The sequence below is a fragment of the Lynx rufus genome, unplaced genomic scaffold, assembly GCF_022079265.1.
Source record: "Lynx rufus isolate CCGP_SWC_20201006 ecotype Redwood Valley unplaced genomic scaffold, mLynRuf1.p SCAF_4, whole genome shotgun sequence".
Lineage (NCBI taxonomy): Eukaryota > Metazoa > Chordata > Mammalia > Carnivora > Felidae > Lynx > Lynx rufus.
This window is the reverse complement of record NW_025814856.1, coordinates 56,392,668-56,667,901: the sequence shown is the minus strand read 5'-3', so window position 1 is coordinate 56,667,901 and position 275,234 is coordinate 56,392,668. Positions and strand designations below refer to the sequence as shown.

The 275,234-nt window shown below is 49.5% G+C and overlaps 4 protein-coding genes and 1 long non-coding RNA gene across 7 annotated transcripts; 1 reads left to right on the top strand and 4 right to left on the bottom strand.

Annotated features, from left to right (window-relative positions):
• Nucleotides 1–26,781: 26,781 nt before the first annotated feature.
• LOC124523210 (EF-hand and coiled-coil domain-containing protein 1-like) lies at nt 26,782–29,454 on the bottom strand. Its single transcript, XM_047095052.1, has 2 exons — nt 28,416–29,454; nt 26,782–27,070 (listed from the first exon to the last, which is right to left on the bottom strand). The coding sequence occupies exons 1-2, from the start codon at nt 29,397–29,399 to the stop codon at nt 26,783–26,785; spliced, it is 1,272 nt and encodes a 423-aa protein (XP_046951008.1). The 5' UTR covers nt 29,400–29,454; the 3' UTR covers nt 26,782.
• An 11,289-nt stretch (nt 29,455–40,743) lies between these two features.
• Nucleotides 40,744–112,060, top strand: CFAP92 (cilia and flagella associated protein 92 (putative)). Its single transcript, XM_047095828.1, is given in 15 exon segments — nt 40,744–41,002; nt 42,153–42,343; nt 42,927–43,140; nt 45,213–45,328; nt 46,236–46,354; nt 47,687–47,808; nt 51,773–51,916; nt 55,852–56,036; nt 79,103–80,018; nt 85,347–85,530; nt 87,459–87,753; nt 107,002–107,166; nt 107,725–107,937; nt 108,026–108,170; nt 111,820–112,060. Coding segments are annotated over 15 exon segments (3,303 nt in total). The 3' UTR covers nt 111,855–112,060.
• ACAD9 (acyl-CoA dehydrogenase family member 9) lies at nt 105,068–161,191 on the bottom strand. 3 transcript variants are annotated; one of them, XR_006965131.1, is made up of 19 exons: nt 161,026–161,191; nt 155,301–155,394; nt 132,670–132,771; nt 128,564–128,670; nt 127,514–127,614; nt 126,358–126,436; nt 125,221–125,395; nt 122,583–122,656; nt 119,110–119,185; nt 117,479–117,549; nt 117,101–117,220; nt 115,832–115,960; nt 113,824–113,903; nt 112,954–113,080; nt 112,661–112,738; nt 112,073–112,201; nt 111,361–111,433; nt 110,337–110,506; nt 105,068–107,077 (listed from the first exon to the last, which is right to left on the bottom strand). XR_006965131.1 is itself a non-coding variant. In XM_047095829.1 (18 exons), the coding sequence occupies exons 1-18, from the start codon at nt 161,173–161,175 to the stop codon at nt 110,406–110,408; spliced, it is 1,866 nt and encodes a 621-aa protein (XP_046951785.1). In that variant the 5' UTR covers nt 161,176–161,191; the 3' UTR covers nt 109,973–110,405. The 3 variants fall into 3 exon arrangements, 2 of the variants coding, with proteins under 2 accessions (XP_046951785.1, XP_046951786.1); XM_047095829.1 differs by lacking the exon at nt 105,068–107,077 and having other exon boundaries at nt 109,973–110,506; XM_047095830.1 differs by lacking the exons at nt 105,068–107,077; nt 155,301–155,394 and having other exon boundaries at nt 109,973–110,506; nt 161,026–161,103.
• A 22,702-nt stretch (nt 161,192–183,893) lies between these two features.
• On the bottom strand, nt 183,894–186,184 carry LOC124524475 (uncharacterized). Its single transcript, XR_006965245.1, has 2 exons — nt 185,828–186,184; nt 183,894–184,224 (listed from the first exon to the last, which is right to left on the bottom strand). It is a non-coding gene; the product is annotated as an uncharacterized LOC124524475 (long non-coding RNA).
• Nucleotides 186,185–186,983: 799 nt separating this feature from the next.
• Nucleotides 186,984–260,539, bottom strand: IQSEC1 (IQ motif and Sec7 domain ArfGEF 1). The gene is given in 15 exon segments (XM_047095318.1): nt 186,984–191,283; nt 191,285–191,458; nt 192,753–192,802; nt 198,243–198,419; nt 199,264–199,425; nt 201,936–202,035; nt 203,251–203,376; nt 204,903–204,932; nt 205,422–205,561; nt 210,468–210,634; nt 212,169–212,291; nt 215,286–215,447; nt 228,022–229,271; nt 233,837–234,128; nt 260,401–260,539. Coding segments are annotated over 15 exon segments (3,408 nt in total). The 5' UTR covers nt 260,466–260,539; the 3' UTR covers nt 186,984–190,893.
• Between the last annotated feature and the right edge of the window lie 14,695 nt (nt 260,540–275,234).

Below are 275,234 nucleotides of genomic sequence, written 5' to 3'. Positions count from 1 at the left end.
ATCCATACAATGCAATATTATCCAGCCTCCCAAAGGGAGGAAATACCGACGCGCTACAACACGGACGAGACTTGACATGGTGCTCAGCGAAAGAAGCCAGTCATCAGAGGACAAATGCTGTATGATCCCACTTCTGTGAGGTCCCTAGATCGCTCAGATTCCTGGAGACAGAAAGTAGGAGGGTGGGTGCCGGGGGCTGGGGGCCAGGAGAACGGGGAGTTAGTGTTTAATGGGGACAAAGTTACATTTTGGGAAGATGAGAGAGGTTCTGTGGATGGGTGGGGGGATGGATGCACAACAGTGTGAATGTACTTAACGCCACTGAACTGTGCACTAAAAAATGGCTACAGTGGTTAAGTTGTATGTTATGTATACATGTTACAGTGGAAAAAAAAAAGAAGGAATAAGTTGAAAACATCACCTGGTTTTATCTGCTAAGTAGCACAAGAAACTCACTTTAATACATTTTGGGTTTATTTTTCAAGTTAAAGCCTCAGTCAAATCAGACACAGGCCACTCTCTTTGGTCCCATTTTGTGCAGATTCACTTCAGTGGATCTCTCCGGGGCCAAGTATTATTGGAAACCGAGGACCCTTCTGCTCAGTTCAGGAGTTGCTGTTTGAAGTCACCGGCCAGTCCTTGCCCACACAGACCACTGTAAAGATAGAAGCCACACGACACCGTGGATGAAGCGGGGGCCTTGGTGCCAGCCCTGGCCTTGCCAATGAGGAAGTGGCAGTGGGACTTGGTCCCATTTTGCAGATGGGTCGCTGGAGCTGATGACCTCTGAGGTCTTTCCATCTCTGCTTGTGTTCTGGTGATCAGGCCTGTGTGAGTATTCAGAGGAGCCAGCCTGGCCAGCATGCGTGTCAGGGAAACGACAGCAGCCGTTCCAGAGTGATTGGGACACGGGGAAGCGGCACGGCAGAGAGTCCTAGCAGGTGTGGGTGCCCAGTGTTTGTTGGGTGGATTCAGCATCGGGGGGACTGTCTGCTGAGCCAAACAAGAGGGGATCTGCGGGACTACACTCGGAACCCAGAGCAGGGCATCGGCCGTCTGGGGCCACCCAGCACCTCCTCCCCGTCGGTGGCAGCTTCCCTGACTGCCACCCAGATGTCTCACCTGCTCACCTACCCCTACCCCCAGCAGCTAGTCTGCTCAGAGGAGGGCGTGGCGTGTGGCTCCTCCCCATGCTAATTAGCATGATCCCATCCCTGGCCACCGTGATTGGCCCAGGCCTGCACAGGTAGCCAATGAGACCAAAGGAACTGTCTGCTGGGGTTTCCAGCGGACCCCCTGGCTCCCTGCCTGGTGAGGTCTGAGGACGACACGACACGTAGGGAGATGTGACAGCCCAGGGGGCTGGCTGGAGATGCAGGGAGCTACAGAGAGAGCCTGAAGATGACAACAGAAACGACGTCCTTAATGACATGAGTTGGGTTGCTGGATCGGGGCTAACCCTAAACTTTTGTGTGTGTGTTTTTAAAATGTTTTATTTTGGGGAGAGAGCGCGAGCACGCGACTGGGAGAGAGGGGCAGAGAGAGAGAGAGAGAATCCCAACCAGGCTCCACGCTTAGTGCAGAGCCCAATGTGGGGCTCGATCCCAGGACCCTGGGATCATGACGTGAGCAGAAATCAAGAGCTGGATGCTCAAGCGACTGAGCCACCAGGAGCCCCTAAACTTTTGTGTTTTACGAGCCAATAACTCTGACTGATTAAGTCCTGTATTCAAGCTCCTGTAATGCAAGCCGAGAACAGGGATCTGGCTTGGCAGCCGTCAGTGTGAAAAGGCCATGGGCGGGTATTCTTGTTTAAGCATGACACCATGTGAGGTTTCCAAAGGCTCATACAGCCCGGAGAAGAGAAGACACGAGGGTATGGGGTCACTGTTTCCAAGACTCAAAAGTGAAGACAAGTAGCCTTTTTATGACCCCAGAGGGCGATGCTTGCCCAGAAGGAGAGAAGGAGGGGGAAGCAAAGATGAGATTTGGAGAATCAGAAGGAGGCAGTTTAAGCTCACTGTGAGGAATGACTTTCTCACAGGGATTGCTGACCAAGAACAGAATGGGCTGTCTTGTAAGGTAATGAGCTTCTGGGCCAAGGAGGTATGTAAGGAGGTAAGGGACTTCAGTGGGCTGGAATTTTGAACAGAGTTGGAGGCCGAACTTGACAATATCTACGTCTTCCCACTCTGAAATGCTGCTTTCCCCCCTAAATTATTTAAGGGCTTCAACAAACAATATGAGACGGAGGGACCCAGCCCTTATTTACAAGTTTCCTAGCATAGGCTAGCACTGGCACCCTGGTCCCTCCTCTCCCCACATGCCCACAGCCACTTGAGTCTTGGAAACCCTGCCCCAAGTGCAACTTTGTGCATTACCAACAATAACCAAAAACAACAACAGCTAAATCTTTCAGAATGCTTACTAGGTGCCAGGCACTGTTTTCAGTGCTTTAAACATTTTCCTCGCAGCAACCCTAGGAAGTAGGTACTGCCATTACCCCCATTTTGCAGAGGCACAGACAGCCAGAGTAACTTCCTCAAGCCTCACAACTCAGTTCTGGAGCTGCTGGGATTCACGCTCAGGCCACTGGCTCCGGGCCCACACCTCCGTGGCCCTGCCACGTGGGAGGAAGTTTGGGAGGCAAGGTCTGGAATGACCCAGCCCCGCCGCCATTCTCATTAGGTGACTATAGGCCACAGGCAATGAAGTCGGGAAGAGGAAGCCACCGAGAACAGAGTGTGGAGAGTGGGACAGGGGCGGATATGCCTCGGAATTTTCCAAGAAATAAAATGTGGCTGCAAAGCAACAGAGTGTCCTCAGGGACGCCGAGCGTGTGCTACCTGGTCTAGTAACTGGTATTTGACCGAGTCTGTCATTACCCGCCCCCCCCCCCCCTTCACTCCTTAGGGTCATTCGCATAGTCATGTAAATGTGCTGTAATATCTCCACCTTAAAACCAAAAAACGAAAGCCAACCAATGAAATAACCCTCTCCCGCATACAGGTTCCCCCACCTGCCACCTCTCTCTCTGTCCGGTTTAGGGCAGAACTTCTAGAAAGAGCTGCCTCGGCTACACATGCCGTTCCGATCTCACCTTGTCACCCACGACGGCTGTCCTGTGAGACCCAGTGGCTGCCTCTCAGTGCTCATCTGGCCGGTGAAATGAACACTACACTTCCTAGTGCACACGTCATGGTGCACGTTTCATTCTTTTCACGTTTATTTTTAATTAATTTTAGAGAGAGAGAGCAAGCAGGGAAGAGGGGCAGAGGGAGAGAGAGAGAAAGAAATCTCAAGCTCAGTGTGGAGCCCAACTCGGGGCTCAGTCCTACAACCCTGGGATCCTGACCTGAGCCAAAATCAGGAGTCAGATCCTCAACGCTCAACGTATTGAGCCAGCCGGGTGCCCCCATAGTGCACATTTCATGGGGTCCGTTTCACGAACACTACTATATAGAAGGCAACGGATGCTACATTACTCCCTCACCTGGTTACTTTCTTCAGGTGGCTTCCAGGAGACAGCTCATCCCTCCCTGGTGCTCCTCCTTGTCTACTTGGCTCGTTCCCCCTCTTCCTCCCTACTGTGCTGGCTGGCATGCCCTCAGACCCCACCTGAGAATTTTATATCATTTAACTCTTCAAGGGGTCTCAGCCAATTCTGTGGCCGTAAGAGCCGATGACTTCCAAATGTATCTCCAGCTTTGGCTTCTGGGATCCAGTTTTATGACAGCCTTACCCAGCTTAACTGCTGCCTTGGCATCTCAACCTGGATGTCCCACAGGCATTGCAGATGCCTCCAAGTATCCTTGTCTTTCTCCGTCTGCTCCCTCTGTTCGCCCTCAGTGAAAAGCGCCAACACTCACTTGGCCCCCCAAAGTGGAGGTCATCCATGAGGGCGGAGAGTCTGACCCGTCACTCAGTTCTGATCCCATGTCCAGCCCAGAGGTGCTGGAGGGAGACAGAGGGCCGTTCTATAATGCTATTGTGTGGCCACTCCCATGCTGGGTTTGGGCAGGTGGGGACAGAAGTGGGAAGGAGGCAGGGGGAGTGCAGCCCCTGCCCTCAATGGATTTCTGGGTGACAGGGAGTCCAGACCCTTCACTCTTCAAGGCAGTGCCCACTGGACTCGGGGCCAGACCCTCATAGACAAGGAGGGTGCTGGGTCTGCAAAGCAGGGAAGGTGTCCTAGAGGAGGCAGGACTTGGGGTTGAACAGAATGAAAGAGGCAAGGCAGCAGGTGTCTCTGGGGACAGATCAGGGGCAGCAGGGCCAGAGAAAAGGAGTCACAGTAGACCAGAAAGGGCTGAACAGGCCCTGATTGGGCACCCCAAATCCGGGCTGGGCCTTATGTGTGGTGTTTTGAGTACTGCTCAATGGACTTAGGAGGTCGATATCTCTCAGAGCAGGAAAAATTTAAGTCACAGGTGGTTGAGGGCCAGCAGAGATCCAGACCTGGGTCCCTCCTCTCCAAAGCCTGACCTCGCCTTGTTCCGTTGTCCCATTCCCTAGGTCACCAGGCCTTGGAAGGTCCCACATCTTATAGATGGTGGAAGCAAGCAGAGGTTTGCAGGTATTAGGTTGAGCCATATGGAATTGCTGGGTTTTGCTGGGTTTCTTTTTTTGAGAGAGAGAGAAGGGAGAGCATGAGGGGTGGGAGGGTGGGGTGGGTGGTGACAGAGAGAGAGTGAGTCAGAGGATCCGAATCGGGCTCTGTGGCTGTTGGCTCAGGGCCCAGTGCGGGGCTTGAACCCACAAGCCACAAGATCATGACCTGAGCCGAAATTGGATGCTTAACCGACTAAGCCACCCAGGCTGATTTTGCTGATTTAGACCTGCAAAGGGGAATTTAAAATGGTTCAATCTTACAGGATGTGTATGGATAAGGTCTCAATTGATCGGTTGCCAATCTGTCACTTCAGTGGTGAGTACCCTGGTTTGTGAGAGGCTTTGTTAGAATTTTCTAGGCCTACCGGGCTCCTGGCTGGTTCAGTTGGTGGAGCACGTGACTCTTGATCTTGGGGTTGTGAGTTCAAGCACCATGATGGATATAGAGATTACTTAGAAATAAAAAGAAAAGAGAAAAAGGGTTTTCTGGGCCTAGAAAGCTGATAGCCATCCACCCTAGGACTGGGCCATATAGCCCGGTGGTTTAAGGAGTGTTTCCCATAAGAATGGGTCCCTTCAAGTCAGCTCTGGGCAGGAGATGGAACTGCTTGGGGACAAGGCAGAGGGTCACCTGTCATCTTGCTGAATGAGCTGGGTGCTATGCGCCCTCCCCCCCCCCCCCCCCCCCCCCGCCGACCCACAGGTCCAGCCTCCTTGAAACACCAGCCCCAAGGTCACAGAGCAGACACTGTATCATGTTACGTCTCTACCCTCCCTCCCCACCCCCTGGGCCATCAGTACTTGCTATCATGGTCATTTTCTGGAAGACAGCTCTGACCCTGCTCCAAAGCCCTCTGTGGCTCCCATGGCCAACTGGAGAGGTCCAGATCCCCTGATATCTGAACCCCTCCATGGAGGAGTTTCTGAAGTTGCAAAGCAAAGATCTGACGGAGGAAAGAACACATTTTGCTCAGGAGGGCCCTCTGGGTCGGGACAAGTCCCTCTGCTCCCTCCCCACCCCCCATCCTGCCCTCCAGTCCCCACTGTACGGGAGTACAGTAAGGGAGCAGAGGTCAGCTCTGACCCCGTGTCTCTTGCCTTCAAAATGCTTCAGTGGCTCTCTGTGGCCACCAGGAAGAACTTCAATATCCTTAACACAACATCAAGGGTCCTCCAAGATCTGACCTAACCCTCCAGCCTCATCACTGGTGATGACCACCGGGCATAGCACAGCCAGACCCACCGAACTCCTGTGTGTTGCTCTTGGGGCCTTTGCGCGTGACAACCATAGCCAACACCCGTATGGCCTCACCGTGTGCCAGACACGACACCATTCTGAGTCTTTTAATGCAAACTGCTCTATTCTTCCCAGTAACCCTAAGAAGGAGTGATTTCTTCTTCTTCTTCTTTTTTAGTTTGTGCATTTTGAGAGAGAGAGAGAGAGAGAGAGAGAGAGAGAGAGAGAGAATGTGCATGAGTTGGGGAGGGGCAGAGAAAGGAGAGAGAGAGAACCCCAAGCAGGCTCTGCGCTTGGTGGCTCGGAGCCCTGGGTGAGGCTCAATCTCACGACCACGAGATCACGACCCGAGCCAAGATCAGGAGTTGGACACGCAACTGACTGAGCCACCTAGGCACCCCTGAAGGAGTGATTCTTGTTACTGCCATTTTACAGATGAGGAAACTGAGGTGCAGAGAGCAATTTGCCCGAGGCCACACAGATTGCCCCATCTTCAATGTGCACCCCGAGCCCAGCAAGTTCAGCCTGGAAAATCCTACTGGCCCTTTGCTCTCCCCTCTGCAATGCAAATACCACTTCCTCTCAGGACTCCCCTCTCTCTCACCTGGACTCCCAGAGCTCACATGCTCTCAGGTGTCCTGTTATGATACATGTCCCTCACCAGACAGAGGTTTCCTCTGGGCATCACAGGGACAGAGTGGCCCAATAATGAATTAGTGAATGAGGTCATGAATGTGTGAAGGGTAGGTCAGGCCTGGACAAGTCCTGAGCCTGGGTGAGGATCCCAGCTTCCTCCCTCACCTTGTGCTCTTGGATTGTTCCAGAAAGGACAGAGAGGAGAGCACTCAATGTGAAGCCACAAGGCCTGGGTGGCGCCCCAGCTCTGATCAGCTTTTCCTGTGGATCAGGGGCTCATCTCCTGCGCACCTCACTGAGGGGCGGACCCTCAAAGTGAGAGGGTGTCGTGCTTTCTTAAACTGTACACCTTTCTGGCCGCCGACCCTATTGCTTACTAATATAGGTTTCCTTTCCTAGGAAACACGATTACCAGCCGTGGAAAGCCAGTATCTCGTTCCACACAGAAAGTAACAACAGCAACAAAAATACATAAAAGAACAACAAAACAAAGTGAGTCGATTCTACCTAGCCCTGAGGTTTCTGTCTGCCTCTGAACCCAAGACTGCTTTTTCTCCCTTAAAGTGGGTTAGCCCGGAGGCGCTAGAGATTCGCCTGTTCCAAACCAGGACTGAGGAGGCCCAGCCTCCTCGCTCCATGCCTCCCTGGCCTGTGACCCCTTCTGCGCCTCGGTGCCACTTTCCTTTGGGAGCCATGGAGGAACTGGGGGCGGTGGGGGGGGGGGACTCCTGTGACTGTAGAGGTACCTGTCACTCAGCAAGCACTGGAGAAGGACCTCCTTCCCAGTTCCAGGCGGTTCTGGGGCAAGGTGGGCCCTGAAGTCTGTCCACTGTCCCCTTACACCCTCGCTTCCAGACAGACCCGAGTCCTCGTGTGCGGTTGGGCGTTCCCTCCAGCTGGCCGCATCTGTGCACTTCCCGGAGGCTGGGGTGAACCTCTGATGTCTCCCTCCTGTTGGAGGCCGACGGCCACATCTGGCCACCAGCCCGGCAGCTTATGCAATCTGACAAAGGCCAGATGTTGCTTTCTCCCTTCCTCCAGTCCTGCGGCTCCTGGCTCTCAGCTCGAGGTCCCCAACACACAGGCCCCTTCTTGGGATCCACGATGCCGAGAGGGGTCTTGGGAACTGCCCGATCTGGGTCGCGTCCCGCAGGACTGTGGCTCTGCAGTGTGACCCCCGGGTCTCCATTTCATCCCCCCATTCACTCGTGAGTAAACACGGAGGGGCCCTGGGTCCCATGAGGGTGACATGAAATGACACAGTACTTCCAAAGCTGGGGAGCCCCGGCCTCCACTAACATTCGAGGCCATCCAAGGTGGTGCTCAGATGGACAGTTGCGTGTGTGTGTTTTAAACAGCTAAGCATTCATTTTGACGTGTATGAAGCACAAATAACAAGCACACCAAACAATTTCAGTTTTCTGTGTATGACAGTGTTATACCTTTCTTTTCTTTAAAAAAAAATTTTTTTTAACATTTATTTATTTTTTGAGAGACAGAGAGAGACAGAGCATGAGCAGGGGAGGTGCAGAGAAAAGGAGACACAGAATCGGAAGCAGGCTCCAGGCTCTGAACTGTCAGCACAGAGCCCGACGCAGGGCTCGAACTCACGAACCGTGAGATCATGACCTGGGCTGAAGTCGGTCGCCTAACAGACTGAGCCACCCAGGAGCCCCCTTTCTTTTCTTTTTAAACAATATTTATTTATTTACTCATTTTAAAAATGTTTATTTATTTTGAGAGAGAGAGAGAGACAGCATGAGCATGAATGGGGGAGGGGCAGAGAAAGAGGGAGCAGGAGGATCCCAGGCAGGCTCCACACGGTAAGCACAGAGCCCGACGTGGGGCTTGAACTCATGAACTGTGAAATCATGACCTGAGCTGAAATCAAGAGTTGAATGCTCGACAGACTGAGCCACCCAGGGGCCCCTACCTTTCTTTTCAATAAATTTATTTAAGTAAAAAGAGTGAGATGATTTAAGGAAAAATATTAAATAATAATAGCACAGGTGCTATGCAGATAATGGCAAAAAGTGACACGGAGCCTAGGAGAATGTCTGAAGCTTGGCGAGCCTTAGACCAGCACACGGTAAGCTCTGGGAGCTACGAGAGCTGCGCTCTTTACGGCCTCAGCCACTTGGTTAGCCCCTCAGGGGAAAGGACCCCAACTCTAAATATGGGCACCCTCTTTTTATAATGGCTATTTCGGAATGGCCCCACATGAGCTGGATAAATAATATACTCAATCCTCACAAATATTCGAAAAAATTCAAAAAAAATTAATGTGATGCGCTAACAGTGATTTAAAGGAGAAAGGAAGGTTATAATACACATTTCAACATGTAAATATTCAGACGTAATGATACTTTTAGATGGTTAAACCTACCTATAATGGCTTTTTTAAAATTAAAGTGTACTTAACACAATGTGACATTAGTTTCAGGTGTATGACACAGTGATCACACATTCTGCTGTGTTCACCACACGTGTAGCTGTCCTCTGTCACCATACAACACTGTTACAATACCAGTGACCATGTTCCCTGTGCTGTACCTTCATCCCATGACTTACTCATTCCATAACTGGAAGCCTGTATCTCCCACTGCCCTTCACCCATTGTGCCCATCCCCCCACCCCTCCCCTCTGGCGGCCATCAGTTTGTTCTCTGTATTTATGGGTCTGTTTCTGCTTTGTGTTTGTTATAACAGCTACAGTTGAATTTGAGAGTCATGAGGTAATATTCAATTGCATGTTGTTGACATTCTTTCCCTATATTTGGCATTTTGAAATATGGGCTAAGAAAATACATTCAGATGGATGGATGGATGGATGGATGGATGGATAGGTGACTGGATGGATAGATGGATGGATGAATGGATGGATGGATGGATGGATGGATGGCTGGATGGATAGGTGACTGGATAGATGGATGGATGGATGGATGGATGGATGGATGGATGGATAGGTGAATGGATGGATAGACGGATGGATGGATGGATGCATGGGTGGATGGATAGGTGAATGGATGGGTGGACAGATGGGTTGATAGATAAGCAGACTCACTGGGACACAGCATAATGAATGCCAGTGGACACAGACATTCCTTATCAGCTGGTTAAGCACAAGTGTTGTCAGTGTCTAGGATGTGGTTTTGAAATGATGAGCAATTCTTGGAAAATTGCAAACAAAACAAAGTATAACCTTCCCACTACTCACGCAGCATTACATTCTTGGAAAATCCATTGTATGTTAAAGCTATGCAAAGAATTTGTGGTTATATGTAAAGCAGCATTAGATCCCAGTCTCAGACAATTGTAGTGACAGCACGTTTTTCAAAGAATGAATGTCCAGACATTTGGAAGCCGTGTGGGGTACAGGGCAATCCTGGGTTGTACAGGACCTGTGCAGAAGCTTGTGTCCCTGGGAAGGCCCCCCTCAAGGGCCAGGAACACTGTCCCCCTATTCATTGAGACAAACACTCCCTCCCCACAAGTTTCCAGAACATCCCTGGAGGGAAGCTGCTTCCAGAGAGATGCCTTGTTGCAGACTCCCTCCTTGCTCCTGTTCTAACCTCAGGTCCCACTGGCTATGGGAGCCTCCACGCAAACCTGGCTCTAGGCTGCCTCATGGGGGGACTATAAGGTGCCCAATTGATGGATTTGGACTTGGAGGCTGCCGGTTCAGCCACTTGGACCATGCCAATGCCCTGGGGAAGCACCCAGGAACTTCATTGGCCAGTGCCCTCTGGCCTGCAGCCATTCTGGCCAACTCCCCCCCCCCCCCACCATGTGGTCTCTGGGCTTGCAGAGCCACGAAGGATGGGGGATTGGCTTGTATCTGTTTACTCCTGGGCCAGCCTCTCAAGCAAGGGTGCCCTCATCAAGTCCCTTCCCCTCACTGAGACTCAGCAGCCCCAAGCTTTTAAATGGGGAAGTCGCCCCTGCTCATGGATGAGATCTGGGGCTAAGTGAGGGACGTGTGCACCTGTTCACACTGTAGGCACGCATCCAACTCTTGTTAGCTCCCATCCTCTGTTCACAACCACCTCCTTCTCTATTCATTTTGTTTTTTAAAAACCTCAAATAAATGCTTCAGCGCATGGATAGTCGCCCAGTTTCTTAATCTGACCTGTGCCGATGAATATGGTGGCCGCTTGTCATACTGGGCTACTGAAATTTAAACTAATTACAATGAAATTCAGGTCCTCAGCATGTGAGCCACATGTCAAGTGCTCAGTAGCCACATGTGGCTTATGGCTACCATATTGGACAGTGCAGATATAAGCCATTTACATCATCACAGAAAGTTCTGTTGGACAGCACTGAGGTTATGGTAAGAAGATAAAGTAATACTTCACAGTCATTTTGCCTCGAACCATAATTCTGACTTGTAAGTCGCCTGTCCAATTCACTATTTCGTTCGTGCAGTGATAATTCTGCTTAAATTGCAATGATCTGAACCTAGAAATTGACCCTGTTGTATGTATAAACAAAATATATCACAAGTGGGTTCCTGCCATAATCCAATGCACTCCTCTCTACATGGAAAAACTCAAACTGGGTCCCCGTCTACACCCACTGAAGGGGTGGACTCTGGGTGGATTAAAGACCTAAATATGAAGGGCAGAATTAAAATAGAACATACAGCAGGATGAGTGGCTTTGAGACCTAGGGGTGGGGGACAGCTCAAACAAAAACTCAAAAGCAAAAATCACAAGGCCCAAAGCATTTGATGAATTTGATCAATCAAAGGACACATGGGAGCCGGCTGGCATCCCTTGGTCAAGTTCTGTGCAAGCCTCTCACAACCCAGCGATTCCGCCCCCGGGGTATTGTTTTTTGGGGGAAGTTCTCGCACCCGTCTGCAGGGTGGCATGGAGGAGAATGCTCATCAGTGTCATCTGGGGAGGTGGCAGCTGGGAGGCGGCTCTGGGATTGGGCGGGAGACTCACCAGGAGGGAGGGACAAGGGGCAGCCGTGCACACAGCCAAGGCACCTGAAACATGCAAGGCTGAGTGAAAAATGCAAGACGCGGCGTGAGACACAGAACACAGTGCCGTTACGGACGCCGAACGCAGACACAGAAACGCACGTTTTGCCGGAGCACGGTGAAAAGAAGATACCTGGAAGTCACTCGAGGAGGGTTGCCGATAGGGCGGACAGGGAAGTGGGAAGAGAAGGGGAGAAAGTATCCATTCCTACCCCTCCTCCAACCCAAGTCTCCCGCTCCGAGTACACAACCTTCCAAGTGTCAGAATACACGTTCACTGATGACCAGCACGGCAGTTGTAGGACACTATCACTGAACTCAGGGGATGGCAAACTTTTCCAGTAGAGGGCCAGGGGGTCAATATTTCAGGCTCAGCAGCCCATGTGGCCACTGCTGTAGTTACTCAGTTCTGCCTTTCAGGTGCAAAAGCAGCTACAGACAATCCACAAGGAAATGAACATGGCTGTGTTCCAAACTTTATTTTATGGATACTGAAATTTGCAACGTCATGAAATTCCTCTGTGCCAGGAATATTGTTCCTTTTCGGGTTTTCAACCACGTGAAAAGGTTGAAATCATAGTTTGCATAAGATCCATAAATAGGCTTGGGGCTAGATATGGCCCACAGGCTGTAGTTTGCGAACTCCTGGTTTAATTGATGACTTTTGCCCTCAGTGGACAGAATTTCATCCAGAGAAAACGTGTTTAATTGGTGTGGTAGGCTGAGGGCTCACCTTGCCCCCAAGGCCAGCCAGCCAGCACCTTCTGGATTTGTGAAGAGCACTGAATGAGAGATGGAACAGAGCAACCATCTGGCTGGGGCCAGAAAGACCACCCTGAGGGGAGTGGGGACCCCCTGAATGGGCAGCATGGCGTATCCATCTGGGTCAGCAGGAGGGAGGGATGTTGTTTGTGGCTGATATGCTAAGGGAGTGGTTGGCTGACAGCCTGTGGGACACACGTTCACAGGTGCAGGCTCACTCGAGCTCATTGGTGGTATCTAATGGCAGAGGGCACGAGCGGTGGGTGGCAGGAGGGGACGCCGGCAGCCTGCCCCTAGACCAGCCGGGTCAGCTCTGCCTTGCTTTGGCCTGAGTCTGGCCCTCCTATGTGCTGGCCCCTGACACCCTGCCAAATAATTCCCTTCCGGCTTTAGTGAGCCAGCGTCACTTCCTGTTGTTTGCAACCATGGCCCCCCAGCTGGTATGGCTTTGAGCAATTCACATCAGCTTTCTCAACTTCAACTTTCTTTCCACAAAAATGTCTTACTTACATGGTGTGCACCATGGTTACGGCAGGGTGGGCAGAGTTTCTAGCAATGACTCAAATGTTCCTGCAGCCCTTGACTGTGGGGAGGTATCATCCCCTTGATGGTGTTATGTTGTTACAGCTGATGTCAAGGGGGTTAACGTTCCCATCCAGTCACACGAGTCCCTTTAAAAACAGAGAGCTCTCTTGGGGCGCCTGGGTGACTCAGTTGGTTAAGCGTCTGACTTCAGCTCAGGTCATGATCTTGTGGTTCGTGGGTTCAAGCCCCGCATCGGGCTCTGCGCTGACAGCTCGGAGCCTGGAGCCTGCTTTGGGTTCTGTGTCTCCCTCTCTCTCTGCCCCTCCCCTGCTCATGCTCTGTCTCTCTCTCAAAAATCAATAAACATTAAAAAAAAATTTAATAACAGCTCTCCGGTCCAAAGAGGACTTCAGGGAGACCTGAAGTGTGAGAAGGACTTGGGTCCTCGCTGGCCAGAAGGTGAATGGACATGCGAGGTGCAGTGTGAACAATGACCCTGGAGCTGACAGCCAGCAAGGAAACTGGGATCTTAGTCCTACAACCGAAAGGAATGTAATTCTGCCGACGCTGGAGTTTGGACACGTGTTCTCCCCCTGAGCCTCTATACCTGGCCAGTGACACCTTGATTTCAGCCTCGTGAGAGCCTAAGGAGAGCCAAGCCAAGCCTGCCTGGACTTCTGGCTTACACAACGTGAGATCATCAATGGGTGTTGTTTCAAGCCACTAAGTTTATGGTAATTTGTTACGGTTGCATAGAAACCAAACACAACTGCCAAACAGACGCGCCCCATCTGCACACACAACCTCAATTACCCTTTCAGGCACTGAGTGGCCATGTGCTTCTGGAGAAGAGATCTGATTGGTCTGTGTTGGATCATGGTGACTCCTCCCCTTTACGAGGGATTGGTTTAGGGATAGGCATGTTATGTGCTTTTGGCCAATAAGAGGGGAAGGGAAGTGTTCCAGGCCGATCTCTGGGAAAAGGGAAGTCCAAGGAGGACGTTATTTTTCTGTCTGTGGATGTGGCAGTGACGCCTGAGGCCATGGCAGCTATCTTGTGACCATGAGGGAGGCTTGCCGACAGGCCAAGACGACAAGCTGAGGAAGACAGTGTGGGAAGATGAAGAATTGTAATCCTTGCAGACATCACTGAGTTTCGAAGAAACTGCTTTTTCCCTGGACTTCTTATGGGTGATCATCAGCGTCCTTAAGATTTAAGCCATTTGGAGTTGGGTTTTCTGTTTCTTGCAGCCTAAAGTGTTGTCACCGAAAACGGCTCACAGTGCTGCTTGGGGGTTAAGTGAGGTTGTGTATGTCCTTAGCGCAGAGCCTCAGGCCCAGCAGGTGCTCAGAAATGTTAGCCTGCAGTCTTAGTGCCTCTCCCCTCCTGCCTTAGCCCTGGGGTGAGTCAGGGTTCAGCCGGAGGACTGGGGCCAGCAGGGGACATTGATCTGTGCCTATGTCTGTAGTTCCAGCACTGTCTCAAGAGCTTTATTATAAGGAAGTGGCTTCTGTGGTTGGGGGGCTGGCTCAGCCGGTCTAAAATCCCTAAGAGGGGGAGATCACAGGCAGGCTGGGATCCCTGGGCATAGAGAAGCTCTGGTCACAGGCGGAACCTGTGAAAGAAGAACCTTCTTTCTTTCAGGGAAGTCCTCAGCCTTGCAAGTGATTAAATTGCGCTCACCCAGATTATCCCGGATCACCTCCCTTGCTGAAAGTCAACTGATCACAGACTTTAATAACAGTTGCAGAATGCCTTCACAGCGAGCCTCGATTTGTGTTTGGACCACCTGGGGCTGTTACCAAGTGACACATCAGAAGACCGTCACCGCTCCCCGGCCCGGCTTTTCCTAGAACGGCTGGAAAATGTCACTTGCGTTCGCTCCCCCTTCTGCTTTCGGCTGCCTGAGCCACTCAGCCCCTCTGTGCGCTTTGGGGAGCTGCAGGGCGGACAGGACGTCTAGAGCCCGGCTAGGGCCCACCGACGGGTGGGGGCTTCCAGGCAGCTGAGCCCGCCCCGGAGGGCCTGGGGGCTTGCACACCGTGCTTCCTTTGCTGCGTGCCGGCGTTTCCTGAGCGAAGCCTCGCAGGAAACGGAGGCCAGCATGTGAAAACAAGAGAACAACAGTAGGAAGAAGAGCTTGAGAGGGGGCTGTGGAGGGTGAGCTGAAAATAAATCACGAAGAGGGGAGTGTGGGACAGTCCTCAGGGGTGCTTTGGGCCTGGGAAGGGTTGTCCGTGACTCCTCAACTCTGGCTCCTACTTGCCTTTCCTGGGGTGGGAGGCAGGTGCAATGGGAGTGTGTCCATCAGGGTCTCGGTGCAGGGGTCACGCTGCCACTGAGTGGTCTCTAGAGGCGTCTCTCCGCCTAGCTGCTGATTTTGTTCTGTGATTCATCCGACAGATGCATTACTGAGCCAGCCACCGCGCCCAGCGCCAGAGGTATTGCACTTAGCAGCAGACAGCCCTAGCCTCATGGAATTCACCTTCCCCTGGGGGACACAGACCTTAATGAAGGGGTCACGACAGTAAATTAAGGATGGAAAAAGCCAGGGGCTGTGAGAGATGACAGGGGAGCAGACTAGATGGGGCTGGGGCCTCTCTGAAGAAGTGAGCCATAGCAGAGGAGACCGGCGGTATGGATGACTTAGGCCGGTGACTTAGGCAAGGCAGGGCTGAGAGCGGTCAGGAACTAAACGACCAAGGAGCAGAAGGGCCACTGTGGCCAGAGTGACGTGCACAGTGGGCGGAGTGGAGGACGCTGGGGCTGGATCCGTGGGTGGTGGCCAGATCACTCAGGTCCACGATAGTCAATGCAAGGAGGCCAGTGTTTATTCTAAGGGCAACAGGAAGCCACAAGGTTGGATGTGGGTTTAGAAAGCCTCCCCCCCTCCCCCGCCCCGCCAGCCACTGTGTGGTTGGTTAGTGGGCTAGAGAGCTAGGGACAGCAGTCACATCTGTGCTGATGCTGGTGGGTGGCAGGTGTGGCTGGAGGGGAGCAGGTAGGTTGGAGACTTCAAATTCAAACATTACCTCCTCAAGGAAGCCTTCTGCCAGGCAGGACTGAATTTACATGAAGTCTTCACCCTCAGAGCCTCGGAAAGTGACTGTATTTGGTGACAGGGTCTTGACAGAGGCGATCAAGTTAAAATGAGGTCACTGGGGTGGCCCTAATCCAATCTGACTCATGTCTTTATAGGAAGAGGAGATTAGGACCCAAACATGTGCAGAGGGAGGACTATGTGAGGACAGAAGCAGAAGACGGCCATCTGCAAACACATTCTCCTGCAGAGCCCCCAGAAGGAACCAACCCTGCCCACACCTTGATCCTGGACTTCTGGCCTCCAGGACGGTGAAATGATGCATGTCTGTTTAAGCCGGCAATAGTATTTGTCACGCAGCCAATCTGACTGATACACTGTCCCAAGCGCCATAGTAAAGAAACCTCTTCCACCTTGCCCATATCTTATTCATCCCATTTATTGTCACCCATTGGCTGACCATATCCCCTACCCAGGGTGTCAGTCCCATGAGGGCAGAGACTTTGTCTCGGTCATAGCTGCCAGGACAGCGTCGGCACTCTCTGGGCATGCAACAAAATTTGGGTGAATAAAGAAAAGTCAGTAGTTATGTCTGACGGAGACGATGAAGAGACTAAGGGAAGATTCTCTGTCCCCCACGCTTACTGGGTCTCTGACTGCTGTTGGCCCCAAGCTTCTCCAGGTCACCTCAGTCCTCTTGGGAGAAGTGTCCCCACTGCCCTCAATTCAGAGCAGGCAGTGGGAATCCTCAGATGTTTCCAACAGTCCAAGCACCTGCCAGCCAGTAGGCAGCCCTCGTCTTTCCTGGGCTTGGGCCTCTGCTAGGCTCAGTGGCAGCAGGGACAGAAAAGAGGGGCGCTGAGTGCCATCACTGCCCACAAGAAGTTCCCAGTCTAGGAGCTCCTGCCTCAACTTCCTGCATGGGACCCAGGCCTGGTCAATCACAGTGATTGGTTCCGAGTAGTTACACGACTCCCACCTGGGCCCATCACTACTTTCCGTGTCCCTGTTGTCAATGATTCGTTCAAGGATGGGCATATAACCATGTCAGGATAATCAGAGTTAATCTAAGGGTTTTGTTGGAACTACCGGAAAAGAAAAGCTCTTTCTGTTGGGGGTGATTCAGAGGGTGGAAACTCACCCTGGTGATGCTGGCAGACCTCTGGCTGCCATATAGGAAGAATGTCTGAAAGTGGAGCCCACAAGAGGGAAGCAGAGGTAAGAGATAGAGAGATTCCACATGTCATTATTTGTACTCCTAGATCCAGCCATGCCTGAAGCCATACTCTTGTGCTTTTCAGCAGGTCATGCACCCCGCTCCCACCAACTTTTAAATTTAAGCCAGTTTGAGTTTAGTTTCCGCCATTGGCGACAAGCGTCCGATATAACAGAGATATTCCGCTACCTCCAAAAAAGCACACATCTATTTCTCACCATTTCCCCCACACGAGAGCACCTTGATGGTCTATACCCCAGGTCGTTGCATCAGAACATCCTGGAGACCATGACGCCCACTCCCTCATGTGCTCCAGGGTTTCTCTGGCTTGGGTCTCAGGCAGAAGCCATTTACACCACCCAGAACTCGAGACAGGCGATGTCAGGATCCTGGCTCTATAGTGCCTCTGAAGCAACAAGGCCTGCCAGGCCTCCACCCCGGCACTGGCCTCTTCCTTGTGTTTCCTTATGTGGTCGGGACCACCCTAGACGAGGGGAACCATCCACATGCACCAAGGACCTCTGGCTTTCTGGAACACCACTACACTACACAACAAACTTCCAAAAAAACTTCCCACATCTGGCTCAGGGGCCCAAACATCCGCTTTTTCATCTTCCCTTTACTTGGTGCCATGCGGCCTGGGGTGGCTCGGTCAGTTGAGCGTCCAACTTCGGCTCAGGTCACGATCTCGCGGTTCGTGGGTTCAAGCCCCACATCGGGCTCTCTGTTGTCAGCGCAGAGCCTGGAGCCTGCTTCGGGTTCTGCGTCTCCCTCTCTCTCTGCCCCTTCCCTGCTTGTGCTTTGTGTCTCTTCCTCTCTCAAAAATAAATAAACACTAAAAAAAAATTGCTTCGTTGGTGCCATGCTGCGGCCTTTATGATTCTTGGATTTTCACTTCCAGAAAGGAAGCTCACAGGTTAGACGTTTGTTGTTTTTGTCTGACCTGCATCCTTCTTCTGTCTCCAGGTAACGGCACCCACGTTGCTTTGAGGAACTCCCCCGCCCCCACGCCCAGGCTAAGCACCCACCTCTCCCAGACCTCAGGGCTCAGTGTGTGCTCCGGCCCTGGCCGGATGGAGTCTCCCAGCACCCTGGCCTCAGGAATCCCAGCCATGGATTCTTCCCTGGGACATCATCCACAGGTGCTAGAAAGCAGGATGTTGGGTCACCGAAGCTGGGCTCACGGCAGCCACGTTCGTGGGTAAAACCAAGCAGGGACAAGCAGAGATACAGGATGCACAGAGTGTGCTGGCGGCATGGGAATTTAAATCTGCTCCAGAGTGTGGAGCAGACAGATGCACGAATGCTCCCCACAGACGAGAACGCCCCCGCCACGGGAGGCCAACTGATGACAGTGACATTTACTGAGTGCCAAGTACGTGCCAGGCACAATTTGAAGTGCCCTTTGCATCCTGGCTAATTCTTTCTTCGTGACGTAGGCACTAAAATTGACCCCATTTTCCAGATGAGGAAACTGAGGCGCGATAGGTTGAGTCAGAGCTTCCCAAGAAGTGTCAAGGCACCAAAGAAAATAGACGCACATAGAGGTAAGTGGACAAGGTGGGTCGTGACCAAACATGGCTGGTGCGGCCCCTCAGGCCACCCTGGGTCCGTGTGGCTGCCTCTGACCTGGGGACCCCCGTCCACTTGGGACCCATCTGCATGCTTCAGGCTACCTGCCTGGCTGGGAACTGGACAAGCTGGGACCGGAAAGCGGGGGATCGCAGAGCCCATCCCCTAATCTGAGCACAAAGACACAGGAATTGCAGCTTGTTCCCAACCACCCAAGGGAAGCAGCACACGCAGCCCTAGACTCTGGGACTCTTGAGGACCGAGTCTCGCTTGGGGGTTGTCCTGTCCTACTGGGTGACCTTGGGAAGATCACTGTCCGTCTCTGGGCTCCAGCTTCTTCTCTGAAGGACACGTTTGCTGCACACATTAGCCTGTACGGTCAAGATCCCGCTCCTTGGTAGGACCCTGGGCCGTCAGCCATAAGGATGGGCTCAGCTCTGCTCTCAGATAAATCTGGCTGGGGGCATGCTTTGCCTGAGGGGAGACTTCTCTGCGGAGATACTATTGAGCAAAGAACGCCGCAGCTCTTCTGGCCTCGCCGTCTCCATTCCTGGGACTGAAAAGGCCTCACTCCTTCTTCGGGCCCTTCTGTGCCTCCGTGACCCTGCTCTGGCCATTGCGTTCACATAGACATCCACTGGTGAGTGGTTTCTCAGCAGGCTTTGCTTTTTTGGATAGAAAAGAACAGATGTCCCCCTTCTTTCTGCCTTTAATAGAGTTGTGGAGGCCACACGTCTGAAGGAACATTGCAAAGACCCATTTGCCCCAGCTCCACATCGGGGTCCGAGCTCTCAGGGCAGAGCCTGCTTGAGATTCTCTCCCTCTCTCTCTGCCCTTCCCCCGCTCGTGTACGTGTGTGCACACACTCTCTCTCTTGCTCAAAATAAATAAACTTTAAAGTCTGTTTCAGCCGCAAATCCCAAGGTTCCATCCTTGCAGAAAGCTCTGTCTTGGAACAGAGAATAGCAGGTCTGAGGCTCCCCCCCCCCCCCCCCCCCCACTGAGCTCCTGGCAAGGCCTCCAGGTATGGGACTGGGGGTCTGTCCCTTCTCAGGGGCTGGAGGTCGGGCTCTGCGTTCTCTCTCCCTAGACACAGATATATCCTCCTCACCTGTCTCCTTGCCTCTCGCCACCCCTCCTGCCTGATCTGTTCCAGACACAGCCAGAGGGGTCTCCGTGAAGCTCAAATCTGATTAGGCCCTTCTTGCTTAAGCCCTTCTCTGTCTCCCTTGTTCTGTGGGGTAAAGGTCTCATGCTCAGTCTGGTGCTCAGGGTCCTTCGCCACCCCCTGCCTGCCTTCCAGCCTCCTCTCCTGCCACTTTCCACTTCAAACCCTCTCCCACCGTAAGTCTCCCTGTTCGCAAGAGGCACCCAAGCCCTTCATATCTCTAAGCCTTTGTACTCACTGCAACCTGCATTTGCAATGCCGGAGAAAACTCCTACTCGTCCTTCAATACCCAGGTTGGATGATGGAATAACCCCAAGAGATGCCCTGACCCCCCTGCCTCATTCATGCCTCCTCCATGCTTGTCTACACTCTGCAACTTGGTTAGGGTCCTGTCTACAATCAGCTGAGACTGTCCATTGTTTGCTGCTGGTCTCCAGACAGAAGGCTCTCTAGGGGCCGGGCTCTGTTACTATTAACACCAACCACCATGACCGTTACTATTTATGGGGGGTACTGCGATAAGGGATCAATAATAATAGTAACATGATATTCATTAAGCTTTCTCTCAATGCTAAGCACTTTTCTAGGTGCTTTATACATGTTAGCATTCTGAATCTTCAAATACCCCAGGAAATGGGTATTATTAGTAGTAATATTCTCGTCATCCCCATTTTACAGATGAGGAAACTGAGGCTCACAGAGAGAAAAGGAAGGGCTCCAAGTCCCACAGAAAATATGTGGAAAAGCTGGGACTCAAACGCAGGTCAGGCTGGGCCTCCTGAGCCTGCCCCACCCCCCACCCCCCCATCAAGCCCATCTGTGGAGGGTCCCAGGCCGGGGCATGTGGCAGGTGCCTGACCACCACTGCCTCTTTGTGAGCCCTGGGTATTGTCCCTGAGAGAAAGGCCTCGGTTCCCACCAGTGGCCACCCACACACCTGCTTCCAAGACTAATGGAATCCGTGACCAGACGCCTCCTAGCTCCAGATGGTACCCCATGCCCCACTGCCCCGCCTCTGCCTGTCTGCTTTCCTCCCTCCCCTGACCTGCTGACTTGGCCCCCCGCGCCCCCGGCCCCCCCCCCCAGGTCAGGCTGGGCTGCCGCAGTGGGGCAGAAGAAAGGAGCTGGCCCTCCAATGGCCTCATCTTTGTGTCCCTTCCACGGTGGTCTGGTCTGCCGAAGGAGCTGTCCTCCTACTCGCCCCCACCCCCACGGGGCCTTTTCATCTTTCCCCTCCTGGACAACAAAGCCACAGAGGCCAGGAGGAAGCCCCTCCTCCCTGCTCCAGCTGAGCTGAGCTTTCTGTCTTCTTTTCTGTAAGTTTCAGCTCAGCCCCTGCCCAGAGGTACTGGCCCCAGGCTCAGCACAGAGCAGGGGCAGGCGGGCTTCAAGGTGGAGATGCCAGAAACCCACGGTCACCGAGTCAAGGGCAGTTCCTCCAGGAGCACCACCCGCCTTGAAGCAGGATCTACCCACTGGACCACTCACCCAGGGCTGACCCTGTGCTGGAGTCCCCTGTGCCCGCACCCTTCTCACCAAGACACGTCTGAGGGCGCATCCATCCATATGCTCACGCGTCCATTCATTCACCATCTTACTGCGAGCCCTGGGCTGGGTGCCCGGCTACAGAAATGCCAACACGTAGTGTTGGAGACCAGTTATTATGACCCTTTTTTGCCCACTCTCCGAGCAAGTTCTGAAGCGCCTGTACAGGCACAGGATGGCGAGGGCGGAATGCCCCTAACCACCCAAAGCATTCAGCAGCCTGGAAAAGCCAACCTTGAGACAAGCCTGTTCTGCAGCTAAACCAGCCTTCCTCCCCCTCCACTGTCCGGGGAGTCTCCGGCTGCCAGAGTTGGCCTATTTTTCAAGACAAGAAGGGGGATTTGGGCTGCAGGCTCCAGAGAGAGGCATGGGTGGGGGATACGTGTTTTTTAACACATATGGGATATGTTCCTCCTTAATTGTCCTGGGAGGGGCTCAGTCCCACAGTCCGATGGGGCTGGCTGTGGCTCCAGCAGTGGGTATGTGACTAAGCTTTGGCCAATCAGAACATCAAATCTTCTTGCCCCTCCTCTACCTCCCGCTCCCCACCCCCACTGATGGGTTCAGGGATGAATATGTTTCCAAGTTGGTTCAATGATTTCCAGTTCCAGGACTTCACTGGGATGTCTCAGACGAGAGATGATCTTTCTATTGGACTTAGACCTTTGAGGAGGTAAGTGCCCCAAAGGCTACCAGGAGAGAGAACTTGCCTGAGAGAGAAGCAGAGCTTCTATATTCTGGTGACATTGTTTGAGTACCTTGATCCAGCCATGCCTGAAGCTGGTCTGCTGAGACTTTCCCAGAAGCCACTGTTTTAACCCAAGTCAGTTAGAGTCAGGCTTCCAGGCATTCATCTAAGAGAGCTGGCTGATGGGAAGAAAGAAAACAGAGAAGAGAAGGGCGGAGAGTGGCTGGGTGTAGATTGGGAGAAGTAACAGTGAAAACCCTGGTTGGATGTGCGGTTAAATGACATTTGATGACTCGGGATGGCAAATATTCATAAAAAATGATCGCTGTAATGTCATCTCTCCTCCCTCCCGTCATCAATAAGGTCTGCGCTGCTCAAAAATGTGTTGGGAGGGGGGACTGTTTTCGGGGATTTGAAGAAGCCGAGTCTCTCGTCTGAGATGAGGTGGTGCATCCAGCTGTGGGAAGCAGGAGCCCAGAGGCTGATGTGGCTGCGATGGGGCAGGTAATCCTCCTTGGCAGACTGGGCTGGGTCCGGTGAGCCCCTGGGTTTTTGTCTGGTTCCAAGAGGCCCGAAGACCCCTCTGATTCCTGGAATGCTTCCATATGATCTGGGACTCACTCCCACAGCTGTGAAACCAGAAATTCTTCCGTGGGGCCTGTCTGCACACAGCCCATTTGTATCCTAACATGGGTGTTCATGGCCTGCTCCCCCCAGGCCCCAGAGGAGCCTCTGGGGGCAGCAGACATGTCTGTGTCATTCCCGTGTACCCGACGTATCCCCTTTCTCCCTGGAAGGTGCGGAGAGAATGTGGAACTAATATATGAACATCCTCAATTGCTTAAATGTTTACTGTCTGTTCTCTTAGGTTCCTGGTCAGGGTGGTGAATTGAGGTGCTGTGCAAGGTTCCCTTCCCATGTACCAATACACAGAAGAACTGGATAAAATATAACCATTTAAATGAGTACAGAGCCAAGGTCAAAAACAAGAGGGAGCTTGCCTGGGGAGTTCATACAAGGAGGCTCCTGCATGAAGCCAGGGGCCAGCCCGGGGCTGCCTCATCCATGAACAGAGGTGAGAAAAACCCCTCTTACTGCCCTTGGGATGTTGTCCCTATATATGGACTCAATTTCTCCCGACCTGTGTAGTTCTGAAGCTTCAAGCTGAGAAATGAAGTTACAAGCCGGCCCGGAATCGGGCCCTGGGGGAGGCAGACGGGGAACAGCTCTGACGGGAACGCCACAGCCCTGGGGATGGGTGGGTTCTCCCGGATCATGGCTTCTGCCAAAGATGGGCTCGCAGTTGGCCATCACGAGGCACACCGAGGACCTTGCCATCAGCACGGAAAGGGCAGAGAGGTAAAACACCAGGGAAAGCTGAGCGGTTGCAGTGATCCCAAAGAGATTGGAAAAGAAGGACGTTTGGGAAAGACATGACGGGCAGGATGGCATCCACAACACAAGGACAGAGGGGGACGAAAAAGAAGTAAATGGAAGCCCAGGGAATGAGAAAGGGAGTCACTGAGATATCGTTTTAGGGCGACGGCACGGAAGGGGAAAGGACATTTACTCGGAGTTGGGAAACTCACCAGGGCCCTCGAACAGCCAAGGTTTCGTTAGGAGGCCACCCCCCCTCCAGGGCTCTATTTCCTCGTGTGAGAAAAGGTGGCTCAGATACCAACCTCAGAGGTTATGAGAAGGTCAGAGTGTGTTGCTTCCTGCCACAGTGCTGGAAAAGTGTCATTCATTCTAACCAAATGGCTTCAAGCTGTCATTCCCAGCAGGGATTTCAGTCACTGCGCTTTTTCTCCCCAAAGATACATCTGCAGAACACCTGGAGGCATTCCAGAGCGATGTCACTTAAGAGGGCATGACAGGCTCTAGTCTTTGGGGTGTGAGGCCTCTTCAACCCAAGTTCCTTCGGACCCTACCGCAGGCTCCATGCGTCTGGTCACAGAGGGACACCTGAGTTCCTGACACTTATGCAAAAACAGAGGTGACATTGTAGCCCACAGCCCCTCTGCAGGCTGTGACATTCCTTCAGGTGTTTGGGGGGGGGGCACGGGGAGACTCCAGGAGGACTTGTGGAAGTTGCCAGACTGGCCTGGGGTATGTGGCTTTGGGCTATTCGGGCTGGGGCTTGGATCCTGGCTTGTCTGGCCTTGGTTTTCTCATCCAGCAAGTGGAGTTAATAATAATACCTTTCTCTGAGGCCAGTTGAGGGGCTCATTTGTACTAACATGGGGAAAGTGCCTTGCATCATGCCTGGTACACACGTGATGCTCAACGCATGTCCTTGGCTGTTCCACCCGCCCGCCCTTTCCTTTCTTCAAAGAAGGAGAGCTTTGGGGCAAGTCGCCCACAAACTCTGATCGTAGAAAACGGGCAGAGGAGGTCTGCCTCCTGGGGCTGGGCGTGGTTTAGGGGGCATGTTGTTATAGGGGCAGGGGAGCGAGTGACAGAGCCATCTCCTAATCACCGCGACCTGAGCACAGTGTCACTCTTTCTCCTCACCAAGAGAACCCAGTTTTGTTTGGGGCCTCAGTATGTAGATAAGAGCAGCCATGTGACACAGTGCTGGCCCAGGACATGGAGATGCGTGTTCTGGTGGGGAAGGGGTGTCTCTCCCTGGAAACAAAGTCAAAGCTCACTTGAAGACGGGCAGGATGGCATCCACCCTCAGCATTGCCCATCCTTCTTCTGATGTCTGGACACAGACGTGAGGCCTGGAGGTGTGGCAGCTATCTTGTAACTGTGAGTCCACACACACGAAAATGTAAAGTGGAAAGAAAGAAAGAAAGAAAGAAAGAAAGAAAGAAAGAAAGAAAGAAAGAAAGAAAGAAGGGAGGGAAGGAGGGAGGAAGGAAGGAAGGGAGGAAGAAAGAACACAGGTGGTAGGGGCAGGCTGACCTTACTTTTCCATGTTCTGGCTGTGTGACCTTGGGTATGTTACTTCACTTCTCAGAGCCTCACTCCCCACAATCTGTAAACTGGGGATAAAACCTCTACCTTGGCACAGTTCTTGTGAGGGTTAAGTGGCGCCCTGGATACAAATCCACCTTTTCTAGCACAAAGGGCTATCCCAATGTTTGTAGTGGCTCCTGTAGTCACGCTGTGGGAGACAGTGAGTTACTTTAGGGTGAAACAAAGAAGGGCCCCTTCATTTCTCCTCTTGGAGAAAGTTCTAAGGCTGGACACAGGCCCCAAGCCAACCAGCTCTGCTCTTTGGTCCATCAGCTATGCAAACAGGAAGTGACTACCCAAACATTTGGAGCTGCAGGAGGCTGGCCCCGGGGTGGGCCTCCTCACGGAGGCCTCTCTCCACACTGTGTCTTCTCATCTTCCAGCTGGGAGCACCTCAGAAGTCAAGGAGGAGGTCCCTCCTCTGAGGGGCTAGGTTCAAAGCCTCCCCTTCTGGTTGCCTTGCCCACCAGCCTAGGCCAGGCCACTTTCCCTTCGGGCTGGAAGATGACAACAGCCCCTCTGTGGGCCCCCCCACAGGCTCTTGCTCTTCCCTCCTCCCATCTCTTTGTCACAACTGCAGCCAGGGCCACTTTTTTTGAAATGCAAATCTGTTCCTGTCCCCCTCTTGCCCAAGTCTTTCATGCTCTCTTTGGGGGAAAGATTAAAGCCCCTGACACACCCTTCCAGGCCCTGGAAGGCCTGGCCTCTGCCTGCCGCTCCAGCCACTCTGGCCTCCTTTTAGTTTCTGGAATGTGCCACAGTTCCCCTTGCCTCAGGGCTTTGCCCACACGATTCCCATTTTCTAACCCCCCCCCCACCCTTTCCCCTGTCCCTCTCCCCGGCCCACCTTGCCAAGTAACATCCTATTCTCAGCTCTCAGCTCAAGGGTCACTTCAGGTGCCGGCTGAGCCCCGCTCTTCCCCCACAGCATTCATCCAGCCGGCTGCCCTACATCTCATCACATGATCTCCCATGCTCGGTAGTGGCTGCTCAGGGCAGGGACTTGGGGCTGTCTTGCCCCCAGTCACATTCCTGGTACCTGGTGTAGCCTCTGTGCAGAGTCAGTGCTCAGTAAATGTGGAAGGCAGGCAGGCAGGCAGGTGTGCCTTGGGATTCAAAATGGAGAGGGGGCTGCTCACTGAGCGCCTGCCCCGTGGCAGGCAGGACCTCGCGCCCTCTTCACAGCCACGCTGGCAGGCAGGGACTCCACTCTGTTCTACCAAAGGGGAAACAGAAGCTCCAAGAGGGGTCAGTGACTTGCCCAAGGTCGCACATCTGGCAGAGGCCCTGCTAGGATTTAAACTTGGTCCCAAGCCCGGCTTCCTGCCTGGTGGAGTTGGCACAAGGGATCGTTGTACATCTGTTTCCTCATCTGCCGAACGGGGATGAGATGGTACCAAGTGACAGGGCTGCCGTGAGGATTCAGTCAGGCCACTGAAGTGCTTAGCTCAGCGTCTGGTGCACGTTAAGGACTCAGCAACTGTTAGCTATCACCACCACCACCACCACCACCACCACCATCATCATCATCACTGGGTTGATCAAAGAACGGATACGAATAACTCTACCCTGTTGCGACCCACGCATGGGCAAATGGAAGGCCTTTGTGGGTGAACACGCACAGGAGTGGTCGGGTGGGGGGCAAGCGATGGAGTGGATGAACGTCGGAGGAAAGGGAGGAACGGCCGAGCCAGCGGAGGGATACACGAAACGAACAAACGGGAACGCGAGCACCAGCGTGCGTGCGGGGAGGATACACGCCCGTGGTCTGGGACACACGGAGCTGACTTGGGGCACCGGGGCCGCCCCGCCCCCCCCCCTCCCCCGCTCACCTGTAGCGCCGCAGCTCACCCTCCAGCCGCCGCACCCAGCGCTGCAGGCCGGGCACCTGTCTCGCCAGCGCTTCGAGCTCGCGCACGCGGCCCAGGCTGCGCAGCACCGCCTCCCGGGCCTCCTCGGCGCGTCGCCGAACCTCGACCTGGCCCTGGCGCAGCCGCCCCGCGCGGGCCTCGGCCACCGCCAGGGCGCCCCGCGCCTGCCGCAGCTCCCGCGCCGCTACCTCGGGCCCAACGCGCCCCGCCTCCTGCGCGCCCGCCTGGCACTTCCAGAGGCCGACCTGCGGGGGACAGGGCCGCGGGGACAGCCGTGAGCGCCTCGCTGCGCTCACCATTCCCGCGCCCCCAGGAGCACCGACCGTGCACGTTTGTTGCGCGCACTGCCTCCCGCTCCCGGGCTGCTCTGAACTCGGTTCATTCCTCGCAATAAACCTAATGAGACAGGAGCTCTGATCAGCCCCCCTTTTCCTGGGTGATGGAAACTGAGCCACAACACCCATGTTCTCATCTTGGCGCGGTATCAATTAATTCCCAAACTTTACGACTCTTCCCTGACGATTGCCTGCATTGGTGGCACTCGACCTTCCGTGGCGCCTCCGATCCCTAGACTCGAGGAACAAAAAGGCGTTTCCGGACTTCCCCAAGGTCTGGTCAATAGACTGTTCTTGAGGATGGGGTTTTGTCTCTCTTGTTCACTGCGGTGTCCCCGACGCCTAAACCAGGCCTGGCACACAGTAGGTGCTCAATAAATACCTGGAGTGAATGATCCTGGACCCTCTTACTCTGCACTCCCACCCTTTGCTTCTCTGGTGCTCCCTGGCTGCCAGCCCTTGCCTGGTCCATAGGTACGGCCACTCAAAGCAGCGCCCTGCCACCCCTCTGCCACTCAGGGCTGGTGTCTGGGCAGAGTGCAGAGCAGGGCCAATACCGGTCAGTTCCCTCCTGCCCTAGGCTTCCTTGGGGCTGCTCTTTTCCTCCTCCCACCCCTGTCACCCTTGGCACAGGGCTGGGCACAGTGCAGAAGTGTTTGTTGACTGAATCCCAGATGCTTGGGCTGGGTCCATATCTCGCTCACTGCTTCCTTCTCAATATCCCAGAGAAGGCCTGACCCCCACAGGTGTTTGGTGGCCAGTGACTACCCGATGAACACCAGGCCCTGGCCCCGAGGGAGGCCCATCACTATTTGCTGAATGATCCAATGAGCTGCTTAAGGGGGGGTGGGGACAGGGCCTCTTTCACCCCTTATCTCCTAACCTCTCCCCGCACCCCCATAGCCTGCCACCACGGAGAGCTCAAGATGCCTGTTTAATGACTGAATGTGTGAGCCGGCCCAGGTTTCCGGGGCGAATGCTACTACTGGGTTAGAAGAGGCAAGAAGGGACAGTGAGGGTGGGGAGACGGGGTGGGCTGGTGATCTGGATGTGCCAGCGGTTCTGGAGGTGGCACGGGGGAGGAGAAGAGGAGGGCTGGAGTGGGGCAGGAGAGGGACAGGATGCCAGCGACCTGGAGTGGGGTGGGGCTGCCCTCTCTCCCCTGTTCCACTTCCTGTGCCCGGTCCCGGCTGTTCGAACGACCCCCGCCCCCATCCAGTCGTTGCCGCCCCCCTCCCTCCGCGCCGGCGCGCACCTGCAGCGCTAGGCAGCGCGCGTCGCTGCTCTGCAGCGCGGCCCGCAGGTCCTCCACCAACTCGCGCAGGCTGCCGTTCTCCTCCTCCAACCGCGCCAGGCGCTCGCCGTCCCGGCCGCCGTCGGGGCAGTCGGGGCCGCCGTCCGGGCCCGGCGTGTGGGGGGTGCGGCGGCGGCGGCGCGGGCGGCGCAGGCGGATCTGCGTCTCGATGTGTTCGCTGAGAGCGCCGCGGGGCAGCCGGGGCCCCGCGCGCGTGCCGAAGTAGCCGCAGAGGCGCGCGTGGAACTGGCGGAAGGTGAGCTCGGGCGGGTCCGCGCGCAGCGCCAGGCGCGCCTCCTCTTCGGCATCTGCGTCCCCGTCGGTGGCCACCCCGGCGGCCGCGTCCCCGGCGGCCTCATCCCCCGGGTTCGCGTCTCGGGCGGCCGCATCCCCGGAGGCCTCCCCGGCGGCGGCCCCCTCGGCGCGCAGCCCCAGCACGGCGCAGAGCGCGCGGAAGTCGGCGCGGGGCAGGCGGCCGGCGCCGCGGCAGTCCAGGTGGTGGAAGACCTCCTGCAGGTACTGGTCCAGGCCGGTGGCCAGCACCACGATCTCGTTCTCCACGCCGCGGTCCAGCCCGTAGTGGTGCGCCAGGGCGCTCAACAGCCACTGGGTGCGCCGCGCGGGTCGCCGGTACGGGTCACCCGCCGCGCCTTCCATGCCGGCCTCCCGGCCCGCGCCGTTCGGCTCCTTCGCCGCCGAGCGTCGCTTCTCGGGTGCCTCCGCCCCGCCACTTCCAGGGGCGGCTCCGGAGTTCCTCGGAAGGAGGGGCTTAGGCTTAGCGGTCGCGGTCTGGTTGGAGCGCGCGGGGGGCCGTGTCCCGCAGCTGCGCCGGCTTGGCGGGTCGTCCGTGTTTCCCCGGTTGGCTTGGAGGGGACTGGGGTAGGGGGCCGGGTCCCTCTCTCTGTCTCGCTTCTCCGGGTGGCCCCCGCGCTCTCCTTCCCTCATCACTCCGGGGGCGTTCCTGGCGTCTCGTCTTCCCCTCCCACTCCTGGCTCTGTCGGCTTTCGACTCCCTCACCCTCGGCCCCACCCGCCCTGGGCTCAGAGTTTGCCCGGGGACAGGCGCGAGGCGTGGGCGCAGGATAGGAAGCCGGAGCGGGACGGGACGGTGGCAGCCAGGTCCTGTGGCTGGGGGCGTGCCCCCCAAGCCCACGTGTCACTCCACCCCTTCTCCTCCGAAAGGAAAGTCTTCCGAGGATAGCCCCACGAGCTGGCTCCAACCGTCCTCTCCCCGCGCCGGTGCAGAGAAGCCCCTCTCCCCGTCTGTTCAGATACTGGGGTCTTAAACTCACACGTCGCTCCACGGCAGGCGGTGCGGGGAGCCTCACGTGTAATTAGAGCCGAGGAGAGGCAGGTTGGAGGAGTAAATGGACCGCTTTACCGGCATCGCGCCGGTAAGAAGTCGATCTGAGATGGACAGACTTTCCCTCTCTAAGCTGCGTGTGTGTTTGGTGAGGGGAGGGGTGGGGGGGGTGGGGGGGCGGGGAAAGCAAGGTATTTTTCCGGCCCTCACCTGTGTGCCTGTGGGTAGTGAGTTGGCGGAGCGACCTGAGTTCCACCTCTGAGCTGGGGTTATGCTGGTAGGTTGTTTGGCCAACACTTTCTCCGGTGCCTTACAACACGTTTTTGGCAGGTGAAAGGAAAACCACCCTCTCGGGGAGACCTAGGTTGCTTTTCCCTTCTTTTTCACCAAAGAGATGTCATGCACCTGTTACCGGCACTGGGACTGGTTGTCCAGCCATGTTGGAGCAGACTTTATTCAACTGTCCCTGGCTTTAAGATGGGCAGAATGTGGGCTTGTGTATAACTCTAGGAATTTAAATGCTAAATCCTGGAATTTGAAAAAGCGCTAAAATTCTGTCTCCTCTTCGGCAGTATCCCAGAGTCAGCAGTTTATTTGGTAAACTCCTACCCATTCTTGAAGATTTTGCCCAAAGGAAGGACTTAGAAGCTTCTCCCCAACCATTTTGGACATATTTTTTTAAACTATAAAAGTAATAACATTTTGACAAAAAGTGTTACATCAGTTCCACTTCTTGGCTCCTACCTTAGAAAAATACATGTGCACAGGATGTTCACTGCATCATTGTTTATAATATTGAGAAACTAGAGACAACCTAGTACCTATCAGCCTCAATGAATCACCAAAAAAGGAGTGAGCAAGGCAAGTTGAAACCTGTTATGTACAATGTTAAGACTTACATGTAACCATAACAACAAAACCACACAGCACGGTCGTAAATATTTTCTGTAAAGACGTGTATATATGCATAGAGAGAGATGGGAGGATTCAAAACTGATTTAGTGGTTATTTCTGAGGATCAAAGATATTTAGCCTTTGCTATAGCATTTCTCTTTTTGACAAGATGACTTCTCCCTCCCTCCCTTCCTTTTTTTCTTTTTTCTTCCTTCCTGCCCTCCTTCCTTCCTTTTTTCTGCTTCCTTCCTCCTTCCTGCTTTTCTTTCTTTCTTTCTTTCTTTCTTTCTTTCTTTCTTTCTTTCTTTCTTTCTTTCTTTCTTTCTTTCTTTCTTTCCAGGGAGGACATACCTTATTTACCATTTACATGCCATAAAATTCACCCACTTAATGGTATAAGTAAATGCTTTTAGTGCATTTGTAGAGTGTATAACCATCACAGTCTAACTTCAGAACGTTTTCATCCCCCGTTTCCCAAAAACCTTTGTACTACTTAACTCATTCAGTACGTCTCCACCTTCCACCCCCAACCTCCAGTGCTCAGCAGCCACCACTTTCTGTGTCTATAGATTTGTCTCTTCTGGACATTGCATGTAAAAGGAATCATACAGTGTGTGACAGGCTCCTTTTTGAAAACATTAACAATAATGTTTTCCAGGTTCACCCACATTGTAGCATGTATCGGTACTTTCTTCCTTTCTACGGATGAGTGATATCCCATTGTGTGGGTAGATCACGTTTTTGCTTATCCGCTCATCAGTCGATGGACATTTGGGTTGTCCCCACCTTTTGTCTATTCCAAATAGTGCTGCTGTGAACATTCACGTGGGCATGTTTTCATTCCTCTTGTTGTGTAGACCCGGGGTGGGAAGGCTGCTTAGATGGCTTTTTTTTTAATGTTCATTTTATTTATTTTTGAGAGAGAGAGAGAGCACCAGCAGGGGAGGAGCAGAGAGAGAGAGAGAGAGAGAGAGAGAGAGAGAGAGAGAGAATGAGAATCCCAAGCAGGCTTCATGCTGTCAGCACAGAGCCCAACGTGGGGCTCTGTCTCCCAACCATGAGATCATGACCGGAGCTGAAATCAAGAGTTGGCTGCTTTAACCGACAGAGCCACCCAGGCGCCCCACTGGATGGTAGTTTTATGTTTGATTTTTGAGGAATTGCCCAACTGGTTTTCAAAATGGCTGCACCATTTACCTTCCTACCCGCAGTGTTTTCCTGTTTCTTGATGGGTTAAGTGATACGACCGACCGGTCTCAATCCGGCCTCCAGCAGCTTCCATGTCAGTTCGCGGTGCCCCCAGCCTTCCTCAGCAAGTCCCTGCCATCTTCTGTTCTTCTCTGTGCTCACGCCCAGCCTCTCCAGACCGTCGGGCCATCCAGTGCTGTACCCTCAGAAGACATCCTGAATCCGACTCCCACAACCCCCTCCACTGGTACCACCCTGGGCCAAACCCCCAGGGTCTCCGACCTGTATTATTGCAACAGACTCCCCCAAGAACTGCCCTTGGACTCCTACAGTCTGTTCCATAGCCAGAGGACCCCTCCTCTGCTCACCACCCCCTAATTCTTTCCCTCTCACAGGGACTAGAGGCTAAGTCCACCCCGGATCCCTAGAGTCACATTCCTCAGCCATTACTATGGACTTGCTCCCCGACCTCCTCTCAGTTCTTCTGACCCCAGGGTATTTGCATCTGCTTCCACCAGCTGTTTACAGCCCCCTCACCTCCAAGGCCTTTGCTCCAACATCACCGCCTCGGGGAGGGCTCTGGTGACATCGAATGCACCCTGCACCTCTGACAGGCTGTCTTGCCTGTGTGTGGCGTCTGTCTTCCTGTCCGAAACTGTCCGTCAGCCATGAGGGTAGCAGCACTTGTCCGTTGCCCTGGAACGGTGTCAGGCACGCCGAAAGGAGAGAGGGTCTCCAGCCTCCATCCCGGCTGCCTCCCTCGTCCCCACCCTGGGTATGGCGTCGTGTGTTACCTGCCACATAGTTTCTTTGCCTACAAATGCTATGTGTGTTTTTTATGTGTATTTTTTTTAAAGGCAGCTATTACACCACATTATTATTTATTTGTGGGCCTCGCAGGAGGTCTGAGAACCTGGTGCCCTGCAGTCCCAGCAGGGGCCTGGCACAGAGTAGGAACTAATAACACTGCTTTGACTGAACACGTGAAGTCACTGCATCGAATGGGAAGAGTGCCTCTAGCTGGCACGGGGGTGGGTGTGTGTGTGGGGGGGGGGGGGAGTTCGGTGTCCTTTGATGCACTGGTGTTGGAGTCCGTGAGACTCCAAATGTTGGTAGTTGACTGGATCAGCTGGGCCGCAGAAGCTTCCGGGCCCGGAGCCCCCTGGTCTGCGGGTTTGCTGTGTAGGGCAGGACTCTGGATCTTGGCTCTGGACTTCCGGGTCGCACTTCTGCAGTTGAATGGGATTTGATTTCATGGGGGTGCTGAGAGCTGGCACGCCCAGCCAGACCACAGCGCCCACCCCTACCCCCTGTCCCTGCAGCTGGGGACTGCTCTTGGTGAGGGAATCCTTTGAACAGTAACGTTCCCCGGGCCAGTCAACGCTGAAAAGAAAGCCTTTAAATATCTTGCCATGGAGCGTTGCCTGGGCCTCTGCCCCCCGCCGCTCAGCAGGGGCCAGGGAAGTCGGGGTTTATAATGGTGCGCTGTCAGGCCTGTCTGTCTGTGGGGCAGGGTTACCAGGCGCCTCTGAAATCATTCCGGTTGGACCCACAAGGTTTTTGTTTAAGGTTCGGAGTGAGCAAACTCAAAGGTCTCCTGTGCTCTTTTGTCTGAGCTGGGGGATGGGTGTGTGTCTGCGTGGGGGAGAGCCGAGGCCCCCGCGAAGAGATGATTTTCTGAAGTCGGTTCACTGTTGTTTGAGCCATTTCAAACAGTATATTGTTTAAAGTGCCTTTCAACAGCCCCGAAAAATGCTAAACAGCAAAAGTCACCCCCGTAAGTGGGGACCATAGACACTTCTGATGTATTTATTTCCAGGCGTTTTCCATGCATTGAGAGAACTCCACTGGGGTGGTTGTTATGGGACTGTGTACATCTGTCAAAGCACTTAAAAGGACGAGTTTTACAGGATGTGAATTGTACCTCATTAAACTCAACCTAGAGAAACACAGTTGAAATGCTCTTGCTGGGATCTTTCCTTGCACATCAGCCATACTTCCTCAACAGCTTTGCCGTCATTAATATTCCTTTGCAAATGTTCTTGAGACGGCTTCATGTTGCCTCTTGGGAGCTGCGAGGTGTTTCCTCATCCCCCACCGATGCACATCAAGGTGGTTTGTGGTTTTTCTCCATCAAAACAACACCGTAAACTGTTGACTCTCCATCCTGAGTGATTTACTACTGTGCCAAGGAGTTTGGACATTTTATAAGCTCCTGATTTTGTCAAACTGTTTTTCAGAAACGTTTTGTCATTCTGTACAGGCCCCTGGCGTGTCTAGGAATGTCTGGGAGCCATCATTTTCCGTGACAAAGCTTTTATATTTTCAGGAGTCTTGGTCAGTGGATTTGCTTAGCGTTCAGACTCCAAGTTTTACTCTTCTCTCTATTAAAAATCGGACTGAGCTAGGCAAGTTTTCTTTTTTTTTTTCTGTTTTTTTTTTTTAATTTTTTTTATTTTTTCAACGTTTATTTATTTTTGGGACAGAGAGAGACAGAGCATGAACGGGGGAGGGGCAGAGAGAGAGGGAGACACAGAATCAGAAACAGGCTCCAGGCTCTGAGCCATCAGCCCAGAGCCCGACGCGGGGCTCGAACTCACGGACCGCGAGATCGTGACCTGGCTGAAGTCGGATGCTTAACCGACTGCGCCACCCAGGCGCCCCAGGCAAGTTTTCTTAGACACAACAAATGCATGATCCAAAAACAAAACAAAACAAAAAATTGGTAAATTGGACCTAATCAAAATACAAAACTTTTGCACTTCAAACTGCAATGGTAAAGACACCGTTAAGAAAATAGAAGGACCAGCAGGAGACCAGGAGGAAGTATTTGGAGAACATAGGCCCTGCAATTAAAGGACTTGTATTCTGACTTTACAGAGAACTCCTACAACTCAGTAAGACAATCCAATCAATAAGTGGGCGAAAGACAGGAACAGACATTTTACCAAAGAGGATTATGGATGACCAATAAGTCCATGAAAAGATCCCAATATCATCAGTCATTGGTGAAATACAAAATAAAACCACCACGAGATACTATTCCATACTCATGAGAATGGCTGTAGTAAGTTAGACAGACAATAAATGGTTTCTGGAAGATGGGGAGGAACAGGAACCCTCCTCCTATGATGGCGGGGAATGTGAAATGGCGCAGCCACTTTGGAAAACGGTTTGGCAATTTCTCAAAGAGAGAAACATGAAACTACTGACGTGGAGATGTTGGGGTTTGGAGCAGGCAGTCAAGAAAGAATTCTTGAGACATCTTCGGTGTAAAAGGCGGTCTTGTTAAAGCTCGGGGACAGGACCTGAGGGCAGAAAGAGCTGCACTGGGGTTGTGAGGAGTGACTGATTATACACATTCAAGTTGGGAGGGGGTTAGGGATAGCATAAGACTCTAAGGAACTTGGAAGCAAGGTTTCCAGGATCTTGAAGGACTAACTGTTGTTAGGAAAAGGTCATTTGCTACTGTCTAGTAAAACCTCGGTCATGAGACCTTCGGATGTGTATCAGTGGGCCATATGCTTGGAAGATGATTGCTAACATATATCTGGGAGGGGTAGAGATAAAGGAAGTTTCCAAAGGAATTTTTATATGTTAAAGGAGACTCACAGGATCTTGGAGGGGCGAGATAATGTTAAGCAAAGATTGCCTTTTGTTCTTAGCAAAATATTAACGTCGAAGCATCTGATCTTCTAGAGGAAGGTCACCCTGCCTGTCTCAAGGACTTGCCAATGGGCTGTAAGTTGTAAGGAAATTTATTTATTTTTTTCTTTTGCTTTTGTTCCCCACACCAGTACCACACGACCCAGCTATTTTACTCCAAGTGTCTACCCAAGAGAAATGAACGTATCTGATGACGCAGAGATTTTTAGGGGAATGTTCATGGCAGCATTTTTCATAAATGTCTAAGTGTTCGGCCTGAATTTCCATGAACAGATGAACGGATAGGCAAAATGTGGTCTATCACACAATGGAACATATTTAGACACAAAAAGGAATGAAGTATTGATTCATGCTACAGCATGAATGAGCCTCAGAAACATGCTAGGTGACAGAGGCCAGTCACAAAGCCAAACCACGTAACGTATGACTCCAATTATATGAAATATCCAGAAAAGGCAAATTTTTAGAGGCAGAGGTAGATTACTGGTTGCCTGGGCCTGGGGCTGGGAACAGAGATTCATTGTAAATGTGCACGAAGGCTCTTATTCGGGAGATGGATGGTTTCATCACTTGGTAAAGTTACCAAAAACCATTGGACTCTACACTCGAAATGGGTGCATTTTATGATATAGAATATACCTCATTACAGCTGTTAAAAAGGGGGGTTGGAGATGCCAAGAAGAAGGTGGGTGTAGCTTTTCCCCAAAGATGCATCCTCTGCCAGAGGCTTAGGAGAACTTCAGAAAGGCTCTTCTGGATGCCCATGGAAAGTTTGGGGCTCCCCTACTCTGGGAGGAAGAAGGAAGTGATAGAATGCCTTCAGATTGTTCCCACCCATGGGACATCTGTCTGCAATGTGGCTTTGCCCTTCCTCCTATCCAGAGATGGAGTCTGTTCTTCATCCCCTTGAATCTTGGCTGGCCCTTGTGACTGACTCTGGTCAATGGATATGGCAGAAGTGACCCTGTGCCATTTCCCAAGCCTTGGTCTCAAGAGGCCCTAGACCTTGCACCTTTGCTTTCTTGGAACCCTGCCCTGAGATGCCCTGCCATCTGAGGAAGCCAGTCCAGCCTGGTGGAACATGGGGGGGGCACATGGACGGGGAGGGGGAGATTGAGGGACCCCAGGCAAGGGCACCAACGGCCAGACATGTGAGGCCATCTTGGACCTCCCAGCCCTGTGGATAGATGATCCAGCTCAGTGAGTGAGCCCAGGCCACACCATTGGAGAGTCACTGGTCTATGGAACTGTGAACATATACCCTCTTTGCTTTGCTTTCCTTTGACTTTGCCTGTCCTGAAGTCACCTTTGTTGAGGTGAGGTTGTGGACCCACCTCCCACACCCAAGTACCAGCAAGCACACGTGTGCCTTCACTCCCTCCCATGATGCTCTGGGTCTTGACCTAGACACCATTTCTCTCAAAGCAGCGGTTCTAAACCTTGGCTGTGCGATAGAATCTTGGTGGAGGCAACTTTAAAAAATATGGGGTCTGTTCCAGTAATTTTTTATTAAAAATTAAAATTTTTTTTAACTTTATTCATTTTTGAGAGACAGAGAGAGACAGAGCATGAGCAGGGAAGGGGCAGAGAGAGGGGGAGACGCAGACTCCGAAGCAGGCTCCAGGCCCTGAGCTGTCAGCATAGAGCCTGACACGGGGCTTGAACTCATGGACTGTGAGATCATGACATGAGCTGAAGTCAGACATTCAACCAATTGAGCCACCCAGGTGCCCCCCAAATTTTTTTAAATGTTTATTTTTGAGAGAGAGAGAGAGAGAGAGCACGAGGAAGACACAGAATCCAAAGTAGGCTCCAAGCTGTCAGCACAGAGCCCTAGGCCGGGCTTGAACTCACGAACCGCCAGAGATCATAACCTAAGCCAAAGCCGGACACTCAACCGACTGAGCCACCCAGGCGCCGCCCGGTTATTTGTTATTGTGCAACAGATCGTCCTAAACCTTAGTGGCTTAAGACAACAATAATTTGCTCCGGTCATAAAGCTCAATTTGGGGAGGGTTTGGTGATAGCAGCCGGTTTCTGTTACATACGGTGTCCGTTGGGGTGACTCAAAGGCTGGGAGCTGGAATCATCTGAAGTCTGGCACTCTTGCACGTCTGGTGGTTGAGGCTGGGAGGCAGCTGGGAACTCAGCTGGTGCTGTTGGCCAGAACATCCACATGTGGACCTTCCATGTGGCTGCTTGGGCAGCCCCCCAACATCCTGGCTGAATTCTCAGAGTGAGCTCCCCAGAAGAACAAGGCAGAAGCACATGGGGTTTGTATGACCTGGCCTCAGAAGTTACAGAGTCACTTCTGCCATACTCTGTGGGCTGAGGTGGTCGCAGAAAGTCTTACCTGGATCCAAGGGCGAAGGGACTAGACCTACCGCTGCATGGGAGGAGTCCAACATCATTCTGTAAGGGGAGTGTGTGGGAGATCTATTGAGGTGGCTGTCTTTGGAGAATACAGTGACTGGTTCCTAAGCCCCACCCCTGGAGAATCAGTTCTGAAAGTCTGGAGTGAAGCCTCAGGATTGAAGTTTTGACATGTTCCTGGGTGATTCTGGTGCATAACCAGGACCAGGAAGTGGCCCTTTGTCTCAGGCCTGTGGCCTCTCAATTCTGAGCTCAGAGCTGTCCACACCACAGGAGATGCTGGGGAGATGGACTTTGGAGAGAAACCAGCCTCGGGTCAGCAGGGGGACCTGAGGAACAGGAGGCCTGCTGTCTGTGCAGGGAAGGGTGGTGTCACTGACCTGCCTTTCTTTTTTATTAAAACATTTTTTTTTGATGTTTATTTATTTTTGAGAGAGAGTGAGTGAGCAGGGGAGGGACACAGAGAGAGGGAGACGCAGAATCTGAAGCAGGCTCCAGGCTCTGAGCTGTCAGCACAGAGCCCCAGTGTGGGGATCGAACTCACGAACTGTGAGATCGTGACCTGAGCCACCCGGGTGCCTCGACCTGCCCTTATTAATGGGGCCTTTTGGGAGCTGGTGCATCCTAGCAGCCTTCTTTTCTTCCAACCCTGTGTGTGTCTCTTTAGCACTTCCTGGTTTGTAGACGGTGATGTCCAGGCTGCTGGCGGTACAGTATGAGAGGGCGGTATGGCATTTAGTGGGGAGAGTTTGAGTTCTCCTCTCCAGGGTGCTCGCTGCCATCTGGGGCCTTCCCCTCATAGCTGTTCTTGAGCCTCAGGTTTTTTTAGATTGATTCAACCTGAGGACTATTGGAGGGCCCCAGTCAGTGGGCAGGATTCTAGAAGGGGGTGGTCTAGGGAGGCAGGAAGTGGGAGGCAGGGGACCTGGGTTCCAGCTCCAGCTGGGCCACAGTTTTGCTTCTTTAACCATGGGTAGGTCATATCTCAGCTCAGAGCCTCAGTTTCCCCAACAGGTACACGTGTGAAGTCTCAGCTCCCATTCTCTTGAGTGGAGCTACTCTCCCTTAACAGAAAACCCGAGGTGGCTCCTCATTGACCCTAGTCTTTGAGCCCTGCCTGCCCTTCACACCTGGGTGGGTCTCAGGGGCCCTCCGCTCACCACTCCGGCCTCATCATCCCTTCCCAGAACTTGCGGGCACCTTCACCCCCTCTGGGCTTTTGCATAGGCTCTTCCCGCTGCCTGGAATACTTTCTCTTGCGTTCATTTCCTGGCAAGCCCCGAAGTTTGGCTTTTGTCACCTCTTCCATGAAGCCTGCCCCTGGCCCCCCCTGCCAGCTACCTCTGCGGTATGTCCCTCCGCCCTAGCCCCTTGGATGTTCTGTGATCTACGTAGGGAGCAGCCGCCAGTGTTCTCTCAGCTGGGGAGCTTGGGGGTGGCGGTGGTGTTTGCAGACGAGCCCAGGCTTTAGCGTCAGATAGTCTGGATTTCCACCCAGTGCTGCGACACACTCGCTTGTGTGACCTCCGGCGAGTCGTGGCACCAGTCGAAGCCTCAGTTTTCTCATGTCTGAGTTGGGGCTCCTGATCACGAAACAGAATTCTCATGATATTTTAAGGACATCAGCGACAGAAGCAGAGTCTATGTGAAAGAGGTTTGGGGTAGGGTTAGAGATATCAGAGTTTTCAGAGCCCATTGCTTCCCTCGCCCTTATCAAAGAATGGAAGGTGGGGGCTGATGGCAGTACAGGAGGGGCCATAATCCTTGTCCCCTGTACTGCAGGTAAGAGCGAGGTGTGTAATAGGCGCTCACGTTCAGATCTGGAATTCTTTAAAGATTGAATGAATGAGTGGATGGATGGATGAATGGATGAATGCGTGCATGCAAGGGCTCCAACTAGTTTCCGGATTTGGATACACCTTTTTGCCACACCTTGGCTGCACCTGGTCAGGGACCAGGGGCTGAGGACGGAAGTCCCACCTCCAGGAGCCCCGCCTCCAGAGGAGCCCCGCCCCAGAGCCGTAGCCACGCCTGTCTCCTAGCAACTGTAAACAGAAGTGCGCAGCTTCGACCCCCGGGCCTCCCAACCTGGGTGGATCGACTTGCACCCTCCGAACCTTCTCGCCTGGCGGCTGTGCAGCGGGTGTACGAGCTGGCTGACGCCAGGGTCTGAGCCCAGGGTGCTGCCCAGCGCATCGCGTTGCAGGTACCGAAGGTCCCCTGCCACCTGCCCGTCCTGCTGGGCACCCCTTTCTGAGCATTTGCCCGAGTTCCTCCTCCATGGACCCAGAGTTTGTGCCCTGAGCCCAGCACTCAGTGCCCATTCGTGTCTTGCCCCCGGGGGCGGGGGGTGTTCCCGCCCTCTTTGACCTCACCAGGCCCTTGCACTGCCGTCCCCTGGCCCGGTTCGCCTGTCCCTACGTGGCAAACGCATACTGTGCTTTGACATTGCTCACCCGCGGCCCCACGGAGTGGAAACACCGGGTTCTCTCCCAGCTTCTCGGTTCTTAGGGAATTGCACTCACCTGGGGCTGGCTCTCCAGAAGTGCCAATGATTGACTTGGCGAAAGGGGGAGGAGCTGGGGCTGGGGGAGGAGGGAGACTCAAGCTGGAGTCGGTGTTGCTTATCGTGAGTCCTGCAAGCCGTCATTCTCTGTGACTCACTGTTGCACGCCTACTGTGGGCCAGGCGGTATTCCAGGCCTTGGCCGTTCACCCCAGACAGGACAAGGGAAAGGAAGGGAAGGAGAGGAAGGGTGGGTAATCCTGAAAGAGGCAGGGCTTGCCTCCGGGGAACAGAGGGTGGTGACAGCAGTGCCTTCATCGTCTTCCAGCCAGGAGTGCCGGGCCTGTGGGTGCTCTGCGGAATGTCCCTGCACGCCTGGGAGTGGGAAGATGAGGACAGGGCGAGCATGGGGCCCATGTCCTCCATGGGCAGCTTTTACCAGTCTGGCAGTGAGTGGGACACGGAGGAGTACCTGAAGGTCAGAACACAAGCCCTGGAGTTGGATTCTGACCACCCGCGTAGCAAGTCCTCACATGGGCCTGCCGACAGCTTCCAGTCTGATGTGCCCCAGGCTGTCCCCTGCAAGTTCGTCATCTCACTGGCCTTCCCGGTGACTGCTGGTAAGTGCTAGGGCAGAGTCCCAACACCCTCTGCAGAAAGGGGTGCGCCAATGACCTGCCCCCAGAAGTTTGGGGCCCCTGAGCTCCCTCTGTTGGCTTCCCCAAGTGATGTGGCCAATGCCAGCAGCAGGGATCAGAAAAGCAGCTGCAATTTCAGGGGCCCACAGTGGGCCAGCAAGTAAGCGGTTACATGGGCTTCACGTGCTTAATCTTCTCAATAACCCTAAGAGGTAGGTGGTATTATTTCTACTTTTTGCAGATGAGAACATGGGGAAGAGGTGAAGGCATTGGTTCCCCTCAACTGGTTGTGTATCACCTAATTCCTTGTTGAAAATACAGATTCTCAGATGCATGGGATCCAGCTCTCTGGGTGTATCGGTGCATCAGTTGGTTTTTACCGCACAAATGCTGTGTCACAAACCCAAACAACTCCACAAGTCGGGGGCTTCGAACAGGAATCCCTCGTTCTGGATGAGCAGGTGGGCGGGTCCAGGCGGGTCTCCCTGTAGTGGCTCTGCTCTGCTTCGTGCCCCTCTCACCCCTTCGTGCCCCTCTCACCCTCCTCCGGGACATGGGGGCTAGCCAGACACATTCTCATTATGGGAAGGCACAGGCACACCAAGGGGGCAAGCCCGGACATCCAAGAACTCTTCAAGTCTTTGAGCACCTCCCACCTGCTAGCATTTTCTTGGCCAAAGCCAGTCACATGGTTGAACCCCAAGATTAGGGGCAGAGAAAAGAACTCCATGTTTTGAGTGAGATATATATATATATATATATATATATATATATATATATATATATATATATATATATATTTTTTTTTTTTTTTTCCTACTTGGTCTCCCCCGCCCCGCCCCCGGTAGAAGATTAATTTCGGCTTCTCCTTTGTAGTTCTATCCATTGTTGCCTCAGATACTCTGGATGCTATTTGGTTAGATGTATATACCATGTTTAGAATTGACCTACGGTCTTGGTGACTCGAACTTTTTCACTGCCAAGACCGCCGTGAGGCAGGCAAAGCAGGCAGGTGAAACATTTAAGGAGACACTCCCTTTCAGAGGCTCTTCCTTGCTTCCAGGGCACTGCAGGGTGCGGTCTGCTTTCTCGTGTGAGGTTCAACCAAGACTCCTGAAATCGTGTCTCCTAGGTCATAGAGGAAAACATACATGTTTTATTGAAAAACATAGGAAACACTTTCGAATGGACAAGCATGCTTCCAGGGCTCGCTGTTACTACCACATGGAGTATTTCCTTCTGCCGGATGATGGAGAGCCTAAAAAGATTGACATGGTGGTGTTTCCAACGGTGGCCAAATTGTTCCTGGATTCAGGAGTAAAGGTGTGTGTGTGTATGCATGTGCACCTCACATATAGTCTAATACTGTACCAAGGGTGCTTGCTTCCCTGGAGCTTGCTAGAAATGCAGGATATTAAGTTCCCACCCCAGCCCTACTGAATGAGAATCCTCACTGACCTAATAATACCAGTTACCTGACTTTCTATTTAGGTATCTTTGTCAGGTAGCTTCTTTGGTGTCTTAAAAGTTTTTGCCCCTCTTGCGATTTCTTTTTTGGGTACCCATGTGTGTGCACACCTGCTTGCCCGCGCACACACCCACCCTCCTGCCCGAGGCCTGGCTGTGGGTCAGTGCTTCGAAGTCACTAGAGAGGGTGCTATTTGCAGGTAATTGCTTTGATTCTGGGTTCCCGAGGAACCCAGAGGTGTGACAGGGCCCAGGCCGGGACACCCATTTCCTGATGTGGGGTGGGAGCTGAGGGAGGGCCGGGCCCAGAAGGCAGACAGGTGGAGAGCAGCACCGGGCTTTGGTCCCCGGAAGGGCAAGGCTGGCAGGGATGGGTAGTCGTGGGCTCTAAGCCTCCCAGCCTTGCACGCTTCAAACCCCTTGGTGTTCTTTTACACAGACGGTGAGGCCATGGCAGGAAGGGGACAAAATCTGGGTGTCATGGACCCAGACTTTCAACATCAACATGACGAAGGAATTACTAAAGAAAATAAATGTTCACAAAATCACCTTGAAGGTCTGGGACACCAAGGACAAAGTTTCAAGAAAAGTCAGGTATTATCGGTTAAAGACTCCTGCATATTCAGAAGACGCAGGATCTTTTGGTAAGTCGGGTGTTTGTGTTTTATTTGAAACGTTTCTACAGGCGTGTGGCCTCTCAGTGTTTACAGGATAAAAGCCAGTGTTCCATCATTTACTTCGGGGAACATGTTACTTTGTGGACAAGCTTGGGAGTACCGCCCGGCGGAGCTGTGTCGGAGGGTGGACAGCATCTGTTTTGCATGTACACGGTCCCCACCTCCACCTCTGCCGCATTTCTGGACTTCCTGTCCCCAGGCAGCGTGACCTGTGCAGTCCCCACTGGTCTGTCTTCTGGCCAAGTAATGGGTGTTCCCTGACCACACACACACACACACACACACACACACACACACACGACACCAAGAAACAAAAGAGAAAACTTAAAAGTCCCACACCCCTGAGACAACCATGTTAACATTTTCGTATAGACCTTCTAGATTCTTACTTGGGTGAATATTCTCTCAAGGACCAGAAAGTGTCCTTTTGAGCTCATCTCCAAGGAGAGAGCCAGGAGAGTGGAAAGATCCAGGCTTTGAAGTCAGATAGCTGACTTCAACCTGTCTCCATGTTGACCTTGGGCAGCTTACTACTTCCGGTGGTTATATGCCCCTGAGGCAGGATGATGGGAGTGCCCCCCACCCCGCAATAAAGAGGGTGTGTGTTGTCTATAAAGAATTTAAAAACTAGGGCGCCTGAGTGGCTCAGTCGGTTAAGCGTTTGATTCTTGATTTCGGCTCAGGTCGTGATCTCACAGTTGGTGGGATCAAGCCCTGTGAACGGGCTCTACGCTCTGGCAGTACAGAACCTGAGATTCTCTCTCTCCCCCCTCTCTGCTCCTCCCCCGCTTGTGCTCCCTCTCTCTATCAAAATAAATAAATGAGCATTTAGCATCCTAAAATGCTACCAGTTAAACTCTGTGGCGGTAATCATAAGATGCATCCAGTTTTTAGAGACTTTGAAACGTCGCGGCAGTGTGCGTCTGAGATTGGTCGGAGTACGGTCTAGAGCACTGATGGTGGTGGCTGCAGACAAGTACAGTTGTCCCCATTTTACAGGGAGCAAAGAAGACCCACACCTGCTTGAAGGGCAAGGCAGTGCCGCAATCAGAACCCATTCTGTTTGTGACTGGAAAGCCTCTCCTTTCTCTGGGTTTCCAGCCTGCCTTCTTGAGGAGCCGGTCTGACATGGGGTGGGGGGGAGGGGCATTTCCGACTGTTCATCTTTCACTTTTATCTGGGGTTTCTTGCCCTCGGTGCTGTTGGCATTTTGGCCCAGATCATTCCGTGGGGACTGTCCTGGGACCTTGACCTGATAGATGCCAATAGTCTCCCTGTTGTGACAACCAAAAAAAAAAAAAAATTAATGTATATTTATTTTTGAGAGAGAGAGAGAGAGAGAGAGAGAGAGCGAGCGTGAGTGGGGGAAGGGGCAGAGAGAGAAGGAGACACAGAAATCCGAAGCAGGTCCCAGGCTCTGAGCTGGAGCCCGATGGCGGGACTCCAACCCACCAACCATGGGGGGATCATGACCTTTGCCGAAGTTGGATGCTTAATCAACTGAGCCACCCAGGCACCCCATTTCACCTCTTTCTCGTAGCTTCCATTATCTCCATTCATTCATTTGCTCCCTCTGCTCATTCATTATTCTATACGTGTTGGTTACTGCTACGTTTCTGCAGAGTCCTGTATTGATAGAAGTGAAAAACAGAGGACCCATCTCCTTAGCTCGATGCCCTGAGCCCTGAGGGTAGCTCTGGCTTAATAAGTGCCAGCTCTGTGATCACAGGAAAGTTACCATTAAGTGTCATATTCCCCATCTGTAAAGTAGGGCAAGTGGAAGTGCCTTCAAGTGAAATGTGATGATTAAATGGACCAACACAAGTCAAATCCTTAATGGTCTTATTTGGAAGAAGTCATTGCCAGTTGAAGTTTGAATTACCTGGTATTTTGAAGGAGCCCCGTAGGCAACTGCTGCTGGAAGACAGGGGTCCTGCCTGTCTTGTCCACTGCCCCATCTGCAGCACTAGGAGAGTGCCGTATGCACAGAAGGTGTTCAGTAAGTATTTCTGATTGACTGAGTCAATGATTCTCCTCCTGCATTCTAGAGGAAGTGAAAAATTTGGTTTTAAGTCAGAGAAGATTGTGTGAAGAGGACGCACACATCAGAAAGGAGTGGAACCAGGAGCATGCACCAGAAAAAGCAGAAAAGGCAGGAAAACACATAAAGCCTTCGCATGGTGAGTGGAGATGACCTCCGTGGACAAACTGAGTGAAGGGCGATGGCAGAGAACGAGGTGGATGGGTGTTGCTGGTACTGTGCATGTGCACTGGTACCCTTCATGTGTATCAGCAACTCCTGCTGGTGCTGCTTCGCCCTTGAAGCAAACAATGCTCTCAGGGCAGGAGTCACTTTCTGTTGTTGATCCTTTTTCTTTGTTTTATTTTTGTTTATTTTGTGACTTATACAATTTTTCTAACTGTAGGAGTTACACTTGTGGGTTTTTTTTTTTTTTAAAGAAAATTCAGTGAATATAGAAAAGTACAAAACAAGCAGGGAAAACAGTCTATAATTCCATCACCAGGAACAAGCAGTGTGATATTTTGGTTATTATATTATGGCAAATACCTTTGTTGTAAGTTGTTTTTTTTTTTCTTTTGCCTAGATGAGGTTGTTCCGGATTCTGAATTTTGTATTCTGAGATTAACCTGTCACCACATGCACTTTCCTGTTTACTTAAGAACTTTGCATAAACTCCATTTGTGGTGACTACATAATATATCAGCTGCTGGAGGCACTATACGTTTCTTAATCGTTCCCTGTAGGTGGAAACTTGGGGGTCTTGGAAGTGTTTTCAGTATTCTCTGATGTAAATGGTGCTGAAGCAGACAACTGAATAGACTTTCTTTCTCCCCCCCTCCATGGCATGTTATATAAGAAATCGGAGGCCTTGTCTTGCCTCCATTTGTCCAAATAACTGTAATTATTTACAATTACATTCACTCATTTACTCATTCATTATTAACTAATCTTTTTATGGAATGCTCACCACACACCAAGCCCTCTGTCTGGTGACTGGCATTGCAAAATGGGTCAAGGGCCCTCATTTCTTAATGAACTAGAATGGGACAAGAAGTCCATTTACTAATAAATATTATCCGATTCTCACTCAGCAGAGCCTGAAACTTTTTCCAAGAGCTCTGAGGAATATGAAAAGGCACTCCGAATGGATGATCTTGGCACAGTTCGGTAAGGATGGACCCATGTTATTTTGGGGAGTGGGAGTGGAACCCCCTCTTGTACTGGCCCTATAAACTCTCGCCAAGAGTTATGTGGGTTTTAGTAACTTCAGTTAAGTCAGAACTCATACAATCCAGGTGAAATTAAAGGAATAGAGAAAGGAATGGTTGTGTTTATGAGTGTAAACATGTACTGTACTTTTGCATGTGTAGTTTATCTCACTTAATCCTCATCATGGTCACTCTGTGAGGTGGTATTACTATCTCCATTGTCTTCACAAGCTAACAGAGTGGTGGTAAAGCAATTTGCACAAAGCTTTAAAATTGGAATTCTTTGGAATCTTGGGAGTGTTGGTAAAGCCAGGACCCCATCCCATACCTTTGGATCACCAAGTCCACAGCCTTTCCTGCTGAGTGCAGTTGCTCTTGGAGCCTAAGAAGGATATGGAGAAGGAGATTCCTTGGATGCTGTGGGGACCAGGGTGGAGGCCCAGCTGGTGGCTTGAGAGAATAGGATGGGGAGAACCCAAGAGACCATGTCATTAAAAAAAATCAATTTTTGGGGGCGCTTCTGTGGCTCAGTTGGTTGAGCATCCGACTTTGGCTCAGGTCATGGTATCACAGCTCGTGAGTTCGAGCCCTGCATCGGGCGGGCTCTGTGCTGACAGCTCAGAGCCTCGAGCCTGCTTCAGATTCTGCATCTCCCTCTCTCTCTGCCCTTTCCCCACTCGTTCTGTCTCTCAAAAGTAAATAAAAACATTTTAAAAAATTTTTACAGAATCTTGATTTTTAAAAAATTGGTTTTTTTGCATTGAATTTATGCGTTAATTTGGGAAGAATTGACATTTTTACATTGAGAAGTTCTCCTGTCCATGATCATGGTATACCTTTTCACCCAATTCAGTTCCTTCTTTATGATTTTTAATAGAGTTAAAAAATTTTTCTTCCTATAGATGTTGGATAATTCCTGTAAGCGAGTTCCTGGATGTTTTTAGAGTTTGGGTGCTTTTATAAAAAATATAATATTTTCCTTAATGTCTCTGGTTGGTTAGAAATTGATAGTACAAGTGTGGTCTGCAGAGCAACAGCATCAGCATTCCCGGGAACCTGTTAAAAATGTAGAATGTCAGGTCCACTCCAGGCTTACTGAACCCTAACCTGACTTTTATTTAACAGCATTTTCAGGTGATTCATATGCACAATGAAATTTATGAAGCATTGGTTAGAGAAATACAGTGTCATTTTAAAAAATCTGCTCACATTTGGTCCAGTAAATAGATTCTTAGGTCTGGTCCCTGATTTTTTTCACCTTCATTTATTTTTCTCTTTGTGAATTTTCTAGATGGAGTACTTCAAGAGAACCAACTGTTTATTTGGAGACAGCACCTGGGATGGAGATGAAGGAATTAATGGAGAGATCATTTAGCAGTTTAACAAACATAGTAGAAAAGCAAAAATTTCAAAGTAAGTTAGGATGGGATTTTGGAATTTTATAACGTAACTAGGAAGAATTATGAAATATTTCTTTTTTTTACATATTTTAGAGAGTGAGTGCACATGAGTGGGAGGAGGGGCAGAAGGAGAGGGAGAGAGAGAAAATCTTAAGCAGGCTTCATGCCCAGTATGGAGCCCAACATGGGGCTCGATCCCACGACCCTGGGATCATGACCTGAGCCAAAATCAAGAGTCGAATGCTCAACTGACTGAGCCAACCAGGCACCCGGGATTATGAAATATTTTAAATTCAGAATACTTCAGAAAGATTCTTTGATATCTGACCAAATGTGACTCAAAAGTAAAAGAATACTACATACACATTCAACTTACCCCATTCTATCTCACCTCAACCAGCCATCCCTACCACCCCATCCATCCATTCCAACCGACCTCATCCCATTCAGTTACCTGCGTGATCCCACCCATCCACACTGCATCCCTTTTCCACTCCACCAATGTTTCTGTGCTCCTGACTCATGGTGTCATGAACATAGGAAGCATGAAAATCTCTAATGTTGATGGAGACTTTCTAATAAATAATGATAGTCCTATGTGATAGATGCTGTGGTAGGGTAGGTAGGCATGTTGGGGAAGCACAAAAGAGTTGGGGTTATGGAAATAATCTTGGAAGATAAGTTATTTGCTTCTTATGGTGGAATAAGGGAAATAGCATTCTAGGTTATAGGAACTGCTCATGCAGATGCTTGTAATCTTAGTGACAGACAAGAGGCAAAGTGTTGTCAGAAGCCACTAAGTGGACCTGTTCATTCTTGACCTTGTTCTCCTCACCAGTTTTTCAGTAAGCAGTTGGGTTTCCAGTATGAGGTGGAATATTCTAGAGCTGATGCACTTGCTACTTCTGGGATGGCCTACTTCCTGTTTGTTCAGCTGTAACTGCTACAGATCATTTCCTTAACTCTCTATCAATTAATCTGCTTTTCCTGGTTCGCATTCAACACTCTGAAGCTGGGGGAAGAAGTGGCTGCTTGAGTCGGCTCTCTGCCAGGCGTCAGAAACACAGTTGTTCATGTTCCTATTTTTAAGGCCCTAAAAGTCTAGTCAACACTTTCACATCGGAACACCTTCAACTCTGAGTTTTCTCTTTTTCAGATTAAAGAGGCTTGCTCAAAAAAAAAATTTTTTTTTAACATTTATTCATTTTTGAGAGACAGAGCAGGGAGGGGCAGAGGGAGAGGGAGAAACAGAATCCAAAGCAGGCTCCAGGCTCTGAGCCTGATGCAGGTCTTGAACTCACGAGCCGTGAGATCATGACCTGAGCTGAAGTCGGGTGCCTAACCAGCTGAGCCACCCAGGCGCCCCTAAAGAGAGTTGCTTTTTAAGAAAATATATTTATTTATTTATTTTGAGAGAGTGTGAGAGAGCCCTCCTATGGGCAGGGGAGGGGCAGAGAGAGAGGGGGAGAGAGAATCACAAGCAGGCTCCATGTTGTTAATGCAGAACCTGATATGGGGCTTGATCCCATGAACCATGAGATCATGACCTGAGCCAAAATCAAGGGTTGGCCACTTAATCTACTGAGCCACCCAGGTGCCCCTTAACAGCCTTGCTTTTGAAAAATATTCTTTAAGCATTTTAATGAGCTTTTCACACCCTCCTTTTTACTTTGTAAAAGTACACAGTAAAATACAACCACAGCTTTCTTGAGAAAGAAAAGTTTACAGATAGAGTTTGTCTCCTTTACACCCTGTGCTTTTAAGAAGCATACCCTGTCCTGCAGATAAATTGGTGTTACCCTTCCCTGCCACCCCTTTCTTTCTGACACATTCATACAACATTGTAATTGATTTTTATTTTTGTGAGTCACAGAAATGATTTCATACTGTACATATCTTCCTGCAGCTTGCTGTTTGCATTCAGCTTGATTTTTGAGATATTCTAGTCCATGTACCTAAGTCCAGCTCCTTCCTTGGAACTTCTGTAGAATACCCCGTTAGATGGACGTGCCATCCTTCACCCATGCAGTCCCCACTGAGGGACATTTGAGTTGTTTCCAGTTTCCTGCTGTCACCAGTGCTTTGACAGCGAGCACTCTTGGGTAGGTCTCCATGTGCCCGTGCCAGAGAGTCTAGGGCATTTGCCCAGAGGGATCACAGGGCATGGGAAATGCACGTTGACCTCCTCAGGAGGTATTCAGGTTTATTACTCTCTGGGTGGTACCAGTTTGCTCTCTGGACAGAAGTCCTGAGAATTCCAGTTTTTCCATGTCATCAGCCGTGCTTGGTGCACTCAGGGCCTTATTTCCTGATTCCCAGTGGGGTTGAGAACATCTCATGTGCCTATTTGGTCACCGTCTTATGTGATTTGGCTATTGTGATTTCTTTGCTTATTTTTCTGTTGGGTTTTATATTTTTTTCCTAGCGATGGGTAAGCTTTATTTCTGACATCTTCTGGATAATTATGCATTGTCAGTTACATGCACTATAAACATCACAGCCCGCAGTCTGCAATTTACCCTGTTACTTTATGTGTGCTGTTTTGTTTTGCACACCCTTTATTTGACTATTCCTTTCTAGTTTGTACTTTTGGTAATGTTTAAGAAATCCTTCCTTGGGGTGCCTGGGTGGTACAATTGGTTAAGTGGCCAACTTCGGCTCAGGTCACGATCTCACTGTCTGTGAGTTTGAGCCCTGCGTTGGGCTCTGTGCTGACGGCTCAGACCCTGGAGCCTGCTTCGGATTCTGGTTCTCCCTCTCTCTCTGCCCCTCCCCTGCTCACACTCTACTCTGTCTCTCTGTTTCAAAAATGAATAAACATTGGAAAAAAAAATAAAATCATTTCTCATCCAGCTGTCAATAGAGTCTTCTCTGTATTCTCCAAATGAGTTTGAAGTTTTTGTTTTCTATCATTAGTCTGCAATTCATTTTGCATATGGCATGAGATGCCTGATAATTTCATCTGCCTCCGAATGGATAGTCAATATAATTAATCGACTGATCCATCCTTTCCTGCGATCTGAAATGCCACCTCTGGCATCTATCAAGTCGCTCTATGCTAGCAGATGTATTTCTGGGCTTTCTAAGTTCTGTTCCCTTGGTCGTTATATCAAGGAACAAATAGCTCATGGTTTTAATTACCATAGAAATATATGTCTTATTGTCTCCTTTTTAATCCCTGGATCTGAGCTTGGCACAGAGCTGAGTATTTTATGTACCTTTGCTCATTTCCTCTTCTCAACACCCTACAGGGTAAACACTATAGCTCCCATTCTACAGATTCTACAGATCGAGGCTCAGAGTGGTTACGGAGGGGGAGACCTGGTTCTGGAACTTTGGTGGTTCAACTCCGAAGCCCAAACCTCAACCCTACACTGTGGTTAAGGGCTGACTTGGGGGAGAACTTTGGTATGTGATGGTGCTGTGGTCATCATCCATTCTTAGCCCCCTTCTGACCACGTTCTTGGGTAGGAGAGTCTAGGAGGTCACATTCTTCCTGAGTGTAACTGATAACTGGTCTGCTATCTACATTTAGACACCTCTTCTGGTTGCTGGGGAACGGCAGCACCAAGGACAGCCTCTGCCTTCAAGGATCTTCCAGAACCTACCTACCTACCTACCTTTCTTTCTTTCTTTCTTTCTTTCTTTCTTTCTTTCTTTCTTTCTTTCTTTCTTTAATGTTTATTTATTTTTGAGAGAGAGACAGAATATGAGTGCAGGAGGGGCAGAGAGAAAGGGGGACACAGAATCCAAAGCAGGCTCCAGGCTCTGAGCTGTCAGCACAGAGCCCGATGCGGGGCTCAAACCCATGAACTGCGAGATCACAACCCGAGCTGAAGTTGATGCTTAACCAACTGAGCCACCCAGGCGCCCCTGTTCCAAAACCTTTCCGAATCTCTGCAACGTGTAAGAATTCATATATGGTAGCTTGGATACGTGCTCCTCTTAACACTGATTTCCTTCCTTTGATTTTACAGGTAAAAGGAAAGAGTCAGAGGTGAAAAAGAAGAGCCAGAAGAGAAAGAAGAAATCTCGAGCGGAAGACAGTGACTCCAAGGGGGCAGGAAATTGGAAGCACGGAGCTTTCTCTACCGAACTGGTGCTGATGCCGCTCCTCGCAGGTAGTTACACCTGTTCCCAGCAGTTCTTAGTTGTCTGGTCCCACGTGGCTAGAATGTCCATAAACAGGATGCTTGCATTGACCAAGCCTCTCCTCTGCCACCTACTTCCATACTCACAGCCATTTCAGCAAAATGGAGGTGTCTCCATTAGAGGAGGAAAAAGAGGCGCAGAGAGGTCAGCTGGGTTGTCCAAGATCACACCAGCAAGTAAAGGCGAGGCCAGGATTGGAACTCAGGTCTGATTCCGAAGTCCAAAGAAACCTGTGAGAATAACTGCCCTGATTTTGTTTTCTAAATAGGATGCTGCTTTTTATAAACGCCTTCCTGCAGAGTTTTACAAAAACATCTAGTAAAGGAAATGAGGAAAAGGAACCAGTATTCCTGGCCCATCATTTACTGCTCATGGCAAACTCTGATCCTCCCAGTGAACTTGTAGCTGTGGTGTTGGGCTCGCTCTCCTTTATTCTGTGAGGGACCAAAACTCAGAGAAGTCAGAGCAACCTACTTGAGGTCACAGAGCTCAGTGGCAGGACAGGGGTTTCATTCTTCTGCTTTGTAAGATCTACCACAATTCAGAAATGAGGCTTTCTCTGGCTTAAATAATAAATAGTAGGCATGTTATATCCATAGGTTGTGCTCATGGAAAGCTCAGAATATATTTTGGGTAACATTATGTGACTTCGTTTCTGAAATAGTATATGGGGGGAAACCCTTCTCTTTTAGAGAAGGTAATTTTCGAGACTAATTCATTGTAAATTTTTTTTTGGCTATCAGGGTAAATGTGCGCCCTCTACTGGCCAATCTGCAGAAATTTAGGCTTCCGTCTTGGGATGGAACCCACCTTTGCAGCTGCTTGGGGTTTTACCTCCTAAAGTCAGTGTCGAGTGACTGGAAAATCATTTCTCACAAGCTCTTGGGTTGATATTGATACAGTTTGAGGAAATACCTTTAACTTTTTAGTTTTTACTTTTAGTTATTTAAAAAAAATTTTTTTTAACATTTATTTATTTTTGAGAGAGAGAGAGTGTGTTAATGGAGGAGGGGCAGAGAGAGGAGGGGACACAGAATCCAAAGCAGGCTCCTGGCTCTGAGCTGTCAGCACAGAGCCTGACATGGGGCTTGAACTCAGGAACTGTGAGATCATGACCTGAACTGAAGCTGAATGCTTAACCGACTGAGCCACCCAGGTGCCCCTATATGTTTGTTTTTGCCATAAAATAATAGCATAAGACTATTCCAAGACCAGCATGATAATTTTTGGTAATCATCTTCAATTTCAAATTAGGCCATAGGCTTTGCATCCCTGAGTGATAAATGCTGGTTGGCTAGTAACACATTAAGATTCTAGAAGATTCTGTGTTTGGAATGAGCTCTTTACTTTCTATTATTGCATAGTGGAGGGGCCAAGTGTAGCCAGGCAGGACTGGCTTGGACATGGGTTCTGCCACTTATGGGCCAGGAGACCTCGGATGGTGTCTCACCATTTCTGGACCTCGGTTTCTCTATCTACAAAGCAGACATTATGGTGGCCACACAGGGCTGTTCTCAGGAGCAAATGGCATGAATGCAGGCTCAGGTCTGGCCGTTTCGGTGCACACACTGTGTGGCGTTCATTCCCCCGCTCCTTTTCTCTCCTCGGCTTGGGCACGTGTGCCTCCCCCCACTCCACCCCCCACAATGTGAGAATGTATTTTGGTTGTCACAGGTGGGAGCAGAGCATTAGAGGGTTGCTACTAACTGCCCCACGATACACAGGACGGTCCCCACAACAGAGAACTCTCTGTCCTCAAGTGTCTGTGGTTTTGAGGTTGGGAAACCCTACCCTGGAATTATGGCTCTCCCTGCCCTAAATTTCTGAATGATGATTTGAGTGCATGTTTGCACGGGAGATTTCCTCTAAACTGGGCAGTCTTTTTCTACGAAGAGGCTTGCAAAGTTCTAGAACACAAATCATAATTAGTTATGGCCTTAATGAGTCAGCTCTGTTGAAAAGAGAGATATGGGAGCACTGAGGGCTGCTCCCCTGGAGCTGCACACGGCCCCACGCTCACGGCCTGTGCACATGGCCAGACACGCTGGGCCCATAACTTGTTTTGGAAGTGACTACTCTTTTCTTTCTTTACTCTTTGTTTTTTTTTTTTTTTTAACGTTTGTTTATTTTTGAGGAGGGGGAGGGGCGGCGAGAGATGGAGACAGAGGGTCTGAAAAGGGCTCTGTGCTGACAGTAGAGAGACGATGCGGGGCTCGCACTCACACACCGTGAGATCGTGATCTGAGCCCAAGTCAGAAGCCTAAATGACTGAGCCACCCAGGGACTCCTGGAAGTGACTCCTCTTTCTGAGTGTGACTGACCGGGTTTTTGTGTGCCCTGGAAACGCATTTACAAGTGTCGTGAAAGGAATAGAACTGATTTTTTTGAGCACCCACTGTATGCTGGGTGGTATCCCCAGCACCTTCACATATATGAGCCCTCTTGACCCTCTTGACCAAGAAAGCTGGGATCTGTGCCTGTTTTGCTCATGAGGACATGAAGCCTCAAAGAACCTATGCTTGTACCTCTCATGACTGCTGAGAATCGAATCCAGGATTTAAGCCTAGGCCTCTCTGCTTGTTAAATTGGAGGATTTCCCTCTTCCCCTCCCCTCGCCCCCCACCCCGGTATGTCTCCACCTGGTAAAATGTAGGGACGCCTTTTGCAAGAACATATTCTCACTGCTACCCGTGTGCCACGCGGTGGCTCAGTTCACCCACCCTTTTCCCTAGTTGCGCCATCGCGCAGCCATTGGGGAAGGGGCGCCATGCTTGATCAGGTACCAGTTATATTCTACGTCAGCATCTAGGCTCTTCTCACTGGACTGCGACAGTGAAAGTGGCACCACTGGGCCCTGTAACAGAGACACTGACATTATGTGTTGTGTTCTAAAATAATTGCCTGGAGCAGCACTCTCTAGTGGAGTTTTCTGCACTGATGGAAATGTTCTGTATCCGTGGTGTCCAGGCCAGTGGCTCCTAGCTACACGTGGCCACTTGAACATTTGCAATGTGACTTGTGTGATGAAGGAACTGTGTTTTAATTTTTTTTTTTTCAACGTTTATTTATTTTTGGGACAGAGAGAGACAGAGCATGAACGGGGGAGGGGCAGAGAGAGAGGGAGACACAGAATCGGAAACAGGCTCCAGGCTCTGAGCCATCAGCCCAGAGCCCGACGCGGGGCTCGAACTCACGGACCGCGAGATCGTGACCTGGCTGAAGTCGGACGCTTAACCGACTGCGCCACCCAGGCGCCCCGAAGGAACTGTGTTTTAAATTATATTTAAGTTTAAATTTCAGCAGTCACAAATGGCCTGAGAAGTTATTTATTTATTTATTTATTTTAACACTTACTCATTTTTGAGAGACAGTGAGTGGGGGAGGGGCAGAGAGAGAGGGAGACACAGAACCTGATGCAGGCTCCAGGCTCCAAGCAGTCAGCACAGAGCCTGACGCGAGGCTCGAACCCACAAACGGCAAGATAATGACCTGAGCCGAAGTCGGTCGCTCAACCGACTGAGCCACTCGGGCGCCCCAGCCTGAGAAGTTTTTAAAAACCCTAGTGTGGAGGCTACATCCCAGACCAAGTACATGAGACTGCTTGAAGGTACCCAAACATTGGTATTCCTGTAGATGATTCAGGAAATGCTGATATTACAAGGTGATGATCAAGATTAAATCACAACAAGTAAATTCTCTTAGGAGACCTATGGGACCTCAGTTTGAGAAACTGACATATACTATGCTGCCTGTAGGTGTTTGCCAATTCGCTTTTTTTTTCTTTTAAGTTTTCTTCTTTTAGTTGCGATTTATCATTGGCTTTTGTCAGGTTGCCCGATCCTTCTGTATTTGTGGTGGGGCTTTCAAGAGTAACAGTCTAATGCTCTGTGTATGTCCCTCCTAGGATGGCAAACTGTCACGAGTTGTGGCTGTTGGAAGTCTGCCAGCATTTTAGATTGTTATTTGAGTTTTAAAACAGAAGTTCCTATCATGACTGAGGAGCAAAAGCAGGATTTAAACCCTTTGACCATAAAGATCAAGTGTGTTTCCTGCCTTCCATCACAACCTGTGCCAATCCATGAACTAGAGGTAAGAGTGAGCCAGAAAAACGGACTTGAGAGCTCTTTTTCCCATCCAGTTGTCCGTGTCATCTCTACTTCCCCACCATGACCTTATGTGAGATGTATAATCATTTAGGATCTCATAGCAAGATATGAGAGAGATTAGGTTCCTGGGATTAAGAGCTACCAACTCTTGATGTCTCCCCGCTGCACCACAGGTGTCTTTCAAGTGCAGGTAGTGATCCTCCCTTCAGATCCCACCCGCCAGGCTTCGTGAATACAGTAACAGCACTCACCTAGATGCTCACTCATTTTGAACCAACCAGGTTTAGCACTGATGTTTATCCTGGGAGTTCCCTTTTTCCTTTCTTGGTGGGATCCTTGTTTCCTGGATTCTGTCTTCCTCTTGATTTGTTTGCTTTCTGGTTTTGCTGCTGGAAGACATCTTCCTGTAGATTCTTGAGAACAGGTTAATGAGAGGTGATTGTTTTGAGGTCTCATGTTCTGAAAATATCTTTATTCTACCCTTACACTTGATTTATAGTTTAGCTAGGCATAGAATTCTAATTTTCCTTCAGAGTTTTGAAGGCATTGTTCTGCCATCTTTTATGTTCCATTTGAACCTTTGTATGTGCTTTGAATGTGTTTTTTTTTTTAATATTTATTTAGTTTTGACAGAGAGAAAGAGACAGAGCATGAGCCAGGGAGGGGCAGAGAGAGAGGAAGACACAGAATCTGAAGCAGACTCCAGGCTCTGAGCTGTCAGCACAGAGCCCGATATGGGGCTCGAACTCACAGACTGTGAGATCATGACCTGAGCCAAAGTCAGACACTCAACCGGCTGAGCCACCCAGGTGCCCCTGAATGTGTGTTGTTGTTGTTGTTGTTTTTAACTTAGAATCTTCTTCTTGTCTTCTGAAACTGATTAATTATGTATCTTAGCTTGGGCATATCCACATCTGTGTATTATACTTTTATTTTGAAATAAAAGTTCAGATGAAGTTACAACCGTAGTATAGAGAGATCCTATGTAGCCTTTGCCCAGTTTTTTTCATGTTTATTATTTATTTTTGAGAGAGAGAGAGGGAGGGAGAGAACGAGTGGGGGAAGGGCAGAGAGAGAGGGAGACACAGAATCTGAAGCAGGCTCCAGGCTCTGAGCTGTCAGCACAGAGCCTGATGTGGGGCTTGAACCCATGAATTGTGAGATCATGACCTGAGGTGAAGTTAGATGCTAACCAACTATCATCCAGGTACCCCGTCCAGTTTTTTCCCAGTGGTTATATCTTATATAACTATAGTGTAATATCAAAATCAAGATATTGATAAATGTGTGTGTAGTTCTATGCCATTTTATCTTTTGTGTAGATTTATGTAACTGTCATTGCACTCAAGATACAGAATTACTATATCACCACAAAGATCTCTCATGCTATCCCTTTATGGTCACAACCACTTCTTAACCTCCCACCACCCCTAACCACTAACATGTTTTCCATCTCTATAATTTTGTCAATTTGAGAATGTTATTTTTGTGGGTTGAATTGTGTTCCCTCAAAAAGATATGTTGAACACCTAACTGCTAGCAACTCAGAATGTGACTTTATTTGGAAATTGGGCCTTTACAGAGGTAATCAAGTTAAAATGAGGTCTTGAGGATGGGCCCTAATCCAATATGACTGCTGTCCTTATAAAATTTGGATGTAGAGACATAGAGGTAAGACTATATGAAGAGATATAGGGAGAATGCTATGTGAAGAGTAGAGTTATGCTGTCACAAGCCAGGAAGTGTGTCAGGCTACCAGAAACTGGAGGAGACCGGGAAGAATCTTTCCTTAGCATCTTTAGAGGGAGCATGGCCTTCTTGACACCATGATTTTGCACTTGTAGCCTCCAGAACGGTGAGACAATGAATTTCTGTTGTGCTAAACCACCCAGTTTGTGGTAATTTATTATGGCAGCCCTGGGAAACGAACAGTTATATAAATGGAAACATCCAGTATATGACATTTTGAGATACACTCCCCTGCTTCAGCATAATGCCCTTGCATTTAGTGCAGTTTTTTTTTTTAAAAATTCACTAGCTCTTCTAATTGGTTTATTTAGACCATTTACATTTAGTGTAATTATTGATATTTTAGAGATTAGGTCTGCCATTTTAATATTTGCTTTCTGTTTCTTTGTTTTCTTGCCTTCTGGTGGGTTATTTGAAAGCTTTCTAGAACTCTATTTTGATTATCTAAGCATTTTTGAATGCATCTCTTTATATAGGTTTTTAGTGGTTACTACAGGAATTACATTATGCATACCTAGCTTATCACAGCCTACTGGTGTCAACATATTTCCAGTTTGAGTGAAATGTAGAAACCTTACCTTTCATCAAATCTGTTTACCCTATCTCATTTACAATTGTCTTAAATATTTCCTCTACATAGGCTGAGAACCACATCAGATGATGTTATACCTTTTTTTTTTTTAATTTATTTTTTAAAACTCAAGTTAGTTAACATACAGTGTAGTATTGGTTTCAGGAGTAGAACCCAGTGATTCATCACTTATGTATTACACCCAGTGTTCATCCCAACAAGGGCTCTCCTTAATGCCCATCACCCATTTAGCCCATCCCCCCCCTCCACCTCCCCTCTGACAATCCCCAGTCCGTTCTCTATTTAAGAGCCTCCTATGGTTTGCCTCCCTCCCTGTTTTTATCTTATTTTTCCTTCCTTTACTCTATGTTCCTCTGTGTTTCTTAAATTCCATATAAGTGAAATCATGTGATATTTGTCTTTCTCTGCTTGACTTATTTTGCTTAGCATAAGTGAAAACTCTAGCTCCATCCACATTGTTGCAAATGGCAAGATTTCATTCTTTTTTGATGCGGAATAGTATTCCATTGTATATGTATACACACCACAGGATGATATTATACTTTTTGATTCATTGTCAAACATAATTTAGAAAACTCAAGAGGAGAAGAAAAGTGTATTTATCTATAGGTTTGCTCTTTTTAGTGTTCTTTTTCCTTTTTGATGTTCCAAGATTAAAAAAAAATATTTCTGTTTCAAGAAATTCCTTTAGTAATTTTTTTAGGGTAGATCTGATAACAACAAATTCTATTAGTTTCTCTTTGTCTGAGCATGTCTATTTCTCCTCTATTCCTGAAGGCAAACTTCACTTGATTTAGAATTGGGGGCTGAGCGCGTCGGGCTCTGGGCTGATGGCTCAGAGCCTGGAGCCTGTTTCCGAATCTGTGTCTCCCTCTCTCTCTGCCCCTCCCCCGTTCATGCTCTGTCTCTCTCTGTCCCAAAAATAAATAAACGTTGAAAAAAAATTTAAAAAAAAAATTAAAAAAAAAAAAAAAGAATTGGGGGCTGAGCATTTGAAAGAAGTTGTGCCATTTCCTTTTGACCTGTATGGTTTTTTGGTAAGAAATCAACTGTCTTTCCCAATAGTCTGGGTGGCATTTATTACTTGTAGCTTTCAACTTTTTTTTTTTCTTTGTCTCTGGTTTTCAGAAGTTTGACTCCGTGTGTATTTCTTTGGGTTTATCCTATGGATTCACTCAGTTTATGGAAATTTTAGGCTTACATCTTTTGCCAAATTTGGGGAAAATCCAGCTATTATTTCATTATTTTTTCCTTTTAAAATTTTTATTTAAATTCGGGGCGCCTGGGTGGCGCAGTCGGTTAAGCGTCCAACTTCAGCCAGGTCACGATCTCGCGGTCCGTGAGTTCGAGCCCCGCGTCGGGCTCTGGGCTGATGGCTCAGAGCCTGGAGCCTGTTTCCGATTCTGTGTCTCCCTCTCTCTCTGCCCCTCCCCCGTTCATGCTCTGTCTCTGTCTGTCCCAAAAATAAATAAACGTTGAAAAAAAAATTTTTTTTTTATTTAAATTCTAGTTAACAGTGCAGTATTGGTTTCAGGAGTAGAATTCAGTGATTAATCACTTACGTACAACAACCAGTGCTCATCATAACTAGTGCCCTCCTTGCTACCTATCACCTGTATAACCTACTCCCCACCCACCTCCCTCCAACAACCCTCAGTTCTCTATCTTTGAAAGTTCTCTTACAGTTTGTTTCCTTCTCTTTCTTCCCCCCGTCTCATATGTTTATCTATTTTCTTTCTTAAATTCCACATATGAATGAAATCGTATGGTATTTCTCTTTCTCTCACTTATTTTGCAAGGCATAATACACTCTAGCTCCATCCATGTTGTTGCAAATGGCAAGATTTCATTCTTTTTGATGGCTAATATTCCATTGTATATGTATACCACATCTTTTTTATTCATTCATCAGTTGATGGACATTTGGGCTTCGTAGTATGGCTATTGTTGATAATGCTGCTTATAAACATTGGGGTGCATGCACCCCTTCAATTCTGTATTTTTGTATCCTTTGGGTAAAAACCCAGTAGAGCAATTGCTGGGTCTCTTGTATGGTTCTCTTTAGTTTTTTAAGGAACCTCCATACTGTTCTCCAGAGTAGCTGCACCAATTTGCATTCCCACCAACAGTGCAAGAGTACTCCCCTTTCTCCACATCCTCACCAACACCATTTTGTTCTTGTTAATTTTAGCCATTCTGACAAATATGGTATCTCATCATGGTTTTGACTTGCATTTTCCCGATGATGAGTAATGTTGAGCATTTTTTCCTGTGTCTGTTAGCCATCTGGATGTCTTCTTTGAATAAATGTCTATTCATATCTTTTGCCCATTTCTTAACTGGATTATTTGCTCTTTGGGTGTTGAGTTTGATAAGTTCTGTATAGATTTTGGATACTAACCCTTATCAGATATGTCATTTGCAAATATCATCTCCCACTCTGTAGGCTGCCTTTTCGTTTTGTTGATTGTTTCCTTTGCTGTGCAGAAACTTGTTACCTTGATGAGGTCCCAATACTTCCATTTTTTCTTTTGTTTCCCTTGCCTCCAGCGGCATGTCTCATAAGAAGTTGCTATGGCCAAGGTCAGAGAGGTTGCTGCCTGTGTTCTCCTCTAGGATTTTGGTGGTTTTCTGTCTCACATTTAGGTCTTTCATCCATTTTGAATTTATTTTTGTGTATGGTGTAAGAAAGTGGTCCAGTTTCATTCTTTTGCATGTTGGTCTCCAGTTTTCCCAACACCATTTGTTGAAGAGACTGTCTTTTTTTCTATTGGATGTGCTTTCCTGCTTTTTTGAAGATTAGTTGATCATATAGTTGCAGTCCATTTCTGGGTTTTCTATTCTGTTTCATTGATCTTAGTGTCTGTTTTTGTGCCAGTATCATACTGTATTGATGATTACAGCTTTATGATATAGCTTGAAGTCTGCGATTGTGATGCTTTTGTTTTTCTTTTTTAGGATTGCTTTGGCTCCTTGGGGTCTTTTGTGGCTCTACACAAATTTTAGGATTGTTTGTTCTAGCTCTGTGAGAAACCCTGGTGGTATTTTGATGGGGATTGTATTAAATGTGTAGATTGCTTTGGGTAGTATAGACATTTTAACAGTGTTTGTTCTTCCAATCCATGAGCATGGAGTGCTTTTCCATTTCTTTGTGTCCTTTTCAATTTCATTCATAAGTGTTCTGGATTTATTCCTAAGTCCTACTAAATTCCTATTCATAAGTGATTAGGTTTATTCCTAGATACCTAATTGTTTTTGGTGCAGTTGCAGATGGAATTGATTCCTTGGTTTCTTCATCTGCTGCTTTGTTATTGATGTATAGAAATGCAACAGATTTCTGTATATTGACTTTTATATCATGCAGCTTTGCTGAATTCATGTATTCTAGCAATCTTTTGGTGGAATGTTTCAGGTTTTCTACATAGAGTATCATGTCATCTGCAAATAGTCGAAGTTTGACTTCTTCCTTGCCCATTTGGATGCTTTTTATTTATTTTTGTTGTCTAATTGCTGAGGCTAAGACTTTCACTACTGTATTAAATAGTAATGGTGAGAGTGGACATCCTTGTCTTGTTCCTGACTATAGGGGAAAGGCTCTCAGTTTTTCCTCATTGAAGATTATATGAGCTGTGGGTCTTTTGTATATGGTCTTTATGATGTTGAGGTATGTTCCACCAGTCCCTACTTTGATGGACATTTTAATTAAGAAAGGATGCTGGATTTTGTCAAATGCTTTTTCTGCATCTATTGAGAGGATCATATGGTTCTTATCCTTTCTTTTATTAATGAGGTTATATCACATTGATTGATTTGCAAATATCGAACCAGCCCTGCAGCCCAGGAATAAATCCCACTTGATCATGGTGAATAATTCTTTTAATTTACTGTTTATTCAATTTGCTAGTATCTTGTTGAGAATTTTTTCATCCATGTTCATCAGGGAGGTTGGTCTGTAAATCTCCTTTTTATTGGGGTCATCTGGTTTTGGAAGCAAGGTAATGCTGGCCTTGTAGAATGAATTTGGAAGTTTTCCTTTCATTTCTATTTTTTTGGAAGAATTTGAGAAGGATAGGTATTAAATCCTCTTTAAATTTTTTTTTAACGTTTATTTATTTTTGAGACAGAGAGAGACAGAGCATGAACGGGGGAGGGGCAGAGAGAGAGAGGGAGACACAGAATCTGAAACAGGCTCCAGACTCTGAGCAGTCAGCACAGAGCCTGACGCGGGGCTCGAACCCACAAGCTGTGAGATCATGACCTGAGCCGAAGTCGAATGCTTAGCTGACTGAGCCACCCAGGCGCCCCTTAAATCCTCTTTAAATGTCTGGTAGAGTTCTCTTGGGAAGCCATCTGGCCCTGGAGTTTGGTTTGTTGGGAGATTTTTGATTACAATTTTCATTTCTTTTCTGGTTATGTGTCTGTTCAAGTTTTCTACTTCTTCCTGTTTCAGTTTTGGTAGTTTGTGTGTTTCTATAAATTTATCCATTTCTTCCACAGATTGCCCAGTTTCTTGACATATAATTTTTCATAAAATTCTCTTATAATTGTTTATATTTCTGTGGTGTTGGTTGTGATCTCTCCACTTTCACTTGTGATTTTATTGGGTCATTTATCTTTTCTTTTTGATAAGTCTTGCCAGGAACTTATCAATGTTATTATTTCTTTCAAAGAACCAGCTCTTAGTTTTGTTGATCTAGCCTACTGGGGTTTATTGTATCTATATCATTTGTTTCTGCTCTTCTGCTGGCTTTAGGCTTTATTTGCTCTTCCTTTTCTAGCTCCTTTAGGTGTAAATTTAGGTTACACCTAAAGTATTAGGTATTTGAGACTTTTCTTGCTCTTGAGGTAAGCCTGTAGTGCAATATATTTCCCTTTTAGGACTGCCTTTGCTGCATCCCAAAGGTTTTTGGACTTGTGTTTTCATTTTCATTTGCTTCCGTATACTTTTTTATTTCATCTTTAATTTCCTAGTTAACCCATTCATTCTCTAGTAGGATGTTCTTTAGCCTCCATGTATTTGTGGTCTTTCCGATTTTTTTTTCTTGTGGTTGACTTCAAGTTTCATAGCATTGTGGTATGAAAATATGCGTGGTCAGGATGCCTGGGTGGCTCAGTCGGTTGAGTGTCTGACTTAGGCTCAGGTCATGATCTCATGGTTTGTGGCTTCGAGCCCCGCGTCGGGCTCTGTGCTGACAGCTCAGAGCCTGGAGCCTGCTTCCGATTCTGTGTCTCTCCCTCTCTCTGCCCCTCCCCCGCTCATGCTCTGTCTCTCTGCCTCTCAAAAATAAAGAAACGTAATAAAAATTTTTTTTTTAATATGCATGGTATAATCTCAATCTTTTTGTACTTGTTGAGGGCTGATTTGTGACCCAGTATGTAATCTATTCTGGAGAATGTTCCATGTGCATTCTAAAAGAATGTGCATTCTTCTGCTTTAGGATAGAATGTTCTGAATATATCTGTTAAGTACATCCAGTCCAGTGTGTCATTCAACGCCATTGTTTTCCTGTTGGTCTTCTGCTTAGATGATCTGTCCATTGATGTAAGTGGGGTGTTAAAGTCCCCTACTATTGTATTATTGTATTATCATCAGTGAGTTTCTTTATGTTTGTTGTTAATTGATTTATATATTTGGGTGCTTTCAGGTTGGGGGTACAAATATTTATAATGGTTAGATCTTGATGGGTAGACCGCTTAATTATGATATAATGCTCTTCTTTATCTCTTGTTACAGTCTTTGGTTTAAAATCTAGTTTAGGGGTGCCTGGGTGGCTCAGTCGGTTAAGTGCCCAACTCTTAGTTTTGGCTCAGGTCATGATCTCATGGTTTGTGAATTCGAGCTCCACTTTCAGCTCTGTGCTGACAATGTGGAACATACTTGGGATTAATTCTCTCTCTCTCTCTCTCTCTCTCTCTCTCTCTCTCTCTCTCCCCCCCCCCCCTTCTCTCTCTGCTCCTCCTTCACTCTCTCACTCTCAAAATAAATAAACTAGGTTTTTTTTTTTCCATTTTTTAAAAGTTTATCTGATATAAGTATATGGTTACTCTGGCTTTCTTTTGGTGTCCATTCGCATGATAGATGGTTTTCATCCCTTCACTTTCAATCTGCAGGTGTCTTTAGGTCTAAAATGAGTATCTTGTAGGTAGCATATAGATGGATCTTGTGTTTTTATCCATTCTGATACCCTATGTGTTTTGATTGGAGCATTTACATTCAGAGGGATTATTGAAAGATATGAGTTTAGTGCCATTGTGTTATCTGTAAACTTGGTGTTTCTGGTGATGTTCTCTGTTTCTTTCTAGTCTTTGTTGCTTTTGGTCTTTTTCTCCCCACTCAGAGTCCCCCTTAATATTTTTTGCAAGGCTAGTTTAATGGTCACAAACTCCTTAGTTTTTGTTTGGGGAAATCTATCTCTCCTATTGTGTGAATGACTGCCTTGCTAGGTAAAGTATTCTTGGCTGCGTATTTTCCCCATTTAGCATGTTGAATATATCCTGTCATTCCCTTCTGGTGTACCAAGTTTCTGTGGACAGATCTGCTGAGAACCTGATCTGTCTTCCCTTGTACGTTAAGGACTTTTTCCCCCTTGCTGCCCTCAGGATTCTTTCCTTGTCTGTGTATTTTGTGAATTTTACTATGATATGCCTTGGTGATGGCCAGCCTTTGTTGAATTTAATGGGAGTTCTCTGTACTTCTTGGATTTTGATGTTTGCATTCTTCCCCAGATTAGGGAAGTTCAGCTATAGTTTGTTCAAATAAATCTTCTGTCCCTTTTTCTCTCCATCTTCTGGGATTTCTATGATATGAGTGTTATTCTGTTTTAATAAGTCACTGAATTCCCTAAGTCTACCTTCTGATCCATTACCACTTTTTTCCAGCTTCATTGTGTTTCATAATTTTGTCGTCTGTATCACTAATTTGTTCCTCTGCTTCATCCATCCACACTGGCATGGCATACACTCAGATTTGCATCTCGGTTATAGCATTTTAAATTTTGGTCTGACTAGATTTTAGCTGTTTTATCTCTGCAATAAGGGATTCTCTAGTGTCGTTGTTGTTGCTGTTGTTTTTTCAAGCCCAGCTAGAATCCTTATAATTGTTTTACATTCTGATTCAGACATTTTACTTATATCTGTATTGATTAAATCCCTGACCATCATTTATTCCTTCTTTCTTTTGGGATTAATTCTTCCATCTTGTCATTTTGGAGGAAAAATTAAATTTAATTTAAATTAAAAAAATTTTAAATAAAACAAAGCTAGATTCTAGGTATGCTCTGGTCTGCTTGTTAAGAGAAGCTTGATAGAAAAAAAAGACAAAAATTAAAAAATAAGTAAATAAACAAAACTTGCTGTTTCTGTATCCAAGAAAAACAAAGCAAAACAAAAACAGAATCAGCCAACCAATCAACCAACCAAAAACCTGAAGGAAGCTAGATCCTGTTTCCCCTAAAACTGAAGCTTTGCAGCACTCTATGATCAGTAGACTTGGTGTGGGCAAGGGGTTTGTGCTGGTCTTCTGGGGAGGGGACTGCTGTTCTGTTTCTCAGGTGGACTTGCCCTATTGGAGATGTGCCTGGAGGGAGCAGTGGGCACGGCTTGGTGTAATGGCTCTGTTCTCCACTTGGTGGTGCTGTTTAGCTCACTGAAGTCAGTCAGTGCTGGTGGGCTAGGGGTGAAAATGACTTCAGCCCTCTCTCTAGTCTATGGAGTGGAAGGTCCATACCCTCACAGACATGCGATCAGTCACCCTTCCTGTATCTCCAGCTTTTGTTAGATCCCCACCTTCACCCTGTCCGTGTCCAAGCTGTCTGCCTGCCAGGTGCTGCTGCCCTTCTGTGTCTTATCTCTCGGGTATGGCTGTGTTTCAAAACCCCACACTTCAGAGATCCCCACACTTCAGACCAGCACTAATCCTCTGGGAGAGGATCTCGCTGTGCTGTGGCTGGTGCCAGCTTGTCCCAGAAAACATTTGTGTGATTGTGCAGCAGTAGTGGCTCAGTATTTATGGTAAATCGCAACACACAGCTGGTGCCAGGGTTTGCTGCCCTCAGCTGGTGTCTTTATTCCTATAGTGGTGAACGGGGCAGCTCTATGGTGCCCACTGGGTCTTTTAACCATGGAGAGGCCATATCACCTCTACTAAATGCACTCCAAGCTGGGGAACTGCTTTTCCCCATGTGACCCAGGGGATCTTTAGACGTGCTGCCTGCTCCTAAGGCTCCACCCCACTTCCTTGCTGTAGCATCACCAGGGGCTGAAGTCCGAAATTTCAGACTCTGCGTGCTCTGCTGTTTATAAGAACTGGTGATATTGTTGGGCACCTGGGTTGCATCAGTTGAACATCCAACTCTTGATTTTGGCTCAGGTCATGAGCTCACAATTTATGAGATCGAGTACCACGTAGGGCTCCATGCTGACAGCACAGAGCGTGCTTAGGATTCTCCATCTCTGTCTGCCCCTCCCTTGCTCACGTGTGCACTTTCTTTCTATGAAAATAAATAAACAAACTGAAAAAAAAACTGGCAGTACTGAAATCCTCTCCTTTTTTCCTGTCAATGGTTTTGGGGAGCAGTTTTCTTGTGCAATCCCCCATGCACATTTTCACTCTTTTTTTACCCATCGTTTCTCTCTGTCTCTCTCTAGCTACTCTCTCCGCATTGAGGGCTCCCTTCCCACCACAGCACCTGGGGCTCTTTTCTACCACAAATCAAGTCTGCACTTCCTACCTTCCACGGGTCATTTTTTCTGTTTGTAAATGTGCAGCTTTGTTCTCTAAGACTTTCCATCAATTTCTTGGGTGTTCAGAATGATTTGATATTTATCTAGCTGTTTGGGGTGTGGGGAGGCAAGCTTAGGGTTGCCCTACTCCTCTGCCATCTTAACCCTCCCCCCATTCCAGCCATTATTTCTTTAAATACATTTTAGCACTACCCTTGTTCTTCTCTTCTTCTAGGACTCCAATGACATGAAGGTTAGTTCTTTTGTTATAGTCCCCACAGGTCCCTGAAGTTTTAGCTCATTTGTTTTTAGCTTATTTTTCCTCTATGTTCTTCAGATTGGATAATGTATATAGTTTTATATTCAAGTTCACCAGATCTTTTCTCTGTCCTTTCCATTCTGTTATTGAGCCCATCCATTGAGTTTTAAAATATTAGTTATTGTATTTTTCAATTCTAAAATTTCCATTTGGGTGGTGCCTGGGTGGCTCAGTCAATTAAGCCTCCAACTCTGGATCTCAGTGCAGGTCTTGGTTTCAGGGTCATGAGTTCAAGCCTCACATTGGGCTCCATGCTGGGTGTGAGGCCTACTTAAAAAAATAAAAATTTTCATTTGGTTCTTCTTTATTTCTTTGCTGAGACTTAAAAAAATTTTTTTTTCCATTTGATTCAGTAATGTTCATACTTGCTTTAAAATTCTTGGGGCGCTTGGGTGGCTCAGTCGGTTGGGCGTCCGGCTTTGGCTCAGGTCATGATCTCATGGTCTGTGGGTTCAAGCCCCACGTCGGGCTCTGTGCTGACAGCTTGGAGTCTGGAGCCTGCTTCAGATTCTGTGTCTCCCTCTCTCTCTCTGCCCTACCCCTACTCATGCTCTGTCTCTTTCTGTCTCAAAAATCAAAATAAACATTAAAAAATTTAGAAAAAAAAAAATAAAATTCTTGTCCAGTAATTCCAAGAGGTGTCATTTGGTGTTAGCATCTGTTGATTGTCATTTGTCATTTAAGAAGCGGTGAGAGTGGGCATCCTTGTTTTGGTCCTGACCTTACGGAATAGGCTCTCAGTTTTTCATCATTGGCAATGATATTAGCTGTTGGTTTTTCATAGAAGGCCTTTATTATGTTGAGGTATTTCCCCTCTAAACCTACTTTGTTGAGGTTTTTTTTATCATGAATAAATGTCATACTTCGTTAAATGATTTTTCTGCCTCTGTGGAAATGATCATATGGTTCTTATCATTTCTCTTATTGATATGATGCATCATGTTGATTGATTTGCAAATATTGAACTACCCTTACAAATCAAAAATAAATTCCACTTGATCATGGTGAAAAAATTTTTTAAATGTATTGTTGGATTTGGTTTGCTATTATTTTGTTGAGGATTTTTGCATCTGTGTTCACCAATGAGAGTGGCCTATAGTTCTTTTTTTGTGATGTCTTTATCTGATTTGGGTATCAGAGTAATGCTGGCCTGATGGAATGAATTTGGAAGTTTTCCTTTCTTTTCTATTCTTGGAAATAGTTTGAGAATAATAGGTATTAACTCTTCTTTATTTTTTTTTTCAATATAAGAAATTTATTGTCAAATTGGTTTCCATACAACACCCAGTGCTCATCCCAAAAGGTGCCCTCCTCAATACCCATCACCCACCCTCCCCTCCATCCCCTCCCTCCCACCCCTCATCAGCCCTCAGTTTGTTCTCAGTTTTTATTTATTTATTTATTTATTTACTTACTTACTTACTTACTTACTGAAAAGTCCACATTGTGTTCTCAGTTTTTAAGAGTCTCTTATGCTTTGGGTCTCTCCCACTCTAACCTCTCTTTTTTTTTTTTTTTCCTTCCCCTCCCCCATGGGTTCCTGTTAAGTTTCTCAGGATCCACATAAGAGTGAAAACATGATATCTGTCTTTCTCTGTATGGCTTATTTCAATTAGCATCACACTCTCCAGTTCCATCCACATTGCTACAAAGGGCCATATTTCATTCTTTCTCATTGCCACGTAGTACTCCATTGTGTATATAAACCACAATTTCTTTATCCATTCATCAGTTGATGGACATTTAGGCTCTTTCCACATTTTGGCTATTGTTGAGAGTGCTGCTATAAACATTGGGATACAAGTGCCCCTATGCATCAGCACTCCTGTATCCCTTGGGTAAATTCCTAGCAGTGCTATTGCTGGGTCATAGGGTAGGTCTATTTTTAATTTTCTGAGGAACCTCCACACTGTTTTCCAGAGCGGCTGCACCAATTTGCATTCCCACCAACAGTGCAAGAGGGTTCCCGTTTCTCCACATCCTCTCCAGTATCTATAGTCTCCTGATTTGTTCATTTTGGCCACTCTGACTGGCATGAGGTGATATCTGAGTGTGGTTTTGATTTGTATTTCCCTGATGAGGAGCGACGTTGAGCATCTTTTTATGTGCCTGTTGGCCATCCGGATGTCTTCTTTAGAGAAGTGTCTATTCATGTTTTCTGCCCATTTCTTCACTGGGTTATTTGTTTTTCAGGTGTGGAGTATTAACTCTTCTTTAAATGTTTGATAGAATTCACCTGTGAAGCAAATGGTCCTGGATTTTTTGTTTGTTGGGAGTTTTGTGACTACCAATTCAATTTCTTTGCTGGTAATCAATCTGTTCAAATTCTATTTCTTCCTGATTCAGTTTTGGTAGGTTATATGTTTCTAGGAATTTATCCATTTCTTCTAGGTTGTCCGATTTGTGGGCGTGTAGTTTTTTATAATATTCTCTTATAATTGTTTGTATTTCTGTGGTGTTTGTTGTTATCCCTGCTCTCTTTTTTAATTTATTTTTTTATTTTTATCTCTCTTCTCTTTTATATGTTTTTATTTTCTTGGCTCCTTTCCACTTTTTTGTTGTTGTTGATAAGTCTGGCTAGAAGCTTATCAATTTTATTTATTATTTTTGAAGAACCAGCTCCTTGTTTCATTGATCTGTTCTATTGTTTGTTTGTTTTAGTTTCTATATCATTTTTCTTTTCTAATCTTTGTTGTTTCCTTCCTTCTGCTGGTTTTAGGTTTTGTTATTCTTTTTCTAGCTCCTTTAGGTGTAAGGTTAAGTTGTTTATTTGAGCTTTTTTTGTTTCTTGAGATAAGTCTGTATTGCTATAAACATCTTTCCTAGAACCACCTTTGTTGTGTCCCAAAGGTTTTGAGCTTTGTGTTTTCATTTTCATTTGTTTCCATGTATTTTTTTAAAATTTCTTATTTTATTTCCTGGTGGCCCATTCATTGTTTACTAGCATGTTATTTAACCTCCATGTATTTGTGATCTTTCCAGGTTTTTTTCTTGTGATTGACTTCTAGTTTCATAGTGTCGTGATCAGAAAAGGTGCATGTTATGACTTCAGTATTCTCGAGGTTTGTCTTGTGGCCTAATATGTAATCTATTCTGGAGGAGGTTTTTTTAAATTTTTTAATTATTTACTTATTTTTGAGAGAGAGAGCACACACAGGGGAGGGGCAGAGAGAGATGGGGGCAGAGGATCCAAAGTGGGCTCTGCACTGACAGCAGTGAGCCCAGTGTGGAGTTCAGACTCACAAATTGTGAGGTCATGACCCGAGCTGAAGTTGGACACTTAACTGACTGAACCACCCAGGCGCCCCACACCCTATGTCTTTTGATTGGAGCATTTAGTCCATTTACATTCAGAGTAATTATTGATAGTTATGTATTTGTTGCCATTTTATTACTTGTTTTGTGGTTGTTTCTGAAGATTTTCCCTGATCCTTTCTTCTCTTTCTCTCTTTCATGGTTTGATGGTTTTCTTTAGTGATATATTTGGATTTCTTTTTTTTATTCTTTGCATATTTATTAGTGTCTTTTTATTTGTGGTTACTATTATGTTTGTATATAACATCTTTTGCATATAGCAGTCTATGTTAAATTGATGGTTGCATGTGTTTGAACCCATTCTTTACTCCTCTTCCCTCCCATGTTTTAGTGTCATATGGTGTCATATTTTACATCCTTTTACTTTATGAGTCCCTTGACTCATATTCAAAGAAATACTTATTTTTAATGCTTTTGTAGTTTTTATTTTTCATACTCTCACTTGTATTCTTTCCATTAGACTCAAAGAGTTCCCATTAAGGGGAGCCTGGGTGGCTCAGTTGGTTAAGTGTCTGACTTCGGTTCAGGTCATGATCTCACGGTTCATGGGTTCGAGCCCTGCGTCGGGCTCTATGCCGACATCTCAGAGCCTGGCACCTGCTTTGAATTCTGTGTCTGTGTGTCCCTCTTTCTCTGCCCTCCCCCACTTGCACTCTGTCTCTCTTTCTCTCTCTCAAAAACAAATAAACATTAAAAAATAAAGAAAAAAGATTTCCTGTTAATATTTCTTGCAGGGCTGGTTTAGTGGTCATGAACTCCTTTAGTTTTTGTTTGTCTGAGAAACTCTTTTTTTTTAAATTTTTTTTTCCAATGTTTATTTATTTTTGGGACAGAGAGAGACAGAGCATGAACGGGGGAGGGGCAGAGAGAGAGGGAGACACAGAATGGGAAACAGGCTCCAGGCTCTGAGCCATCAGCCCAGAGCCCGACGCGGGGCTCGAACTCACGGACCGCGAGATCGTGACCTGGCTGAAGTCGGACGCTTAACCGACTGCGCCACCCAGGCGCCCCCTGAGAAACTCTTTATCTGTCCTTCTATTCTGAATGATAGACTAGCTGGATAGAGTATTCTTGGCTGCAGATTTTTCCCTTTCAGCACTTTGAAGATATCATGCCACTCCCTTCTGACCTGTAAAGTTTCTGCTGAAAAGTTTGCTGGTAGCCTTATAGGCTATTTTTAATTTAATTTAATTTTAAAAAATTTATATCCAAGTTAGTTAGCATATAGTGCAACAATGATTTCAGGGGAAGATTCCTTAGTGCCCTTACCCACTTAGCCCATCCCCCCCACCCCCTCCCACACCCCCTCCAGTAACCCTCTGTCTGTTCTCCACATTTGAGAGTCTCTTGTGTTTTGTCCCCCTCCCTGTTTTTATATTTTCGCTTCCCTTCCCTTGTGTTCATCTGTTCTGTGTCTTAAAGTCCTCATATGAGTGAAGTCATATGATATTTGTCTTTCTCTGACTAATTTTGCTTAGCGTAATACCCTCTAGTTCCATCCACGTAGTTGTAAATGGCAAGATTTCATTCTTTTTGATTGCTGAGTGATACTCCACTGTATCTATATACCACATCTTCTTTATCCATTCATCCATCAGTGGACACTTGGGTTCTTTCCATACTTTGGCTATTGTTGATAGTGCTGCTATAAACATGGGGGCGCATGTGGCCCTTCGAAACAACATAACTGTATCTCGTGGATAAATGCCTAGTAGTGCAATTCCTAGGTCATAGGGTAGTTCTGTTTTTAATTTTTTGAGGACCCTCCATACTGTTTTCCAGAGTGGCTGCCCTAGTTTGCATTCCCACCAGCAGTGCAAAAGAGATCCTGTCTCTCTGCATCCTCGCCAACATCTGTTGTTGCCTGAGTTGTTAATGTTAGCCATTCTGACAGGTGTGAGGTGGTATCTCATTGTGGTTTTGATTTGTGTTTGCTTGATGATGAGTGATGTTGAGCATTTTTTCCTGTGTCGGTTGGCCATCTGGATGTCTTCTTTGGAGAAGTGTCTATTCCTCTCTTTTGCCCATTTCTTCACTGGGTTATTTGTTTTTTGGGTGTTGAGTTGGATAAGGTCTTTATAGATTTTGGATACTGACCCTTTCTCTGCCATGTTGTTTACAAATATCTTCTCCCATTCTGTCACTTGCCTTTTAGTTTTGCTGATTGTTTCTTTACTGTGTAGAAGCTTTTAATTTTGATGAGGTCCCAGTAGTTCATTTTTGCTTTTGTTTCCCTTGCGTCTGGAGACGTGTTAAGAAGTTGCTGCAGCTAGGGGCGCCTGGGTGGCTCAGTAGGTTGGGCATCTGACTTCGGTTCAGGTCATGATCTCACACTCCATGAGTTCGAGCCCTGCGTTGGGCTCTGTGTTGACAGCTCAGAGCCTGGAGCCTGCTTTGGATTCTGTGTGTGTTTCTCTCTCTGCCCCTCCCCTGCTCATGCTCTGTCTCAAAAATAAATAAAAAAACATTAAAAGAAATATTTAAAAAGAAATTGCTGCAGCTACGATCAAAGAAGTTTTTGCCTGCTTTCTCCTTGAGGATTTTGATGGCTTCCTGCCTTACATTTAGGTCTTTCATCCAATTTGAGTTTATTTTTGTGTATGGTGTAAGAAAGTGGTCCAGGTTCATTTTTCTGCATGTCAGTGTGTCCAGTTTTCCCAGCACCACTTGCTGAAGAGACTGTCTTGATTCCATTGGATATTCTCTCCTGCTTTGTCAAAGATTAGTTGGCCATACATTTGTGGGTCCATTTCTGTGTTCTCTATTCTGTTCCGTTGATCTGAGTGTCTGTTCTGTGCCAGTACCATACTGTCTTCATGGTTACAGCTTTGTAATACAACTTGAAGTCCGGGAATGAGATGCCTCCTGCTTTGGTTTTCTTTTTCAAGATTGCTTTGGCTATTTGGCGTCTTTTCTGATTCCATACAAATTTTAAGATTGTTTGTTCCAGCTCTGTGAAGAATGCTGGTGTTATTTTGGTAGGGATTGCATCAAATATGTAGATTGCTTTGGGTAGTATTGGCATTTTAACAATATTTGTTCTTCCTATCCAGGAGCATGGAATCTTTTTCCATTTTTTTGTGTCTTCTTCATTTTCTTTCGTAAGCTTTCTATAGTTTTCAGTGTATAGATTTTTCACCTCTTTGGTTAGATTTATTCTTAGGTATTTTATGGTTTTTGGTGCATGGGCTCTTCTTTTTTAATGTTTGTTAATTTTCAAAGGAAGAGAGACAGAACATGAGTGGGGCCGCAGCAGAGAGAGGGAGACACAGAATCTGAAATGGGCTCCAGGCTCTGAGCTGTCAGTGCAGGGGCTCAAACTCACAAACTGCGAGATCATGACCTGAGCTGAAGTCGGTCGGTTAACCGCCAGAGCCACCCAGGCCCCCCTTCAAATAAACTTTCTGATCTCTTTTCTCTCTTCTTCTTCTTTTGGGATCCTTATATTTTATTAAAAATTTTGTTTGTTTGTTTTTGAGAGAGCATGTGTTGGGGAGGGGCAGAGAGAGAGAGAGGGAGAAAGAGAATCTTAAGCAGGCTCCATGCCCAGCACCGAGACTGACATGGGGCTCTGTCTCATGACAGTGAGATCATGACTTGAGCCAAAATCAAGAGTCAGATGCTTAATTGACTGAGCACCCAGGCGCCCCCTTCTGAGATCCCTATAATATGAAAGTTATTATGCTTGATGGAGTTGCTGAGTTTCCTAACACTATTCTCAATTTGCATAATTTTTGTTGTCTCATTTGCTCATCTTGGTTACTTTACTGTCTTCCAGGTTATTAAATCATTCCTCTGCTTCATCTAGCCTCCTATTTATTCCATCAAATGTATTTTAAATTTCACTTATTTTGTTCTTCATCTCTGATTGATTCTTTTTTTTATCTCTTTGTTAAGGATCTCACTGAAGTCCTCCACTATTTTCTCCAGTGAGCATCTTTACGATCATTACTTTAAATTCTCTATCAGGCATATTACTTCTATCCATTTTGCTTGTCTCTTGCTATGGTTTGGTCCTGTTCTTTCATTTGGGACATCTTTCTCTGTCTCCTCATTTTGTCTAACTCTCTGTGACTGTTTCTCTGTGTTAGGAAAGTCAGCTACTTCTCCTGCTCTTGAAGGTAATGGTCTTATGAAGAAAAAGTCCTATAGTGGCTCTGCAGTGTCCCCTGTTCCCTGGGACCTGGCGCTTCAGGGAGTGCCTCCTATGTGTGTTGTTTATACCCTGCTGTTGAGTCCTGGCACCCTCCCTTTTTTTCAGTCCAGTTGCCTGCAGAGGCTGTTTTTGCCTGTTGTGGGCAGTGTTTGGCTCCCAGCAGGGGTGGGGTGCATTTTAATAAGGTGTGCACTGGTCTGCTTGTGAAATGAGACCTGCCAGCACAGCTGCTCCTGCTAGAACTAAGGTCCCACAAAATATGCAGGTTGGGAGATGAGGTGTTGGTGCAGTTTGTGCCCGTTTTCTGGGAGAGGGGCCCTGCAGTGTGGGGACTGAGGCAAGCATGACTGGGAAGGGTAGGTCTACCAAAGTTTGTGGAGTGGGGGAGACCTTGGTGTAAGCCAGTTAGGTAGTGAGTGTCAGTGATGCACTGGTTCCCGCAGGTGGCCGTATGTTTTTGCTGGGGGGTAGGGGAGGGAGATGGCACCTGCCAGCTCCTTTGTTCCTGGAGAGGTTTCCCTGTTATCCCTGCCTCTCTGGGCCATGATTTACGATGAGTGAATCACTCTCCCTCTTCTCTGCCCCCGCCACCCCTGGCATTTTTCAAACTGCTGCTTCTAGGCTGTGTCTGCCTGGGTTGTTTGTTATGCTGTCTCTTTAAGGGTGAGAACTCTACTTTCTAATGTCTTCTGGGCTCTCCCAGGGCTGAACCTACTGATTTCTAAAATTCTAGGCTTTAAGTCTCACTCACAAAACTCAGCCCCTCTTTCTTTCAATACCACATGTTATGGGGATTCGTCTTCCCTTTGTGGGCTCCCTGGTGTGAAAGTCTATTTTTTGGCCTTTTCTGCAACATTGGCTCCTTCCCCACCACATACAGACACAGTTCGTCTCTTTCCCAAACCATGTCTTTCCCCTTCCCACCTTCTTTGATGTGACCTGTTCTCTACCTTTAGTTGTGGAGTTGTTCTGTTAGTCTTCAGATCATTTTCTGGGTTATTTACACTGATGTGAGCGTTATCTCGTTGTATCTGTGGGAAGAGGTGTGTGCTTAGGGTCCTCCTACTCTGCCATCTTCCCAGCCTCCTCAGATATCTTTTATACAAGTTTCTTCTCTCCTCCTAGAGCTCTGATGATACAAATGTGAGACCTTTTCATATTGTCCCACAGGTCCTTGAGGATCAGTTTACTTTTAATTTTCAGTCTTTCTTTCTCTATGTGTTCAGGTTGCATACTTTCTATTGATCTATCCTCAAGGTCACATACTTGTTCCTCTGCCATCTCCATTTTGTTCTTTGGGCCATCCAGCAAATATTTAATTTCAGTTATATTATTTAGTTCTAAAATTTCCCTTTGGTTCTTTGTTATTGTTTCTATTTGCTGAGACTGGTTACCTTCCATTTGTTTCAAGAATGTTTGCAGTTACTTGTTGGAGAATGATTATAATTGTGGTCTTAAAGTTTTCATCTGATAACTCCAGTATTCATGTCAACTCAGAGCTGGCATTTGTTGGTTGTCTCTTCCCCTGATAATTGGTCAACATTCCTAGTTCTTTGTATGTCAAGTAATTTTGGATTATATCTTAGATATTTTAAATATTATGTTATGAGCCCCTGAGTCTTTTTAAATCCTATGGAGAATGTTGGTTTCTTTGTTTTGTTAGACAATAACCACAGTTAGGGTGAAGGTGTAATTTCCAGTTTACATTCTGTAGCTGTGGTTTTAAAGCCAATTCAGTATTCAAAGATTTTGTAGTGATATTTAAGCCTGTGCTGCATGTGCACTACTCAGTGGCTAGTCTGAGACCTGTGCAGTGGTCTCTCTATAGTTCAGTTCTCAGAACCCCTGGTATGCTGCTTAAGGCCAGATCCACACATGCATAGTTCAGGTATAAGCCCAAGTTTACACATAGCTTTATGGAATCCTTTTCTTGATTTTCCTCCTATCTACACTCTCCAGTTCCTAAGGAATCCTCTTCCTGGTCTGCTGGCTTGAAAGGTGTATCTTTAGTGTTTCCACTCTAACATGCCTTTCCTGGGACTTGGACTGCTTCTGAGAATAGGTGGTGGGAAGATATGTAGAGTAAAAACAATAGCGAGGGTGTGCCACACACTTTGTATCACAGTTCCTTTGGTCAAAGAGGATTTCCCTCTTTCGGATTTTTAGGTGCCTTTGGGGTGGTTGGCTGGGTCAGTTGGTAGAGCATGCGACTCTTGATCTTGGGGTTGTAAGTTTGAGCTCCACATAGGGTGTATTTATTACTTAAAACCTTCAAAAAACAAACAAAAGATTTTTCAGTGCCTGCCCAGTTGCTGCCACTGCCATCAGATTGCAGCGTTGGAACTTGAACTTGAATGAGGGCAGGGCCAGGAGAGAAAAACAACAGGAGATCCTCCCCAACCTCTACTCTTTGTATCCTGTAGTGGCGGGGGAGCAGGGTGGGGGGGGGAGTCCCTCCTCCCATTCTTTAGAACAGAAAGAAAGGGCTTCTCTTAGAGCTCTGTCAATGCCTGGTGCACAATTCTGGGATTCAGGCTTCCTTTTGAATCCAGTCTGTGACATACAGGAGGAAGATAAAATCCAGGAAACTCACAGCTAGATTGGTTGTACTTTGAGTTTGTTCTCTTTCTGCAATCTGCCCATTACCTTTTACTTTCCAGAGACTTCTGACAGCAGCTCCATGCATTCTGTCTACAGTTTTTGGTTGCATTCACCGGGAGATACGTGGCGGATGTGCTTACTCCATTTAGCCAAATTTTAAAGTTCATCTTGACCAGTTTTAATTTTTCTTTTTTATTATTGTTTTATAGATGTTCTTTTTATAGTCTGCATACAAGTCCTTTATCAGATGTTTAGGTATTGCCCATATTTTATGCCAGTTGAGGACTTGACTTTATTTGACAAAGTCCATTTTATTAACTCTGGCTGTTATAACTAGTGCTTTTTTTGTGTCCTGTCAAAGAGATCTTATCCTTCGTTCATGAAGATTCTCTCCTATGTCTTCTTCTAGAAGATGTAAAATTTCAGCTTTTGTATTTAGGTCTATGATTCATCTAGAATTAATTGCATTTTTCTGACCATGAAAACTGTATTTCTCTATTTAGATTTTCTTTAATTTCTCTCTGCAATAATTTGTAGTTTTCAGTGTGTACAGGTCTTACACATCTTTTATTGCATTTCTTTCTAGGCATTTTATGTCTTTATGGTATTCTAGGTGATATCTTTATTCATCACCAGTAAATTGAAATACAATAGATTTGACCTTGATATTCCTTTTTATACACATAACCAAATATATTTAGTTTATATGTATCTGATCGTTCTAATATCTTATGCCTTTGTGCAACCAATTTTGCTAGTAGTACCTTTTACCTTAGTTATTTTGTGATTTTTTACTATGAGCTCACATTTAATTGGACTTTATCTGTGGGGATTCTTTGAGGCCAAGGTTGAATGTGGATTTCTCTAGGTTTCTTGATTGCTTCTCCCAGGTACCTGGGAGCATACCAGCCCAGGATTATTTAAAAGTAAATTTTCAGTTTCTGTGTAAAATAAGTAGTACACTTGGGGTATGGATTCAGATCATAAACTTGCATAAGGGATAACTTTTGATAATAAAATCTTAGCCCCAAGGTTAAAAGTTGCAAGATTCCCTGTTTTCTGTCCCTCCTTTCCATCTCATTCTCCATGCCCTCTTAAGCCCCAAACCTCTGAGCCTTTCCTCACCTTGTATCTTTCTCCTTGAATACCTAGTGATATGCTGAAGGTGAGCCCATGCCAGCCCTCCAGATGGATGTCTGGGAAATACGGATTACCTTTTCTAAAAACCACTTACTTCCGCCTTTTCTGCACCTAGCCCTGGGCTTGGAAGTAAAAATACAGGTGTGCAAAATGCACGTGGACTGTCTTCATGACACTCAGTTTGGGAGGAGGAAATAGTGACTTAATACTTATTAAGCCCTTGTCTTGTGTCAGCCACCATCCTGATGCTTTCATATATGTCACCTAATCCCAGGGATTACCTGGCAGAGCAGGCTTTTCATCAGTATTTGTGGATGAGGAAATCCAGGCCACAGGGGCTGCAGGTGACAAATGCGACATTAGGATTTGAGCCCGTGTGGGATTCTTCCTTTAAAGAGGAGGCAGGGTGACTGCCACTGCATCCTGGTGATCTGTCGTCACCTCACTCTCTCCTAGAGGCTGTGCACCCCCGTGTACTGCAAGTACAAGTTCTTTAAGACTCCAGTTCACAAGACGGAGGGGAAGCCCCATGGAGTACACATCTACTTCCAGGACATCAATGTCATCTTTCTTGGGCCAATGCAGCCCAGTGACCTGAGGGAATACCTGGAGGGGCCCCCCATGGTTGTGGAGGTTCACGACAGGGACCGCAAGTTAGAAGAGTATTCCCGGAAGCCCACCCTGTTTGGGGATGACCCCTTGGATTCACACCTCAACCTCCAGGCCCTCATCTCTCCGGAAGAGACAGAGAACAACCCCTTTGAATCCCAAAACAAGATATGGGACCCTTATGGGGTTGCCAAGGTCAGTTTTGCTGACCTTCTCCTTGGCCACAAGTACTTGAACTTGGTTGTCCCCATCCACAGGTGTGAGCCCAAGCCCACACACCATGGCCGGGATGGCAGGAGCAGGAAGGTTGTGGGGTTTCGGTTCCCCCCAGGTGGCTTTCAGCACAGCTCAGTGCCCATGGGCAACTACCTTGAAGCCAACTCCCAGCTCAAGCTGCGGGTGGACATTGCAGTGCCACTGCGGGCCAGCGCCGAAGCCCCTGACCCTGAACTTACAGGCACCCTGTTTGGCCGCATCATTTTCGTGTTTGACTCCAGAAAGATCTCCCTCCTCTCCAGCCTGCTGCAGGACATCTCCATGATCAATGCCAAGGCCCTTGATCTGGACGCCTACTCTGCTGGGAACATCCAGCAGATTCTGTCTGCCTTTAAGATGCACATGAGGATCCAGGAAAGGCAGGACCTGGATGTGCTCACTGGCTTCCACCTGCTGGATGGGAAGATCCATCTTCTCATTCTGGAAGGTTTGGCTGACCAAGGTTTAAAGCGGCTGTGGGACAGCCATCAAAGCCGGTGAGTGCGTGGTTTTGTGTTTCATGTAAAAGTCATCATGTCCGGATGCTGAGTGAGTGGGGAAATCTTTTGAAGCCAGGATCAGGTTCAGTATGTTCATCTGTGAGAAGGATATGCTGATTCAGCTCCTCTTGGGGTTTATTGTAAAGCACTTTACAGGGCTCTGTACTTGGCCTTGATCACAGAAGCAGTTGCTTGCCTTTGGATGAAGAGAAGACTTTAGGGGCATCTGGAAGAGAGGGTGGTTGAGGAAAATGGGTCTGCCTTCACACTTCTGAGGGGCCTACTTGGCTAACAGGGAGAAGAATGTTCTATATGGCCATAAGATGGACACTACAGGGAAATAGATTTCAACTCACCCCAAGGAAGGCCTTTCTGATTATTTTGGGGCTGGGAAAGCTGCCTCAGGTGCAGAGGGTTTCCCTTCCCTGATGGCCTCCAGGAGCACCTGATGACTGCTCAGTGGGGATATTGGAGAGGCAATTCAAGTGTCTGATTCGGGGCTAGAGCAGGTGGCCCCTTATGGTCCTTCCATTCTTTAGTTTTGGTTTCCTGACAATTCTCTTTTCCTTTCATTATTTGCATGTATCCTAGTTCGGGTTAAAAGGACCTCCCTGTTTAAGTCTGGGAACACCCTCTCTCTGTCTTTGGAGTTCAGATGCCCCAGGACCCAGATGATGACAATAGCAGGTAGTCCTGAGGTTGAGTACATCCACCCAGGAGGGAAGAGCGGCCCTGCGGGGACCTGTCTTGATGTGCTAGTGGGCCAAGAGGCACTGTGGAGAAGCTGGCAATATGTCTAGTTACCTGCCCAAGAGAACTGAAAACATAAGTCCACGCAAAAACTTGTACAGGAATGTTCACAGCATCATTATTTATAATAGTCACAAAGTGGAAACAAGCCAAATGTGCTGCAACCAATGAACAAGATGTGATATATCCATACACATGAATAATGTTCAGCCATGAAAAAGGAACGAAGTACTGATCCACGTACTTCAACATGGATGAAGCTTGAAAACGTACCAAGTAAAAGAAGCTGGGCATAAAAGGCCACATGTTGAATGATTCTGTTTATGCGAAATGTCTAGAATAGTCAAATCCACAGAGACAGAAGATTAGTGGTTCCCAAGGTCTCAGGCGAAGCATGAGGGAGAAGTGGGGAGTGACCGATAATGGGTACAGTTTCTTTTTGGGGTGATGAAAATTTTCTAGAATTAATGTTTGCGATCGCACAACATTGTTAATATACTCAAAACCATTGAATTGTTACAATTAAAAAGGGCAGACTTACAGTGTGTGGTGAAGAATCTGGCCTTGCCTAAAAGGTCTGGCCTTTGCCCTTCCTTGGCTTCTGGGAGGTGACATATGTCATACCGTATATAAGTGCCTTTGTTTAGGATGGGGGCTGACTGCACTAGATCTTAGAATGGGACCAGCCTCACCTGATAATCATAGGATACAGGTTGACCATGCCAGATAGACCAACAGTGTGAGTTAGGATTGGGGCTTTGGTCTTGCAGTGTTGGTTGGTCTAGAGACTGAGATTGCCATGTGGGCAATCAAGCAGTAAATTGGTCATGTCCCTGTAATGGAGCCCAAATAAGACTCTACACACTAGGGCTTGGGGGAACTTCTCTCTGCATATTGTCCCATCAGTGTCATAAGGGTGATACATCCTGACTCCATGAGGAAAGAGCAATGGAATCTTGGTGTTTGGAACCATCCTGTACCCTGCCCTATGTCTCTTCCTCTGGCTGATTTTAATCTGTATCCTTTCCCTGTAATAAGCTGTGTGAGTATAACAGCTTTCAATACGTTGAATAATCGGTGAGCCTGGGGGTGGTATTAGGAACCCCCTGAACTTCAGTTGGTATCAGAAATCAGGGCAGTTTCAGGGACTATGACTTCAAATTTTGTAGTTTGGCTAAGTCGGGGGGTATGGTATGATCTTGTATCTCAATGAACAGTTTTTTCCCAGTAGGAGAAATGATATAAAGTATGTTCATGGACCCCAGTTAAATTAAACTACAAATAAAAAATTACTAACCAAGAAAAAATTTTACATGCTTGGAAATTAGCAAATACTTCCAAGTAACCCATGAGTCAAAAGAGAAATTGTAATATAATTTAGACATTGTTGAATTGAACACTAATGAAAAGAGTATAATATCTAAATTTGTGGGGTAATGTTAAAGTGTTCTTTAGAGGAAACTTTATAGACTTAAATACTTACATTAGAAAAGAAGAAAGTCTGAAAATGATTGATAGATGTTGCAGAGATTGAAATAAGCATTGTAAACTATGTCAGTAAACTTAAATATGTACAAGAAATTCCAAATATATAAAAATGTTTTCAGAGGAGATAGTTTAGAGGTTTCTGGATATAAAAGTTAATGTAAAAATCTATTGAATGTCTGAATACTATCTACATACAAAAGTCATTTTTAAAAAAGTTAATACTTTTAAGTATCATAAAAATATGAAATTTGCATGAATAAATTCAACATAAAGGAGTGGAAGACCTCTATCACGAATACTGTGGAACTTTTAGAAACATTAAAGAAAACCTAAATAAGTGAAGAGACATACCATGTTCATGGATTTGAACACGTAATAATGTAGAGGTGTCAGTTATCCCCAAATTGGATATATAGATTCAATGCAATATCAATTTAAAAATGCCACTTTTTCAAAAGTATGGAACTTGAAAATCTGATTTATGAATTTACATCAGCCTGCAAAAAATACATTCTTGAATAAGAACAAGATGGGAGAACTTGCTCTACTAGATATCGGGACTCATGATAAAACCACAGTGATTAAGATCACGTATTGGTTCAGGGATAGACAAGCAGATGTATGGGATGTAATAGAAAATCCAAAAAGAGACCTACATGTAAGTGGTAACTTGACATATGACATATGCAGATTGAAAAATCAGTGGGAATGAATTTTAAATGCATTAAAAGCGTGAATTTACATAACGCAATATCACTTTACACCCACTAGTCTGGCTAGAATAAAAATGTCGGATTATAGCAAGTGTTGACAAGGATGTGGAGAAATCAGAATTGTTATTCACTGCTGGTAAGAATTAGGTGAATTAGATGGTGTAGTCACTTTGGAAAATAGTCTGGCAGTTCCTCAAAAGAGTTACTATTTGACCTAGCAGCCCCACTCCGAGGTAAATGCCCAAGGTAAATGAGACTATATATCCACGCTAAACAGTATATAACTTTATAACAAGATTATAATAGCCACTAGGGGGGCACCTGGGTGGCTTAGTTGGTTAAACATCTGACTCTTGCTCAGATCATAATCTCATGGTTCATGAGTAAAAACGATTGAAGTATACACATTAAACGAATGAATTGTATGGACTGTGAATTAAATCTCAATTGAAAAATACCTCTGGGGGGCGCCTGGGTGGCTCAGTTGGGTTAAGTGACCAACTCTTGGTTTCGGCTCAGGCCATGATCTCACAGTTTGTGAGTTCAAACCCCGTGTTGGGCTTTGCGCAGACAGTGTAGAGCCTGCTTGGGATTCTCTCTGCCCTTCCTCTGCTCGTGTTCTCTCTCTTTCTCAAAATAAATAAACGTTATAAATAAAAAAGAAAAGTACCTCTAGTGGGCAAAAAAAAACTGAGGAAAGGAGAAAATTTTTTCAAAAAATGGTGTTGGGATAATTGTTTATCCAGAAGAAAAAAGGAAAATAATTTCCTACATCAAACCATTCACACATATCAATTCCAGCTGGATTAAAAATCTGTGTACATTTTCAACTTGCTAAAAAAAATTTTAATGGTTATTTTTGAGAGAGAGAGAGTGCACGAGTAGGGGAGGGGCAGAGAGAGAGGGAGACACAGAATCCGAAGCAGGCTCCAGGCTCCTTGCCGTCAGTACAGAGCTTGACGTGGGGCTCGAACTCACAAACCGTGAGATCATGACCTGAGCCGAAGTCGGATGCTCAACCGACTGAGCCACCCAGGCGCCCCTCAACTTTTTATTTTGAGATACTTATGGATTCACAGGAAGTTTAAAGAATGTCACAGAGATCTCACAGACCCTTTCCCCACAGTGGTTACATCTTACCTAAGTACAGTACAATATCTAAACCAGGACGCTGACACCAATACAATGTGTGTGTTGTCTGTGCCAGTTGGTCAAATACAAATTTGTATGACCACTACGCTAATGAAGTTCCACCCTCTTTCTCTGTCCTGTTTTCCATCTCCTTAATTTTTTCATCTGTGTATAATCTTGCATATTAATGGAATCATACAGTATATGACCTTAGGAGATTGGGTTTTCTCCACTCAGTATAGATTGTGACAGGTCCATGCGAGCTTTTGTGTATGTCAATAGCTCATTCGTCTTTGTTGCTGATTAGTATTTCATGAAATGGATGTACCACAGTTGAACCATCCATTTATTGAGAGACCTTTTGGTTATTCCCAGTTTTTGACTTTTACATATGAAGCTGCCGTGAACAATGACGTACAGGTTTTTACGTGGACATAAGTCTTTTTTTCTTTTTTTCTTTTAATTTTTTTAACGTTTATTTATTTTTGAGACAGAGAGAGACAGAGCATGAACGGGGGAGGGGCAGAGAGAGAGGGAGACACAGAATCTGAAACAGGCTCCAGGCTCTGAGCTGTCAGCACAGAGCCCGACGCGGGGCTCGAACCCACGGACCGCGAGATCATGACCTGAGCCGAAGTCGGCCGCTTAACCGACTGAGCCACCCAGGCGCCCCAAGTCTTCTTTTCTTTTTAATTGAATTATAACTGACTTACAATATTATATTCCAGGTGTACAGGACAGTGATTTGATGTTTGTGTGCACTGCAAAATGATCACCATGGTAGATCGGATTACCGTCCGTAACTGTACAAAGTTATTAAATATTATAGACTCTATTCCCTGTGCTGCACATTACATCCCTGTGACTTATTTATTTTATAACTAGAAGTTTGTACCTCTTAATGTTTATTTATTTTTGAGAGAGAGACAGAGAGACAGAGCATGAGCAGAGAAGGGACAGAGAAAGAGAGAGGGAGGTATAGAATCTGAAGTAGGATCGTCAGCACAGAGCCTGACACGGGGCTCGAACTCACGAGCTGTGAGACCATGACCTGAGCCAAAGGCGGATGCTCAACCGACTGAGCCACCCAGGCGCCCCTCTGCTTGTGTGTTTTTAAACAAGCAAAAAGAGAAAGAAAGGGAAAAGAAAAGGAAAAGGCTCTTGCCAAAGGGCAAAACCGCGGAGCATTCTGGGGGCCTGCAGAGCGGTGCTGGTAAAGCCCCGCCCTGCGGGCTCCTTGCAGAAACACCAAAGCAGAACACGGGAAATGCAAGGTGCTCTACAACTCCGCGCTACTGTTTCGCCACCGCCTGTACGCAGACCTGGAGACCGTCCTGTACCAAGTGCACCTCTTCAAGCCGCTGTCGCAGCTCATGAAGCACTCGGTGCTCTATGTCCGCAACACCGTTCCAGAGAAGACCTTCCAGGCCCTGACCAGGTGTGTCAGGCTGCCACAGAGATGAAGGTCCCCTCCCTCGGGGCGGGTGCCGGGGCCTCGTGGGGGGGCCCCTCCAGGGGCAGTTGTTGATACTCTTCATGCCCAAAGGAGTCGAACCAGGAGTGGAGCACAGTTCCGAGGGACCCCGAGCTTCTGTCATGCCCCCCCACCAATGGGGTTTTGGAATCGCACTGGGGAAGGGAGGGCGGTTGACTTGAACACGGGTTACATGAAGCTCTCTGCTGCTCTTGGGGAATAATAGCCTAGAACAGCGTGAGCAGTGAGTGGGGGGGGGGATAAAACCCCTTTTCCCAGTGAGTGATGAGGACCAGAACCAGATCCACCAGGCCTGAAGCAGTTGTCTCTAGCAACTGGATGTTTGCTTTTGTTGGCTTCTTCCCCAGTGGCCTGTCCAGAAAGCCACCGTCAGAAAGGCATCCTCCAAAGATCTAGATCTTAAACAGGGCATGCCTTAATCTGTGCTCAACCCTGGGAAGCTGTGTGCTCCTCCAGCCGGGTTGAGCACGGCTCGTGCTCCAGGAGGACCTCCTCCCTTCACGTAGGGAACAGCCACTGCCCGGTAGCAGTGGGGCCCAATGAGGCACACCCAGTTTGGAAGCAGAGACGGAGAAAGCATAGTGCGGTGGGGCTCCTGGGACCCTGGCCAGCCTGTGCCGGGCTTCGTGGGGGCAGCGAAGGACCGTGGCTGGTTCTTTCGGGAGGTCAGGAAAGGCTGACCTTGAACGTCAGTGAGCGGGCATTCATCAGGTGGACAAGTCCTCTCACTGCCGTCTGGGGCAGGGGTACCGACTGTCTTTTTATACCTTTAAAAGCAGCAACAGCCGTGGCCGAGACGTGGCGCCCAGCTGATTGAACATATTAATGAAGGAGAGGGCAGAGGCAAGAGAGAAAGGAAGGGAGAGAGCCCGGACGCGGAGAAAGAGGACTTAGTCCTATTATTTCCCCCTTCTCCACGCGCGGGTCTGCCTGAGGGGCTAGGCAGGGTAGCCCTGAAGCAGTAGGCCGAAGCTGCAACTCAGGAAGGGTCGTGTGTGCAGTGGGCCTCAGGCTCATGGTGGGGAGGTGCTGGGACATGGGGGTGTCCAGAGCCTTGGCAGTCAGTCAGAGGAGGCTGGACCCTGCCCTGTCCTGCCCTGCTGGTGACAGGAAGTAGCTGGGGTGGGGGGGTGTTAGGGAAAGGGCAGAAAACCGCTATTTGTGAAGTGCTGGCTGCATCCTGGGCAGCTGCCCTCATCGTGGCTTTATTCCCATCTGCAAGGTCCCATGGTGGCCAGAGAACTCAGCGGGTGAGAGGCAGAGCCCGCCATCCTCAGGCATGCTCCCTCGCAGTGGACCTTGGGAGTGTCAGAGACAGTGAGCAGCAAGTAACAGCTGCTATGTGTATGTTGTAGAACATCAGCGTCAGCCAAGTGCCCAAGGTGCACCGGCCCCCCCGGGAGAGGGCAGCGAGGAGGAGTCTCAGGGCAGGGGACGTGGGGGGAGGCGTGGGTGGTGGCCGCTCAGTCCTGAGCTTTGCGGAGACACGAGGCTGTGTGTGTACTGCCTTCCTCCTGCGGCAGGAGCTCTGAGATCCACACCCCTGACCAGCTAGCTGGTTGGGGCTATACCCTGATGGGGCGCAGGTTGGTGACAGGCGTGGAATAAGGCCACGGTAGCAGAAAAATAATCAGAGTGGACTGTGGAAAGCCCTTAACTTCTGGGGGCTGGGAGGAGAGCGGAAAGGGGGCATTGCGTTTTGTGGGCTCGTCCGAGTGGAGTCTAAACTCTGCGTGTATGAGGTCTGTGATCTGGGACCAGCTGGCCAACCTCTGAGCTCCCTTTGGTGTTGTGAAATGGGGCCGCTTTCGCCCATCTTGAAAGGTTAGACGAGGCTGTGTTGCGGGGTGGGGGGGCCCTCTGCGTTTCAGGATCTACTGCATCTGCTATCACAGCAGCAAACTCAGGGAGGTGATCACAGGAGACCTGCTGCCATCCTCCGCCATGGTCAAAGACTTGAGCCAAGAGCTGGGGCTGCCCATTTCGCAAGGCCTCACAGATGGAAAGCCGTTGGTCTTGCCAACTCCTCCCACCCCCAATCTCGCGGACTTCCGAGGTCAGAAATCCGACCTCGCTTATGAGATCCAAGCCCACCAGGAGAAGTATCTGCAGTGGCGGAACGCCATGGTGCTAAAGAACAGAGGCCAGGAGCGCAGCCTGATCCAGGTGGGCACTCTCTCCTCCCCGGGTCAGGGGTCCCAGGCCTTCGCCCCACCTGGGCTGTCCAGTCACCACGGGGATACAGGGCAGAGGACCAGTTCCTGTACCTACTCTCCTGGGATCCCAGGCAGGTTGCATAAGAGGTGCCGGGTTGGGGGCTGAACCAGGTCAGAAGCGTTCACTCCCAGCTGTCAGGTACCCATCGTTCCTGAAAGTGAAAAGGAACGCTCTTAGGTGTTGTCACCTTTACCTTGGCCCCGGAGTTCACCTTGAAGGCTGGGCACTAAGGAAAATCTCCCTCCCTCCACAGCCACCAAGAAGGCTTAAAACACTGACATCCAAGGTGTGACTTGAACTTGTCCGCCCATGGTCTGTGTGAAGCACCTCCCTCCCCCCAATCTCCAGGGAGAGAAAAGTTCAGAAAGAAGTTTGTGAGCTTTGCAAGTGGATATTGTTTATGAAAACCAGCAAAGAGGTTGTTTTCCCATTTGTGTTGAGGTTTTTGGTTTTTTCAAAAGAACCAGTTCTTGGATTCATCAATCTGCTTTTTCTCTGGTCTGTTTTCTAATTAATGTCAGCTTTTATCTTTTATCATCTTTTAAAACTTTTTCTCTTCTTTCTAGATTCTTTAAATTTTATTATTGAAGTATAATTGGCATATCGTTAGTAAGTGTAGTCACCATCTGTCACCAAAAAACATTATTACAGTATTATTGACCATATTCCCCATGTCGTAATTTGAATCTCTGTGGCTTATTTATTTTATAATTGGACATTTGTACCTCTTAATCCCTTTTATCTATTTCACCCATCCCTCCACTCACATCCCCTCTGGAAACTACCAGTTTGTTTTCTGTTTTTAAGAGTCTATTTGTTTTTTGTTTGTTTGTTCATTTGCTTTATTTTTAGACTCTACATATAAGAGAAATCATATGGTATTCGTCTTTCTCTGACTTACTGTACTTAGCATTATATTCTCTAACCCCATCCGTGTTATTGCAAATGGCAAGATCTCATTCTTTTTTTATGGCTGAGTAATATCCCATCGTACATATATACCACATCTCCTTATCCATTAATCAGTTGATGGACACTTGGGCTGTTTCCCCATCTTGGCTATTGTAAATACTGCTGCAGTCAACATAGATGTGCATGTATCTTTTCAAATTAGTGTTTTCATTTTCTTTGAGTAAATACCCAGTAGTGGAATTACTGGATCATATGGTAGTCGTATTTTTAATTTTCTGAGGCACCTCCATACTGTTTTCCACAGTTGCTGCACCTTTCTAGCTTCTTGAGTTGACTATTTCATTCATTTTTATTCTTCCTTATTTAATAAGAAAGGCTACACATTTTCCTCTGTACACATCCTTGGCCACATTCTGTAAAGTGTTACATGTATTGTATGTTGCGATTGTTATTTGCCTGAAATGTCTTAGAAATTTCAGAACAAGACCTAGATACAGTCCTAGAAAAAAGTCAAACCACTGAGACTATGAGCAGTCTTCTCTGACCCCCTTATTCTACCTTCTCAATGCACTTACACAGGTACACACTTGTGCACACATGCATTCAAGTACACAAATGTATCACATTCATTTATGGGTTAACACTGTTTTGTTAATGGCATTTAACACAGGGCCTTGAAGATTTTATAAAAATATGCCTGTACAGAATTTTGTAATATGTTTGTACAATTAATATCTTCCTATCATCTGTATTTTATTGAAACCACTTGGAAATATTGTTTCTATTATCTTAGTTATTGCTAATTTCAAATGGCCTTAAGTAGCTTATCCATGCTATAATCAATCATTGAAACCCAGCCATAACTTAATTTTTCTATTTTTACTCTAAGATATAATTTACATACCATAAAATTTAATCATTGTAAGTGTATATAAATCAGTAATTTTTAAGCAAATTTGTGGAGTTGTGTACAACACAATCCAGTTTTAGAACATTTCCATCCCCATAAAATTTTTCCCTATTGCATTTGAAGTCAATCCCTGTTACCACCTCCAGCCCCAGGTAACCACTGATCTACTTTTTGTCTCTACAGATTTGCCTTTTCTAGACATTTCATGTAAATGGAATCAGACAACACGTGACCTTTTGTGTCTGGCTTCTTTCACTGAGTATAATCTGAGGTTCATCCATGTCTCAGAATGTATCAATAGTTCCTTTTTAAAATTGATGAATAGTATTCCATTGATTGGATGTATCACATTGAAAGTTTTGTTTAATGTGTATTTATTTATTTTGAGAGAGAGACAGAGCGAGCAGGGAGGGGCAGAGAGAGAGAGAGAGACAGAATCCCAAGCAGGCTCTGTGCTGTCAGCGTGAAGTCTGATGCGGGGCTTGAACTCACGAACTGTGAGATCGTGACCTGACCCCAAATCAAGAGTCAGATGCTTAACCAACTGAGCCACCCAGGCACCCATGGGTGTATCACATGTTTACTTATTCATTCCCCACTTGGTGAAATTTGTATTGTTTCTAGTTTGGGACTCTTATGAATATCGCTGGTTTGAATATTTGCATACAGATCATTATGTGAAAATGTATTTTCATTTCTCTCAAGTAGAAACCTAGATAGAGAATTGCTGGGTCATGTGGTAAATTTAACATTTTAAGACATTTTCAAGCAGTTTGACAATGAAGTTGTACCATTTTACATCACAAAAAGCACTCCAAGAGTTGGTTTCTCCACATCCTCGCAAACACTTGTTACTGTCAGTCTTTTTTCATTTATTTATTTATTTATTTATTTATTTATTTATTTATTTATTTAGAGAGCGAGGGCATGAGCTAGAGAGGGGCAGAGAGAGAGAGAGAAAGAGAGAGAGAGAATGCAAAGCAGGCTCCACAGTGCCAGTGTGGAGCCTGATGCCAGGTCAAATTGAATCCATGAACCGTGCGATCATGACCTGAGCTGAAATCAAGAGTCAGACGCTTAACCAACTGAGCCACCCAGATACCCGTTGGATATCTCTTAATGTACTTATTAATGATTTATATATCTCTGGTAACTATTCATATATCTTACATGTTTTAAAATCAGGTTGTTTTCTTGTTGAATTGTAAGAGATCTTTATTTTGGATATAGTTGCTTAATCAGAACTATGATTTGCAAATGTTTTCTCTGTATATGTGGCTTGTCTCTTTCTTAATTGTGGTAGGAAAAACTCTTGACGTGTAAAGGCTTTTAATGTTGATGAATTCCAGTTTATCAGTGTCTTTGTCTTATTGATCATGCTTTTGGTGACATAGCTCAGGGCTCTGCTTAACCCAAGCTCACAAAGATTTTCTCCTGTGCTGCCTTCTAGGGGATTTGGAGTTTTGGCTTACTTTTAGACTTTAAAGCATCTTCACCAATTTTTTGTGTGCATGCATAATGGAAGGTAAAGGTCTAAATTCATCTTTTTTGCATGTGGATATCCAATCGTTTTAGCACCGCTTTTCAAAAAGATGAACTATCCCCGCACCGTCCCTGAGAATCCATTGATGAGAAATGCAAAGGTTTATTTCTAGGCTCTGTTATACTCCATTGACTTAGATGCCTGTCCTTACACGAGCCCCACATTATCTTGATTACTATAGCTTTACAGGCAGTTTTGAAAATGGGTTGTATAAAGTCTTTTAACTTCTTTTTCAAAATTGTTAGACTATTTTGGGTCCTTTGCATTTCTATATAATTTTAGGATCACCTTGCCAATTTATTAAAAAAAAAACAATTTTAGGATCACCTTGCCAATTTATTAAAAAAAAAAAACAACTTGTGGGGATTTTCCTGAGGCTTATATTGAATATGTAGATCAGTTTCGGGGAGAATTGCCATATTGATAGTTTTGAGGCTTGTAATTCATGAACATGGAACGTCTAGACTTCTTTTGGGTCTTCTGTAATATCCTTCAGTAAGCTCTGTAGCTGTCACACACAGGCCTTACACCTGATGAAATCTTTGCTGTTGTGAGCTGAATTCTTTAATTTTTGAATTGTTGCAATAACAGAAATATAGTTGGCTTCTGTATATTGATTTCGTATCCTGAAATCTTTGGAAACTGGATCATGTCATCCCTGGATAAAGATCTCTTTACTTATTCCTTCCCAAGCTGGATACCCTTCCTTCCTGCATTAGTCTATGCAGATTGTCATACAGAACACAACGGTCGGGTGGCTTAAATGTCAGAAAGTGCTTTTCTCACAGTCCTGGGGAGTGGGAAGTCAGGATCAATATGCTGGTAGAGTAGATCTCATTCTGAGGCCTCTTCTCTTGGCTTATAGGTGGCTGCATCTCACTGTGTGCTCTTTTCTTTTTTTCTTTAATGTTTATTTACTTTTGAGAGAGAGAGAGAGACAGAGCATGAGCAGGGCAGGGGCAGAGAGAGAGAGGGAGACACAGAATCCAAAGCAGGCTCCAGGCTCCGAGCTGTCAGCACAGAGCCTGACGCAGGGCTTGAACTCAGGAACCATGAGATCACAACCTGAGCTGAAGTCGGACGCTCAACTGACTGAGCCACCCAGGGGCCCCTCTCTGTGGCTCTTCTTTGGCGTGGGGAGAAAGACAGTGGGCTCCCTGGTTCCTCCTCTCATAAGGACATTAATCCTGTCAGATCAGAGTCCCCCCACTCTTACTCATCTAACCGTAATTACTTCCTTACCCAAATACAGCCACATTGGGGATTAGGGATTCAATGCATGAATGGGGTGTCGGGGGGGGGGTGCTTTCATTCTATAATCCTCCCTTCGCTTCCGTTTGTACCGCCTACAACCTGTAGTATAAAGATCAGTGTCGGGGCGCCTGGGTGGCGCAGTCGGTAAAGCGTCCGACTTCAGCCAGGTCACGATCTCGCGGTCCGTGAGTTCGAGCCCCGCGTCGGGCTCTGGGCTGATGGCTCAGAGCCTGGAGCCTGTTTCCGATTCTGTGTCTCCCTCTCTCTCTGCCCCTCCCCCGTTCATGCTCTGTCTCTCTCTGTCCCAAAAATAAATAAACGTTGAAAAAAAAAAATTAAAAAAAAAAAAAAGATCAGTGTCAAATAGGAGCGGTAAGAGCAGACATGCTTGTTTTCTTCCTGATCTTGGGGAAAGCAATCTTTGACCATGGAGTTGGATATTAACTACAGGTTTGGGGTACGCTTTATGAGGTTGAGGAAGTTTCCTTGTAGTCTTAGTGTGTTGAGAGTTTTCATCATGAATAAATGTTGGATTCTGTCAAATGCCTTCTTCCCCCTGCACATATTGTGGTTCTTGTCTTTTATTCATATGGTGTATGACGTTACTTGATGTTTGGACGTTAAAACATCCTTTCATTCCTGGAATACATCCCACTTGATCATGGTGCATGGCTTTTTATCCATGTGTTTCTGAATTTAGTTTGCTAATATTTTGTATTTTTCTTGTGATAGCTTTGTCTCACCTTGGTACCCATGGAATACTGGCCCTGTAAAATGAGTTGGTGTTTCCTCCCCTTCTATATTCTGGAAACAAGTGAACTGTTGGTATTCATTCTCTCATTGTTTGGTAGAATGAACCAGTGACTCCGTCCAAGCCTGAGCTTTCCTTGGTGGGTAAAAGGCTGATTTGATCTCTTTATTTGTTATAAGTCTATTCAGATATCTCTTTCCTAAGACAGGTTTGATAACTTGTGTCTTTCCAGGAATTTATCCATTAGATGTAAGCCCTCCAGTTTGCTCTCCTATACTTGTTCATAGTACTCTCCTATAATCCTTTTAATTTCTGTAAAGTCAGTAGAATGTCTCCTCTATCACTCCTGATTTTACTAATTTGTACATTTTTCTTTCTTGGTCATTCTAGCTAAAGATTTGCCAATGTTGGTGATCTTTTTGAAGAACCATTTTTGAAAAAACAGGAACAGCAGGAAGACCATTTTTTTTTAATGTTTATTTTTGAGAGAGAGAGCGTGAGCAGGGGAGGAGCAGAGAGAGAGAAGGAGACACAGAATCCAAGCAGGCTCCAGGTTCTGGGCCATCAGCACAGAGCCTGACACAGGGTTTGAACTCACGAACTGTGAGATCATGACTGAGCCGAAGTCAGATGCTTAACCAACTGAGCCACCCAGGCGCCCCTGAAAAAACATTTTTGGAATTTGTTCATTTTCTCTATTTTTCTATTTCATGTTTTTCTACTCTAAACTGTATTATGATTTCTTCCTTCTGCTTATTTGGATTCATTTTGTGATTCTAGTTTTTTTTTTTTTAATTTTTAATGTTTATTTTTGAAAGAGAGAAAGAGCACGAGAGGGGGAAGGGCAGAAAGAGAAGGAGACAGAGGATCCAAAGCAGGCTCCAGGCTCCAAGCTGTTAGCACAGAACATGATGTGGCGCTTGAACCCACAAACTGTGAGATCATGACCTGAGCTGACGTTGGACAGTTAACCGACTGAGCCACCCAGGCGCCCCTGTGACTCTAGTTTCTTAAGGAGTAAAGTCAGGTTTTTGATTTGGATCTTTTTTTATGCATGTGTTTCCAGCTACAAATTTCCCCCTAAACTCTACATTAGATGCATCCCATAAACTTAGTATGTAGTATTTTCATTTCATTCACCAAAAAATATTTTATAATTTCCATTGTGGCTTTTAGAAATTTCGAATTTAATTCCGTTGTGACTAGGAAATGTACTTTGTATGATTTCTATTGAATGAAATTTATTACAATTTGTTTTATGGCCTAGATACATCCTCAGGCTTGAAAGGAATATATACTTTTCTGACATTGGGAGGAATGTTGTATAAATGGCAGGATGATAAGCTGGCAATAGTGTTGTTCAGGTCTTCTGTGTCATTGATTTTCCTTTCTCAGGTTCAATGATTGGATTGAGGTATTGAAGTCTCTATTGATGGTCGAATTGTCTATTTCTCCTGTCAATTCTGTTTAATTTTTCTTACTGTCTTTTGGGGCTCTGTTGTTAGGCGTGTTTGTGTTTATAATTATATCTTCTTGATGAACTGACACTTTAATCATTATGAAATATCTCTTTTGTTTCTAATAACATGTCTTGTCTAAAACACCATTTTGTCTTATATTAATGTACTCACACCAGCTCTTTTCTGGTTTGCATACTATATATTTTTCCACCCCTTTGACTTTCAAACTGTGCCTTTACATCTAATATGTGTGTTCTGTAGACAGCAGATATCTGCATCCTTTTTTTAAAGTCCAGTCTGACAATCTTTGCTGTTTGTCCATTTATGAGTAATATAATTTTTGATATGGTTCGATTTATGTCTTGTTTTTTATATATTTAATATTAATTTCGATTCTCTGTTGTTCCTTTACTGCCTCCTTTTGTGTTGAACAGATATAAAGTTGTACCACTTTAATTCCTTCATGGATTTTTTTCTTAAAAAAATGATTTCCTAGTGGTTTCTCTAGGATTCATCTATAATATGCATCTTCAGCACCATCTACTTCAGATTATCACTAGCTTTATTTGGGTAAATGGAGAAACTGTTCTGCTATATAGCTGTTTCCTCCCCCTCCTTTATTTTATTATTGTTATATCTATATATGCAGTAATCCCCAAATATGGTGTTATTATTGTTTTATGCAGTCAGGTCTTTTAAAAGTTGAGAGAAGGAAAAATGTATATAATATTTTATATTTACCACATATTTATCTTTTCCAGTGATTTTTCAAACATTTATTTTTGAGGGGGGAGGGGCAGAGAGAAGGCAGAGGATCCAAAATGGGCTCTGCACTGGCAGAAGAGAGCCCAAGGAGGGGCTCAAACTCATGGGCTGTGAGATCATGACTTGAGCCAAAGTCAGACGCTCAACTGACTGAGCCATCCAGGTACCCCTTCCAGTGATTTTTTAAATGTAAATTCTAGTTACCATCTGCTGTCATTTATTCTCAGCTTTAAAGGATCTCCTTTAGTATATTTGATAATTTGCAGGTTACTACCAACAAATTCTACCTTTATCAGAGGATATCTTTATTGACCTTCGATTTTGAAAGATGGTTTTTGCGGGACACAGAATTCATGGTATATTTACCAAGAACTTTTTTTTCTTTCCAGCACTTTGAAAATGTTATTACATTGTGTCTCTGTTGTTTCTGTTGATGTTTAGCCATTAAATCGTATTTCCTTGTACATGATGAGTCATGAGTCATTTTTTTTTCCTTGCTGTTTCTAAGATTTTTATCATTGTATTTTTCTTTCAACTGTTTGACTCTAATATGTACAGGTGTAGATCTCTCTATATTTATCCTACTTGGGGTTTATTGAGCTTCCCTAGATCAGTAGATTAATGTTTCGGGTCTTTAGTTCTTCAATACTTTTTGTGGCTTCTTCCTCTCTCCCCACCCTCCCTTCTCAGACTTCCATTATGTGCATGTTGGTTCACTTATTAATATCCCATACGTCTTGAGGCACTATTAATTTAAAAAAAATATTCTTTTGGGGCACCTGGGTGGCCCAATCAGTTATGCGTCTGATTTTGGCTCAGGTCATAATCTCGCAGTTTGTGAGTTCGAGCCCCACGTCGGGCTCTGTGCTGACGGCTCAGAGCCTAGAGCCTGCTTTGGATTCTGTGTCTCCCTCTCTCTCTGCCCCTCCCCTGCTCACGCTCTCTCTCTCTCTGTCTCTCAAAAATAAACAAATGCAAAAAAATATTCTTTTGTTTCTGTTCCTCAGCTTGGATAATCTCTGTCTTTGGGTTCAGATTCTTTGTCTGCTTAAATCTGTTGTGTCCCTCTAGTGCATTTTTCATTTCAGTTACTGTACGATATAACTGCAGAGTCTTCCTGTAGCTTTTTTTAATTCAGATTGCCTATGTCTTTTTTTTTAATGTTTATTTATTTTCTGAGAGAGGGACACAGAGTGTGAGCAAAGGAGGAGCAGAGAGAGAGGGAGACACAGAATCCGAAGCAAGCTCCAGGCTCTGAGCTGTCAATACAGAGCCCAAAGTGGGGCTCGAACTCACGAGCTGTGAGATCATGACCTGAGCTGAAATCTGATGCTCAACCAACTGAGCCACCTAGTCACCCCTCAGATTGTGTATTTCTTGACTTGGGGTATACTTTCTTTAAATTTTTGAAATAATTTTAAGTTTTTTTTTTTTTTTTTTTTTTGTAGTAATAGCCACATCGAAATCTTTGCTAAAGTCAACCAGCTGGACCTACTGGACGGTTTCTAGTGACTACTTTATTTTCCTGAATAAGGTTTACAATTTACTATTTCTTTACATGTCTCCTAAGTTTTGGTTGAAAACTGGACGTCTATGGGGCAACTGGGTGGCTCAGTTGGTAAATCTGACTTTGGCTCAGGTCATGATCTTGCTGTTTGTGAGTTCGAGCTCTGTACTGACAGCTTGGAGCCTGGAGCCTGCTTCAGATTCTGTGTCTCCCTGTCTCTCTGCCCCTCTCCTGCTTGCACTCTGTCTCTTTCTCAAAAATAAGTAAACATTAAAAAAACAAAGAAAGAAAACTGTACATTTAAAATGCATTGCAGTAGGGGCGCCTGGGTGGCTCAGTTGGGGGACTCTTGATTTCAGCTCAGGTCATGATCTCTTGGTTGGTGGGATCGAGCCCCACCTTGGGCTCTGAGCTGACAACATGGGGCCTGCTTGGAATTCTCTCTCTGCCCCTCCCCTGCTCTCTCTCTCACATCTCCTCTGCTGGTGCAGGCAGGCAGGCAGCAAGCGATGTATGAAGAGCATATCAAGGTGGCTATTTCATTTCCTGTGTCTCCCCATTAGTTTGCTTGCCTGTTGCTTGCGCCAGGTAGGACAGCAACTCAGGTCTGCTGAGCAGCTCGCCTGCTCTGTTGGTTTGCTGCTGAGATTGCTGTCGTTGCTTATAATTGGCCCTGCCCGTGGGCTTTGCAAGCTGCAGTGCAGATCAAGTAAGTGTGCACTCAAGTGGGCAGTGCAGCTGGTGATCTTCCTGACTCGCACACCCTCGGAGAACTACTCGAAGTGCTGGGGATGGCAGGAATGACATTGACTCTTCCTGTTCTTACCTGAAGTTGAGCACATTTCTGTGAATAAAGACTTCGAAGTTTTTTTGTGTGCCTTTGGACAATTTCCAGTGGTTGCTTTTGACAGTTTTGTCCAGTTTTATTGTTTTTTGACGGAAGGATTGGACTCCTTACTCCACCGTACTAGAAGTCCTGTCTTCCTCCTAGCCAACTTCAAATTTTTACTTATTTCTATTCTTGCAGTGATGTGTGCGTGTCGTGTCTACTTAATCCTTTGCTTTACTATTTTTTTTTCTTTCAGAAAGTTTTTGTAGATAATGAACTTTCAGGGTGCTTGCAGGTCCATGGTTATCATTGTCTTTGCACTTGAATAGCACCTGAACTGTTTTTGAGATTATGCTTTCAAATCCCTGCATGCAGCCTCCCCCCCACCACCCACCAAACCCATTGCTTTCTAAAATCAAGAATTGCGGGTAAGTCTGATACCCACCTGATCCTTTTTCCTTTTTAACTAGACTGTCATCTCCTCTGGAATCTTTTAAAACTTTCCCTTAATCCTTAGTGTTCACCTCGGTGTCGAGGTGGGAGCTTTTTGTTTTTCACTGAAGCTTGAAGGGCTTTCCTCCATTTTGTTTGCCCTCTTAATTTGTACTTGTTGGTATTTAAGGTTTTTTTGATATTTATTTTTGAGAGAGAGAGAGACAGAGAGTACTAGTGGGGTAGGGGCAGAGAGAGAGGGGGAGACAGAATCTGAAACAGGCTCCAGGCTCTGAGCTGTCAGCACAGAGCCTGATGTGGGGCTCAAACTCACCAACTGTGAGATCATGACCTGAGCCAAAGTTGGACATTCAACCGCCTGAGACACCCAGGTGCAACCCCCCTTTTCTTTCTTTAAATTTTTTTTAATGTTTATTTATTTTTGAGAGAGAGAGACAGAGCACAAGTGGGGGAGGGGCAGAGAGAGGAGGAGACACAGAATCCGAAGCAGGCTCCAGGCTCTGAGCTGTCAGCCCAGAGCCCAACGTGGGGCTCAAACCCATGAACCGTGAGATCATGACCTGAGCCGAAGTCGGATGCTTAACCGACAGAGTCACCCAGGCACCCCTCTTCTAAAAAGATTTACATTTTTGTTCATCATATTTACATTTTGGATCTATCAGGAATGTATTTTTTGTATGAGGGTAGGACTCTAATTTCATTTCTTCCACATGATCAATGGTACCAGCGCTTTGCTTAAATGCCCATCCCTTCCCAAATGATTTATGTTGCCTATTCTGTCAGATCAAGTTGCTTTTCATACATGAGTTTGTTTATGGGAGATTGAGATCTTTATTGAAATTGCATTTACGAATGCATTATTTTCTTCAAAGAACCAGTGTCTCTGTTGTTTTTTGATTCCATATTGTATACTTACTTCCTATTGATTTCTGCTCTTATTCCTTCTTCTTACTTTCTCTGGCTTGAATTTGCTCTGCTTTTTCTGATTTCTTCAGATGGATATTTTGGTTATTTTCAGATATGCATCATTTTATTATCTTAGTGTATTTATTTTGGCTAAAAATTTCCTATGAACATCAAGTGCATCCCCATTTTTATACATTGTATTTTCATGACTCAGTTAAAAATGTTTTCTACTATCCATTTTCATTTTTTGTTTGAATAGTGGATTAGCTAATAGTATATTCTGTAATTTCCAAATACTTTGGGCTTTTTGTTACCTCTGTTTTCCAGTTCTATGCACTGCTGTCGGAGAATATATTCTGTATAATTTCTATCCTTTGTTGATATTTTACAATCCAGAAAAGGTCAGTTTTGGAAAGTGTTCCAGAGTATTTGAGAAAAAAAAAATATATCCTGCAGTTGTTGACAGTGTTCCAAATACATCAACTTTGCTTTGTTTTTCAAACCTCTATTCTGATCTTTAAATTCTGTTTCTTCTCTCAGTTACTAGGGGAAGTCTGTTAAAATCTCCAAATGAGATTATGGATTTGTTTCTTCTCTCCTGGCTTTGCTTATTATATTTGCTCGCTTATGTTTTAGATATATACAAATTTAAGACTGCTTTATCCTGTTGATTTGATTTTTATAAATATGGTAAGACTCTTTGTCTCTGGTAATACTTTTTAGAGCAAATACCGTAAAATGCATATATCTTAAGTATATAGCCTCATTCATTTCCATCTATGCACATACCTGTGAAACCATTACACAGATCAAGGGGTAGAAGGTTTCTATCACCCCAAAAAGTACCATGCTCCTTCCCAATTAACTACTATCTTGAATTCTGTCATCATGGAATAGGTTTGCTTGCTATTTGTTGGGCCTTATATAATGGAACCATACAGCATGCATCCTCACACTGGCTTCTTTTGCTACACAAATATATTTATAAAGATTTGTATTATTACGTATTTGTTGCTGTGCAGTTTTCCATTATGTGTATGCCACAATTATTTGTTCTCCTGCTGATTTCCATTTGTGTTGTTTTCCAGGGTATTTTGGGGGAGGCTATTATGGCTAAAGTTGCTATGGTGTTCTTGTACAGATCCTCTTTGTTGGACCCATCTACTCATCCCTTTGGGCATATACCCTAGGAGTAAACTTACTGGGTCATAGCGCAGGCATGTGTTTAACTTTTAACTGCCACGTTTCCAAAGTGGTTGTGCCATTTCACACTTCTGCCAGCAAATACAGGAGTGTAGCTTTCCATCTGTGCTGCAGTGTTGCAGACACTTGAATTTGTCCATCTTTATAGTCCTACCCACTCTGGTGAGGTTTACTGGTATTACATTTTAATTCTGATGTGCCTTTCCCTGATGAATAATAATACTGAGCACCTATTTTCACCTACTGTTGGCTATTTGTATATTTTCTTTTGTGAGGCGTCTGTTCAAATGCAGTTTTTCCTCCAGCTCATCTGGATCTTGCTTTTTTTTTTTTTTTTTTAAATCCAGATAAGCTATGAGTTACATGCATTACAAGTATCTGCGTGCGTGGCTTGCCTTTGCATTGTTTCAGTGTCCTATTTTGAGGAGACGTGTTTCAATTAGTTCCATTTATCATGGTTCTCTGGTTAATTTTGGGGGGACATTTTTCTTGGCAGAATGCTAGCTTGGCAGTTATTTTCACACTTTAAAGCTGTCAGTTTTGCTCTTTTTTAAGATACTGTCCTCTCCTGGTTGCATGTAACATTGTTCTCCTTTTTTCTTCTTTAAAAATTTTTTAGTGTTTATTTTTGAGAGCGAGTGAGCGCATGAGCAGGGGAGGGGCAGAAAGAGAGGGAGACACAGAATCCAAAGCAGGCTCCAGGCTCTGGACTGACAGCAAAGAGCCCAAAACGGGGCTCGAACCCACCAGCTCTGAGATCATGACCTGAGCCAAAGTCGGATGCTCAACCGACTGAGCCACCCAGCTGCCCCAAAATTGTTCTCCTTTTCCTTTTGTTTTACTATGATGCTCCTAGGTGTATTTTTCTTTGTATTTATCTTGCTATGGGTTTGTAGAGCTGATTGAATCTGTGGCTTGATATCTTTACATTTAAAAAAAATCTAGACCCAGTATTTCTTTTCAAAAATACTTCTGTTCTAGTCAAGTTCTCTCTCCCTGTCCTCCTGGGATTCTAATGACAAGTTAAATATTTTCACTATGACTTACATCTTATATTACTTATATATCTCATGCTTTTATTTTTCCGTGTTTTAGTGGGTGTTCTTCAATCTGGATATTTTTTTAAATGTTTATTTTTGAGAGAGAGCATGAACAGGTGAGGGATGGGGGAGGGGGGAAACAGAGGATCTGAAGTGGGCTCTGTACTGAGAGCAGAGAGCCCAATGTGGGGCTCGAACCCGTGAACCATAAGATCATGACCCTTGCCAAAGTAGGACACTCAACTGACTGAGCCACCCAGGAGTCTTCAATTTATACCATACGGTAGTATACAGTACAAATTTTAACTAATCTATCTTAACTCATTGATCTCTTCTGCTGGATGTTCATTCTGCTGTTAAACCCATCCAGTGAATTATAATTTTAATGATTTAAAAAATTTTAAGATTTCCATTTGATTCTTCTATGGATTCCAGATATCTAGTTCAATTCTCCACCTTTTCATTTAGCTTATTATATTAATCGTAATTCCAATATCTGGATTATCTTGGGTTTCTTTCTATTACCTACCTTTTCTCTTCGTTTTCCTATTTGGTCCTGTGTCTTGGCATGTCTCTTAGTTTTTTAAACTTGAGACATAACCGACATGTTCTATTCGTTTCAGGTATACAACACAATGATTCAATATTTGTGTATATTGTGAAATGATCCCCATGGTAAGTCCACTTAACAGCCATCACCACATATAGCAATTTTCTTTTCCTTAGGAAAACTCTTAAGATCTACTTTCTTAGTGACTTTCATATACAATGCAGTACTATTAACTGTAGTCACCATGCTATCTATATATCACGTCCCCATGATTTACTTATTGTATGATTAAGAGTTTGTACCCTTTGACCATTTATTAATTTCACCAACCCCCTACCTCTAGCAACCACCAATGTGTTGTGTATTTATGAATTCGTGTTTTTGTTCATTTTAGATTCCACAAGTGAGGTTTCTCAGTCTTATTTCATGTAGCATAATGCCCTCAAGGCCTATCCATGTTGTCACAGAAGGCATGATTTCCTTCTATTTTATGGCTGAGTAATATTGCATTGTGTAACACACACACACACACACACACCCCACTCCACATCTTTGTCCACTCATCCATGGATAGACACAGGCTGCTTCCACGTCTTGGCTATCATAAATGCTGCAGTGAACATGGAGGTCCATATATCTTCTTCAGTTAGTGTTTTCATTTCCTTCAGATAAATACCCAGTAATGGAATTGCTGGATCATATGGTAGTTCCATTATTAATTTTTTGAGGAACTTCCATACTATTTTCCATAGCCGCTGCACCAATTTACATTCCTACCAAGGGTACACAAGGGGTCCATTTTCTCCACACCCTTGTCAACACTGGTTATTTCTTGTCTTTTAAATAATAGTCATTAAAACGTGTGGGGTGGTTTTGATTTCCATATTCCTGATGGTTAGTGATGTTAAGCATTTTTTTATTTACCTGTTGGCCATTTGTGTATCTTTTCTGGAAAAATGTTTATTCAGATCTTCTGCCCATTTTTAATCAGGTGTGTTTTGTTTTTGGTTGTTGCTATTGAGTTATAGGAGTTCTTTATTTAGTTTAGGTATTAACCCCCTTATTGGTTGTGTCACTTGCAAATGCCTTCTCCCATTCAGTAGGTTGCCTTTTCATCTTGCTGATGGTCTTCTTTGCTGTGCAGAAGCTTTCTAGTTTGATGTAGTCCCACTTGTTTATTTTTGCTTTTGTCAAATCCAAAAAAATCATTGCTAAGACGGATGTCAAAGAGTTAACTGCCTATTTTTTCTTCCAGGATTTTTATGGTTTCAGGTCTTAGATCCAAGTCTTTAATGCATTTTGAATTGATTTTTGTGTATGGTGTGAACTGTGGTCCCTTTTTTTTTTTGCATGCAGCTGTCCTATTTTCCCAGCACCACTTATTGAAAAGACCGTTCTTTCCATTGTATATTACTGGCTCCTTTATTATAAATGGACTATATATGTGTGGTTTATTTCTGGGCTCTGTTCTGTTCCATTGGACTTTGTGTCTATTTTTATGGCAATACCATACTGTTTTGATTACAATAGTTGTGTGATATAGTTGAATCAGGAAATGAGATTGCTTGGGCTCTTTGGGGTCTTTTGTGGTTTGGTAAAAATTTTAGAATTGTTCTATTTCTGTGAAAAATGCCATTCAAATTTTTATAGGGATTGTATTGAATCGGTAGATTGCCTTGGGGTGTTTCCTTAAATGGTGAACACTGTATAGGAAAAACTGTATCTTCCTACAGAGAGGATTTAATTTTCTTCTAGCAGGCCAATGAAGGACAAATTCCCCTAAAAAGGCTTATCCCTTGTTTGCATTTATTTCTAAGCACAGATTTTCTGAATTTTTGACTATAAGCTTAGGGTGTAAACAGGTGCCTTCCTCCTTGGGACACTCTGAAATCCAGTTTTTGTTTCCCAGCATGGTGACACTTTCCAAAATACCTGCTGAACATTGAACCTCTTAGCTGCTTTTTTTTTTTTTTAAATGTCTTTTGTTTATTGCTGAGACAGAGTATGAGTGGGGGAGGGGTGGAGAGGGAGGGAGACACAGAATCTGAAGCAGGCTCCAAGCCCTGAGCTGTCAGCACAGAGCCCAATGTGGGGGGTCGAACCCACGAACCATGAGATCATGACCTGAGCTGAAGTCGGTCGCTCAACTGACTGAGCCACCCAGGCGCCCCGAACCTCTTGGCTGCTTTTTCTGCCTGGGTTCTTGTCTGCTCCATTCATCTCATTCATGAGCAATTTAGGAATCAGCAAATAAATACCTTGAGAGTAAACTGTGTAGGGTGGGTGGGGGAGGATTCAATGTTTTCTCCTTCTCTCCAGGTTCTTGGCCCCTCGAAATCTGACTTCCTTGATCACTATCCAGTGATGTCAAGCAGATGTCCATTTCTCTCTGCAGTCCTGTCAGTTGCTTAATAAACTTTGAGGCTGTGTTGTTAAGCGGCACAAATGTTCATGACAGTTATACCTTCTTGCTCTGTTTCTCAATATACAAGGTCTTTTTGTGCCTCTTGATAGATTTTTATCTTGAATTATGTGGTCCAGTCTTCCGAATGCCACTCCAGTTTTTCTCGTCTTGGTTTTGTGGTTCCTTTTTGCCTAGTTTGTATTCTTCCTCCCTTTAATTGCAACCTGTATCTTTTGGTCTAAAGCCATTCTTTTTAAAAAGATTTATTTTGTAATTAATCTCTACACCCAACATGGGGTTTGAACTCATGACCCTGGGATCAAGAGTCATATATGCTTTACTGACAGGGCCAGCCAGACACTCCTAAAGCAGTTTGCATAGACAGCATGTTAGCTTAAAAAAAAAAAAAAAATTGAGTCTGAGATTTGCCAGTTGGCAAAAAAGCCATTTACTGAGAGTATTGTTAGATTAGGCTTTTGAGGCTCGCTTTCTTTTAAATTCTTCCTTTCTTTGGTTAGACCAAAGATTTAAGAATTACACATTCTTGATTTCTAAGGTGGCTGTCCTAAAGACCACATTCATTTTTGTAAATTCCTACTGAATTCTGAAACTTTATTAAAGTGTATTCTGAGATCGAGAGAGTGTGTGCAAAAGGGGAAGAGGCACACAGAGAGAGAAAATCCCAAGCAGGCTGCGGCCTGTCAGCGCAGAGCCCAACACGGGGCTTGAACCCATGAACTGTGGGATCATGCCCTGAGCAAAAATCAAGAGTCGGACACGCAAATGACTGAGCCACCCAGAGGCGGCCCCTGAAAATTTTATATTAATATCCTCCTTTTATCTTTTTCTATGCACATCTTACCATCCCTTTTATATATTAAGTCTCCAGAATTTCAGTTCTAGGTTACTATGCTTTTCTGGTCCTTTTTAGACAAGAAAACATCACTTGGTACCTTTGTCCAAACTCTTGGGTTTTCCTCCTCCCTTTTGAATTTTCTTCCGAGTGTATTTTCAAAGTCTCTGCCTAAATTCCCAGGCCTTGCACACCTGACTCACCTCAACTGATGTACAGTCCTAGGTTCAAGTTCACCTTGTTTCCTGCTCTTGTAGAATCTGAGGTCAGTCTGGTACTTTTCCCTTCACAGGTGGCCTGCTGTCTCTTGGGGTCTCACACTTCATGAACAGTGTGTCCAGGCTTGGAAGTTTCCTGATCTATTCTGATGTTCCTGCTTTCTTAAAAGTTCCGATTCCCGTTTCCCCCTTCCTTTTGGGGCTTCTGTTATTCACACATTTTGAGTTTGGTTCCCATTCCCTAAACTCAGGCTTGCTGTCTGAGCCTGGATTCCAGTTCACGAGTTCACTCTGCGGCGGCTCACTCGCCCGCGCCCCTGATCTCAACTCTCGTGTTTTGCCCCCGATATTTGTTTCTTCCGTCTGCCGCTTTTAGGATTGCATGTACGATAAATTTTTATCCCATCCCTTCCAACAGCTTGGCTTCAGTTCAGTTTGTGCCTCTGGTCTTGGATACCGGTCCTCCTCAGGCATCTAGTTACTCTGGCATTCAGAGTCCAACTTTCCCTGCAGCCTCCACCCCCAGGGCAGAGAACGCCAGGCGTCCAGAAACACCGCTGACCACTGTTTTGACCTCACGTAATCTCTTTTGGTTGGAACTTCAACCTCAAACTCCAGGAAGTATTGTAAAAGGAAGAAGCGGTCTCCCTTAGGTCTGAGGACTTGCACTTTTAGTAACGCAGACTGACTCATTCCGACCAACCCTCCCGCTGGAAAAACCGGACCAAATACTCAGTGCTCTGACGAAGCCATGTGTGTGCCACCACAGGGTCCTAGCTCAGATGGCCCGTCTGGCACGGTCACCTGGAAGGTGCTCCAAGGCAAGAGTTTTGTCCCTCACCCGATGACGTGTGGCCTGCCTTTGCCTTCAGTCCCTGTTGCTCTCAGCCATGCGGGTCCTACTGCCTTGACCTTTCCTTCGTGTCTGAGTCACAGATTTATTTAATCTTTCCCTTGGTTACTTTGCTTTCTCTTACAGAAACTGCTCAGAGACTAAGACACTGGGGCTTGGCCTGAAGTAGTGGTTAGTATGTGAGTCAAGGTCACCATCTTTGGTTAAGAAAAAAAAGTTCCTTCAAAGCAAAAGATGGTGACTTTGCTGGAGGTGCACAGGCAAGTGAAGGGCAGGCTATGGGTGCTGCACAGTACAGAGTGCAGCTTCCTCTTGGGGCCCCGCCACCTTTCCCTGCACTGTTGTTCTCTTTCCTCACTGCTGTTTTCATTCACAAAGGGAGGTGACAAACCATCGTGGGGCTCTGGAGAGACGGGGACGCTCCCTATGTAGTCAGCACTGAAAGGTGACCACGGGCAAGGATGGTATATACCACGAAAACCTGAAGCTTCTCCCACTTCTGGCCATCTGAGCCACAAATTCTCTCCGTGGCTGGGTGCTGTGTGTTCCAGTCACGTTGACCTTACTTACACCAATCTCCTTTCTGGTCCCGAGTTCCACCCCGGACGGTGAGGCGTTGGACCCGATGGCCCTCTGGCAGTGTTCTGGGATGGAATGGCCGCCCTTGTGCTCAGGAAGTGACACCTGAACCACAGCCACGTCCCAGGGGTCCGCTTGCTTCACACAAGCTGGCAGCTGGTGTCGAGGGGCCTGTGTGCGGGTTGTGACTCGTGTCTCTTTCTTCAGAAAAATATTGCCAGGGTCTGCCAGGTCGGCAAGAAGCCTCCGAAGTCTGTGGTGAAGGTGATCAGAATCGCAGCGCCTGCCAAAGACGCGGTTTATAACTACAGCATCCAGACCCTGAATTCCACACAGCTTGCCAAGAAGGAGCTGTATCGAGAGATGGCCAAGGTGAGAGGCCCAGAGAGGGAGGCAGTGGATGCTTGCACTCCAGAGTAACAGCTAACCCGGTGAACCCTCTCCTCTTGTGACCGTGCTGCCTGGAGGTCAGCACTCTCCGACGTGCACAAGAGAGTCAACCAGTGAGGGGAAGGAGACGGGGGGGGGGGGGGGGGGTCGCACCCCGGAGGGAGAGGTGTTCTGTTCCCATGCTACACGTGAATCCTCCACACGTGGGAGAGCCAAGCGATCCTCAACACGTGCTCCCAGGCACCTGTCTGCACACAAGTGTGGAGGCCTCGCCTTCCCTAGAGAGCTCTTGTCGCCGTCACCCCGAAGGAAAAGCCTTGGCTGAGGCTGCCAGCACATGACCTTTAGAAGAGGGCTGCTTCCGTCGAGAACACCCACGCCACCCTCACGGTTCAGTTACTCTGGAGGTCTGGTTGTCAGGGACTGTCATTCCCCCCTATGCCGCCGTTTCTGACACCTGCTTGGAGACTGGAGGGCTAGTCGGCCCCGTCCGTGCCTGTTACCAGCCCTTCTACCCTCGTGTCTGCCCCTCGTTTCTAGGAGCCAAGGAAGAGGTTCACGTACTCCCAGAATTACCTCTCAGCCATGGTGGAGCCCCAGGACTCTGAGGAAGAGGAAAAGAAAGCCAAGAAGCAATCCCACCAGGCCTGGCTCACGGCCAATGGATTCCAACTGACAGGTCTTCACAAAAGCACCGAAAGCGACCGTCACATCAGGCTGCCGCCCGTTGGCATGGTCACAGAGCTGAACGAGGTCCACGGGGGGGTGGGGAGGAGTAGGGCCTCAGGCAGGGTGTGCACAGGAACATCCCTCCTAACTTACTGTGCCGTTCTCCACGTAGGAGTGGAGGGAAAACACACCGCTCGCTAACATGCTGGATCGAAGGAGGTGGACGTGGGACTGGCGCCACCAGGACTTTGACCTGTATGGGAAGCCACCACTTTTCTTTAAGCTGCCCCCTTCTCCAGTGCTAAAGCCCAGAACAGGTAAGAGGGCTTTGCGGGGCTGAGCCTCCCGATGCCATGGACAGTTGGGAACTCTGCTGCTGTGCGTTTGTGGCAGGATCCATTTCGCTTTAGCTGCCCAGACTTTCTGAGAGTCAGATTTGGGTTTGGCGTTAGCGGGCTGGGTGAAAACTCAGGGGCCCTGGATTCTAATTCCAGCTGTCATGCTAACTTGCTGTGTGACGTTGGGCAAGTCGTTTCACTGCTCTGGGTCTGGTTTCTTACAAAACACAGAAGTCGGAAGATAGGTCTAAGGGCTTTCTGAGCCCCAACACACATTACCCAGGACCGGATGGATGCCTGGCCAGCGGCTGGGGGCAGGGGCTCTGGGCACCTCTGGGACCTTCTGACTCCCTTCCTATTCCAAGATGCTGCCATCCCTCTCTGGGGGAGGGAGGGAGCCTAGGAGCATGGGTCCCTCTCACCCTGTTTATGAAGATGGGCCTCATTTACAGGTTAACAGAGAATCCAGACTTGTTGGTTGCCAGAGCCTTTGCTCAGGGAGAGAGAAACTCATCTCTGGTTTGCCAGAGAAACCTTTCTCAGAAAGCTAGACCAGATAGATAAAATGGATTTCTTTCTTCCCGCAAGCCCCGAGGGCAGTGGGTAACAGCTCTGAGAAACAGGAGGAAATGCTGGCAGGCTGCTGAAATTGGCCTCCCTCCTGTCTGGCCCTTGCTGCCTCCCTCTGGAACAGGCTCTGGGGCTGCATGAAGGTCTCCTGGCCCGGCCCAGTGAGGCCAGGCCCCACTGCAGGCCTTCCCAAGCCGCGTTCCCTGGGCACAGTGGGTAGCCAGTGCCAGCTGACAGCAGGCCACAGACGCACGCTGGGGCCTCTCCTCCCCACAATGTGTTTAAGGAAAACTCGGAAACGGCAGGTGGGAAAGGGAGATTTGAACCAGGGGCCCCAGCCTTTGAAACTCAGCTGGATGCAGAGAACCAGCTGCTGCCAGGGGCGACCATGACTCCGGGCCTACAGTGAAGCCCCCTTTCCCGAGGGCTGCCCTCGGGGCGGGAGGTCTGAACAGATGCTTCCCTGGCAAAGGTGCTCCATGCAGCCTCCGGTCCTGGCACTATACTAGAAGGTTAGTACTCTCCATTTTGTACAGAATGCTTCCCTGCGAACAAAACACTAAGAACGTCAGGTTTCACTGGAAAGTCACGTCCAATGTCACAAGATTTGTAAACTTTTACCTCTTGAAGATTAGTTCCCCAAACCCTGGCGGAGTGCTCAGGCCAGCCGTCCGTGCAGACTGACTTGTACTTGAAGGGAAAGGGAAGGGCCTGGCCTCCTCCTCCAGGTGATGGCCAAAGCGGGCTTTCTGGAGCCCCAAACTTCTCAAGACCAGGTGAAGCCTGGAAGCGTGCAGTGTGAGCACGCAGGGACCAAGGCATCTGGCTAACAACATCAGAAAAGAGTCTAGAGAAATGCAAAGGTCTATTAGTGTCACCTCAAGATTCCTTTTTGTCCCCCCTTCAAGAGTGAAGGCCAACTTCTATAGAGACAGGAGACAGGCCCCAGGCAAGAAACAGCATATGCTGTCATGCAGCCGACCATATGGTTTTCACCCATCACCCGAGAAAGCCCAGAGACAGGGACTTGGTACTCCCTGGAGCATTGTGGCCTGGGCACCTGCCCCTCAGCATTCAGGGCCTTCCTCTTCCTGCAGGGTGAACACAAAGGGAACTGGAGGCCATCACCAGAGGGGGGATCCCAGGGCTCTGAGGAAAAACGTGACCAGTGCGGCAAAGGCGGAAACACAAACTACGTTTCCTGGTTTTCGTTAGTTCCCAGTATATGTTTTAAGTGTATACGTTCCACGTACACAGTTGGCAGGTGGTTTCTTGGAGAACGCACAGCCCACCAGAAGAATGTGTGGTCCGGCAGAAGCAGCTCCCCAAGCCCGAAACAGGTCCCCGCCAGCCTCATGCCACAGGCAGCGACGTCTCCCACTAAACTAGCAGAAGCCCCTCAAATCCCAGGTGTCACCAACTGCCTTCCCTCCGTTTCTTCAGCACCTGGGATCAGGTCAAGCAGCAGGGCCTGCAGGGCAAAGCCTAAAGAGGTGCCTTGAGGCCAGGAGAAGGCCCTTTTGGTATAGACTGGGAAGAAACGGTTCCACTTGTAAAAAACCCCAAATCCTCCACCTTCTGGAGAAAGAGTTGTCCAGCGACGGGCCATGGCTTGGGGGCAGCAAGGAACACTGTCCTCTTGCTTCAGGAAGTCCTTTCCAGGGGGTGGGCACAGATGTAAGCTCGCTTCTCTAGGACTTGCTCGGACACTTTCTTAATCTGTTCATCTAGATTTTCTGGAGAATCTGGGAGGAAAAAAGAATAGATTTGTGATAACAGAAATATTCCTGGAACTTCTTTTTTTTTTTTTTCAAAGAACAGCCCACCCACTGTGAAGGGAGTCCTGAAGGTGACCCTCTTCCTCCAAACCCCCAAGGAGGTGATTCTGGCTGCAGGGAGAAAGGAGGGAGAGGGGCTTCATCCCGTAAACCAAAGGGTTCATCCTGGTAACCCCGAAGAACCCCGGATCTCGTGGGAGCAGGGGCTGGAGAAGGACCCTTTCCCCAGGCAAGCCTGCCAGAGGAGCGTGTCTCCCTCCACAGCACCCAGGGCCAGACATGCCAGCACCCAGGGCCAGGAGCTGTACACGATCACGGGCTCCTCTCCTCCGTCACTTGGCAACAGGGGTGGGCTCTGCAGGGGACACGTGACACAGAGCCTTGAGGCCAAATGACCATAAGGGTCAGAAGAAGAATGTGAGCCGGGTGTTCCCAGACTTGGCCAAGTGACTACAGTAGAAGAGGAGCATTCCAGACCAACAGCTGCATGAGCCAAAGCCTGGGACTTCTGCTAAAAGGCAGAATGATTTTCCCCGGAGTGCAGGGGATGAAGAGGCAGGTAAAACGCTGCCTGCCTTTGCAAACCTTCACTAGGCAGCTGCCAGACTGGGGCTAGGCATGCTGGGCAGACGCCTGTGGGGACTCTGACAGCCTTTGCTCCTGCCCGGCAGGCCAGCTCAGCTGACCCTCCGTCACTCAAGGGAGAGGTTGGTGAACAGCCAGCAGGCCCTGGGAGCCTGACAGGGGCCAGGAGCAGCTCACCATCAACAGTCACCTGGAATTAGGCCCTCCCCTCCCACCTCCAAGGCCACCCTACTTACACTTGTCCAGCTGGGACAGGGTGAAGAGATTCTGGTAATAAGCTTCGGCACAGAATATGTTGGCCAGGAGAACCTGCCAGAACCAAGGTTAAAGAGTTGACATAGAGACCTAGAGATGACATAGGGCACCCCCTTTCTGGTGTGTGAGCTTTAAGGAACTCCATCAGCCAAACTAATAAGCAGCTTGGCTGGAGTCAAAAGGCCTTGCTCAGGAGCCAGAGTCGTTATTCTAATTCCAGCCCTGACCCAACTAGTTAGCTAATTATGCGACACTCTGAGCCTTAGTTTCCTCTGTGGCAGGAAGGCCATCATAATCCTAGTGCCCACAGGCTATTGTGAGACAATGCATACAGCAGGTGCTCAGTTACGGCATCCGGCCCCTCGGGCAGGGTAAGGAAGGCAGCCGGAGGAGGGCACAGCTTTGGGACCCTCCTCACTCACCCACTCCTCTTCCCTCAGATAGGAAGACAAAAGGGAGTAGCCCTGTGTCCTGAGCAGCACAGACCTCCTCCTCAGAGCTGACCGCCAGCGCGGGCCACGGCCACAACTCAGCAAACCAGCAGCCTCCTGGACCACTACCCGGCTGAGGCCTTGGACCTGCCCAGTCCCTCGCTCCTGAGACTCCTTAACTGGGTCATGCCGCTCGCTGACCCCCTCCTCCAACCACTGGCCTCATTAAAGTTCAGAGGATTAAGCGGGCAGGGAGACTTACCTCATGGTCATGGTTGGGGAGCCCCACTCGGATGGAGCGGCTGGCCCGCGACAGCACCGCCGTCATGCCGTACAGGTTGATGAGGATGTTGGCCACCCGCTTTAGGATCATCTGCTCCTCCACGATGGTCTGGGAGCACAGAGCCCAGGGTGGAGGCTCGCCACCCACGACCTCCCTCCCCGGGCACATCTTCACCCACCTCCAGGCCTCAATTCATGCCTAACACAGCCTCTCCCTTTGGGTTGGGGGAGGCTGGCTCACCGGATGCCCGGTTTTCCCTTCTGTCTCAGTTTGGGCAGGGGTCAAGGTGAGACCAGGTCCCAGGAAACTGAGACACAGGCTGGTGCTTACTGTGCTGTCACCGGGAGCAGCAACAGCCCTAGATTTGGGCTCTAAGGAGCCTCTCTCTGCCTGGAAGGCACCCACCCAAGTGGCCCCTGGCACAGCCAGCCCCACCCCATGCCTCCACGGTGACCAAGATTTCTTTCTAGGCCTGGTCCCAAAGGCGGACACTTCAGACAGCCCATCTCCCTGGCTCCCAAGTCGGAGGGGGCCTGCCCTCCCCAGACCTGGCAGGGGCCCAGGTACCTTGCCAAAGCGGAGCAGTAATGTCTCCACAGTGCGGCCAAAGTAATACACATTCTCCTCGAGCTTGCTGGCGCTGTCCTAGTATGTCAGAGGAGTGTCAGAGGAGTCACTGCTCAGTGTCCCCTCCTCATGGTGCCCATCCTACCCAGACACGGCACGGCTGGGGCTCTGGGGCCCAGGCTCTGCTACCAGGCAGGGGCCATCTTCCCCAACGCCCTGGGCACAGCCCTCTGGAAAGGGACATCCCCCAGAAGGGCACCCAGATGGGGGGTATGCCAGCTGTGCTCACTCACCGTGACACTGGGGTGCACAGCTCCCAGCTTCCCTGTCAGCCCCATGTTCACGGTTCGGCCCACGGAGTCTCGAAGCTTCTGGCTGATGGTCTCAATGACAGTGCTCACATTGCCCCGTTTAAGCTCACTGCAGAAATCCCATGGCCCCACGAACTCAGGCCCCACTGCTGGTTTCCACTGCCCAGCAACAGGGTCCCTAGTGGCACACTAGAACTGCAGGGCACCTCTTCCCTAGGACTATCTAAGGCATTAAAGGGACCTACTCAAGACCTATGTGCCGCCCGCCCTGGCCTGGGCCTGCTGCACGCCTGTCAGAGAGCAGCTGGTCCCTCTGAGTGGAGCCACACGAGTTCTCTCCACAAGCAGCAGTCACAGCCGGCCCCCAGGTGCTCTCGGGTTAAGGAGTCTGCAAATAGTCTCAGCAACCCGTACGGGGTTCCAGAAGTGATTTCTAATTGCTCCGAGCCCATGACGGGGGTCCAGGGGAGCCATGAGGGAGAGAAGGAAGTCGTCTCCTGTTAGCCTGGGAGCCCAGCACCTGAGGGGTACCTCTCATTCCCTAGGTTCTGAGAACACAGCTCCCTGCAGTGTGGGAGGCAGGAGCTGCCAGTGGAGGCAGCCAGTGGAGGCGGCCCGTGACTTCCTGAGGCAGCGGACCCTCCCGTCACTTGCAGGCGCAGGCCAAGCTCTGGAGCCCGGCTTTTAATTTCAAGGCTCCTGTCCCCTTCCCTCCCTCCAGCCAGCCTGCGACTGAGCTGAGCACTGCATGGCTTCACCGGGACAGGGCGGCCTCCCTCCTCCAGATGCCCTGGGATGGGCCTCTGATGGGCAGGTGGGACCCGAGGAGCAGACAGTGGGGCTGGCACCTACTTGATCCTTGCGGTCAGGATGCGACCGGCGTGCTGCAGGCCCGTCAGGGCAATGTACATCCGGAGAATCTCGTTGGTTCCCTGTGGCCAGCAGTACGGAGGTCAGAGGCTGCCCCCTCGGGATGGCCTTGCCTGTGCTGTGCACGTGACTGGGTAGGCCACACCACTGCCCACCTGTCAGTGCTACAGAAGCTGCCGTTTTTGGAAGCGGCCTCACAAAGGGAGCAGGGCTGTGACCTGAGGGTCAGGGCAACACGCTGGCTACCACCTCCGTGGGGAGGAGTTGAGGGCTGACCAGAAAACCATGGCCTCCCTAGGGACCTACCAATTCTCTGTGACCAACTGCACAGGAGTCATTCCTTTCTCCAAGCCTCTACTTCGGCTTCTTTATGAGAGAAGCCACTTTCCCCAGTGGGGAGGGATGCTGATGCCCAGGGCGCAGCAAGTGCTGTGTGGGCACCACCAGATTCCTCGGGGCAGGCAGCCTCCGACCGTGCCCGAGTACCAGGTGTCAGTACCTGCTGCTGTGCCCACGCACACCACTTACTCCCCGGGATTATCTCAGGGAGCCAGTGGGGTTGCAGGTCACACAGCCAGCATGGGGCACTGAGCGCTACAGCCAGGCTGAGCCATGGACGGGAGACTCCCATGGGAGAGGAAGGAGAGCTTGGAGGACTGCAGGCCAAGCCATGCCCCGTCTTGCAGTCTAGACTAGAGCATTTGCTTCGCACCGAGGGGTCCGTGCCCCTCAGAGCTTCTGCCCCACCCAGTCACACAGGACTGAATTCAACCAGGCCGAGGGAATGGGGCCTCGGAAGAAGCATTCCTGGGGCAGCAGGGATGTGATGCATCCCCGTGCCCTTGGGACTCGTGACTTCAGGCTGGTCACATCCTGTGTATCCACTAAGAAAGAGGACCACAGGGGCTGGGATGTGGGGAGCACACCCTGAGGCCTTCCCCTGAGTTGGTAGCCCAGGAGCGGGGCCCCACCTGCACATGGTCTGAAGGTGGCCCTTCAGAAACCACACCAATTGCTCAGGCTCCGAGCCTGGTCCATGGGCCTGCCTCTCTTACAGCCTGCGTGCATCCTGAAATCCCATCCATCTCCACAGCCTCTGGACTCAACCTCTCTCTTCTGCTGCGGGCACCCGGCCTCTGGTCTCACCTCTGCAACCCACCCCCAATGTCAGCCCCAGGGAATCTCCCACAACGGGAATGTACCCGAGTCACTCCCTGCCCAGAAACCTCTGACAGCTTCCAGCACCTTCACAGTAGCATCCAGACTCTGCTTATTGGCCACGGTCCTCCACAGCCTGGCTACTTGCCTCTCCTTCTTATCTACCTTCTGCCCCAGCTCCCCTCAACCAGGACTATCCGCTGCTCCCACAAAGGTTTGCTTACTCTACCTAGTGCTGGCAGGCAAGGCCCTGTCTGGGCCTGGCATACTCCATCTCCTGTGCCTGGCCCAAACCACCCTCCCCTAGGCCAGGCCCAAGTTGTTTCTGCCGTCAGGGGCCCAGTGCACTTGCTTCCTGAGACTCCAGCTGCTCTAGGGGGAGGGGCACCTCAGGCCCTCACTGCACTAGTTTGGCCGTGCAGTCAGACCATGAGCTCCCCGAGAGCTTCTCGGCGGCCCCCACGTCCCCTTTCCTTACCCCACTCGGCCTCTCCCCACTCACTGAAGTCCCTCTTTAGGCTTGTGAGCCCATGGAAGGAGGCAGTAATTAGAGAGGGAGCAGTCAGGGCTGGGGAAGCCCATGGAGAGGACCCTCAGCTGCTTCAATACCCAGAGAAGGAAACCCAGACCCAGAGAGAGCCCTGGAGGCAGAACCAGGCCCTCCCATGAGATCTCTGCTTGTCTCAACATAGCCAACGGAAGTGGCAGGCTCGGAAGAGGCCCTTGCTTGGCCCCTTGGCCTCCCCTCCACGCCTGGGGAAGGGGCTCTGTGAGGAGGGACAAATGAGAGTGCTCAGGGTGGGTGGTGGGGGGCGGAGTGGCGGGCACTCACCTCGAAGATGAGCAGGATGCGGGCGTCACGCAGCATGCGCTCGTACGGGTAGTCCCTCATGTAGCCTGAGCCCCCGAGGATCTGCAGCGCCTCGCTCACGCACTGCCAGGCACACTCTGAGCTGAACACCTGCCACAGACCCAGGACACGGTCAGCACGGGGGCGGCAGGGCCGAGTCCCTTCCACGAGGGGGCCTTAGCCAGGGCGGGGTGACTGGGCACGGAGAACTGGTCTCTAGGATGAGACCGACCCTGTAGCAGCCCTGATGCAATCTCCCGGGGAGGCCTCAGGCAAGTCCTTTGCTTCCTGGACCACAATGACCAGCTCTGGCCCCCCACTCACCGTGACTCCTCCTACCTCTGAGGCTTCCTTACAGTGGAAGGGGCCACTCTACACCTTCCACAGAGGAATCTCCTGTCCTCCTCCACGAGGCCCGACCCTGCCCGCCCAGGCCCTTTCACCCACAGCTCGCCCCTCTGCACGCGAGCTGCTTGGCCCGACACCCGGCTGTGGGTGACACAAAGACACGTCTGTCCACACGTGAGCACCCGGACAGCAGAGTCACTGTCCTGCTCGGCTGGGAGCTCAGCCTCTGGGCAGAGGCTGCGTCCAGGGGCCGTCCCTGTGTCTGGCTGTCGGTGAAGGATGAGGGGGCACAGTGAATGCAAAGTGCCTGGCACAGAGACCTACTGACGGTGCCTCTAAAGCACCTCGAGACACTGCAGGGTCTCTCCTCTGAGCTCCTCTCACCACTTCTCCTGAACCAGGGATGCCTCTTTTATACTGGAGCTTAAAAAAAAAAAAAAAAAAAAAAAGACACTCCTCACCGCCCCCCTCCCCAAAATGAAGGTACTGAAAACTCCAGTATTTACCCAAAAAACAGGAAGGCTGAACACTCACAACAAAAGTCCTAAGAAAGCTTGGCTGCTGTTTTATACTGACGTGAAATTACATACGTGGCCTAGATTTTTCTCCATCTGCTACAGACCGGAGACAACTTGGCACAAACTGTGCTCAGGAGACACTGACCTGTCCTAGAAACGCACTCAAATGGGCACTGTTCTTTGCTGCTTCTCCTATGCTATCCTGGTCTCTCCACGTTGCATCCTAGGGCGGTACCTGGCACATGGTGGGGACACCACAGATACTGGGTCGATGATAAACTGGCCTATCAGCTAAAGAGAAGAGGAAGGTGGCAGGCAACACTGGGTCTGAAAGGCCACAGCTAAGGAGCTGTTCTTGCTCTCTCCCGGGCTGTGCGGGGATTACCTTCACCATGGCAGCCTCGATGGAGCAGTCAGGAAACCCTGGTCGGTCCAGCATCCCTGCGGTGAGGTAGGCCATACTTTCCATTACATAAGCCTTCTGAGCCATCAGGGCAAACTTTTCCTGGGGTGTTCAGAAAAAAACACAAACAAGAAACAATTTGCATGTGCTGAGACCCAGATGTGCCAGCCAGCAGAGAAGGCAATTAAGGCCAAAGCCTCGGTGCCCAAGAGAACCAAGCCCCGGCATCCTGAACAGGGAGGCACGTTATCTCGCCATCTTCCGAACCGCTGCACGAGAGTCCCCAGTACAGACCACGAAAGCATACGTGTAACGCCCACACATGAAATCAACACACGCAGCACCCACAACCTTCAGTACCTGAATTAATCCAAATTCGCTGAGGTTCTTGTTGAACTGTTTCCTTGTGCAGGCATATTCGGCAGTCATTTCTGGAGAAGAGCAGAGTCATCACAAACCATTTTCTGGCTATCCTAGAATGATCTCCTAAGGCTATCATCAAGTCCCTGCGAACACTCAGGCAGGAGCTATGAGAAGCAGGTTGGCTGAGACCAAACGCCCTGCAAGATGGCGCTGCCCCTTCCTAGTGTATCTGGTCAGAGGAGCGGCCGTCCACTCTCTGGGTGCCTCAGCAGTGGACAGGGGCACAAGCACAGAGTTTAGAGTCGGGCCCGACCCTGGTGCTTTTCCTTACCAGATAGTAGGCCGGGCCAAGCAGCCAACATCCCTGAGCAACACTACCGGCCTCCTAGCATGGCTGCCAAGGTTATCAGAGAGGAAGGTGTAAGGCACCTGGCGAGAGCCAGGGCCCCAGAAGCACCCCGACAAGAGGAGCAGGCTCACGCCTGTCCCAGCCGTCCCTCACCAGAGCAGGAGGGCAGCCTGTTTTGTGTATAGCTGTGAACAGGCGCCCAGCTCTGAGGTCACCTGAGAGGACATGGCAGCCTCCCAGCAGTCGGCAGCAAAGGCCAGCCCCGCCCCCTGCGGTGTTCTCTGAACGTTTCACAGGCATGATCCAACCACGGTCTGGCCCCCATGATGGGTTCAGGAGGTAGACAGGCACCCACATTCACACATTCCTTCTGGGCCTCGGGATCGCAAGAGCCTACATCCTTTGGAGACAGGCTAACCATGAGCGCCCCCACGAAGCTCTTGCTTCCTCATGCTTCTTGAGTTTTCCTGACGGGGAAGGGGAAGCAGAGGCCCAGACGGCTTCAGGGGCTGTGGCAGCTCAGCAAAGTGAGATGAGCCCAGAGGCTGGAGTCTGACAGGGTCAGCTTTTGGCCCAGGTGAGTGGCCTCGGGCAAATGAGTGATCCTTTCTGAGTCTCAGGCTCCTCATCTATGAAATGGAGAGAAGAGCCTAAAACAAAGCCTCTCTGTCCCCACCTGGCCCTGCACTCTGAGGACTTCACAAGCACTCTACCAGCCTCCAGGTAACCCTCAGCTCTGTGCCTTTCCCTTCAGTCACTTCCACAAAGCTGACATCCTTGCCCAACAAAAATCCTACAGGGTTAAGCTCGCTGACAAAAACTTCTAGGTTTCAGGTATGCTAATGGAAAAAACAAAGGCAACATCCCGAAACCAAGTGATAGGAGTCCCACTCCTCACCCACTGAGTCACTACAAAATGGGCATCTTGTGAGAAATAGCACTACTGTGCTGCTCACATCTGGATGTTTGCTAAGTAGCTCTGTTCTTAGTGGTCAGAGTAGCAACCCCTCTTGACCTCTGGCAGACTACACCGGCTCCCCCCATCCTTTGTAAGTAAAACAGAGGAGTGTGAAATGGGAACATTAGCCACCTGGGCGCAGACTGACTACAACTTTTGGTCTAAACCAAAGCCCACGTCTTAACCTGCAGCTGGGCTGTCTGTCCAGTGGCCTGGCTCAGCACCGGCCTGCTGCGAGGACGTGGCAGAGCCTCCGGGATGGAGTGGGGGCCGCAGGAGCAAGGTTGTGCCACAAAAGGCTCCTGTCCCCAATGTACCTACCGATCAGTTTCTTGAGCATCCCAGCCACAATGCTGCCCATGCTGAACCGCCCACTGTTGAGGATGTTCATGGCCACCTGCAGGGAGAGTGGGGGTAGCTCACTGGGACTGCACTGCCCAAGTGTCCTGTTCACCCCTGCTGTACTGGGAAAAGCCCAAGGGCCAGACCACAGCACTGCTTGTCTATTTTTACCAGGTTTCATGAAGACAAAAGGCAAGTTGGTACAGAATTCTGTGCCAGCATCTGGGAGAGTTGTTCTGCCAATCCCCACCGGGCTGGGAGAGAGAGTAGTCCCCACATGTTACAACAAGGTAACTCAATCACAAACATCTTTGGAGTCACCCACATTATTCCAGAACAGGACAATTCTTAGTCCTCAGAGGAGAGGAGCAGAAACTAAGACCTACCAGGTACCCCTGCAAGCTACTTGGACTTTCCCACCACTCCTGAGAAATAGTGACCTGCCACGCACCTACCATGCCTGTGATGCCTCAGAGGCAGGCTGGGGCTGAGGGCAGAAGGAGTCTGTGAACACCACAGTTTTCTTAAAAGCTCAACTTCAAGTGTATTACAGCTTTTGACTGAACGCTTATAGAGGACTTGGGTGAATAAATCATGCAGCTGAATCTGAATTTATGATCACTTGTTAACCTGAACAGGAGAATCTCAAAGCAGACTTTGTGAGGTTGGCAACAACTGCTGGGAGTGGCGAGTGCGGTTCCCACGGGAATGTGGGACTAAGGCCCAGCCCTGGGTGCTGGATGGAGAGGGTGCCATTATGCGCCACCACAGTGTGACAGACACCCAGATCCTGCCCTGCTTCCTCCTGGGCCACCTCCGGCCTCACACTCCCTGAGTCTCGGGCCATGGGTGTGCGCCAGTCTAGACCTGCCAGGACTATGATGAGGACGCGAACGCCCCACCTTCATTCCCTCTGCCCACACAGGCTTGCGAAAGCCGGCTCACAGTTTTACGAATGAAATCCGTTTCGTGGCCTCTTCAGAGTTTATTCTTAACCTCATTAAAAAAAATTGATTTTGAAGGAAAAAAAGATTTGAGACGAGGTCTCATTCCCCAGAGGACCAACGACCTAACAGATCTCACCCTTTCTCAAGAGGGGCTCCCGAGCTCAAGTGTCAATCCTACTTAACCCCGGGATCCACCCCCTGCCCGTGCAGTCCCAGAATGCTGCAACAGTATCCCTACTGCAGACCTCTCCGTCCATAATTTCTAAGCTGCATTCTACATCGCGGCCTGCCCACGAGCAAGACACATACTCCACGCTTTCAACAGCCCCTGCCCGACCATTCACTGCCTCCATGCCTCAAAGATCTGACCATGGACAAAACCTCTGTCCACAGGAAGAGGCTTACTTTTCTCCCACATCAGCCAGGCAATGTTCCCCTGGCCTTTGCTCATTTTGTGGTCTCTGGAATCACTCACTGTTTAGCGTTTAGGCTAACTGGCAAGTAATCCTACTAATAACAAAGAGAGGGCTTTGGAAATCTTTCTTTTGTATATTAAGACAATTGTTTTTTTCATCTACCACGATGGGAACAATGTGTTAATGCAGTGTGGAAAGGACTAGGGCAAGGGGCACTCCCACACGCCGCTGGTGGGTGGGCGCCGGCCCAACTCCCCACGCAGCTTGGCAGCAGGGGCCACGAACTAAAAACGTTCGTGCTCTCCCACCTGGCAAGTCTCCTGCTGGATGTTTAAACCCAGGACAAGTGTGTACAGCTACAAGCAAGGACATACACCACACAATCTGGTTCTGAGCAGGGAAGGTGTGCGAACAGTACCGTGTGCCCGATCTCAGGGACTGGGAACATCAACGGTGCCGTCCCAAAGATATTCTGCACCGTGAAATATTAGCAACATATATTCACTGGCACAAAGAGAAGACTGGAATTCTTGGTGAGCGAAAAACGACGGGGTGTATTACACAAATGGCGTTACCAAATATTTACGAGATGGATGTTCTTTAAAAAGATCAAAATCTAGGAAGATAAGCACCCAAACTGAACAATGAACATCAACTCTCTTGGAGTCAACCTTCAGTAATTTCATCTTTCCCATCTACATTCTCTTACCTGTACAGAACATCCGGGATAAACATACCATCGTGTGCATATAACTGTTCCCTTTTTGTCTGCCCACCTCTAAAGTCCTCTGGTAGACATTTACTGGGCAGCCTTGGGCCAGGAGCTTTGGCTAATGGCACTCATCAGATTCTTGTAACACCCAGAAAGGGAGAAAGGTACTGCTGTGATCCCCGCTTCATAGCCAAGGTGGGTGGGGCTCCCCAGGGCAAAGATGCTTGCCCGGGTCACCCATGAAATTAGGGCAGGGCAACAGTAAAGACAAGTAGCCCAGTATAAAGCTGCGTAAAGGAGGGGCGCCTGGCTGGCTCATGTGGTGGAGCGTGCAACTCTTGATCTGAGGGTGGTGAGTCTGAGTCCCATGTTGGGTGCAGAGATTAGTATTGGTGAGGATGTGGAGAAAATGGACCTCCTTACATCGCTGCTGGCAACGTAACATGGTGCAGCCACTGGAAAACAGTCTGCAGTTCCTCAAAAAGTTAAACATATAGTCACCACGTGGCCAGCAATGTTGCTTCTAGGTATATACCTAAAAGAATTGAAAACACAGTGTTCACGCAAAGGCTTACACGTGCATGTTCACAGCAGCATTATTGACAATAGTCTAAAAGTGGAAACAGTGCAAATGTCCATGAGCTGATGAATGGATTAGCAAGTGTGGTGTATCCACACGATGAGTATTATTCAGCCACAGAAAGGAATGACACGTGCCACAAGGTAGGTGAACCTCGAAAATATTCTGCTGTGTGAAGAGAAGCCAGACACAAAAGATCACATATGGATTCCGCGTATGCGACGTTTAAAATAGGCAAATCCACAGAAACAGAAAAATAGCGACACCAAAGATGGTGAGAGGAGCATGAGAAGGTATGGCATTTTTGGAGTGATAAAAATGTTCCAGAATTAGACCATGGGGATGGCTATACAACATAGTGAATATATTAAATAAACACCCATGTGTACATTTGAAAACGGTAAATTTACGTTATGTGAGTCATGTCAATTAAAAACAATACTAAATCTGACTCCAAGAAAAATTAGGGCAGGGACTCAGGACCCAGGGTTGTGCATTCAGAGAACTGGAGCTTCTTCAACGCCCACTGGCCTGCTTTCTTACCCTCGCTGGAGAGAGGACTCCTAACCCTCCTCAAGGCAAACAAAGCCTTGCAGAGGAAGGAGATGGAGTTCCAACTACACACTCCCTCTTCTGGGAACCAACTCTTCTCCACTCCGATTTCCCAGTGGAGAATTATGCAGTCACCTGGCAAGTGCACTGGTCGGCCACAAACAAGGACGGTACAGGAAACTGGGGGGGCCAACAAGCTAAACCGTGAAACCGCAGCCCTCACAGGGCCTGCTCTAACCACGCACCTTAAACCCGCCTCCGACTTCTCCAAGGACATTCTCAACCGGCACCCTGGTGTTTTCAAAATGGACCTCACAAGCTGAAAAAGATGAAATTGCAGGCTTTACTTGACAAATGCAAACCATTCTGCACTTGACCCATAGGCACAAATTCATTCACTCATTCACTCTCCAGCTACGACAGGACAGTACAGAAAGACAAGGGTTTTGTCCGCGTGGAGCTCATACTTTGCTAGGAACATGTTGGTGTTGTAAGTGCTACAGAGGAAATACATAGAGCATGGTGGGGACGCCTGGGTGGCTCAGTCCGTTAAGCATCAGACTCTTGGTTTCAGCTTGGGTCCTGACCTCACAGTTTGGGAGTTCAAGCTCTGCATTGGGCTCTGAGCTGACAGCATACAGCCTGCTTGGGATCCTCGCTCCCTCACCACCCCTCTCTCTGCCTCTCCTCTGCTCGTGCTCTCTCTCTAAAAAACTTAAAAAAATATTAAAAAAAAAATAGAGCATGGTGACAAAATCAGAGGTTGGAGAGGAGGTGAATAATATTTTTGACAAGGGCTTACATCAGGATTTTCTAAGCTGACATTCAGCAGAAGTGTGAAGGAGGAGCAAGAGGCAAAGGCGGAACAATGAAAGTGGACAGCACAGCCTTTGTAAGGTCCCTGTATCTGATGGGAGTACGGGTCCCACTTAGCTTGGATGCAGCCACACCCTACGCTGTGACTCTGTGGAAGCAGACTGCGTTTCCCTGTTAGCTGTCGCCAGGGACACACAGCTGACCCGACATGAGCCGAGGCCTTAGGTGTGAGCCAGCTTGGCCCCCAGGGGCCGTGATCTGCTGTGAGGAACACATGCCCCAACATGGCACGCACATGGCAGACACACGGCAGACAGGGAGCCAAACCACAGCCTGAAGCAGGCTGAGTGAGAGGACGGCTCGCTCTGTCAGCTCAGTGCTGGGGTGGCTTCTCACAAAGGTGACGATGGTGACAGAGGACGAGCAGACCTTGAAGTGAGGAAGCACTTGGTGTGCAGAAGCAGAAAGCCAAGGTCAAGGTGACAGAGGCAGGCAAAGAAGGGAAAAAGCATGGCAGTGGTGACGACAGAGGCAGGACAGAACAGGGGCTTTTGACCCATGTTTTCTGTAGCAGCGTGCTTTTGCACGTTGTCACATAAACACTGCAACTCCCAGCGACTTAACACTGGAAGAAAGGGAGACTCGGGACAAAGAAGGTCATGGCTCAAGAGCAGCCACATAGCAGGCAAGTCAAGTGTGGGCAACTGGGTCCACTAACCTTTTATTCTACTATTCCAACAGCCTGGTCGTGAAATAGAATGAAATCTCCACCTCTCTGGCCGCCGGGTCCTAGCTTACCACCTTGGCTGTGGGGCCAGGCGCTTGTCCCAGTGGCTCGAATTCCTTCACCAAGCTGCGGAGTGTGGGAAGGACTCTGCCTCCCTCTCTGACCTCAACTTGTGTCACTCACTCCACTCTTGCGGGGCCACTGCATGGTCCCAGGGGCACCACCTACCCTGAGTTCAGTGTGGACACTGCCCAAGCAGTGCGCAGGCCTGCCACCCTGCTCCCTCCCCTGTCAGGGCCCCCTTTCCCTCACCAGCACGCCAAGCTCTTTACCTTGGGCCTTTGAGCGCGCTCCTTTCCCTCTGGGAACATGGCAGGAGCTAACACTGTCCTGCTTCCGTGTGCACTAAGCATCGTACAGACGTTGTAACACCTCCTTCCCGTGTCACATTACTAGGTGGGGTCTGTTATCACCCCTTTCCTTTAGGTGAGGAAATGGAGGCATGGGCAAGTAAGCTAGCTGGTTCAAGGTCACAGAGTTCCTAGGCTGTGGAGTCCGGTTAGAGCTCAGGGCCCCTCTGACCCCTCTGAACCAGGCTGCTGTGGCAAATATCGCCAGCCAAAACACAGAGTGGCAAACAAGCAGGTCCAGAGGTGCCGAGGGCAGCACGCTGGTCCCCACATCACAGACACCCCATGATCTAAACTAGGATCCCCAAGAGGCAGAGTCTTGTCAGGACTCCATGGCAGCACTGGGCGGGTATGAGGGAGTGCCAGAGGAAGGAGGAGGTCCCAGGCAGGAAAGATGGGGTGTCCGGCAGTGGAGTGTTTCCTTGAGACACCTCTCTGCCTCTCTGGTGTCCGTTACACCTGCTTCCCGTGGAGATCGCCAGTGCCTGCTGCGTGGGGAGGGGCATAAATGAGCCGAAAGAATAAATTAGCTTCAAGGGCTCCTCTGCACTGCCATGAAGTCGCTGTGGTTTTTTGTTTTTTTTAATTTTGAGAGACAGAGAGAGAATGCATGAGCAAGGGAGGCGCAGAAAGGGGGAGAGAGAATCCCAAGGAGGTTTCTCGCTGCCAGAGCAGAGCCCAACATGGGGCTCAATCCCACAAACTGTGAAATCATGACCTGAGCAGAGATCAAGAGTTGGATGCTTAACCGACTGGGTCACCCAGCTGCCTCTCACTGTGGCATTCTTAACGTGATTTTGCGGACATGTTTATGTGAAACCAACACTATTTACATCTCATTTTATCTTGCATTTGGATGGGGCTGAAGGGCGGCTATCTTTCACACACACATACCGCAGGCACACACACACACACACGCGTGCTACTTACTGTTGGAGCCACGTATGCCTAACTTATCCTCAGGTTTCCCGTTAGTGACTCCACCAAAGTCTCTCTCTACTATGAATGCTGTGATTTTGTCTTTTACTGAGCTTTCAGAATCAACAACCTGCGTCTTTGCAAACACGGTAAAAATATTGGCCAGTCCGCCATTGGTGATCCAGACCTGAGGGAAGAAAGAAGAAGGGCTTTGGAGAAAGCAAGACTGTTACGCATCACCTCTCAGCTCCATCTTTGCTACAGGATGCTCCAGGGCCTGTCAAATTTCAGGCCACAAACGTAAAGCCCTCGGCTCAGGGGAAGCCAAGCCTGCACGGGCAGAAGACAGGGGATCACCGCAATCTCCCAAGACCAAGGATCTCCCCAAGAGGCACAAGTGGCCGTGTGTGTGCACATGTGCACGGAAGAGACGCCAGAGGAACCGAGACGGCTCAGGCTCTAGAACCGAGCAGCCAGGTTTCCTCAAGAAAACAGAGCAGGCGGGAAGGAGTGAGGAGAGGCAAAGAAGAAACGGGAAAAGGAGGGAGAGGGAAAGAGAGAGACTCAACAAACTGCAATGTACGGAACCTAATCGGATCTGGGTTCAAACAAATTATTTGAAAAATAAGAAGGTACGAGACGACCAGAGACGAAGAAATGACCAACGGGTTTTTTTAAATAGTCTTATCTGGCCGAGACACACGCTCAGACCGTAGGGATGCGACCAGAGGGGGCAATGCTGACCGAAGAGACACGGCGGGCTGTCGGCGAGTAACTGCTGAAGCTGGTGACGGCTGCATGGAGCCTCACTACACTAAACTGTTGCGTCTGTTTGAAATTTTGTGCAATCAATTAAAACACAAACACACAACACCAGCCCCAGCTACCGGAAGGCAGCTAGTTCTGCACAGGCGTGTAGGGTCTGGAGGCAGGACAGCTTGCTTCCGATCCTGGTTCCGCCACTGAGCAGACACAGGCCACTGGCAGGTCACTTCACCTCGAGCCAGTTTCTTCTTTCAAAAAGAGCAGCATCCACCCAAGAGCTGAGGTGTACACGCTTTAGGATCCGCGGGGTGCAGGAAGCGGTCAGTGCGTGGCAGAAGCCGTAGCTGAGACCCCAAGCAGGCCGCAGAGGCCACGGAGCGCTACCTTGGAGCCATTGAGGATGTAGTACTTCTTGTCCTCGCTTAGCGTGGCCCTGGTCTTGATGGAGGCCGCGTCACTCCCACTGCAGAAACAGAAACACGTGGCTGAAGCAAGTGATGCTGGGATGAACAATGTCTCTGGGGGGGTACAAATGGACGGTTTGGTACTTTAACATGGGAGTCCGCCGACTTAAAAATAAAGGGCCAGAAAGTAAATCTATTCAGCTTTGCAACCCGCAGGATGTCTGTCCCACCTGCTCAGCTCTGCTGCTGTGGCACGCAGGTGGCCACAGACAACCTGTAAACAAATGGCGTGCTCCAGTAAAACCCTATTTACAAAGACAGGTGCCGGCTGGCCACCCTGGCTCTATCACATCAAAGAGTGGCAGTGTGGGGGCACTCAGCCGGGTGGCTCAGTCGGTTAAGCGTCCCGCTTCAGCTCAGGTCATGATCTCACGGTTTGTGAGTTCAAGCCCTGTATCGATCTGTGCTGTCAGCACAGAGCTTGTCTGGGATTCTCTTTCTCCTTGTCTCTCTGCCCCTCTGCCTCCCTCCTCTAAAAACTAAAACAAAGACTCTGAAACAACGGGCCTAGGCTTTAAAAAAAAAAAAAAAAAAAAAAAAAGTGGCAGTGAAAACCTCCTGGGCTTAGGTTTAAACACAGGAATGTGTGCAGAGAACAGGCTCATGTGAGCTCCTGTGAGGAGTGCAGGATACCCCCTGTTCCGGATGGAGCACGGCCCAAGTAACGGACTTGTCAGCAGAAGCCCTGAGTCCTAAGCCGGCCGTGTGATCTTGGGCTGATGACACAACCCCACTGAACTAAGGTTCCTAACATGCTCAGTGGGGACGATACCACTTGCAAAGCTGCTTAGAAGCCTGAATGCTTATCCTGTGTAAGGTGTGCCGTGGACACAAAACAATTACTTGATAGGTGCCGTCAGGTATGTTGTCTCCCTCGTAAGTATCCACAGGACAGAGAAATAAGGTAAAGATAAGAGAACTGGCAAGAAAAGTTGCTGAGCTGACTCTCTGGAAGATTCAGGGAGGGAAGAAAGAAAATCCACGAGCTATGAGCCAAAATCCAGAGCCCTCATCCCAGGGTGCCCTGGAAGGTTCCCCAGAGGCTGCCATGCAGCACCTCTTGTCAGGGGGCAGACCTGGAAGGCTCCGTCAGACAGAAGGCGGCGATGTGCTCTCCAGATGCCAGCCTGGGCAGGTATTTGGCTTTTTGTTCCTTGCTGCCGGCCAGGATGATCCCCTAAACCAAACACACACAGGCTATCAGCTGTGGGGAAAAGAAAGTGTGAAGTGTGCTTGCAGAATGTGGTCCCTTCTAGAGAAAATACTTCACACAAGAAGAAACACTCTGAGCTCAGAGCCAGCAGCCCCAGCTGAGAAATGAACAGGTGCTGATGAGTATGGGAGCCAGACTCAGGGACTGTCACCACCAGGCTGGGTGGCCTTGGGCAAGGGATGTCGCCTCTCTGAGCCTCCATGCCATCAACTCCATGCCACTGGGGATAATCCTACCCACCGGGGAGGGGTGTTGGATGATACATGGGAGTGCATAAAGAAGGTGTGCAGTCAATGTCAGAACTGTCTGACCCCTTCTCAGTTGGTGCCCTGGGGAGAAGTCCGCTCTTTCCACCAATGACCGCTCGGAGCACAGGTGGGGGGTGGGGGGCCCAAGTACACTGTTCACTTGGCTCCTGTCACTTTCTCCATTGAGCAGAGACAGCCTGAGTAATGGGACTGTCACTGAGTGTGACCGTGGACCTGCCCAAAATGCTCCAAGCCCAGAGGTGAAGAAGACATGTGCACAGACAGCAAGGAGGGGAGGATATGCTCAGGCCCCTAGTGACTCAAGAGCTCAGCAGGGGAGGCTCGCTTCCAGCATGAGGTGAAGACAGGCTCCTCAGAGTATCTGATGTGGGCCTCAAAGGATGGGTCAAAGGCGATGGGGACAGGAGGATTCCAAGGGGAGGGACAGTGTGATCGAAGCACCACTGCTTGTGTGGGGACCCAGCATCAGCCAGTGTGGCCGGAGAGAGGAGGTGTACCAGGGGGGTGCTGCAGGGGCCCCTCCAAGACCCGACATGGCGAGCCCAATTCACTTCTTGGTAAAAACGAGCAAGGCTCCTGCCTCAATGCCACCGTGTGACTCCAGACCAACAGAGAGCATCAGACAGAAGCCATAGACACTTGACCTTGAGGCCAATAGCCTGGTGTGCTGCTAGGGTCACGGCGATCGACCCATCCAGGCCGACGATTTCTCCCATACGCGCATACAATGTGTTGGAGAGGCCCAGGCCACCTGAAGAAAAAACAGACCAGCTTTACTTGTGGTCCAGCTCCAAATTCCCCCCACTGAAGGCAAAGACCCTGACTGTTTTAGCTGGTTGTAAAGTAATACCAGATCACTATTTTAAGAAGTCATACTTACAGAAAGGTAGGAAGAAAACAAAAATTACCCATAAACTTACCAGAGCATTTTTGTGTACCTCCTTTCAGATTTTTTTAGGTATATAAGCATATATTTTTATCATAAAAACATAACATTTAATACAAAAAGAGTACCTTCACACGCGTTAAACCATTTAAAATGTTGTGAATATCTTCTGTCACAGACCTAGATCTTTATAAACGAGACAGCTGTCTAGCATCCCACTCCTGGTATCCAGTGGACTCCAGGGCTGGCCTCTCTGCCTCAGTACTACTGACATTTTGGGATGGATCATTCTTTGCTGTGGGGGACTGTTCAAAGTATCACAGGATGTTTAGCAGCAACCTTGGCCTCCACCCACGAGATGCCAATAGCTCCCCCTCTCCCAGTTTTGACAACCAAAGACATCTCTAGACATTGCCAAACATTCCCTGGGGGGTGGGGGGGTAGTAATTCACCCTGGATGGAAGTTTTCTAGGAAGAAGACAAAGATTTAAAAAAATAAAAAACTCCATTGAACTCATGTATTTTGCATTTCCTCTTCAACCTCGAGGAGGCTGGATGGCCTATGTGCATCTTAAAAGTGACAAACTGGGGCCCAGGGTCATGTGGCCAACACGCAGCATAGCTGGGCCCTGAGTTCGGGTGGGGTCCTGGCCCTGGAGCCCCCTGCACGGCCCAAATGCGGAAGGTGCACATAAAGGGGAGGGCAGCCCCGCCTGACGTGCAGTCCCCTGGGATCAGTACCCAGGGAAGGCCGGGGCTCCACGGTATCCCATCCCCACGCCCCCTACTCCATCCGTGCCTCAGTTGCAAACAAAAGTTTTGGTCTTACTCATTTCATATACTGAGGGAGTCAGTACTGTTTGTTTAAAAGAAAAGGGCTGGTGGGGGGCGGGGGGGGGGGGGCACCAGAGTGCCTCAGTCAGTTAAGCATCCAAGTTTGGCTCAGGTCATGATTTCACAGTTTGTGAGTTCGAGTCCTGCGTTGGGCTCTGTGCTGACAGCTGACAGCCTGGAGGCTGCTTCGGATTCTGATTCTGTGTCCCCTTCTCTCTGTAACCAGCCCCCCCCACTTGTGCCCTCTCTCAAAAATAAATACATAATGTAAAAAAAAAAATTCTGATGCTTTTCCCCTGATGTAAGTATCACTACAATTGTGGGGGAATGCAATCACATGGAGACAGATGACGGGTAGGTGGAAACGGCTGGCTGGGGAGGGGCTGAGACAGGAAACGGTCACACACTGGGCAGCACACAGGGGCCTGGGGGAGAAAATCCAGGCTCGGTTGGCAAAAGGGCCCCCGTTTTCCAGGATGGTGGTTTCCAGCCAGTCTTCAGAATACTCCAGACTGGGAATGTTTCCCTCAAAAATTTGGTCGTGCTTGTCTTAAAATTCCCAAGAAAGGATAAAAAAGAGAAAGAAAAAAGAAAAGAGAAAAAAAGGCCCAAACTCATCACAGGCAAGAACGAACATTTTCACACCAGAGAACAGCACGTAAACCAAAACGAGGGGTGCAGAGTTGTCCAACCTCATGCCAACACACACGCCCCGCCCATACGTGCTGGCACAGAACACACACGCACAGGTGAAGTCACATCCCAAACGGACACAAAGTGTCTGCAGAAAAAATGAAGTCCTTTTCACCAAGCAAGAGGGAATTTAAAAATGCTTCTGAAGGGGAAATATATACTATTACTAACCTGCGTAGGTCTAGAGGCTTTCTTCCCCACTTATGCTTTCTTTCTCCAAGTGGCTGGTTGGTAGGTTGGTAGGCTGGTAGGTAGGTAGGTATGTATTTATAGCTGATGACAGACCCACTTTAGCTCTCTGGCTCTGCCTGCACCTTCGTTCTGTTCTAGTATTTACCAAGGACCACGCACCACGGGGGACAGTGTCCCTTGTGAGCTCGGACACGGGCAAGCCTCCCAAGTCTGGGCAGAGCTCAGTCTCCCCCCACCGCACACAGAGGCTACAGGTTTTGGCAAGGAAACCCAGGACGTGTCGCGTCCTCTGCAGCCGTGCATGCTGCCACGCCCTGCCACAGGGGATGCAGCGTCACTGATGGCTTCGTGGCCTCTGCAGGGGGCTGTTTTTACACATGTAGGGATGTGAGGAGAGCTATTTCATAAAGGACAAATGGCAACTGTTTAATCCCTTAATATGCTGCAATAAACACACATGTAAACTCACGGTTTGTGAGTGCAAGCCCTGTACTGGGCTCTGTGCTGTCAGGGCAGAGCCTGCTTCAGATCCTCTGTCTCCCTCTCTCTCTGTTCCTCTACTGCGCGTGTATGCTCTCACTCCCCAAAATAAACAAACGTTAAAAAAAAATATGCCTCAGAATCAGGGCACCCGGGTGGCTCAGTTGGTTGGGTGTCTGACTCTTGGCTTCAGTTCAAGTCATGATCTCGGGGTTTGTGAGTTCAAGCCCCGTGTCAGGCTCTGCACTAACAGGGCAAAGCCTGCTTTGAATTCTCTCTCTCTCCTCATCTTTCTCTGCCCTCCCCCAAAATAAGTAAACTTAAAATACACACACACACACACGCTTCAGAATCAATCCAGCATTGCACTCCATTACACCTAGTTGGTCCTAAATGTTCACATTTGGTCTCAGACTGGACCAGCTCCAGACTGGGTACCAGTGGGAACTTATTCTGTAGACACTGAGGCCCCCCAGGGGTGCCTGGCTACAGAGGTGGGAGAGGAACAACACAGGCCTAACTGTAACTTCTGGAGATAAACCAGGTAGGGAGACAAAATACCGAGAAAAGCTCCTGACTTCTGTGTCTTGCTCTGCAAAACCTAACTCATGACCTGGTTGGAAAAATGCCCAAAATATTAAATGTCCAAATGACCAGCTCACAGACAAGAAACAGGCCCAGGTCCTTAAAGCACCATCAACAGCTCTTAGCTGATCAAAGGGGGAAGCGACACCAGAGAAGGCTCAGGCAGAGGGCTCACAGAGTAATGGGTGCAGGTTACAGGCTGTGGAGCCTGGAGCCACACTTTTATGTCAAAGGGGACTGAGTGTGCACACACCCGTGTGTGACTGTATTTTGCTCATGTGACACTTTCTCTATTCCTTGTGCCCTTCACCCGCCCCCCCCCCCCCAACTTCTTGCCTGTCCCCTTAACCCTTACAGAATTTAGGTCACCAACTCTAGACTAGGCAGAAGAAAGAGGGAGAGTAGTAGTCATTGACCAAATCTCAGAAGGCAGAATTACACGAGGATCCTGGGGAGAAAGACAGGGTCTTTCATTTGGGGGCTAAAAATATCACTACAATGATCCAGGAATTACAGGGACAGTCCGTGCTTGAATGTTCTCACTGATCTAGTCTCCTGTCTCCAGGCACCTGTGTCCTATAGCCATGTGCCTTATTCCTCTGCACCAGGATGGGAAGCACCCTGGCGGATCCTGACACCTGAGCTCTCTCACCCCACAGTCGTCCCTCCCACAAAGGGCTCGCAGCTCTGGGGCAATTCCTTTGCAGAGAGACCGAAGGGCCTCACGGTGCAGAAGACACTGAAATCAGCCAATGAGGCTCCGAGGTGATACACACCTCCTTCTCTGCCCCGCAAGGACCTGGAGAGCATAGGCACCCTGAGCGGACCTGATCCATGTCAAGTGAACAAAGTACAGGCCTCAGCAGCTCTTCCTGCCCCAAAGTCCCTTAGTCCACACACTCACCTGCCAGCTACCCGAGATTTGATCCACGATGTGGGTTTTTATTAATTCCAGCACTCTCAGAGCTTGATCTTGGACATACTGCATTTAAAGGCCACTTTCCCAAACAGAACCCTTTTTTGGGGCAAATATGAAGCACTTTCTTAAGAGCCAGCAGTGTGGTGCTTTCCTTCACTTACCATATTCTTCTGGGACTTGCATCCCAAAAAGACCCAGGCTCTTCAGTTTCTCTAACGTTTCATCTGGGATTTTTTCCTCCCGGTCAATTCTTTGAGAGTCCACTGCCAAGAGAAAATATTTGATTAAGTAAAACAAAAGCTATGTTTAGACAAATAAAAGTAAACAGAACAATTTCCCCAGGGTCAGAAACTTCAAAACGGAGTGGTCTGGTCAGTTACGCAGCAGGTGCTCAAGCTCACCTAATTAATCAGCCCAGCCAGCACTTGATTTTGAAAAATGACCAGGGGTGTCTGGGTGGCTCAGTCGGTTAAGCGTCCGACTTCGGCTCAGGTCATGATCTTGCAGTTTGTGAGTTCAAGCCCTGTGTCGGGCTCTGTGCTGACAGCTCAGAGCCTGAAGCCTGCTTCAGATTCTGTGTCTCCTCCTCTCTCTGCCCCTCCCATGTTCATGCTCTGTCTCCCTCTGTCTCTCAATAATAAATAAACGTTAAGAAGAAAAAAATTAAAAAAAAAAAAAATGACCAGTACCAGGTAGTGTTCTGTATCTGGGTGCTATTCATATGGATGTATTTCCTGTGTAAAACTCCAGCAAATTATACAATATAAACTTTTCTTTTTTTTTTTTTTCCACCAGGCATTAGACCATTACTTTTGAAAATATTGAAACAACTAAACATGCAGTTCTATAAATAAGCACCATTTAGGTTGAGTTTCACTTTATCAATCACTATGCCAAACAGTCATATAATAATTTAATCCAAACCACACACAAAAAAAACATTTTAAAGTAATCTATAAGGAACTGTATCTCAATGAAGTTAAACAACTTAAAAACGTGTTACAGATAATAGATAGGTAAGTTTTTTTTGTTTTTTTTTAACGTTTATTTATTTATTTTTGAGACAGAGAGAGACAGAGCATGAACGGGGGAGGGGCAGAGAGAGAGGGAGACACAGAATCGGAAGCAGGCTCCAGGCTCTGAGCCATCAGCCCAGAGACCGACGCGGGGCTCGAACTCACAGACCGTGAGATCGTGACCTGAGCTGAAGTCGGAGGCTTAACCGACTGAGCCACCCAGGCGCCCCTAGATAGGTAAGTTTTCAATCCCATGTATCTATGGGTATGGTGCAATATTAAAAAAAAAAAATTACATTGTAAAGATACTAAGGCCCAAAAGACAAATTTGTAAGAAAGCTAAACTTTAACAAGATGAAGACAAAATTAAATACACAACAAATTCTTTAGATAAGAATTAACATATTTACTAATACAATTTAGACAACTTTAAAAATGGATAAAGCAAGTCAAACTATTTCATTAAAGGAATCCTCTGTGCTAAATCTTGGGATTCTTGGCAAAAAGGCTATAGTTTGGAAAGTTAACATCAGGAAAGAAAAATAAGACTAATGGGGCTCTCTGTCCTCTCAGTGTAACTTCAACTTGTGTTATATCCTTCCAGAACTGCTGTGAGACTAGGCAGACTGTGAAAGAAGTCTGTGTCTGAGATATGCCTCCAGTGTATGCAAAAGGAATGGATGAACAGTCTCTGTGCTTAACATTCTCAAATTTATAACTCATCATCACATTGAAATTAGCACAAAATTCTAAAATGGAATATTTTACTACTTAATAATGAATTCTTTAATTAAATTATTTGCCTTGCAATGGTCTAAGATAGCATTCTTTCCATAGAGGAAAAAAAGTCAACCATGCCATTTGCTTAGAAACAATATGATTATAAAAACAGGCTTATAAAAATCACTTTAAAGTTTTTTTTTCTTTCAATTTTTAGTTAGGTAATTTTCTTTGAATTTATGTAATTTTCTTTGTCTTTAAGCTTAGGAATTCACAATAATACATGTGTTCTTAATTGGCAGCCTGCAGTTTAATTATATCAATATAATAAACCATTCCCTAAGGTGTCTTTTTGTTTATTTTGTTCTAAAATATGTATGAGCTTTCAAAGTTAATATTTGGATTAAACTTAACTGATAATTAAATGATCAGAATCAGTATTACTACATGCAATAACATAAACCACTTTGTTCCCTAACTGCAAACAGATTATGAGACCAATTCAAGCCGCATAGATTTTATGAACTATTCAGTATTTTCATCAAGGCATTATAGCTTTTTTTTTTATATAACAAACACATTATTAACTGATGGCAAAAGCATTATGAAGTCAGGATTTTATATGTCTGTTATAAAATAGTTAGCATTTATAATCATCAGTAATGAAAAGTTGTAATAACTACCTCCTAAGAATTTGTTGACCTCCTAAGTAAATTATTGCAGAAAGTATCATTTTTCAAACATTAAATTATATGACCACATCTACCATTTATTTTTAGGTACGTCTGAGAGTCAGGGAATTTTCATTTAATCCTCTATTTGGAGAGTTATTTCAAAAAGCACAGAGTATGGTAATATAAGACTTTTACACTTTTATCATCGAACTAGGTACTAGGAAAAATGAGTTTTTGAAATGTAAAATCATTTTGAAAAAGCTGTTATACAAAATGAGAGCATAAACTTAACACTTTAAAGAAAGATATACAAGGTTAAACATAAAACAGTTGAAGGCACATGCATATTTCAAAAGCACTGGGAGAAAGAAGGACATTAAAATTTACTGAAAGCCAATAAGATGCCAAACACTGTGGATACCAGCTCTATGATCTGGTTTAATTCACATAAACACCTTTCATAGTAGGTTCAGTGTACCATCATTGTAGGAAAGGAGCCTTAGAAGCTTACGTAATTGGCTTAGATCCACAAATACAATAGAATTAGACCCAGATATTGACACAGGTATGTCTGTTTCCAACATTAATAACCTTTGCATTCTAAAAAATAAAAAAAAAATAAAAACAATTGGTTGAGAGTACAGCTCTGGAGCTAGATTGTCTGAATCCATTTTTTTTTTTTTTTCTTTTAATCTGCTTCCTATTAGTCCTATAACTTGGGAGAACTGCCTAACACTCAGTTTCCAACCTTTGCATTGGGTATAATGTATGACTATTATGATCTCTTAACTTAGGGTGACATACACACAGTAAATACTCAATGATTATCAACCACCATTCCTTTCATTCAAGATCTAATAGCTCCTGACTGGCAAAGTAGGGACAAGAATTCTGGTCCTCACCCTTAGTCCAACATTGTGCTCAGTCACCTAGATACTATTTTGCAAAACAAAGTACATTAATATTTTATAACAGTGTATTACGTATATGGTCTGCTCTAGGGATGTTAAGTTACTTACATGAATTTGACAATGTGTAGTGATTCTAGAAGCAATGAACCCTCACCAAAATAACTGTACCCTTTAATACGTTAACCTGCCACAATTGCATGGATGCTGACAAAGATGAGAGACTTTGGGGTCAGAGAATAAAACTGTATTAGTCATAGCATAGCAAGCAACAGGCACATCAGCGTACTTGTGCCCAATTCCCCTGTTCCATGAGGCAACATGATGAATCTAGATGGATGCTTGATGTGCAACAGGCAGTCTCACAGTCAAGGAACCCAATGCCTAAGGGACCTGAGTTCTACAGCAAGGGGTAAGAACACCCTTTTCTTTGCCAGGAGAGCAACCAGGTGCAGGCAGGAACCCCTACTCCATTTCTGCATTGTTAATCTTCTTTTCAAAATTTCCAGCAGCAAAAAATGATCCTGAGAACTGTTCTGGAATTTGGTTTGCATTATCTCCCTGTCTCTATATGGAATAATATATTATCCAACCAGTAAGACCAAATCAATGGAAACAATTTTATCTTTGAAATAGCTTCTGAGAGATCAAGGTGAAATGGGTGTCTTTTGGTATTCTTGACAGGCCCCTGTCAACCACACCCAAGTTTATATTAATGAGATGATTTTTAGACAGCCCCTAAATAATCACAGGGTAGTGGCTCATTGCCAAGGACCCAACCTTGTGGTTTGAGAATTGAATCATTCAGCCCCACTCTCCTACCTCGGGAAGGGGAGAGGGTGCTGGGCTTAAATTAATTCCAATTGCCAATGGTTGGCTCAACCATGAGGATGTAATGAAGCCTCCATAAAACCCCAAAAGAAGGGGCACCTGGGTGGTGCAGTCGGTTAAGCGTCCGACTTCAGCCAGGTCACGATCTCGCGGTCCGTGAGTTCGAGCCCCGCATCAGGCTCTGGGCTGATGGCTCAGAGCCTGGAGCCTGTTTCCGATTCTGTGTCTCCCTCTCTCTCTGCCCCTCCCCCGTTCATGCTCTGTCTCTCTCTGTCACAAAAATAAATAAACGTTGAAAAAAAAATTAAAAAAAAAAAAACCCAAAAGAATAGGTTTTGGAGAGGAGTTTCTGAGTTGGTGAAGAGGGGTACACCTATGTGCTGGGAGAGTGGCCAACCTCAAATTCTGTGGGGGACAGAGTCTATCGTGTTCAGAATCCTTCTACACCTGATCTTATGTATCTCTTCATCTGACTGTTGATTCATAGCCTTTGTGATAAACTAGTAATCTAGCAAGTAAATCGTTTCCCTTAGTTCTGTGAGCCGTTCTAGCAAATAATTGAACCTGACAAAGGTCATGCCAACCTTTGGTTTATATGTGGTTGGTCAGAAAGAAACACAGCTGACCACATGGACTTGTGATTACCATCCGAAGTGAGGGCAGTATTGTGGGACTGAGCCCTTTATTCCAAACAGTATGATAAAATATATAATTGGTTAACAAATATCCACTCTTCCCTCTGTATCTTCATGGGGAGAGTATACTAATTCTCCCCATTAATGTCTGGCTTCAAATGGTCCTCAGAGTGTAGCTAAGAAGAAATAGGGATCTCAGTCCTATAACTACAAGAAAGCGAATTCTGCCAGTAATCTGATCAAGAATCAGATTTTCCCACTAGGGAGACACACAGCCTTACCAGCACCTCGGTTTTATGCCCGGAAGACCGGTGCTAGACTGCTGATACACAAAACTGTAAGATAACAACTTCATGTTGTTTTAAGCCCCTACATTTTTCGAAATGGTAATAGCAGCAATAGAATACTAGTACGAAGGACACACATTGCAGGCCTGGAGCAAATCAATATAAACTTTTCTGAAGGCATACTCTACCTGAATTTTTTATTACCATTACCTTCTAGAAAATTAGAAAATAAGCATGCAACTTCCAAAACTGTCCAAAAATGTGAGGCTAGATAGCCAAATTCTGGGCACTATCTGGACCCACATTCACCTAGTCTACAGAAATCACAACTGTTTCAACACAGCCCACAGGTTCTGAGGGTGGCGTAATCTGTTTAACACCTACTCACTTCCCTTAGAGCAGAATGGAGCAACCAGCGGCATTAAGTCTATAATTATGCACTTTATACATACACAATTTTGCCTGAAGCAAGTTCAAATGCTCTTTCAAACTGTCAGCAAATTAAATTTCACTACTAATATAAATTTGAAAAACTATCATAACCTGCACTTGGGAATTTTTATGCACAGAGGTCACAAAGGAGAAATACACATTCCCCCCAAAACTCCAAACCTGTCACTTTTTTATTTACCTTTTTTACAGCTTTACTGACATATACAAGTGGCATATAGTAAACCTTACATATTTACAATATTTCATTTGTTGAGTTCTGACATCTGCCCATGAAACTACTCCCACCAAATAAATAAAGAATAAAAATTTCGTTTTCCACCAAGTCTCCTCATGCTCCTTTGTGATCAATCCCTCAGTCCATTTCCAACCCCAGGCAACCTCCTTTTTGTCTGTAGATTAGTTTGCATTTTTGAGTTTTATATAAATGGGATCACACAGAATGTATTTTGGGGGGCTGGCTTCTTTGACTCAGTATGATTTTGAGATTCATCCATATTGCTGCATGTTTCAGTACTTTATCATAATACTTTTTACTGTTCAATACTCTACCGTATGGTTAAAACCAGCTTATCCATTCACCTCTCGATGGACATTTGGATGGCTCTCAGGTTTTGGTTCTTAGAAATAGAGCTTCCACGAACATTCATATGCTCATTTCGCACAGCTCTGTCTTCATTTCTCTTGCATCACTATTTTGGAGTGGAATGCTTGGGCTGTACAGTAGAGTATGTGTAATAAGAAACCGCCAGGATCGAGGGAGGCTCTGCTTCCAATGGAGATGGAGTACCAGGGACTGGAATGATCTCCTTCCACAACACACTAAATGCACAGGGCACTGGGCACAGCACACATGAGAGCAACATGTCACCAGTAGAGAATTAGCCCTAGATCACGAATTCTCAACAAGGGCAACAGCACTCCCCAAGGTCTAAAAAAAACTGGGTCTGGTGTGGAGCAGCCAAAAATATTTTTTTAATGTATAAAGACCAGAAATACAAATAATACACAGACAGATATTTGTTACAACTGTGGCATTAAAGTTTCATTAGTAGGGTGTAAATAGGGGGCCATAAAGGACTGGAGGAGAGGGGGCAATAATGAAAAACAGGTTGAGAAACACTGCTCTACAGGCTGCTCTACTCCCACCAAATGACACTTAAAAGCAGGCCTTGACCAAAACCAAAGACACCACCAAAATTAGAGGTCAATATCCCTGAGGGAATATTGATGCAAAATCCTCAACAGAACACTAACAAATACTGAATTCAGTAATATAGTAAATGGACCATTCACTATGATCAAGTGGGATTTATCCGGGGATGCAAAGATGGTTCAATATCTGCAAATCAATGTGATACATCACATTAATAAAAAGGATAAAAACCATGGGAATGCAAGCTGGTGCAGCCCCTCTGGAAAACAGTATGGAGGTTCCTCAAAAAACTGAAAACAGAACTACTCTATGACCCAGCAATTGCACTACTAGGCATTTATCCATGGGATACAGGTGTGCTGTTTCGAAGGGGCACATGCACCCCCATGTTTATAGCAGCATTATCGACAATAGCCAAAGTATGGAAAGAGCCCAAATGCCCATCGACGGATGAATGGATAAAGAAGATGTGGTACATATATACACAATGGAGTATTACTCAGCAATCAAAAGAATGAAATCTTGCCATCTGCAACTATGTGGATGGAACTAGAGGGTATTATGCTAAGTGAATTAGTCAGAGAAAGACAAAAATCATATGACTTCACTCATATGAGGACTTTAAGAGGCAAAACAGATGAACATAAGGGAAGGGAAGCAAAAATAATATAAAAACAGGGATGAGGACAAAGTATAAGAGACTCATAAATATGGAGAACAGACAGAGGGTTACTGGAGGGGGTGTAGGAAGAGGGATGGGCTAAATGGGTAAGGGGCATTAAGGAATCTACTCCTGAAATCATTGTTTCACTATATGCTAATTTGGATGTAAATTTTAAAAAATTAAAAAAAAATTTTTAAAAAGCACTTAATAAAATTCAACATCCATTTCTGATTAAAACTCTCAACAAAGTAGGGATAGAAGGAACTTAACATAATAAAGGCCACAGATGACAAACCCACAGCTGAGTGTGAAGCTAGCAGAAGTTGGTTCATGAGGTTTAAGTGGAGCCGGCTTGGGATTCCCTCTCCCTCTCTCTGCCTCTCCCCAACTCATGCACGTGCATGCTCTCTCAAAGGAAATATATAAAAAAAGTAAAAAGCTTGTGCACAGCAAAGGAAACCATCAACATAAAAGGCAACCTACTGAATGGAAGGAAATATTTGCAAATAAGAGATCTGATAAGGGATCAATATCCAAAATACATAAAGAACTCAAAGCTCCATGTCAAAAAACAATCCAATTAAAAAATGGGCGGAGGATGTGACTAGACAGTCCTCCAAAGACAGCATACAGATGACCATTAGACACAAGAAAAGATGCTGAACATCATTAATCATCAGGGAAAAGCAAATCAAAACCACAATAAAATGTCACCTCAGGCATGTCAGCATGGTTAGTACCAAAAAGACAAGAAATAACAAGTGTCGGTGAGGATGTGGAGAAAAAGTAACCCTTGTGCACCATTAGTGGGAATGCAAAATGGTGCAGCCACTGTGGAAAAACAGTATGAAGGTTCCTCAAAAATGTTAAAATAGAACTGCCATACAATTCAGTAATTCCACTTCGGGGTATTTGTATCAAGGAAGCAAAAACACCAATTTGAAAAAGTACATACTGCCTCTATCTTTACTGCAACGTTATTAACAACGGCCAAAATACAGAAGCAAACTAAGTGTCCATCAATAGATGAATGGATAAAAAGATGTGGTATGTACATATACAATATTACTCAACTATAAAAAAAATGAAATCATGTCATTTGTGACAACATGGATAGATGGAGAGGGTATCATACTTAGTGAAATGAGAAAGACAAAGACCGTATGCTTTCACTTATATGTGGAATCTAAAAAACAAAACAACCAAAACAGAAACAGACTCACAGACACAGAGAACAATAAGGTGGTTGCCAGAGGGGAGGGGGGATGGAGGGCTAGGCAGAAGTAGGGGAAGGGAATTAAAAGATATAAACTTCCAGTTACGGGGGGGGGGGGGGGGGGGGGAAGACACAGGGATACAATGTACAGCATAAGGAATACAGTTAATAATAGGTAACAACTTTGTATGGTGACAGATGGGAGCTAGATTTATACTGGTGATCACTTTGTAATGTACATAAACGTTGCATCACTCACTAGATTGTTTACCTGAAACTAATAATATTGTATGTTAATTACACTTCAATTAAAATATAATAAAATAAAATGATAATTTAACTATAAAAAAGGATAAAGTGGTCCTCAGGCAGTATTAAACAATCCAATTTAATTCTGCTGTTGTAGACAATATAGGACCCTCTCTTATATTCAAAATAATTTTAAGAGGCGTTATCAATAGTGTCTAGGGACAACTTTTTATTTGCAATAATTTTGGTATGTAAATATGAGTATTTTGTATCTCATTCCTTGTTAACTGGTACATAAAATGCCCACATTTCCTACTGTGCTCTCATTTCCACATAAAAGAATGGTTTCAGACAACACATGAACACAATGAAAACACTTTAACTTACTCTTTGGATAGTGGGGGAGAAAGCAACCCTTCAAAGGATCAAACTGTTCCAAAGTAATTCACCGTACCCTAGAACAAAGCTTAACATCACACACACACACACATGCATGCATACACGCATGCATGCACGCACCTGGCACCAATGATGTGGAACCCACAGTGACTGCTACCCAGTAGGAAACTACCAGGCACATGCAGAAGCAGGGAAATATGACTAACAGTCTGACAGTGAAAAGAAACAACAATCAACTGAACACGACTCATAAACAACACAGATAGTAGACAAAGACATTAAAAGAGCCATTATAACTATATTCCAAATGCTTGAGAAAGTTAGAAAAAATACAAGCATGTTAAGGAGACATGGAAGAAATAGAAACATACAAGTTGAACTTCTAGAGAACACACACACACACACACACACACACACACACACACACTTGGAGTCCCCAAAGGAGGGTGGGGGAGGAGAGGGCAGGAGATGTGGTGCTAAAAAAATTTTAAAGAAATAATGGCCAAAAGCTAATCAAAGTTGGTCAATACTATGAACACACACCAAAGAACCAAAGTTCAAAGAATCCCAAGCAAAAGAAATGGGAAGAAAACTACACCAACACATATTTTTTTTTTTTAATTTTTTTTTTCAATGTTTTTTTTATTTATTTTTGGGACAGAGAGAGACAGAGCATGAACGGGGGAGGTGCAGAGAGAGAGGGAGACACAGAATCGGAAACAGGGTCCAGGCTCCGAGCCATCAGCTCCGAGCCTGACGCGGGGCTCGAACTCACAGACCGCGAGATCGTGACCTGGCTGAAGTCGGACGCTTAACCGACTGCGCCACCCAGGCGCCCCTACACCAACACATATTATAATCCGATTTTCCTAGACCCAATCAAAAGCAGCCAGGGAATAAAGAGACGTTATGTAAGAATGATAAGATAGCGGCAGACACCTCGCTGGAAACATTAAGTCAGAAGACAGTGGAGCAAAGCCTTCAAGGGGCTGGAAGAACAATACCGTCAACAAAGAAATCTTTTCTGATGAAATAAACTTCACACACATAAAACTTGAAAACATTCATCCTGCAAAGCTACACAAGAAATATCAAAAAAGTCTTCCCATGGAAAGGGATGGTACCAGAAAGAAATCCAGTTACACTGGAGGAAATGAAGATTAGAAATAGCAGGCAGACAGGGGTGCCTGGTGGCTCAGTCGGTTGAGTGTCTGACTTCAGCTCAGGTCATGGTGTCACAGTCCGTGGGTTTGAGCCCCATGTTGGGCTCTGTGCTGACAGCTCGGAGCCTGGAGCCTGCTTCGGATTCTGTGTCTCCCTCTCTCTCCTACCCTCTCCCGTTCATTCTCTGTCTCAAAAATAAATATGGGGCGCCTGGGTGGCGCAGTCGGTTAAGCGTCCGACTTCAGCCAGGTCACGATCTCGCGGTCCGTGAGTTCAAGCCCCGCGTCAGGCTCTGGGCTGATGGCTCAGAGCCTGGAGCCTGTTTCCGATTCTGTGTCTCCCTCTCTCTCTGCCCCTCCCCCGTTCATGCTCTGTCTCTCTCTGTCCCAAAAATAAACGTTGAAAAAAAAAAAAACATTAAAAAAATCTTTTTTTTTGAAATAATTTCAGATTTAAAGAAAAGTTACAAAAATAGTATAGAGTTCCTATATACTCTTCATCCCGCTTTTAAGAGAACCTTGTAAGAACCAGAAAAAATTCTCAAAATTAGGAAACTGACATTCATACAATATTACTAACTCACTTCCAGAATTAATTTCACTTCTTATCCATTAATGTGCTTTTTCTGTTCCTGAATCCAATCCAGGATTCTACATTGTATTTAGCGATGTCTCCTTAGTATCCTACAGTCTGTGAGAGTTCTTCAGTGTTTCCTGGTCTTTTGTGGCCCTGATACTTTTGAAACACCGGTTACTTTGTAGAATGTCCTTCAATTTGGGTTTGCCTGATGTTTTGACACGACCAGCCTGAGGTTATATGTTTTGGGCAAGAGTATCACAGGGGTTATGAAGTCTTCTCATGATTTGGTATATCATATCAGGGGGTACATGATGTCACTAAGTCTCACTACTGGTGATACTAACCTTGAATACTTGTGCAAGGTGGTGTTTGCCAAGATTCTCTATATAAAGTTACTATTTTCCCCTTTGGAATTAGTAAATATCATAGGGAAACTACTTTGAGATTATATAAACAAACTGCTTCTCCTCAAACTTTAACCCGGTAACACTAGCATCCATTAGTGGAACTTGGCTACAACAACTTTACTATAGGGTGTGCTTCATGATAATTTTGTATTTCTACAATCCCTTCTATGCTTATTAAGTGGAAGAGAAACCCACTTGGAGTATAAACCACAAATCGGTCAAGAGGATGAAAAAAACATACTATACTAACACCAATCAAAAGACAGCTGGTGGGGCACCTGGGTGGCTCAGTCGGGCTGGGTGTCTGACTCTTGATTTCAGCTCAGGTCATGATCTCATGGTTCGTGAGATCGAGCCCTGCATCAGGCTCTGTGCTGCAGTGCAGAGCCTGCTTGGGGTTCTCATTTTGCCTCTCCCCTACGCATGCTTGCTCTCCCTCTCTCAAAATAAGCAAAAAAAAAAAAAAAAAAAAAAAAAAAAAAAAAAGGACAGCTGGAGTAGCAACACCAGGCAAAGTAGATTTCTGAACAAATGCTATCATCATGGATAAAAAGATCATTTCATTTCATTAGGACTCAGCAACTCAACATGCAGACAAATAATCCTGAATTTTCATGCACCTGATACCGAAGCCTCAAAATACATGAAAAAAACCTGATAGAAATGAAAAGGAAAAAAACATACAACCATGCTGGAAAGGTCAACATCCCTCTCTCATTAACTGATGGAAAAAGTTGCTAAAAAAATTTGTAAGGATACATTAGAACAACACTACCAGCCAATCTGTCCTAATTGACATTTATAGAGCACTCAACCAAATGATGGAAGAATATTGTTTCAAGTGCACATGGAAGAACACCCACAAAGTAGACCATATTATGGCCATAAAAAATTTTCAATAAATCTAAGAGAACTCAAATTATACAATGTTCTCTGACCACAACGGACCACTTTTTAGAAATCAACAATGGGAATATCAGCACAAAGCCTACAGTCTTTAAGAGGATAAAGAGATAATGCGGCACCTGGTGGCTCAGTCAGTTAAGCCTCTGACTGGCTCTGGTCACGATCTCACGGGTTGTGAGTTCGAGCCCCATGTCAGGCTCCATGCTAACAGCTTGGAGCCTGGAGCCTGCTTTGGATTCTGTGTCTCCCTCTCTCTCTGCCCCTCCCCTGCTCACGCTCTCTTCTCTTCTCTCTCTCTCTCTCCCTCTCTCTCTGCCCCTCTCCCACTCATGCTCAGTCTCTCTTGCTCTCAAAAATAAACATAAAAAAATTTGTTTAAAGAAAAAAAGAGGATAAAGAGATAAGATTATAAACAACTTCAAGTTAGTAGGCTCAACAACTTTGATAAAATGAATTCCTTAAAATTTATGAACCATCAAAGTTCACAGAATTATATAATCTAAATAGCCTTATATCTATTAAAGAAATTGAATTAGTTAACTTTCCCATTAAGAAAATTCAAGGCTCAAATGGCTTCACTGCTGAATTCTGCCAAATATTTAGGGAAGAAATAACACCAACCTTACACAAGGCCTCAAAGAAACTTTAAGAGGAGGAAACACTTCCTGACTTAGTCTATATGGCAGGCCAGCGTTATTCTGATTTTAAAAAATCACAGAAAATTAAACTACAGACAAATATGTCCAGGAACACAGATGCAAACATTCTTAAAATTTTAGCAAACTGAACCCAACAATGTAAGAAAGCGTAATAACATCACGACCAAGTATGAATTATCCTGGAAATGTGAGGTGGGTGAGCAATCAACATGCAATTTGCCAGGTCCATAAAGACAGAAAATAATCACCTCAAGAGATGTGGAAAAAAGCACTGGACAAAATTTGATACAATTTATGATGAAAATGGTCAGCAAACTAGAAATGAAAGGAACCTCCCTTAACCTAATACAGAGTGTGGACAAAAGCACAACTAACGTCACACCTAGCGGTCAAGACTGACTGCCTCGCCCTAAGATCAGGAACAAGGCAAGGAAGTCTGCTTTTGCTACTTATGTTCAACACCATACTGGAGGTTTTAGCCACCATGATGAAACAAGTAAAGAAAGGGAAACCAGACTGGAAAGAAAGAAAGCAAACTGCCCTTCACCAACACCACTGTCTATGCAGAAAATCCTCCACGACCTACCCAAAAAACTCCTAGCACTAATAAATGAGTTGAAGAACGGGTTTCTTTCCAGGTTTTCTCTTTATTAGCATTTCCATTTTGTTCATACATTCTTGACTTTCTTCATGTCTACCATGGGTTTAAGACAGCAGGTTTAAAGTCTGGTCCTCCATCAGATCTTTTACAGAAACGGTTTATACTGTTTCGTTGGTTTGGTTTGGTTTTTCTTTGAACAAGCCGTTCTTTCCTGCTTCTTTGTATGCTTTGTGATTTTTTTTTTTTTTTTACTGGAGATGTGAATCTGATAAAATGTGGTAACTCTGGAAATCAGATCTTCCCTCTCCCCCAGAGTTTGTAGGGTTTCTGCTTCTGCTTTTTGTTCTTTTAATTGAATATATTTGATATGTAGCATTGTCTAAATTTAAGGATACTAGGGATACCTGGATGGCTCAGTCTGTTAAGCGTCCAACTTTGGCTCAGTTCATGATCTCACGGTTCATGGGTTTGAGCCCCGGTATTGCGCTCTGTGCTGACAGCTCGGAGCCTGGAGCCTGCTTTGGATTCTGTGTCTTCCTCTCTCTCTCCCCTCCCCTGTTGTGTTCTGTCCCTCTGAAAAATGAATAAGCTTTAAAAAAATTTTTTTTTAAAAGCTTAAGGATACCACATGTTGAATTTGATACATTTATATATTGCAGTAAGATGGCCATTGTAGCCTTAGCTAATGCTTCTATCACATCATATATTTTTCATTTCTTTTTTGTGGTGGGAGTAAGACCTTATGCCTTAGCACATTTGGGGTTTATAATACAGTTTTGTTGTCTATAATCACTATACTGCTAAAGACTTATTTATCTAGTAGTTACAAATTTGTATCCTTAAACATCTCTCCTGTACCGTCACCCCCTGGTAACTACCATGCTACTGTTTTTAGGAGCTTGGCTTTTTTAGATTCCACATGTAAGTGATGTTTTTTTTTTTTTTTTAATTTTTTAACGTTTTATTTATGTTTGAGAGAGGGAGAGACAGAGCATAAACAGGGGAGGGTCAGAGAGAGGGAGACACAGAATCTGAAACAGGGTCCAGGCTCTGAGCTGTCAGCACAGAGCCCGACGCGGGGCTTGAACTCACAGACCGCGAGATCATGACCTGAGCCGAAGTTGGCCGCCTAACTGACTGAGCCACCCAGGCGCCCAAGTGATGTTTTACAATATTTGTCTTTCTCTGGCTTATCTCACCTAGCATGATGTCCTCAAGGTCTATCCATGTTGTTGCAAACAGCAGGCTTGTGTGTGTTTATATACGCACATAACTCACACTTTATTCATCAGTTGATGGGTACTTAGGTTGTTTCCACAGCTTGGCTACTGTGATTAATGCTGCAATAAAAATGGGAGTGCACATCTCTCTGATACCCTATTTTCATTTTCTGTTTTCTTTGGATATATACCCAGAGGTAGAACTGATGGAACCTTTGGTAATTTTTTTTTTTTTTTTTTTTTTTTTTTTGGTAGGCTCAATGCCCAGCATAGAGCCCAGCATGGAGCTTGAACCCACAGTCCTTAGATCAAGACCTGACCTGAGATCAAGAGTCAGACACTTAACCGACTGAGCCACCCAGGTGTCTCCATAATTCTATTTTCTTTTTCTTTCTTTTTTTTGGGGGGGGGGAGAGGGGAGGACACAAGTGAGTGAGGGGCAGAGAGAGAGAAGTTGGGGCTTGAGCTCACCAGATGTGAGGCTCAAACTCCTGGACCGTGAGATCATGACCCGAGCCGAAGTCAGATGCTTAATGACCGAGCCACTCAGGCGCCCCGTATTTTCACTTGGGGAACCACTACGCTATTTTCCACGATGTCAGAAACAGTCACATTCCCATCAAAAGGGTACACGGATTCCCTTTTCTCTACATCTGTGTCAACACTTTTATCTCATCTTCTTGATGAGAGCTGTTCTAATAGGTGTGAGCTGATACTTCAGTGTGCTTCTGATTTGACTTTCCCTGATGACTACTCATGTTGGGCACCCCTTGTACCTGTTGGCCATCTGTATGTCTTCTCTGGAAAATGACTATTTAGTTCCTCTGCCCTTTTTTAAATTGGATTGCCTGAGTTTGCTACTGAGTTGTAAGAGTTCTTTACGTATTTTAGATATTAACCCCTTATCCAATATATGGTTTGCAAATATTTTCTCCCAATTCTTAAGTGATGGTTTCTTTTGCTGTGTGGAAGTTTTTAAGTTTGCTACAGTCCCATACGTTGATTTTTGCTTTTGTTGATTGTACTTTTGATGTTTGGATTTTAAAAAACTGTTTTTGTTTTTGTTTTAAACAGTGCCAGTGATCAGCCCCAGGTATAAATCTAAGGCCTTTCCCTGGGCATATGTGGTGACTTTCTAATTCCCCCTGTATATATGATTGCTTTTGAATGTCCTGGTCTTCAATCTGGTTCCCAAAAGAGGAAAAAGAAAAATGAAGGGGGGGGGGGGACAAGAAAAGACACAGCATCCCCTGACTGTCACTTTCGCTACAGGGGTAAGGGTTTGCAACAATAAGAGAAGGTTGAAAAATGGTCTCTGCCTTTTGGTCTGTATCTCTGTGATCAGAAGCAGCAATCAGAGCACAGATCCCTAATACTTGATGGCCAAGGTGTTTTTGTCTCCTCTGGCTCCCACAAGCTGAGTGCAAGCTGCTCCAGGAACAAGTGCACAGCTGACTACTTTGGGGCTGGGGTGGGGAATGGGTAGCTGTGCTCAGAGCTAAATTAAATGGACTCCAGAGTTCCAAAAACAGTTACATCATACAGATTCTGCCACTGTTGTCCAGGTGGGGAGACAGATCCCTGGTGCTTCCTACCACTCTGCTATTGTCCCAGAATTCTCTGGTCAATTGATTTTGGCAAAGGTACCAAGTGAATTAAATGAGGAAAGGATAATCTTTTCAGCAAATATGGCTGCAACAATTGGACAGTCATATGCAAAAAATCCTCAAATTTTACCTCACATCATATATAAAATTAACCGGAAAAGGGTCATAAATCTGAATGTTAACACTTAAAAATATAAGCCTTCTAAAGTAAATACAGACAGAAATCACCAAGACCTTAGGTTTGGCAGATTTCTTACATAAAATACAAAAAAAAAATATGAACTACAAAAGAAAATAAAATTGTACTTAAATCAATATTAAAAACATTTGCTCTTTACTTAACAAATATTATTCTTTTTTAAAAAGTTTATTTATTTATTTTAAGAGTGGGGGAGGGGCAGAGAGAATCCCAGGCAGGCTCTGTGCTGTCAACGCACAGCTCAATGCGGGGCTCGATCTCATGAACTGTGAGATAATGATCTGAGCTGAAATCAAGAGTCAGATGCTTAACTGACTGAGCTACCAAGGTGCCCCAACTTTTGCTCTTCAAAAAGATAAAATGATCAATGAAACCAGAAGCTGGTCCTTTGAAAGAATGAACAAAACTGATAAACCACTAGCCAGTTTGATCAAAAAGAAGAAGGAAAGGACCCAAATAAATAAAATCAAGTATGAAAGAGGAGAGATCACAACCAACATAGCAGAAATAAAAACAATAATAAGAGAATATTATGAGCAATTATACACCAGTAAAATGGGCAATCTGGAAGAAATGGACAAATTCCTAGAAACCTATACACTACCAAAACTGAAAGAGGAAGAAATAGAAAATTTGAACAGACCCACAACCAGTAAAGAAATCGAATTAGTAATCAAAAATCTCCCAAAAAACAAGAGTCCAGGGTCAGATGGCTTTCCAGGGAAATTCTACCAAACAATTAAAGAAGAGTTAATACCTATTTTTTTGGAAGCTGTTCCAAAAAACAAAAATGGAAGGAAAATTTCCAAACTTATTCTATGAGGCCAGCATTACCTTGATTCCAAAACCAGACAAGACCCCACTAAAAAGGAGAACTACACACCAATTTCCCTGATGAACATGGATGCAAAAATCCTCAACAAGATATTAGCCAACCAGATCCAACAATACATTTAAAAAATTATCCACCATGACCAAGTGGGATTTATGCCTGGGATGCAGGGCTGGTTCAATATCCGCAAAACAATCAGTGTGACTCATCACGTCAATAAAAGAAAGGACAAGAATCATATGATCCTCTCAATACATGCAGAGAAAGCATCTGACAAAATACAACATCCTTTCTTGATAAAAACCCTCAAGAAAGTAGGGATAGAAGGATTACACCTCAAGATCGTAAAAGCCATGTACGAAAGACCCAATACTAATATCACCCTCAATGGGGAAAACCTGAGAGCTTTCCCCCTAAGGTCAGGAATAAGACAGGGATGTCCACTCTTGCCATTGTCATCCAACATAGTATTGGAAGTCTTAGCCTCAGCAATCAGACAACACAAAGGAATAAAAGGCATCTAAATCGGCCAGGAGGAGGTCAAACTTTCCCTCTTTGCAGATACTCTATACGGAAAACCCAAAAGATTCCACCAAAAAACTGCTAGACTGATTCATGAATTCAGGAAAGTTTCAGGATACAAAATCAATGCACAGAAATTGGTTGCATTCCTATACACCAACAATGAAACAACAGAAAGAGAAATCAAGGAATCGATCTCATTTACAATTGCACCCAAAACCATAAAATACCTAGGAATAAATCTAACCAAAGAGGTGAAAAATCTCTACACTGAAAACTATAGAAAGCTTATGAAAGAAACTGAAGAAGACACAAAAAAATGGAAAAAGATTCCATGTTCCTGGATAAGAAGAAAAAATATTGTTAAAATGTCAACACTACCTAAAGCAATCTACATATTCAGTGCCATCCCTATCAAAATAACACCAGCATTCTTCCTAGAACTAGAGCAAACACTCCTAAAATTTGTATGGAACCAGAAAAGACCCCAAAGAGCCAAAGCAATCTTCAAAAAGAAAACCAACGCAGGAGGGGTCACAATCCCGGACTTCAAGCTGTATTACAAAGCTGTAATCATCAAGACAGTATGGTACTGGCACAAGAACAGACACTCAGATCAATGGAACAGAACAGAGAACCCAGAAATGGACCCACAAACGTATGGCCAACTACTCTTTGACAAAGCAGGAAGGAGTATCTAATGGAATAAAGACAGTCTCTTCAGCAAGTGGTGCTGCGAAAACTGGACAGCAACATGCAGAAAAATGAACCTGGACCACTTTTTTTTTTAATTTTTTTTTTTTTAACATTTATTTATTTTTGAGACAGAGAGAGACAGAGCATGAACAGGGGAGGGGCAGAGAGAGAGGGAGACACAGAATCTGAAACAGGCTCCAGGCTCTGAGCTGTCAGCACAGAGCCCAACGCGGGGCTCGAACTCATGGACCGTGAGATCATGACCTGAGCCGAAGTCGGCCGCCTAACCGACTGAACCACCCAGACGCCCCGAACCTGGATCACTTTCTTACACCATAGACAAAAATAAACTCAAAATGGATGAAAGACCTCAATGTAAGACAGGAAGCCATCAAAATCTTTGAGGAGAAAGCAGGCCGATCTTGGCTGCAACAACTTCTTACTCAACACGTCTCCAGAGGCAAGGGAAACCAAAGCAAAAATGAACTATTGGGACCTCATCAAAATAAAAACCTTCTGCACAGCGAAGGAAACAATCAGCAAAACTAAAAGGCAACCGACAGAATGGGAGAAGATATTTGCAAATGACGTATCAGATAAAGGGTTAGTATCCAAAATCTCTAAAGAACTTGTCAAACTCAACACCCAAAAAACAAACAATCCAGTGAAGAAATGGGCAAAAGAGAGGAATAGACACTTCTCCAAAGAAGACATCCAAATGGCCAAGTGACACATGAAAAAATGCTCAACATCACTCATCATCAGGGAAGTACAAATCAAAACCACAATGAGATACCACCTCACGCCAGTCAGAATGGCTAACATTAACAACTCAGTCAACAACAGATGTTGGTGAGGATGTGGAGAAGGAGGATCTCTCTTGCACTGCTCATGGGAACGCAAACTGGGGCAGCCACTCTGGAAAACAGCATGGAGGTTCTTCAAAAAATTAAAAATAGAACTACCCTATGACCCAGCAATTGCACTAGTAGGTATTTATCCAAGGGATACAGGGATGCTGTTTGGAAGGGGCACATGCACCCCCATGTTTATAGCAGCACGATCGACAATAGCCAAAGTATGGAAAGAACCCAAATGTCCACTGATGGATGAATGGATAAAGAAAATGTGGTACATATATACAAAGGAGTATTACTCAGCAATCAAAAAGAATGAAATCTTGCCATTTGCAACTTTGTGGATGGAACTAGAGAGTATTATGCTAAGCAAAATTAGTCAGAAAAAGCCAAATATCATATGACTTCACTCATAGGAGGACTTTAAGACACAGAACAGATGAACACAAAGGAAGGGAAGCAAAAATAATATAAAAACAGGGAGGGGGACAAAACAAAAGAAACTCTTAAATATGGAGAACAAACAGAGGGTTACTGGAGGGTTGTGGGAGGGGGGATGGGCCAAATGGGTCAGGGGCATTAAGGAATCTACTCCTGAAATCACTGTTGCACTATATGCTAACTTGGATGTAAGTTAAAAAAATAAATTAAAAAAAAGAAAAAAAAAGATAAAATGAAAAGTCAAACCACAGACTAGAAGGAGAAAAATTTTGCTAAACAGATATTGGGCAGAAAACTAGCACTGAGAATAAAGACTTCTTATAACTCAACAGTAAGACAATCCCATTTTTTTTTAATGTATAAAATACCTGAAAGACATTTCACCAAAGAAGATACACAGATTGCAGGTAAGCACATAAGATGCCTAACATTATCAGTGATCAGGGAAATGAAAAGTATAGCCACAATGAGTTACCACAAGACACCCACTAAAGCGGCTAAAATAGAAGACAGACCATATGAAGTGTTAGTGAAAATGCGGAGCAACGGCAAGTATAATACTCCACTAGTGGGAATGTTAAGTGGTAACCACAGTGGAAAACAGTTTGGTGGATAAAGTTAAATGTGAACCTATCTTGTAATCCAGACATTCCACACCTTCGTATTTTCCCAAGAGAAATGTGAGCATATGTGCACCAGACTCATAGAAAACACTCACAACACCTTTTGTGATAGCTAAAGTCTGGATGCATAATGAATGTCAATTAATAGGTGAATGAATAAACTATGGTATATCCACACAAAGAAATACTACGTGGCATTAAAAGGGATGAACTATCAGTACACACAACACAGACGAAAACTCAAAAGTTATACTGAAAGCAGCTAGACAAAAACATACGTAATGTAGAATTCCACTTAAACAGAACTCCAGGAAACGCAAACTTGTCTACAACAGACATCAGATCACTGGTTGCCTGGGGACAGGAGGGGATGAAAAGGGCATGAGAAAACATTGAGGGGTAATGGATAGGTTTATTAATGTAATTGTGTTGATGGTCCCTTGGGAGTACATATATATCAGAATTTATCAGACATTACCCTTTAAATATGTGCAAATTACACCTCCATAAAGCTTATGAAAACCCTGACAAATCACATAGTAAAAGTTTAAGTAAAAGAGCAAGGAACTAAGAAAAGATACAAGAAGATAATCACTAAACCAAAAACAGAAGTATATCTAAATAAAAGATATTTATACACAACTAAGCAACTTTTAAAACTAGCAACGTAACAACACTAAGTGATACAAAATTTCTCAAAATGTGTGGGGGGCAGGGGTGGAGAGGGGAGGACTAAGACACTTCCAGGGAGTCCACAGGGCCAAAGCTATTTTAGCAATGGTAAAATTTTCTTTGCCTTTTTAATTCTATTTCTGTCATGAATATACAGTGGGGTTTTCCAAGGACTACATGAAATATATCATAGATTAAATGCAGAAACAGTTCTGGGAATCCAGCTGGATTCTGGTTCCAGTTAGATTCTGATATCTGTTGCATATAACAATAAGCCAAATATTTAAAAGATCTGCAAAACTGTAAAACCATACCACTCCTATTTTTGTTTATTTGTTTGGAATTAAATATTAGGGGCACCTGGGTGGCTCAGTCAGTTGAGCATCCAACTTTTTTTTTTTTTAATAATGTTTATCTTTGAGAAAGAGACAAGAGTGTGAGCATGGTAGGGGCAGAGAGAGAGGGAGACACAGAATCCGAAGCAGGCTCCAGGCTCCAAGCTGTCAGCACAGAGCTCGACACGGGGCTCGAACTCACGAACTGCAAGATTGTGACCTGAGCCGAAGGACGCTCAATCAACTGAGCCACCCAGGCACCCCGTGCGTCCAACTCTTGATTTTGGCTCAGGTCATGAAACCAGGGTTGTGGGATCAAGCCCTGCACTGGGCTCTGTGCTGAGCATTGAGCCTACTTATGATTCTACCCCTCTCTCCCTCTCTCTCTCCCACTCTGCCCCTTTCTCCAGCTTGTGCTCTCACTCTCAAAAAAAAAAAAAAAAAAAAAAAAAAAAAAAAAAAAATTAAAAAATTAAAAAATAATTTAAAAAAGGAAATATTATTTGTCATTTAAAATATTGTTTCTGTTAACATGTAATGGGCTTTTTTTCATAATTTTAAATAAAGTAATAAATGAACACAGTAATTTTTAAATTTCTCAGTTTTGATCTTCTAGCAGGGCACATGTCCCTAGAGAAAACCCACATCAAAAAGAACTCTGGAGTCCTCAGTGCTAGAGAGGTAGTCCCGGCTGTGTGTGAATCATCACTGAGCTCCCCAGAGAGCTCTGTCCGCTGAGGGGCCGCAGCTCCATCCCAGGGCTGGCTGCCAGCTCTAAGGGAGGCATCCCGCAGGCTGTACTGGGGCCCTCAAAACCTGAGCTCTGCAGGCTGCCGGACTATTCCCGGTTCCTAATGAGCTAATAGAGAGTAAACCTTTAAAAACATTTACAGCATTTTTATATTGCCACACAACCAAGCACATGATCAATGGATTTATATTCTATAGATCTTTGGTTATTTTTCTTCTCATTTTTCTAGTTGTTCATTTTATTATAGTTTATGAAAGTGTTGGTCTGCAACAGTTTGGAAATGTTTAACAGTGATCCTTCATCACAGAAACATCGAGAAGCACTAAACTAGATGCCTTGTAATTAAATAGCATTTATAAACTGGGATGATTCTTAAAGCAAAATATTATCAATAGATATTATTTCTCCATGATTAATGATATTCAAGACAGCTCCCATATGAGTATTGCTTCTAATGTAAATATCTAAACAACCATCCTTAAAATGGAAATGAGTAACGATAAAGATCATACATACCCTCTTCAGTGAAGAATTTTTCTACAGGTCCCACAAACTGATTGATTTCATTAAGTTCATCTTGGCTAACTTCTGGAAATGGGAAAACTTCTTTCTAAAAATGATAAACATTGACTAAAAATTTAATTGTTAACAACCTCCCAGAGTGGTAATATCAGCCAAAAGGGGAGGAAACAGGGCGCCGGGGTGGCTCAGTTGGTTGGACTCTGACTCTTTTGGCTCAGGCCATGATTCTGCACGGAGTGTCGAGCCTGCTGGAGATTCTCATGCTCTCTCTCTCTGCTCCACCCTCCCCCCCCTCGCTCTCAAAAAAAAAAAAAAAAAAAAAAAAAAAAGGCAGAGGTAGGAAACAGTTGGTAGATTCTGTGTCCAGTAGGCGAGGTCTTACTCACTGAAGAAGTCAGAATGCAAATTCTAGAACAGGAGTTGTGCGCAGGACTCCACCAGCCATGGAGATCCTCCCTCCAACTTGAGCAGGTTTATTCTGGATTTGGATCGGCTTTCCCAATCAGCAACAAGTTATGTGGAGTGTCCCACAAAGCAAAGGGCCCCAACACTTCAAAGCCTTGGGTTTTGTTCCCTGCTTTGCAGCCTGCTAACTGGGTGGTCTTGGCCAACCCCCTTCACCTCTTCGTATGCCATCCATAACACGCAGGTAGTATTTACTCAATGGTGTCGTGAGGATTGTGAAAAGGAATAGACGGGAAAGCTCTCTACCGATACGTAAAATTCTACACTGGTTATTTTGGGAGTTCAAAGATGTTACGCCGACAAGAATACACTATGGTGACAAGGCCGCGCATCCCGCCAGGTTCTCACCCGGATGCGTACGCCAGCCTCCATCCCTCCTGTTTGATAACACCTGCTACCTGTAGGGAGGGCCACTGCAGGTTGAGCCAAATCAGCCTGAATTCAACTCCGACTCTGCCACTTACATGTGCGACTTGGCCTTTCTCAGTGTCAGTTTCTCTTCTGTTACAGAGGACACTTCAGAAGGTGAGGCTCTCAAGAGACAAGGTGTATCCTGGAACCCAAAGTAACTGATTATCCATATGAGATACCGGCTCTGCTCTGGTCTCCGCCTCACAGCCTGGAAAACAGCTGAGCTTCAAGTCTCTGTCTCAAACTGTCAAGTACCCAATGTTTCCGGCCGGTCTAGGATTCCTCACTGGGTCATCACCATATACTGCCTAAAATCTCCTGCTGTGCTCTTAGCCCCTCTGGCTTTCTGGGCTCCTGCTACCCCTCAGCTGCCAGCACAGCACAAGTACTTGGGACTTGAGAAGTGGGGTCGCCGATCACAGGCTGCCAGCCTCCAGGAGCCCTGCCTCTCCTCATGGCACCTCCCACCAAGTGTTCAAGAAAGGTCTTCAAAGCAGAGGAGTCCTCAGTCTTCCCCCTCCAGCCTCTCGTGTGGCTCATCAGCCACTGAAGCCTGTCCGCTCTAGTAACATGCTCCCAGGTCTGTTCTCTCCTCTCAGGACCCATGATTCCAGGCTTGTGGTGGATCCCTATCCAAAAATGACAGCAGACTTAGAGGAATTCCTGTCCCCCGCCCCCAGGCCATCCCTTACTCTGCCCTCAAGATGGTCTAGAAGGAAAATACGCTGAGATTTTCATCGTCTCAGAACAAAACCTGTTGCTTAGCAGAGCATCTAGAGGCTCAAACCAGGCCCTTCACAGCCTCATTAGTTCCCGTGGGCCTTGTGCATTAGGCTGTGCTAGAGGAAGATTATTCAGTGCTGGTACCAGTGAGCAAGAGAACAGCCTGAGCTAACTGGCCACACCTATAACCAAAACCCTTTGGATTTGGATTTGTAGGACTGCTACAGGAAGAGAGATCTCACGTGCATTTAAGAACAGATCTCTGATAGCAAAGTTCAAAAACCTAATGGGGTGCCTTATAGATGTTAGGCTTAATTTCGATTCAGTAGTTTTAACATTCTTAAAGCAGTGGAACCTGTTTTTCAAATAAATCTACTACAGAAGCCAAATATGAAAAACAGGTAAAAGTGAAGCTGCTGTGGTGGGGTATGGGGAGGTCACCCACACGCCTCCCATTCGACTCTCCACTGGTCCCTGCAGTAGCTGCTGGGACACTTCCTTGAATAGCAAGGGTCGAACTGCGGGCAGTGTGACAGCTACAGGCCTAGAGGATCTTGAAGGTTTTTCTCTCTTCTGAGATTCTCAGCATCTCAGATGCTATGTTTCTGCTCAAACCCCAATGATGCTGTGAGAGAGGAGGTTGGCCTGAATCAGGGCAGTAGCAGTGGAAGGGCTTAAAAGTGGTCACATTCTAAATATATCCCGAAAGTAGAGAAAACAGGATTTGCTGTTGGCTTAGATGTGGATTATGAGAATAAGAGGCATCAAAGGAGACTCCAGGCGTTTGGCCTGAACAAGTGGAACAGAGGCCCCACCATCTATGATAAAGAGGACTGGTGGGAGGAATAAGATTGGGTGGAAAGACCAGGAACTCAATTTTAGTATGCTAAATCTGAGGTGCATATTAGACATCTAAGTGGAGCTTTTGAGTATAAAGGCAGAGATCAAGAGCCTAGAGTTCAGTAAGTCTGAACTGGAGAAACAGATCTGAGTCACCAGGATATTGACAGTATTTAATTTTTTTTTTAATGTTTATTTATTTTTGTAAGAGAGAGTGTGAGTGGGGTAGGAGCAGAGAGAGAGGGAGACACAGAATCTGAAGCAGACTCCAGGCTCTGAGCTGTCAGCACAGAGCCTGATGCGGGGATCAAACTCATGAACCGTGAGATCATGACCTAAGCTGAAGTCTGACGCTTACCAAATGAGTCACCCAGGCGCCCCAGGATATTGACAGTATTTAAAGCCACAATACTAAATTAGATTAAAGGAAGAATTGTGGATAAAAAGAGAAGTCTATAGACGGAGTCTCAGAAAACTCCAACTCTGAAAAACAGACCCATAAATACAGAGAACTAAAGGGTGCCAGAGAAGGAGGTAGGAGAATGGGCCAAATAGGTGAAGAGGAGTGGGAGGTATAGGTTTCTAGGGATGAAAGGTACGGCAAAGGGAACATGGTCAATGGTATTCTAACACTGTTGTATGGTGACAGATGGCAGCTACACTTGTGACGAGCCTAAATATAGACTTGTCAAATCACTATGTTGTACACCTGCAACTAATGTAACGTTGTGTGTCAACTATACTTCAACTAAAAAAAAGAAAAAAGATACACCTGAAACTAATATAATAGTGTTATGTTAACTATACTGTAATTAAAAAAATAAAATAAAAAAATAAAAAGTTAGGGGAGCCTGGCTGACTCTGTTGGTAGAGCATCTGACTCGTGACCTTGGGGTCATGAATTCAAGCCCACATTTGGTATAGAGATTACTTTAAAAAAAAAAAAAAAAGGTTAAAAATAGGACCACCCTACAATCCAGTAATCGAACTACTGGGGATTTACCCAAAATATACAAAAACACTAATTCAAAAAGATACACACAACCCTGTATTTATTGCAGCATTACTTACAATGGCCAACTTATGGAAGCAGCCCAAGTGCCCTTCGATAGTTGAATGGAAAAAGATGTGGCATAAGTGTACAATGAAATATTATTCACCCAGAAGAAAATGAAATCTTGCTATTGGCAACATGGATGGAGCTAGAGAGTATTATGCTAAGTGAAATAAGCCAGAGAAAGACAAATGCCATATGATTTCACTCATGTGGAATTTAAGAAACAAAACAAATGAGCAAAGGGAAACAAGAGAAAGATGCAAACTAAGAAAAAGACTCTGAACTACAGAGACTAAACGGATGGTTACTACAGGGGAGGTATGTAGGGGGGATGGTTAAAATAGGTGATGGGAATTAAAGTGTACATTTACCATGATGAGAACTGAGTAATGATCAGAACTGCTGAATCACTGTATTGTACACTTGAAACTAACATAACACTGCATGTTAACTATACTGGAACTAAAATTAAAAACCTAGACAAAAAGAAAAAAAAAATTCCCAACTCTGACTGGGCTAGTCAGACTGGCCACTGTTTACAGGGTAAGGAGCCAAGAAAGAACCAGGAAAAGCGACAGAGAAGCATTAGCTAACGAAGTAAACATAAAAGCCAGAAGAGATTTTTTTTTTTTTTTAGAAGACAGGAGTGATGAACTGTGTCAAATGCCAGAGATGGGTCAAGTAAGATGAGAAAATACCACTAGATTTGACAACAGGGAGGTCACTACTGATGCAGGAGAGCAGTTTTAGCAGATTGTTAAGGACAGAAGCCTGAATGGTATGGGGGCAAGACGCAGCAGAGAGGAAACAATCACTGATGTAGATGAGAAAGGAGAGAATTACTGGATCAATGAATGCCCCTGAGTAGGTGAGAAGGCAGGGGATCTAGTGATGAGGTTGGTCTTTGCCAAGAGTAGATAGTTTGTCCACAGAAAGAGCGTAGACCGTATGGGCATGTGTGGGGAAGAGGGGTAAATGTGGCGGAGGAGGTTCTCACCCGACTGTATGTACTTTCTCAGTGAAACAAGAAGCAAAGTTGACAGGTGGGTGTGAAGACAGGGGAGGTGGTGCAAGAGGCTTCGAGAAAGAGATGCATGAAAGATTCGGGGTTTTTTCACTCGTGTGCTGGAAGGCATGACATCCCAGGGCTGAGGGCCCAATGGCCCCAGGTTCTGGGAAAAATGGTTTCTCAAATGTTGAAACCTGGGTTTGTACTTCCTAGCAGGGCAAACCACTCTGAATTTCAGCTTCTGCAACTGTAATGCCTGATTAGAGGGACAGTCTAAAAGAAAACACCAGGGAGTAACTTTAAATAATACAGTATCAGCCAACATTTCAGCCTACCTCAGAGCATTTGACACAAATGTCTGCTTTACACTGCACTTTTAGGAGTGGGCAAGTACTACTTTTACTATTTTGTAGATTAGTACACTCAGGCACGGGAAAGTGAAGTGACTAACCCAAGTGGTGAGTGAAGCCGGCATTAATTACCTACCCTGCTGCCTCCTGGATCGGCACGGCACCTGACAGTTTACAAAGCATTTCCACACACTATAAATGTCACTTTACAACACATCTGTGTGAGAAAGCACACATCACTAGCTCCACTTTAAGGCTGAAAGCACTGAGGCTCAGAGTTACAGGACCAAGGACCAAGGTCAAATCCCTAAGAGGACAGTGAGTGGTTGATAATGTAGCTGTTACTGCTGACAGGGTTGTACGACCTATGGAAGGGAAGGGATGGGGAAGGCAACTTGAAGCCAGACTGCCGGGGAGCCTGGGAGCCTGAGTGACAGAGGGACGCGCTGGAACTCAAGCCGTGAAAGCTAAGGGCCCCTGGAAGAGGACAGAAGAGCGCCAGGGTCTGAGCTGTGTTTTAGGAATCAGATAGGAACCACCCCACATTCCGGGGCCAGAACGCCGAGTCGAGTGACCACCTCGCCTAGGGTTTCCCAAATTGAGCTAACAAGAATTAGCTGGAACATACGTCACAACCACAGATGGATTCTCAGGACCCCGTCCCCGGGACTCTTCCCCTTCCCTGGAAAGATTCCAGCGGGGCTCAGGAACTTGGGAACTTTAGCACGCCCCTCCACCCCCGCCGCCCCGACGGGTATATGTCAGCCAGGTATGGGGACTCTCACTCACTCCGACCCCTCTTTTCTGCTAAAGGGCAAAAAGCGAGAGGCAAGAGCTCAAGGGTCGACCAGGGCTCGGCGTTACCTTCTCGATTTTGCCCAGGAAGAGTTCCTTGGCGAAAGCCCGGCTCGGCGGACTAGTGCGCAGCAGGCGCCGGCTCGCTGCGAAGACCACCAGGGCCCGGCAGGCACGCGCCGCCGCCGCCCTGCGCAAGAGGAGCGCCACCGCACTCATGCTGCTGAAGTCGACCGCGCCACCCCCGCGTCGGAGACCTCCTTTTTGGAGCCCCGGTCACGTGCACGCGGCTCGCGCCGCCGGATGACGTCACTGGCCTGAGCCCAGCCGCCGGTCTGCTCCGCCCCGCCCGCCGCCTCTGCGCTTGCGCGGCCTTCGGCCGGGAAGGGGGAGGTCGCAGGGGGTGGGGTTGCTGCCGTGTTGGCGGCTTCCTGCTCGGCTTCGAGGGGCTGCTGCGAAGTGTTTGTTTTCAAATGCCGGTGGGTGGTTGCGTCCCTGCCAGCCGGGGGAAACTTCTCAGGGACGCCCAGCTCCCTCTCGCCACTTGTGGCGCTGAGAACGCCGCATAGCGAAAGAAAAGGAAATGGGGCGGGAGGAATTTACAGTATTGGTTTATCTCTGGGGGGGAGCTCAGTAGGCGTAATGTTTTTTAAAAAAGTGAATGGTGGATTCCTTTTGATTCGTGGCTTTCGTGTACGTTACATATCCTTACTTTGCAAGAGGAAAATAAAAAGCTTGTTCTGCCAGAAAGGGGTCTGGATATAATCCTGAGTTACAAAACTCTCCCTGGGAAACAGCAACTTAAAAGGCAGGCGGAGGAAGAGAAGCTCCAGAGGGAACCGAGAAGGGGTGTGTACACTTGGACGGGACGGGCAAGGCGATGGGGCCCAGGGAGGAGGGCCGGCAGCCCCGTAGCACCCCAGGTCCTTGTGCAGCGATGCCTGCCTGACCCGCGGCAAGTGGGCATTCTCGTGGTTTTAAGTCAGCCTCCTCCAGGAACATTTCTTGTTTGTGCTTGTACCCTGATTCTGGCATTGACACAGTATTGGAAAACGCTTTCTGCCGCCACCCTGTGAACTCCTGGAGAAGAGTGGGAAATCGCAGTCGGTCTCAGCGTGCTTTGCCGGCCCGGCCCAATAAAAGGTTGACTTGATGACACAACATCAGGGGAAAAAAGCTCAAAAACTTTTCCGGTTGCAAAATCTTTGCAAGTATCTAATGCAACCTGTGTTACTTAGAGACACAGAATCTGGGCAGGCTTCTAAATATATACAAGGCTCCCACGAACTGGGAGATCATGACCTGAGCCGAAGTCGGAGGCTTAATGGACTGAGCCACCCAGGCGCCCCTAGTAGGGGCTACTCCCTTTTTGATGTATATTTGTTCCCATTTGGGATACATTAGTTCTTACAGAAATATGGAAGTCATTGGTTTAAAAGCCACAAAGGTAATAGAGTGTTACGAGTTGAATTGTGTACCCCCAAGATTCATTTGTTGAAGTCCTACCCTCTAGTACTGAAGAATATGACCTTATTTGGAAAGAGGACTTCCTGTTGTATTCTGTTGCTGCTGTAATTAGCTAAGTTAGGATGAGTCACACTAGAGCAGTGTGACCCCTAATCGAATATGACTGGTGCCTTTAGGAGAACCCCATGTGAGAATGGAGACCGAGACTGGGTTGACATTTCCATAAGCCAAGAAACACCAGAGATTGCCAGCAACCCACAAGAAGCTAGGATACAAGCTTGGGGCAGATTTTCTTCTCAGCCCCCAGAAGGAACCAACCCTGCTGACACCTTGATCTTGGATTTCTAGCCTCCATAACTACGAGACCATGGATTGTTTAAGCCACCTGGTCTGCAGTTCTTTTCTTTCTTTAAAATATATGTTGAGAGATTTATGTCAAAGCCTTGACTTCCATGATTGTAGGGACTGGCGAGTCAAACTGTAGGCATGCCAACACACTTGGAAACTCAAGCAGGAGCTGACATTCCAATTTTGAGGCCGAACTTCTTCTTCTTAGTGTGTGGTTTTTATTAGAGCAGCCCTCACAGACTAATACAAGACATGTTGTGATCCTTGGTACACTTATTAGAAATAAGTAGGGCCTAATAGTGACTGCAGGACTGAGGCTGTGTCTTAGAACCCATACGCCCACAGCTTTCGCTACGGTTTGGAATCAATAGTTTCGTAAATGATAGGAGCCTGGCACAGTTAAACATTTTGGGGAAGCCCCTTAGACTTGACAGCACAGCCTGTGGTATAGGTAGAGGAGAGACGCAAGATGTGAGAACAACACGAGGCTTCAAGAGAGACCGAGCCCCAACTCTGTCACTTGCCGGCTGTGTGATTCGCCTCGGAGCCTCAACCATATTGCCTACGACTTGGAAGCGGTGCATTAGCCAAAAGAGTGGCCCAAAAAGCCTGCCACATCCTTAGCATCCAGCTGTCAGTGCAAGGCAGCTGCCAGCCTGGGACTACGTTCCCCCGGCCCCCTGCATCCAGAATGACGTTCGCACCAACCCAGTGTGAATGGAAGTGATGTGTGACTTCTGTTGTTTTAAGAAATGAAAGCATCCTCTCTTCTACCAGCTGGAAGCTGGGGGCTCTGGGCCCCAGGGACGGCAGCACAAGACGGAAGGGGCCTAGGTCTTTGAATCAACCATATGGAGAACAGCTAGCCACGGAATAGGGACACCCATGTTGAGCTGCTACACGAGCAAGAGATAGCCGTTGTAGTAAGCCACTGACATTTCGTGGTTTATTTGTTATGGCAACCAGTGTTGACAAAGATACCTCCCAAGTTTCAAAGAAAACACTGAAGTACGGTCAGGTACAGCATAAATACAGCCATCATTCCAAGAGCCCATCACATTCATCAGACACATTAATTGAGTCCCAGGCAACCACACTGGTATTATTAAGCCCCGTCTTGGTCACTGGAGCCAGTGCCTCAAAGACTGTGATAGTAGCAGCTAATACTTAGCGCTTTTTTTTTTTTTTTTGAGACAGACAGAGACAGAGCATGAACGGGGGAGGGGCAGAGAGAGAGGGAGACACAAAATCGGAAGCAGGCTCCAGGCTCTGAGCCATCAGCCCAGAGCCTGACGCGGGGCTCGAACTCACGGACTGCGAGATCGTGACCCGAGCTGAAGTCGGACGCCCAACCGACTGAGCCACCCAGGCGCCCCCTTAGTGCTTTTTTATGCCAGACACTGTTTCATGTACTTCACCTGTGCTGTGTTATTGAATTCTCCAAATCCGCCTGGGCGTTCAGCGTTGTTACTTTATGTCCATTTTACAAGCATACTGAAAGGTCACGCAGCCCTAAATAGCGAAGCCAGACTCGGGGCCTCTCCAACTGGCTCCTGATCCCGCGTCTTCTTATCCCTCTTCCTCTGCCCTCTTCCTGAGATGGAAGGGGAGGCGAGGTCAAGAGAGACGCGTAGCCCTCTTTGTGTTCTTTTCCCCCATTACTGACTGACCTGAAATATGGCCAAATGAGTCTAACAGATAAGGTCAGGAGCCCCATCAGGTCGTCTCTCACTCTCCACCCCTGCCAACTCATCCAAGGCGACAGCACCTTTAGGTCAAGATTGCATTAGAGGGCAAGTGCAGCACCTGGTACCCAGGTTCTCGTCGTATGCATGTGCTATTCCCTCTCAGGTGGAACCATCAGTCTGAATATTCTGAAGCTCTTTTTTTTTTTTTTTTAAAGCGTATTTATTTTGAGAGAGAGAGAGAGAGAGGGACAGGGAATCCCAAGCCGGCTCCCCACTGTCAGCTTGGAGCCCGATATGGGGCTTGAACTTACAAGCTGTGAAATCATGACCTGAACTGAAATCAAGAGTCGGATGCTCAACCGACTGAGCCACCCAGGTGCCCCAGTCTCAATATTTTGGATTTGTCTAAGGAATCTTTCTGCCTAGCAACGTATCTTCAGACAAGACACGTTATCAACCTGTTCTTCCCACTCCATCACTGCCATTGCACCTTAGGCAAGACATATCACAGGATCTCAGTTTCTTCCTCCTTCATAAAATGATGAAGTCAATAAAAAGGATGTATTTTTAAGTAAGATTAAATAGATTAACATTGGCTTCTCTTCTCGTTCCACCCACCCTAGATTTCAGAATCTAGCAATCCAGCTAAAAAGGAAAAAAAGTCCAAAAATAGGGGCTTTTAAGTTCAGACTTGATCCTTTTTTAAAAAATTTTTTAAATCTTTTTTATTTTTGAGAGAGAGAGTGCGACAGAGTGTGAGTGGGGGAGGAGCAGAGAGAGAGAGGGAGACACAGAATTGAAGCAGGCTCCAGGCTGTGAGCTGTCAGCACAGAGCCTGACGTGGGGCTTGAACTCATTAACTGAGAGATCATGACCTGAGCTGAAGTCGGATGCTTAGCCGACTGAGCCACCCAGGCGCCCCAGTTCAGACTTGATCCTAATGATGACCTTTCAAAACCTCAGGAGAGCTGAAATATCAAGAGCATTAACAACGAAACCAAAGTACTTTTGATCTTCTCTTGTGTTTCAAAAGCCAAAATAGCCTAAGGTCCGAGTTCTAGAGCATGTGGCCCCCACTATTACAGCATGAAAACTGTGTAAAGTAACACAAAGCTGTGTCGAAAGTGTTAGAATTCTCAAAGCAATTGCTGCAAGTAAGAACCAGTTATTCACATTAACCCACTGGGATCTTCTGTATCTGCACAAGAGCCAGGAGAGTGAAATCGCATTTCAAGATGGTGAGGAGGCAGAGCCAGCATGGAAAAACCTTAACTCGTGGGAAACTACACATAAAGAAAATGCAATGCCAGTCTGGCTAAAGGGACTATATTATGGAGGACTGTCGTCACCCAGCACCCCCATCCGCGGTTTTGCTCTCTATGGTTTCAGTTCCCCATGGTCAACTGCAGTCCAGAAGCATCGGATCCTCCTTCTGATGTACATTCAGAAGGTCACTAGTAGCCTAATGCTACGGCACAATGCTTACGTTGTTCCCCCGACTTCATCTCATCACGTGGCATCTTACCATCTCACATCGTCACAAGAAGACAACTTGAGGGGCGCCTGGGTGGCTCAGTCCATTGGGTGTCCAACTTCGGCTCATGATCTCAGAGTTTGTGAGTTTGAGCCCTGCGTCGGGCCATCTGCTGTCAGCACAGAACCCACTTCAGCCTCTGTCCCCTTTTCTGCCCCTGCCCCGCTCATGCTCGCGCGCGCTCTCTCTCTCAAAATAAACATAAAAAAAGATATTTTGAGAGAGAGACCACATAACTTCTATTACAGTATATTGCCAAAATTGCTCTATGGTTGTTAATCCCTTAGGGTACCTAATTGATAAATTAAACTTTATCACAGACATGCATGTCTATGGAAAAAAGCTATATATATATATATATACACACACACATATAGGGTTTAGTACAATCTGCAGTTTCAGGCATCCGCTAAATGTCTCGGAACACATCCCTTGTGGATAAGGGAGGACCACTGTGTTCTTCTTCAACTCGAACAAATAAATACCGGGAAACATATTTGGGAAAGCGTAGCTCATCACCCTGGTGCCTGCGGCAGTGGAAGCAGGACACACAGCAGGTCACTGTCAGCAAGGGCGACAGCCAACCTCTTTCCAGAAAACCCTGGGGCTGTAGCAGCAGCAGTTAGCACTCAGCACTAACAACAATATTTTGTGTAATCCTCTGAGCCAGTGACCGTGGGACTGCAAACCAGATAATGAAGTGCGATGCGGGGAACTCATTTTAATGGTTCACCCACTGAGCACAGAAGGCAGAGGCTGTTCAGGCTCCCAAACCAGTGCCTGCATTTCAAAAAGCTTTCAATGCTTTTTGATAAAGAATGAGTTGATAAAGAATACAGTTTGCTCCACGTTAAAGCTCCATAAAATACCTAGCAGACGATGTGATTTTCGATGCAGAGAATTGATAATCAGCTCTGTCCTCCACGTTAGTTCATTTATCATTTCTACCCTGCCTGCCTCCTAGAAGGATCTGGAGTGTATATTCACACGCCATCAAAGGAATGACGTGTGTAAAAAACTCCTCCCAGTTGTTCCTGGAGGTTGTAAATGCAGAGTACAGGACTGCGGAGATTTGGCATTAAATAAAAAGTTATTGGAAAAGGGAACTGTATCTGTTCCCTTTTAAAGACAATTACTTCTCTTAATCACTTAATAGAACTTGGCATTTATTTGGATTCATTTTTCCTCCAGCTGTAATTTATAGGAGAGCGAACTCCATGAAACTCATCTGAGGAGCCAATTTTACATTCTCCCCTGTAATACGTTGTAATTAATAGGTTTTTTCCCCCTGTTTTCCTGAACATCCAACACTCAACGGCTGGCCAGATTGTGGTCTATCAACTGTAAGTGGCCAGCACCCCTGCAATCAGCTCTGCTCTGAGCTTTCACCTGCAAATGGCATTGTAACAGTGGGTTTCAGGACGTCCAGCCAAAGGTGTCAGACATCCGGGTCTGACTTCCAGGTCACAGTGAAAAGGCCATTTGGGGTGCCATCTACCAAGAAATATTCCCTAGAATGAAGACTTGTGTCTTCTCAGTGTCCACCACACGTGAATGAGTAAATACCTCCCTGCCTTGAACACAAAGCCCAGTTAAGTGTATGAATTCAGCCAGGGAGAGAAAGCAGTATTCAGTCACCAACGTTTTTTTCTGTGGATCCCAAAATTCACAAAGAAAAAGTTTCTTTATTACATAAACTCGACACCCAATGTGGGGCTCGAAGTCACGACCCCAAGGTCAAGAAGAATCTCACGCTCCACCAACTGAGCCAGCCAGGTGCCTCTTACCAAAATGATTTCTAGGGGAGTAAAAGCTAATTGTAAACTTACATTATCAGGTGCTGTAAAATACATGATCCCCTTATGGGTGTTAAGGATAATGAATTTAGCCTGAGTTCCAAATGTGTGAAATGGGTTTTAACTCAAAAAGTAAGGAGGACTGTAGGGTAAAGGATGGATTGTAGACCCAAAGGTGATGCAGTGTTGTTTCTCCTTCAAAACCTTTCCCTTGTTACTGGGGCGCCTGGGTGGCTCAGTCGGTGGGGCGTCTGACTTCGGCTCCGGTCGTGATGTCATGGTGCGGTGGCTCGGGCCCCACGTTGGGCTCTATGCTGCCAGCTCGGAGCCTGGAGCCTGCTTCAGATTCTGTCTCCCTCTCTCTCTGCTCCTCCCCTGCTCACGCTCTGTCTCTCTCTCTCTCAAAAATAAATAACCATTAAAAAAAACCAAAACACCTTTCCCTTGCTATGGCTTTGATGCCAGGCAAAGCTACAGGACCCAAGGAAATACTATGAACAACTGAAAAGCATGAATACTTGGTTTCTGAACAGTAAGAAATGCAAATACCTTGAAAAACCCAACGGTGTCCTGGCTGGCAATGTGTTTCTTAACACACAGAAGCAGCTAGGTACTTCTCAGCACGCTCTAAAGTTCGACTTTTGGAGCAAAAGAACTACCCGAATGTCTCTGATGAGTCCTAAGTTTACCAACAATATACCATAACGGGGTCAGAAACATTTTTGAGGAATGAGATTTAAACACTGTCCAAAATAACACTCCCACTACAAAATCCTTTGTTGAAAAAGGCAAGGCAGGAATATAGCAAATACATCCTAGCCATCTTTTTCAACGCACAAAACTCAAAACTCAAAATACACAAATCAAAACATCAGGCTGGAGTTCTGGGCAAGGGGCGGGTTGCACACGTCCATCTATATTTGCTCCCTTCCCACTAAAACTGGAATAAGTGTTTTCACAACAACAGCACCGGAGATAAATCCTTCGTCTTGAAGAGAACAGGAGAGGAGACAATACACTAACAATCTGGAAGCTGGAAAGCAGATGGACAAGTCATAAGTGACTTCACAGATAGCCAAACCCTAAACTGGCAGTGGAGACAGCTGAGAAGCAATCTTTATACCACAGATTTCTCAAAAGCTCAGGAACTGGAAAGTCCAGTGTCTCCTGAAATGGGGGTAAGGAGTGGCTATAATATGGAGGGTTGGGTAAAAGGTCTTTGGGAAGAGTCAAATTGGGCCTTTTCCAAATCTGCTTGGGCAACTGCCTCTCCCTGATCCTGGCAGTAATCTGAAAGTTAATTTCTCAGTAAAGTAAGGGAAAAAAAAGGCATTTTCTTTCTTTCTTTCTTTCTTTCTTTCTTTCTTTCTTTCTTTCTTTCTTTCTTTCTTTCTTTCTTTCTTGTGTATTTATTTATTTTGAGGAGGCGGGCAGAGAGAGAGGGAGAGAGAATCCCAAGCAGGCTCTGCACTGTCAGTGCAGGGCCCAACACGGGGCTCAAACTCACAAACCATTGAGATCATGACCTGAGCCGAAATCAAGAGTCAGGTGCTTAACCAACTAAGCCACCCAGGTGCCCCCCCCCAACAAAAAGCCATTTTCAGACGTGCAAAGGTTCAAATAATTGATCTCCCATGTGTGCATCCTTTTTCAGGAAGCTACTGGAGGATATGCTTCATCAAAGAGAGAAACAGACCACGAAAAAGGACATGACACTCAGGAAACAGGGGATCCAGTATAGGAGAGTGTGAGGGGAACCCCTAGCTGGGTTACCATTCAACAGTCCTAGAGAGTAAGCCCTTGACATTTAAGAAGATTCAAACATGTGTAACTAAGGAAAGTGTAGGGCTCTGTATCTGTCTCCATCCATGAAAATAATTGAAAGCTCCGTTCTATCAATAAGATCCCCAAGCATAAGGTGAATGCTTGCTTGCATTGAAGCCTGGTGCCTCTCTCTGAATATTCTGGCAAGAACTTTCTGATCTTCATAGATTTTATATCAGAATAAAATATACATCTACCTATATATTTATGTACATGTACATAGACATATATATGTGTATATATACGCATATATGTATGTATATATATGCATGTATGTATATATATATATGTATATATGAAGCTACCTAACAAGAGGAATTCTCAACCACACATGGATTATATGCAAGAATAGCTCTGGAAGGAATCCCAATAAGCTGGAAACAATAGTTGTCTTTGGGGAGAAATTTGGCAGGCTAGGAAGAAGAAGGAATAAAGAAGACTATTTCACCATTTGATTTTTGTTGTTGTTCCTTTTGAAGTTTCTATCATGTGCATGAATTATTCAAAATAAGTTAACGAGACTAAATAGATCTAAACAAATCATGCTTGTCACCATTAATCACTTTACTGGGATTTCTGCCAATGAGAATTCTTGAGGGCAGGATTACAAAATAACCTGCTAGGTTATTGTAGCATTTCCCACACTCTAATGCAAACATTTTATTCTGGCCGTCTCACCAAGGTGAGTGGGACATTCAAGCCAATGAACTTGGATAAACAAGTCCATGCGATAAACAAAAAAGCGTTGCCTGCCGCTGGTTCTGCCCCTAGGAGAATCTGTGAATCTAAAGGTTTGGGAGGAAAAGAAAGACCACACAACTAGGACCCAGACAGAAGTAGTTTTCTGTGCCTGCTCCTGTGCTTACTAACGGTGTCACCGTGCGCAAGTGACAAGCCGTCCGAGCCACCTTCCTCCTCTCGGACAAGAGTGATATGAGAATACAAAACTACGGTACAGATGAAAGCAGGCAGCAGAGTGCCTGGCACAGGGGGAGATGCTTCCACAGCATCAACAGCATCCAAAGGAGTCATTCTAACAGGTGCCCTGCTCTTCCTCTCTGCCATTCTTTCCTTTAACTTGGAAAATAGGATCCTTTCCCGTGCCCAAGCAATTTCCCTGCTGGTCTAATAGGCTTTATTACTGAAAGGAGAATAATCAATAACTCCATCTAATTTAAAGTTGATTTTCAACTGATTAAAATGTTTGCCCCTGAAAGGAGAGCAGAGTGAATGGGGGTGTGGCAGGAGCCTTCAAGGATGGCCCCCGATGATCCCCAACTTCACAGCCGCGTGTAACCCCTTCCTGCATGGCTGTGTGATCAGTAGTGCTGGTAAATTACTTCCCAGATTACACTGGAGGCACTTCAGCTTCTCTCTTGGGCTCTCTCGCCCTGCCCAAGTTATCAAGAGTTATCACACGCGCTGGGGGAAGCTGTGTCATGACACCCGGCCCTATAGAAAGCCCTCACCTGGCGAGTGAGGAAGAGAAGCCTCCCTCTGCCCACAGCAAGCTCAGGAGTGGGTCCTCCTGCCCCACTCAAGGCTTCGGAGCCTCCAGCTCCTGCTGACATCCTGACTCCAGGCTCATGAGAGGCGCTGAGCCACGACATACGCACCAAAATAAGGATGCTAACTTTGATGCGGTACCACGATCTAATCCTCGGACCTCCTTCAGGCTTTTTCCTACCATCCCAGCAAGACCTTCCCAGCAAAAAGAATGAAGCCCCAAACCACGGGTTGCATTTAGTTCCTGCAATCTAGAAAAACGCCCCAGGGGCGCCTGGGTGGCGCAGTCGGTTAAGTGTCCGACTTCAGCCAGGTCACGATCTCACGGTCCGTGAGTTTGAGCCCCGCGTCAGGCTCTGGGCTGATGGCTCGGAGCCTGGAGCCTGTTTCCGATTCTGTGTCTCCCTCTCTCTCTGCCCCTCCCCCGTTCATGCTCTGTCTCTCTCTGTCCCAAAAATAAATAAACGTTGAAAAAAAAATTAAAAAAAAAAAAAAAAAGAAAAACGCCCCAGTCGTTCCTTTACTTTCATACCTTCGATTGTTTTACTTCCATATTTTTAAAGCCTACGGGCCAGCGATTTTGTAGAATGTCCCTCAAAGTGGCTTCATCTGACACCTCATCATTACAGTCAGAACAAGCATCTTTGACAAGAATATCACAGAAACAACATTGTGTTCTTCTCGTTGCATTTTCCTGGCTGGCGCATGATTTAGGTGGCACCTGCCAGGCTTACTCACGGAAAGGTTGGTCTTTTTCCCATTGGAACTAATAAGTATGTTGTGGGAAAGTACTATGCTTAGTAAGATACCCTCTAGATCCATTCATGTTGTTGCAAATGGAAAGATTTCAATGTTTTTTTAATGGCTGAGTAGTACTCCGCTGTATTTTGTGTATGTGTGTGTGTACACACACACACACACACACACACACATATACACACACACATATATATGCCACATTTTCTTTATCCATTCATCTATGGATGGGCACTTAGATTGCTTTCGTATCTTGGCTACTGTAAATAATGCTGAAATAAACATAAGGGTGGTAGGAAAGTACATTCTTTTAAAAGTAATCGCTACACCCAATGCGGGACTTGAACTCACAACCCTGAGATCAAGAGTCACATGCTCCACTGATTGAGCCAGCCAGGTGCCCCTGGTACTTTGGACCATGTAAATATCCCAATCCTTATCAGATGTTTAATTAATTCATTTTTAACTTGATAATACAGATTCCTATTGCATCCAATGATTTTTATAATCATTACTATAATTACTTATTTTAAAACTCAAATTATCCCGTATTTGTGCAGTAGGAGCCCTTTCGAGCTGGCTCCTGTGTCATTTTGAGCATGTCCTTACTTTCTGGCACAACGAAGTGCTCCAAACTCATCTTGTATTTTCCCTGCCCTCGTCCTGGAATCAGTCATTACCCCTTGGAGCCCTGGCTCCTGTTCATAGAGAATAGCATTTAGAAGCCAAGATCTGGGCACTAAGTGCACTTGTGGCTACTGAAGTCTCACTGTTCCCAATTCCTGTCAGTGGACACAGGGAATATACGTATTTCTAACCTTATTTACATCTGTATTTATTCCTATCATTTATCTTTCTATATTGAAAACCTTGAGTTCACGCTGAGTGGTAGCCAGTCTCCAAGATGGTCCTTGATGACCCTGCCTCCTGGGATTCACGCCCTTGTCTGAAAGGCACAGAGACTGTAAGAAATGAAGAGAGGCTGTTGGGCATCCAGAAGTCTACTGGAAGAAAACAGGTGGAGCAAATCACACAGCTGCAAACACATACTACCTTTCACGAGAAAGGAAAGATGCCCCAGAGGGAGGAGCAAAGAGCCATGGAGAGTCACTCCTGGGCAGGAATAGAACTGAATCCCAGTCAGTAAGCTCCCAATATTTTCTTGGCTGCATTTCAAACTGCCTTGGACCACTGACTGCGGTGTGCCTCCCATTCTCCCCCTTTATGAATAGGCCTACGACAGTTATCCTATGCCTATATCTCACCATTTGTGCGTTGGTGTGTGTACTTTAAGGGGTGGGGTGGGGAGGGGCTGATAATTTGTCTCTTCAGTTCATGAGTCAAAGGAACTGTGTTTGAAGAGCCTTATCTGCACCTGGATGGCAAGATCCTGGACTTTGAGCAGGTGCTGCACTGGGATGAGATTTGGGGAAGAAGGGTGAGCATATTTTGCATGTGGGACCCACAGGAATCATTGCAGACTAGAGGATAGACATTGACAGGCAGCCTTCAGGATGGTCCCCATTCTTACCCCAGTGTGATTTCCATCCGTTGCATATGGGTTGCACTTGGTGATGGCTTCTAATGAACAGGATAAGGCAGAAGTGACCCTGTGTCACTGAGACTAGGTCTTAGAAGGCAATGTGGCACTGCTTCGGGTCTTAGATCACCCACTGTAGGGGGAAGCCAGCTGCCATGCTGGGAGCTGTGCTATGGAGAAGGCCACATGGTGAAGAGCAGAGTCCCCTGGCCAACAGCCACATAAGTGAGCTCGAAAGCTCTAGTCAAGCCTTGAGATGACTGTGGCCCTGGCTGGCAGTGTGACTGCAACCTTGTGAGAAACCAGGGGCCAGGACCACCAGCTAAGCAGTTCCTGCATTTCTGACCCACAGAAACTGGGGGATCAAAAATATGTATTGTTTGAAGCTGCTAAGTTTTAAGGTAATTCTTATGCAACAACAAAGAGCTAACACAAGGGTGCCTGGCTGGCTGAGGTGGAAAAGCATGTGATCCTTGATTTCCGGGTTGTGAGTTCGAGCCCCATGTTGGTGTAGAGATAACTTAAATCAATAAAACTTAAAAAAATAACAAATACACTCCAATTGTCCAATTTCAGTCCATCCCTGTGGGGTTCATTCTTGATTTCTCTCTTTCCATATTTGTAACTCCCTTCTCTGACAATGAGAGGCCTGGCTCCCATTTTCCTTAAGACTGATTTGCTTGTCAGTCTCCATGCAACCAATGTTCATTGCTGCTGCCGCTTTATTCTCCTCTCCTATGTTTTGATCCAACTCATCTGTTAACACGCTCATAAGGTGGCTGCACGCCCCCTCCCCCGCCACGTGGATGCCCTCCTCACCTCGCTCCAGGCCTCCAGTCTCCTTCCCCAAGCCTGGCTGGCCACCTGTCTTTTTTTTTTTTTTTTTTTTTTAAGTTTATTTATCTTGAAAGAGAGAGAGAGAGAGAGAGAGAGAGAATGAATCCCAAGCAGGCTCTGTGCTTCAGTGTGGAGCCTGATGCAGGGCTCGATCTCAAGAACCACAAGATCAAGACCTGAGCTGGAATCAAGAGTCAGACGCTTAACCGACTGAGCCACCAAGGAGCCCCTGAACACCTGTCTTGCTTGGCCCCTGTTAATGACCCTTGGATTGTATTTCCCTGGAAGGCGGAAGAAGGAAGGATAGGGCAACATCGACTTTTTGAAGACTCTAGCCCCGTGGCCCCCCATTTAAAAAAATTTTCCCCACATGTTATGCTTCAGATTCTGTCTCCCTCTCTCTCTGCCCCTCCCATGCTCATGCTCTCTCTCTGTCTCAAAAATAAATACACATTAACAAAAAAATTTTTTTAAAAATTTTCCGCACATTTTAGACCTAATTCTTTTCCCATCATGGTTACATCTAACCCTTCTATCCCCTATTATTGCCGTATTAGAAGTTAAGTCTAAATGTTTGGCAAGATTCAGGGTAAACCATTTGGCAAAAGGTAACGCTGCATACTTCCTATCACATCGCAGGGCATTGTCAGCTGCAACCTGCAAACAGGGAAAACTGAGTTACCTGCCATGCAAACAAGAAACTCACCAGAACCTGGAAGAAATCTCCTTCCTCTGGCAGTGTCCCTCCAGCGCCCTCTATCGACAAAGCTCACCATCACGCCAGGTGGCAAATGTAGAACCCAGGTCTATTGTCACAGAGCAAGGCGAGGAGGGTGGATGTGGAACTGTCAATAAAGTGGTAATAATGGAGCGATTATGAGTGAAAATGCAAGACACAGAACTGTGCACAGTGTTCTGTCTTCTGCGGAGGCAAGGCTGGGAAGTTATGTGTCTTGGCTTAATTTTGCACAATGGAACACTGGAATGATACATCTAGAAACTAGTAAACATGGTTACCTGTGGAGCAGTGAGGAGTGAAATAAGGCTAGAAGGAGTGGAGATCGAAGCGTGATTTCCTTAAAATGCCTTCTTATGTGGTTTTGACTTTTGAACCAGGTACTTTATATGCCCCCCCCAAATAGAATTAAACCAAAAAAAAAAGCCCCCCCCCATAGAATTAACAACTACAACAGGAAGCAAAAGGGTTTATTCCACTTGCTGGAGGGATTGACCCCAATTACCAAGGGGGCATTGGGTTGCTGCTACACAATGGGGCAAGAAGGTCTGCAACCAAGGGGTTCTCTGGGGGCGCCTCTTAGTGCTTCCACACCCAAAAGCAATGGTTAATGAGAAGCTATGGCAACCAAAACAGGCAGGACACTTGGAAGACTCCCACCGTCTAGGAACGATGGCTTGTCAGTCCACTCTGACCAGCTGAAATTTGGCCCGAGGGCAGGGGACGCATGGAATCGGCAATGGAAGAAGGAAGCCATGGATGCCAAACACAGCCTCCCGATCAATTTCAGAACTGAGGACTGCAGTTAGCTTTGTGCATTTTCTCTTTCCTTGCCATCTGTGGGTGTTTGTTTGCGTATGCTGTTCCTGTCTTCACTCTCCTCCTTCCCGTTTTTGTTTTTGTTTTTTCACTTTATTTACAAGTTGTTGGAGGTGAACTTTACAATTCTGCCTTTAGGGAACAGAATTTCCCGTGAAGCTTTGGCAATTTGAGGGTCATTAACATGGCCCATGATGGATCCGAGGACCGCTTCTACTGTGCAGCTCCTCACTCTGGGGAGAAGATGAGAAACTCCACGTCTCTGAAGTGTGGTTGTAAATCTCAGGAGGTGGAAACACGGAGCTGTTTCGCTGCGCCGAAGTCCAAATGCGTGTAGGAAGGTGCACACGGAAAGCCGAGTAGCCAAAGGGGATGAACATGGGAGTTGCCGATTTCTTCTGTCAGCTCCAAATCTATTCTTCAGTCCTTATTCTGTGATAATGGAGCCCGTCTTCAGCAGTAGAGGACACTGGAGCGGGGCAGCTGTGGGAGGAAGGGTTGCGTTGCATATCCATCGCTTTTTTTGCACTGCAGCTGCTTTGGCCTGCCTGACCCCAGAAGGAGCAGTTTCTCTGTGAATTCTGACCTCTAGTCCCCCATCGTGGGCCAGCGCCCTGGCGGGGGATTTCCTGCCTGCCAGCCTCAGCCCAGTGACTGGGCCAGCTGGGGCCTGGAGTAACCAGCACAATTCACCACTGTTGGGTGGGTCACAACCATTTCTCCAATGAGACTGGGCCTTGGGACCAGAAGAATTGCCCAGCCAACCCTTAACCTACTGGGAAACATACATCGTTGCCATTAATTAATTTATAGAGAGAGCGAGCATAAGCGGGCGAGGGGGGCACCCGAAGAGAGAGATAATCTTAAGCAGGCTCCACACTCAGCATGAGGACTGATGTGGGGCTTGATCCCACAACCTTGGGATCATTTTTTTTGAGAGAGAGAGAGAGAGAGAGAGAGAGAGAGAGAATGAATGAGCGTGGTAAGGGCAGACAGAGGGGGAGACACAGAATCTGAAGCAGGCTCCAGGCTCTGAGCTGTCAGCACAGAGCCCGATGCGGGGCTTGAACCCATGAACCGGGAGATCATGACCTGAGCCAAAGCCAGATGCTTAACCAACTGAGCCACCCAGGCATCTCGAGGTGATATGATTTTTATTCTCATTTCAATTAAAATTATAGATTGTGTTAGCGATTTTCCTGATATCGAATCATCCTTGCATTCCTGAAGTAAACCCCTACTTGGTCATGAAGTACAATAGCTTACATTTAACCTGCCATTGGAGGTTTGCCATTATTTCACTCACAGTTTTGCATAGATGGTCTTATATTTATGCAACTTTTCTCAGGTTTAGGAAACATTGCTAGAGTTAACTTCTTAAAAAGAATTTGGAAGTTTTCCTGCTATAATCTGAAATAGCTTAAGTAGCACTGAGATCATCTGATATTTGAAGGTTTGGAATAATTCCCCTATGAAACCTTATGGGCCCGGCAGGTTGTTACTTTTTCTGTTTCTCTTATGGGAATGTGTCTGCATAAGATTTCTCTCTCTCCTGAGGTCAGTTTTGGCTAATTATCAATTTTATCTGGGTTTTTCAGAAGTATTTGCATGAAAGTTGTTCAAAGTAGCATCATATCAAAAAACATCCTTCATTTCATAAAAGCCATATGATCATTTCAATAGATGCAGAAAAAGCATTTGATAAAGTACAACATCCATTCATGATAAAAAAAACCAAACCCTCAGCAAAGTAGGTTTAGAGGGAACATACCTCAACACTGTAAAGGCCTCAGGTGAAAAGCCCACAACCAACATCACACTCAAGGATGAAAAAAACTGAGAGCTTTCCCTCTAAGTCAGGAACAAGACAAGGATGGCCACTCTCACCACTTTAATTCAGCATAGTACTGGAAGGCCTAGCCACAGCAACAGCAATCAGACAAGAAAAGGAATAAAAGGCATCCAGATTGGTAAGGAAGAAGTCAAATTTTCACTACTTGCAGATGACATGAAACTGTATACAGAAAACCCTAAAGACTCCACCCAAAAAACTACTAGAACTGCTAAATGAATTCAGTAAGGTTGCAGGATATAAAACCACTGTACAGAAGTCCATCGCCTTTCAATACACGAATAATGAAGCAGCAGAAAGAGAAATTAAGAACACAATCCCATTTACAATTGCACCCAAAATAATAAAATGCCTAGAAATAAACTTAACCCAAGTGATGAAAGACCTATACTCTGAAAACTATAAAACACTGATGAAAGAAACTGAAGACAATACAAATGGAAAGAAATCCCATGCTCATGGACTACAAGAACACATATTGTTAGAATGTCCATACTGCCCCAAACAATCTACAGATTTAATTCAATCCCTATCAAAATGCCAGCAGCATTTTTTTCACAGAGCTAGAGAAAACAACCCTAAAATGTGTATGGAGCCACAAAAGACGCCACATGGCCAAAGTAACTTGAAAAAGAAAAAGAAAACCTGAGCTATCGCAAGTCCAGATTTCAAGTTATACTACAAAGCCGTAGTAATCTGACCAGTATGGTAGTGGTGCAAAAACAGATGCATAGATCAATGGAACAGAAGAGAAAGCCCAAATATAAACCCATGGTTATATGGTCAATTAACTTCGACAAAGAAGGCAAGAATATCCAATAGGAAAAAGATAATCTCTTTAAGAAGTGGTGCTGGGAAAACTGGACAGCTATATGCATATGAGTGAAACTGGACCATACACAGTATGTGTATACCATATGCAAAGATAAACTCAAAATGAATTAAGGACTGAAATGTGAGACTCAAAACCATAAAAATCCTAGAAAAGAGCCCAGGCAGTCACGTCTCTGACATTGGTTATAACAGCATCTTTCTAGATATGTCTCCTGAGGCAAGAAAAACAAAAGCAAAAACAACGACAACAACAACAACAAAAAACCCCCCAAACAAAAAACCAAAAACCAAACAAGCAAAAAACAAAACCAAAAAACAAAACTATTGGGACTACATCAAAATAAAAACCTTCTGCATGGCAAAGGAAACAGTCAACAAAACTAAAAGACAACGTACTGAATGGGAGAAGCTATTTGCAAATGATGTATCTGATAAGGGGTTAGTGTCCAAAATAAATGAAGAACTTATATAACTCAACACCAAAAAACAAAACAAAACAAAACAAAACAAAAAACCCCCACAAATAATCCAACTAAAAAATGGGCAAAAGACATGAACAGACATTTCTCCAAAGAAGACATCCAGATGGCCAACAGACACATGAAAAGATGCTCATCATCACTCATCATCAGGGAAATGCAAATCAAACCCACAATGAGATACCACCTCACATCTGTCAGAATGGCTAAAATAAAAAACTCAAGAAGCAACAAGTGTTGGCCAGGATGTGGAGAAAAAGGAACCTTCATGCACCGTTGGTGGGAATGCAAGGTGGTACAGCCACTGCGGAAAACTAAAACTCAAAAAATTAAAACTAGATCTACTCTATTATCCAGTAATCATACTACTGGGTATTTACCCAAAGAATATGAAAACACTAATGCACCTCTGTGTTTATTGCAGCATTATTTACCATAGTCAAATTATGGAAAGAGCCCAAATGTCCATGGATGGATGAATGGCTAAAGAAGATGTGGTATGTATATATAATGGAATATTGTTCAGCCACAAAAAGGATGAAATTTTGTCATTTGGAACAACATAGATGGATCTAGAGAGTATAATGTTAAGTGAAATAAGTCAGAGAAAGACAAACACCATATTTTTTCAATCCTATGCAGAATTTAAGAAGCGAAATGAATGAGTGAAGGAGAAAAAACCAAGAAACAGACTCTTAACTATAGAGAACTGATGGCTACCTGAGGGGAGATGGGGGGGGGAGGGAATGGGTTACTGGGTGATGTACGGAACTGCTTGATCACTATATTGTACCCCTGAAACTAATATAACACTGATGTTAACTACACTGGAATTCAGATTTAAAAAGTTTCCTTTTTTTCAATAGTTGCTTCCCTCTTCTTTGGTGTGTTTGTGTTTTCTTTTCAGCTTGACTTGGTCAACTCTCAGTTTGTCTACTGTGACAGTTTTCTAATATTTTTCTATTATTTGCTCTTTCTGCTTAGTTTCCTTTGTTCCCTTCCTAATTTTGAGCTTGATGTTTCTTTTCATTCTTTCACTTTTTGTCAAGGTAATTTCCCCTTGATTCAAATAAAGGTTTTATCATATTTAAAGAAATCCTACAGTTTTAGTTTGTATTTGTCTTTCGATCCAAGAGTAATCTAATAGAGAATTAATTGCATTTCCAGTTGGAAGGGACTCTTTGATTATACAGTTAATTTCTGGTTTTACTGCATTGTGATTAGAGAATATGTTTGTATAATTTCTACCTTATGGAATATATTAAAGTTTTCTCTGTGGCTCAATAGAAGGCCAACTTTCATGAATGTTCCATTTGTGCTTGAAAAGAAGGCATTTTTCTCTGCTATCAGGATATGAAGTTCCGTATCTGTCTGGAGGAAACTTTTATCTTTGTCCTCTTAACTTGTCTTGGATTTAGAAAGGTGGTATTTAATATGTTTTTATTTATTCTTGCATCTCTACAGTTTTTGCTTTTTGTGGGTTGCTGTTGTGTTATTTGATGCATAGATACTCTTACCTATCATGTGTTCACCGGGAATTGTAGCTTTTAGCATTAAGTCACTTCATCTCATTTATTGTTTTTGAGGCTGAATTCCACCTTGTCAGATACCAAGATTGTAATTTCTCCCCCGTGCCATTTTTGGCTTGCATTTGTCTGTGCATATCCATTGCTTCATGTTTAGCCTTTCTGAATGTTTATGTTGGGTGTGCCTAGAGTGGATTGGCATAGAGTTGGTTGGGCTTTGCTCTGTGATCTGGGATAGATTGACTATAGTGGTGTTCTATACCCTTACCTTGACTTCATGAAAGGCAGGGTATATTTTCCAACCCTTTGACTTTGGGACTGGGCATGGAGTTGATATGGTCAATTGGGTTTTAGTGGACATTGCATGAGCAAAGTTTGGAAATGTGAGCACCGTTGGGCTTGTCTTCTTGTACTCTATCCTGTTGCTGTGGCCAGGACATGCCTCAAATAGGCACTGGTCCAAGGAGAATGAGGGACACATGGAGCAGACCTAGACCCAGCCTGAAGCTCAGAGCCGAGCTCAGGCTAGATCAGAGGAAATTCCAAACAATCTGCAGATGCTCGGGTGAGGAATAAATATTTATTGTTTAACGCTGCTGATTTTGGGGGTTATTGGCCACACAGAATTATTATGGCAATAGCTGAGTGGCACAGGAACCAATCTTAAAATCTTATCGGGGATCTAAGCATATTTACATTTCTTGATACAAGTGATACGTTTGGTACTTGTTCTGTGCTTCTTATGTTTTACAGTTTCTGGGTGTATCCTGTTACACTTACTGTGTATCCTTTGCGCTAAGGTCTAGTCTCTTCTCTCCCCGCCCCCCACCCTTTTTGCTTTGTTTTGGGCTTATTTTTAGGAAGGCTCGCATTTTTGTTCTAGGGATTATCCTTATAATAACACCTTCAAATAATGTTCTCAGTCCCCTTTTTTCCTACTTTTATATTTGGCTTCACCAGGTTTCAATAATATCGTCTAAGTCTCATGCTTTAACAAGACAGCAGTGAATAAGTTTATTCTACTCTTTCTTCTCTCTCCTTTCTCCTCCCATTAAAACGCTGTGTTATGACTACTTGTCTTGGCACGTGACATGGTGTGGTATTCATTCATCCTTATCCATTATGTTTTAGATCTACATTTAAGTAAATCCAGTGCTCATCATCAGTCCTTTTGCCCAAATTTGTCAAATCTCTCGGATGGATGGTTTGTCCTAAAAGATCCCTCCCGAAAGGACTCATAAATAGTATACTCACTCTTGTATGTTCAAAACCAGTTTGAAGCTACTTGTCTAGACCCTGGAACCTGAAAGCCAGCGTGGCTGGATACCAAATCCCTGCCTCACGCCTTTCCTCGAGTCTTTTTAAAATGTTGCTTCTCTGTTATCTTGACTTACATGTTATTTTGAGAAACCTGAGACCAATACGATTTTCCTTTCTTTTTATCTGACCTGATTTTATGGCCTGAAGATCCAGCGACTTTCCTCATTATCTTCAAAGTTCACTAAGTTTTCCCATGATATGTCTTTCAGAACTGGTAACTCTGGGTTTGCTTTTTCCCAAGGACATAGTGGAATCTTTCAGGATGAAGTCTCAGCTTTTTATTACAGGACATCGTCTTCACTTATAGTCTTACATCTTAGGTCTATTTCATTATTTTGTTTTTCTTCTAGGATTTCACTTATATGAGTGTTAACCACTCTTTTTTCCATCTGCTGAATTTATGCTTCCTCTCTGATCTCTAACGCCTCCCTACAGTTTCATTTTCTTGAGTCCTTTTATTGCATTCTTGGTGTCTGTTTCCATACTTTCTGTTGTATCTGCTCTCCTTTGGGCATGTGAGACAATTTTGTGTTTTTCTTCAGTTTTCTCCCTGAGTTCAGTGAGCTCCCATTGCACATGGTACTTGTCCATTTTTCTTCTGAGCTCGGGACGCTATGGTTTGCAATCCTCCTTCATGTGATGCTGCTTGTTTGTACCTAACTAGTGATGGGGATGCTGTTACAATTTTCCCCTGCTTTTGGCTTTTTATCCGGATTGTATTTATTGTGTATTTTTATTTGCTGAACAGTTTTCCAAGTTTTCTTCTGAAAGTACTTTGTATGCATGCTTTATGTGTTTGAATTGCATTTCCTTTAATAAGACACTTTTTTTTTTTTTTTTGGACGTCTTCTGATTCTTTGACAGCATCTTGCTTGAAGAGGGCTCTTCTCTTAGCTCCTTCTTTTCCTTCACTGCCACGCCTCCAAGGGAAGTCTACTTCTAAGGTGCCCCCTGTTCTCCAGCAGTGTCTTCTGTCGCCTCTGGGTCCAAACCTTTCCATATCTCTTCCTTTTGACTCCACCAGGTCTCAAGCCTTCCCTCAGCATTTCTCCAAGCAAGGTGGGTCTCTCTCCTGATGGGCATGAGCCCTAGATGTGGCCTGTTTTTACCGCCATTAGGATGGTACCAGTTTTTCTTTCCCATACAGTCTCCGCCTGGATTTATATATTTTGATTTGGGACTTGATGTCAGCTCTTCTAGTCGAAGATGTTTATTTTCCTACTGACCTTTCACTGAAACGTCAGTAAACTTCCCTGGTAAACGGTAGGTCTGAGCTACAAGTGACTTTATTTATTCTTTTCCTGAACAGTTCTTTTTTTTTAAATTTTTTAATTTATTTTTGAGAGACAGAGAGTGAGCAGGGGAGGGGTAAAGACAGAGAGAGAGAGAGAGAGAGAGAGAAAGAGAATCTGAAGCAGGCTCCAGTCCCTGAGCTACCAGCACAGAGCCTGACATGGGGCTTGAACTCATAAGCTGTGAGATCATGACCTGAGCCGAAGTCAGATGCTTAACCAACAGAGCCACCCAGGTGTCCCCTGAACAGTTCTTGTTAAAAATTTTGTTTAATGTTTATTTATTTTTGAGAGAGAGAGACAGACAGACAGAGCGCAAGTGGGGGAGGTCCAGAAAGAAAGGGAGACACAGAATCCGAAGCAGGCTCCAGGCTCTGAGCTGTCAGCCCTGAGCCCGATGCGGGGCTCCAGCCCACGGACTGTGAGATCACGACCTGAGCCGAAGTTGGACGCTCAACCGACCGAGCCACCCAGGCGCCCCTTTTCTGGAACAGTTCTTAAAGGATGTGGGGCGAAATCCCAACTGAGGTGGCTGGGATTACCCGCTGGCATTTTTATCGTGGAACGGTTTCCTCCCTGCTAACTCCATGGGAGATGAGGAGTAACACTGGTCACACTGGAGGTAGGGGTAGAGCACAGTTGCAAATAACAGGAAAGGAAGAAAATATTTGAGAAATGCATTAACATGAAGCTGCACATTAGAAACGGGGGGAATCGGCCCTCATAACGTACCTACCATCAGCCGGCCAATAAATCTTTATTACAGCCCATTCTGTGCTGAGAAGTGGGATGGGTCCCCTTGGGAAGTGAGCACTGACTTCAATACACTGATTGGAGCGGCATCTCAGCTGCCACGTGGCTACCCAGTTACCAACATGGTGCCGACGTTCACCCCAGGAACCCAGCACTGAAGCTAGATTCAGGGGTCTGATCTGGGTCTCAAATCCTTACCAGAATCACCAGAAGCCACTCACCAAATCCACTCAGAAACTATTATTTTCTTCTGTTTGTTCCTTGTTCACCAAAATAACACTATCTGTCTGTCAAGTACATCATGGGACATCCATACGATGGGCCGTCATGCAGACGTTATAAACTGGTCGAGTCTTTCGCACTAAGGGGAAAAAAGAATACAATTTACACATACAAACTTGTACTAAACCGTATGCCGTAGAATGCAACAGCTCCGCAGTAAGCCTGGGAAACGTGGCACAGACTGTCTAGCTTTCAGAGATTCACAACGCACATCATCCTTTCAAAGGCTCTGAGAAGTCCTGTAGTAAAAGGCCAGTTTAACTTTGTCTAATCTGGCATTTCCTACACGTTTTTTGATGGTGAACTGTTTGTCATGGCGGGCACCAAATAACACTTAACAAACCCTTTGGGACACACGTAGAAGATCTGAACCAGGTAGCTGAGAATACATGTGCAGAGAAGCCGGTGGTAGGATTGTGGGTGATGTTTTCCCCTGCTTTGTATGGATCTATTCCTTCCAAATGCTCTAAATGTTAAAACACATTTGGCGAGGTCTAAAACATAATGACTCAAAGCCTCCAACCGCTGCCTCAAGTGCTCCTGGAAGTAACGAGGCATGCCAGTAGGCCCAGTCGGCCTCTCCCCAGCCCGCAGGCCCCACACCACTTCCCCAGGCCCCCGAGCTCATTCTCAGCCGCTAACTTTCATCATGTGTTTTAGCACTAAATTTCATCTTTGGTCCTATGGTGTTCATCTATTTATTCAACAAACATGTATGGCCATTCTGCTCGTGCCTCAGGTTGAGATTACGGCAGGGCGCAAGAGTACCCACTGTCCTGACCTCGTGACCTCTGCTGTCGCAAAACGATCACACCATTGAATATACAACTACGGGGAACGCATCTCACCGGGAGCAATGGCTGAACTAAAAAGTTCCTTAGATGAAACGGGAGCTGACTAAACAAAGATGCAAGGAAAAGCATCCCACCTTTGGGGGAAGGGAGAGAACACGCCTGCACAGGCCCAGTGGCAGGAGGAGACACAGGCTGTCTGGGCATCTGAAAGGCTGGAGAGCAAGGGGAAAGTGAGGGTGATGGGGCCAGATCACGCAGGCCTCGCGAAGGCCACGCAAAGGAACTTTTTCTTATTTTTTTTCCAAAATGTTTTTAATGTTTTTTTTTAAATTTATTTTTGAGACAGAGAGAGACAGAGCGTGAACGGGGGAGGGGCAGAGAGAGAGGGAGACACAGAGTCCGAAGCGGGCTCCAGGCTTTGAGCTGTCAGCACAGAGCCTGATGTGGGGCTTGAACTCACAGACTGTGAGATCATGACCCGAGCCGAAATCAAGAGCTGGATGCTTAACCGACTGAGTCCCCTCGGGCACCCCATGATGATGATATGCTAGGATCAGTCAGTGGTTTTGCTGTGACCACCACCCACCCACCCTGCCACCCCACTCCTCCTTGTAACCATCAGTTTGTTTTCAGATGCGCTTTGACATCTGACAGTCCTGTGCTGGTCCTCGGACACAGAGAAGTGCATCAGATGCAGCCCTGGCCCCCACGGGGCTCACAGTCTGTCGGTGGGGGTGGGGGAGACAACACAAAGCCGAGAATCATCACCTCGAAGCACTGGCCTAGCCGCTCACCTACACCAAGCAGCTGGCGAGTGCTGCCCCGTGAATGGTGGCACCAGACAAAACCAGAGCTCAGTGTCTCAGGATTTTCAGTAACCAGCCTCACCTGCTGAAGAGCCTCTCACCAGCTGGGAAAGGAATGACGGCCCAGCTGCAGAAATCTGAGAACATCTTCCGATCACAATTCACTTCTCTATGAAGGGCAGGCCACAGCTAGTTTCCGTCACTGAGATTAACCTTTTTTCTTGTCGTCCACAAATTAGATCTACCGGTTTTGCTTCACTTTATGGAATGAAACGGAAACTTTAAGGTAGCATTCCCTGGAGCTGAATTTGGTTCCAGGAAAGGAGAAATCGCACAGGCCAATCACATTCTCACAGGTAAAGCAGAATTCACCTTCCTGGGTTCCTTTTCTTGTTTTTATTTTAAAGAGAGAGAGAGAGAGAGAGAGCAAGCGAGCGCATATGAGCAGGGGAGAGGGGCAGACAGAGAGAGAATCCCAAGCAGGCTCCACGCTCAGGGCGAAGCCTGATGGGGCTCAATCCCACGGCCCTGGGATCATGACCTGAGCCAAAGTCAAGAGTGAGATGTTCAACCAACTAAGCCACCCAGGTGCCCCTCACCTTCCTGGTTTCTGCACATCGCATTAATCACCACATGGGAGAATGGGCTGCTTTGACCTCGTAAAATAACCTCTCCTCAACCATTTGAGGACTGGTTCCCCCACGTCATTCCCAGTCCATCTCAACACTCCAAAGGACCCATCTCCTCTTTAACTCAATGGAAGCCCTCAAATTGGCTGCAGGTTGCTAGAAATTATATCTACCTTTGATGGGGCGCCTGGGTGGCTCAGTCAGTTAAGTGTCAGACTTTGGATCAGGTCATGATCTCATGGTTTGTGGGTTCGAGCCCCACTTCGGGCTCTGGGCTGACAGCTCAGAGCCTGGAGCCTGCTTTGGATTCTGTGTCTCCCTCTGTCTCTGCCCCTCTCCCACTCGAGCTCTGTCTGTCTCTCTCAAAAAAAAAAAAAAAAGACATTAAAAAAAATTAAATACCTTTGACACCATCCGTGCCTATGTTGTGACATGTACCTTTGAGTCTCATATACCAGCACCCTCGATGAAAGCCAGACCCACACCTTCCAGGAGAGCTACTGCCCACAGCAGTCATGATGAGGACGGGCCACGCTTGTCACCTGGAGAGCTCTCTGTGTCTGCTCAATAGGGAAACAGCTGGGCTTTTCAGAAACAGTAAAAACCCGAGAGTTTTAAAGGATTTATTTGATTTCTCCACATGATCACAGCTATGGTTTTACATCAATAGAGTCTGTTACTACTCACAAACAGAATGCGTATTAAAACAAAAGCACTCCTTTCCTGCCCAAAGTTACACAGCGGGTGCCGGGCCTCTGGCGAGGGAGGTGTCTCTCGAAGTCTTTGGAAGGTCTGCAGTCAAGACCTGATGCTAACCGTTTAAAACAACTAGAAGGTGGACGACAGTTCCCAAGAGGAGACGGGTCCTGTGCGGGACCTCGATGCGACCGCGGTTAGGCTAACGTGTGCCCCTTCGTGGGTAAGAAAGAGGCACACGCCCCTCCTCCCACCTGTCCCTTTCTACCACCCCCCACTTGGCACTGATCCATCTCGAAATCTGTTTCCTGGATTATTGTTGTTATTGGAGATACTTTACAAAATTCCTCAGTTTTCAGGCAGGAAGAGTGATGGTATTTTACAACGAAACCGTAAGATGCATGCTTACCCGTAGAGACCCAGCTTTGCAGGGAGTGCTGAGTCAACACCTAGGGTCGTGTTTACATATCTGCTGTCTTTTCAGCTCGTTTTAAAGACAAACAAGAGGCTTCTTCTGCATGCAGCGCGTGATGGAAACATCGCTCTACGCTGGGTGACTGAAGACATTTTTAAGCAAGATGTGCACATCATATTAGGATGAACTTTATTTTTACATTGTTGTACAATTCATTCGTAAACTTAAAAAAAAAATACAAACACATGATTTAATTGTTGTCCCAGAAAAGATTTTTGTGATGCTACCTGCCGCTTCCTCTACTCCTGCTCATGTCGGAAATGACCGTTTCATTGGAACAATTTGCACGACTTGAGAGAAAGGTCCCAAGTGTGTCCTGACAGTGGGGAAGGAGGACACAAACGTCCTGCTCGGCGTCCTGCTGCCTATCCCCGGGGTGGGGGGTGGAGGGCAGGCCCCCACAGCGCTGACCCTGTGGCAGGCTGGGGTCTAGAAAGAACAGTCCCACGAGAGCACCACCCGGGGGGTGGGGGTGGGGTGCGGGAAAGCAATCTGTTGGCAGTTTTTGCTTCCCAAACGAGATTCCGGGCAGCGTGGCTCCAGCCTCCTTGGAAACACTCCCTGGAGACGCTTCCCACGGTAAGCGTGTAAATCAAACAAAGAATGATGAAGCCTCGCTGACCTGAGCCCAACACGCTATACAAAGTTGGACACATGGGGAGAAAGGGAATTGGTTCGAGAAGCCCCCTTTCGCTAGATCCGGCCGTGTGGCCACCAGACCACGCTTCAGGACACACGGATGGCAGTTTTGGAAGTAAGGGTTCTGAGTGGCCCGTGGTGCACGAAGGACGGCGATGGAGACAGCGCCCCCCTACCCGACCCCATCGGCTTTGCTGTCCACCCTTTTTCATCGGTGGTCACCCCTTGAGAAAGGGCAACCTTGTGCCAAAGAGCCTGCATCTTTTCTGGAACAACCTCGAGTTTACAGGTAGACTCTACTATCGGTACAGGGGGTGAAGAAAGGCCGACATAGTTAATATGTTATCACTTTACTTCAACTATTTGTCAACAGTAACACTGATATAGTTTGCAAATACACAATACATAGAGTGTGGCCTCACACGACTGACGCCAGATGGCATGCAGTACAATTCGACTTCTCCTGGTCAGAACAACAACCTTTAAACCGCAAGACAGAGAATGCCTCGGGGAGCCTGATTCTGCAGGAAAACCAAGGAATCTAGGAGCCGGTGGAAGCGGGGAGCCTCCCACCAGCCTGGCCTGGACCAGATCAGACGCACCCGTGCTTTGTACACGTCCCTCCTTCCGAGCAGGTGCCCGGGAGAGAAACACGACACGATGGGAAGATAAAGGTGGGCAGGTTAAAGTCACACTTCTTCCAAAAAAAAAAAAAAAAAAAAAAAAAAAAGGCTAAACTCTAGATTGCTGTATTTGCTCTCTGTGGAGATTAACAAAGTGCTCGGTTTGCAGATTTGCTGGTATGGTGGCCTCGATGATATGACAAAGGGGCGGGTGGGGAGGGAAACGGGCGGGGCCCCCGGCCGGCCCGCCAGGTGGGCTCCCCTCGGTCGTCCTGCCGTCTGGCCACGGCGCACCACGCCGTCCACGGCGTGCGGAGCCTGTGGCCCGCGGAGTCCAGCACTAGCTTCGCCCTTTCTGAAAGGGCTCTCCGCCGGGGCAGGGGCCGCGGGGCAGTCCTCCGGTCCCACGGCTTAGGAGCACAGCACTGGCGGCTGCAGTGGCTCGAAAGGCTGAAACTACAAAGTACGGCCCGTGGGTGACTCAGTCACAGAACCGGACGCGTGCGGCGCCCGGCCCTGGGGGAGCGGATGGTGTCACCACAACACGGAAGCGACAAGAGCACAGCTGAGAGTCATGTGATGCCCTGGCAGCTAACTGGACCATGAGAAGGCAGCGGGGGCTTCGCTGGCGAGGGCCGGCACTCGTCGGCCGGGAGGTGGGGGTCGGAGGGGCCACGGTGAGGACACAGGGGTTGTGCTAGCACATGGCCACATGGAATCACGATGATCGCGGCTACCGCTCAGAAAACAAAATGGGAAACACACACACCGCCCTGGGTTGCTACATGCTAGAATCAGCCTTCGGGTTTGGAGCGGTTCCCGGTGGAAACTCGCTGGGGTGGGGGTGGGGGTGGGGGTGGTGTCTGTGGCAGTTGGAGACAGGATGAGTTAGTTATGGTGTTGGGGAGGCGAGTATGGGAGCTGGCCGCCCTCATGTTGGAGATGAACACTTCTGCCGTGGATGGGTGCCCCCCTGAGAGGACTCTGAATGAGTGTGCATTAAATCATATGCATATAAAAGAAATATGGATCATGGAAATTCACAGTTATCGCAGCCATTAAAGTGTCTAAGAATCTGTGGAACCAATATCCTCAGACAACCAGCTCCTAACCAGTTGTCCTGAGTTGCTACTGTAGAGTTTCCTGCATTTGTATCTATTTGCTTACCTGAAATAACAGAGCAGTTTATAATACTGATTACTTATGATAGTTTTCTGTTAATAAAATAAGGATTTATACAAAGCAATATTGGACTTTTTAAACAGTTAGATGCTATGTTACTTGGCACAGTTAGTAATGATTGCGTCAAGATTTTAGCCAGTCCCTGGAGGGACTTCTCCTCTTTTTTTTATGAAAATATGGAAGTATCTGAGTTTGTTCCTAGCGTTTACGTTTTTGGTTTACTCTCTCACATTCATGTAAGATACTGTCTTCCTAGCGGGTAAGTGGAGCTCCTTGGAAAGTCTATATTGCTAATTTTGTGGACTGAGACATTTCCTTTCACACACAAATACTACCTATACAGTATATATATATATATATTTATATATTTATATATTTATATTATATAAAGTTTACTTACGTATTTTCATCAACCATATCAGGTCTACTTAATTTTTTGCCCATTGTCAATAAAAGAGCAATAAATGCAGCAAGTTTGGTTTGTTTTTGTTTTTGTTTTGTTTTGTTCTGTCTCTGGTTTTTGTGTCTCGTTTCTTCTTTTCCTAGGCTGGGTTTTCATATGCGTGTACAGTTGGGGAGCAGAGCTGAGGGCTGCTTTGGGGTGGGGGACAGCTCAACATCTACGTGGCCGGTGGCGCCGTTTTCAAGGCTGATGGTGGCCGAGGCCCACCCCGTGGGTCCAAGTGGATGGAACCCAGGACACCAACGCTAAGTGAGATCGTGAACTTTGTTCCCTGCAACACAAGCCCCGTGGGCTCAGAGGGCTCCATCCAGGCCGCGGGGAGCAGAGGGGAGAGGTGGAAACAGAGGTGCCCTGGGTCTGGTCTGAGGCCGGCCGCCCCCGGGCATGGCTCTGTGTGGTGTGCAGGTGTTCCGGGGCAGTCTGGGACCCCGCCCAGGCTGTCTACACAATTGTGCTGATGCCGCTGGGTTTGGCCTTGCTGCTGGTGGGGGGCGGCGGGGCGGGGGGCTGCCCGTGGTGGTGCGCTGCGTGGCCGTGGCCCGTGTGGCCCGGGTGGCCGGCGTGGGCCGAGGGCAGCGGTGGGTGGCTGTGCACGTGGGCCCCGTAGGGTGGGTGCCCCCCGTGGGGGCCGTGGTGGTACTGGTGTGCGTGCTGGATGTGCTGGGGGGGGTGGTAGTGGTGGTGGTGGTGGTAGGGGGGCGGGTTCTGCTGCACGTGGCAGTACTGGGCGTGGTGCCCGTGCACCTGGGCCTGCGGCGGGCCCTCAGCAGGCCCCTGGTGGTGGCTGGCCCCAGAGTGCTGCGCGTGGGGCAGGCCCGGTGGGTGGGGGGGGTGGCTGGGGAGGGGCTGAGGGCGGGTGGGCCTGGGGAGGGGGCTTCCCTCTCTTACTCCCAAATAAGGAGCCCAGGAGGGAGGATGAGTTAGGCATAGTCTGGTGTGGGCGAGATGGACACTCTCGTGTTGATGTAGCTCTCCGGCGCATGTGAGGACTGCTAATGATGGACCCCTAAAAAGGAAATTCATAGAAATCAAAATTAAAAGACCTTACAGCACTTATGTCAGAATGATTTTTTTTTTTTTTTTTTTTTTTTTGATGTAAAAAGTTCACCCACTGACTGCTAAGCCTTAGTTAACTCTCTGGCTGCAGAGGGCGGGGCTGGGTGAGGCTGGGTCAGTGCCACCTCCGCTCATGCGACTGGGGGCCACAGGGACCCAGGGTGGCCTTCCACTGAGAGGAGTGGGGATGGGGTAGGGGATGAGGGACGCTCCTGTCTGGTCAAAGCAGCAGCAGCAGCAGCACAAGTGTGACTTCTGCTCTCGTCCTGATACGGAAGGCGGCCTGAGCTTTCGGATCAGAACGACCGGCCCGGGGGTGCCTGTGAGCGCCATGTGCTGCGTGGAGTAGGCTGGGCTGATGTGCATGAAGAAGAACCCCGTTCCTGCTGAAACTGCGCCATCTGCTCTGCCTGTGTGGGCCCCGAGCTTTCTGGGAAGCTGGTGGTAGGGACCGGGGCGGGGGGCTCGGGGAACCTTGTCCTTGTTGGAGGGGCGGGGGGGCTGCCTAGGCATTTCACTGCAGCTACCTACTGCAAACCAAACAAGGAAAAAGAAGGAAACAAAAAGGTCTGCAAGCTGAGGTTACGATGTGAACAGTAATATAGAAATGGTTGGCAGATGAATGAAATCTCATGAAATCCACACGGAATTTTTTCTTCCTCTCATGGCTTTCCTCCCCCCCGAGCTAGCTAAGCAATTCCATGATGTCCTGACTGCAGACACACAGCAATCGGAACTCCAGGAAGGAAGCGATGGGGATGGCGGAGCATGGAAGTCAAGAGATGGGCAAAACCCACCCTCCCGCCCCCGACAGTGCGGGTGGAGGGTGCACAGATGCCTGGCGGGCGGTGCTTCCCGCCCAGGAGCAGTGTCGGCAGGCGGGGGCCCCGGGGTGGGGGTGGGGGAGTGCCAGGAAGCCGGGATGTTAACCATGCTTGGGGGGCCACAGGGGACGGGGTTAAGCGGGAACTAAAACACGGAATCCAGAACCACCCCCACCTCCCATGGGTCCAGCCCAAACAAGCGGTGAGAGGCACGGGCGATTCTAGGAGGGGGGAAGCTGGCATGCACTGGGGCTGAGGCAGGCATGGGGGACGGGGCGTGTCTGCGCCTCTGTGCAGTAGGGGGAAGGAAGAGCAAAACGGAAAAAAAAAAAAAACAAAAAAAAAAAGACAACAGATATAAACCAAGGATCGGGGAGGCAACACACGACAGCCAGCTGGACGTAGGCGCTTCCTACTTACTTCCACATTGCTCTCTAGCGATCCCGCACTGCTGCGACGCCCTCGCTTCCCTGCCCAGAACATGCAATACCAGAGGTTAGACACGGACACGAGGCCGGGCCGCCGCCTGCCTGGCCCTGGGTCACCACTGCCACAGGCCGGGGGGAGGGTCGGAGGACTGGCTCCGTAGGGAAGCCCGTGGGAGGGCAGTAATGAGTTTCAAAAGAAAAAAAAAAAAAAAAAAAGAAAAGAAAAAAAAAGGAGGGGGAGTTCAAAGAAAAAAACTCGTTTTCAACCAGCCCCAACTTGATACCCCTTCTCCTGGACTGGCAGTCTGTTGTTGGGGGGTGGGGGGTGGGGTGGGGGGATGCCTCCAGGTGGGCTGGGGAGCGTGCACAGCGGGGGCCAGATGCCCTGTGCTCCAGCCACCTGCCAACAGGGGATGGGACAGGGGCAGCTTCTCCAATGGCTCAAAACAAACAAGATGTGGTCCTGTGCGGCCCTGACTGCGTGGATTTCATATACATATGTATATGCATATTCACACATACATATACATCTCCCCCCTTGCAGGCAGGGTGGGGTTGATGGTTAGGAGGAAACTAAACTTGGTGTCCTGTCTTTTCCTTCTGGGGAGCTCAAATGTGCTGGTGCCTCTGGAGCCAACTGTTTGCTTTGTGCAGTGCCCTGGCCAGGGGCAGGAGGCAGGGTCAGGGTCTGCTGGGAGAGCCCAGAGTCCTGCTTCCCTTCTGCGGGTACCGCCCTTCCGGATGCCACAAGTGCTCCCTCAGCTGTGAACGCTGCCTGCCGATGGCTTTCTACTACCCCCCGGCACATGGCATATAGTAGGCACTCAATATATGTTGGCTGTGTTACAGGAAGGCTGTGTCTTCTTGGTTCTGGAGGCCTAAGGCTCAGCCTGGCCTCCAGGGTCCTTTTGGAGGCCCTCTCCATGGATTCCTGCAGGACACTGAGGCTGGCAAGAATGGTGGGTGCCCAAGCTTCGGGGTCCGGTCTCTGTCCAGCCCTCAGGAAAGCAGATAGGAAGAGGGGACAGAGAAGGGGCTGCCCACTTGATGTTCTGGAGGCTTCCACCTGTGCAGCCCTGGCCACGAGTCGAACACATTTGTTCTTGGTCAAGCCCCGCAGCAATGCAGTACAGGTGTCCCTTTGTGCCAAGGAGGAGGAGGAGGTGGAGGCTGAGGCTCATAGACCGACTGTCCAATTCCACAGTGAGCGAGCGGGACTCACACCCAGGTCTGCCTGTCCATCTCTGGGGCTGGGAAGCTTGGCCATGCTGCCTTCTGAGCGGAATGCAGGCTGAGTGAGCCCAGGAGCCTGAAAGATGGAAAGGCTGCTACGCACCTCTCTGTGGCCAAGAAGCTGGCCCTGTGCGGGGTAGAGAGTGGGTCTGTGGGTCCTTCAGGCCTCACTGTGGCATCTGAGTGTACTGGGACGGAGCCTTGATCTTGGGCATACAACAGTGGACTCGGGGGACATTCGGTCCCTTTGCTTGGCCTGCCAACCCCCAAACCTGAGTCCCAGCTGGGAACTTTGCTAGACTCTGGCATGTGTGAGAGGGCTTCAGAGCTCGCTCAGGACAGGGCCACACAGAAGATTAGGGCAAGACTGTTTTCCACCAGTTGCTGAGGACCAGGGAGAACCACGTAGGACCTGGCCCTTATTCCCAGCTGGAAGAAAGATGAGGGTCGTCACATATCCTCATCTTTCAGCTCGTATGAGAAGAGAGGCTGGCCATCTTCCCTTCCTGCTTTTTGTCCCAACACAGTGGTCCAGGGACATAGAGCAGAATGAGGCTCTTTGGCTGAAGAGGTAACCCCACCTAGCACTCCTTTGATTCTTTAGCACAGTTTCTGCATCTGTGAAATGGGTACGTGCCTTCCTCTGAGTAGGGTAGACGTGAGCATCAGATACTCGGGATCTTGTGGCACCATACAGAAATGCTGAAGTCAGATCTCTGCTGTCTCTGCGGTTTTAAAATCAGCTCTCTGGCCCCTCGAAGCCTAGAGGGCTCCCCTAACTGAAAACCAGGGACACAGGAAGGCCAGCCCGCCCCACCAGTGCCCAGCAATGTCTTCCGACTGATGTGCTTCTCTCAAGGGGACTTAGGCCAGGCCTGGAGCTAGGTTTGGGGGCTCTGTGTGGTATCTGCCCTGAAGTACAACAAAACCCTCCTCCTCCTGCCCCCAAGTGGGCCAAGACTTAGGACAGTTTTAACTTGGATGTCTTTGAGTGATGCTAAGTTTCTCAGAATCCATCTTTTCAATTTCCCAAATAAGCATGAGATGTGAGGTATCCCTACCTCACTGCTGTCTGCAGTCCAGTCCCAGAGCCCCTAGTCATGGGCACACCCCACAGACACCTGCTCGCCATAGACCTGTGTCTGGGTGTGTGCACACAGGTGCACATCATGTGCTAATGGAGGTGAAGCATGCTGGGAAAGTGGCTCTCACCCATGCACCCACACTATCCCTCACCTGCACTCTATCTCCTGCTACGCTCCCTCTGTCTTGGCGAGATGGGGGGGGCGGTCCTGCACCAGCCACAGAGGAGCCCTGCCCTGCCCAGTGCCTCTCCCAGAACCTGATCAGGCCCTGCCAGGCCAACTGTGGCCAGGATCAGTAACCACGTCTGGAAGGAGTTCCCAGCATGGCTCTTCACAGCCTTTTCCTGCCTCTTGGTATCGGCACAGAATGCAGCAAGGGCTCTCAACCCAGGGTCCTACCCTGTGGTCCTTAATAATGCTGGAGGCTGAGAAGGTGCTGCTTTGGACACTGGCCACCAGGAGCCACCAAATCTCCCCCGAGAGGGCTTCCCAGGTTCCCTGGGGCAGAACATGGCAGGTCTCTGGCTAGGCCCCGGAGCAATGACAGGTGCAGGCAGGTCCCGTGGCCTCTGGGAGACATCCTCTCTCTGGAGACTGATGTTGGGCAGCTTGGCTGGGAGGGGCAGGAGGACCTTGGGGGCTTGGGGATAGCGTCCATCATGACTTGACTGATCTGGGCCAGGGGTTAAGGTCCCAGTCACACCTGTGTCCCCGGTCCACGCAGGCCCTTGATCGCAGGCCGATAGGGCTCTGGTGCCACTGAAATGAGCATGGATCCCGGACGAAGGAAGACCGTGTGGAGAGAATTGGTGGTGGGGGGTGGGGAGATCCACGTCTGAGGTGTGTCGTCACCCGGAATGATGTGTGATTGCAGGTCCAGGGCAGACGCCCCCAGAGCAGTGACGTGCCAACAACTGAGCGCTAGCTTTCCCGAAGGGAGAGAGTATCCCCGAGGCCTTGCCTCTTCTCCAGCAGCCCTCTTAGTGAGGGCCACGGTGGGGAGAGTGACGATGCCTCCGGAGAGCTTCACTCTGACCCAGTCCGGGGTACGTCTTCGGGTGCTGAGCCCAGCATCTTCCTGGATGGCTGCCGACATTGGCCGGTCTCCCTCTGGAGACTGCACGTGGAGGGCTCCCAGTCTGGGGCCTTGGCAGCTGCCAGGACTCAAACACACCCTCCAGCCTTCCTGGGGACAGGGGGCTGCCTTCCCGGGGGATTCTTCACATGGTCTCCTGGGAAGACTCAATCCCTAGAGTTTTTCTTAGTTCAGAATGTCCAAACGACAACGGCAACAGCGACGATAGAAGGAAAGCAGCTGAACCTCAGCGCTCTGTCCCTCACACAGGCCTGGGGGTGCAGCTCTATCTGACCCCCAGGAGCTGGAGTCCTAGGTGTGGCTGGCCACGCTGGGAGCCTCGGTTTCAACAGAGCCACTGTTACCTGAGGGACTGGACGGGACCCATCCGCCCTCCAGGTGCTGCATCAGGGAACAGAGAGGCCAGGCCTAACGCCACTGCACAAACCCAAACAGAGGTCCCGGCTACCAGCCTGCAGAGGCCCAGAGCTGTCCAATTACGTTTAGCTGGGTTTAACAAGCCATAGGGAAAACCAGTGGTTCTCAACCCGTGGCACTTTGCCAACTAGGGGTGATTTTTGCCCCCCAGAGGACCCCTGGAAATTTCTGCAGACATTATTGTCTGTTATGACACGGGGGGAGGGGGGGGAAGATACTCTTGGCATCTCATAAGTAGAGGCCTGGGATGCCGGTAAACATCCTGCAGTGCACAGGACAGCACCCTCCAACAGCACGGAATTATCTGGCACAAAACATCAATGGTGCTGGGGTTGAGAAACCCTGGGTGAACCCTCATGCTGGCAATGGATTTCTGATTTTTACTATGAAAAAAAAAAATGACAGGACAAAATAAGGACAAAAAAATTCCAACTCAAAAAAAGAAAAAAAAGAAAAAAAATTTCTGGGAAATGAGTAAGCTGGAGGGAGGCAGTGCGGCCGGTGGGGCAGGTGTGGGATGGAGTCATGAGCGGGCTCTTTTAGTAGCGGGGCCCAGGGCTGGCCACGAGGTAATGTCCGAGGCAGGGTGGGGCGGGTGAGGCCCCGAGAAGGGGAGGGGGCTGCCGGGCCCCTGGAGAGGAGGCGGCTGATCTTGGCCCGAGAGGGTCTTTTCCGACAACCCAGGGCCTGCAATCAGGCTCCTAGAGCCGGGACACCCGGAGCCGCGTGCCCTCTGTGGGACAACGTCCTGTAACCTCTGCTCCATTGTAGCTGGAGCCTCCTCCCAGGAGAAGCTGCCTGTTGAGACGTGATTGGGGGGCTTCAGGGGCTGTCCCTCCACAGCTTCTCTGACAGCACTGTAGGCAAAGCAGGCTAAACAACACTCACGGGCGGCTGGCCCAGGGGACCCGGCCGGGTGAGCTGCCCCAAAAGCTCTCTGACACTCTAGACACACCTCCTCCCCTGGGCAATCTGGGAGGCTTGAGGGGTGCTGCTTGCTTAGGGGTTAAGAGGCTGGCAGCAAATAAACACACACAGAAACAAAGAAACAGTAACAAAAACCACAGTTGTGCCAGGGCTCCCCCCCTCCCCCCACTGCCCCGACATCCAGGGGGCAGCTGCGGCCACTGCCTCTGGGCCAGATGGGGGCCCGGGTTTCCCAGGAAGGGAGACCTCTGTGAGGGAAATGAGACCAGGGACAGTGGGAGAGGGGGGTCTCCAAACACAGTTTCGAGGGCTTCACTCCATTTCATTCATCAGCATAAAACACAGGGACGCGGCAGCACAGAGGACAAGGGACACATCCATCAGTGGGGCCTGGCTCGCTCTGTGTGAGAGCAGTTTCCGGAAAATAAGTAAAAGAATAAATAAAACCCCTAGAAGAAGAAAGGGAGAATAGGGGTAACCTCCTGGCTGTTCTGCCTTGACAACTGGATCCTGTTTCCTCTGGCCTTTTTGGGACGCCCTCTCTGTGTGGTCAGATGCTACTACGGTCTGGGGACAGTCACGGGAAACCCAACGGCACTCCGTCCGAGCCCTGCCGCCACCAGCCGCCACTGCGGTCCTTTCCCGGCACGCAACGCGTGCCCCAGCTGCCCGGTCTGAGTCCTGCGTGTGCTGGGCTAGGAAGGGGGTCCTGGCCCGCTCTTACCCGCTTCGGAGAGGTCCCGCAAGGAGCTGCTGAGGGCGCTGCGCTTGAGGCCCTCACCGCTGGCGTAGCTGTCATCCAGGCAGGCTCGGCTCAGCGTCCCGTTGCCGGACTCCTTTTTGAGGCTGGAGCACTGGGACATGCTGGGCCGCACGACGCCTTTCTGCTTCTCGAGCTCCGCTGAAACAGAGGGGGCGAGGGACCAGTGAGAGAAACACAGCCTTGAGGGGGAGGCCCTGGGCCCTCTGTGCAGGCTTGGCATCGCGCCCAGCTGCCATCTGTTTGGCCTGAGGAAAAGTCAGGGCCCACGGCTGTCTTGGGAAAGAAAGAGAAGGTGTGAATGCTGCCTTTGACAAAAGGGAGCCAGAAGGAAACTCTGAAAGGGAGGCTGGAGAGGCACGGGCCTTGGGGTCTGCAGGAAAGACCGTCACTTTGCAGGCTTGAGGGCTGGCAAGGAGACTGGCTGGCCTGGGTCTGCGGACGAGCAAGGGGTAACCCGACCTTGCCCACCCTTTGTGTGGGGCCCAAAGGTGGGGGTAGTTGTGTGTCTCCAGGGAGTGAGGCTGGGAGCCAGGAGAGAAAAGATGATAATCAAGTCCAGTGAAACCCACAGGATGGGCTTGGTGGTGACTTCCCTGACGTGGAAGACGAAAGAAGAGTAAGCACACCAAGGTGCAACGAGATCAGCTCCGGATCTCCGGGAAATCTCGTCTCGTGGGGCGACGGGGGAACCAGGCTCTCTCAGGGCATGCCATGTGGTCCCACAGGCAGGATGGGCCTGGGCCGTGGAAGCCCTCACTCTCATGCGGAGGCCTCTGCTGCCCTCCCCATGCCACCTCCTCTGGCCCAGGTATGGGGGCTGCCCTGTCACAGGGCTGTGGGAAGGCCAGGTGAGACCAGGGCACCTCACTTTTGTGGGCCCCCAGAGTCCCTGGCACCAGATGGGAGCCAATGGCCGCGTCCAGCAAGTCCCATAAGATGCTGGGGCTGCTGGCTCTTCCTCTCCAGGGGGCCTGGGACTTACACTCTATCCTGTGCTTCTCCATCTCCTGCACTTCCGCGATGGACTCCCGCAGGTCGTCGGTGAACTTCTTCCGGTCTTGAGGATTGGGAGCGTTAAAGTTTATTAACACTTTGATGTCTGCTCCGGGGACAGCAGATGTGAGCCGGATGCCATTGGGGTAGTCTACAAAGGAGAAGGGGAGGAGAAGAACCCATGGATCCCTGGGTGCTCTCTGCACTCTCTCTGCCGGTCAAGAAAATGCTAAGTCTAAGGGTCCAGGCTCTCAGCAGACACGTCTAACCAGGGAGGAAAGGCATCCACAGGGCAGACCAGAGAGACTGCCAGGAAATCCCCATCTCCTGACTTGGGTCTGTGTTGTTCTATGCAGAAGTCTGGGGCAGATTTGGCCAATCTGAACAGAGGTCAGGGCCCCCATCCTTCCTCAACCTGAAGGTCATGGAACCTAGACCCTTCAAGTCAGGGTCCTTGGTCATTGCCTGAAGCTCGAGAATGGCCAGGGGTGGAGTCCGGGAGTCAGAGTCAGTGTCCTGTGCTGGGGGGGGGGGGGGAGTCTTATATGGTCTCTCTGGGCAATTCTGAGTGCACACTGAGCTCTGTTCTCTCACAAGTGGCCTCCAGACCCTCAGTTCCCTTGGGTGCTTCATGGGCGCCCCATACCCAATGCACTCTATGCTGAGTGCTCTGTCTTTCTGGCCTGTGACCTGCCTGGTGCCACCTCCGAGCTCACAGAGTCTCTGTGGCTTTGGTCCCCTGGTAGCGCCTCTCTCCTCAGCGGGAATCAAGCATCAGCTACTGGGTGTTTGGAGGTTCTTGGTCCACACACCAATCCCACTTTTGCTCAGACCTAAGTCAAGGCTGGGAACTCAAATGCCTAGTGTGTTCCCATAAATGTAGGAAGTAAACCACATGAGACTGAGCAACAGAGTGAGTGGGGGTGGGGTGGGGGGGAGGAGCGTGCAGCCCATGACAGCCACGTGACGTGGGAATGTGGGCCTAGCAAAAAACCTTCTCGGTTTTCAAGAAAACTCAAAAATATCTAAAATTTTAGTTATTTTATTTTTTAATTAAAAATTTTTTAATGTTTATTTTTGAGAGAGAGAGAGAGAGAGAGGCAGAGTGTGAGGGGGGAGGGGGCAAAGAGAGAGAGAGGGAGACAGAATCCAAAGCAGGCTCCAGGCTCTGAGCCATCACCACAGAGCCCGATGCAGGGCTCAAACTCACGAACTGTGAGATTATGACCTGAGATGAAGTTGGGCGCTTAACGGACTGAGCCACCCAGGTGCCCCCAATTTTAGTAATTTTAGATATTAAGTATCAGCTCAACAAATTTTTTAAAATGTGTAAACCAAACACATAACTGGGCTGCGACTGACCCACGGCTACCACTTTGAGATCCCTGCTACGAAGGCATGTCCCATAGAAATGTCAGTGTCGACTCTTGGGCTTATGCCAGGACCTTGGGTTCAGGGCTGAGGGCTGAGCCCTGGGAGTGTAAAAACGAGGAGGGCACAGCCTCTGCCTGCAGATTCAGTCTGGTCGGGCCCACTGCTGGGAGCATCACAACCACCGCCACCCCTTCGGAGAGAGGGCCTGCCGGTCAGGACGATGTGGGGTGGCACCTGAGGCCACCTTCCACCCTGGTAGAAACCAAGGCAAGGCAGGGATGGCCCAGGCACAGGTCCCTGGTTCTTTTTCAACCTGCAGATTGAAAGCGGATCAGACGGTAGCTTGGCAACCTGTCCGAGAGGATGAGGGCTTCCCTGCTGCTGGAGATATCATGACGCTCGACTGGAACGGTCCTCCCCTGGGGCCAGTGCAGAATGGGCAGGGCAACAGGACCTCCCCCTCACCCCCCCATCTCAGGAGGCCTGGTTCAGCCTACAGCTCAGGGACCTTCAACAGGGACGGGACAAAGAGGGAGAGAGGTAAAGGGAAGGGCTTGGGTATCAGAGAAGGACCAGGTCAACAGAAAAAAGTCAGTGGGGGTGTCAGCTCCTCCTCCAAGTCCTCAGGCCCCATGGCCCACTCATACCCAGAGAAGACTCCAATAACACCTAAGAATAAATCCTGCTCTAAGCACTTCATGTATGAACTCACTTAAGTCCCCGAGGTAGGTGCTATCACCCCACTTTACAGACAAAGGGAATGCGGCCCGGGGACTGCTAGGTCCTGACGCATTTGCACCCGGGCTCTCCGCTCAGGACCAGGCTCCTGTCCTACAGCCCCCCAGGCCTTGCCTGCACCTGTTTGTTTGCCTGTGTTTGCACATCACCTGTGCCATTTACTTGGTGTCTTCCGGGCAACAATTTATTGGCATAAATCCACTCCGCCCTGAATTAAATAAATCTTAACCACACGGTAAGAAGACGTAGGAGCAAAAGCAAAGGCGATCACCACCATGTACAATGTTATCAAATTCTCCCCAGGTACTGTTGCTCGTCAGACCCCTGGCCTGCAACCTTCTCTCTGCTGGCGAAGCAGGAATACGGAACACACGTGGGAGAGCTGGGGGAGATCCCCAGGGGGAGATCCTTGGGGAGCACAGCACTTCGTGACTACAAGGTGGGAGTTGTGACACCGTTTCTGCCACGTGGCACACGGCCATGTGTGGACGAGTGCTCCAGCACGCACACTCGCGGCCGGGCCGCGGCAGGCCCCCAGCACGGACTTACATTGGTTCTCGAAGAGCAGAACCTGCATGCCGTACAGGGAGAAGGACTGTCGGAAGCTGTACGTCACCGAGTTCTTCTTTTTCTGGAAGATCTTGGTCACCTGGGGGCAGCCAGAGACAGAGGCTGAGTCGTATCACCTGCACTGCTCAGGGGCAACTCTGGGTGCTCGGGATTCTGACCGAGACTAACGTCAAAACCCTCTCGGCAGTGCAGAGGTCGGGAGGCCTCTGGGGCAGGGCAGGCCTGTGTGTCCAGGCACATCCTGACATGGATGCTGGCTTCCGCTCCCGTGAATCCCAGCTGTCGTCCTGGTTGGCGATGAAGCCCCTCAGCAGAGAGGTGGCAGGCGCCACGCTGCACACGACCCCGAAGGCGCCAGGCCGGGCTCTGACACCCAGGACCCCACCGGAGCTCTGTGACTGCCTGAGAGATTTTGGAGGAGGAAACGGAGGCTCAGGAATTTGAAGTCACTTGCTTGAGGTCAGGGACTCTTGACAAAGACTTGAAACCCACAGGTCCAGATTCCAACCTCAGCAGTCAGAGAGAAGTGGCTGGTCCTCAGGCAGGTAGGGGTCAGGGACAAGGGCCTCTAGCAAGAAAGCCCGGGGCATGCAGGAGAGACAAAGACCCAAGGGACAGTTTCCCCCCGTTGTCTCCAGGGGCATCTTTATCCCCGGTGGCCACCATCCATGCCACCTTTTTCTGGGCAAGGGCTCCGCAGTTTCCCTTTGGGGAACCCCCTCTCTGCACCCGGCACTCCTGGGGGTGAGCAGTGACCCAGGTTTAGCCAATGAGACAACACTGCACCTGCCTGGCCCCTGTGAGCGGCTCAGGCATGGGCACGGGAACCAGTGAGACCTCTGCCCTGACTCTTCCCAAGAAAATCCCCCTGGTGGCCAGGGATGCAGGGAGGGGGCAGGATTAAGCCTGTAACTGCCGAGACTGACTTTCTCTTTGTGGACAGAGCTCCTGAGAAGGGAGCCCACGCAGCTGAGAGACAGAGAGCCTAATAAAGGAGTCCCGCTGACGCTGTGTAAGCTTCTAGAAATAGTTGGGGCTGAAGCCCCACACCCCCCTCTGGGCTTTTACATAAGCTGACGAAGCCCCGTTTTCGTCGGCCATGCTGTGAGTTAGATTCTGCCTCTTGTAACCCAAGACCGTGGGGCTGACTCCATCCCCTTCACCTCCACCCCACGCACGTGGGTGCCTTTCCCCAAGCGCAGGCGCACAAGGCCAGATGGGAGAACGGAGCTGCAGTTCAAGGCTGCCCCGAGCCACGGGTCCCAGCCACGACACGCTCTGGGGAACCACATACCACCAGGAGGTCGTTAAATAGGAAGATTTCTCGCTGGTGCAGCCCGAGCTTCTGGGGCTTGTTTGGGTCTGGAACCTCGAAGAGCCGGCAGTAGCAGACCAGCCGCCGGTGGGGCAGAGAGAGCACCTGTATGGGGAGGAAGTGCTGCGTCAGCCCCCGGCCCCTCCGCTGCAGTCCCTGTGCGCTGGGAACCCAGCCTGTGGGCCTGGCCTTCGAAAACGCCTTCTCCCACCAACCGCACACAGCAGACGTGTCTGGACTCCTTGCAACTTTCCCTGCTCTTCCTCAGGAGCTCTCCTGAAGGGCCATGGAAAGCGTCCCTGCCTCTCACGACACCTCCTTTCCTTTCCTTCAGGCAGGTCCCAGACGTCTTAGAGCATCACGTGCACACAGGAGCCCCCACAGTGAGGAATTCGTGATTTCTCAGTCCCCACAAAGTGCCCATCACACACATAAGCCTGTTAGTCCCGGCAAAGATTTCTCCAGAGCGTCTACTTGAGATGAGGACACTGAGGCACAGAGAGGTTGAGCAACTTGCCTCAGCCACACAACTGGGAAGGTGCAGAGCCGAGAGAGGATTCCAGGCCCCTCCTAAAGAATCCTGACGCTTCTGATGGTTCCCTGCCCCAACTCCTGGGCCGGCAGCCACACCACCCCGTGGGGCCTGGCCTGGGCCTCCACGCGGAGCACGCCTGCCATGGGTTCACGTGAGCCCCCACTCTGCCGAAGCCCGAGCCACTCACAAGGCCAGGTACAACCTGTATGGTGTCTAAGGGCTGCGGTGACAAGTCACTGGGGAGGCCCAGTGGCGGCTCTGAGAGCACCCAGGCTCACGCAGGAGACAGCAGGTTAGTAAAGGGATGTGCTGGCAGGGAGGGTTCACTCTGCAACGGGTGCCCTGGTGGTGAGAGGCCCGAGCTCAGCGCATCAGGAAGATGGGAGGAAGGGCTTGGCCCAGGCTGGCGTGCTCAGGGAGGGGCATCGTTTGGAATAAAAGCGTGAAGGGGAGAGGGTGGCGGGAGGCAGGGCCGGAGAGGTGGGTGAGGGCTGGCCACGGCAGCATCTAGTGGTTTGTCTCTAGGCCAAGGTGGGAAGAGGGGGGAGCAGACAGGTTTGTGACGCTGACTCTTGCAGTGCAGGCTGCCCGGTGAAGGGTAAAGACGGACACATAAGGAAAGTGCCACGTGACTGCAAGGCTAGCCTTGCTGCTCCTGGGGTGAGCAGGCAGGCAGACCTGCTCAAGGTGGTGACAGTGGAGTGTGGGCGGCAGAGGGCGGGTTGGGTGGGCAGGCCCGCAATGGCCCATCAGCCTCATCTGTTTTGGGCACAGTGCCTCGGGTCAGAGGCAAGCCTTGGCCTCTGCGCTCAACCGGGCCGGGTGAGAGGGAGGGACACCATCTTCCCTGGCCTGACGGTACACAACTCTCCCCAGGTGGCTGCAGTCTGGGCCTGCAGAGGTTCGAGGCTGGGAGAACTATGAAAATCAAATTTCTTATCACTCCGGAAAGGAACTCAAGCAGCCAGAATTGTGGATCTGGGAACCAGGGGATGCAGGGAGGTGAACACAGAACATGGTGGACCTCCCCGCCCCCACCCCAACCCCAACCCGGGGCGGGATATCAGCCAGGATGTAAAAGCAGAGGGATACTCACACAGCCAAGCCCGTGATGCAGGGATCCAATCTATGTGGGAAACATTAAACAAACAAGAAAAGATATTAATGATCCAAAGCATGCACCTGGGACCTGAGGGAGCTAATGGGATGACATCCGAGTAGGTAAGCACCCCTCCACAGGCACGTTCCCATAGTCTTTGTCCAGACATCCACACACAGCTCAGGAGACCTCCTTGCTGCCAGAACTTGGGAAGGCCGATAAGGGCATTCCCAGGCCACCAAGGGACCACTGCGCAACTTGGGCTGGTTTCTTAAGAGCCTCAGGCTCTCTTTAAATATAACCCAGGGCCAATGGTTATTATTCCCCAATATCAGGCAGGAGCCACCCTAAACCTAAACGAACCGCCCCCCCCCCCCAACTATGCCCCGAAGAAGCCAGGTTCCAAATGGCATCAGGGCCCCCGTCCAAAGCTAATGCCAGTGGGGCAGGCCTGGGGTCGCATGGAGTGGGGGTGGGTGGGAGTGAGGGAGCCAGGGATGCAGGGCCACCACATACCGGCTTTTTCCCCACGATGAGCTTTTCCACCTTCTGCACCTGGGACACGTGGTCCTCGTTGGTTTTCAGTTCCCGCTTGCGAATGCGCTCGTAGATCCCAATTAGCATCTCCCGGGGAATGTCCTCACCATCGTCCACACCTGGGCAGGAGACAGTAGCCAGGCATCAGGGCGGGCCAGGGTCTGGGTGGCTGTGGCACCGCTCAGCTTTGGGGCCCCAGGCTCACCCCTGATTTGCCAAGTTTCTAAATCCAATCAGAATATCAATCCCTTTCATCAATCCTCAGCAGAACCAAAGACCTTCCAGACCCACAGCCACTGAACGCCTTCAGTCAATTATGAAATGCCCTAGGATCCTTCCGCCAGGACGAGGCCAGCATAGCCACCCAGATCAGCACGCAGAGGGCTGTGCCAGCTTCCAGCCATGCTCCAAGGGCTTTATAAACATCAGCTTGCTAATCCTGACCACGGCCCTGCTGGGTGGGTGTGACCGTCTCCATTCCGCAGCTGGGAAAGCAAGGCTCGGGGAAGGGCCCGGGGTTGGGGGTGGCTGTGAAGCTGGTGTTTGTGGCTTCAGGCTCCCACAGGCGTGGGCCTAAGTTCTTGCCTTGCCCCTCACGAGCCGTGGGACCGAGTCTCTGCGCTGGGGGTCCTCTGTGAAGTGGGCCACCAAGAGCACGGGTGACTTCACGAAGGTCTCGTGAGGAAGACAGAGCAGCGGCGGTGCGTTCCCAGAAAGTGATAACTCCGTGCACCTGAGCAGCGCCACCAGCTGTTGTCCCACGTCACGTGCACAGAAGCTGGGGTCTGGCCTTGAAGCCGGGTTGTTCTGACAACAGGCATGCACCCTTTCCGCTATACCCTGAAAAACTGCTGTGAGGAAAACTCGGCCCCACTCAAGAGAGAAACGCAACCCCACACCAGTCCTCAGACCACAGACTGGCAGAGGTCCAGAGGTTTGGTAACCTGCGCAGTTGGCGAGGCTGTGGGAAGGGGCCTCCCACCCACTGCTGGTGGGAGGGTCACAAAGATACACTCAAAGCCCCTCTGGGCCACTGGTTGCGTCCTGGGCAAATTTATCCCATGGGCCATGATGCACAGACCAGGTCACTCATGGCAGCATGGTTTCCAAAGAGCGGAAGACTGGGATTCACCCATTTACCCATTAATAGGGGACTGGTTAAGCCATTCCTGCACGCGTGCAATGGAATACCACACAGCTGCCAGGAAAATGAGGACGACCACAGGGAACTGACACGGAACTGTAAGGGGGAGGGTGTGGCCTTGGGCACACAGGTAGGGGTGGGAGGGGCTCTGCTACCACCGTTCCATACTTTTTTTTTTTTTTTAATTTTACAGAGAGAGTGTGAGAGCGGGGGAGAGTGGCAGAGGGAAGGGGGGGACAGAGAGAGAGGGAGAGAATCCTAAGCAGAGCCCAACACAGGGCTCAATCCCATGACCCCGGGATCATGACCTGATCTGATATCAAGAGTTGGACGCTCAGGGGCACCTGGGTGGCGCAGTCGGTTAAGCGTCCGACTTCAGCCAGGTCATGATCTCGCGGTCCGTGAGTTCGAGCCCCGCGTCGGGCTCTGGGCTGATGGCTCAGAGCCTGGAGCCTGTTTCCGATTCTGTGTCTCCCTCTCTCTCTGCCCCTCCCCCATTCATGCTCTGTCTCTCTCTGTCCCAAAAATAAATAAACATTGAAAAAAAAATTTTTTAAAGAGTTGGATGCTCAACTGACTGAGCCACCCAGGCACCCCACACATTTTTTAAAACCAGACTATTTTTTAGAACTGTGTTTTAGAGCAATTAAGTTCACAGCAAAATTCAGGGGAAAGCCCAGAGATTTCCCCGTAACACCAGCCCCCACCCACTACCAACTTCCCACACCAGAGCCATATATTTATTAGAACCAGTGAACCCACACTGACACACTATTATCACCCAAAATCCATAATTTACATTGGGATTCACTCTTGGTGTTGTGCGTACGACAATAAACGTTTACCGACACGTCTCCACCACCATGGAGTCAGGTGGAATAGTGTCACTGCCCGAAAACTCCCCCGTGCTCCACCTCCTCCGCCCCTCCTCCCTCCAACCCCTGGTGACCACTGATCTCTTATGTCTCCATAGTTTTGCCTTTTCCAGAAGGTCATATGGCTGGCCTCCTATGGTATGCAACCATTTAAGACTGGCTTCCTTCACTTGGTGGTATGCATTTTTAAGGTTCCTCCCTCTTTTCTCATGGCTTCTTTTCTTTTTAGTGCTGAATAATATTCCATTGTCTGCATGGACTACCGTTTATGTATCTGTTCCCCCACCGAACGACATCTCTCGACTGCTGCCAAGTTTTGGCAACTATGAATAAAACTGCTATAAACATCCTGTGCAGGATTTTGTGTGGATGTACGGGGTTTTCAATTCCTTTGGGTAAATACCAAAGAATGTGATTGCTAGCTTGTCTTACTCTGTGTTTTTTTTTTTTTGAAACTATGTGAGGATAATAGCCATTAAAAAGAAATCAATCTAGAAAACTTAAAAACAAACATCAATAAAAGAAAATCATTACTCGTCTGGCTGCCATGCTGGTGAGCGATTCCTCCCCCGCTTACCCTCCAACCCCCCAAAGGCACTCCTGCTGAGGGTCTCCCCAGGGGAACCAGAGTGAGGAATTCCAGAGAAAATGCGCCCAGTGTGTGCAGGGGGGAAGGTCTCCTCTACAAACACCAAGCTGGACGTCTGCCTGGTACGGAGCACCAGCCAGGCTGTGGGAAACCAGAGTCCTGCCCCCGTGGACGTGACCTTGGGCAGATCCCTTCCCTCTGCCTTGGCTACCCTTCTGAACACAAGGAAGACTGAACAGAACACTCCTGAGTTCCTGGCTTGAAAAGATGGGATTTGGAGGGAACGGTCCAGGCTTGGGAGACAGCCGACAGCTTGATCTCCTGAGAAGTGGGATGATAACTCCCCCAGACTGCTGGGATGGTCGGGTGCAAGGCCGGATACAAACGACAAAGCCACTGATGTGAGGGTGGCCGACTGGCAGAATCTGACTGAGCAACCCTTCCCTCCCCGAGCCTTCTCTCCTCTGGGCTAATCATTTCAGGCTCCTCCTGTTGTTCCCCATACAGGGGAGTCCCAATTATGTGGGTGAGGTCTAAAGGCAGAAAAAAAAAATCAGAGTCAAATCGCAAAGACCTTTAAACTCCAGCGCATAGGGTCACCAACAGCATGCAGCGCACAGCCTGCTCTCTGGGCAGTGAGGGAGCACAGGCCTACACGCTAAGGCCACGGGGGACCCTGTGAAGACCAGAATCAGGCTCAGCCCCATGAGGAGAGACAGCCCCTGTCCCATCAAAGCATCTGCTGGTTGCTCTCTCATGCTCTGGTGCTGAATTGCCATTAAGAAAATTCCCAGACTCCTTAGCTTCCTGGGAACTGTAGCTAAGACCTGAATTCCTTGGGGTCCACAGCACCCCTGAGATCTAGCAGAGGGCCACACACCATGAGTGTTCTGGGCAGGGGATGAACGTCTGGTTGGTCTGAACCAAGCCCTGCCCCTTGGCTTCCCTGACTGATCAGGTCCTGGAGCCCAGCTGGGAAAAGCGGGCAGCTTGGCACTCTTCTGGATAGGCACTCCATTAGCTGGCCTGTTGCAGGGTACCCACCACCAGGGGGCGCATCAGGACAGTTCAAACCCCGGCGAGGGGAGGGGAGGGCCTTCCTGCCCCAGGAAAGGGGACGACAGAGCGGTGGTTTTATAGGAAATTTAAATGGCGCAACAAAGATCAAAAACTTAAAGTTTTGTCATCAGTTCAGAAGACTTAAAGAACTGGATAGGAAAAAAAATAGCTCAACAAGCTGACAAAGTTGGACCTGATTCAGACCAACTTTTTTCCTTTTTTTTAAAAAATATGACACCCTAAGGGGATCTCAGCCTGCTGCAGCTTGGTGTTTCCCAAGGAAAAGGACATAGTCCCTCCTCCTCCTTGCAGGGACTCCAGGTAAACGAGGACATGCTGTCAGCTAACATGGTGCCACTTGGGAGACAGCCGTCTCCTTTTCAATTCCTTTCCTCTGCAACGACACCAGGAAGGCCTTCCTTCCTGCTGCCCACCGTTAGCACCTGTCTAACATGGGCCACTAGTCCCGGCCTGGTGTTTTCGTCCACTGAATTCATTTTTACAATGGCTGCCTACGTGTGGCAAATGATACGGTCTTCCTGTTTACAGTGTGCTTATATAAGGTTCCTCTTAAAAATACACACAAAAGGCAAGTCAGGGGATGCCTGGGTCAGTCAGGCTCAGTCAGTTGTGTCTGACTTCGGCTCAGGTCATGATCTCACGATTCGTGGGTTCGAGCCCCATGTCGGGCTCTGTGCTGACAGCTCAGGAGCCTGGAGCCTGCTTTAGATTCTGTGTGTGTGTGTTGTGTGTGTGTGTCTCTCTCTCTCTCTCTGTCCCTCCCCTGCTCCCACTCTGTCTCTCTCTCTCTCAAAAATAAAATAAACATAAAAAAAAAGTCAAGTCAGTTTCATGAGGAACACGGAGTGTAGGAGAGGGCACAGCAGTGATGGTGGCACAGACTCTCTGCCCGGCCCCTCCCCTGCCTGGCTTCCCCCCTCCTGCCCTGTTCCCGACTGTGCTCCCTCACATCACCCCATCGGCCTCTGTGGACCATGTCTGGCCTGGCCCTCCCGAGCTGAGCTGAGCTTGCCCACCTGTCAAATCCCTGTGCCTCTTTGTGAAACAAGCTAAAACCATCACAGCACAAGACCCGGGTGTAGGTCACTCCGTCCATGCTCCCAGTGTGTGTCACGGAGCGTGACAGGAGTCTGCCCTCTTCAGGATGACTTGTGCCGTGTCTGTGGAGCCGGTGCTCGCCCAAGGCCCCTGTGTGCGATGGCTGGGTGCGCTGGAGCCCAGCTCCCTTGCGCTGCCCTGCGCCCAGTGCACTCCCGTCCTGGCCCCATGCCCAGCCGGGTGTGTGTGCAGAGTATGGGACGGCTGTATGCCACAGCCTGGGTCCCGGGGCCGCTCACCTCGCAGGTTCTTGACGAAGTCCTCCAGCTTCATTTTCCGCTCAGGTTTGACGTTGGGGCTGTACATGTCTGTGTTGAGCAGGATGATGGCAAAGGCCAGGATGAAAATGGTGTCTGGGTTCCGGAACTGCCGAACCACCCCAGGGTTGCAGATGCAGTACCGCTGGCTGGGGGCCGGGAGAGGGAGCAGGGTCAGGACCACTTCAGTCAGGGCAGGGAGTGGGTCTAGCCCTCATGCACGGCAGCCACCATCACTTGGGCCCTGGCACCTAATGGCTGAGGCCGGGTGCTGCCTTATAAGCCTCAGTTTCTACATCTGGTAAACGGGGGTAAATAACACCTGCCAGGCAGAGGGCCGCTCTATCCACTCTCTCCTTCTCACACTGGTTACATCTCCCACCTGTATTTAGGCTGGCAATGACTTCTTAGGAGGAGGACTGCATGCCCCAGTCTCCCTCGGGATTGGATGCAGCCCAGAAGGTGATTAAGTTCTGGCCAATGGGATAAGAGCAGATGGGATGTGGGCATCTTCGAGGCTGTACCTTAAAAGGCAGAGCCCACTCCTCTCTCCTGTGGTGGTGGGTGTTGGCCCTGCTCCCTGGGACCCTGAGATGAAGGGAGCCTGGCTTGGGCCTCCTTCATGCCAGCTCAGAGGGAGATGCACTTCCATCTTGTTTCAGCCACGGCTGCTGGAGCATCTTTGTTACAGCAGCTGAAGCAACAGCCTCACTAATGTATTCTGCTTATTGTTCCCATTGCCTCAAATGTGCGCCCCTGCCCCAAACTCCAAGAGGCCCCCATCCACTGGGGACTTCAGGGGGAGCTGGGTGAGGGGGGCAGATCAGAGAAGAGGAACCATGGGGTGCCAGGACTAAGGCAGTGGCTATCACAGCTCAGATGACGTGGGCTTCAATCCTGCCTTTTCCATTAGTGCCGCCACCTCCAAGAAGCCCTCCTGGAAGGAAGTGCCTGAACAACGCCCCCCTCAGGGCCCCAGAGTTGTCCTCCTATTGTGTCCTCATTCCCCACCTTGGCCCCACCAGTGGTGCTGAGCCTGGAGGGCTGGGTCAGTGGCTGACTCGTGTGTCCCATACCCAGCAAGGGCACAGAGGATCCCACCCAGTCACTGTGCACACAGTCCCGGGATGAATGACTGTAGGGTCGTAGCTGCCCTTGACTGTGGGCTCTGTCATGCTAGGCATGGGCTAAGCGTGCCCACACGTCCAAAGGGGTTCAGTCCTTCCACTCTGTCCAGGGTAGGTGCTTTCGTTATCCCCACTCTATAGGCAAGGACGTGAGGCACAGAGAGATGAAGTCACTAGTGCAAAGTCACACAGCTAGTAAGCGGTGGAGCGGGTGCTACAGCCAGGCCGTGTGGTTCTGCAGCTTGTGCTCTGGGTCACTGTGTGAGACTGGCTGCCCTCTGTGAATGGGTGGACGATGGGGACACGGGCTCACGAGTGAGTGACGCTCATGAGGACCTGGAGGAAGACGGACTGTCCAAAAGTCTGCTTCTGGCAATAACCAGCACAGCCCCTGGCATGCAGAAGGGGCCACTGCCTCATCTCCCCAGGCAAGGGCAAGGCCACCTGACCCTGCTTAGGGGAGGGGGTGAAGGGGGATTCGGGCCCTGGCCCTGGGCCTCACGACCAGCAACCTTCCTCTTGCCCACGCCCACCCACGCCCTGCCTCGCCCCGGACCTGAATGCCTCGATGAGCCGCTCCACCTTCTGAGCCTCCCCTTGGACCCGGATGTGTGCCTGGAACTTCCGGAGAGCTTCGTCCAGCTCCATGGCGGAGAAATCCATCTCGTCTACCACGCAGCTGGAAAGAGACACCAAGGCCACGTCAGCGCCTGCTGCCTGCAGGGCCTCTGCCGGCCTTCCTGCTGGGGGCGGAGCGCAAAGGCAGTCAGTGCAGGGGCAGGTGCTGAGCTGCCTGGAGCCGGGACGGCCGGCCGCCTCTTGTCCAGGAGGGTCCTCCGCCCGGCTTCCTCCAATCAGCAAACACTTCAGATTATGTAGCCCAAAGACCCCCCCTGAAACTATGGGAAGACATTAGTGCTTATATCTATGTGTGTAATTTTTTCTTTTTTCTAAAAATTATTTGAGAGAGACAGAGACAGCGTGAGTGGGGGAGGGGCAGAGAGCAACGGAGAGAGAGAATTGCAAGCAGGTCCGTGCTGCCAGCGCAGAGCCCGACGTGGGCTTGAACTCACACAACTGCAAGATCATGACCCGAGATGAAATCAAGGGTCAGACACTTAACCAACTGCACCACCCGGGCGCCTCGTACGTGTGTGATTTTCTACAGAGGAGCCAGACAGAGCCTATGGCTGCTCCTGATAAAGGCCGCCGGGGCACAAACAATCGGCTCTCGGGGCACGCGGTCCACAGGGCACAAAGCGAGACGTTACTGCTCTGGTCTGCTCGGGCTGTCCGAGAGGGATGCCAGGAGCACGTGCCCATCTTCTCCAGGAGGAAGCAGAGGCCCAGGGTGCTAACTCTCGGGGCAGTGACTCTGCCCTGAGCCGGTCCTCCCACGTGGAGGGTTTGGGGCGAGGTGCCTGGGTTTTGCCGGGGATTTTCAACGTTTATTTATTTTTGGGACAGAGAGAGACAGAGCATGAACAGGGGAGGGGCAGAGAGAGAGGGAGACACAGAATCGGAAACAGGCTCCAGGCTCCGAGCCATCAGCCCAGAGCCTGACGCGGGGCTCGAACTCATGGACCGCGAGATCGTGACCTGGTTGAAGTCGGATGCTTAACCGACTGCGCCACCCAGGCGCCCCTGCCGGGGATTTTCAAGAGGCATCTTGGAGAACCTCTGCCATCCTCATCTGCCAATCCGCCGAGTGGAGGCGGAGCTGACAGAAGGCGCTGGTAACCGGGTTTTGGTTCATTCCACTCATCCCAGCGCTGCCCCCCAGCACAGCATGCTCCGTTTCCTGAACAGAGAAGGTGGGGTCTGCACCAGGGACCCACTCAGCAGGCTCTGGTGTCCAGTGTATCCATCTGCAACAAAGCCATGGCCACCCCGGGTGTGGCTGCAGAGGCCTCGGCCGTGGGGGGCCTAGTCCTCGCTTCCAGGGCCACCCTCCCTCTGTTGGGTGCCATGGGCTTGGGCATAAACTGTGCTGCCCCCAACTTCTCTGAGTGCTCATGGCTCTGAGGGCAGCATCCTCGGAGGCTGGGGCAGAGCAGGTGGGGGAGGGGGAGGGGGCCACACGGAGTAATTTTGCTGACTAGCATCTGAGCTGGACGCCTGGGGTGGGGGGTGGGGGGTGGGGTTAGGATTGCTACTTCCTCAGGCTGCTGCTATTTTCTGATGGGGAAGAACAATGCCTGGATTTCCTACCACCAGCAGCCAGCTTGGGGTGTGTGGGGGGGAATGCAGGAACGGGGGCAGGGGATGGGGGGCTGGCCCAAGACAGCCTTAGGCCCAATTCTCTAAGGACCTCATCTGCTTTCCCCTGGACTGCTTCCTGAGGCTGGGTTAAAGGGAGAGAGGGGCACTAGCCACACTAACAATGCAGCAGGCTTTTCCTGATGGGGGAACACAAATGCCAAGCAGGGAGAAAGCAGCCCAGGTGGGCATGCCCGGTGCCAGGCACAGCCAGCTGCCACCAAAGGCCTGGCTCACTGCATCCTGTGTGCCTGCGCATCTACCTGTGTGTACAAGTGGGCGTCCGTATGCCCGAATGAGGACAAACGTGTGTACGTGAGTCCGGGTGTGTGTGTGGGGATGGGGGGAGCACCGAGGCCAGCCCCTCCCTGAGCCAAAAAAGAGGCCCCGGGCAGATGCCTGCTTCCTCCCAGGGAAGTGTAGAGATGGCGGGAACACACATGGCCAGGCTCTTCCTTATTGCAGAGGCGCCTCGCCCCAGCAGGCCCGAGCCCGCCCCCCTTGCTTTGTTCTTTCATCCCGTGGGGCAGAGCTGGACGGATGCAGGGCGCTGCCCTTGTTACTAACGGTCCGCTCTTTACCCTGCTCTGATTTCTGCTCCTGGCCTACATCTCTGTGCAGCTGCTTGGTCAGGAAAATCCTCAACGGGCTGGAGGTGCTCCCCCAGGCCCTGAGCCACCCTGTGCCATGCTATTTTGCAGCTTTGGCTCCTCCTCTGAGAGAGGGAGTTAGCGAGACCCGGCATCCCCCGACCCCTGCGTGTGAGGGGAAGACACAGGGCTTGTGCACAGTAACTGCACTACAACAGACCCAAGGGTCCAAGCGCAGGGTACCTGTCTACTCAGGGCAGTCTCAAGGAGGAATGGAGAGATTTGGGGTCCGAGCTTTTCAAACTGTTGGCAGTTTCCAGGGAGCTGGAAACCCGGCTTTCTGCAGAGTTCCAAGTAGCTGGGAGGGCTCTGGCTGTCAGCCATGGTTGGACTCTCACCCTGAGATCTCCCAGCCAGGAGAGGCAGGAAAGAGGCAGGGGAGAGAGGCACCGGGGGTCTCTCTGGGCTCCCCACCCCTCGCCCTGAGGGCGTGTTGGGACAGCTGGTAGCCAGGCTGGGGAAGGGAGCCCAGACCTCCAACCCCCCAGCCCTGCAGTGGCTCGGCTCTGCTGGAGAGGGATGGAGGTGCTGAGGGTGTGTGCCAGGGGGCCCGTGGGGTCCGTGTGTGACATACGGTGCCCGAGGGTGCAAGCACACACGTATGTGGCAGGGTGTGATGTATGAACCCGCGGGGGGCGTCCGTTTGTGTCTCAGAGCAATAAAGAGATAAGGGGAGGATTGGGTGTATGCTCCAGCAAGCAGGCCAATCTGACGCTGCGCACGCCGCAGGTCCCTGCCCCCGCCCCCCCAGCCGTGGAACTCACTCCAGCACATCTCGGTTGAACTGTTTCTGTCGGTTGCCCAGGAACTCGCCGATCATCTGCCTGCTGAGGCCCTTGCGCTGCAGCAGGAAGTGGGCCACCCCCACTGGCGTGTCAGGCACAAAGCCACGTTCGATGAGGTACTGGACGCCCTTCTCAGGCTTCCTGGGGATGGGACGAGAGAAAGGCTTAGCCCTGGGTGTCCCAGCCCCTCCTGGCTTGCCTCTCTCCTCCTTGGGCACCCTAAGTGCCCTATCCTGTTCCGCCCGGAGCCCGCTATATGGGGGAACCCGGGAGTGCCCAGACTGTGCACCGGGCGTGGGCTGGGACTGGGCCACTGGCAGAAGTGTGGGCACGGGTGCTGGAGCAGGGACCCTCCCCACCCCCCTACCACTCTGCACTGCCCTGTACTTCACAGCCAGGCATACTGGAACCCCTGCCCAGCATATGCTGGCCTGACCTCCACCCACCGAGAGTAAACAGTCTCTAATAGGCGCTGAGCACTTACTCTGAACACCGATGTCCAAGCACCTACACATATTAACTTACTTCTCACACTCCCCCTGCCGGTCGGTACTCTTGTAACCTGGGCTGTTTAGGAGACTGACAGCCCTGTCACCTCACCAGGGGCCTCAACCACCCTTGTAAGGACTTCCTGAGTTTGAACAGAGTCAGGTGCCTGGAATGATCTGTGCGGTAAGCACCATGGAAGGTTCTCGTGACTAGCTCCAACTTATGGGAGAGAAAGCAAAGGTGCAGCATTGACCCCTCCTGGGCAAAGGGAGTTTCCGCGAAGGGCTGGGCTGGCCCTGCAGGGCTGAGTGTGTCCACCTGCACTGGGAGCCCTGGGGCCCTGGTGGGCTGTGGTGGAGGGAGCCCCCTCAGGGGCTGGGCAGGAGGCCCAGGACAGGCTTGGCTGACCTCACAGGGTGGTGTGACGGGGCCGCATGTGTGACCCTCGGAAAGCAGGTGTCCTCTGACAACCCCCGAGCCTCAGACGGGCCCGAGGAGCTGTGGAACCGCTGTGGTGTACCTGGCACCGTGCAGGGGTGAGGTCAGCAGGGCTACCCGCTAACTGGGAGCTGTCCCCTCCCTTGCTCCAGCAGGTAGAGATCCGTGTACTGCTGTCCCCCAGGAGCCTGGAAGGTGAGAGCCAGTGTCCACCTGTCCCCGTAAACCATGCAGCTCCTGGCTGACGGCAGCGTCCGGCAGATACTGTATTTCCACCTGCCAGCGAAAGCAAACTTCCTGCTGCAAGGTGACCTTGCTATTTTTACCCCAGGATGACCACACACCCTAACATCGCCTTCAGGAGTTTTGGCAGGGAGCAGCTGCTGGCCAGCTGGGCCCAGCACAGAAGTGGTGACAGAGTAGCATTGCTCCCCCACCCCTGGTGGGACCCCACCTCCACCCCCTGCCACATACCCCATTCCTCCCCATGACTCTGGTGTATCCAACCTAGAACTGCTCCCGTCCCAGGCCTCCCCAGCCACTCAGCTGCTCATGCTGTGGTCAGGGCAGGCCATGCTCCCTCACAGCCCTGCTCCACGCCAGCCCCTACAGGACCCCAGCCCTGTGGCAAGGGGTCACCGCGGCAAGCCCGCAGATGGGCTTTCTTTAGCTCATGCGACATTAGCAGAAAGAATTCTAGTTAGTCGTCAGCATTTAGAAATTGGGAGAGCTAAACACAGAATCCAGATTTCTGGCTTCTCTTGAAAAATCAGGCCGTCTGGCACTCCTGGGCCTGTGCTCCTGTGTGGCAATGACTGGAGAGCTGGGCTGGACCTCCTCGCTCAGGCACCCTGCATCAGCCACCCACCCTGGGGCCTGCCTGGTCCCTCCCCTGAATCCCCAATATGGGGCCCAGATCCAGGCCCAGCCTGCCAACATCACACAGCATGTCAGACTTCCAAGATTTGGTCTCCTTTACCCGGGGAGAAGCAGAATGCAGAGGGAAAGCAGAATGCACTCTGGAGGGAGAGTCTTACAAGGGGCCAGGGGAATGCGGATTCTTCAAAGATTAAGGACAGAGAGTCTACTTTTCACTAGGCCCAGCTCAGGATGATAGCAGTGAACAGGGCTGGTCATGAATGAATGCCTAGCATAAAGGCAGGCTCTAACCCTTGGTCTCAAGGACAAACGGACAGAATGATGGCAGGAGGGTATAGGGAAGGTCTCCTGCGGGTGAATCAGAGGACTTCTCTGAGCAGGTGACATTGGGCACCTAAGTTATTAAGGAGCTTCCTAGGTGGAGGCAATAGTGCATGCAAAGGCCCTGAGGCAGCCATGGGTTTTGCAGGATTGAGGACCAGGAAGCTGCTTGAGGGTGGCTGAGAGTGGGGGCGTGGGGGGAGGGGCAGAAAAGCAGCAGGGAGGGTGGGCCAGACCCCACAGCACTGTGCAGGCCACAGGGGGAATCTGGTTTTCCTCTGAGTGGGGTGAGAAGCCCCAGTATATTAAGAATAGGGCAATAATGGGATCTGATGTCCATGCTTGAGAAGCTCCCGCTGTCTGCTCTGTAAACAGCCAGGCTAGGTCCAAAGTGGGAGCCCAGTGAGGAGGCTCCCACAGGCATCCAGACTACAGTGCAGGAGGTGGGGAGAGCAGCCAGTGTTCAGACACAGCTCAAGGGTAGAGATGACAATATTCGCTGGTGGATCTGACTTTGAACCCAACGGCCCCAGCTCCCAGTCTGAACCAAATGTGGGAGGGACTGATTCCACCTGGCAGGTTTCACAGTGATGTCGCAGGAGGAAGGAATCTGACTGGGCCTTGCGCAGGGACTAGGAGCTCGCTGAGCAATTGAGAGGGAAGATGTGGTGGCAGAAGGCATGGAAGGGAGCTGGGGTGGGGGGTGCGGGCCAGGCTGGGAGCTCCAGGGTCAGGATGAATGTGGCTATCCAAGGAAGCCTCTGGAGTGGCCTGGCCTTCAGCAACTTCCTTGATAGCACGTGGCCAGTGCACTGGATATCTGCTGCTGTGAGTCCCCTGCCTGTCAGGACTGTGCTGGCCCCACCCTCCCTGGCAGTGCAGTGAGGCCCCCAGCGTGCTCCTGGGGGCCATGCCAGGCGGTGGTCCTGGATCCACCTGCTCCCTCACACTGTTCCATGCTGACTGAAAGGGCATGTGCCCACAGATCTTGCTAGGCATCACACACAGTAACCTGCTGGGTGAAGGGACACAGGCGGGATGAGTCATGAGTGCTGCCCTCCCACCTCCCCCTGTGGCAGTTAGGGGACCACATGACATGCTTTGGCCAATGCTCTTCCTATGGGAGCTGCATGATCCCTTATGGCGATGGTGCCTTCTCTTGCCACAGGGAACCGGGAAGGACACCCCGCTGTCTTGTCCCTGAGAGACTTGATGAACAGAGCCCCTGGCCAACCTATGATGGATGCCAGCGTGCCAGAGAAATTAACCTGTGCCGTGCCAGCATGTCAGAGCCCACCCAGACTGGCCGAGGAGGGCTAGTCCGGCCGTGGAAACTGGGTCACAGAGCGTCCACCCAAGCGCAGACACGGTGGTGGGGCTCTGTCTCCCTCCCCAGCTGTGGCTTTACATTCCCTTCCTACAAGGGTACCATGGGACTCCCGTCTGGAACCCCAGGCTCTAAAGACTGAAGAGGGCACAGACTGGGGCTCACCTGGCTCCTGACCCTTAGGTCCGGCAAGGGTCTGGCCCACACAGAGCATGCCCATCAAAGGAGGCACAAAACGTGCCTTGGAGAAGGGCTGCCTTAGCCTGGGTCACCAGGACCCTATTTTAAAACCTTTTCAGGGCCTCCTAACCCCTGCAGGACAAGATCCGGTGGACACTCTTCCCCTTGAGTCACTTCTTCATTCATTCCACAAACATTTACTGAGTACCTGCTCTGGGCCAGGGGCTGTGCTAGCATACCTGTGGTCCAAACAAAGTCCCCATCCTTGAAAAACGCCCTACCTGGAGAGCGATAAAGAAGGGAAACAACTCCCGGGATATAGAAATGCTCACAGCATAGGAGTCAAGGGCAGGTCCTCTGGAGCCTGGAAGAGGGGGACCTGCTAGAAGGAGTGGCAGATGCAAAAGCCTTATTTGACTTGTAACTAAAAGGGGACACAGAAAGGTCAAAGAACTTGGCTCCGGGTTACCAGGCGAGAGAAAGCATGTCGGGAGTGTCAACCCACTCCTCTGCTCCAAGAGGCCCCCCAAAGTTCCACTCCGCCCTCCCCACCATCACTGCTGCTGGAAATCCAGTCTATCCACCTGCTGAGCCGGCTTGCTTCTCCCAGGGCCCGGCGTCAATAGGTGCCGAGAGTGACAGCTATGCCATCTACACCTGAACTGCTGCTGCATTCTGGGCCCCACCGGAAAGGGCCCTCGAAAGGCATCAGCAGGACAGGCTGGAGCGGAAGAGTCCACAGCTTGGCCCTGCTGCCTGCCACCAGGCGGGGCCGGCTTTTCTCCACGTCAGCCGCTGATTCAGACTTGGCTGTGACAGGCGAGCACGCGCAGACCACATGGGTGACGTCTCTTACGTGCATCTCCCGTCGCAGGGCTGCGAGCAGCCGGCGGTGACGCCACGCTTGCGGGACTCCACTGAGGGCAGTTACGAGGCTGGGCACCGCACTTAGGGGTCACCCACTTACTGGAACACGAAGCTAAGTGCTTTGCAGGCTCTTTTCCCAGCAGCGGTCTGCAGGGCCAACAATGGGCTTCCCCTGTCGTTTCTAGTTGCTGGAGCAGCTGAAGAGAAGTGGGAGTGGGCAGCTGTCCACACCTCCCGGCCCGACGTCTAGGCCATTTGGATGGCCTTTGGATGTCCCACCCCACCCGCTCTTCCCCCTCACCCTGCAGGCTGACCTCACCCCCAGCCTGGCCAGTCAGAGCTCGGAATCCTGCTGACCACAGCGAGCAGTGCGGTGTGAGCTGGCAGGAGCCAAAGAGAGAGGAGAATCTCTTTCCCCTGGGGTTGCCGTGAGGCTGGACCATGAGCCCAGGACTTCTGGCAGGCCTCCCGCCCTGGTGGGGCAGAGGACGACTGTGGGGACAACGGCTGAGAGTCGCCCAACGGCTTTTCAGGTCCAGAACCAGTAAGGCCTCTTTGCTTAAACCAGTTTGATTGGGTTCCTGCCACTTGGAATGGAGAACGGCCCTGACTCACGGACACCAACGCAAAGGTCTATTTACCTACGGTACCCCGGGGATACTCTGCGGTCAGGAGGCCGCGCCATCCCCGTGACTGGTCTCAGCTGGCCACGGGGACAGGTTCGGTACTCAGACAGCTCCTGCACACCTGTAAGCGCCCTCCGCTCCGGCAACGCAGGCTCAAATGCCTCCAGCGTCCTACCAGGAAGTGACCACCTGCCATCCGCTCGCATGCTTCCAGGACCGGCAAGCGCACCACCGCCTTTTCAGACTGTATTTCGTCCAGCTCTGATCTTTACGAAGTTCTTCCTGATGCCGGGAACCCAGGCTGAGTGGGGCTCGCACTTATTACAGAGAGAGGAGGAGGAATTGCCCTCCAGCGTGGCTGTATGCCCTGTGGGGCCTGCTTTGCCACTGTTTTCTTGCCCGAGGGACTCAGCATAAGCCCCCCCCATCCTCAGGACAGGGCTAGGGACCTCCAGGGCTGTGAGGGCAGCGAGGGCCATGGGCTGGATGGGTAGCTCATGTCCAGGGTAGTGGGACCCTGACCTTCCTCTTAGCAGCTCAAGGTGCTCCTAGATGAGCCAGTCATTTAAACTGTCACCACTACCAGCAACGGCGAACAGCCCACTGGAACCCTGCAGCACGTCCGGCTCTGTGGCCTCGGGTGAGAGCTGACTTCTCTGAGCCCCGGCTCCCCAGAGCCAAGCGTCACAGGTTCGCTGCGACAGTTCAGGGAGGTGATGCACACGAAGTGCTGTGCACGCTGCCTGGGACCTAATATGTAGGTATACGGGCTGGCTGTCGTCGTGCTTAGCTTCATTAATCCCAAGAGACACGTCGCTCGTGAGGAGCACGCGGGTGGGGCTAGCAGATCGGAAGCCCGCCCCCAGCCCTGCTGCTTACTGAGAGAGCCGGACCCGGCTCTGCACCCTCGGAGCCCACTCCCCACGCAGGCAGAGCACGGCTGAGCGCCCGTGGATGCAGGCAGGGTGAAATCTCAGAGCATCCCAGACTCCCGCCAGGGCTCTCCGCCTCCCGCAGCAGCTCCAGGGGGCAGCAGGCGTGCAGAAAGAACAGGCAGGGCGGCAGCTTGGCAGGCCCCAGGGGCCGGGCATGGGGTGGAGGGGAGGCCTGCCTCCAAGTGCCAGGCCCTGGGCTGGAAGGGACCTCAGAGGCCCCTGTCAACAGCTCCCAGCCCGAGCAAGAGTCGGGGCACACCAAGTGGTTGTTGAGGCCCTCCTTACATGCTCCTCAGAAGCCAGGCGCTCACTCCCTCACGAAGCCCCTGTTTTATCACAGGGCAGCTCTGGGGATGAGAACACTCAGAGGTGGGAGAGGTCTGGTCCACCCGTGACGAAGGCGGCCTCTGTACAGTCACCAGGGCTCTTGCCGGAGAGGGGCATGGCAGAGGGGAGACCAACACAGTGAGGCCTGTATCCGTGAGCATGTGTGTGGAGCACAGCAACAGGGGACCACATCAGGGCCGTGGGGGTAGGGACTCCAGCTCCTGCCACGGTGAATGCCCAAGGACCACCACTGCTGGGCTGTGTGGCCTCCCATGAGTGGCGTGGCTTCGCCTCCTGAACTCTGAGTTTACATCCGCGGCCCAGTGAGCTGATGGGGGTGCACCGGGCTACACACATAGAAGTTCCCACACTGCATTCTAAGAGGATGCTATTCAGGAGCCGGGTGGTGGGGGGGGTGTGAGTTCCAACCTGCCCCCCCGACTAGCGGTGTGACCTCAGGCAAGTGACCCTCTTGGAACCTCCGTTCACCCATCTGTACAGTGGGGTCGACAACAGAATCCCTTTCCCACAGAGGAACGGGATTTAAAACACGACAGGCGCATAGAAGAGTGTCTGGCCCACTCTAAGCACATGTCACTCTTAGCCACTATCATTCTCTATGACTGCTCTGTCTACCAAACCTCCTGTTGGGTCCTCCTAAAGCCTGAGTTCCTAGAAGCCCCCTCCCCTTTGCTCTGGGCACAGGAGCCCCAGCTTCCACCCATAAGCACCTCCTTGATGGCAGCCTCCAGGCAAGGCTCTTGGTTCCACTATATAATCATCACCAGACCCTGGGAGGCAGAAACCTTGTGCCCATTTTCCAGGTATAGCCTGCAAGGCTCAGAGAGTGCAGGGAGTTGCCAAGTCCCTGCATCTGGGATGTGGCAGAACAGGGGCTGAAACCCTCCTTCCTCTAGCTCCTGGACCCCCATCCTCCCTCCAGCGCTGTGAGCTGAATGAGTGGCCCGGGGCTTGGGAAGGGCAGGTGCTCCGAGGAACAGCTGGATGTCAGGCAGACTGCTGCCTCCTCCAGGATGCCCCTCCGGCCAAGTGGCCTCGCGTTCCAGGGTCTCTTCCTCCCCGACCACGGGCTCACTTGCCCACTTTGGGTGCATCATTCAGATCCGCCATGTACCCCTTTGGGGGGCTGGGGTTCTGTGTCGGGAAAGCTTACTACTGGGAGGGGGTGGGCCTGGGGCAGTCAGGGGTATGGGCAAGGGTTGGGGGCTGGGAGACAAGTGACCCACAGGGAGAGAGGGGAGCAGAGGTAGGCAGTGGTGAAGAGGAACCTTCTGGGGAGGAACCCCAGCCTTGGGCTGCTCAGTGTCCACTAGCATCTTCTGCCCTCCCTCAGCTGGCAGCTCCAGGAAAAACTGGTCACATTGCTGGGAGGCTCTGGGGGGGGGGTATGCCAGTGGGCATATATCTGTGGAAGGGCCTTATGAGCTGAAAAGCTCAATCTGTGTAAGAAAGGTGTTCAACTGTTTAAATAACACGATTTTGGAAAAGTGGTTTCTCCAATACGACAACCTCTGGAGGTAGGAAACTGAGGCTCGGCGGCGGTGAAGGCTGAGAGGGAGGAAGCCCAGTGCTCCGTAACACACTCTCACAGCCCTGGAGCTTCCCTGGTGGGCAAGGGGAATGCTTCACATGGAGGCCATGGGCTCCTGCCATTGGGGGCCAGCCCCACTGCCCTCCCGCACACCCCGCATGGACAGAGACTTGCTGCTGACTGTCCCTCAGTGCTCTAGTGCTCTAGAGCAGGGCTGTCCACGAGTACGTTCTGCGGGGACAGAACTGTCCTAGATCTGTGCTCCCAGGCACATAGCCACGTGTGGTTAGTGAGCTGCACCGTGGCCAGTGCACCAGAGGGACTGGATTCATGTTAAATTTTAGTTAACTTTAATTTCGATCGCCACCAGTGGCCGGACCTCAATGCTGTTAAAGCACAAGTTCCCCCAAGTTATTCTCTGAGTTGAAGGCAATGCTGGTGAAAATTTCAGCCAGGATCGCTCATGGGTCTTAATGCGAGACTCCCAAAATTCACATGGAAGAGTACCTGCCCAAAACAGCCGAGACAATTTTTAAAAAGAACCAGAGAGGGGTTTTGTCCTAACAAGAAAAAAACCCATGAAACTCAAAGTCTGATGCTTGCACAGAAATGGACAGGTCCTCTAACCATGAACGCGGATTTTTTCTGTTCCCTGATCTGTTCCAGGCCCCTAAAACACTGCCTGGTATAAGTAGCAGGTGCTCAATAAATATCTGTTGAATGAGTGAAAAGATTCATATAGGAATTAGATGGAACTTGAAGTCAATGGAGAAGGGACAGACTGTTCAATAAATTGCTTGGAAACAACTGGCTAATCTATACAGAATAATAATAGGGCGCGCTGGGGTGGCTCAGTCCATTGAGCGTCCTACTCTTGATTTCAGCTCAGGTCATGATCCCAGGGTCATGGGATTGATCTCTGCATCAGGCTCTGCACTGAACGTGGAACCTGCTTGGGATTCTCTCTCTCTCTCCCTCTGCCCCTCTACCTTGCATATGTGCGCGTGCTCTCTCTTAAAAAAAAAAAAAAAAAAATTGGACCCCTCACCTTGCATGGTTCCCTGAAACAAATTTCAGCTTAAAGTCCTAAAGGGCATACAAATATCCTGGAGAAAATATTTTAAAACTATATTTATGATGCGGGGCAAAGCCCCTTTTAAAATAAAACATGAGGGGCGCCTGGGTGGCGCAGTCGGTTAAGCGTCCGACTTCAGCCAGGTCACGATCTCGCGGTCCGTGAGTTCGAGCCCCGCGTCGGGCTCTGGGCTGATGGCTCAGAGCCTGGAGCCTGTTTCCAATTCTGTGTCTCCCTCTCTCTCTGCCCCTCCCCCGTTCATGCTCTGTCTCTCTCTGTCCCAAAAATAAATAAACGTTGAAAAAAAAAATTAAAATAAAACATGAAAAGCCAAAGAAATGAAACAATACTCGTTAATTTAGCTAATTAAAATTAAAACCTTCCTGTACAGCACACTGGATTGTATATTTGCAAGTTGCTAAGAGAGTAGATCTTAAACGTTCTCATCACAAGAAAAAAGTTGTAACTATGTGTGGTGAGGGATGTTAACGCATTGTGGTCATTTTGCAATATACGTAAAAATCGAAATCATTACATTGTGCATCTGAAACTGATGTTATATGTCAATTTATCTCAATTTAAAAAACACAAAAAATAAAAAAAACCTTTTGTTAGATGAAAGAGCACAAAGTTAAAAGACAGAAGTGAGAACCACTGAACTGCACACTTTTTATAAGGGTGAATTTTATGGTGTGTGAATTATATCTCAAAAGAAAAATTAAAAAGAGGACAAGTGACAGAAAATGTTTGTAATTACAAAGGATCAGTATCCATGATAAATAAAGAACTACTAGTAAATCAACATGACAAAAACTGAGAAAAAAACATGAACTAGAGTGTATTATGCTAAGCAACATAAGTCAGGCAGAGAAAGACAGATGTCGTATGATTTCACTCATACGTGTAAGAAACAACAGATGAACACAGGGGAAGAGAAGGAAAAATAAGATAAAAACAGAGAGGGAAAAGTAAGATAAAAACCATAAGAGACTCTTAAATACAGAGAACAAACTGAGGGTTGCTGTGGGGTGTGTGTGTGGGGGGATGGGCTAAATGGGTGATGGGCATTAGGGAGGGCACTTGCTGGGATGAGCACTGGGTGTCATAGTTAAGTGATGAATCACTGGGTTCTACTTCTGAAAGCAATACTACACTGTATGTTAAACAACTTGAATTTAAATACATACATATAAAAAATATATATAAACTGGGGGCACCCAGCTAGTTTAGTAGAGCATGCAACTCTTGATCTCGGGGTTCTAAGTTCAAGCCCCATGTTGGGTATAAAGATTACTTAAAAAACTTAAAAAAATATATATAAACTGGCATTTTATAGAAGAGAAAATACAAATAGCTAAGATACATACAGATGCAAAGCTAGAAAATGCAAACTAAAACGACCAAGAGAAAATTATTTCTACCCTCTGATTGGGGGTGGGGAGACAACATGGACTGTTGCCAAGCATGCGGGAGCAAGATGACCTTTCGGATCCAGCAGCAGAGAGAGGAAATGGGCAGAGCCCCCTTTTAAAGAGTAAGTTGGCAGCTCCTATTTCAATGGAGAACGTGCCTACCTAAGCTGGCGTGCCTACAGACGCCCTTGGGAGTGTATGCTAAGAACAGATCCACACTCCTCGTCATAGGTGGTTGGCAATCATGAAGAAGAGGTAGGAACGACTGGCCGGATCGGTGATGTGAATAGCCACACCAGGACCCACTACACAGCAGTGAGCAGGAGGGAGGTGGCCATGCACACGGACGGGGGAGATCTCCCAACAGCAAGCCGTGCGGCGATATCCTAGTAGAGGACGTCCACAACTCCAGGCCCCAGATGATGTCAGCAAGGCCGCAGCAACCGTGGCTAACACTTGGATACGACTTACTCTGTGCCAGGCGCTGCTCTGAGCACTTTACACACCCGCTCGCGTACAACTCACACCCTGCGAGGTGGACGCTACTGGGCCCAGCCCCACCGTACAGAAGAGAGGCCAGTCTGAGCCCAGGCAGGCTGTCTGCAGTTCCTAAGAGCACACAAACCCACGCACGGAATAAAGATCTGGGGGGAGAGGCTCCGAAATGACAAGAGCCAAAGGGAATGCTATCCTAACTGGAAGGCTTTCATTTTCCGTCGGGAACATATTCCCGTGCCGCACACATAACTCAAAACAGAGCTAATCTACGCAGACCAACACTGGTCGGTTGAGGGACTTTCTTCTGCACTCCACCTGCCGATGCAGCTCGGACCCCCACCCTCAGGACGTCTCTGGCAGTTTGCCAGTCCAAGAGGTCGGCTTGGACACTAGGCGAGCCCCAGGTCATTCCAGCCTCTCCCAGGAGGGCACGGGCCTGCGTCTGGGAGCTGGCCTGTGCCCAGGAGCAGGTGGGAACGCATTTTCCGGACAGAGCTCAGGGTGGGCTCAGCAGGATATGGCCCTTCCTGCTAGTGCGCTGCTCCAGCCATGGTTCGTGCAGTGGTGAGGCTGTCCTCACGTGCCACGAGCCACGGGCTGATGGGAGTCTCAGGAGAGAGCACCCTGGCAGATGTGAGGTGTCTGAGACTCTTAGTTCTTAGCTGAGTGAGGACCAGTGACCCAGAGACCTCTGGCTGCTCCCATGTAAATGTCCCGTTCCTTACACCCACCCTGTGGGTCGAGGCCTCTCTGAACCCCCAAGACAGAGCAGCACTTCCATTTGTGCCAGGGATGGCTCAAAAGTGGCCCCAAGTCTCCCTAAATCTAGAAGAGGGCACAGGGAAGAGTAGAGGGCATGTGTCCGTAACCACCGGGCAGTCTGGCCACATCCCTAAGTTTGGAGGGGTCAGTGCCAGGCTGACGTCTGATGACCCCCAATCCCAGAGGCCCCGGGGCTGGAAACGATGTGAAATATGAGGTTGAATAACCAGAGCCCGCCAGCGTCTCCTCCTAGGGAGTAGTCACAGCTCCCCTCCCCTTCCGCTTGCTATTTTTGGCCGGGCTAAGAATAGCCTGCTTTAAATACCCTTCTCCCTCCTTAAATCTGCTCTCAGGACTGCCCCCACAGCACCTTTCTAGAACTCCTGGCGGGTACTGGCCACTCAACAGACCCAATTCACACATCTCCCACAGGACCTTGCTGAGATTTCTGCTAGCACCGGGTTTATCTGTGTCCTTCCTCCCCAACGCACGCCTCTGAGCCCAGCCTGCACCTGCCCTGGGAGATCTTGCTCAGACACGGACACCATCATGCCCTCGCCCAAAGACCTTCGTGCCCCTCGTCACCCAGAGAATAAAATCCAACCCCCCGAGCCTGGTATTCATGGCCAGGTGCAGCGTTTCACAGCACATCAGCCTGTACGTTCATGTTTCCAGAGAACCTACTGTATGCTGGGGGCTGTTCTAGGTGCCAACAGGGCCCTGAACTCCTGTCCCCATGTTGCTCTATCAGAGAAACCCTTCATTCGGCTGTGGCTCTGCCTGTGAGCCTCTGCTCTCCCCACGACAGGGTCCTTGGGGGCCGGGGGGGGGGGGGCCGGGCCCACCGCTCACCGGGCTCCAATCTCCTCTATGACAGCATCGGCTGTGCCAGGTGCTGCTGTAGGTGCCATTAGCGCAGTGTCACGGCCTCACGCGTGCTCATTTTTAAACCACAGGTGTGTGCAAAGGCCCCGGGGCACGAGAGGAAGGCCTGCCCCACGCTCCCGCGGGGCTGGCAGGCACTCACTTGTTGAAGAGATTGAGGCCAATGCGATAGTGCCTCTTGCGGATGACGTCGTTGCTGAAGGCCGGGGAGTCCCAGCTGTTGCGGGTCTCCTTGTGGTAGGTCTGCTTGCTGAGCGTCTGCTCCCGCAGGCTGTCACGGGACGACGATTCAGAGCTGCAGTTGATGGTGTCGTTGGAGTTGGACGTGCTGTTGATGCTGTCGTTGTCCCCGTCCGAGTAGTCAGACTCGGACCTGCTCTGCCGGTTGGCCGAGCCGTTGATGGCCAGGTGGCTGTCCAGGGGCCGGGGGGGCCGGGGCCGCAACTCGGGCTCCTCCCGGGGAAGGCTCTTCGGGGGGCCGCCCAGGGGGCCGTGCTTGGGGCTGCCCTGTGGCCCGCCCAGGCCGCGTTCGTAGGCGCTCTGCCTCTTGAGCGAGCCGCGGTCTGAGCGGTCACTGAGGTCCACGGAGCTGTCGCTGGGCGGCTCGATGGTGAGCAGCGGGAGGTGCTCCACGCGCAGCCGCTGCTCTTGCCGCTCGAGCGACGGCGTGCTCCGGCAGCTCGTGTCCGTGTCCCCCTTGTCGTCTTTGTGGGCCAGCGCCCAGTAGTCCTGTGAGGCGCCCCCGGCCCGCAGCCGCGGGTCCGACTCGGCGCTGGGCGGCCGGTGCCCGGCCTGTGAGAGGGGCAGGGGGGGCGACAGCTCCTCCTCATCGATGTACAGGGTGACGTCGCTGTACGAGGCCGTCATCTCGTCCAGTTTGTGGTGGTCGGCGCCGTGCAGGGCCGGCTTGGGCTCGGCATCCCGGGCCCGCCCCGTGTCGGCAGGGGGCGCCTCCCCCGAGTGCAGGCTGCGGCAGTGGAGGGCGTCGTCGATGGACTCTGCCAGCGATTTCACCTGCCGGGAGAAGGCGTCCTCCAGCTCCGTGATGGCGTCCGCGAAGTCGCTGGATGGGGCGGGAGACTTGAGGGCGGGCGGCTCGCCGAGGTCGCCGCGCTCCGATGGCACCAGGGCCCCCAGCTGCGAGCCGTCGTCCGTCACCGAGACCTGCTTCCCCTCGAAGTAGGAGCTGTGCACCTTCTCAGGACCCTCGAAGGAGAACTGCATCCTCATGTTGGACAGCACGATCCGGCGCGACATGCGGTTCTCTGACATGGAGCTGCGCAGGCGCTCGAAGTTCTTGTTCATCTGGTACTGGCGGAAGGCCGTCTGGATGGTGCGGGCCGCATGACGGGTCACAAGGCGGCCTCCATACTTGCGTTCTAGCATCTCCACCTGGGAGGGGAGAGGACAGGACGGTGAGGACAGCCCCGCGCGCTGGCACAGCGCCTTGCCCACCCATGCTCCTGCTGGCGCCCAGCCCCGTGGCAGCACCATGTGGAGAGAGAGGCCTGGGCACATTCCAAAGTTGGTTCCGGCAACCACGGAGGCGAGCTGGTGAAGGTGGGCAAAACGGGGGTTCCCAGGCCAAATAAAATGGAGCAGCACCACGTGAACGCAAGATGTTCCCTGCGGGACTTCTCAGAACCTTTAAAAGGTGGCGAGTTCCCAAATTTCTTTGGCCACAGAAACCTTTGGCCCTAGTGCATCTTGCGGGCCTGTGGTTTAATGAAACTTGGGAGATGCTGGGAGACGTGAAGGCAGCCCCTGCAGAGAGGAGGGACCCATGGCACGAGAAGGTTAAGAGACCCACCAAAGATGTCAGTGAGATCCTGGACGCTGAGCAGGGGCTGCAGGCTTTTGGCCTTATTTCTTCTCTACAGCAATATACTCTTACTAGCTGGGGGCAGGTGTGTGTGTGTGTGTGTGTGTGTGTGTGTGTGTGTGTGTGTGTGTGACTGAGCTTCAGGGGGGCCTGAGAGAATCACCTTACTGAGGCACAGACTTTGAGGCCAGATGCCCACGCTGCAATCCCACCCTGCCCTCGTTAGCTGTGTTACTCTGCATAAGCCTTGAAGCCGTGCCCTTCCCCAGTTTCCGCATCTATAAAGTAGGGGACAGACTCAGACCCACGTTGTAGGATCATGGCGAGCACCTGATGACATAGATGCTAGAAGGCCCTTGACGGCATTCCTGGAAGGTGTTTACAATTTAGGGGGTCCCCAAGGCCCCTCACTAGACAGATGGGGAAGCTAAGGCCCAGAGAAGACACTGAGCACATGGCTGGAGGCCTCCAGACTCCAGAGCGAGTCCGGAACCATGTGTCCTGCTCATCCCTCTCCTTGATGAGGCATGGAGACGGGGCAAGGCTGCAGGCAGGTAGCACTGCCTGGGACTCCCCCATGTGACCCACGAGCCTCCCAAAGCCCTGAGGCTCATGCCAGCGCTCGGTGACCAAGGACAGCCCAAGGGCTGCTCCCCGCGCCTTGTTCCTGAGTAGGAGCCTGCTCTGTAGGAATCAAAGAGAACTCAAGACAAGGAACTGGTTTCTCGGCCAAGCCAGGGCTTTTGGGGTGCTGGGCACAGGGGGTACCTGATGTGGGGCCAAGAGAGGTCTCAGGTCCTCAGGAGTGAGGCACATGTGCACCACACCCTGCTTGTCTAGACCCCACCTGCCTACTCTGTGCCCGGTATCACACCAAAGCTGGTGGCAGAGAGAGATAAGGTCCCTGCCCTCAAGAAGCAAACAGCCTGTCCAGGGGAACAGACACACACGCACCTAACTGAAATAGAACCAGACGCTCAGCAAATCCAGGCTATGGCCCGAGTCAGGGGAGAGGGTCACTCAGAGCCGCGGTGGGGTGGGCCGGGAACAGAGGGCTTGGAGCTTCACGCACATCAGTGCAGGTCCTGGACCCCTCACTTCCTGGCTCTGGGATGTCAGCTCCCCCCGAAAACCGAACGCGCCAGCTCTCCGGGGCCCACAGGCAAGGGAGCAGCAGGCTGGGCAGAGCGGCTCCCTTCAGAGGAGAGGAGCGTGGAGTGTGTGTGTGTGTGTGTGTGTGTGTGTGTGGTGGTGGGGTGGATCAAAATGACTTTTCTGGGCCCAGAGTCAGCCAGGGTGGGTCTGTTTTTTCTCCTGCCCTGAAGTTACTGAACACCATCCAAAGAGATGACCTCACTTCCACATCTGTAAGCAGACTTTGTTTTCTTGGGGTTTTGAGTGGGGCTGTGAAAGCCAATGGAGCCGATAAAGGGCCCAAGGCTGAGCTCTAGGGAGCCGTCTCTTCTCCGCCGTCCATGGCTTGTGTTGTGGGTCCCCTCATGTCACCTTTGGGGGTGGGGTCACGATGGCAGTGCCACCAGCTCAGATCCAGGGTTCACTTCAGGGCTCTCTCTCCCCTGCTGACTTTGGACCTCAGAATCCAAGTAGCAACCCTGCTTGCCTGAGACGGGCTCCCCAGATCTGGGGGAGGGGTCAGGGGAAAGAAGAGGGACTTTGGGAAGGCAGAAATGGGCTCTGTTTTTGTCATCAAAGCCCCTCTCGGTCCAGGACACATGCTGGCCCAGGCCTGCTCTTACGCATTGCCTAGACTCCCCCTGGTCATTCTTCCGTCTGGGCCAGAACTGACTCAAGGCCCAGTCTGAAAGTTTATTGGGGTACAGGGGAGGGAATCCAATCTGTACGTGCTCACCTGCTATACATCACCCTCGCCCAATACTCACATGACATCCAGTCTGCAGAGGGGCTCTGGGACTCCCCACTTCTCGGAGGACTGAGGCTCTGGGAGGTGAGGTGGAGCTGACCCGTAGCGGGGGCTCTCCCGGCAAGCCCTCACTCTCCCTTTAAAAGGACACTTCTCAACATTGGGGGAGGGATGGGGAACAGAGAGGAAACGCCCTTCCACAAAGCAGACCTACCACCTCTTGATGACTCAGGACTCTTGTTCTCATTGATAGGAAACCGCCAGAAGGTACAGAGGCCCTGAAGCCAGAGGGCTCCCTTCACTAAGCGGGACTCCGTGTTACCCTATTTCCCTACCCTACCTACCCTGCTTCCATCCGGCAGCTCCCATGTAATCTGTCCTATTCCCACTCTAGCTAGGATTGCCAGGAAGTCAACAGCTCAGAGACCCTCTCACCTTTCCACCACCTCTTCCTTGCCATCCTTTCTACCACTGCTGTTCTGCCTCAGGGCCTTTGCGCCTGCAGTTACCGCTTCCTGGAAGGCCCCTTCCTCAGACACTCCATTCTAATGCCAGCCTGGGGAGGCCTTCCTCACCACCCTTATCCAATGCTGGCGCCTCCCACAGTCACTCCATTTCTTCCCCCTATTTTATAATCTCTGGGGTTTGCATCACGTTCCGGAATTAAACTGTCTTTATTGCTAACTTGTCTGCGGATCCATCTTCTGGACCACAGTGTCGGCTCAAGAGCTGGGGCCTCGCCCTGTCCATTGTCGACTTCCCAGCACCCAGCACAGTGTGTGGCACACGATGGGCTTTTGGTTAACATGCGTGAGATGAAAATGAACAGCCGTGGCCACGGTAAGACCGGATGAAGCAGACGATTATTTATTTCCATGGGCCTCTCTTAGGTCTTCAACTTCCTTACTTCTACTTCAGTGGTTCTGTTGGGGTCTTTTACTATCAACTGTTTCTGATCCACTTTGGATCTGGGTGGAACTGATAAATGGAACAGAGGTGGTCCTCCCCTGTTGTGGGTCTGGCTACGGGGCCAAGTGACACAGGGGACGGGGGGCTATTTGCTATCAGGCCCTGGCCACTGGCCAGGCTCCCTGTCTCCCAACTCACAGGCAGAAGGCTGAAGAGAACGAGGGCTGAGCAAGTAGGACTGTCCAAAGCCGCAGGGTGGAACCGAGAACAGGGAGAGGAGGGGCCTGTAGGGGATTCTGGGGGTGGGGGATAGGGAAGATCCGCCCTGGGCAGTACCTGCATTGCTCCTCCGAGCCAGGTGCCACACCAGGCCCAGACCTCTGCTCTGTAAAAGACACGTGGGAAGACTAGGAGGCAAATGGAGGGCAGCAACGCGAGGGGTCGATGTGGCCACCCAGGACTCACAAGGAGATGGCCCAAGGAACTCCCAGAAGCTAGGGGAAGCCGGCCAGACAAGTTGGGCCTTGCACATTTGCACAGCTGCTTGCTGCAGCCTCGGGTTCTTGCCATCAGTTTCACACGAGAATTCTTATTAAAGTACCTACTACGTGCCTGCTCTTGAAGCGAGAGCTCTCCGGCCCCGGCCCCTGCCCACCACCCAGCCAGGACAGGCCTCTCCCCTCGACCCCAAGCAGCTGTCTTTACTTCTCCCTGGAGCCCAGCCACAGGGGCGGGCCGTGCGCCCACCTCATTCTGCACACAGGTGCCAACCTCACGGTGGGTCTGGGCCAAGGCCCCTGCCTTGGGAGGAAGTGAGCCCTCAGTGAGGTCGTTTCCCACGAGAACACAGAGTTGTAAACCGAAAGGGATATAATAAGCAACCTCGCCCGCTGGCTGTGGATGGGCTTGGTGTTCTTTTCAGAGCCTGTGCTATTTATGTTGTAAACTGACCTCCCGCCCTTCTCCGCAGGGACTCCTCCCCAGGGCTACCTAAGGTTCAGCCCTCTCCTGGGACCTCAAACCCTCAGTGTCTGGCCACCTAACCTGTGTGCATGGCCATGAGGACTGTGAGTGGGGGAGAGGCGAAGTCCTGACACTCCAGTGCCCTCACTCTGAGAGCCTCCACGGGTCAGGAGGAGCAGGAAGGGCAGCCTGGGCCGACGCAAAGGTCACAGTCGTAGCGCGCGTGCGCATAACCATGCTTCCATCTGTGGGAGAGCACAGGACGCCGGTGTCCGAGAGCTGAGACTCCTGCTGCCCAAGGCAGTCCCAGCAAAGGGCCGCGCGTCGTCCTCCAGGCAGAGCAGCCCGGCTGCCTGTCCCCGTGTGGTGGGTCCTGCCTACCTGCTTGTCCTGCAGGTCCGAGGAGAGCTCATAGCTCTCAGAGAGTGACCGCGAGCGCTTGATGGCCTCCTCCTCGGCCTGCTTGCGCAGGATGGAGGTCGAGTGCTGCAGCTTGGGCCTCCGTGTGCGCTGCTGTTGCCCCGGCGGGCCCGCGTACAGCCCATAGGCTCCCACCGACGTGTGCTCGTAGTGGTCCGGGCTCAGGCTGGAACCGGGCGCTAGGGGGCCCTGGTAGGCCGACGGGCTGTCCAGGGACGTGCCGGTCTCGCTGCTGGGGGCCTCGCCCTCCACGCTGCAGGGGACAGAGAGAGGAGAGAGGCCTCCTGTGAGTGGGAGACAAGACCCCGGGGCCTGATAGGGAGCCAGGAGCTGGGAGGGGGCTGCAGCCAAGAGGCAGCCCCCCCGCGTCCCCTGCAACACCGTTTAAGCATCCAACACACTTTACTGATTGATTTTGCTTATTGTCCATCTCCTACATGAGCGTGTCAGCTCGTGAGGACAGAGGTTTGACCCACTACAGGCAGTGATGAACCCCAGTGCCCAGAGTGGGGCCTGGCACACAGTAGGTGGTCAGTGAATATTTACTGACCCCCTAAATGACTCCGGTCACCTTCTCTGCCTCAATCCCACCACATGGATTGAGTCAACCACGGATTTTTGTACTTTTTGTTCTTATTTTTTTAAATAAAAATTAACAAAAGTGACTCTTCTCTCCACACCTACTTGGGCATCAGGCACTGTAACATTTGTTATGGGCTGAATCGTGTCCCCGCCCAGAATTTATATCTTGAAGTCCTAACCCCAGCACTTGAGAATGTGTGTTAAGAGGCGGGATCTTCAAAGAGGCAGTTAAGTTACAGTGAGGTCTATTAGGGTCCTAATCCAACATGACTGGTGTCCTTCTCAGAGGAGATTAGGAGCCAGACACGCACAGAGGGACGCCCATGTGAGGACACAAGGAGAAGGTGGCCACCAAGGAGAGAGACCTTAATGACACTAACATACAGGACTTCCGGCCTCCCTCCGGAACAGTGAGAAAACAAATGTTACCATTTATTTATAAATACCAGTCTGTGGTTGTTATGGCAAGCTTGGAAATGAATACAGTGTCATACATATATTTTCTCTAAATCTTTTTAAAAATTTTTTAAATGTGTTTATGTATTTTTGAGACACAGAGAAACAGAGCATGAGCAGGGGAGGGGCAGAGAGAGAGAGAGAGACACAGAATCTGAAGCAGGCTCCAGGCTCTGAGCTGCCAGCACAGAGCTTGACGCGGGGCTTGAACTCACAGACTGTGAGATCGTGACCTCAGCTGAAGTTGGAAGCTCAACCGACTGAGCCACCCAGGCGCCCCATATTTTCTCTAAATCTTAAAACCAGTCTGCAAAGAATTATTAACTCACTGTTTCCAGGTGGGGAAACTGAGGCCCACAGAAGTACGGGTACCTGCCTGTGGTTGCACAGGTAGTGAGTGGGTGAGTCCGGGGGTCAGCACCCAAGTTGGCTGGATTCCAAGCCCGGGCACACCCCTCCACCCCACCGCCCCTCATCCCTCTCAACATTCCAAGCACCAGACTGTGGGGACAGAGAGGGAGTGGCTCATCCCAAATTCGTGAACTCAGAAAACAGACATTGGTTCCTTCTGCAGACTACCTTTCAGCATAGGACAAGGAGACAAGGTTGTTTCTCACACGGCTTCCGGTAGCCTCTCTGGTCAAGCCTTGCCATTTCCCTGTCCCTGCAAGACATCAGTCAACCTTTGAAGGCTCTCTGATCCCTGGGTCCGGGGCAGGGGTCTCTCTGGAAGGGGCCCAGCAGAGAGAAGGGAATACAGCACCCCCTCTCAGGCTGCAGTCCTTCCTCAGGGATCCTGTCTTCAGACCAAAGGGAGCACCCCACACGTAACATCCCTGGGACCAAACGGTCTTCCCCCGCCCAGCTCTGCTACGTTGTCCCCACACATCACAGGGCCTGGCAGGGCTCCCTGCCAGTATAGAAGGTGACTGTTCACGGACTCCTGGGGGTGACAGACTCGGAGTAGGGGCAGAGGGAAACAGCCTGCCCTTTGGTTCCAGTTCTGCCCCGAGCCAGGGATGGGCTGCAAATCCCTGCACTTGCTTTCCAACTTGTAGGTCAAGAATAGTACAGGACTTCCGCTCCACCAACTGGCTCTGGCCTCCGGGGACATGCGGTGGGTGTCCTGTGACAAAGGACATCCCATCCTGCTCCCCAGAGGCTAAAGTGTGGCAAAGGTCCTTCCTTGGGGAAGAGGTCTGGGTACTTTGCCTTGATGTGGCTGTAAATCAGGGAGGGTCATCCTTCACTTCCAGGCCTGCCTCCCCATCCATTATCAACGTGGATGGACTAGACCCTCTTAAGGTATCAGGGGAATATCACCCTTCAAGACTCCTGACGTCACAGTTACCCAACGGCTGTTTCCTCTGGGCCCCATTTGTGTGCACTGGGTGGGGGAGAAGGGTGGGATCTAACAAAAGTTAAAATTCCCCTATTCTATTGACATAGCTTTGAACAGTGCCTCACAATAAATACTCGGTGCCTTGATCAATAGTTGCATGGAAGAGAGAAGGAATCCCCCTATTAGACTCGTAGGTGGTCAATCCCCAGCTTACAGGCGAGCAAGCCTATCCACGGACAGATGAGCCAGAGCGCCTGCCTTTGCTCTGGCCCCCACACGCCTCCCTGCCTTGCCCTTTTCGTGCAGCCTCCGAGCGCCTCGCAAGGAAGTATTTCTACACATACATCCCCCCTACCGGAAATGCTTCATTCGGGGGCAGAGTCTGTTTTTCCGAGCAAGAGGCTGACAGGAGACAAAATCTCATCCTCGAGGACAAGCAGCCGGAGCCCTGCTTATAAGGTTTTAAAAGAGTCTCACAACCCCGGGTTTCCAGAAACACAGGGAGACCGAAGGGGTGGGCTCCCTGCAGGTCCCCAGAGCAGGAAGCCCTTCTGTGCCTCACGGTGGCTCCGTCAGGGAGGGGTGGGCCTTGACACGCCCCAGGATAAGGCAGTGGCCACCTCTCGTGTCTGCAGGGGATTCAACCCTTTCCCTGGGCCTTGCTCACCGGGCCTCAAAGCACGGTGAACAGGCAAAGGGGCATTCTTCCTGGCAGCAGTGGCGATGAGTCTGTGAATGTGAGAGGCTGTCTTCATTCCCCGGTTGGCTGTGGTTTGGGGCCGAGGAAAGAGAAGCAGGCGACAAGCCTCTGGACTCAAGGGCCGTATGTGGCTCAGTAGCCGGGGAAGGGCCTGGCTGCCTTGAAGGCTGGGGGCAGGGGCAGGATGTCTGTGGGTGGTGACCTGACAGGGATGCGGCACTTCCTGGGGCTATGCCAGCCCAGGATCCTTGCTCTGGGCATTACCTGGCTCCCAACTGTCTTAAGGCAGCAGGTTCCAGAACATGCTCAGGAGAGAGGGCCAAGCCTCCCCTCACAGCCAAGGGAAGGGGTCTGACGGTCACTCGCAGCCTTTCTCTTCACCATGAGGCAGCTGCAGCCTCCCCCCCATCAGCCCTACCTTCCATACACACCCAGGCTCTGCTCCCTTCTCAGCAGATGGTCCAGGCCACCATCACTGCTCCCTGGATTATCACAACAGCCTCCTCGGTGGTCCCCCTGCCTCTCTTCTCCCATGGCTGCCACAGTGACTCTGATAAAACATAAGATCAAGTGCTTCCCTTGGTCCCCATTACACTTAGAAGACGCTGTCCTTGCAATGTCCTTGAAGGCCTGACCTCAGCTGCTCTCATCTTAGCTCCTCTCCTTGCTCATTCTGACTTCCTGATTCACGGACTTCCTCTCTGCTCAAAGGGGTCAGGCATCCTCCTGCCTCAGGGCCTTTGCACTGGCTGTTCTCTCTGCCTGGAACACTCTCCCCCAGATCTCTGCTAGCACCAGATTTAAAAATCATAGCTCTCTCTCCACTCCCACCCCCAGATTACTGGCCCTTTCTTCTCTTTTGTTTTTTCCTTTGCTGACAATCATTACTTCAAAACACACTGTATAATGCATTTATCTTGTTTTTTGGTTTGTTGTCTGTCTCGGACATCAGTGTATAAGCTGTAAGAGAGTGGGGACAATTTGTCTGTTTTGCTTGCTGATGTTGCCCAAATGCCAACCCGCGTGCCCAGGTAACAGTGCTCAGTAAATACTTGCCAAGGGAGAGAAGGCATTTCCCCATGCCTGCTGGGAGCCAGGTCCTGGAACATAGTTTCTCACATCATTCCTGCCAGACATCCTGGGTGCCCCAAACCAAACTCATGCTCTTTCTCCACCGTCACACAGTGACACGAGTCAGGGTCCTGGGTGTCGTCATCACGTCAGGCCCTCCCCCACAGCCAACCCCCACCCCCGTCCCATTCAATCTGTCACCAAGTCCTGCTGAATCTACCTGAATGGTATCCTCTCGACTTGTGCAATGTGGCAATGCTTCCATGGCACCAAAATCAAAACCAACCCCAGACCATCCTGGTAAGAAAAGAATTGGCCAGGCCATCCTACCGCAACCAGCATGGCCCCACAACCGACAATGTCCTCTGATACATAAGTGAGCACTGCGTGAAAGTACGTCTGCAGCTCAAGAACCCACCCTGAGCCCGAGGACGATCAGAAGCCACACACTACTCGACATGAAAAGAGACTCCTTTCTTAATCTGAGCCGAACAGCTGGTGAACAGAAAGGTAACTTTTTTTCAAGTGAAAATGCCCCATGGTGACGAGTATGGCCAATAGCCACTCTCAGAACGTCTAAGTTGGTATAAGTTTTTCAGAGTACTAGATGGAAACAGCTATCAAATTCCATTTGACCATCCTCTGACGGAACCTGTAAAGCTACTTTACTTATAGCAACGCCCTGAAACTCACGGGCCCCTCGGTTCTGGTTAGTACTCAGCTCTGCCCCTAGTTCCTTCCTGGGGGAGGAGGAGGGTTGTCCAGTGTGAACAGAACAGTCATCCTCTCCCTCCCCACAGCAGGTTGCCCTAGGGATGGAGACCTTTGCTTTATATGATGGCCACACTTGACACAGCAGGGATTTGGGGGTCAGGGAACAATCAGGCCCAGCCCCTGGCCTCCATCCTCTGCTGCCCCAACCCCCTCTTCCCTCCCCTGCCTCCTGCACCAGCAGCCCACCCTGCACACCATTTCTTTGCCACGGTGATTTCTGTACCAGAGCACAACATCTCACCACCCAGGTCAGCTGCCTTTGGGAAGCTTCTGCTACAACCTGCGTCCATCAGCCAGGCCTGAACACCCTGGAGTGGGTCCTCAACTGCACAATGGCATCCGGGATCTCTCCTAGACACCTGGGTCATATGCAAATCAAGGAGTGGGGCTGGCACCTGTTCCAAGTGGCTGACAGTCCCTGGCAGTTTAGAATTTCTGGAACATTCTACGACAGTTAGGAGGCTGCTAGGGCCTAGCACTCTCAGAAGGTGCTCCTGGTCTGGTAATCCCTCTCCTAGAGATTCACGCTAAGGAAATGAGTGAATCTGCAAAGTGGTAAATGCAAGGAATTTCACTGCAGTGTTGTTTCTAATTATAAAAGTTTGGAAATAATCTAAATGCCCGTCAACAAGGGATTGATTTAAATTACTTATATATCCATATAATGGAAACAATGTCAAGCTCTGGGGAAGATTCTGGTTTGATGGCTGTTCTTATGAAAAAAGACAAGGTTTGTCTGGCTGACCATGAGCTTAACATGAGCTGATGCAGTGACACAGCTGGGAAGCCAGTCGCTAACATGAATATAAAGCCAGAAGCAAAAGCAGCCTGGCTGTCCACTACAGGTGTCAGATCACAGCAGAGGACCGCGTCTGGGCACAAACCGCTTGCTTCTCCTCGTTTGTCTGTGGCAGACATTGCTAATTGATCACAGATTCCCTCCTGCAGATCTCCTTATGCCTGACCCCAGCTGGCTCGTGGCAAAACTCTATTTGCCAACCCCAAATTACAGTATGCTGGGAATAAAACTCCAGGTCTAGAAACCACCTCTCACAAAGAGCTGGGACTGGTTGGCAGGAGAAAAGCAGCCAGAGGGGAGGGATGATGCCTAGCATTAAGCCTCTGACAAGCTGACAAGAGAAGGATGGAACAGATGTCTGCAGACAGAACTACGGCCGAGGTTGTCCTCCCTGAGAAAGTATGTGCTCATGTGGTTAGTGCTGCTTAGGAAGTGATGAGCTCTCTGTCACAGGAGATGTGCAAGCTGCAGGTCAGATACCTGTCAGGGATCTAGCAAAAGGACTCCTCTACCGGCTAGAATCTGCTATGGACTGTCTGAATCTGCACCCCCCACCCCATGCATCCCCGCTGCCCTTCACTTGCATTCCTCTGCCTCTGAGGGGCCACACTCTGGTCCAACTCAAATCCCACTTCCCGCACGAGGCTACCCCCAGCTAGTGAAACCCCCCATTCCCACACTCTGTCATGGTGTAGATTACCTGGAGAAAGAGAGAATGTGAGGGGTGGACCCCACCCCACTGGGAGTCCCGTTCCATGAGGGATTGGTCCCTGGAAGTCCTGGCCTCCAGCAAAGACCGGGACCCGAGACGGGCTCCTTTCTGACAGAAAGCTCCACATGGGCACAATGGGGCTCCAGAGGTGAGCTGGCCCGGCACAGCTAGCCAGCTGATAGCTGGAGCTGCACACGGATGTGTCCCTTCTGGCCCCTCTGGCCTAGGGACTCAGAGCCCTGAATCCCGAGACAGTGACCCCAACCTCCTCCTCCCCTTCTCCAGTCTTCCAAATGTGCCTTCCTCTGCCAGAGGCTGGTGTGTATGATATTTATGTGGGGAAGTGGCTGGATCGCTACAGAACAGCGTCTAGAGTTTCCGACCGCCCTAGGATGATGAAAAGCACATAAGAACTGAAAACACATTTTGAAAAGTGTAACATCCCTGTGCCTTCCTGCCAAGCGAGGGGGCTGGATGGCCTCCCTGCTGCAGCCTCCGAGCCAGATTTCTGGGTTGGAATTCTGCTTCTACTGCTTACCAGCTGAGTAACCATGGGCAAGAATACTTCCATGCCTCAGTTTCCTTTGCTGTAAAATGGGGGCAGAGTCCTGACTACACACGCCTGCTATGAGGCTTAACAGAGTCAACACATATGAAGTCCTTAAAAGACTGCTCACTTCATAAAAGGCATTTTCTAAATGCTGTCTCTGGTTATTCTTTGACTGATAGGGCCCAACCTACACATCCTGGCAGCTAGAGGTGGGGGACAGACAAGCCCAGTGTGTGAGCCAGGGGACCCGCCTCTGCCCGCTACAGGGCCTCACTCTGCGCAGACAGCCACCTCCAGCCATGGGCTGGAGTCACTGGTGACGAGGCACTAGGGAGGGCGGGACAGTCCCAGAAAGGGACCCGGGCTCCGTGGCTCAGACGCCACGTCCTGACTCTAGCTGGGGAGTGAGTCAGGGCTGGGGCGGGAGGGCCCTCAGCCACTCGGGCCACGGATGTCTCTAATTATGGCCTTTGAAGTCACGAATGACTTTTCTCAAGAAAAATGTTAGAGGAGGCTCCGGGCAGAAGCAAGGGGGCATGGGTGAAGAAGGGACCCTCTGTTAGGGGGCTGGCTATTCACCCCAACGTAAGGACGCCGATCGTAGGAACAGTTAATGTCTATATAGTTAGCAGTGCTCTAAGCATTAAATGTGACTCAGTCCTCAAAACCACTTTACAGTATGGAGAGGAGGTTAAACTCAACCCCAAGGTCATACAGCGAGTGGGTGAACTCAGAACCCACGCAGTCTGGTTTGAGTCTGCACACTTACCCACTGTGTTCACATGACCCCTTAATCACACACACGGGTTTGGGTCATGTAGTGGTAACTCTCCTCTGTAAAGCCTGCTGCATACAGGTGCCGTGTTAAGTGTTTAAACTACATGGCCTGTAACCCAACTACCATCGCGGGGAGCCAGGAGGGAGCCGTGCCTTCCGTATGTGGGCTTGGGGCTTGGTGGAGTTGAGTCACTAGGCCAAAGCTACCCATGTAGGGAAGAGCAGGGCTCGGACTTGACCCCAAGCAGGTGTCTCAGCCACCCAGCTGTCCAGAGGAAAAAGCATGCCATTGACATGCCGAGGTAGAGCTGGGGTCCAGCGCCTGGGGGGCTTGGGGTTGTGCACGGTCATGAGATAAATAAGCCTGGGCTGTGTGTGGCCAGGTCTGGTCACGTAAGATGGCAAAGCCACCCGCTTCAGAGTGGGCTTGGCCCATGCTGGAGGAAGCAGCACTCTAAAGCCTGCCTGTGGTTAAATGTCCATGCCAGGAGCCTCAGCCCAGACTGACTGCTGGCAGTCTGCACGGGCCAGAGCAAAACAGCCTCCTGAAATACATATGCCCCTCGTGCCTCCAGGCCTTGTGGCCTCCCCAGTGCTCTGCTTTCAGGGTTTCTGATTTCCAGAAAGGGAGTCTAGGCCAGGGCAGGAACAACTAATTCCCAGCCCTCACACGTTTTGCCGTGGGGCTTCTACAGCTCTTTGCTGCCCAGGCCATATTAACTGAGGTTTATCACTCAGGAGGGGATGGTTTTGCTCTGCTCCAGGTCCTGGGGGAGGGATGCAGATTAACTAGGGCAGGACCCGGGGAGGTGAGGGTGGGAAGGAAAAGGTGGCCATGTCCTCTGAGAAAGAACGGGGAGGGCTCAGCTGCAGAAAGGCAGCCTTGGGACCATCTACAACTCCCAGGTCTCTGCAGGGCCATCCTGGGGCAATGGGAGCAGGCGGGTCAGTCGCACCACAAGTAGGGTGAAGGCAGTCTGGTAGCTCTGGGGATGTAGAGGTTTTTAGCAGCTCAGCTCTTGGGGAAGGGGCTGCCTCAGGAAACAGCGTCCACGTATTTAATCCCATCAAGGAGACTCAGAAAGGATTCATGGCTTGCCCGAGATTGCAGAGCTCAGGAGCAAAGCCTAGACTCAGCTGTGCGACATGCTCCCAGTCTTTCCCACTCGGTGAAAAGTCCCCGGGGCCAGGGAGGCAGTCCCCAAGGGCTGGCCTGGCTGCAAGGAACAGAGTACAAGGACACAGAGGGGTGGATTTCAAGGGAAGACTGAGAGCATACAGGAACGCACAGCTGGTGTGCCCAGCAAGAAAGGGACACAGAAGACCTCCCCAGGGAAACTGGGGAGGCCGTTCTTAAGCAGGCCATCCACGTCTTCCCTGGTCAGGGTGGGGAGAGGAGGTGGTGGAAAGGCAGCACCCCCACAGACGCCTAAACCCATGATAAGTGTTCTTGGGAAGACAGGTATCTGGCTGGCGACCAAAGTGACTTATGAACACCCAGCCAACGTCCCAAAGCTTTGTCCCTCCTGGGAGGAGGAGGAGCTGGGGACCACCTAAACCAAGGCCTGGCAATACTGGGTGTCTTCGCTGGGGGGCAGGGTCAGGATGAACAGGACCCAGAAAGAAAGAGCCTCAGGAGGAGTGGTGAGCAGGACGGGGTGTGCTTCTAGTGTGTACAGCCAGCGGCAATCTGAGGAGGGCCCAGGGGAGGCACTCGTGCAGGCACAGAAGTTGAGCCCTGCGCTCCCAGCCTCCAGGCACTGCCACAGCCTGGCATGGAGGGGCCTGGGGAGGCTGGCGCCCTTGCAGGAAGGTGTGAAAAGACTTAGGGTGTGAATCCACATGAGGCACACACGCTCAGCATGACTTCTGGCTGGTTAACCAAGAGCAAGGGAGGTGATGAGCTGTCTGGACAGTCCAGCAGAGACCCCAAAAGGGCTTGCTGGGGGTCAGGGGCAGTCAGGAGGGTTCCTGCTTTAACCAGTTCCCAAATCTGCTTTAGTGAGGATATACAGTAGTCACAACATCTAACTGCCCAGCACCACCCCCCTTCGATGACTGGCGGACCTCTCGAAGGCAGGCAGGCAGGCTCACCAGGAGCCCACGCACTCTCCCGGCCCCTCGGCGGAGAACGACTCCATCCTTTCAGCCACTCAGGCCCAAAATCAGAGCAACTCCTGGCAACTCTCTCTTCCCCACACCCTACTGCTCACCCGTCAGCAGATGTGGTTGCTCTACCTTCAAAACTGAGGCTGCACCCAACCAGTTGGTCTGCCCCCTGCCCCCAGCCCGGTGAGCTGCTGTCACCTGTTCCCTGCATTGCTGCCACAGCCTCTCTGATGGGCTCTCCTGGCCTCTTACTACACACCCTTCTACATACAGAAGCTGGGATCCTATTAAAACACAAGTCTGACCAGGTCCCTCCTCTGATCCCACCTCATTGGCTCACGGAGGCCAAGTCCTCAGAGGGACCCAGAAGACTGCAAGGCCCGAACATTCTTCCTGCTACCCCTCCTCCATGCCCCCTTGGCCACCCCGCCACAGCCCCCACTGTCCTCCTGTTACTCTACATTCCTGGCACACTCCTACCTCAGGACCTTTGTACATGCCGTTCCCTTTGCCTGGTGTCTCTTTTCTCAGATGTCTTCCTGGTTCACTCCCTCATCTCCTTCAGCTCACTCATTTAAAAACCATACCCTTCCCCCACCCCCCCCCACCCTCCCTTATTCTTCCCTGCTCCATTTCCTTCTATAGCACTGAAACAGCACCATCACACCACTATATGTGAGGATGTGACCCCGAGAGCTGGGGCTTCCCTGCTAGGATGGGGAACTGGACTCTGTTAAAACACAACTCGGTCACTCTGTCGCTTCATTCAGCGAACATGTCCTGAATGCCAGCTAGGTGACAGACCCCTGCCAGGCACTGTGAGCGTGGCCGTGAACAGACAGACACAGCCCTGTCCTCGTGGGCACACTGGGGGATGCAATTAATTAATAATGACGGCTTGTGTTAGGAACAGTAATGGAGGAAGCGTCAGGCACTGTAGGATGGTGAGCAGAGCCCGTGCCCTGGTGCCAGAGGTGGAAAATATTCCTAGGAGGCATGTGGCATCAGCCAGGACCCGCGGAGGAACGCCACGTGGCAGTGAGGGGTGAAGGCTGAGCGGACAGAGGTGGGTATTCACAGCACACATGAGGGATGGGACGGAGAAGTTCAGTCTGGCATATACAGAGGGGCGGGCGGGACCAGACCTTGCAGGGCCTTGTGAGGCTTCTTAAGGAGTCCGGACTTGACCCCGGGACCAGGGCAAGGCTGAGTGAGCAGGGGAAAGATGGAGAGGGGAGGTGGCAGTGCCTGGGGGACAGCACTGTCTACACCAGGTGGTGAGGAGCTACGTGGGGGGTGGTGAGAAGCTGGGAGACACCTGTGGGAGGAGTGGGAGGAAGGACAGGAGTCCTCAGGGTCCTGAATCCAAGTTGGCGGGGCCAGAGTCACCAAAAGTTGAGGCAGCAGAGAGCAGGGACACGGCAACATGAGGGTGGCACAGGGCGGGGATCGGAAGTCAGGCTGTGGCGGGGTAAAGGGAGGAGCTGGTGCAGAAGCTTTTGAGGATGGTGGCTGAGGAGACAGTGGAGATGGGGTGGCAGCTGAAGGGGGCTGGGGGCTGCAAGGAAGACTGGTCGTAAAGCTGGGACAGACCTGGGCCCAGGAGGAGAGGGGGGCCCTGGGAAGGCCCAGGAGGAAAGGGCACTGGGCATGGGCTGGGGCCCTGAGATTTGAGCTGGCAGGGGGGGATGCAGCCAGGTAGGGCCCTTCCTCTGGGGGTCTCCCTGCTCCCTGAGGGCCAGGGAGGGGGGTCAGAGGGCTGCTGAGGGGGTCTGACCCCTCCCACCAGCAGGCTGGGGCTAAGGCAGGGCCAACTTCAGGTCTCAACCAAGAGACCTTGGCCCGAGGTCTCAACCAAGAGAAAATGGGGGGTTCACTCCAAGCCTGTGCCCCATTGCAGGAAGTGGGCCCACAGACCTCTCAGGTGGACCCTGAGCCCACAACAGCTGCTTCTAGAGCAACCCTACATGGGTGCCCAGCTGCCTCTCTGCTGACTGCCCCCTTATCTCAGGGAAGAGAGCCACAACCAAGCCCCGGCCTGCTGACTCCCTACCCTGAGGCCTGCCCTGCCGAGGCTGAGACAAGGTCTGGCCCAGATGTACCTCCCAGGCTATAGCATTATCTCTAATTACCCGGCACCGAGACCTCCAGGAGTAACTTTCTGTATACATATAAAAATATACAGCTCTGAACAATAAGCTTCTCAAAGCCGAGGCTATTTTTAGAGATATGCTTACTGAACCAGCATCCAGCATTTCCCTGCTTGTCAGCAGCTCCCGGCGGGATGGGCAGGCGCCACAGGGATATGTAGGCAGCGCTTAGGAATGGTGGGGTCTTCTCAGACCTCTCGAGCACAGCAGGAAAGGGGCCGTTTGGCAGGACGCCCAAGCTGGCGGGGGCATGGCGGTGGCAGCCAGCTCTTGCTCCTTGCCCTCTGGTCCTGAGCACCCTGCACAGCTCTGCAAGGTCTGCCTCCATCCTAATGCAGTGACAACATGAGTGACAGGGAGAATCTCCAACCCCAGCTTCCCTGAGCCTCGATTTCCCACTTGCCTGGGGTGGGGGGAAGGCCACCACTTCGAGGCGATGTGATGGAGTCAGGTGAATGGCGCCCTGGCAAGGAGCCCTGCAGACAGCCAATACCCTGCCTAATTAGAGGGAATTATCCAGGAGGGGCCTCGGCAGCGCCCTTCCTCAGTTGGGGCTTGTTCTCGTCAGTGCACAGCCAGAGGGAAGAAAAAAGTCTGCTGTCCTGTGAAGCCAGCGCATGCAGCCAGGCCCTCACCCTGTCCTGTCAACATGTTTTCCAAGGTCATCTTTCTGGCCCTGGGGAAGTGGTGGCTCCAGTCTCCCCAGCCCAGGCCTCACTCCTAAACATAAAGAACATCTGTCTCCAGCCTGCTGGAGATGGGCTGGACTGTCCCAGTCCTCTGCTTGTGAGTCAGTCCCATTAAAATAACCCGGAGGACCAGAACGGGCTTTGGAGATGGGCATTCAGGGTCCTGGAGACAGGGACGGGCAGGAGGGCAGCCCTCGGAACCTGCGATCAGATATCCCTTGAATGTTTATGATCCTGGGGGCTCCCATCGGGATGAGGGTCTTGGCTGTGCATAAACACTGAGCCCGATGCAAGGCCAGGGGAGGCCCCGCATGGTGCATGGGTGCCTGCCCAGGGGGTCCCATGGAGCTCAGAGCATGGCAAATGTGGGGGGGGGGGGAAGGGGTCACCCAGGCAGGAGGGAAGGAAAAGGGGTTCTAGATCTACAAGTGCCACCTCCACTGTCTCAGTCATGTCGAGCTCTTGGGTCTCTTCATAGCACACCTCACTATCTTTTTTCCATTCATTTGTTCTGTAAGTCTGTCTCTTGCTGTGAGAAAGCTGACTCCAGAAGGGTGTGGCTGCCTGTGCTGCTTCTGTTTCTGGATCAGGCATCCCCAGTGCCGTGAACAGGGCTTAGCACAAGCAGGTGTTCAGTTAGTATTTGTGGATGGATGGATGGATGAGTGATGGATGCTACTGGTGACTAAGGAGCCCACACAAACCTGGAAGGCAGCATCGCTCATCTGTCCATTCAACAAACACAGAGAGCTCTATGCCAGGTGCACCCTCCCACAACCGCACCTCGTCTGACCTTCTCCCCTAGACCAAGAGCCGCGGGACCAAACCCCTCTCATTTCCTTCTAAGACCCTTGGGCGGCATCCCCTTATCACACTGTCCCCTGGCATTTCAGCTGGGCCCCCTTGTTCACTCCCTGTGAACCCGGGACAGGGCTCACTCCTCTCTGGTTTGCAAGCAGGGGCACCGAGGCCTGGAGGGGAGTGAGGCTTAGCTGGGTCACTGACACACTGCACAGCTGAGACAGGGCTCACTCCCTCACCCTGCAGCTGGGCCTCAGAAATATTAAACGGCTGCAGAATGTTTCTCCGAGATACAGATATGTGATCTGCACCCAGAACACTGCTCTCCACGCCCTGAGTCACAGGGGGACAGGGGCCTCATGCGGTCCCACCCCTTGGGGACCCCTGGCTCAGTTCCCCTGGGCCTACCTCTGCCCTGTGCCCATCTCCCACAATCCTGGGAAGGCTGTGAGGCCAGGCCGGCTCTGGCGGGGCCTCAGACAGGAAGCAGAAACAGAGTCTCACTCCACAAGTTGGTGAACGTGCGCTTTTACTTAGGCTGAAAGCCAGCTGGCAGAGGGCAGCCATGAAACTCTGCATGAGGGCAGGCGCCCGGGGCCGACGCAAACACCCTGCCGTCAAGTCCAGCCAGGGCCTCTGCTCGGTGAGGGGCCAGTCCTAGTGGCATCGCCATTAGTCCCAGAGCAGTTGGTTTTCAACCTGCCTGGGATCTCACCCTACATCCTGGAGTCCGGAGCATTAAGCTGGGGATAGGCCTAAACCAGGAGGATAATCAGGCTTCAACACCAGTCCTGCAGTCAAGCCCAGGATGGGCAGCCTTTCCACAGAGAGGCTGTGAAAAAGCCCTTTATTCTCCCCAGTGCTATCTGGGCCAGGCCAAGGCAGGGTGAGGCCCATCCGGGACCCTGAGCCTTGCCCCCGGGGTAAAGCTGGGTGGGAGGCCTGGTGCCCCCCCTCCCCCATACAGACACTGTAGACCTCACAGAGCTCCCTGAAAGCCAGAGGGTCTCTCTGCTCATGGCTCACGGGGTCTCAACACAGAGCTCCAGGTCAGCAGCCCTGGGCCTAAAGAGTATTTAAAAAAGAAACAAACAAAAAACCCTCCAAAGCTATAATAAATCACCACACTTGACATCTAGAAGGTATTTTTTCTCCTTTAAATGCAAATCCAGGCTTCTGACTTTTCTTGGGGAGAGAAACGGTTGAGGATCTGGCCATACTGGGCCCCCGGTCCTGCCTGATGACAGACAGAGCAGGGGTAGCCACACCCAGATGGGGCATGCTCTTCCTCTGCCCTAGTCCTCACCGCTCCCTATTGCTTGCCATACTCGGCCTGCTCCTCCCCCATTGGTCACCTTCTTGCCTGCTGCCATGCTCACAGAGGACCCATCTCAAAGAGCAGCAGTCTGATCTGCGGACCCGGGCTCAGCCATTCCCAGGGAACCTGATTTAGAACACCAAGTCCCGAGGGGCAGGATCCAAGACTTCCCACAGCTCTGCACGGCTAGTGGGAACGTCAGGACCTTCCGCTCTGCTGCATTCTGTATTTAACTTTTACAAGACCTTACCAATGTAATGCCACCACACTGGTTCTGATCCAAAACCACGTGGCCATCATAGCCACCAAGCCTCAATTTCCCAGATGCCCTCATTTCTCAGTTCCATATGGTCAAGATATCATTTGAAAAGCCCTCTGATGGGGCACCTGGGTGGCTCAGTTGGTTAAGCGTCCGACTTCAGCTCAGGTCATGATCCCACGGTCTGTGGATTCGAGCCCCGTGTCTGGCTCTGTGCTGACAGCTCGGAGCCTGGAGCCTGCTTCGGATTCTGTGTCTCGCTCTCTCTCTCTGTCCCTCCCCCGTTCATGCTCTGTCTCTCACTGTCTCAAAAATAAATAAACATTAAAAAGAAAAGAAAAGAAAAGAAAAGAAAAGAAAAGAAAAGAAAAGAAAAGAAAAGAAAAGCCCTGTGATAACCTGGTGTCTATTCTCAAACTGGACTCTCAGGTGGTCTCCTGGGGTTGGAAGCTCAGCTCTGCCCACCCTCGGCCACCTCCTCTGCCTGTCTCTGTATTTGGAGCAATGCCCTCATGGCTCCAGAAGCACCCACAGAGAGTATGGGGAAGATCGGTGAGATCAGACCATGTTGAGACGAGGTTCCCACTTCCGGGCTGAGTGACCTGGGGCAAGTTACCTCACCTCTCTGGGCTTCTGGTTGTCTCATCTTTGCAGTGGGGATCATTCCTGCCCTTCTTGCCCAACAGAAATGTGGGAATCAAGCAGGGACACACTTTGCCAGCTACAAACCCCTGTGTAGGCATGTGGGGCTGTCTCTGCTGCGCTCCCACTGCTGATCAGAGAAGAAGGGCTCAGTAGAGAGTCTTTTGCTGGGATTGTCAAGGCCAAAAAGAGGGATTCAGGATAAGTGTCCTCCAGCCAAGCACCAAACTAAGCACTTCCTGCTTGGGAAACCAGAAATGTCTCTTGTGGATCTGTATAGAGCTTTATACTTTCAGAAGCCCCTTTCCCTGCATCTTACCTGGTCTCAAGCAATAAAGTTTACAAAACAGCTTCCCTGACTATGATCTCATCTGTGTATGGCATTGCCCTCTTCCTTTTCTATATATATATAGCTATTTTCTATATACTCTGCCAGACCCTCACCCCCAGCTAAGCCAGGGTAGTCCTTGTTGGTTTTGACTTTTTACTGCATAAAGACGACCAGAGCTTCCAACCCCTGGGGCTCACTCGGAAAGATTTTTCAGAATACACACACACACACACACACACACACACACACACACACACACAGAGCCAAAAATCTTCCTGGCTGAGCCAAATTAAATACAGAGGCCTCTAGTTATTTCCATACGTGCAAAATGGACTCAAATAAAGCAGTTCTCTGTGGCAGGCTCCAGCAGACAGGGCTGGGCCAGGCCCCAGGGACGCCCCGGGAGTGCCGGGCGGGAGGCACAGGCTGGGGAGGCTGGCGCTGGGACAGAGTGTGGGCAGAGAGGAGGAAGATGCCCACTGTGCAGGCCTCGCTGCCTCCGGCCCACCCTGCTGGCCAGGGCCAGGCATGCGGCCGTCTGGGAGCCTGGGACAGCCTCGGCCCCGGCTCTCCAGTCCCACCCAGACTGGCACCCATACGAAGCTTGCCTACCCTCAACAGCCAGAAAGCACTTTCTAAAATGCAAATCGCTCAAGTCTTTTCGGGCATAAAATCTTTGTCATGGTCCAGGCGTCTCAATGGGGTACTTCCTCTGCCCTCCCACAGGCTCCCAACCCACCTCCCAGCCTGCTGCCCCTCCCGCTGACCCCACCTCACTCCCAGGCTGCAGCTCTGCGGTGCTGTGACTCCCGGCCTGGCCCTGGATGTGCCACCACGGAGGGAGCAGAGCCCACGAGAGCCCACGGGACTGCTCTGCCCAGCTGTGAGCTGACCCCAGGAGGCGGCGCATTTCATGTGTCTGGGTCCGCGGTGATGAAAACCCACGTATAAAATGCGCAAATGAGTAAATAAATGAACGGACGACGGCGCGAAAAATACTACACTGACAACAACAGATGCTCGCACAGAAATAACTCATAGCGTCCTGTCACAATGTTTTAAAACAGATTTTCATTTTTTAAAGCAGTTTTAGGTTCCCAGAAACACTGAGCAGAAAGTAGAGATATCCCATATTCTCCGTCACCCCCCGCCCCACGCATAACCTCCCCTGCTCTCACCTCCCCAGCCCTCTCTGTGCTGCATTTGCTAATCCATGGACCTACACTGACATGAGGTTTTCACCCCAAGTCCACAGTTTACAGGAGGCTTCATTCTTGGTGGTGCGGACAACCACTACTGGAGACGGATGCAGCGTCATCTCCCCATTTCATGGATGGAGAAACTGATGTGCAGTGGGGCGATGTGACTTAGCACAGCCCACACAACCCCCATGCAGGTGACTGAGGCACCGGGCCAAGCACTTCACGCCCCCCACCTTCCGCATGGTCTTCCCTCTCCTGGGAAAGCCTTCCCCTCACCCGCCGCCCCCCATCTGCCCACATCTGGGGGAAGATGGAGGCTCAGGGTAGGGAGCACCAACCCCTCAACCTCCTGCATCTGCAGCTTTGGCACATGGCCCTTCCCTGTAGACTGCCTGTCTGGCACCTGGCAGAAAGGGGCTGTGTGGCCTAGGGTAAGTGACTTGGCTTCTCTGTGCCTCCATCTGTCGGCCATAAAATGTGGGTACTGTCTATCTCACAGGCAAATGATAATGCAGACACAAATCCTCAGCCTGGGGCATGTCACCCAGAGTGCTCAGGGTAGCTGCTATTATTATCACGATACAGGATTATTACTCCCCACGGTGCACGGGGGCCATGGGGACTAAGGGAGGGACTCTAAGGCTGTGAGTGTGCAACAACGGGAAGAAGCCTTAAGCACACCCTTTGTTCATAAGTAGGCGCTGGACCGTGTGACCCACCCCCAGCACATGCACCTGAGGAGAGCGAGGGGTGAGCTGACAGGGCATGGCCACTGCTCAGAGCAGAACGGGGGTGGGACTCAGGCCCACTGTTTGTTTTTTTAAATAAACTGGGTTGAGGGCCCACTGGGTGCCAAGCACTGTAAGGTGAAAGGGGTAGTATATGTTCCTAAAAATATATCAGAATATTATTGAAACTAATACAGGAATTGCAACTAAAATTTGCCAAGCACCTGTTATGTGCCAGGCTCCAAAAGCAGCACCATTAGAAGTAGCAGGGTGGAAGAGACCACGTGGTGAGAGAAGGGAAGGGGACCTGGCAGAGGCCTAGGGAAGCCCGGGACTGACACAGTGTGGTGGGAGGAAGCCGGGAAAGCCTGGTCGCTTAGGCCAGGGAAGAGCGCTCAGAGTGTCCAGAGGCCAAGCAAGGTGAGGGGCCAACCTGTCTCGGGGCAAAGGTAGGTGCCACTGCCCAACTCTGCCAGCAGGCAAGGGGCAAGGAGGGCAGCAGGCAGGGCCTGTGGAGCCACTCAGCAGAGTCCCACTCCTGCCTGGGGAGCCGAGGCATGACAGCAAGAGCCTCGGGCACTCCTGACCTGATGCGAGCCTAGGAAAGTCCTCGCCTGATGGGGACGCAGGAGCCTGGCCTCCCCTAGCCACCTGTAGACACAGCGCCTTTGACACAGACTTCTCTGAATGGGGCAGGCATCGCTTGGTCTTCAAGGCTGGGAAACTGGCCCGGCCTCCAGCTTCCCCAGTTGGGTCAACGCGGCCAAGGGCCGTTTAGGGAACTCTACGCTTTGTCCTGGGAACCCATCCCAACAAACTGGACATCTCCGCCTCCACACGACAGGTCCTTGACTAAAGCCATCAAAATGTCTGGGATGTGCTTTGAAATAATCTGGGGGCAATGAAATACAATTGTCCGTAGGGGTCATCGTACCATTCTCTCTAGTTCTGTTTATGTTTAAAATATTCCATAAGGAAAAGTTCAAAATAGTGCTAAGAATCTGCTATCCACATCAAGGCCTTCCCCGGGCCATTTTGCCAATTTTTACTAAGTAGGAAAACAAAAACAAAATCCCAGTTCCTGCCCATTTAAGTTATGGCTCTTAGAAAAGTCAGTGGCCCCAAAGAAACAGACAGGAGTTTGCATGGCTGCACCTCCCCCGCTCCTTCCTCCTCTGGTAACAGCAGAGGAAAGAGCTGCTTCCCCAAACACTTCCTTTCCAACCTCCCCCCCTACCCCCGCACGGGACTAATTGCACTTCGGGGTCCAGTCCAGGGCCTGTACGGGGAAATCACGGCAGGAATAACAACTGTGGTCGATACCAATTAATAAGAACCGTAGGAACGACTGGCATTTAGTGAACACCTACTACAAGTCTGGCACCGTTCTAGCCCCCCCTTTCTTGTCATCTCCGTGGAGAGTCATCCCAGGGAATGTGGAAGATAGTTCTTACACCCAGATGACCTCCTGGGGCCGGCAAACACTGCTGCTGGGGTTCAAGGCCACTTGCCAGGGCTTCCAAGGGTCCTCTGTCAACTCTGCAAAATGATAGTGCACCTCTGTGCCCATCTGAGTGCCAGGGCCCAGTGGGGTCCTGCTGGTGCCCTCCCTCTCCTCTGCCCACCATCCTAAGGCCCAGACTCCCCCCACCTAGTGATGTCAGGGAGCAGGAAAGATACATTAACCAGAATACCAAATGACCTTCTGCAAAGCTTGGGCATTATTTTCATTTTTGTCTTGGTTTGCTTATCCGTAAAGTGGGAATGCCACCAGCTACATCCTAAGGGTCCGGGGAGGTTCAAATAAGGTAAGTGTGTAAAATTCAAAGGCCACCCAAATGTCAGATACTGTCATTTTTATTCTGTGGCCTGTTCGGGCTCCGGTCTCAAACCTCTGCCAACTCCAGACCCACCAAAAACAGTTGTGGCTTTGCTCAAAGCCAGCTGAACCCTTTCCCTTTCATACCAGCAGGTTCTAGGCACTGTTGTATATGCCACCCACAACCACCTCGCACGATCCCCACTCACAGAGGTGGCCACCTTGCCCTGGCCATTCATTCACAGAGGAGCAGAATTGGGACTCATGTCAACTTTCTCCAGCCCAAATGTCACCTTCTTCCTGCTGCGGCCAGCTGCCTCACTGCCTGGCGGCTGGACTAGGCTGGGGAGGGCAGGACAGCACAGTGAAGGACCCAAGGCCAGGCTCTGGAGCTCTTAGCCGCACTCGGCACCAGGAGCAACCCCAGGTAGACCAGATGCCACACTTGCCTAAGTACCAGATCTCACCACAGGCATCCGGCCGAGAACTCCGGAGGCCACCATGCCCCACCTCAGGGGCACGGGGCTGAGGCATCAGCCTCAATGTCCCCACTCCTGAAGTGTCCCCAGGGGGCCTCTCCATCACCCATGGTGCAGACCATTTCCCTGTCCTGTCTAAGAAACCTTCACTCTAGCTGAGAGCCAAGCCACCTTATTTTGCAATTTTTCCAACCCATAGGCAAAGCAATTCCCAAAATGCTTTGGACCGTCCTCTCTTAGCAGGCTACAAGCACATGCACAAGCTTATGGGCTTTTGTCGCCTGTCACCAAGGCTGCGACTGTCTCGCTTGTGAGCAGCACCACAACCCTCGCGTGGCTCCCCTCAACTCGCACCCCTCTTCTTCCTTCTCACTCTTACCCCTGGCTTTGTCTGTGGCCAAAAGGAGAGAAGATGCATTCCTGTCTAACAACACGTCTCCCTTGAACGAGTACCACGGTCCAATTTCAGCACAGTTGGACCTGGAAGCCCTGATGTCACAGCTAAAAGCTAGCACCTCTCGGGTGTTAACTGTGTGGCATTTAAGCACTTCGCGTGGATTAATTTGTTTAATCCTCACAGAAACTCCCTTGGTTCCTACTGTCACCTATGTTTTACAAATGGGGAAACCAAGGCACAGGAAGCCTGAGGACCACACCTGAGATCACAGAGAGTGTGCGGAGCAGAGCTGGGGTTAGGGCTATGGGCGGGCTGGCCACAGAATCTGCTCCCCTAACACTGGGTCAAACGTCCTTCTTCAGCGAATGACCACAAGAGTCACTAAGCCCACCCCTCTTCACAGAGGGGAAACCAAGGCCCAGAAAGGGGATGGGAAGAGGTGACGGGTGCCGGAGCTTCTAGGGAGGCTGAATGCCAACAGCCAGTTAGAGCCAGCTCTGCCCAGGCCTCTGGAGGGAGAGAACCTTCCAAGCTTAGCAAGAATCAGGATGGATAGTAACAACCACAATGATTATAATTAACATTTATTGAGCACTTAATGTATATAATACGATAAGGCACGGTTTTAAGTGTTTCACGTGTACTGACTCATTTAATTCTCGTGCCACCTAGCCTCCCTGCCAGAAAAAGGAAAAGCAAACACCAGTTGCTTCCATCTTTTAAAACAGCCACCGGAGACAAAGTATTCATGGTGGTGGACAGACCTGGACTGGGCTTGGGCAACAGGTGATTTTGGGGAACCTGAATGAGGAGGCTGTCTCCTAGCTGGGGATTCTTCCAAACTTTCCAGTTTATTAACAGTCCTTCTCCTCTCTCGTGGGAGCGAGTTCAGCAGCCCACATGCATGTGTGTCTCCTAATGACGTCAAAGGCCCTGGCCTTGGGTTTCCTCACCATGCAGAAGCTGGTTGTGTTTGCTCTGGTCCTGCAGAGAGTCAGGGGACAGCTGGCTTTTGTCTCCAAGAGCCCGGTCTGTGCTGAGGCTGGCCTGGGGCAAGTGTGCTCCCTTCAGACTGCACAAGTGCTCGGGACCAAAGGGCTCGGTCTCAGATTCCGGTTGGAGCATCTGGGGGAGCAGCTCTTGGGGTCTGAGGGGTCTGGCGAGACACCAGGGAGGCCCAGAGGGTTGTCATCAAACCAGCCTGAGGCTGGGATATTTGGGAACATTTTGGAAATGATGACACCAGGGGATACCAGACACACCTGTTCCATGGCTTGGGAAAGATGCAAAAGACTCCATTGTGACGGTGACATATTTTGTTAAAGGTTCTTTAATCCCAGAGGAGGCACGGGCTGGCTAATGAAGAACACAGACCCCAAAGCCAGGCGGACTGAGTGCAAATCCCAGCTCTAAGACCTGCCGGCCAGTGACCCTGGGCAAGTCACATAACCTTTCCCCAACTGTTCCCCAAATGGGGACGGAATGCTATTATTATTATTACTACACTGACCTTTGAGCAAAGAGGAAAAAACAAATGTGGTCATAGTTTCCCCATCCAGACAAACAAGGAGGGACTCTTGCTATGCTTCTGCATCTGGGCCTTCAGTTCAGATTAGACTGTCACCATGTTAGGAAAGCGGCAAACCAAGGAAAGAAAACGGAAAGAATGACCCTCTCCATCAAGAAGCAGGGAAGCCATGGCTACGTTCAAATAAAGCATAAAAGGACATTAAAGTCAGAGCAGCTAGGACCATGCCTTACCCTCAAGGACGGGGGTTGCACAAAAAGCCATGCAGTTCCAGAAGCCACCGAAAAAGAAAACCACGAGGAGCCACTTTAACTCAGTAGCTCTCCAAAGAGAAGCGGCAGTGATGATGCTGATGTTGACAGCTGTCACTTGTTGGGGCATCTAATAGGTATAAGTCACCTGGCCAAGCTTCATATCCCCTCCGGGGAGCCCTATTTCATGGATGGGAAAATCAAGGCTCAGACAGGGGAGGCAACATCACTGAAGCCACACAGCTGGGAAGAGGCAGAGTTGGTTTTGTGCCACCCCGAGGCCTGTGTTCTGTGACACATGGTTTCAAATCATTAATCCTGGTTCCTTTACATCTAGCCCAGGGCCTGGCACAAAGCAGGGGCTCAGTAGCTGGTGAGTGAATAAAGGAACACAGGAAAGTGCAACAGTGGGTCTTAATCACCTCCTGAGAACAAAGCACCCCCCAGCGCAGGAGAGCATGCAGGTGCATTCGCTCACAGACACCCGGCTGTGCCTACCACTTGGCCACAGGCATCAGGACGCACAGGCCCAGGGCTTAAAGGGGCACTTGCCCGTCTAGGGGTACAGCCACAGCAGCCAGAGGAGTGGCAGGTCCAGGTGGCACTGCGCCATGTTTTCCACCATAATCACCATCCATTGCCTCTCAGCAGCAGCTCAGGCAGGGTGAACGGCCAGATTCTCCAAGGCTGCACCAATTAATTCTTCAAGAGCCTTAATGGCCTTTAAACTCATTATGCTTCGATTCTGAGGACGAATGATAAATCACATTCAACGGCCTTTGAGCATCCTCCCCCACCACACAAACACACACACGTTTCTGGGCCTGGGAGGCCCAGGCCACCTCTGCGGAGCTCTCCCCTGGGGCCCCTGGCCTGGTGCAAGCCCACTGGGTGGATATTCCACACGTCATCACAATTCAGAGGAAATTTACAAAAGGGGAAGGAAGAGAATCCCACAGGTCACTGGCGGTGGGAAGAGCAGAGTGCTGACTTGGACAATCACAGTTGGAGCTGGAGACGTGGGGCCGACTAGCACTGCCAGGGCTGTCGGACGCATCCTCAAGCATCTCTGTGAAGCGGGGTATCATCCCCTTCCACGGAGGGGGCCACTGAGGCTCAGAGGGATGTGGCAACTTGCGTAGCGTCACAAAGCTGAGCTGGGATTTCAAACAAAGTCCATCTGCCTCCCCGAGCCCTCCTCTGCTGATGCCCTGAGCTGCTCTGGACTCACAGATTCTCCTGGCAAACCAAGATACCTCGTTCCACAGAATCTGGTCAGATAGCACCCGCACACACGCACACACACACACATATACATCCTGAGCTCCTGGAGCCCGGGGAGCCCTGTTCAGTCCCTTCCAGAAACACCTATTTGCCCAGTCATCACACTGTCTGACCGTGCAGCTGCCAGTCCTGTCCATGTTTTTGAACTGAAGCTGTGTAAATATTAGCACAGCTAGTTCATAGTCCGGCTTCCTTGAGCAAAAGCCTGAAAATCCTGGCAGGGGCTGGCAGGGGCCCTCCAGAGGCCCTCCATCAGAACATCTGGGTTCGACTCCAGGATACCCTTGTCATATTCTGGTCAAGTCGCTGGATTCCCTATCCTAACAGCCCATTTAGAAGGGGAGGGTAAGAAAGGGAGGGTAACAGCCCATTTAGAAAGGGCAGCCTGGGCTGCTGCAAGTCTCAAACAGCAAACCATCATGGTGCTGCCATGTGAGGTGCCATGGGCTGTTAGGGTGGCATGGCTGTGCTTAGAAGGGCTGTCTTGGAGCTGTTACAGACTGGGGGTCTCCTGAGGTCTCTGGAGCATGCTGGCTCCTTTCTGGGTTTAGAGAGGGTTTATCTGGAATGGCCAGCTGGAGGGACTCTGGGTGGGGGGACAAGCCGGCCAGCCCAAGCAGCGACTGGCTAAGCCTCCACAGGCCAGGAGCTGGCCTGATTTGTTTCTCCCACCCCACCCACTTCCTTCAGAACCACATACCAGGCACTCCACAGCAGTGATCCACCTGCTCTGAGGCCGAAGGGTGAACTTCGGGCTGTGTTGGAGCAGGGTTTCTCAATCTCCAGGACACCTGGTCCGTGTTCTGAGACTGGAGGAGCAGGGGTTCATCACCACCCCTGACGACAAAAGGACCAAAGCAGGCTTCCCTGCAGCTAGAAGATTTAGATTGGATACAAAGAAGGACTTCCAATAAGAAGGGATGCAGGACTGAGAAATGTACACGAGTGGTGGCCACGGGCATCCCAACTGGAAAGGTGACACTGGAGAGGTCCTAATGGAGGGGCACCAGGGAAACCCTCTCTCAGCTGGGAGTGGAGGAAGAGGTGTAGCCTGCAGAGCATGCCGACTGTGTCCCTGCCAGTCTACTGGTGCCAGGAGGACAAACACTGAGTTTTGCTCCCTGCTGTGTCTCTGGTGCCTAGACAGGGAATGCTCACGGAAGGTACTCAATAAACCGCAGAGCCGGGGGTGCTGATGAGAACGAACACACTCAACCTCAGTTTGCTCTCCGGCGATGTGGGGGGTGCCGGAGCCACAAGGACAAGAATGCAAATGCAATACCGGGTGGGACAGCTGCGTAAGGCAGCGGCACGTGTGGGATATGAATATCGTGACCCCCATTCTCGGACTGATGCCACCAATTCTAGACAGCTGGCCCTGCAGCTGCAGCTTGCCCAGCCCCCACCCCAGACACAAGAAGCAACGGGTTCTTGGGAACCGCACCCCCACAACCACCCATGGAGCCTTCAGGGCCCAGCGTCCCAGGCTCCTGAGGTGAGGAGGGGGCAGAGGGGAACACACGCATGTTCTCAGTGCAACTGCCAGACACACACTGCAGAATTTTTGAACTCAGAGATCAAACGGCTGCAGGTGGGCTTGCCCCCGCAGCCCCCAGGGGGCCCGACGCAAGCCCAGTCGGCTTGTCAACAAATCCTCTCCGCCCCACCGCTTGGCTCCTCCGAGGGGCCTGCAGACAGCTCGGGGGCAGCTGTGCTGGCGAGCGGAGCAAGGAAATCGATATTCTCAGCACATACACACTCTCTCTCTCTCCCTCTCTCCATAAATGCGGGCCTTGGACACTCAGGCAGCCACCCACAGCCCCAAAGCAGAAAAGGGTTGCTCTCTGGGATACACGTTTATTCCCCCGACCCCACAAAGACTCCATCCCTGAGCACACCAGGCGCACATAAACACGCACACGCCATCCCACCGGCAGACCCCTCACTGCCGCACTCAACACAACGGCGGCAGCCACACAGATCTCAGGTTCCCCGACGCACTCCTGGGTGGCCCGGCCGGGAGCACACCTGGAGCACCTGCGCACAGCCTCACACGCGCTTGCCCAGGGTCTCCCTGACGGCGCACGCGTGACCCTGGACACAGGCCCAGGGTCTCGCGGAACTAGGCCCACGGGGAGACTCCCTGGCAGCCTCCGCCCGCCCGCAACGATGCCCGCGGGCCACACTCCGACTCACAAACTCCAGTCCGCTGGCTCTCAGCTGGCACCGATACCCACTCCCATCAGTTTCTCCCACGGAAGCTCACCCCCACACAAGCTCCCATCCCAACAGTCACTCGCCAGGGAGTGCACCCCCCCCTCCAACTCCCCCGTCCTGACACCATCTCTTCTTCTCACACGCACAAACTCAGGTCCCAGGTCCGGGTGCGCCCACACCACTCAGCCTCCCTCCACCCGGTCAGCCCTCCTCCTTCTCTCACACACAGGCACTCCCCACACACATCCTGACGGTCTCACGCACGCCGGCACACCCATCCCCGCAGCCTCTCCGGCACACGCTCGCACTTACAGTCCCGACAGACTCTACCAAACCAACGCAGGCAACAGTGCACCCGGCTCTCTCACGAACCCACAACATACCGCACGCCAACTGTGCGATGGCTGGGTGCCGCTGGCATCCCCACCCCGCCCCGCCGGCCTAGGTCCGCGCAGCTCCTCCCCAAAGCCCTCTCGCCCAAGGCCCGGGCGCTCACCACCACCCCCCCCCCCCCGCCCCGACCCGACCCCCGGCCTCGGCCCCGCCCGGGGCCCTTACCCGCTGTCAAGCTCCAGCTCCAGCAGGGACTGGGTCCGCTCCGAGTTGCAGTGCAGGCACCACATGGCGGCCGCGGCGGGAGCTGACGGGGCCGGGCGCCCGGGACCCAGGCCCCGCCGAGCACTGCCGACTCCCGCCGGGGCGGCCGGATCCCGGGGCGGACACCCGACCACCCGGAGACTTGACCACCCGCCACGCGACCACGTCGGGTCACCCGGTCCAGTGCCCGCCGGTTCCCGCTACTCCCGGCCGCAAGTCTGAGCCCCCAGACCAGCCGAGCCCGCTCCTCCACCACCACACCACCACCGCCGCCACCCGCCCGCCTGGCGCAGAGCGAGGCCCGGCCGGAGGAATGTGGCCCGTGAGGGGGCGGGGCCAGGGGCGGGGCCGGAGGCCGGACTGCGCCGGGGGGGCGGGGCCGCGCGGAGCCTCGTGAGGTAGCGCGGGGGGCGGGGCTGCACGCAAGGGGCGGGGCAGGACGGGGCGGGGCTGCGCACGGGGGCGGAGCGAGCAGAGCCAAGTCCGGAGGAGAGCCGGGGCGAAGTTTTCTGGGGGGACAGCATCCCCTGTACCTTTTCCGGGAGGGCGGTGCGCTCCCTCCAAAACAGAGTCCCCACACATACATATCTTCCTCCCCAACGTGTAAGCACAGCAAATACAAAGCCCACACCAACCGGCTGTAGCCTACTCTGCTGACGGCGCCAATGTCTGCCAATCCCGGCTTTGGCCTCGGTTTATAAAATGAGGCCTTTGCTCCCCGGAAAGGTGTGGTTTGTGGGCTCTGATGCTCCTGCCCCAGAGAAAAAAGTGGGTTCCATCCTGAGGCTGGGGACACCCATTTGGGGACTTTTTGGTGAGAATCTGATGAAAGCAGCTTCTTTTTCCCTAAGCCTATCCAACCTCCTACTCTTCCCTCACCCAGAGACAACTTTCAACCCCCCCCCCCCATCCCGCCCTTGGCAGGCTTCACAGTCATCCTAATTCGCTATTAGAGCTCGTCACCTATATTTGGTTTTCAAGACACTGTGATAGAGGTAGAGCTATTAGTGGCCCCATTTTCCATTAAAGGAAACTGAGGCTTACCCTTAACTGGGTTAATTCTAAGAGGCTTTCCCTCACTTCCTCTTCCAGAGCTGCTCAGCTCTCCCTACCATAAGCAGTCATGGCTTGCTATGCTCAATTTGCATACTTACGTGTTTATTATCTGTCTTTGGGCTTCACGAAGGCAGGCATAGCACCCACTACCCACACTTGTGGAATGCCCAAATATGGTTGGGAGACAATCAAGCAGCCACAGATACAAACAAGACCCCACCTGCCCCACCTGCAAATCCACTTCCTGGAGGGCTAGGCAGCTGGCAGTTCTGCGGGAGTCAGGAAGCTATAGGAAGCCACGAATGCAGGGACATCATCCTGTGCCTTTTTGAAACTTTCATTTGGAGGGGGTTGTGCAAAAAGCCTAATGATGAGTGTTATTCCCATATGGGGAAAGTGGGGTGGGGTGGGGTGGGGGACAGTGAAGGAAGAGGGCTGGGCTGGCCCAGCTTGCAGCACAAGAAAAGGCCACCCCTAGATGCAGTTTAGTGTACCAGGGTTCCCAGGCAACAAGCTGAGTGGGAATCCAGTGCCCCTCACTGCCCATCTCCACATATCTTCTCTTCATTTCTGTTGTTGTCTCTGCCACACTGAAAATACATAAAGACTCAGAATGGGAGAAAATATTTGTGAATCACATATCTGGTAAGGGTATAGTATCCATGCCACATAAAGAACTCTTGCAACTCAACAATAAAAAGGTAAATAACCCAGTTAAAAAAATGGGCAAAGGATCTGAATAGGCATTTCTTCAGAGAAGATATATGAAGGGCCAAGACACATGAAAAGAGGTCGAACATCACCAATCATCAGGGAAATGCAAATCAAAACCACAATGAGCTATCACCTCCTACCCACCAAGATGGTCGGAATCAGGAAGATGGACCAAAGGACCTACACGCAAGGGTTCTGGAAGAAGACTGCTGAGACACGCTGCTCAGAAACTGCTACCACATCCAGTGGCCTGGCTGGGAGAGGAGGGAGTTAGGAGGGGATAGGGTTGAAATAGTCCAGTTGGGGGTGGTGGAAAACTCCCACCCCAGCTTGAACGGCCCTCTAAAAATAGGCTGCAATAAATGGAGCCAAGAGAATTCCCCCAGCCCAGCTGCTGGAGCACTCCAGACACGGGCTCCGACAGCCTCACGACCTGGATTCTCCAAGAATTCCAGGCACTTGTCCAGACCCACGGCCTTAGCCGCCTGCCAGGATGGTCTTGGTGACATGGTTCCAGCCGGGATTTAGAAGAAGGGGGTTGAATTTCCCCTTCAGTATTTGGAATACCAGAGGATGGAGTCCCTGGAAACCAAATGCCTCTTAATTCTCTTGTTCTGTTTTATCTTCCTACAAAGTGTGCCTCTTGCTTTTGCTGGGTTAACTGCCTTGCAGATTAATAATGTAGGGAATCGGGAGGCGAGCGAAAAAGTTCCAGCCTGGAGAGGCAGAGAGAGCCAATTTTTCTGCTAAAATGACTAGACGGGGCAGATTTCTTACATATTCCGTTTGGGCAAATTGCTTAGCCTTCCGAGTTGCAGTTTCTCAACGGTAAAGTGTGGCTCATGGACCACATCTACCCTGGCAGATTCTCCTTGCCGTTTAATTTAATGTAGCAAGCATTTATTAGTGCTTACTCTGTGCCTGTCATCTGAGGCCTCAATGGGACACTGATGTGACAAGTGTCCCCAGTATGATGTTAAGATAATCTGGAGTAAGAGCCTGTAACTCTGCCCCATGAGAGGCTCCCAAGATGAAGGGACTTTTGGGCTAGGCCTTGAGGAATGAGTAGGAGCCCATATATAGGGTGTAAGATTCACGAAAGTCATGAAAATGTTTAGTTGCACTGTCCCGTCCTAGGTTTCAGCCCTGAGTTGCTTGCCTTGGCCTGTTCCACGTGCCATGACCGACTTCATCCCAATCCGCCTGGCTTCTGACAGCCTCCCTGCTCTGGTTCCATCAGACATGTATGTAGTGCCTCGTCACCCGAAAGCCAACCTCTGCAGTCCCTCTCCCGGAGCTGCCGGGATGAAGGCCAGTCCCTCCACACAGCCGGCTCCAGGCCCGTGTGCCCTGACTGAGGCTTATCTCGCCAGCCCTGGACATTCATGATGCCCCTTGCGTGCACACCGCACCTCCAGCAGCAAAATAGTTCTTTCAGACCCCCCAAATCCCGCTGTGTCTGGCTCATGGCTAAGGCTCTGGGTTTTGGCTTTTGCTGTCACTTCTCCCAGAAAGCCACCCCTAGCCAGCCCCTCGTCCAAGTTAGAAAGTCCTCTTACACACTCCCAGGTTTACTCTGTACCTGCCCTCCCATCACACCAATGAGCTGTATTGCCACTGGCAGGCCTCCCTCAGGCCTACTATGAGGCCTGGGGCACAGAGGTGCTCAGCAGTTGAATAAATCTGGCCTAAGAGTCAAATCTGGTCCACTGCCTGCTTTTTAAAAATAAAGTGTTTTGCGCAGGTCTGCTGTGGACAAAACCTAGAAAAGCAGAAGCCGTATGTCATGGGGGAAGGTGGCGATTAAAACCATAGGGCCCGGCCAGGTGACCTTCAGACAAGATGGCCACATGATGGGACGATTCACAGCTATGAATGACGCCTACAGAGCTCCTTGCCCATGTGTACAAAAGACTTAGGTCCGAAGATATTAGTTCTTTGTAACACAGAACAAGGAGGAGGAGACTTGCAATGTCCCTTGATGGGGACCAGTTAAGTAACCTGCAATACGCCCATCAGTGGAGTCCTACGTTAACAAGATGGCGGCAGCACCATACACATTGACAGGAAATGATCTGAGATGTGACACTGTGATTAAAAGTTCAGAAAACTGGGGCGCCTGGGTGGCTCAGTCGGTTAAGCGTCTGACTTCAGCTCAGGTCACGATCTCGCGGTCCATGGGTTCGAGCCCCGTGTCGGGCTCTGGGCTAATGGCTCAGAGCCTGGAGCCTGGAGCCTTTTTCCGATTCTGTGTCTCCCTCTCTCTCTGCCCCTCCCCCGTTCATGCTCTGTCTCTCTCTGTCTCAAAAATAAATAAACGTTAAAAAAAAAATTAAAAAAAAAAGTTCAGAAAACTGTGATATGTATTTACAATAAAATATACAGAGCACTACTGTGCTTATATAGCATGATATGATCATAGACTATTTCTTAATGAAGATCCAAGAAACAGGCACCGGTGGTGGCCTCTGGGAAGGGAAACTAGGGTTTCCAGAGATTCCTGGAGATGGGCCTCTGCCCTCTAAGCCTGAAGGCTTGTTAGGACAGGGGTGGGAAGAAGAAAGGAGGACTTTTCACTCTATGCCCTCCCCCCACCCCTTTTTTAAAATTTACATCCAAGTTAGTTAACATATAATGCAATAATGATTTCAGGAGTAGAATTCAGTGATTCATCCTCTTATGCCCTTTTATAGTTTTCAGAACTTTAGGGGTGCCTGGGGTGGCTCAGTCGGTTAAGTGTCCAACTTCGGCTCAGGTCATGATCTCATGGTTCGTAGGTTCGAGTCCCGTGTCGGGCTCTGTGCTGACAGCTCAGAGCCTGGAGCCTGTTTCAGATTCTGTGTCTCCCTCTCTCTGTGACCCTCCCCTGTTCATGCTCTGTCTCTCTCTGTCTCAAAAATAAATAAACGTTGAAAAAAAAAAAAAAAAAAGAAAGCCGGTGCAATACAGAAATCAATACAAGTCACGGCAACCCACGGGACCAGAGGTCTCGCATCTTGTGGGAGACTCAAGCCCTCCAGAGCCAGTCCTCAAAGACCCCAAATTCCGTACCGTACTTAAGTCACCTCTTGGGCCACCCTGGTTTCTTTGTCCTTCGAGTAGGTGGTGTCTTACTGACAGCCACGAAAATCAATTGGAGTTGCGTTATAGCCCTCTCGAGTTCCCCTCTCAGTGCCTGTTGATCATTAATCTGTTCATAACACTGAATGGACTTCCCTATCTCACAGCCAGGATGCTGGGTCCAGGAGGACGCGCTGTTATCATCCTTCCAGCACAAGCCCTCATTTTACAGACAGGGAAACTGAGGCCCAGGGTGCCAAAGGGATGTGCCCTGGGGTGTGTGTGGCCAGGTACTACCACAGACAAAGACACTGGCCCAGGAGTCCTGCCTCCTGGGCCACAGTACCCCCTTGTCGGCACGACACAGCAGGACTTGCACAATCCAGCATACGGCCTGTGTGACTGAGGCGTGGGTTCCGTACCGAACAGAACTTACTCGTCTGAGTGTTGCATGCTGTGGAAAACCAGACACAGCTGTGCAGAATGCAGAATTGTGTAGTGTTACCTCAGAGAAGCCAGTCAGCCCCCCAGTAGAGAAAACTTCCAAACAAATCAAGCTGATCTTAAGGGACAGGTTACTTTCAAAATTTCAAGCATTTTTCACTGGTTATCATTCAGTCCCTGACTCTCTCCAGCCTCCTTCCCAGCTACCTAGCTACGATATAGCTCCTCCCAGAATGCACCATGCACTCCTCTGTTCCAGTGCCTTTGCTTATGCTCTTCCCACTTCCTGGGCTGCCCTATTCATCTGCTTGGCAACGTCCTACTCAACCATCAAGACACAGCCCAAATATCACAGGGGAAGACTCTCCCTGTGCCCCATCCCCTAGGTGGGGAGAGAACCCCCCACCTAGACTGTGGGCACCTTGGAGGCAGGGACAATGGCTCTCCATCCACTCTCCTGGTGGTGGGGTTCAGACGCCAATGCTCTACGTGACTAGCCACCAGCGGAGTTGAGTCCCAACCATAAAAGCTCAGCAGTACTTGGGTTCGCCAAGACCTGGACCGCGATGGTTGAGATTCAAGTGGCTTTAACGTTAGCATAGCCTAGGGCTTCAGGGCTGGAAAGAGTCACCAGAACCCAGTGCTTCCTGACTATTGGGTGAGGAGCCTGAGCCTAGGGAGGGGGGAGCACTTCCCCAAGTCACTCTGGGGCACAGCCAAGAATTGGTCATCTGACTTCCTTTCCATGGCTCCTTCCCCACTGCTCTGACAAAGCAAACCACAGAGTCAGGGAACCATTGTGGTTTGAGGTGTAAGAAGGCTGTTTTCCTGTGGTCTTTAAATGAACAATAAAAATTAGACGCAGTTCTGTTATGCCAACAGTTGACAAGGGGATTAACACAGGCTGTGAGGGCATGGGAAAATCCTTAGGGAGGGGTTGCAATAACAGAACCGCATGGTTAGGACACAGGGTCAGATGCAAGGAGAAACCAAACGAAATGAAACAAAACCCCGTACCAGTATAGGATGGCTCTGTAGGAGCTCTGAAAAACTCAGGATGTGCTCAGTGACTGACAATGTGAACAAAACAGCTGGGAATGATAACCTCCTCCAAGAAGCCCTCCATGCTTCTAGGTCCCGAGCGCCCACTGCGACCCCTACCACCACGGTGATAGTTCGTCATAAAAGGGAAGGGAGGTGGTGGTGGTGGCCGTGGGTCACAAGGTGCTCATTGCATCCCTCCTAGGTCTGGCCACTCCTGTGGGCACGCTCCATCCGTCCTGGTCCCTCTGCTGGGCCCAGCCAGGTAAGCTGGCTGCTTGGCCCGGAGGTGAGGGGGCAGGGCCTGTGGAGAACAGACCTGTGGCTTCTGAGTGCAGCTACTGCAATTATGGGTCTCTGTTCAAGTGGACGGGAAATGGCCATTTGCCAGTCTTCTCGCAGGATTCAAGAGGCCTGACGACATCAGGAAGAAATTTAGAAGCAAACATCTGAGCTGCTACCTTCACCAGTGAAGGGCTCTTCCCTGAGCCCGCACTGACCCCCGAATCACACTGTGCACCACACTTCCCATCAGGCGGCCCTGCCAGCCCCCTGGATACAATCAAAAGTGACCCCCACCTCAGCCCCTCAAACTCACCCCTCCTTTCCCTGGCTGGTGGCAGAAGGAAGCCACCGCCAGATCCTCAGGGATAGAGGGGCAGGGCCCACGATGCTTATGCGGAGGGAGTCAGCCCTCCCTTGGGGACAGCTCCAGGAAAATGACTTCAGGCCTCTTCCAGGTCCGACCCCTCTGTGTCCACTCTCTGGACCTGAGAGGGACCTCAGTTCTCCGCTGCAGGTGGAAGAGGCAGCCTTGTGGCCAGTGGGCCTGGACACGCGTCTTTAGCTCCCTATCAATCCCCTCATGTGACCTCGGGTGAGTCACACAGCTTCCTGGGGCCTCGGTGTATTCACCTGTACACCTTCCTTGCAGGAGCGGTGCGGGGCTTGGCAAGAACATCCATAATTGCCTAGCCAGTGCCGGATACCCAGCGGGCCTTCAGAGCCTGGTAGTCCCTTCCCCTGTGCCACCGTTGCCCCCACAGAGTGGGAAGGCTCACGGCGTGGGCACCTGGTGGCGTCATAACCTGGCTTCCCAGCATCTCATGTTCGATCTTGCCTCTTGGGCAAGTGGATGGGTCTTTCTGAACCTCCTTTCCCCACCTCCCTGCCTCTACCTGCCTCTTCCTTAAGTCCGGGGACTGCTACCTCCCGAGACGGCCAAGGCCACCCATCATGGGGCACACACTCTGGGTCAGGCACTTTACAGAAGTGATCGCATTTAATGCTCAACAACCCTCCATTTTACAGATACATTGTGGCTCAGAGAGGTTGAGTAACTTACTTAAGGCCACACACCTAGAGGCTGGATGATAGGGATTTGAGCACCTGTCCATTTGGCCCGCAGACCATGAACGTAACCACGAAGCTAGACCTGCCTGGTCTTCCCCCTACACAAAGTGCTTATTGAATGCAGGCTCCGTGCTAAATGCTTTACCTATCATCTCATTTAAGCCTTATAATAACCTTCTAAGGAACATACTACTATTATTGTCCTCATCCTATCATCCAGAAAGAGAAACTGAGCCTCAGAAAGGTTAATGGGGCACCTGGGCGGCTCAGTCGGTTAAGCATCCGACTTCAGCTCAAGTCATGACCTCACAGTTAGTGAGTTTAAGTCCCGTGTCGGGCTCTGCACTGACAGCTCAGGGCCTGGAGCCTGTTTGGATTCTCTGTCTCCCTCTCTCTCTCTGCCCCTCCCCCGCTTGTGTGCACGTGCTCTCTCTCTCTCTCTCTCTCTCAAAAATAAATAAATAAACATTAAACAAAAAAAGAAGAAAAGTTAAGGAATTTGTTTGAGGCCAAGCAGCTAGTAAGTAAGGATTTGAACCCAGGGCTGTCTGATTCCCAAGTCTGTGCTTATAACACCATTCCCTTTGGTCTTCAAGGTTTAGTTCCAAGAAGTCCATTTCCCTTCATGGCTGATATAATGGAAATAACAAAAGCAAATCTAGCCCCCACACGCCCCACCGGCTATGGAGTCAGACTCCCGACCCTGTCCCCTTATTGGCAGGGTGGTCTCGGGCATGGCCTCTCTGAGCCTCAGTCTCCTCTGTCAAATGGGAAGGGATAACAATGCATATCACTGAGGTTGTTGCAAAGACTTCAGTGACATATCAAGTGCTGGGCCCCCAGCAAGAGTTCTGCCTCCCACTGCCCCCGCTTCGCCAGCTCCCAGGACCCAGGTCACAAATCCCGGTTCCTTTTGCCCTGGGGAATGCCCCACCTCCCCTCTGGAGTGGAGAGCAGCTGGGGAGAGGCAGGAGGGGCATCGTGGTGGCCAGGCCTGGGAAGGACTTGAGGCTTTTGCCAGTTCTGCTGAGGCGTCCCAGAGGCCCGGGTGCGGTCAAATCGGGCAAGCAGTCCTGCCTTTTTCCCTTCTCCCCAGCTGCCTGTGCCTCTCCCTTCCTCCCTCAACAAGCCTGCCCTGGGGTTGAGCTCACGCTCAGAGGGCCCCTTGAACTAGTTTGAGAGAGGAAGGAGGAATTAGGTTCTGTGGTTCCAAGCCCCACCCCCACGCCTACAGTCTGGGAAAGAGACAGACCCCACATGTGAAGGGCTCTGAGACCGCACACACATGTTCCAACAGACGGCGGCCCGCTTGCTGTCACCTCCTCTGAGGGACCTTCTGGGACACCCCCAAGTAAAGCACATCCCCGTTCTCTCTAGCTCATCTAATTCCCTGTGAAGCCCATCTCCCAGCCTATATTTATCTTGCTTAATTACTTGCTTGTTTACGGTCTGTCCCCTCCACCAGAACGAAGATCTTCATGTGAAGGAGGGGACTTTGTTTACCACGGTGTCCCCAGGATCCAGATGGCACCTGTTCTACAGTACGTGCTCAATAAATGTCTGATAAATGAGTGAGTCCTGTTGACCCAGTCATTCTCACTCAGGACAACCAGAGCGATGGCACAAGGCCTGTGAGCTGGGAATGGCAGGCCCCCTGCCTGCTCCCCGTTCTCGCCCTTGTCTTATTCCGTCGGGGCCAGCGCCCCTTTTTACACCACAGATAGTCTCTGGAAGTCTACCCATTTTCATCTCCGGTGTGTCCGTTGCTTACGGGATCCAGCCGCTCAAGACTTTATCAATAAAAGAGGCATCCCTTTAAGCAAAGTGAGTGACCATCCTTGACGTATTCGGGGTTCTTTCCTAGTCGCTTTGCTTAAACCGGGGCCCATCATTATTAAAGGGAGCAGGTAACGTGAGGGAATCTAGAAAGAAATACAGAAATCTGCAAGGCCTGGCTCTGTTTCGGAACGTCCCAGCCGGCCACCACTGATCCAGACGCGTGGCGTTCCAGGGAATGCCTGGAAGTAGGGAAGCAGCTGGCTTACTCTTCTGCAGTGCGTGCATACCACAGAAACAGCTACCGCGGGGGTGCCAAGCCAGTGCCCCAGCGGCCCTCTCCCTTAATGAATTTATAACGTTCATTTATAACAAGTGCTGGGGACGTCTGTTTGGCGAATGGATGCCACTAAGTGCTCCTAACCGACAGCTTCTCTTAAGTGGGTTAAACATTCCCCTCTGCAATCGTCTTTATGTTATTGATTTAAACACCTTCCTTTGTCCCAGGGGGAGGAAGACGGCAACCAGCTTGACTCGACTCCACTGATTCGGAATTAATGGACGCGGGATATGTGTGATGTCTGAGTCATTGTTTGAATAAATCTATAACGGAGAACGTGGGCGTTCCTGAATGCGTTTCAACAACCGCCCCCAACATTTATGATTACCTATTACGTGTCAGGCACTGGCTGCGTATCTCAGAGGATGCAGAACCAAAGAGGCGTGGGCCCTACCTTCCGGAAGCTTGGTGGGTAAAGGGACTGCAGGCAAATCAGAGTCATTGGTGCCAGCCCTGTTCCCACAGGAGTTCACATAATCCTGACAGCCGCTCTAAACGGTGGGTAGGCATCCCAGTTTATCACGGAGGCCCTGAAGCCCAGAGAGGCTAAGTAATTTGTCCAAAGACCCACAACCTGTAAAGGACGGAGCTGGGATTAGAACCCACCTCTACACTGACGCTCGGCCTGTGTTCTTCCCATGCCACCGGTGGTTCTCAAATCAATGGAAATGCAAATTTCCACACTCTCAGTGATTCTGATGCCTGCTGCAGTTTGGGAATCTGCACTAGCCAGGGCACTGAAACGGGCCACCAATGCAGTGTGGGAGCCACCTGGGAGAGGGCTGGGGGGATGGCCATTTAGGGAAGGCTTCCTGGAAGAGGTGATGCCTGTCTTGGGATTTGTGGCACGAAAGGGAATTCACGGGTGGCCCGGCAAGAGAAGGGCACTCCAGGTACAGGGAACAGCATAGGCAAAAGCTTGGTTCACTTGGGAAAGTAGAATCATACATCGTACACACAAAATCTACATCTATGTGGAGTGTGAAGAGTGGGGACGGGTGAGCAGTGAGGAATGAGGCCACAGGATGAAGGGGGCAGAATTCTGCTGGCAGAAGTGGCCTGGATTTGGGGCGCCCGAGTGGCTCAGTCGGTTGAGCGTCCGTCTTCGGCTCAGGTCATGATCTCTCTGTTTGTGAGTTCCAGCCCCGCATCGGGCTCCGTGCTGACAGCTCAGAGCCTGGAGCCCGCTTCGGATTCTGGGTCTCCCTCTCTCTCTGCCCCTCCCCCGCTCACACTCTGTCTCTGTCTCTCTCAAAAATAAATAAACATTAAAACAATTTTTTTTAAAAGAGCAGAAGAAATCAGTTCATTAAAAAAAAAAAAAAAAAAGTGGCCTGGATTTAGCCCCAGGTTGGTTTTCCCAATGACCACATAGCACCTGTATACCGATTACTTAACACTATTCTTTATATCAGGGAAACTATATATTTGCTCCATCAACAAAGAATCCCAGTCTCACTGAGAATAAATTCAGTTTTCCCATAAAAACAAATCACCAAAACACCGTTATAAAATCCTGCTTGGACCCTGTCACCCGCAGATGGCCTGTGCTTCAGCCCCACTCTGTGTTTGTTTAACACAGGAATTAGTTAAGTACGGAGAATCCGTGTTATAGAAGGCACCCATAAAACAGAAGGATCACTTTTATATCCTGATCGGGAATGAGATACATGATATATTGCCAGGTGAAACCAGGAAGGTGATGAATGCTGTATTCGGGTACAGAAGGAAGGGAGAGGAGTAAACACATGCAGGCTGACATATGCATAAAGTATCCGGATGGCGGTTACCTCTGGGGGGAACCTGACAGGGCCGGGAGGGCAGCTCAGTGCTCATTGTGTGCCTTTTGTATCTTTAACTGTTGAACCATGTGACTATATAACTTCCTATAAAATAATAAGATACAATTAAGCCTTCTTTTGCGTGATAAAGAGGCATTAAAGAACTTTAGCACCCACTGACACTTTGGTCTTGAAATACTCGGAAGGGCTGGAAGAGCATTGGGAAGGGAATAGCATTCTTCTGGGTCCCACGTGATTATTTTCCTTGTTACCGAACGCTGAATCTGTGGCTCACCTGGAATCATTTCATGTGGCTCGGGTCTCAGGGATCTGAGAATACGTTTTTTTCCAACAAGAAATATCCTTAAGCATGTAGTGTAACTTGACCGCCGCAGAAGGCTGGGGAGGGCCCAGCTGGGGCCTGGGCCCAGTGGAGGGGCGGGGGTGGGGGGGGGTGGGGGGTGGCGGGGAGGTCAAGGCCCTCTTCCCATCCTTTTGGGAACAAGACTAGGCTGCCATCCCACAAGGTCAGGCCCCCCCAGGGAGCACCTCCGAATGCTGGGTAGTGCTCCCCATACGCTCTCCTGCGGCCAGTTATCAAGTCCTGTTGTGTAGCCCACTAGCCCATGAGGAAAGGGAGACACAGAGAGGTTAAGCGGTATGCCCTGAGGCCGCTCCCCTGCTAGTGGCAGAGCTGGGATTCTAACCTATAGGCCTAGGCAGGGAAAGCCTAGGAGCCTCTGAGCCAAGCCGGCCTGGGGCGGGTAAGGGAATGCGACCCCACCCCACGAAATAAGAGTAAACCTTAAGACCCAGACTGGGCCACCCCAGACTCCTGGAGCGGATCCACAACGAGCATCCCTTACGCAGCACAACCCACAGACAATTTTGGTCTCTCTCGCCATTTCCATAAGTGAGTATAATTTATGTGTCTAATAGCAAAGATATCAAGGTTGGGAACCCCCTGGAGTGTTAGAAACGCAATTTGTAATTACAAGCACACAACAATTTGTTCAACATGTCAGCTACGTCCGCGGTAATTATTACCCTGGTTAAGGGTAATCCCCGCCGCGCATGGGGATGGGAAGCCAGGAGTGGGGGGCACTGGGCTTGGAACCCGGTTGTCTTCCTTGAGGCCATTTCTTCTCCCAAGACCCCTCCTGTTCCCTCCCACAGTGGGCCAATATCCCTATGGTGGCTGCCCCTGGTGGGCCTCTCACGGGCTCGGCCCTGCCTGCGGGTGCCTAAGTACGGATCAGTGGGCACCTCCTTCTTGGGAGGCATCCCTAGTGGATCCTGACGCCTGCTCTCAGGGGCCCTGTTCCAGGCTTGCTTCCCATTTTTCCTCGACAGTCTGGGGATAACGCTACCTTCTGGTAAGTTCCCTCCTGCTGTAGGCTGCTTGCGATGCAGCCTCTAGCTCCTTCCCCTTGGCCTCCTTTGGTGGTCACCTGGAGTTCTACGCTAGGGACAGTTAGGTACACTAGCAGTGGCCGCGGCTGCCACTTCTGGAGCACCGATTCTGTACCCGGTGCTCCACGGCGCTCACACTGGGGCGCAGCAACCTTCCCAGCCACACACAGGGCAAAGTCCACATCTTACCCAAGGGACAGAGGCCCAGAAGTACCAAGGCACTCGCACAAAATGCAAGACGCACAGATCACAGGGAAGCGGGATTCGATACGGTGGATGGTCCGAGCCATGAGGGTCCCCACTCTGGGATGCAGCCTCTGGTTGGAAAGGGCACTTCTTCATGCAACACACATTGGCTCCTTTTATGCTTTAACTCCAGGGCGAGGGACAGGGGCCACGTGGAGCTGGGGAAGGGACTTCCAGGCTCTGAAGGTTTGCTAGATGTCCAGCACTGGCTAGACTAACTGTTGGGCACTCACTCTGTGTTTTACACACGTGACTTGTCAATGCCCCTGTCCGCCCTGTGAGGCTGGGACTTCATTAACTGCAGATCAGAGATCAGGACCCCGGCACTGCCCTGTAAAGTGGGGGTTCACCCAGAAGTCCCCAGGTTGGGCTTGCTGGCAAATTATGATCGGTTTGAGACCACAGTTCAGGGCACAGCTGGTGGAGCCCTCCCTGGAGAGGACGAAAGATAGGGTGGCGAAAACTGCAGGCCAGAGCCACCGAACCAGCAGTCTGGGTGTCAGGTCAGGGTGCAGGTGAGGAGCAGGGGGCAGTGTGGCTGGCCCTGGCCTGATCAGAGTGGCCCCAATCCCACCACTCACTAGGCTGGTCCTGGTACGGGGCGGCGTTCACCGGCCACCGCTGGGGCGCTGGCGCCACCTCTCGCCCTTCTGGAGAACTGCAGCCTGGCCTTCCCAGACGGGACACAGAGGGCCAGACAGGGTGGTACCGCCCAGCCTTGGAGCAGGTGTAGTGAGGGGCCGCTGAGCCAGCCCGTGGACCCCGCCCGAAGCTTCCTCATGCAAACCTCTTCCATTCTGCCTGAAGAATCTAAGGCCCCCTCCTCCCCAGCTCTCCTTGTACAGTGGGCAGGCGGCTGGGTTAGGAAGCAGAGCAGGGCTCAAACCCAATTTCACCGACGTTTCAATCTAACAACATGTCACTGCCCTGCTTCGAACCCTGGCTCCTCACTGCTTAAGAAATGAGTACCAAACTCCTCGCTATGCCCACAAGGCCCCGCAGATTCGGCCTCTGCCCTCCCCCTCCGCGCGGCCTCAGCCTCTTATCCAGCAAGTTGGCTCCTGCCCCTGGGCCTTTGCAAAGGCCAGTCCCTCTGTCCAGCACACGTCTCTCTGTTTTCACCTACTTGACCCCGGCTCCACCTGCATGCCTCAGCTCCTTCAGGGAGGCCTTGCCTGACCTCCTCACAGGCCCCATCGAGGAATGTCTCCCAGCACCGTGGATGCTGCGCAGGGGAGCGTCTCCCTCTCTTATGCTGCACAGCTGCGTGAGGATAAGGATCGTGTCTGCTCGACTCCCCATTTATTTCAGCTCCAGTGCAGTGCCAGGCACATACTAGGTGCTTCAGAAATATTTGTGGATGAAATTAGTTATGTCTAGTTCACGTGAGTCCCTGTCCCCAGATTAACATGCCTTCGTAAATACAGCATTCATTTCTCAAGGGGCCAGGCACAGAGGGAAATAAAGGTCCTTCCTACTTGAGTTCTGGGGAGGGGGATATTAATAGACGGTGAAGTGGAAGGTCTGTGCACCGATGTCCTGACCAGGAGCAGACAGCCGGGAAAAGCTAG

Bases quoted from the DNA above. Each gene is read 5' to 3' on its own strand.
- LOC124523210 (XM_047095052.1), bottom strand. From the start codon at position 29,399: ATGAGGGAAGGAGAGCGCGGGGGCCACCCGGAGAAGCGAGACAGAGAG. The intron at 27,071-28,415 runs GTGCGCGCCGGC...TGTCCCCCGCAG, and splicing joins CGCGCTGCCTAGCGCTGCAG to GTCGGCCTCTGGAAGTGCCA.
- ACAD9 (XM_047095829.1), bottom strand. From the start codon at position 161,175: ATGAGTGCGGTGGCGCTCCTCTTGCGCAGGGCGGCGGCGGCGCGTGCC. The intron at 126,437-127,513 runs GTCTGCCCCCTG...CTGTTTCTGCAG, and splicing joins TGTCTGACGGAGCCTTCCAG to TGGGAGTGACGCGGCCTCCA. The intron at 115,961-117,100 runs GTAATCCCCGCA...GGTCTGTGGCAG, and splicing joins TCGAGGCTGCCATGGTGAAG to GTGTTCAGCTCAGAGTGTGC.